The 288,358-nt window shown below is 42.4% G+C and overlaps 10 protein-coding genes and 2 non-coding genes across 14 annotated transcripts; 6 read left to right on the forward strand and 6 right to left on the reverse strand.

The window, feature by feature from the left end:
• Positions 1-6,364: 6,364 nt before the first annotated feature.
• pnp5a (purine nucleoside phosphorylase 5a) lies at positions 6,365-9,666 on the forward strand. The gene is made up of 6 exons (XM_085349490.1): positions 6,365-6,580; positions 7,046-7,215; positions 7,315-7,418; positions 7,514-7,689; positions 7,783-7,973; positions 8,867-9,666. Exons 1-6 carry the CDS (start codon positions 6,558-6,560, stop codon positions 9,088-9,090), a joined length of 888 nt encoding a protein of 295 aa, XP_085205616.1. The 5' UTR covers positions 6,365-6,557; the 3' UTR covers positions 9,091-9,666.
• Positions 9,667-9,702: 36 nt separating this feature from the next.
• Positions 9,703-41,469, reverse strand: capn1 (calpain 1). The gene is made up of 22 exons (XM_085349491.1): positions 41,335-41,469; positions 36,795-37,523; positions 32,018-32,087; positions 30,604-30,722; positions 21,825-21,958; positions 20,384-20,552; positions 19,030-19,113; positions 18,357-18,442; positions 18,122-18,196; positions 17,209-17,369; positions 16,521-16,681; positions 16,423-16,434; positions 15,999-16,210; positions 13,394-13,433; positions 13,228-13,293; positions 13,073-13,130; positions 12,903-12,967; positions 12,725-12,793; positions 12,533-12,611; positions 12,250-12,366; positions 12,006-12,064; positions 9,703-11,839 (listed from the first exon to the last, which is right to left on the reverse strand). Exons 2-22 carry the CDS (start codon positions 37,050-37,052, stop codon positions 11,813-11,815), a joined length of 2,121 nt encoding a protein of 706 aa, XP_085205617.1. The 5' UTR covers positions 37,053-37,523; positions 41,335-41,469; the 3' UTR covers positions 9,703-11,812.
• Positions 41,470-42,907: 1,438 nt separating this feature from the next.
• sf3b2 (splicing factor 3b, subunit 2) lies at positions 42,908-53,440 on the forward strand. Its single transcript, XM_085350743.1, has 22 exons — positions 42,908-43,048; positions 43,494-43,540; positions 43,768-43,815; positions 44,688-44,915; positions 46,458-46,508; positions 46,905-46,989; positions 47,124-47,203; positions 47,526-47,634; positions 47,846-47,937; positions 48,173-48,385; positions 48,473-48,595; positions 48,690-48,770; positions 48,868-49,095; positions 49,181-49,330; positions 49,446-49,535; positions 50,170-50,277; positions 50,373-50,480; positions 50,748-50,890; positions 51,529-51,630; positions 52,298-52,397; positions 52,507-52,698; positions 53,081-53,440. Exons 1-22 carry the CDS (start codon positions 42,919-42,921, stop codon positions 53,150-53,152), a joined length of 2,580 nt encoding a protein of 859 aa, XP_085206869.1. The 5' UTR covers positions 42,908-42,918; the 3' UTR covers positions 53,153-53,440.
• A 4,726-nt stretch (positions 53,441-58,166) lies between these two features.
• Positions 58,167-125,523, forward strand: pacs1b (phosphofurin acidic cluster sorting protein 1b). 2 transcript variants are annotated; one of them, XM_085350745.1, is made up of 24 exons: positions 58,167-58,665; positions 98,822-98,909; positions 100,046-100,135; positions 101,968-102,093; positions 108,515-108,659; positions 108,773-108,864; positions 110,437-110,514; positions 113,727-113,786; positions 117,588-117,748; positions 118,259-118,352; positions 119,556-119,639; positions 119,870-119,991; positions 120,470-120,605; positions 120,925-121,029; positions 121,151-121,257; positions 122,465-122,619; positions 122,863-122,973; positions 123,061-123,163; positions 123,250-123,292; positions 123,382-123,424; positions 123,506-123,647; positions 124,393-124,631; positions 125,099-125,218; positions 125,303-125,523. In XM_085350745.1, the coding sequence occupies exons 1-24, from the start codon at positions 58,514-58,516 to the stop codon at positions 125,419-125,421; spliced, it is 2,715 nt and encodes a 904-aa protein (XP_085206871.1). In that variant the 5' UTR covers positions 58,167-58,513; the 3' UTR covers positions 125,422-125,523. The 2 variants fall into 2 exon arrangements, with proteins under 2 accessions (XP_085206871.1, XP_085206870.1); XM_085350744.1 differs by having other exon boundaries at positions 122,863-123,163.
• A 5,719-nt stretch (positions 125,524-131,242) lies between these two features.
• klc2 (kinesin light chain 2) lies at positions 131,243-140,651 on the forward strand. Its single transcript, XM_085350746.1, has 14 exons — positions 131,243-131,291; positions 133,682-133,927; positions 134,379-134,706; positions 135,826-136,042; positions 136,148-136,337; positions 136,495-136,668; positions 137,226-137,325; positions 138,140-138,189; positions 138,333-138,400; positions 138,901-139,009; positions 139,287-139,436; positions 139,624-139,748; positions 140,365-140,422; positions 140,568-140,651. Exons 2-14 carry the CDS (start codon positions 133,700-133,702, stop codon positions 140,649-140,651), a joined length of 1,881 nt encoding a protein of 626 aa, XP_085206872.1. The 5' UTR covers positions 131,243-131,291; positions 133,682-133,699.
• Positions 140,652-144,423: 3,772 nt separating this feature from the next.
• On the forward strand, positions 144,424-156,886 carry prkd4 (protein kinase D4). Of its 2 annotated transcripts, XM_085349493.1 has the most exons (18): positions 144,424-144,579; positions 147,869-148,007; positions 148,611-148,742; positions 148,842-148,996; positions 149,167-149,362; positions 151,668-151,751; positions 152,270-152,423; positions 152,695-152,818; positions 152,944-153,021; positions 153,407-153,617; positions 153,730-153,755; positions 153,834-153,906; positions 154,181-154,287; positions 155,386-155,547; positions 155,695-155,793; positions 155,867-156,134; positions 156,465-156,550; positions 156,722-156,886. In XM_085349493.1, the coding sequence occupies exons 1-18, from the start codon at positions 144,424-144,426 to the stop codon at positions 156,884-156,886; spliced, it is 2,415 nt and encodes an 804-aa protein (XP_085205619.1). The 2 variants fall into 2 exon arrangements, with proteins under 2 accessions (XP_085205619.1, XP_085205618.1); XM_085349492.1 differs by having other exon boundaries at positions 153,730-153,906.
• A 134-nt stretch (positions 156,887-157,020) lies between these two features.
• actn3b (actinin alpha 3b) lies at positions 157,021-194,990 on the reverse strand. Its single transcript, XM_085349495.1, has 21 exons — positions 194,592-194,990; positions 174,226-174,340; positions 172,901-173,020; positions 172,716-172,802; positions 170,720-170,807; positions 170,429-170,507; positions 169,911-169,992; positions 168,886-168,971; positions 168,574-168,666; positions 167,895-168,125; positions 167,028-167,175; positions 166,021-166,171; positions 164,815-164,923; positions 163,649-163,789; positions 163,145-163,327; positions 161,207-161,341; positions 160,861-161,040; positions 160,602-160,748; positions 160,318-160,383; positions 160,034-160,192; positions 157,021-158,491 (listed from the first exon to the last, which is right to left on the reverse strand). Exons 1-21 carry the CDS (start codon positions 194,724-194,726, stop codon positions 158,333-158,335), a joined length of 2,694 nt encoding a protein of 897 aa, XP_085205621.1. The 5' UTR covers positions 194,727-194,990; the 3' UTR covers positions 157,021-158,332.
• Positions 194,991-200,476: 5,486 nt separating this feature from the next.
• rbm14b (RNA binding motif protein 14b) lies at positions 200,477-208,805 on the reverse strand. The gene is made up of 5 exons (XM_085350747.1): positions 208,742-208,805; positions 206,086-206,196; positions 204,282-204,634; positions 202,984-204,031; positions 200,477-202,805 (listed from the first exon to the last, which is right to left on the reverse strand). Exons 3-5 carry the CDS (start codon positions 204,628-204,630, stop codon positions 202,475-202,477), a joined length of 1,728 nt encoding a protein of 575 aa, XP_085206873.1. The 5' UTR covers positions 204,631-204,634; positions 206,086-206,196; positions 208,742-208,805; the 3' UTR covers positions 200,477-202,474.
• A 758-nt stretch (positions 208,806-209,563) lies between these two features.
• ccs (copper chaperone for superoxide dismutase) lies at positions 209,564-218,863 on the reverse strand. Its single transcript, XM_085350748.1, has 8 exons — positions 218,735-218,863; positions 218,473-218,545; positions 216,271-216,408; positions 215,329-215,503; positions 214,041-214,101; positions 213,598-213,675; positions 213,418-213,521; positions 209,564-210,845 (listed from the first exon to the last, which is right to left on the reverse strand). The coding sequence occupies exons 1-8, from the start codon at positions 218,861-218,863 to the stop codon at positions 210,686-210,688; spliced, it is 918 nt and encodes a 305-aa protein (XP_085206874.1). The 3' UTR covers positions 209,564-210,685.
• Positions 218,864-219,553: 690 nt separating this feature from the next.
• Positions 219,554-219,627, reverse strand: trnan-guu (transfer RNA asparagine (anticodon GUU)). Its single transcript has one exon. It is a non-coding gene; the product is annotated as a tRNA-Asn (tRNA).
• A 361-nt stretch (positions 219,628-219,988) lies between these two features.
• Positions 219,989-220,062, reverse strand: trnan-guu (transfer RNA asparagine (anticodon GUU)). Its single transcript has one exon. It is a non-coding gene; the product is annotated as a tRNA-Asn (tRNA).
• A 52,662-nt stretch (positions 220,063-272,724) lies between these two features.
• gal3st3 (galactose-3-O-sulfotransferase 3) lies at positions 272,725-276,261 on the forward strand. The gene is made up of 2 exons (XM_085350749.1): positions 272,725-272,807; positions 274,941-276,261. The coding sequence occupies exons 1-2, from the start codon at positions 272,725-272,727 to the stop codon at positions 276,259-276,261; spliced, it is 1,404 nt and encodes a 467-aa protein (XP_085206875.1).
• Positions 276,262-288,358: the final 12,097 nt, after the last annotated feature.

The raw sequence follows: 288,358 nt of genomic DNA on the forward strand, positions 1-288,358 counted from the left end.
TTTCCTTACCTGGATGATGCATCAAGACAAGCTCAGGTTTTCATTTAGCAGTGATGTGTGAAGAGAAAGGCCCAGGCTTCGGTTAATGACAAATCAGTTTGCATTAAAAACAAAAAGCACTTCAAGTTCATTTCAGGACACATCTTCCTTTTCTTTAACAGCTCCAACATCATTGTGAAGTTTGCGGACGACACTACAGTGGTGGGTCTTATCACCAACGGTGATGAGACGGCTTACAGGGAGGAGGTCAGCGCCCTGACCCACTGGTGTCAAGACAACCATCTCACCCTCAACGTCGCAAAGACAAAGGAGTTGATAGTGGACTTCCGGAGGTGCAGAGAAGTACACACCCCCATCACCATCAACGGCGCTGCTGTGGAGAGAGTGAGCAGCTTCCGGTTCCTTGGCGTACACCTGGCTGAGGATCTTACGTGGTCAGTACACACAAACAAAACAGTGAAGAAGGCCCAGCAGCGCCTCTTCTTTCTCAGGAGACTGAAAAGATTCGGCATGAGCCCCCGCATCCTCAGGACCTTCTATCACTGTGCCATTGAGAGCATCCTCACTGGATGCATCACCACCTGGTATGGCAACAGCACCGCCTACAACTGCAAAGCTCTCCAGCGAGTAGTGCGGTGCTCTGAACGGATAATTGGAGGTGAGCTTCCCTCCCTCCAAGACATCTACAGGAAGCGGTGCCTGAGGAAAGCGGGGAGGATCATCAAGGACTCCAGTCACCCCAGCCATAAACTGTTCAGACTGCTTCCATCAGGAAGGAGGTTCTGCAGCATCCGGTCCCGTACCAGCAGACTGAGAGACAGCTTCTTCCACCAGGCCATCAGACTGCTGAACACTTCATAGACACCTCAGCTTCACTACTGGAACTTTAACATTATGCACTCCACACTGTATATAAATGCCACTTGTTTTGCACATATTCAACTCTGTATATTTTATATATTTTATTATTATTATTATTATTATTATTTTATTTTATTTTTTTACTATTTAATTTGTAAAAATGTGTATACACACACACACACACACACACACACACACACGTAGGAAAATATTTAGTATACACATCCAGAAATGCATACACTATTATATATTGTACATATATTTATTAGTTTCAGGTTGGCCATTCTTGTATTTTGCTCGTTTGTGTTGTTGTGTTTGCACATCTCTGTTGCTTGTGGGGCTCGCACACAAGAATTTCACTCGCATGTGCTGTGCCAGTGTGCCTGCACATGTGATGTGACAATAAAAAGTGATTTGATTTGATTTGATTTGATTTTAAAGTGGCACTAAAAATCTTTCCACCCCCACGACAACAATGCAAACATCTTGCAGAGTTTGGACGAGCATGATTAGAACTACTTCTATAAGAAGATATAACTCAGTGCATTTTCCTTTAGGCTTTCTTCTGAAGCTGCATTTGTTTACAGAAAACCTTTCATTTAAATAACATACAGTTTCCTATAGGACCTTTACCGAGTGAGAAATTTCAGCTTGTGCTAGCTCTGGCAGCCTTGCTAATATCATCACACAAGAAAAACATGCAGAATCACTGTGACATTGTTTCCCTGCTGGGTGCCTCACTAATGCCTATTCAGCAAAACTGCACGGTACAAAAACTGCCATAAAAACAAAAAGGCTGACTGTCAAGTTGTACTGACCTCTCTGTACCCTTAGATGCATGTTGTCAGGCTCCTTTAAACCACAGAAATCATTTTTAGGTTTAAATAAGTGACACAACTGGATGACTGGCTTTCTGAAATAAATCGATGGCTGTTTATTCAGGCATGGATGCCATTTGTCAGAATGCAGACTGGCAACAGTGTTGCAACCAATCAGACATGAGTTACATAATATGAGGTGACCAGAGGCTGAACATTTTCTCCACACGAGAACTGAGTCTTTGGATCAAGAAGGAGATGTAGGCCCAGATGTTTTTCTTTCCAGATGTTTTGCTGACCACATTAAAATGGTACGCATGTGAGATTTTGCCGCAGATAGATTTTGCCATATCTTGCAATCTTATAATTTCAGGGCCATAAATCCAAAAACGAATCACTTCTGTGAGTGGCCAAGCTCCACTGATTTCTTTTTTAGTAGCCCTGCTAGCAAACAACAAACATGCAAACTAAACCAGTCACTTAATATCTTTGACAAAAAAAACTAAACCAGTGGGTCGTGTCATTTAAATAAAATCCACCAAATCTCAAAAATATCACTTCCTCTAATTTCCAGTATAAAAAACTGAGATAAATCATGAACTTTGTAGTTATTTATTTTCACAGCCTATAGGAAGGAGGATTTTTTAGTTACTGGGCTAAATCAAACTTCATCAGCTCATTCAATTCAATTCAATTTATATATATAGCACCAAATCACAACAGCAGTCACCTCAAGGTGTTTTATATTGTACAGTAGATTGTACAATAATAGATACAGAAAAAAAACCAACAATCGTATGACCCCCCCATGAGCAAGCACTTTGGCGACAGTGGGAAGGAAAAACTTGCTTTTAACAGGAAGAAACCTCCAGCAGAACCAGGGTCAGGGAGGGGCGGGGCCATCTGCTGCACTTGGCACTTGATCTGCTCATCATGATGTCAAGTGTGAGTAGTATGTTTATTGTTTAGCACATTGTATATTTTCCTATCCTCTGGATCTAACCTAAACCTAAACCTTAAAATAAACTTTAATTTCTATGTCACAATTTTTCTAAAGGTGTAGACCAAGTGCAGGACGAAAAAGACATAGGTGATCCCTCTGAACAATTTTTAAACATTTAGTTGGGTGAGGAGAAAATGGGTAAAAAGTTACTGTGGGCCTTTGTGAGGAAATGAAATGGCCCCAGCTCACTGGCTAATCCAAAGGTGTGTTAGCTCTAACTGAGGGGAGGGGCACAGAGGTCAACAGGTCAACAACTACCATGTGTTATCAAGCAAAGTCAAAAACTGATATGCAGAAGCCAGAACCCAAACAGAGAGGTAACTGACCTGGAAACAAACTGTAACACACACGGAGAATTAGACTAACAAGTCTTTCAAGTCAATTCAAGGTCCTACCTATGTTTTGGCTGCTGTAGACTTTGATAAGCATGTGGGGGTTTTGGCCTCTTTGCTTATCTATTAAATCAATGGATAACTTACGTAATGATTACAGACTTTCTCTATCCATTTGATTCAACTTTCCAATTCAGGGTCATAGGTGGCAGCCTATCACAGCTCCCATACAGCAAGAGGCCAGGTACACTCTGGACAGGGTTAACACATAGAGGCAGATGACTGTTTATTCAGAAACCACGCAGAGAGCATGCAAACTCCACACAGAAAGGCCATGGCCAGATGATGTATTCAAACCCAGGACCTCCCACAGTCCAGAGACATGCATTAGGCTAACTGGTGTTTCTAAACTGGTTGTGGGTGTGAATATAAGCATGGGTCCCCATCTGTCTCACTGTGTTGGCCCTGTTAGGCTCCAGTCCAGTCATAGTTTGAACTGGATAAGTGGGGGGAAATTGATAGATGAATTATCTAAATTCACCTCATTAGTGCAGCACTGACACAAATCCTTCATGGACATCCATCTCTCCTCTCCCTTCAGTTATGCATTAGAGATACCTTAGCATTGGACTCTAGGTTTTGTGAAGATATTTCAACTCCCATCCAAGAGGCTTCTTCAGTCCTAAAACTAAATGGTGGAGAGTGTCAGGAATTTAAACCCAGAGGGAGTTATCCCTGAAGAGGATTGTTGACCCACTATTGATCATGTGCCTCATCACATGGGCCAAGGTGTGAAAAAGGTGTGGGTCATTACCATCAGAGGTTTTGAGTGAAACCGCTGTTTTGCTTCACCTAGTTGGGTGATCTATTGAGGTGACCTAACAAAAGGTGTGAGTGGGGATTGAGGCGTCTGAGAAAGGATCTCAATACTGCATCATAGGTGGCTGACAATTGGTGTCATAGACCACCCTCTTTGTTCGAAGACAGTCGTTCACAGCAGACATAGACGGCCTCTTTTAAGAAACTTGAATAAGCCCAGCCTTACTCTTTTTTGCAAGAAGCTAAAAACAATCGACAACAAGTGAACAGGCCTGATCTTCCAATCACTGGTGAAGTTGTGAAAGTTGTGAAAGTAGCTCCAGCCTTTTCATTTGTGGTTCCAACTTTTGCCCTGGGTATTTATAATCATTGTTGTCCTGCCTAAAACATCAAGCTTGGCACTAGCACCAGTGCTACATCAGTGAAAAACTGACACATCTTCTTTCATGACTCGCTCATTAATTTCTAAAAAGATCTCGAAACTAGTCAGATTTACTCTAAAAGAAGCTTAAATAATAATAATAATGATAATATTGATGATAACTAGAAATGGACTGGTTGTTACGTATCATCCTTCTACTCAGTCAAACCCTCAAAGCACTTTCAACTGCAAGTTTCATATCTCCAATCACACACACTGGAACAACAAGTGCTAATATTCACACACACACGGATTATGCCCAAGGATACATTAGCAAGAAGTCTGGAGGGGTCAGGAATCAGTCCACCGGTCTTCCGATTGGTAGAGGACCCGCTCTACCACCTGAGCCAAAGCCTCCCATACAATTTTAAATAAATTAACCAGATTTAGTTGTTATGTGCTTAAAAATGCTGTGTGAATGTTAAAGTAAGTAATAAATACTAAGTTGACTGGTCATGCTGGTTAATGAGTTCTCCTACTCATTAACATTATAGTTCAATGGAGTTCAACTTTACATACTTTAACTTATAAATAGAATTACTTTTCAGCTTTCACCACCATGACATTGGTTATCTCCTTTTACAACATAATCACATCTGTATCGCCCCAGTTTGGAAACAAATCTATTGACCTGTTTTGACCGTGGTTTACTGTGTTGATCCACATCGATTACTGGACATTCAGTCCAAGTGACATGCTTTTAATAACTTTTCTTATTTACAATACAGGCACACTCTAAACAGGATGTGTTGTCTACTTGTACGTGTGCCAAAACATTTTAGTGATAAATGCATAATGATAAATGGTGATGCAATCCATTTTTAAGCAATGCACAGTTAGAGAGAACGCTGAACTGAAACTAGTTGTTTTTTGTTTCCAAACTTATTTATTAAACAAGGCTGTAGAGTTATTTGGTAGTTTCTGATACTCAGAGCAAACACAGGTCACATGATTTTTCATCAAAGCAAATAAATTATAATATAATAGAATTTATTATAAAATAAAAGACTCAACTTGAAGTAAAGTAATATTAGTGTAATACATTTACAAAAAAATCAGACAAAAAAATTGTCTCTATCTAAACATTCAGCATATCTGCTGCTGAACCAAAGTGTGCTTTTTATACTGTTTTGTTGTAAATATGTCTGCATACCATTGTACATACTTGTGCTGTATATACTATATATAATGTTGAGCCCTCATTCTGGATATATAGCAACAAGTTATCCATTTCTTATTTATTCCAACATCTATGCACCGCTGCACACATAAATATACTGTACATGTTGTCTGTTTGTCTCTGTTGGTAGATTGTGAGGAAAAAATTGAGTTAGACAATAAAACTGATGTTAGTCAGATTATCATGTTCACATCATCTGAATGTTGGATATAATCTAACTAAATGTCTTTATACATACATCTGTGACCATAACTGTACCACATTTTAAAATTGCCGATGGTGTGAAATCACTATGCAACATAACTAAAGTAGCTACTGTCATTGTCTGTAAAGAAGTAAAAGTTTACATTTTCCTTCTAAAGAGGAGAAAATGTATATTATAAGCCCAACATTATAGAAACAAATGACTACATACTGCACATACTGCAGTTGACAGTAGGATGTATTGGTTGAAAACTTGCGTCACACAATAACACACAGTACTCGCAGACTGATGACGAGAACAAGTGGACCACAAACACGTGATGTTCAAAAACACGCTGTGTGTCCGAAACCACAACATCTTTTGTTTTTAATCGGTGAGAGTAACAAAGACACAGATCGATAAAGACTGAATGGATACTTTAACTTATAAATAGAATTACTTGGATCAGTGGATCTCGAAACATCATAGATTGTTTATGTGAACATAACATGAAAAGTTATGAGTGGGCTGGAGTGGGAAATGTCGTGAAAACTCTTATATCCAGCTCCACCTGTAGTACAGGATGTTCCGTGGGTGTGTATTTCTCTGTGGCATACCGGTCTGAAGGTGTGTCCGCTCAGCCAATGAAACTGCAGCAGGTACATGCGTCAGCAGAGGAGGGGGCGGGAGGGGGGAGTCACCGGTCCTATGATAAAGTCTGCAGCTGCCCCTCTTTCCACAGAAGTGAGAGAGAGGAGCTGAATACTTCACGGGACTCTAAAAGAGAAGAAGAACTCAACAGAAGACTTCTTCCACCTTCTCTTTGATATTTTTATACGCCTTAAAAACTTTTTTTATTTTCAGACTTAAAACTTTAAGTCTGTATTTACACCTACATTTTTTTTCTTACATTCTCAGACGCTTCATTTATCTTCCGAAATGTTTCCAGAGGAAAACAGCTGGTGAGTAGATTTCTAATATTTTAATTACTTTTTCTCGTTCAGTGTTGCTCAGCACGTGGCTCTTTCACGGCCGGCTTTGGATAGCGTGAAAAAATAGACTGGACTGAGGGGATGCAAAAAATAATATGCGCATGCGCTCTTGTTCGCGGTGGAGTGTCGAGAAATGATTCATTCCAAGAGGAGTGACGCGTCTAATTACATAATGAAGCGCGTTTCACAATTGAGTGGAAGTAAAGAGTTTGAAATGTTCTAATGTTGTAAAAATCAGTCAATAAAATTGATATTGGACTTGTGAAGTGAAGGTCACATTTTTGGTCACCATGGTTACTTTCGATCTTCCTGTGTGAACCAAATTCATAAAAATGTGCTTCTGCATCATATCAAGCCATAAAATTAGCGTGTTCATGTGTGCTGGACTGTCACGGTGATCTGCCTGACCTCTGCCCTTTTGTTAATGTCATCCAGCTACAGCTACGAGGAATGCAAGGCCACTGCTGATTGGCTGCTCGCCCAGACAGACACCCGACCCACTGTGGGCATTGTGTGCGGCTCAGGGCTCGGAGGGCTCGCTGACCTGTTAAAGGACCAGGTGGCCTTCAACTACAAAGACATCCCCAACTTTCCGCAGAGCACAGGTGAGCTACACCTACTACACCGACACTTTACCATGGTGACTCCACATCAGCTGAGCAGCTCCTGCTGATGTTCACTGTTATATTTTTGAATTCCCACAGTGCACGGACATGCCGGGAAGCTGGTGTTTGGACACTTAAAAGGAAGGCCGTGCGTTTGCATGCAGGGACGTTTCCACCTGTATGAGGGCTACTCAATACAGAAGGTATGTGTGTGTTTGCAAAAAAAATATCCCGTAATTTTCAGCAAGATCCCCCCAAAATATTATTCATTTATATTCTGTGATGTTCTTTTTTCCAGATTACATTGCCTATGCGCATCTTCAAGATGCTCGGTGTTGAGACGGTGATGCTGACCAATGCAGCTGGAGGCCTCAACCATGACTTTAAAATGGGAGACATCATGATCATCAAAGACCACCTCAACCTGCCCGGCTTTGCTGGCATCAATCCTCTGAATGGACCCAACGATGAGCGGTGAGACGTGTTCTCGTACAGCCATAAAAAGCAGACATTTAAACCTCCTATAAGCTTAACCTAATCTTCTTCCTGTCTTCCTTCGTCTGTCAGGTTTGGCGTACGTTTCCAATGCATGTCCGATGCATACGACAGAGAGCTGCAGCAGCTGGCCATGGACGTGGGACAGGATCTGGGCTATGGAGATTTCCTAAAGGAGGGAGTGTACTGTGTGCTGGGCGGGCCAACATTTGAGACAATCGCAGAGGGTCGCATGCTGCATAGACTTGGCGCTGATGCTGTCGGTGAGCTGATTGTTTTGTTGATCTGAGTAAATGTAACGAATGAATGTAAAGTCCCAAAACTTTAATCAGATCAGAATCTACACATCTGGATTTTTAAGACGTGTCAATCAGAATCAGAATACTTTATTGATCCCTAGGGGAAATTATTTTTCGTTACAGTGCTCCATTATAAACAAACATTAACAGAGACAGACAATACACTAACTAAGAATAGCACAATAACAAGGACTATCAATTAGATTTATCAGCTGATGGCGATAACAGGACTTGATCAATTCAAACCACGTGGTACCACAAAAACCAGCCACAGCGTCCTGTCTGATATTAACCTAATCATCAAGTTGATGCCCACAAAGCACGTGGAGTTTATCAAAAGAGCACTGTATCAAATGCCATCATGCTGTTTTTAATTTTATTCCAAGAAATGACAGTTCAGTAGAAATGCTTGAAGTCCTTTTGCTGCAGTGACTTTGAAAACGTGTGATTTGCCCCGGGCTGCCCAAACCTCAACTTGAAGCTTTACCTTTGAGGAGCAAAAACACGTGAAAAACATAAATTTAAGTTTCCTAAAGTGAGTCTTCTTTGTATGCATGCATACTGAGACTTCTCATGAAATTAAAGCAGTAAAACTTATTAGAAGCCTCTAAATTAGCTTAAGCGAAGTTGGTTTCAGCAGTATTAGATCTGCAGTTCTTCTTCTTTTGATAACACTATAAATCCCAGGCTTCTCAACATTACAGGACATAGTTCCCAAGCCAATTAGAAACAAGGAAAACATCTCTTTTGTGTTATTTGCATTTTTACATCCTTTCTTGTGTGTACTGGCTGGTTTATGGCTACTCTATTCTTTCTATTAGAGTTGTTTATATTTGTCTCGATCTTTTCCTCTCCAGGCATGAGCACAGCCCATGAGGTGATCGTCGCTCGGCACTGTGGCATGCGTGTCTTCGCCCTCTCCCTGATCACCAACCAGGTTGTGATGAACTACGACAGCGAAGAGAGGGCCAATCACGAGGAGGTCCTCCAGGTGGGCAGGCAGCGGGCGGCGCAGCTGGAGAGGCTCGTTTCCACCATGGTGACCAAAATTGTGCACAACAACGACGGCCTAAGAGACTAACAGCCGTGTTTAGGCCTCTGGGATATTTTATGTGGTCATGTTCTACATTGAAGAAAATCCCACTCAGTTGAGCTGATTTTAGCCTGAGGTCAAATGGTGAAAGCATTATAGTTACCTGAAGAATCTCACTTGGACACACAGACACAGAATCTTTGAAAACGTACTCAACTGTTCTCGTATTTCATGTCACTGCGCACAAAAGGTTACACATTCCCCTGCTGAGCAGCTCCAGAAGAAAGTTGTTCAGTTCTTTTTATATAATTTTAAACAAAGTGTTATTTTTTTCCCTTATCTTACAATATAGAATCCCCTTTGTAAATGTCTGCAATTTAACTTAAAAAGAGCCAAAATCTGCTGTAAAAGTCTTAATTTTATAAGGTTGTAAAGATGTGTACATTAACCGAACTTATATTGTATGTAATGTATTTGAGTGTACCTGTTTTTGTGGGATGTTATTGTTAAATGTACTATTTATTACTATATCAAGTTTGTGTATTTCCCCCCTATCATGATCACACCCATTTCCACAGTTTTATTTGCAGCCTTTTTTTTTTTCTGTGGACTGTGCAAGACCAATAAAACTTAGACATTAACTCAAAACCTCTCCATGTTTATTTCCCAAGTTTATATAGAAGAAGTGATATAGAGAAAGCTACACAGTAAACCAGCGCATTGCATAATGAAGGGTTTGGTTCACAAAGGGACCCAAAAAAAGTTATTACTGTAAACATTACACAGTTTTACACAAACATCACTTAACATTAAAGAAGACAAGAATGTCAGAGTATCTTAAAAACGTGAGGGTTTGGCAGTACTTCTCAAAGAAAAGTGCTTAAAAATAAAAAAAGGCAAAAATTTGTAAGTTTTTGGCAGAACAAAAGAAACTGTCATTTAAAAACTGTGGCACATTACATGTAGATGCTCCAGACAGCATCGTGTAACTCTGAAATACCTCGGATAAAACTCTTGCTTTCCTGACGGGACAGAAATGAGACAGTCATACAATATATCACATTTCACACAGCATGCATACAAACATATCCACCCATCCCTGTTTACCCTTACCCGAAACTTTGACATATTGCTCCCTTCAAAAGGGAAGACTCAAACAGCGTTGACACATCCCTTTTTATTACCACTTTAAAGTCCAGTTTATTTCATACTTTATAAAACAAAAACAGAGCCATGCATAAAGATAAGCTTGTATATATTAGAAGAAAATATTCACAATGATCCAGCACCTCACCATTGTCTCTGCAAAATCTGAACGGGCCCTTTATGCTGAGGTGAAAGCAAAGTTTGGCACAGGATGTAAGAGGCCAGCAGTGATGCTACAGTACAAACTACTAATAGATTTATAATGCACAGTCATCTATGCCAGCCAGCACACTAAGCAACTCTCCACTTCGACTGCATCCAGCACTGGGTTTTCTAAAGATTGTCTTCAAATGTAAGCAGCTGATTTAAGCAGTCGCCATTTGAATTTGGCCACAGAGGTATTTATGGATGCTACCGAAACCCCAACATGCAACAAAGCTCAAACACAAATGGAGTCAAACCTCTCTCACGTCAAAGGGGCGGAAAAACCCCTGAAGATTAGGTGGTAAATATTTAATTATAACGTTATTAAGTTAGAGTGAAGTGATTAGAAAATAACAAACAAGCTATACTAAAGATGGAAGTCTGGCTAATGTATTAATAACCACATTCATACTATATCAGAATTATTAAAAACCCAACCAATTTATCTGTGGGCCAATATTATCGACTGATAACAACTACTTGCCAGTCTATCGTTATCAGCATTTATAAAGACAGACAATGAAAATTTTTAAAAGCACCCTTCAACCATCTTATGACTGTGATGTTGCGTAAGTTTGTCCAGTGAAGGGCATCCTGAAATTTCCCTGTTGGCAACACGTGATTGAAACCCCAAAAACACAACAGCTAGCTGATTGTGAGATTACATTCTTCTTCAATGTAATTGAGCAAATAAATAACTTCACATAATTTATTTTAATTTTTAAAGTTGATGGCAAGAAACCCTACAAACAAAATCTGGTCGGGGTAACGCTGTATCAGCCTTATGTCTGCTTAATGTTTCAAATTGTGTAATGCTAGCAAAACAACGTAGGCCTGGACCATGTCACATTTAAGACATTACACTTGGTAATGTAACATATAAACACTACTTTGGCTTTGGTATCATGTCATAGTTACCTTAGTAAAATACACTGTAAAGTTTCTGTGGGCTTTGAGTGACATACAATTTTGGCACTTCATCATGTGTTTAGTAACTTTCTATAAAGCTAGCTTTAGCATGTAGCCTACACAGTTAACTTTACGAAAAGGTAAAGCTAGCTTGTAAACTAAATTTTGTACGTTAACAAGTTCTGGTCCAGTTAAAAAAAGAAAAGAAAAATACAAGTATGTCTCCACACCCTCAGATTTAATCAGGTGTTTTCTTTCAGACCCCAGAGTAGCCAGTTTTATCACAGAGTTGACCGAAGTGGAGAAGCGGGCGTCTTTCAGTTGGCGAGACAGGCGACACATTTTCAGTACAGGCACTGTAATCAAGATTTTACAGGTTTTTAAGCATCAGAGGACCTCAGCAATGCGCAGCATAGAGGGTGAGGAAGAACTGAAGGGAAAAAGGCACTTCTGAAACCACATAACAGACCAAGAGCTGCAGTGCAAAATTTACAGAGGAGTCCACTCATCTTTAGGCAAACATGGTCAGGGTGATCCACTGCAGAACAAAGAGAGTGTTGGGATTAATGAATGAAAACTCTTAATAAATCACAGAGAGTGAATGGAGAAAAACAAGCTGTTTCAGCACAGATGTGGATGAATCCTTATTAAAAAAAAGCTCAAGCTTTTGTTTATACAACAGCATTTGTGATGGGAATTTATACCTGGACGAAGTTTAGAGATATTTGACCGTCTCCATCAGTGTCCAGGTTCTTAAAGGTTTCTGCAGTAAGAGAAACAAAAAAGATCATTTGACTCAGAACAGAAGTATTTTAGCTTCTGTTAAGCTTTGCAGCCATTCACTGTATGTTTGGGGTTTTTTTTTTTTACAGCAAAGCAGGATCAAGTTGCACAAGCAGTTAGACTGTCCCTTGTGAACCAGTGAAAAACTGCAATAGTGTCACTCACTGAACATTGTCTCCAGTCTGACCAAACAGGTGACAAAGTTGTCAAAGTCGACAGCCATGTCTGCCTCTGTGTATCGCAGGATGATCAGCTGGAACAGGTGGTTAGTCAACTTGAAACCTGAAGGAAGCAAAAGCAAGAAAACTCATACAACAATGTGAAAAAATGTCAGCGAAGGTGCTCCACCTACAACTCAGAAAAAATGCTTTCTGCATATACTGCTGGGACTTAAAAGTGCTTTTGTGATTTTTTTTTTTTTTGCACTTTAATATTAAAAAAATAATACCTGCAGATTCAAGAGCCATTCTCATCTCGTAGGAGCTCATGGTGCCCGATTTGTCCACGTCAAACTGCCTGAATACAGTCTAGATACGGGAAGGGGGGGACAAGAGACCACCAGTTTGAATCAAATAACAAAATGGAAACACCAGTGCACCAGCTATTCACTGTTAACTCAGTCATGCAATTTAACTCTCACCAGGTATCGTTTAATCTTTTCCCAGAGTACGTGAAACTCTGTCAGGCCCAACTTCCCAGTGCCATCAGTCTGAGTGAAGACGCTAAGGAACATTTCGTGGTCAGAGAGACATTAACATGACGAGATCCAGAAACAAAAGAAACAGGAAGCACATATTTCAACTTCACATCAAGGATACATCCATGAGGTTAATCATGCTGCGACAAGCTTCTTGTGAGAAGCCATCTGTCTTCAGGTCTTTATCTGTGGACGGCAGGAAGTGAAGTGAAAAGAGGGAAGAATACACGTCTGTTTTAAATATTGAAGTCTAAACTATGTTAGAAACATTTCATAATGGCAGTGCTTTACGTTTGCTGATGATCCTGTTTAATATGGTTTGCAGCTCTGTGACACTGATCTCCATGTCCTGTGGGCACAAACAGATGTGCGTTATATTAAATGTGACTGCGCAGGTGCCTTGGACTACTATTGCTATCTCCTACAAGTTTTGAGAGCGTGCTTACTGCTCCTGCCAGCTGCCTGAAGAGATTCTTGAAGCTTGGGTCAATCTGACTCTCATGTAGCTGAACCTGAAACACAAAAAACAGATGTGTTCACTACACGCTTTTTTCCCCACCTCCTTTCGCACAATATGGCCAGATGTGGTCACATGGGGTCACTTCTTCTCACCTCTGCTGGAATATCTGCTTTAACTTCATCATCGAGCTCCCTGATGGAGAAACAAGACAACAGCTGAAGTCAGATTTAGACTTCAGTTTCAGTTTTGTTTATATAGTTCCCAATCACAACAACAATTTCATCAAGATGCTCCTTATTGTAAGGTAGACACTACACTAATACGTACAGAGAAAAACACAATTATCATGTGAACTCCCTTTTGACAGGATGTTAGCACATGTATGTTTAGCTTTTGAGTACCTATACACTAGCATTGTCTAAGGAGCTTGGAAAGAAAAGCGTCTGGACTTGTTTAAGTTGCATGAAGACGTTTCACCTCTCATCCGAGAAGCTTCTTCAGTTCTAAGGTCAAATGGTGGAGAGTCCCAGATTTAAACCCCGTGGGAGTTTCCCCCCACAGAGGGACAAAAGGACCCCTGATGATCCTCTACCTAATCACATCATTCACCCTTACCTGAATATTGTATATTGTATATTGCATAGCTTTCTTGTTAAATTGTATTGTATTTATTTAAATTTTTACTTTTTAATTTATTTTATTTGCATTTTTTAATCACTCTCTTATATTTAAATGTTCATTTGCTATTTCATCTAGGGTTTGAGAGTAACAAAATTTCTATTCTCTGTATGTCCTGTACATGTGGCAGAATTGACAAATAAAGTTGACTTTGACATGAGCCGAGGTGTGAAAATGGGTGTGGGTCACAATCAGCCAGGGTTTCGGTGAGCTCATTGTGAAACCTGGCCCCACCCTGTCATGTGATTTCCTGAGGTCAGATGGCCCAGGATGTGAGTGGGCGTTAAGGCGTCTGGGAAGGGATCTCAAAACTGGATTATAGATGGCGGAGAGTTGGTGTCGTAAACCCCCGCCTCTGTTCAAAGATGGTCGCTCACAGTGGACATAGATGGCTTCTTTCACTCCTCTTTCAAACCATCTGTCCTCTCTGTCCAAAATGTGAACATTGGCATCCTCGAAAGAGTGTCCTTTATCCTTAAGATGCAGATGGACTGCTGAGTCTTGTCCTGTGGAGGTGGCTCTTCTGTGTTGTGCCATGCGCTTGTGAAGTGGCTGTTTGGTCTCTCCAATGTGTAGAGGTCTGGGCATTCCTCGCTGCACTGTACAGCATACACCACATTGTTAAGTTTGTGTTTTGGAGTTTTGTCTTTGGGATGAACCAGTTTCTGTCAGAGTGTGTTGCTGGGTCTGAAATGCACTGGAGTGAAGTGGAATCCTTCACTGCGCACATTAACGCTGTGGATAAAAACATCAAGTTCACTAGGGAAGACACAAAGGATAACTGTTTGCCTTTCCTGGACTGCGCTGTGCACATTGAAGAGAAGGGCAACCTCAACATCGAAGCTTACCGGAAGCCCACACACACGGACCAGTACTTCCTCTTTGACTCCCATCACCTTCTGGAACACAAACTTAGAGTAATCAGGACCCTACACCACCGGGCAGAACATGTTCCCTCTAAGCCTGAAGGGAAAAAGAAGGAACACCCACATCTAAAGGAAGCACTCAAAACGTGCGGCTATCCTAAATGGGCGTTCTTAAAGTCAGCAAAGAGGCACAGAAAAGAAGACCAGACACCAGCGAGGGAGGACAGACGCAACAACATCGTCATCCCCTATGTAGCCGGTGTATCAGAAAAACTCAGGAGGGTTTTCTCCAAGCATGACATCCCGGTGCATTTCAGACCCAGCAACACGCTCAGACAAAAACTGGTTCACCCGAAAGACAAAACTCCAAAACACAAACTTAACAATGTGGTGTATGCTGTACAGTGCAGCGAGGAATGCCCAGACCTCTACATCTACAAACTGGATTATAGATGGCAGACAGTTGGTGTTGTAAACCACCGCCTCTGTTCAAAGATGGTCGCCCACAGTGGACGTAAACCCAAGCTGATTGTGACCCATACCCATTTTCACACCTCGGCTCATGTGATTAGGTAGAGGATCATCAGGGGTCCTTTGTCCCTCTGTGGGGGGAAACTCCCACTTTGTTTAAATCTGGGACTCTCCACCATTTGACCTTAGAACTGAAGAAGCTTCTCGGATGAGAGGTGAAACGTCTTCAAGCAACTTAAAGAAGTCCAGACGCTTTTCTTTCCAAGCTCCTTAGACTACGATGACCTGGATGACTGAGAACCTTCACAGACATACACTAGCATTATATTTATATAAACAAAAATTGGATGCAATAATTTTAGCCTGTACATATACCGAAAGTATATGTACATATACCGAAAGTATATGTACAGCCTGTAATAGTCACACATACATCACCAATAATTTCCCTTAGCAAGCTTGACCTTAACCAAGCTTCTGGCATAATCCTGGCTGGATATTAGGCAACTCCTCTTGGCGGAGTTTCTTTAAACTGAGAGTTTTGAATAAGGTCGAGGTTGGGGCTTTGGGAAGGCAATTCCAGATGCGTCATCACTAATGAAGTTAATAGGCCTGTCTTGTGAACTTATAAGGCGTTGTGAAACCTTTTTTGTATATAATGCTGTATATACAGTCTAAATCCCAACATGACTGTCACAGCAAACATGTCTTCTACACTTCCTGCAAGCCGGTGGCTACTTACTCAGAGCCTGCAGGCTTCTCAGAGAACACCCTGAGGACGAAGTCGCCGTCTTTGTTTGGCTCAAAGGTGGAGGGGACGATTATGTACTCCCCTTTCGGCAGCTTCAAACGTGAGCTAACCTCCCTCAAGTTGATGAAGGTTTCTGATCGAGCGCTGGAGGCATGAGAGAGGAAAAAGTCCCGCTTCAGGTGGACCCCTGAACTCCCCTTGAACTGAGAGGGCCATTAACAGAGGTAGCATTATGTTTTTATTCTATTCTCTGTTTTTTTTTTTTTTTTATTTATATATATATATATATATATATATATATATATATATATATATATATATATATATATATATATATATATATATATATATATATATATATATATATACACATACACGTATATGTGTATATGTGGAAAGTAGAAAAACCTCATACCTCATCTGGAACCTGCAAAGATAGCAGAGATGGAACATGATTATAATCAGTGTTGTAAAAAAGAAAGAAAGAAAGAAATCTACTTTTTTTTTGCTAACCTCGTACAGAGCAAAACCGATGGTCTCCATGTCTTGGCCCTCTTGCCGTTTCTTCCTGCGGTCCTTTTGCATGAGGGCAACCACAAAGCTGCAGTCTGGATTGCCCTGCATGTCTGGGTTCTGCAGCATGATCTTGAACTGAGGATTCAGCCAAAAACTTGCTGGAGACAAAAGATGAAAAAGTTAAAGTGTTTCCTTTTCAGGCTATAAACTGATGTTGAGTAACAAGGAACAAAGTGAGCTAATGTACAGCCTGCTCTGTCTTATTAAACACTGAATGACATTTCTGTGAAAGATAATCACAATTAAAAACAAATTAACAAGATACATCACATGTGAAGAGACAATAACCACATAACCCTTAACACCTATTTATACTGCAGTAAATCCTGAAAACAGTCCCATTTTCTGCATGTCCTGGTAGAGAATCTCCAAAACCTTTTAAAAGACAATACATTGTTTCATTGCTTAAATAGAAGTCACTGGTTCACATTCCTTCAGGAAGTTAACCCAATCCCTTCCTCACTCAATCTTCCAACTTGCCTTTTTTGATTACAAAAATTCCTGAAGTAAAAATTGTATTAAGCAGAATTAAAACACCACGAGACACGAGTCTGGTGAGATGCAACAACTGTCCATGTCCTACCCTGCGATTTCCCCTTCTTCTCACTTGCACCACTAATCTTACCTGGGTAGTTCCTGCAGCCTCCGGCTGTGCTGCCTCTCCTCCACTCCCCCTGAAAAAGTGAGGAGCTCCATTTCTTCATCTGGCTGTTCTGCAGGGCGTCCGCCGTCAGGTTGCAGATCTCCAGACGAGAGAACTCACGCAGAAAATCAGTATATGACATCCTGGAAGATTCGATTTTATCGTTAGTTTTCAATCATTAAGTCCAAAGATGGAACCTCGTTTCAGTGCTGAAGAAAAACAGACAATTCAAACAACTTCAGTACTGTGCAAAAGTCTTGAGTCACCCCTCATTTCTTTATAGTTTGCTTCCAAAGAGGAAGACTTTGTCATCATTAAAGTGAGCATTAGCTCTCCTGGCTCTCTGCAGGTGTTTCAATGGGCTTCTTCATTCTCAGTTCAGCCCTTGTACTGGATTATTTTTCAGAGGAATATTAAGACACTTAACACTGACCTCGAAATCATTTAAGCATTAAAAAGGCGTGTAAGGGATGACTCAGTGTTATGTCTAGACATAAGAGACTGTCACAAAAAAACCCAAATTGTTCCCATTTCTTTAATGAATCTATAAAACATCTCAAGTACATCACTGTCTGACAGCACAAAATTATATTTTTGCACCTTATGAGCTGAAGACTTGCCATGTTTTAGCTGCGCAGTATATCCTGAAGGATTTGGGGGAAAATTTGAGATGTTTTTTTCCCCCATTGTAAGTATTTCCAAGCATGTTAGCACATATTTCAATAAATCAGTCAACCCATTTCCCATTTTCCTGGCAAAATTTGAAGACATGAGGACTGGTTTGAGACTTTTGCCCAGCACTTTACTTCTGGATGGACAGACAATCCACATTAGACCCGCCACTCCAGTGACAAGTCTCAAATGTTTCACGCGCAAAACACTCGCGTACACTCACCAGAATTCACCATCCTCGCTGCGGTTTTGGAGACGACTTCTGGCAGACGGATCAATAGAGTCCCACTCTCTGGCGCTGAAAGTTTAAAATAAATAAATAAATAAATAAATAAAAAATGATTAAACTGAAGTCCTGGACCCAGTAAAACAGCTGGAAAATTCCTTTCAGTGCCATCCAGGCTCAAAGGAAAACTTGGTGATTCTTAATTGCATAGAACAAAATAAAGAAATCATACTCATCACTCCAGGCTCCGGTCCATTCCACTTCTCCCCAGGGGTTCCTGATGCGAACCAGCTTTGTCATGTTTCCTCTGTACGACACCTACATGCAAAGAAACACACACACACACATTCATGTTTTCCATCTGCTTCACTTGTTCTTCTTTTTAGTATCCTGCGCACATTTGTGTGACTTGGGTAACATGACAGAAGTCAAGTGCAATGTCTGATTTTGTATTAACGGTGTAACTCCAATGTTTTTCCGTACTGCAAAGGACGCTTGTGCTGTGCCCAAAACAAAAGCCAAAGAGAACAAATTCAACACAATTTCATTTACATTTCTTTATAATATGCTGTACGTATGGGTGAAGGGTAAAGGGAAAGCAAACATGAGGAATCTGTTTTGCCCGTGCAAAATAAATGCGCTGCCTCTCGTTGGTTAAACAAATGTCAAACAGATGCATTAAATACAGAAAATAAACACACACTGCCTAAGCCTGCTTTCTTTAGTTATAGTTGTTTGTGTGATGTGCATAGATGTATATACGTCTCTACGATGCAGTAAACAGCAGAGCTGAGCAGTCTGAATATCACTAGTATCGATACCAAACCTGATCAAGACCCAGTTTCAAAATACTGAAAATCTGAAAGGAGTTTTATGTTGTGTTAAATAATTTTTGTAGACCTCACCTCTTCCACACCAGTCAGGGAGTAGGCATGTCCCTTCACCAGCTTTTTGAAGGTGACGGCCTCCATATCATTTGCACTGGTGATCTGAGAATGAGGCAACACAACAAAAAGAGTTAAACAGAGTTAACCAGGGGTTTGTGACGTCTATAATTCACACAAGTGAAAGTTGACTCTGCTCATCTGGACGTGGCGTTTTCACTCATCCGTGTGGCTTCTTTAGTTTCAGCTGACTGCAGGTTTCCCCGACCTTAAACGGTACATTTGCATAATGACCCAAACTGGCACCACTGACTAACAACTGTGGGGCTGCGAGGTCAGTTTCATGATCGTTCATATGAGGAATGGCTGCAATCACAGCTTTGTAAAAAGGTGACTCTTTACCATGGATGAAGACAATCAGAATGACGGTAACAAAGACAGGAGATGTACGCGCGTACTTTTGCAGGTCGGTGAAATCAAACGATATAATTAGCAGTCACTCTCACAGCATGGCACATTCATTAAAAGCAAAAATCTCAAAGAATAAATCTACAGGGTAAATATAGAAGATTTTTCCTGTGTCATTTAAACCTAAGCACAGAAGCACAAACAGACTCTGTTTATTCGTTCCTGTTCGTGTCAATCATTTACAATTTCATCATCTCTGGAAGAGAAAACGCATTTCCTTTTTAATTTTGCTCTTTGGACCCAAGTGAAACAGGGAGGCCTAAACAGGGAGGCCTGAACTGATTACAGAAGTTCAGTCCTCCCTGTCTGCAAACACAAGCTTTGCTAAAGTGTCCTTGACAGTTGCACTGACTTCCTGCCAGCTCCAGACCTTTCCCTGTCCTCACTGCGCCCTCCTGGTTTTCCATACACGGGCTTTGTTTACAGGACCCTCCTGAGCCCCAGTGGTGATACTGAGGAGAAGACTTTTCTGACTTTTAGCTGCTGGTCTCTGAACTGTAAGAGATATAGCAAAATCTCTCATATTATAAAATGAATTGTACACTGGAGGAAACTGGAATGTGTGACAGTAAATTTATGTAAGGATTGTTGTTAAAGTAAAAAAAAAAAAAAAAAAAAGCATTTTCTTACTATGAACCTTGGACTTGGAATAATTTACATGAATATAATATAAAAACATGCCTTCATCTACCAGTGAATTTAAAAGGATACTAAGGAACGCAGTGAAGGAGACTTGTGGATGTTTCTTTTCATAAGCAACTTTATGTTTTATTGTTTAGCGTCATCATTTATACTTTGTATTATGTTGTGCATTTTGTATTTGGTGTTGAAAAGAGTAAAAGAGTTTGATCCCAGTGGGAGTTCCTGGTAAAATAAAAGTAACAATAATGAATGTTGCAGTACTGACGTCAATCGAGCAGCCGAGAAGTGATCCTCTTTCAACAGCTCTGCGGATGATGCTGAAGAGGTCCGAGGGGGCTTTGTTCAGATCATACATCTCCGTCACACCTCCAGTAAAGTCTACAAAACCCTCACATGTGCTGCCGCCTGACAGAGCCTCATAACAGCCATTCAACCTGCGTCACAGAGAAATAGAAATTAAATGGAGTCCCGCTACAAAATAAATAAATATACTGCATAGTTTAATATTAGAGTTGAGGATTAAACCCTAATATATGCAGAAACTTATTTCTATATTTTAAAGTGTCACTGCTTAACAATGTGCTAAAATACCATATATGGCTGCACAGGAACATGTGTAATCTTACTTTTACGTCACACTCATCCAGGAAGCTCTCTTAACTCGGAAGCCGTAAACTTATAGGAACAATGATGAGTTTCTCCTACACAGCCAGCCAAAATTTACAACCGGGGCCACAGCTGTCCACTCAAGCAGCTGTGTTTCTTCAGGCCCTCTTTAAGAGCTTCAAGTATTTCTCAATCATGCCGGCCACAAGTTTTTTGGCACCAGAAACACTCATTTCTGAAGTGCCGGGGACAATTAATGAAAACTGACCTCAATTGTGATCAGATTTTGTTTTGAACTAAAACCTGAGCAGACACAACTTCATGTCATGTGTGCATCACTGTAAGGTTAGCATAAACAAACAAACTAAAGGAAATACGAGGGAACATTTGTTCTTTCGAGAATGCATCAGAATTGACTGAGTGTAAACGCAGGCTGCAAACAGCAGAAAGGCTCAATGACAGTGTAAGAAAAATAGATAAAAGTGAAACCATAACATGTCCAAGTGCAGACAACATAGGTTAACACACAGAATTTGGATCAATCCATAATTTACAGGTGATTACAACTTATCATTCAGCTACTTGTAACACATTTTACAATCTTTTTGCATCTTTCTTACATGCTCACGCTGCAGTATTGTTAGGTCTGTGTTTTTAGACTGTTGTTAGGTGGTTGCTATGCAACATCATGACATCCTAACCATTTTTTGTGAATATAAATGACATGGTATTGTCATAAAATTTGTAAGATACAACGCTTGCTGCATCATAAGGGCCTCTTGGTAGGTGGTTGCTAGGTAACATGATGACGTAACAATATTTGACATGCTAAAGACACTTCAGGGCCATAAGTTGCACCTTTATGCCAAGTTTGGTGTCTTAACTCATGACTGAGTAGAATCAAGTCAGACAGAGATCTGACGCATTCAATAAAACATATCTAATCATTGGATGCACAGATTCTCTTATTTATTTGAAGCATAAGAAGAATATGAAAGAGGCTGCTTTCCCTACAGGGACAAAATAATACATATTAAAGATCGGCGTTTGCTAAAGTTAAAGTTTTTTTCCTCAGGTGCCGTCCCCTGTACCACTCTTACTTGGCGTAGGCCTTTTCCATCAGAGCGCTCCAAAACTCAGTTCTATCTTTTGAGTGGACAAACAGAAGCTTCCCATCTCTCGCCGGCAGCCGATCGTCAATCACGACGTCCACCCACTCGCCAAACTGCCAGAACTGTGGAGAACAGAGCAGAGAACAGCGATACAGAGATGGTTTAACGTTCTGCTGAAGTTCTGGAGAACCTGGGCCCATTTTAAAACATTCAAGACCATAATTTCAAACTCTTTATCACCTTTATACGTGCATTTTTAATATGCTTGTATGAGAATTGGTTAGAGACATAAATTAGCATTGGTGTACTACTTGTTGGCCTCTGAATCCCAATGGCTCTCTCAAATCCCAGATCGCGCTATTATAATCTCCTTTGTGAAGTCTAACTAATACTAATTAATCTCTAATTACTCAGTTTCACTGAAATAGGATTTAGGATAGGATTACCAAAAAAGACAAACCTGACCAATCAGATGTGTCTTTCCAATTTATCACTACCAACACAGGAAGAAAATTGTCTCCAGCTATCTGGGTGATACGACAGCCTTCTTTGGTAACTCAACTGGATCATTTTAATCCTTCATTCATTTCTTTTACACTGAACAGCATCACCAGGAGTATTCACTTGTTCACATGCATATGAACTCTAGTTACATCCCATTTGTAACCCACAGGGTTTGATGTCGGCCCGCCGTTTACGGCTATAACAGCTTTGATTCTTTTAGGAAGGCTTTCCCCGAGCTTAAGTTTATGGGAGTTTTCATTCTTACAGAAGTGCATTGGTGAAGTCAGACACTGATGTTGGATGAGAAAGCCTGGCTCACAGTCTCTGTTCTAATTTATGCCAGAGGTGCTCTGTCGGGTTTGTCATTTGTCATTCTGTCATCCGTGTCTTCGTGGACATTGGTTTGTGCACTGGTGCTCAGTCATGCTGGAAAAAGAAGGGCTCAGCTCCAAACTGTTCACTCAAAGTTTTGGGTCATGAAATATCTCGAAACGTCTTGTTATGCTGAAGCACTGAGAGTACAACGCAGAGTATTCCATTCACTGGAACTAAAGGGCTGAGCCCTCTTGCAAAACAACCCCACACCATAATCCCCGCTACAACAAACTTTCTACAAAGCAGTCAGACAAGCTGTTCTCCCAGACTCATCCATCAGATTGCCACTCTCTTCTTTCTTTCATTCTCCACAGAGAACACGTGTCCACTGCTCTACAGTCCACTGGTGGCGTGCTTTACACCACTGCATCCGAAGCGTTGCATTGTTCTCTGTGATGTAAGGCTTTGACGCAGCTGCTCAGCCATGTAAACCTACTCTATGAAGCTCTCTGTGCTCTCGTCTCAAGCTAATTTAAAGGCCACATGAAGTTTGGAGATCTGTAGCGACTGATCTGAAGAAAGTTGGTGACGTCTGCACACTTTGTGCCTCAGCACCCGCTGACCCCACTCTGATTTTACACAGTCAACCACTCCCAGTCTCCCAGTCGCTTACACTTTGTTATAATCCTACTAACATTTCACTGTGGGATATTTAGTAGTGTCATGTCTGGACTTGTTGCACAGGTGGCATCCTGTCACGGTACCACTCTGGAATCCACTGAGCTCCTGAGAGCGAGTCATTCCTGTGCCAATGTTTGTAGAAGCAGTCTGCATGCTGAGGTGCTTGACTTTATACACCTGTGACCATTGAAGTGAGTTACGAGTGAGCGAATACTTTTGACAATGTAGTGTAGTTCCAGCACAAAGCATGAAACTCTTGAACTGCACAGATTTTACAGTTATTTCTAATTTCCAACCGTTCCCCTGTTTAATATCTTTGTAATACTAAGATTATAAAAGGCAACATTAACTGCAAGTCACACCACCACCCTAAATGTTCAGATGCTTTCCTAAACCAGTCCTGCAATCAGTTATTCACATTCACATGTTCTCTAACCAAATCAGGCAGCCTGACACAAATGAGGGCTGGGTGAATTTCTGTGAAATGCTTTTGGATCAGATTCAAAAAACGATTTCCCTGAATTGTTGTTCTGCTTTTCACACATAAGATGTGACTGTGTTGTCCAGCAGGGGGCAGAAGAGACCAAGACAAAACAATGAAAAGTTGTACAAAAAGAGTTGAGGGTAAAAATGATCTGGAGCAGGGATTCATCTAAGAAAGATTTTTAAAAAAGAGTGGATCAGTTATTTAATTTTAGTTATTTTATGTAATTTTGCTTTCAGTCATTTTCTTCAACTTATTCATGTCAGGGTTGGAGGGGCGGCTGGACCAGGGTACACTCTGTACAGGGCTAACACAGAGACAGACAGGTACTCACACTCTAACTCAGACCTGATATAATTATCAAATAACTTAACCCCACTAACTGCATGTCTTTGCATGCTTTCCATGTGTCTGTGTGGGCTCTTTCCAGGTGCTCCGGCTTCCTCCCACGGGCCAAACTCCACACTGAAAGACACTGGCTAAATGATCCGATTCAAACCCAGGACCTTCTTGCTGTGAGGCAACAGTGCTAACCGCATTTTATTTAATAGGGACAACTTAGTTCAGGAAAAAATAGGAACATTTTGTTATGGGTACTTTTTCCTAAACCAGTCCTGTAATTGTCTGTTTGCATGACAAATTAGCTGCGAGTCGGGATCTCTAACCAAAGCAGGCGGTCTGATGCAAATCAGGGCAGGGCAAATTTCTCTGAAATGTTTTTTTTACAGAAGATTTTAAAAAGTCACACTGGATTGTTGTTGTGTTTTCCAGGAACAGGATGGAAAAGCTGCACAAAAAGAGAGTGGAGGACAAAAATGATGTGGCGCAGGGGCCGAGTTATAAGCCAGACAGGTTTAAGAAGGGTAAAAACAAGGCAGAATTTCTGCTGTTGAGTCTGTTGTTCCATAGAAACATAACCAAAATACATGAAACCCTGGAGTCATTCACATTAGTTTCCAGCAGAGAGAGCTGAGAGCACTCAGAGCAAATTCAACACAGCTGATGGGAATAAACCAAAACGCCTCAGCATGTGACTTACTGTAAGTCCACCTGGACACAATTCATGTCTTGTGATGCAACAATAAAATCTGTTCGCATGAAAGAGCGATCAGATAAGACATACATAAAGGTCATCCATCTACTTGAGCGTGTAAAAACTGGGTGAAAACTTTTTTTGTGTTTGAAATTCTGAAAGCCACACCCATCTGTAACATCCACTCCTTTGACTGTGCTCAACGTTCTGCCATCAAGGGGTAACTTACATCCAGGAAGTGTAACTACATAGTTATTAACTGAGCCACAAACATTTTCTCAGCTTTGGGCTCCTACACACATTACGCTGCTAACTTTGACACTTTGGCTTTGGGGAAGAGATACCAGACACAAAAAATCCAGACTGAAAGAGCTTCTTCCTCAAGGGACTGATTAAGTACATTGGCAAATTCACAATATTGCGATATCTGCACTCGTGAATAACCAAAACAAGCCACTGATGTCTGCACGCTACTTGCTGCCATAACAAGACAATGTTAGTGTATATATAGTGTTTTGGTGTGTATTTAACAGGAATGGATGGATTCACAACACGGTCGGCTGAAGTCGACACAAAGCATACACACACACCAACCAACCACACATATACAGGAAATACAGGGCTGCCTCTGGTAAACGTACAGGCCTGCACACATTTCTTCATTCTGCTTATTAAACCTGACATTGTTGAGGCTTTTTCTCACAGCTCTGTGGGAGAAACACCTCGTCTAACCGGGGGAAGCTAACCATTCCCACATCTGTGTCATGACTTGCAGCGACTCTGCCTTCACATTTGAGAAGCGCTTAACAAACTGTCAAAAGGTCCATGTGTAAAAAGCGAGCTATAAAAAGAGTATCATAAAGGATTCTGCCCTGCTTTCCTTTGTGGATGCCGACTTGTTTATAATTCATTCCCCCTCTCCTTTTGTCTCCCTGACTTTCTTCTTCATGCAGACTCCTTGTTCTCTCCACTTCTTAAACCAGTTAGGATTCCCACAACCAGCACACACATGATATCTTCTTTTTTTTTCCCCCAGTGACTCACTCAGATCTGGATAAATTGTCCTGAGGCTTAAAGTCACACACAAAGAAAAGAAATCCTACAAAGACTCAGCAGCACACAAAAGCAAAGAAGCAGTAGGAACATGCTTATATGCTAGCGGCAACGCAAACACAATCAAAAGAGGCTCATAGTAAAAAAATAACACAAGAGGCAAAAAACAATAGTGAAGCCGTGTGTATTTAACAAGCTGTTTAGCCATAATTCACTCACTCATACAACACATTCATTCATTTATGTTCCCTCAGAGCAGACGGAAGCATTAGCTCCTCTCACTGTAGCAGAGAGCAGCATCTATACATGAAATTTACTGCACACTGCAGTCAACAAAACACAAACGAACACAGAGTCTCTGGAAGTAATCAGCTAAACGATTCTTCATTCTATTCTTGGCTGACCTCACTGTAACTGAATCAGCAAACCCAAAAAAATCCAGTGTAAATTAGCTTAGCTCTGTGTGTGCCTGTGCGACTGCATTTATTGATCCTTTGATATGAAATGAGTCAGAGGAGCAGCCGGGAGATGTCATCCTTTTTGCCAATGGCATTTCAGAGCAGTGGGCCTTTACTCACACAGTGATAAAATCCTGAGAGTCGATTGATAAAAGTTCTGCTATTTGTGCGCGCAAACACGGTGCTGCATCTTTAATGACTGAGCTGTCCAGCTGACAGGGATCCAGGATGGATACTTTCACTGCGAGTGTATTTGTTGTACTTCACAACTCCAAGCATGTAATATGTGACTCTGTCGTGTGAGAGTGTGTCCGCTCTGCTCTCTGTCACACTTCCTCATTCCCTCCCCTTTCACTCTCTGCCTCTTTACCCTTCACTTGGCAGGCTCACAGTCTAGTTGGCAACGAGATCGTTGCCTGACAGAGCGCCCGCCAACACTAAAGTATATTAAGCACTTTATATCGCTAACTGAGCCAACTGCCAGAAACTTCAGGGTACAGTCATACTTAGCTATTGGGTTGTGTGTGAAGGTTAGTGCTAACTTTCACCTTTATAACAACTACAAAAATTGGTGAATTACTTTGGACCTCAACCCTTTAAAATAACTCTTAAAAGTTTTCATTAAATGTGCGGCAGGTTTGACTGTTGATGCTGACACAGCAGGCTCCGATCTGCACATTGCTCGAGAGTTATATTGGCCATATTGGATGGGACGTAAACAGCAGGCACAAGGATAAACTAATAATTTCCCCTAGTTTTCCACAATGGGTTGGTTAATTTCAAGAAGTTGCACATTGTTTTCAGGTGAAATTAGTTTCAAAGAAGGAGCTACAACAAAACCTTGTGATTGATTTGGTCACTGGCAGATTTCCATGGTTGCTTGTAGTTTGCATGGAGGACGCCAACATGTCAGCACTCACTCGCAAACTACTGGCTAAGTGGTAGTAAAACTTGAAAAAGTGTTACCTTAACAGGCAATAGCTAATGTTCACCTTCAAAATAAAAGTTTCGCCTGCCTCAGCAATCCAACCAACACATTTCAAAAGGCTCAACTTTTAAATTGAAGGCAAAAAGGACACGCTCCTAAAACCAAGGGGTTTTTGTCCTGTTTGTATTCAAATTCAGAGTTTCCAGAGCTCTGAGAACAGTTGACAAGTGCCTGCCGACAAGGGAATGTCGTCTATCCAAACTATGAGCACCCACAGCAATCTGCTAGCAACCAAATCAAGGGCGCTTTTGCCAAATGCTCTGGGAATACACGATTTTACCTACAAATCAGTTGCTGACTCAGGCCTTATTGCCTGGACCCTACAGAGCCATACATCCAAAATGACAAACAAGTCAACATCACATCGTTAGCAGCCGTATAACTGCAAAACCTCAACACATTTATTTCACATTTAGAGCAGGACACACTGTAGAGTTTTTCATTCTGCTTTGTCAGAACAACCAAACATCAGCTTGACAGGCTTCAATAGCACTGCTATACTTAATGAAATGCTAATACATGCCACTGAAGTGGGCTATATTAGCATTAAATCAAAGTGCAGTTGGGGCAAAACATTACAAATGAATTGATGTGATGACGAACTGCTGTCACTGGAGACTGCTTTATTATTGAAAACCATGCAGATAATAACACCATAATAACTAGCAGCATCTCTGTAAGTGCCAGTAAGCAAAAAAAAGAGGTGAAAAATCCACTCTAAAAGAATAAAGCGTGGATTTGCACACTCTAATCACATCTTCCCTCACTTCGGCTGTAAACGTACCACATTCAAATTGAAAGTGCAAAAATCATAAACCACTGCTTTAATACGACTCCCTATCTAGCGTTGGGCTGCATGTGCGTGTTGCTCACCTGCTCACTGGCCGCAACATAAAAGGTAGCATTGTCAGGCCAACACCTGTGTCCCCGCCACAGCGCGCGCAGCAGCTACGTTGCTTGTGAGTGTTTGTTGTGTGCAAAGTTCAGCTGATAAGCCCCAGTCGGCTGCAAGAGGCTCACACCAAAGAAAACATTTGTATTTATGTTGCAAAGCAGAACTTGTTACACTGAGCTACGATGTGCACTCAACACATTTGACGGGGGATTGTCAACTTTACTTTTGTCTTGAAAGATTAGATTGTGCTTAAACTTGCAGTTTCTGATAAGCTGGCTTTTTGCCAGTTTGGAGAGCACGCTCAGATCTCCACTGGCAGGGTGAGGGGGTGTGAGGTCAGTTACCTTGGGCGACTCAAGTGTGGACTGACAAACAAAAAGACAGGCTTATAGCAGCAACGCCGCCTTTTAACCTTCTATCTCTTCTCAGAAAATTAAGCTTTTGGATACTGTTGAAAGAAGAAGAACCTGAACGTCGGGCCTACAGCTGAATAGTCGTTAGGCATTTTTCAGAGAATCTTGTGCTGCTCAAGTTTTCTTGGCAAATACTGTGAAACTGACAACGCCCTGATACTCTTCCTACTGCGACTCCATTTCAAAACCAGAACACACCTTATGGCTGTAAGCAAGCTGCAGGTAATATCCCTGTCTGTCAGACGCAGACAAAGAATTAAATACAAGGAAACAGTAAGCCATATGACGTTAAAAAACAAGGACTGGGTTTACAGCGGACTTCCTCTAATCCACGTAAAGGCTCATATAGATACATATACTCACTTAACCTTCTAAGACCTGGCGTCCACATATGTGCACAACACATTTTAGGTTGTCTAGACCAAAACACAAAATTTTGCTCTACAAGGGCCTGAAATCCACTTACGATGTTATACTGCCCCTGTTCTATTGAAATATAAAGCGAATGTCGTCATATGTGGATCTCATTTTTCTCAGAAGCAAAACTCAGGTTAAAAAAATCCCCCCCCCCCAAAAAAAAAAAAAAAAAAAAAAAAAAAAAATTCAGGTAATTCTTGTTTTTTCCATTCACTGGGTCCCAATCATCCCACATAGCAAGGAGAAATTAAAAATGTATGACATGAAAGAGTTCGGGTCTTAGGATGTTAAATATTTTAATAAACTGGATTTAGGTTCTATAATGTCTCAACTTGACAAGGCCGAGGGCTTTAACTTCTCATTAGTGATCATGATTGAGTACAACTGGTAGTTGTAGGACTGGTTTGACAGCAGTCATTGGATTAACCGATACTCAGAACAACAAACAAGTGGACACAGGTAAAAATTATCCTGTCTGCAAGAGAACCCAAAGTATCATCCAAGTGATCGGTTAACCATAAGCAGTTCCCCACATGGACAAGCCAAATGCCTCCTGGTGAAAAGTTTTATGGTAAGACAAAACAAACATTCAACTATTTGGCCACAATGACGAGATGCGTTTGGACGAGTAAAGGTGAGGCTTTCACACCTAAGAACTCTGCACCGACTGGCAAGCACGGTGGCGGTAACATCATGTTCTGGGGCCGTTATGCTGCCAGCGGTACTGGTACATTTCACATGGGTGGAATAATAAATTCTTTAACTTAACCTCAAAGCAACTACTAAATGGTTGAAACTTGGACTCAGCTGGGTATTCCAACAGGACAATGATCCCAAACACACATCATAACTGGTTTTGGAATGGACAGAGCAGACTAACATTAAGCTTTTTTTTAATGTCCTTCCTAAAGCTCTGATCTCAAGCTCTGAATCGATCTGCTATGGGGCTTTTAACCGAATATTAGTGAGGGTCTACAATGTATATATACTTGCCAGATCTTGTGTGGATTAGATTCTAACATGTGCACCAGCTCGTGCCCAGAAATGCCCACAAAAATCGTAAAAAAAAAAAAAAAAAGTTGCACAGCAAGAAGTGTTGCATTATGTCCTGTTTCTACAACAAAATAACACAACAGGAAGCAGTGAGATGCAGCGAATTCAAAAGTCCAATCTCTGGTGTTTCACAGCTTCCCCATATCTTCAGATAAATATCAGTTTTCCACCTCAGTTTGAAAGTCGTCATTGAGGAATTGAGGGGGGGAAAAAAACAGCATTGCTCAGCAGCTCATCTGTGTTATATAAGCAGCCGACATCACAACCTGCGTATAAATTGTCATGTTCGGAATCACTTGCACTTAGTTTGAGAGCCCATACCCATATTCAGGCCTCAGTAACCTGCTTTTGGCCTGATAACCGCTTGCAGCTGGTCACGTGTAACAGCTGTCTGCAGTGTTTTTCAGGCACTATCCTTTGATATGTTTGGAAAAAACAAAAGGAAAGGATATGAAGCTGTCAGTAGTCATTACCTGGAAGTGAAAGATGCCAGCATATCCCTGCTGGAAACCCTGTCCGTGAGGAACCACTCTGTGGAGGAGATGGTCATTTAGGGTCAGCGATGCGATGGCTGCCAGCAACCAGCAGTTCCCTGAAGAAACGCAAAGACAGTTTTACTACCATTATAAATCAACTGAGAGCTGTCATGATAAGCACGAGTCTGTGTTTACATTAGCAAATAATTTCAACTTTTAGCCACACACAAAACTGGAATTCACCCACAAAGAGTAAAGGTTTGCACAGGCTTTGCATTCTGGGAAATGGGAGAGGCGAGCACAGAATCTCAGACTCGCCATGACTCACTCATGTTGTTAGTAGGACTTCCATAGTGGGTTCAAGCCACAGTTGCCACTTCCATTATTATACTGTGTTGCCAAAGAGCATTGGCTAGAAGATCGGAAGCCAATGACTGGCATAGTTCATTTAGCAGTTTGACTGTCATCATATTCTCTGTTACAAGACCTACAATTATCCTTTCACCGTCAAAACCGTGTTGCGTTCGGTGTTGTGTTATCTTGTCTTTTATGGGAGGAGTTGTGACTGACATGTTATTGAAACTTTAGGTTTTATTTTGGCTGTGTTACTGACACACAACAGTGCTACACTTCTCTGCTGAAAGTTATACTCAAGATAAAAATAAAGTCATTGAGTTTTATATTTTCATACAAGTAACACGCAGGAGTTCCTAAACTTTTTTGTGTCCATAGACAGTAGGAAATATAGATGTAGGTGGAGCCTCCATTCTACATGGTTTTTGCATGCAGCTGCAAAAAGACCTCTATGGGGGGGAAAAAGGTTTTCTGATTTGAAGTCTGTAAAGCCTTTAAAAAGTGATTTCTTAGTCTTGTTTACACGAACACTGATCCTTTTCCACAGAGTAATGTATTATGTTTTCTGGTTCAGGATTTTGGAGGTTTTTGCGATACTTTTGGCAGTGCCTAAGATATCTACTGAAAGAAATGGAAGATGCCTTTGCTTACAGATATGACAAGGCATAAATTATAAATGTTATATAAAATAAAAAATATATATTTTTTAAAAACTAAAACTTTTCTTTTCCCCGAAAGAACTACCACAAGACCATATCTGGATTATCCCGCTCTCTATATCAGATTTTTGCTGTGAAAGGTTCTGTGTCTCGCTGAAGTTCATGCTGTATGCGGAGTAGAGGGAAGCTTCACTTATTCATGACTTGCATCCAGCATCTCCCTAGATTTAGCACAGCAACTAACATCTATGCACTCAGTTACCTGTTTGTTTGTTCTTTTGGCAGTGTTCTCTTTTGCTTTCTGCCAGATTAAATCTCAGTTCTACCCCTCGGGTCTAATAGATGAATCATGCAGTAGTAACACTGAAACAGTTGGGAACACTCCCAATGGGACTTACCCAAAGCACCCTGACAGATGTCAGTGCGAGTAGCTCCATCTACGATGAACTCGGGCCGTTTGCAGAGCTCCTGTCGGTGCACACACACACACACACACACACACATAAACACACAAATTAGCACTTCTTTGCCTTCAGACATACATTTTGCAAACATGTCGTCTTCCTCCCTTTCTTTTCTCATTTTCATCTCATTGAACCTGCTCTGGAAACCCAAACAATGATAGCAAGAATACCAATGGTACCCATTCCCTGATAGAAGAAACATTAAAAATTAATCATTAGAGATTTATGCAAGTAATCTGTCATTTAACACTGCATCTTTATCAGTCTTATCTCCAACTGATGATTAGTGTCAGACATGAACTGAAGCAACAATAACAGAGCTAATGAAGCAAGTCTACAAAGCTGCCCACTTTGATTCTATAATCTAAAGTTAAGTGTCTTTTTCAAGCTCCGTGGCTACCAGGAGCTTGAAACCCCTGACAGGAGTGCTTAAAGTCAGGAGTTAAAGTGGGATTTGGCAGCTGCAGGAAACCTAAACTCATGTGTAGCAGGGCAGCAATTCAGAATTGAGTGCTATGTCTCTGCGTATAATGTCTCTTGTGCAACCCACATCCTGCTCTGCAACAGTCCAACATAGTCAACGAACACAGCAAACTTCCCAGTTTATTTATGTACTTACTGTCTGTTACAAACTTTACTACACAGCAGATACATGCATTTATTTCTTCCCTGGGAAACACAGTCATTGTACTCTTAGCTGGCAGACAATCCAATGCCGCTCTCTCGTATCCGTCATGTGCGAATCGAGCTGGGCAATTGTCTGGTCTATCTTGTCAGATTGCTACTTTTAAACTGAAGCTTGGGACAATTAACCAGATCTTGCACGCACAAAACAAAACTTCTACTTTTCAACACGTGGGCTCCAAATAGTTTTTAAAACATGTAGTCTTTCAGTCAAGGTTTAGAAACAACTCTGGATTAGTGCAGGAGGAACACGCAACATTTCTGTCTGTGTGCTTGTTTCTTTGTCTGCCAACTCTTCAAACACTATCAGGAATTGAGCAACCAAACCTGGCACACGGGTACAGCTCAGGCTCCTGAAGATTCTTATCTCTATCACATATTATGAAATTATCACATAGCCTGGAAACCACTTAGCACAGGGCTGAATGAAGCGCCTTGAGGCAACTTTTGTTGTGATTCAATAAAATTGAATTTAATTGAATTAAAAATGACCTGTTTGTTTTTTTTAAATGCATCTACAACACAAGCAGCATTTCATTTAAATTTAGGGTTAACATCATAAACAGGCCAGACAATACTGTAGCACAGACATCTGCTAGTATAATAAATACAAAATGCTCTATTCTACAGATGATCTGCTTGTTTATACCTTATTAAAATTCATGTATTCTTAGATCGACAGATGGAGTGAACTGTTTTAAGTTGCTTCCTGGGAGCAGCGGGTATCAAGGTGGCAGTTCATACACACAAAAGCTATTTTAGCTAATTATAGCTAGTAGACACAGTTAAAACAGCTTCTAATAAAGTAACTGATCAAGTAGAGTCTTTTTTTATTAGTTTAATACCAAATAATAAATTGAGTAAGAAGTTGTAAGAAGGTAGTTTTCTTTGGGATTAATGGAGCTAGCTTCAAGCACAATACTCTTAGTCATTGTAGCGAGCTAGGCAAGCAAATCCTAAAGTTGTCAAAGCTCTTTTCTGAAAAATCTCCCAGTCTAGTGTTTTTTGTTCACATTTGATTTGCACAACTTCCTGCTTCCTAAACCTTTTTGTACTCAGTGTGGTGAGCGTGAGAAACCCCATGAAGCTATAAAAACAAATATTTTGTGTCATGCTAAGCAAACATGCCAACTATTCAACACATGGCCTAACTCACTGAGGCATCCTGGGCATTTTTAAACACTCACACAAAGCCTTTTTTTTTTTTGGCGGGGGGGGGGGCATCATGACCCTCTTAGTGTAAATATTACAGATCCTGTGGTGCAGGTGATGCATGCATTATGAAGTGCTATTTCTGGAAGGCTGAGACCTCAGAAAAGCATTAGATGCAACAAAGAAACAAAAAACATACACTCATGATAACGTGACGATCTGCATACTCAAAAGAAAGCCGAAATTATCACAAGGCAAAGCTTTTAAGACCACAGCTCGCTCTGTTACTGCAGAACTGACAACAGCAACTTGCCACAGTGTCTGCAAATAGAATAAAAAAGGAGAGCACACCGTGTTCAAGGCATGCTCACAAATACAATTCCACTTTCTTCTCTGGTGCTGCTTCTAGCTGCACAGACCACACTGGTGTATTTATAACAGAGTAAAAGGTGATGAGAGAAGAAAAGACGTGACATGGTAGACGATGTGATATAAGAGGCCCCTCATAAGACCTCAAGTCTGTGAGGAAAGCTTGCTTAAGTGTACCAGGTAATAAAAGACCTTAGAGGTGAGCTGTTATAGGTGGTGGTTGGAACTTCAGGGTTTGAGATGACCATATCTGGAATATGCCCTCTCTTTGACATCATGCAGAGTCCAGAGAAAATAATAATAATAACGAAATGTCTGAAACAAATCATTTACAGCAGTCTGAAGTCTGAGCTTTTGGCTCATATTCTGATATACAATGACTTTATTATTTTAAACTTTGCCCATAATAAACAGTCTTATCCGCCTATAACCCAGCAACTATATGACAGAAAGTAAATAAAATAAATAAGGTCCTTCTCTGCCCTGTTGGACGTGACCCACCACGTCCAGCAGGGCAGAGGAGGATTTGGACTTGAAGCAGTAACACCTCGGTGGCAACAGGCATCTGTAACCGAACATCGGAAAATGGTAGTGGAGGAGGTGCGTCGACAGGAGGAAACAGTAAGACATGCTAGAGCGGTAGCGCTGACCAAGCAGGATCGCTGGATGAACTGGGAGAGGAAACGCACATGGAGTGAAATCTGGGGAATGGAGTCTAATAGACTAAGTTTCATCATCTGAGCGACATACGATGTGCTACCTTCCCCAATAAATCTGGAGCTGTGGTTTGGAAAGGACCCATCTTGCCCCCTGTGTACAGTCCCAGCCACACTCAAGCACATCTTGGTTGGTTGTAGGACTAGCCTTACTCAGGGCAGATACACATGGAGACACAACCAGGTCCTCGGGTGTCTAGCCGAGAAAGTTGAGTGCAAAAGAAAATCCATCAACGCTCAACCTTTCACGAACCAAGAGGAGCGTCAGTTTTCATAAGCATTTGTCCGGGAGGGAGACAAGCCGAGGACGAGCCCCCCAACCCCGGACCTGGGACCGCTGGAGGTTGCCAGGGATTGGCAGATGCACATGGACTTGGATCAGAGGCTAATTTTTCCCGCAGAGATCATAACAACTACTCTGCGACCAGACCTCGTCCTTTGGTCTAACTCTCCAAAACGTGCTTACATCATTGAGCCGACGGTACCATGGGAGGACGCAATTGAGGAAGGATTCGAGCGTAAGAAGCTGCGGTGTGCCAACTTGGCAGCTGAGGCAGAGGACAGAGGCTGGAAGATCAAGGTGCGCCCGGTGGAAGTGGGGTGCAGAGGCTTTGTTGCCAGAACAACAGCGAATTGCTTAGATTGGGACTGCTGTCAAATGTTAGTGCTTGCCAGCTCTGCTTAAACACACCCACTGCAGGTGGTCATGGGACATGGTTTTTTTAGGCACTGGTGCACTAAATGTGTGCACAGTAACACGAGTTTTAGACTACAGGGCATGCAACAGCAGATAGCTCTTGTCAGATGGGTGCACATATTTAAAATACTATGGCTCAGGCTATGGTGCTGCAGTCATGTGCAGGACATCAAGATGTCCACTTGCTTGCTGTGAATTCTCCAGACAATTACCTACTCTACTGTTAGTGGCTCGTTCAGACATTACACATTGTTTACAAAGGAGCTGCTACTTTAAAAACCACCAAATATCTGAGTGAGGCATTTGTAGGCATGAGTCAGACATTTGCATTGTGATGCAGTGCAGCCAGATAAGACCTAATACAATTCAGGGGTGTGGTCTGCTACACTGTAGAAAAACAGCGCCACTAGGTTGCCAAAAGCATTAATTCGTCTGTCTTCACACCTATATGAATTCAAGTGACATCTTATTCTTAATACATATGGTTTAATATGTTGATGGTCCACTTTTTGCAGGTATAACATCTTCAGATCTTCCTAAAGGTGTTTTTTTTTTCAGGTTGAGGTGCAGGCCAGTCTAGTTCTTCCACACCACACTCACTCATCCATGTCTTTATGGACATTGCTTTGTGCACTGGTGTGCAGTGATGTTGGAACAGGAAGTGGCCATCACCAACACTTCTTGCTATGTTAAAGCATTAAGCACACTGGCAGAGTTACTGTCATTCCCAAACGCTTGCTCTTTGTTATGATACCACGAACAATTGACTGTGGAATATTTAGTAGTGAGGAAATTTCATGTCTGGACTTGTTGCACAGGTGGAATCCTATCACAGTTCCTATGTCCAAGGAAGTGATTGGAAAACCTCCATTTAATTATTTAATGGGGTAGTGAATACTTTTAGCAACACAGTGTATTATAACTGTCTGACATTAAAATGATATTAACCTTCTAAAAAACACAGTAAATAAATCTGGAAACACCGTCTATAACTTTAAACATCTACAATAAATGATGTGAAAGGCTTCTATATTCCCCTTACCCACGCTTGGGCAAAAGACACAAAAACACGGCCACCGCCGCAATTTCTCACCGTGGGCCTCATCCAGCGCATGCCGCTGGTCTTTGCCGATCTGGGGCCGAGTTCGTTGAATCCCAAAGATGACGCTACAGCAGGAAACAGGCTGTCCTCAAACAATCTCCCACTTTGAAGGCACTGGGCTTTCAGAGAATCATAGTCCTGACCCAAGAACTTCACCGCATTGTGGTTCTGCCCCAGGCCCTCATCACGATCCCACTGGCTCCTCAGTTTGCAGGCTATGCCTGTGGCATAAATGGGCTGCTCTGCCATCTTGAGCTTGTGGAGTTAACGGAGAACAGTAGGACTGACAGCTGCTATCAATTTGATTCTCTTTGGAACCACAATAAGAAGTAAAGATGTGTCAATTATTAAAGACGCAACAGCAGCCTATTGAGCTTTTATAATCTAAAGCACTGTGCTGATGTAAACCTGATACACAGTGGTAATGGCTTCAAGGCTCAATCTTCAGTTAGAATAAAACATCAGTAGCTATGAAGATGCTATTAAACACTGATGAGGCTAGTCTGCTGCTTGGCTGTGGTGTATGTGGTTGCACTCTAGCTGGATGCTTTGATTGCAGTCACAAACGGAGAAGCTCAAAAATCCAAAGCTTGTCACAGTAGAGACGTCTTCCTCATTACAAAAGATCCCGATAACACCAGTCCCCGTCTGTTGTTCTTTTTTTGCCACGTTCACGCAGTGCAGGATCACACCCTGTCCTTATCACGGCAGCGGACAACCCTGCACAAAAACAAAGAAAGTGAGAAATTGAGCACAAAAGTGAAAAGGTTATCCAGTGAGATCCAAGATACAAGTTTGTACATACCAATACTATCTACGCGTACATCACAGAACAAAAGCTGAGGCTGTGCACACCCTCCATGTGCACAGACACTAAGAGTTTAAAAGACAAACGAGGCGTCCTTGTTTCTTTGCAGTCATCCATATATGTGCATTCTTAGAAAAGCCCGGCAAAGTTGGCACATCTGTGATACTTTTACTGTGGTGCACTGAATGTGTGCACAGTGTAAGTGAGAACTAAATTTAAAGTCAATGTTTAATCAGAAAAGCACATTAATAACAAAGCAGGGGTGTGTGTATTTTGATGCACAATAAAGGTTGCATGAGGCAAAGAACAAGCACAAGCTCTCTGTGAGACGCTTTAATTAAGCAGAGGCTGAGATGAAGAAGCATTTCTATCATTAGTGCCGGCGCAGACAGAACTGGAGCTTTGGACAGAGTTAGTCTCACTTTGTTGCTTTGAGTCTGCGTCTTTTCCAATAAACACAGAGTGGAAGGCGTTTATTTTTATCTTCTTTCAACTCTCTCAGCCTTTTTTTTTTTCACTCCCTCACCTCAGATATGCACATAAAGATACGCACTTCCTGTTTTCAGTCCACAGGTGTCCGTCACAGCAGAAACAGAAAAGAGAGTGGCTTTCACTGGCTTGTGTAGCAGTGGAGCCATGTAAGAGTTTCCTCCTCCTGCTAACAGAGAACCACACCCACAAAGATGGCCCATTTGACTGAGTGAAGAATGCTGCTGCTAAGAGAGCCAAAAACTGAGCATGCAGCTGTGACAGCAGGTTTCCCAGCTTGTTCAATTACACAACACTAAGACTTGTGTTTGCACATGTGCCTCTATTGCTGCTAGCATGATGAAACTACATTAGGGTCATTTGCATGAGTACTACACATTATTTCTGCTAATAGATCCCTAAAGCTACAGCTAGCAAAGCTGAAAGTGCTGCATAATGGCTGCCTGCACCACAACTATTATATTTCTTACCACGAGCATTACTACTCACACTAACAAAGGCACTTTTGCCACCACTGTAACAACTACTTCTGCTTCTTCCTGCATTCTTTATAAAGTTATTTAGCATCTGTACCACATATCAGTGTTAGCATCACTACAGTGTTTTTCTTTTTTACATAAAGGTATGTACTATTTAAATGTGGACACGAAAATATCTTCAGTGAAAAGGCTTCTAGAGTTACACTTGTTAAACTGCTTGTTAATGCATATATCTAATTAGCCAATCACATGTATTCAGGTATTTAAACATGGTCAACACGACCTGCTGAAGATCAAACTGAGCATCAAAATGAGGAAGAAATGTGATTTAAGTGACCTTGAATGTGGCACAGTTGTTGTCAAACAGGCTGGTCTAAGTATTTCAGAAACTGCTAATCTGCTGTGGGGAAATCCCAGCAATCTCTACAGTTTACAGAGCATGAGCCAAAACGGAGTAAATTTTGGCGCGGGGCAGTTCTCTGGTGAAAGTCTTCTTGATGTCAGAAGTCAAAATGGAAATGTCAGACTGCTTTGAGGTGATGGGAAGCAAACAGTAACTCAAATAACAGCTTTTTAGAACCAAAGTAAACAGAAGAGTGTCTCTAAACACACAACACACACACAACAAGCAGATGGGCTACGTCAGTGGGACACTCCCGTGAGCTAAGTAGAAGAAATTGAGGCTACAGTTCACACATGTTCTGCAGAATTGAACAATATAAATTTTTTTGGTCTAATGAGACTCAATTTTAGCAAAAACATTAGGATGGTGCGGTCAGCATACGGCATAAATACGAATACATGGATCCATCCTGCTGACCACTTCCATCCCTTTATGACATTAATAAAAATGTGCTTCACTGTTCTTCCCCTCACTGCAAAGTCCATCATGAAATCCTAACAAATGTCTGGTTAAAAATGCAGGTTTTCAGATTTATGTCAGGCCCATGTGTTTGTTTCTTACCTCTCCTCCAAACTGCACCTTCTAGTTTGATCCCAAGAACTGCCAAACCAGTCCAGACAGACTCTTCTGTACTACTTTTATAGTCAACCTCCAGCGAGGGATGTGCCAAATGTGGCAGGAAGGAGGAGTTACGCCTGATTTCAACATCTTTATTTTCCAACTGTTAACGTATGCCCATTGTCACTTGAATGACATGTTTGAGCACTCCTATAAATTCACTTAATACCTAATTAACTTTTCCTAGAACGGGAGGAGCTACTGGCTATAGGCAGAAGTGTGTCAGGTGACAACTCTGTGAGGAAAAACGCCACTGCCCCTCACAAAACACACCCACTACCATGAAATGCTTGCAGACCACAAACAATTACTCATATGCTTTCAATATGCATGTCACTCTAAGTTGGTTCCATGACAAAACACCCATGACCCCATTACTTAAACCAACAACAAAGGATCATAACGTGTTCTGTTAAAACTTTAGTCGTGTGGTTTTTACCTCTGCTGGCTGCCATCGGGGCACATTTTACCCAACAACAGTTCAGTCGGACTCTAATGAATATTTTACTTCTCCTCACATGAGAAATACATGCAGCCTACATACCCTCACTCCATATCCCAACACAAATGCTTAGCCTTCCCCCCAGTCCGGGTGGCAGCACACAAGAATGCGCATGCATGTGTGCACTGTACTGTATCATCTAGCAATGCAACACTTAGTATAATGACAAGAAAACTGAGAATGTGCACTTTTATCCAACCCATAACCCGGCTCTTTTACTTATTTGTTTTGGCACATCAGCAGGATGTTTCCTTTAACATAGGGGTCGTGCAGCCATGGGTAGAAACACACACGACTGAAGCAGCAGGCATGCAAAGGCCGTGAAAACACTGCAATCATCAGCAATGTATGACTAATGCTTTTCTGCTGATGGTTGTCTGAGTCCAGTTTCCTCCTCACAACTCGAGCTGATTAAATGCATGCTGATGGTAAGTAAGTGTTGCCTTTGGGAGGGTGGAGTCAAGAGTTTGTGGCATGAGTAAGCCTTCTGACCGCCTGTGGTGTATTTCTGCATGCAGGGGTTCATGTTGCAACACAGTTTACTGTGAGAAAAAATATCCAAAGTGTTTGGAGAAAATAGACCAACAGAGAGATCACACACACGCACGCACGCACTGTGACCGCTGCAGGGAACATGGTGACTACTGTGTTTTTTTCTCATCAGAGTCTGCAGAAGAACACAGCTTTTAGAAACACTGCGCTACATTTGGAGAATGCTCGTTGGAGCATGCGCCTCAGCTCACGCAGATTTAGCTCTTTATAAAACTTTAACTTGGACGCATGGCTCACACAGATAAGTAAGTCGCTTTTGTGATAGATAGGTGTGGTCCCTGGGAAAACATTGAAATTAAAGAACGAAACACAACCAGCAAAGCGAACAGCGGTTTGACGAGTTTCCTTTGGCTTCACTTCCATCAGACACAGTTAAAACCAATAATAATAATAATAATAATAATAAAGCGTAAGACAGCAAAAGCAAATGTTGCGGAATCAGCACATTAATGATTAATGATTGATGGTTATTATTCTCGTGAAATCTGGGACAGACTGCTGTTTCACTGTGGTTTGTTCCGGCATCACAAACTAACCTAAAAAAATAACTCACAAACTTCCAGTTCTGCTCTTAAAAAAGAAGAAGTTCATGCCAGGAGGACAAACGCGATTGGCAAAGTGCAGCCCGACACTAAACTGCTGATGCAAAGTGATGTTGAAGGATGAAAACTCATATTTACCTTCAAATGCGTTTCCTCTGAAAAAAAAAATAGCTACACGGAAATTCAACATGCTCTGCATTCCATGTTTAGTATGTACCCTTCTTGTACCCTCCCCTCTTTTCTATACAGAAGAAACGCCCTGCTGCCGCTGTGTACCCTTGTTTCAATGCGACTGCGCAGTGCCCACAGGTCATAAAACTACACTGAAAGGGAGGGATTCGTGCACTGTTCTGTCGTGTTGTGCTCTTTGTTTGCAGCAGATTTTACTTGATACTGTAGTTCATTATGGTACTGTGTGTTCACATGCAATAAGCTGCCCTTTAAAAGACAAAAATCCCTTTATATCGCTCTGTAAATACTTATCCTAACTAAAAAAAACCCCGCCACATTTACCAAGTGTTAGACTCTTTTTGAAGTTTAGTTACGTACAGTATTTCTATTTTATAACTATTTTTAAATTTCAGTAGACTTGTATGTTATGAATGTAAAAATAGAGAAGTTTTTTAATCTTCTAACGGCATCATTTACAGGATTTCAAGTCTAAGCAGCCAACAATGACATCTAGTGACTTCGGGTAGCAGCGCATCTAGAATAGAATCGGATAGAATAGCTTTTTTATTGTTACTGTTACAAGAACAATGAAAGGCAGTTTGGCATCTCTCCATGTGTGTGAAGTACACAATAGCCAAAGTATTTACACAACAAATTTACATTTACACAAGAAAGATATGTACAAGTTATACATACACCAGCAACACACACACACATACATACATATATGAATATATGAATATATACATATATGCATTCGTACGTACATACACACACATATTTCCACATACACGCTTACATCTATATCCATACACATACATGCCATCCAACTAGCAGGTGCATTGAGAGGTGCAGTGTGGTCAGTGATATTGCACGTTGAGTGTGTGTGTGTGGGGGGGGGGGGGGGGGGGGGGGGGGGTGCTGTTGGAACTATGCTAAATAAGGTTTTAATAAACAGAAATACGATTTATAAATAAGGTGTAATGTCCATGAGCGTTATTTCTATGAAATAGACAGAAAGAACAAATAGTAAAAAAAATTTAAAAAAAAAACAATTCAATTAATAATAATAATAATAATAATAATAATAATAATAATAACATGTAGATAATAAACAGAATTTAGGGTGTAATGATCGCACAGAAATGTGTAAATGATCACAGTCTATGGGGGGGGGGGGGGGATTGGGGCCACAGATTAGCGTCTGTTTGTGTGGGATTGTATTAGTCTGTATCTTTTTACCTGATGGCTAAAGTTCAAGCTGAGGGTGACTAGGCTGTGTGTGCATTGTCTGAAATGATGACGGATTATGAGATCACACAAATGTATTGACTACAGTTGAAGAATATGATTTTTGCCCCTCTTTATGTTTTCTCTTATTAGGAATTTATATTTTGAAAGCACGTGTTCTGACTGATTATTGGGGTAAGTGTGCATTGAATTAAAAGAAAAAATCTCTCTTCATACTTCACGTCCCGTGGTGCATTGCGTCTTTCCCAAGCTCTCGCGTGTGCTTCGCTGCCGCCGTTGTTCCATTGAGCTAACCTCAACATGGCATCCGACGGACCGCCGGGCACTGACTCTCTCCCGTCCGATTTGGGGAGTGCTATTGCAGCTCTGAATACATGGAGCATCCCGGATCTTCAGGGCAAGCTGGCAGAGCTGGGAGTACCCAACATGGGTAAGAAGAACACCCGCGTAGAGCACTAACATAGACAGTATTTGGCTATCGGCAGCTAGCCAGTTGCTAACTTTAGCTAGTAGCGTTAAAACGCAATGCTTCCGTTGCAACGAGTTTAAGCTAGGCCTGCGTTATGTTTACACTCTGTTGAGTTCATTTCACGCACTAATTAATCGAGTACGTGACATTTTAATCCCTGTGATGCAAGTTGGATAAAGTTATGACCATTTGGTTAGCTATTTTCCTTAATATGAGTTCTGTAACTAGTGCAGCGGTTTAGCTGCTTTGCTAACTTTAATACGAAGCGGTCAGCGTTAGCTAGTTTTGCACAACTTTAAAATGCGCTCAGAGTTGTTCTGGTACATTTTTGGTGTACATATTACAAGCCTAGATTCATATCTACCTTGTTTAACAGCTGTTTCCGATTCATTCTTTCTCTCTTTAGGTCCCAGAGAGGAGTTGATTGACAGACTGAAGGGCTACATGATGCAGGTAAATGCGTTTAAATTCAGTTTTATCCGGTCATCGCTCAGCTGTTTGGTATGGTGATGAAGCTTTTTCTAACTGTTGATGACCTTTCAGGCTACGCTAGACTAGTCTTGAATAAAGTCTGAGGAAAAGTTATTAGTAAATCCTAGCTATCCTAGCTCTGTTTCTCTGACCTCCCCGCCTTTTCTTTAAAATTAAAGAAACTGTGTCTTGTACGTGTCCCTCCACAGACTGGGATTCTCCTCAGCAAACCTGATGATAAACAAATGGGCTCCCAGGTAATTTGGAGGGAAACGCTGATATCTGTTTAATACTGCAGTATACAATGGTGAACCACATGTCAGTGTAGTGTTTTTTCTATATTTTGATTTACATGTTTAACGGTTGCCATTTTTGAACACTGGACCAGCTTTTTATCCTCTCAAGGATATTTGAGGTGTGTGTGAGTTTGCCCATCCAGTCTACCGCTATTTGTTTTGCGGACTTTGAGAAGGCATTTACCCTGGTCCTTCGCAGTGTCCTATGGGGCTGCTTCATTAAAATGGGTGTTTGGCCCATTTTTACAAGCCATTTGGTTCCTCTACAAGTGTCACAAGAGCTTAGTCCACAACAATTAGTCTGATGCGTTTCCAGTCGGTGCTGGACTCAGGCAGCACTGCCCTGTGTCACCAATCCTGTTCAGTTTTTAAGATCAGAATCGTTGGCATAGCCAGGAGGCAGAAGGCTTCCACCTTAGTGGCCTCAGGATTTAGTCTGTGAATAACTAAAGCAAGTTCATAGACAAGGTATGCAAAATTTACAGTGTTACACATTTACTTAACAAGGAAAAGATCCCGTTCTAGGAGGACATGCTTCTCGTTCTGTCAGGGCGGGCTTCTACTAAATCAAATATAATAGAGCTATCTGCTGTTTTAACTCAACGGAGCAGACGAAAGTACCTTTATTTAAGTTTTCACTCTTGCAAATGTGTTACAGTTGAGTATGTTTTGTCTGTTTGTAGACCTCTGCTAAATGGTGCTAAGAAGCAATTTACCGAAACAGAAATTCACTGAACACCTTAATATCTCACTCAGATGGTCACACAAACAAGTTCACTTCAGTCTTTCGCGCTTCACATTTACATCGGTCTCCTGTATTTCCTCCTCTCTAGATGCCAGGTATCCCTGCCATGCCCCCAATGCCTATGCCCCCCATGCCTCCTGGTATGGGTATGATCCCAGCTATGAGCATGATTCCTAGCGGGCCCCCTCCACCCGGTATACACATGGGCATGGACCACTCTGGTTTGCCACCACCTGGCCTCACACAGGATGATCAGCTGAAGATGGCTCAGCATAGAGCAGCCATGATGTTACAGCAAGAGGAGAGAGCCAAGCAGGTGAGGATAGCTGGACCTAAAGTTTAATGTTTCACTCATTTTTGCCATTTTTCTTTGCATTCAAAGCGTAGAGTTCAGGGCTCTAGACTAACTTTTTGCCAAGGTTTGCACTGGTGTGCCTAACTCTTTATTTGGAGCACAGTTCTACAAGAAAAATACTTTACTGAAAAAGTGCTTGTGCTTAAAGTGCTTTGGCACTCTTTGGCAATATTGTAGACAATGTTAAACTTAATCATCATCTCGGCCTCTGAGAGAGAGGGGGGGGGACACTTGGGCCGTGCATTTATCGCTGCATAAAATGTGTTTTCTGGATACACTGTGCTTTTTCAGCGTTCAGAGATTGATGGCTCTGTGTCAGAGCACTGGCTATCAATTTCAGACGGATCAGGCCTTAACTTAGAGAAAAAATAATCAATAGTTCTTTTCATCTTTTGTCATTACCCAAAGCTACATCCACTTCTGTCGGCCTAGGCTACTCACTAGGGCTGGGTATCATCACTTTTTTCTACAATCCATTCGATTGTGATTCACAAGGTGCTGATTCGATTCGATTCAATTTTGCCTCAGACAGTCAGAAATATTATAATTCTGATCATTTATCAGTACTGACACTTGTGAGACTTCATCAGAGGAGTAAGCATCACAGCAGATGCCTTTGTGTCAAAGTAACTGAGAATAAAACTCAGAAAAACATGAAGGAGATTTTCCTGGCCTGGCTTTTTATAGCAGATAACCTTAAAAATATTCTGTAATTTTGCATAGTTTTAAAAAGTTTAAACGTCTTCAGTATTGAACAGCAGAAATCAGGCTTTCTTGTCCGAGGTCATTTAAGTTAAAAAAGAAAGAAAAGGCAGCGTCCGACAGCGCTGTAAACAACAGTGAGTTTATCGTGGTGGAAACAAAACGGCAAACGTGAGAGAAGATTACTGATGATTTATCAAATGTGAAGTGTAGTTTGGATCTTCTTTTGCTGCTGGTTCAGTGAATTTGGGTTTGAGAAAGACAAAATCTGCAGCTCAGAATCGAACGCAAAAAAGACGTAAACACAAAGTGGCAAATCGCAGACGCATCAGAATCAGTGAGCTGTCTGCTTTCAGCCCCGACGGCGTGTACGTGTCGCCGAGTGAGAAAGCCGAAAAAGAGAAAGCTGATTCTGATGCGTCGGGTCCGCTCGGTGTTTACGCCTTTGTGTGGAATCCGTTTACCTGCTCTCATTTGCTGATTGGAGGTTGTTGAAATAGTTTTGTGAGCTTTAACCTGAGCTCCTGGCGTTTCTGGCAAAACACATATTCAAAAGTCGAGTCAGGATTTAATGAATCAATATCGCTTTTTTTTATTTTATTTATTTATTTATTTATTTTAGTCACACCATTGAAAAATGTGGTCGCACTCTAGAGCCCTGGAGTAAATTCTGAGATGTGATCATAACTTAAAGCACAATTTTAAAAAAGACCTGAAGACTTTAATGTAATGTCATGTGTAAATCAGAATAACACACTATTGTGTTCACTGACTGGCTGTTATTGTTTGTGGCTCTCTCAGGGCGATTCCCATGTCATGGATGAACACGATCTTTTGGAGCAACAGAAAAGGGTAAGAGGGTGAAAAACTCTCAGTTGAAATATTTTCTTGAGGAGCTGCGTGGTGGAAAAGGGTGAAAAAACCCACTTTGGTGTGGGAACAAGTTGCTGCCCCAAGTGGAGAATTTTAAAGTATCTCGTTCACAAATGAGGGAGAGTGGAGTGGGAGTGACAGATGAATCAGCATAGTGGGTCCTGTATGGTGTGCTGTGAGAATCTGAATATGAAAGCAAGGCCATGACTTTTATTAGTGTGCTGGCACCCTCACTTGGGGTTAAATGTTGTGGAAGAATGACACCACAGACATTTTTTTTGTTTTTGTTTGGTTGTGTGCAAAATTTCTCTTTTGTGCTACTGCAAATTATAAACATATTCATTTCTGTCCCCCTCGTACGTCCTCGTACGTCAGGCTGCAGTGCTGCTGGAACAGGAGCGTCAGCACGAGATGGCCAAGATGCAGCCCAGGTCCATGCCCACTGTCACTCCAATCAGAGGTGAGTTTAAGCGAGTTTTAAATAACACGAAATGTTATATAATGAATTTGAAATACATTTTTTAATTTCTTTTTTTCTTCTGAAACGGCACATTTTAGGAGTTTTTTGTTTGATAATAATTCTGTGTGTTTTAGGGCCTCTGCCTCCAGGTGTCAGCATGTTACCAGTTCAGAAACACAGAGTGCCGCCTCCTCCTGGAGAGGACAACAGAGAGGTAAACCACCACTCCTTCCCGTATGTAGCGTTACTTCGTCTTCTCAGAAAACTGTTCCGAAGTTTCTTTTAAAGATATTGAAAATCTCTGCTGACCTGTTGATCAATTATACATGACCAGATGAGATTCTTTGACCCCTTTTCCACCATTGTTTGTATTATGTGTCCAGACATGCATGCATTAGTCAAAATTGTGGTCTAATACAAACATTCTAGTACCAAGTTTTGCTGAAACACAGTGGTGTTTTTGTTGTTGTTATTTTCAGACACACCGGTGCACGTAAAATTTCCCTAATCCCACATTTTTCTGGTGTAAATTTCAGAGCTGGCAGAGCGAGGAGATGAGCGTCACTGGGCCCAAGATCCCTCAGGCTCTGGAGAAGATCCTCCAGCTGAAGGAGATCAGGCAGGAGCAACTCACTGATCCCATAGGTCGGTCATCTGGTTAGACTGCTGCTAAACCAAAAACCTTTGTATTTTTATTCAGTTTTGTCCTGTAGTGACGGACTGGGAAGACCAGCTATAATTGTCTGAAGTTGTCCAATTCAAAAAAAATATTTTTGTTTGATTGGAAAATGAAGTTTTACAGTATGATCTCCACGTTTTTTTTTATATACATATATATGTGTATATCTTTCAAAAGAGGATGAAGACGAAGATGAGGGAGGAGATATGGATTCATCTGCATTGCCCATGTCTGAGACAGATGACGACAGCCAGATGTCTAAAAAAGATGTAAGCCTCTTTTAAGCATCTAAGATGAGCACCTTTAAGAGTCATAGCATTGTGAGTCCATGCTTGATGAATTGACTTTGATATTTGTCGCTCGCGACTTAAAATTGTCAACCCAGCAAACAAAACTGTAAAAACAGGATTTGTAGGTCCCGGCATGAATGACTCCACTATGAGGCAGTTTTTGTTTAATTTTGTTTGTCCCGTCTCTGAATTTGTCAACCAAACTTTTCCTCAGAAAAACCGCAAACGCAGGAACCGCAAAAAGAAGAGCAAGAAGAAGCGAGCGCAGGAGAAGAAGGAGCAAGCGGAGCAGCAGCAGAAGGAGAGCAGCGACAAGGAGAAGGACAAAGAGAAGGAGCAAGAGGTGGAGATTGAGTACGTCACAGAGGAGCCAGAGATTTACGACCCCAACTACATCTTCTTCAAGCGAATTTTTGAGGCGTTTAAGGTGACTACAGCAGACATAGTTGAATATAAGCGCATCCACTTTGATCCCCACCTCTAATGCAGTCTGTCTGTCCTTGTCTTCTTCTAGCTGACTGATGATGTGAAGAAAGAGAAGGAGAAGGAGCCCGATAAGTCGGAGAAGAACGAGACGGCTGTGCTGCGGAAAAAAGGATTTGAGGAGGAGAAGAAAGACAGTGACGACAGTGATGATGTTTGAACACCTCCATTTTTTACGAGAGCGGAGCAAAAAGTACGAGTAGTTGTCTGCTCATGTGCTGAACATCTGAAATGTTTCTCATGTGCAGGAAATCAGGCCGGATGTCCCAAAACTATCCAAGAAGAAGCTGAGGAGGATGAACCGGCTGACAGTGGCTGAACTCAAACAGGTAAAAAATATATGGTTTGTGTTTTCAGTCTAAAAGTCCGTGCCTGATTCTGAATAGATGATAACTTTTTATTTCTCCTGCTGCCACTTCGCTTCAGTTGGTGGTTCGTCCAGATGTGGTGGAAATGCACGATGTGACAGCTCAGGAGCCCAAGCTGCTCGTGCACTTAAAAGCCACCAGGAACACGGTGCCGGTGCCCAGACACTGGTGCTTCAAACGAAAGTATCTGCAGGGAAAGAGAGGTATCGAGAAGCCGCCGTTCGAGCTGCCCGAGTTCATCAGGAGGACGGGAATCCAGGAGATGAGGGAGGCTCTGCAGGAGAAGGTGGGTGTTCTTCTGATGGTCTGAGTCAACATTAGCAGAAATAATACTGCATGATTAGTAATTCTGTTTTTCTGTCCACTCGCAGGAGGATGCCAAAACTATGAAAACCAAAATGAGAGAGAAGGTTCGTCCCAAGATGGGAAAGATCGACATCGACTACCAGAAACTCCACGATGCTTTCTTCAAATGGCAAATCAAGCCCAAGCTCACCATCCACGGAGACCTTTACTATGAGGTACAAGAATTCTCGCTTTTCTCACATGTATTCAGAACCACGTAGGTACATTTATCAAAGGGACGTTATGAGCGCTAACGCTCCATGACCTACTTTGTGTTTTGTGGCTCCACAGGGTAAAGAGTTTGAAACTCGTCTGAAAGAGAAGAAACCCGGAGATCTGTCCGATGAGCTGCGTATCGCTCTGGGCATGCCAGTTGGACCTGTGAGTTTCACTGTTGTTCAAACGTTGTGCAAATTTAATGAACTAAATCACAAAAAAACAGCCAATGTGTTTTAAATTGACTGCAGTTTCTCTTAAACACACAAATCTGAGCGCATATAAACAGAAACTGAGCCTTGGTGATCTTAGAGCTTCATACTGTCTTTGTTTATCGTGTTCTTGGGCTCATCTTGATCTCAGTGATGAGACTCTGTAATTATATAAGAGTGTGATATAAAGCTACTGTATGAAGCTCCAGTTGCGACAGAAATAAATCAGCCGCTCTTGTTTTGCTGTTACTGTCCTGCTCTGTAGTATCACTCTCCCTGCTATCTCATTATGTCACTCTCTCTGTTACTGCTGTTAAGTGGTTGAATGTACAAGCTGTGAGAATAAATGTGTCAGATAAGACGTGACAGGACTTGTTTACACCGACACAGTAACGAGGACAATGCTGCTGTAACGACAATTATATAAATATATCCAGGCGGTGTTTTTGTCGCAGGCAACACCAACAGGCACGCAAATGAATGCTGAGCATATTTTAAGCTTGGAAAATGCGATCAGTACAGGGGGAGCGAATTGAGGAAGCAGAGCGAGCATTTCACTTGGATTTTTGCTTTGTCTTCATCGTCAGAACGCCCACAAGGTGCCGCCTCCCTGGTTGATAGCCATGCAGAGGTACGGACCTCCTCCCTCCTATCCCAACCTGAAGATCCCTGGACTGAACTCTCCCATCCCGGAGGTAACAAAATATCCAAAAAGCAGTTTAACAAATATGTCAGTGAATCAGTTATTGCTCATTTTTCCTGATGTTGTTTATCTGCATCCCTTCATCAGAACTGTACTTTTGGTTATCACGCCGGAGGCTGGGGGAAGCCCCCGGTAGACGAGATGGGCAAACCCCTTTACGGCGACGTGTTCGGGACCAATTCTGCAGACTTCCAGGTCAGGAGTGCACAATATACCCTCAGAAAAATAATTCTAATCATCATAATAACTTCTTAACAATGTAAAAGTGTAAATACTGTTACTTTAAGTCCTACACCAACAGTAACTCTTGTGTATGATTGTTTGTTGGTGCATTTCTTGGTATGAATTTCATCCAAATTGAAGTCTTTTGTCTTCACCGTTTAGGTTTTTGTTTTCGATTGCTACACATATTATGGCCGTCTCTTAACGATGACTAATACACTAACATGTTTCTGCATTTAGGCTAAGGCGGAGGAAGAAGAGGTGGACCACACAACGTGGGGCGAGCTAGAACCCTCGGATGAGGAATCATCAGAGGAGGAGGAGGAGGAGGAGAGCGACGAGGAGAAGCCAGATGAAACCGGATTCTTCACACCAGCAGACAGGTGCTTAATGTGCACAGTGCAGTCAGTGATTTAATCAAGAAGCTGATAATGATTAATAGATGAGTCTTAAATCGTATTTAGAGTTTTCTTACCCTGAAGTGTAAAGCAAATCAAAAAGGTAGCACCTCACAAACATGGCTGCCCACAAACATCTCAGTCAGCAGTTGCTCACATTTATTTATTGGCTCAAAGTGGGTTCATGTGTTTTCAGCTCAGAGCGTGTGAGGCTCAGCGCTTCGGGCTAAAGCTGTTTTTAATGTTGGGGATATGTCAAAAATAAAAATGAACCTTGCAGCTAAAGACTTCGAAGGATCCATTTTATAGATGTGTCAGGTGTAAGCTTAAGTATCAGACAGACATCAGTGCTGAGATCGACATTAACTTTAAAACTATTTCTTTCATTTAGCGTGTGACTGTAAATGACCTGAGAACAGGGCCGGGAAGTGTCCAGTCACATTAGTGTTTAACTGGGTTATTTGGTCCGTATCTCATGTCCTCGCTTTTTGCTAACAGAAGGGTGCGTGCGTGCGTGCCCACAGCTTTTAGACCTTTCTCAAGGCTTGACGGTATGGCGTTTTCTGAAGTTTGTGCTCACCAATAAACTCACCGTGTGCTGTGTGTCGCTTTGTGTGTTTCAGTGGGTTGATCACCCCGGGAGGCTTCTCATCAGTACCAGCCGGCATGGAGACCCCGGAGCTGATCGAGCTGAGGAAGAAGAAGATCGAGGAGGCAATGGATGGGTGAGTGTCGCTCCACTCAGTGCCTCTTTATTAACCATTGGATCATACGGTTTATCTTTAAAAAAAAAAAAAAAGAAAAAAATTAACAAAAAAACTAAAAGTGAAAAATGCACTTCTTAATAGAAATTGTGCATTTTGGCTCCAAGTATTTCAAGGGTGAGTACTGGGGTGTTTTTAGATGTTTTCCCAGCATCCAGTTTTGAGAGTATTGGAGTTAGATCCTTGAAATCTTCCGGTACTACAGTTCTGTAAAGCTAACAAAGAATGATGGATGATCGAGGTCTGTAAAATATTTGGACGTTTAAATATCCTTTAAAACAGTCCAAATAAGGTTTCACAGATATTAAAGCTTAAATATAAGGAAAAAAGAGACGATTTCATCCAGAGACAAACTGTCCTGGTATTTGATGGCATTTGAGGAGCTGACATGGAATGACCCATTCATATTTATTTATATGAATGATACTGTCTAAAAAAAAAAAAGAGTCACTTTTGCTGTAAACAGCAGGGAGAAAATGTCATCACACCCACTCCGATTTTTCTAAGTGATATAAAGTCTAATGCCACACTTTAATAGAAATAGCATTCATTTAGAAAAAGCTAGAACTATTCTGTGTTTCTAAAGCACCGTGCGCTTTTCTTAGTTTGACACGTTCTTGTTTTGCAGCAATGAGACGCCACAGCTGTTCACTGTTCTCCCTGAAAGACGAACGGGCCCAGTAGGAGCAGCTATGATGGCCTCGACGCACATTTACGAAATGTCAGCGGTAAGGAGAAGTGTGTCCAAATGAAATGACATTACAGCCATTTTTCTTTTCGTTCCCGTTCTCCTCTGCCACTCTAGCTGAATCTTAAATACCTCTCTGCTTTCCTCAGGCCATGGCCAGTCGTAAGGCTGGCGGAGGGCAGGAGTCGCAGGGCGTGGAGGTAGCCCTGGCCCCGGAGGAGTTGGAGCTGGACCCGATGGCCATGACGCAGAAGTACGAGGAGCACGTGAGAGAGCAGCAGGCTCAGGTGGAGAAGGAGGACTTCAGCGACATGGTGGCTGAGCACGCAGCCAAACAGAAGGTACTAAGACACACAATTAGTGGCTTTTTAAAAACATTTTTCCTTCACACAAATGTTTTTGTGTAGCTGATTTCTGCCCCAATTACACGCTCAGCTCCTGGAAACTTTAAAGAAATGTTGCAGGCAGATAGCAGAGGAGTTCAAAGCAAAAAAAATCAATTGTGTTTGTTTAAGAGGTCAAAAATTACTAGTTCCCACGTCATTGATCTCATGACCAACACACCTGATGTGTCGATTACCAACGTGTTACTGTAAATGAGTTCTGTTTATAACCTAAAGGAAAGTGGAAGTCAATAGTCACTTAGGTTTTCCCTTGGGGTGACATTTGAATATTAATAGTTTCCCCCTCCTCCTGCGTTTTTTCTTCCTTGTCGCCAAACAGCAAAAAAAGAGGAAGGCCCAGCCGCAGGACACACGAGGCGGCGCCAAGAAATACAAAGAGTTCAAGTTCTAGAGGAGATGAACCAAAACGAAGCTCAGCGAGAGAGTCGTCCACCGCAGGAAATGAAAGAGGAAGAGGCAGATTTGAATTTCAGAGGATGCACACTGCAGCACCGATCATCTGTTAGCGCTTTAACAGTAAACCGTAAATCAACAGCGTGGGCGTGTCTCATGTAGTCAGTGTCACATGACTGTGGCAAGGTGCATTTTTCTGTGTTGAACTTTTTAAGGTCTTGGTTATGTTTTTGTTTTGTTTTTGTCATGGTAACCATGTTTTTTTCTGTTTTTTGTAAATAAATGACGTGACAACACGAGTTCACAATCTTACTGCCTCCAGGTTTCTGTTTCATTTCATTGCACTCTTTGGGGAGGTGTGATTACACGCTGGTGGTAAAATGCAAGACATTTTCCCCATCTGCGTCAGCTGAAGTATCGGGACTTTAGACTTTGAACCTTAATGGACCTGTACTGTCTCTGTGAGGCCTTTGCTTCCACTGAAGCTGCAAAATTCCTGCCTCTGAGTTTTAAGGCTGCTTCTGATCACTTCTGTTTACCTGGCCAGAATATCCATATCCAAACAAGCTCAGACCTAAGATAAAAGAGCCCGATATGTTTATATATTCTCCACTTTGGCTATTAAACACAAGTGGCCCAGAAAGAAGGCTTAAAAAAATGACTTTTAGAGCAAGAAATCTTTACTTAATCTCACCAACTTATTCCTCTAACATATTCCTATTAGAAGTTCGATGCAATTGTATTTGGTTGGTGCTTCACAGTCAGGTAAAGTGCAAATCTAAAGGTCCATCGAGCAGCACCTCGAGGTGTTTCTATTGCTAATTTATTTTTAGCATTAACAGACTATTGGCTGTTCTACATGGCTGTCTTGGCCGGCAGCCCAGGAACCTTTCAGAAGTACTCCAGGAACTAATGTGGGCTTCCAAAGCCATCACCCTGGATGGACCCGAGTCAAAAGAGCTTTCCATCGACAGTGAATGGAATAAGAGTACAAAGCTGTTTGCCTCAGATCTTCAGCAGATATGTCACATAAAATCAGCTTGGACCAAGGTGGTCAGGGAAGCACACATCAGCAGGGGCCAGCTCAGACTTTAAATGAGGTCTGAATCTCAGAGAGTAGGATGTAGTTCAGGTTTCTGCAGCTAGGAGGCAAACGAGTACTGAACATGACGGTCAGCTGACCGTCTGAGAAGCACAGTGACCTAAATAACTGCAGCAGCTTCATGCTGACTCAGTCACTGGTACACAGCTTCTCACATGGAGCAACAGCCTGTTCACATCAGATCCTTTAACCATCCTGAGAAAGGCAGCAAAGCACCAGCATTCCCACTACGGCAGAGGTGTGAGGACAAAGGACCACAGCTTTCTTAATAGGCTGCTATTACTGAAGAGCAGCTTAGAGGGTCAGTTCTGTAAATGTGTTGAATCTGACATTTGAGGATGTCTCCTTCACCGATGTGACTGAAACGTTACTCTCAGTGGGCCATTTAGAGGAAATAAGACTTTGATACTGCTGACAGAGCCATCCATCCAGGCACGGCGTCTGCAGTCGCTGTACTCGGCCTCACTTACTAGGAACTTTGCAAATGCACACAGACTTCTTTCAGCACTTCCCTGTAACACATGGGGGAAATATGCAAGGTGTGGCTGTTTATTTGCAATCTTCCTGTGTATTCTAAAAATAGACAAATCAATAATCACTGGTGCTGCTTATGTAATGTGAATGTTTTATATGTGTTATATAAACTTACTATTTTAAGGGGATTTTTTGTTATGTTTTTTTTTGCCAAAAGAAACAATATAAGCACTTTTTAACTACTTTTATCATTTTAGATCTCTAGCAATAATCCAATCAGCCTGATATAATAGCATGCACTGGTGTGGTTACTAAATCTGTCACAAACACAGACGAGTGTAACGCCTCTCCACCGCATGCACACACCGCACAGCTACATGGCTGCTGAACAGTAAAATGGGAGCTGGAGTTGAAGTTGCATAAGAAACGGTGTCGACTTAATTGACTGTGACACTGGACTTTGGAGCCTTTACAGTGTCACTTGATGACTTTGCAGATTTAGGCCGCTGTGTAAAAAGTAACCTGGGATTATCCCGTGACCATGTTTTAATCTGCTCCATTCTAATCTCTTTATCAATGGCAGGAGGTGCTGGTGGTGACAGAAGCTTGTTAAAAAGAGCAGAGGGGAGGAGGGGAGGGTGCTCTGTGTTTACGCAAATCAGCTGATTATCCCAAAAACCAGTGAGAACTAATGACAAGTCCAAACTCTTTAACATGCACTCCCTGCTTAATATTGGCTAAAAAAGAAACACTGAAAAGTACGATATAAGAACAGATATGTGTTTTAATCATTAAATCTTAATGTGAGAAAAATAATATCTGTGTGCTTTAGAGCCTTTTAAATATTTACAAAGAGTTTTGAGATGTCCCACATCCTCTGAATGCAGCATAATCTAGGAATAGAAAAAAAAAAAGGGCCAAAACATGGCTCTATAAATTTTTCATTAAAGTGCAGTTATGTGCGTATCCTCGGGCTGTCGTGAACATTTCGAGCGCGTAATGTTTTTGTAAGCTCCGATCACAGCTGGGATAATCTGCCTGTTGAGAGACGTCAAGCTGATGGCAGCCGGCCCCGGCTGTGACGCTGCCATTAGGTCACCTTCTGATTCATATTCAGATGCAGAGATTGTAATCAGAGCAGTGCCTTTGTCACCTGAAGGTTCACGCTCAGTGCTTCACGCTGCACTGACAGGCAGCCAAACCTGGAGGAGGCTCAGCATGGTGGCTTTTGTGTCAGAGGGTGGATGGCTCGCACAGCAGTGCAGTGGGGTGTAGGGAAAAGGCCTGTTTGTGTGTGTGTGTTTCTGTTTTCTTTGTGAGTTTAAAGCCACATGCAAACAAAACTGTTTTGCCACTATATGAAAATGAGCCAGCTCTTTGCTGAATATTAACTCTGATGTCTTATCTGGCAGATCTTGGAAACTGTGAAGAGAATGAGAGGAAAGCAATCTCAATTCACACACTCTAACCGGTTTTGCATATTTCTCATAACAGCTGACAGAGCATAGGTGTGTGTGTGTGTGTGTGTGTGTGTGTGTGTGTGTGTGTGTGTGAAATAATCTACACGTGTGTATGACTAATGGGAATCATTACAGGAGCGCCTGAGACTCCAGACGGTGTGCAATATGGGTCAAAAACAGAGCAATTTGCAAAAGGATCCTCAGTAAAACACCTGAGTGGGGCCTTTGTAGTACAGGAAGCTTTACAGTAAGAGGTGTAAGAAAAAAACAAAACAAAACATTGAATCATGGGTAAATATTACCTCTGGACCTTCTTTAGGATTTGAATTAATGCATATGTAAACAGGAAGAGGTGTTGCTTCAGTGTGTGTTATTTGTATAATGATGATCTTTGCCAAAAAAGAATGTTTTCAGTTTTAGATCTGAAACGTTGGACAAACACACAAACAAACATCATCCCACTGACCTAAAAGATGTTTCGTTTTAGCTGTTCATGTCCTGAACTGATCCTTTTAGTTACACGCTGTTGCTGTGGGTAATTAAAGGCATTTCTCCAGGAGCATGTGCCACCGTTGAACACACACAGTAGGTTATAAGCTAAATTCCTGTAATGACATTCTCTAAGTCAGAAGGACACTCTTGCTCCCTCTTTCTTCATCAATTCATATTTTAAGTTTCTTTTTCAGGCTGACCTCATACATTATTCCTGAGAATATACATCGGTATGCAAATCCTGTAAGCACAGATATAATCAGACGTACTTGTTGTTCCTGTAGTTTAGCTGTAGTTCCTGCAGTAGCTTTCAGGCCCCTCTTCTGTGGAACCAGCTCCCAGTTTGGATTCAGAAGGTGGGCACCTTCTTCACTTTTAAGATTAGGCTTAAAACTTTCCTTTTTGATAAAACATATAGTTGTGTCTTGATCAGGTGACAATGAATTCTCCCTTGGTCATGTTGCAATAGGTTCAGACTGCCAGGGGATTCCCATGATGGGCTTTTTCTATTAACCATGTGTCTATACACAACTCTGCATTAAATTATTAGCAATTATTTAGTGTTTCATTTTGTCCTGTTTCCTTTCCTGGTCCTGGTTCTGCAAAATGTTTCTTCCTGTTGAAAGGGAGTTCTTTCTTTCCACTGACACCAAAGGCAGAAAACTCCATCTGATTGTTGGGGTTTTCTCTTTAGTATTGTTGGATCTTTACCTTATAATATAAAGCACCCGGAGGCTACTCTTGTTGTGAGTTGGTGCTTTGCAAATAAAATTGAACTGAACAATAAAAAAAAACTAAGGCTATAATCCTTAATGTAAAAGAGGGACAACCAAAGTGTATTTAAAAATATTACACTGGACTATAGTCCAGTTTACATGCATACATACTATCATACACTATTACCACAGAATAAATTATAATTAAAAGATTAAAATAAAGTAAGTACATTTGTAAAACTTGCTAACATTATTACTACCACTTCTAATAATCACATTCCAATCCTCATAAAGAACCAAATAAAACAAGTGGAAAATGTAAAATATATTTTAAAATAATAATAAATAATAAATACATGTATAATAAAATGAATGTTATATTATTATTAATATTATGATTTAATTAATTTCTCCATTGGTGGAGTTGCATGCCTTCATCTAAACAATAAACTAAAATAAATAGTAAGCTAGCAAATTTAAATGTATTAAAATATATAATGAATATAAAAATGTAAACAAAACATATTTAAAATAGAAGAAAATAAAAAATGGAAGAGGTGACAAGACAAATAAAAATACGATATACTGAATAAGTTTAAAACTAAGGAATTGAGTCTGCAGTGGTGAACAAAGTGCGTGCGGCGTTCAAACGCAGTAACAGCAGCAGCTGTGATTGGCCGGTTCCTGTCTGTGAGTCTCGCGCTCAGGAGTCGCTCTACGTCCTCAGTAGAGGCGTTGCTCTCGCTGCTCTCTGCTCATTGTGCGACTTTGGCGAGAGAAATTTCCGCTTCCTGCACCGATAAACACCAGCAGCGAACACACACCGAGCCGACACCAACTTAAGCAGAGGGAGAGACGGAGAGAGCCGCGGGGATTTGCCGCCTGCCGTCCGGTAGAAACCCCGGAGACTGCGATGTTTTCACTCTCAGGCGGAGATTAGCACTTTCCTGTTAGCGCTTCGCTCGCCTGCACCATCCGGAGCCTGAAAAAACAGGCAAAGCGAAGCGAGGAGACGGAGCTACAGCACCAGAGGAAGGACGACACACAGAGAAGGCAGACTACTACGGGTATTCTCCCCATTAGCTCCTTGTGAAAGCCCGTTTTCAGCCTCCAGGATGTCGGAGCGAGGAGGGCTCCCGCGGACTGGGGGCGTCCCTTCGCCGCACATGCAGCCCTCCAAGCCGGTCAGCATCTCCAACCGGCCGGTCCATATGAACCTGTACGCTACCTGGGAGGTGGACCGCTCCTCGCCCAGCTGTGTGCCGAGGTATGTGCAGGGGAGATGGTCGGGCTTAGCGTTACTTATCGCTTTTTGGTGGGGTGGGCTGGTTGTTGTGAATGGGAAGTGACCCAGTCAGTGTGTTTACACTGGGGGATTGCAAACACATAGACACCCACGGGTGCCTATTTAGGAAGACTCATTGCACTGATGGCTGTTGTGGTGTTAACAAACTGGTAGATCCCTTTAAACCCATTAATTAAGAGGCTGCCTCCAATAGCACTGGTGTTACCCTGTGACTGGACCTCTTGTTCGCACTTTTGTGGTCCCCAGCCCTCAGCTCGATCACTGTACGACCCTGCTCTTAAAGATGAAAGCAGGCTCCCTCGTTATTTCTGATCCCTACAGCAGGTGCTGCCCAAACAGCCTTAGTTGTTGCCCAGCTGATCAGCGCAGACAGACAAAAGATTGATGAAGCAAGCTGACCGTCGCTGCAACTGTAGAGAGCCACTTTGCATCCATTTATTATACAGCTGTAACAGTAGCTGGTGTGATGTGTGAGTCTGAGGGAGAAGACAAAGCCAGGGATCATCTTTGAGGTGCACCCACAACCCGAAACGTCTTGTTTAGTGTCATATGCCTGCTCAGACTTTCACTGCTTCTCATCATGTGATTGGTGTGTGTGTGTGTGTGTGTTCATAAGGGCAATGCAGCAAGGTCATGTTAGGAGAGACACCTCATCCACCTCTAAGCTCTGCCTCAGACAAAGACACTGAAGCGTTTCACAGCCACTCTACAAGGGGTGGGCTCACAGAGGCAGATGCACGTGGTCATGTGTCCTGTGATAATCAGGTGTAACCTAAATGAACAAGCTCCAGCTGCAGCTTGTCTCATTGTTCTTTTTATGGCGCTTAAGTGATAATCCTGGTCATAACAAGTTCGATTCAGGGTCAAAGGTTAACTGCTACTGCTGAAGTAGCGCTTGTGTTTTCCAATGTCAGCTAAGCAAACAGTTGGGGAGCTGCTGCAGCATAAAAACGTGCAGGGACTTTCTGTGAAATCACGTCAAACGCAGTGCTTTTCTCCATAAGCCTGAGTCGCATCCTCATCCAGATGAGCGCAGATGTTTAGGTGACTAAAAGCAATTAGTGGGGAATAAAGGCTCCATGGTCATCATCACACAAAGCCCACATGCTGACACCCTAATGCTGCTTTCTGAAATGCTCTGGGGCTTTACTGGTTTTAGAAGCAAAGCCTCAAAAGTACGCTTGGCTTCTTAGCGGTCTGCAAGTGTGTGTGTGTGTGTGTGTGCACCTCAATGACACAGCTGTAAATCTATGTCTTGGAATTGGCTCTCTTAACTATAACACCCAGTGTTTTCCTGCACATTAAATGTATTTCCCCCCTTTAGTTTGAGATGATTTTTACCAGTGTCTTCAGCTGATTTTTTGAGTAGTTTGGCATCGTGCTGCAAAATGCAATTGTGGACTTTTTCTATTTTTTTTTTTTTTATTCCACCCTGCAGCCGTCACGGCCCGTCAAATATCTTCGATTTCACTGCAGTTTCAGCAACATTGAGGCAGGCAAGGAGGGGGAAAAAAAGGAGGGTGGCAGAGAAACGGAGGATGACACTGGGAGATGGGGAGTAGCAGCACTGACTCTGTCATCTACATTTAAATGGGATTTTTCACAGACACAAGAAACAGGGAAGTCTAATCTGGAGCCAGAAGAACCTGCACACCATGTACTGTGAATCAGTCGCGGGGATGTCTTGCAGAGTCTTGACTGTGGTGTGTTTGCTTCTTGTTCACTGCCTTGTTGCCTAATCTTTGTCTCTGCAGTAAGGACTAAGAACTTCCCCTCTCCAGCCGAGGTGGTGTTGCTCTAACCTCTTCCTGTCTACCCAGAATGCCTCCTTGTGTGTTGTTTACACTGAGCTGTGGGTTGCATTTGCCCTGGCAGGAGCACACATCCTGCTTATCCTGATATGTTAAAAGAAATCTGGACCTGCTCTGTATTTATAGGTGTTTACATACCCACCCAGACTTACTGGCCATGTAGCTAATTTTTTTTGTTGTTTTTATTTTTTGCTCATATTCAGAGGGGAGTTGACAGGAAATACTTGTGACTGATATCAGAATGAGAGATGATATCAGTTGTTTGAGCAGCCAGGAGTCAAACGTTCATTTTCTGCAGCCAAAGCAACGAGTACAGCAGCTGCTCCGGCAGGCCTGACACTTCACTCCATGAACGCAGAGGCAGGGGTAGCGAATAGAGATCAGCAGCTCTCAGGTGCGCTCGTTGTCAGGTGGAATGTCGGATCATGCCCACTCATGTTGCACGCTGAACATGGTTTGGATTCCAGCGCTCAACAGGAGTGTAGTCAGAGGCTCTTTGTGTAGCTGCTCTACGACAGGTATTCCAGGAATTGGTTAGAGCACCGACATGATCACCTCGCATCGTTAAAGAAGCTGAGGTGGAAAGTCCCATGACTCGGGTCGCTGGGTGGATCGTGGGGATTTTTGCTCAGTGTTTCACTTTGGCTTCTAAGGAGAAAGCCTTCACGAGTACCGTGCCCCACTGACCCCACTGACCCCTCAACACCAGGCTTTGTCCATTTGCAGGCTGCTGCCAAGGGATTGGTCGGACTTTCCACTGTGGCCGCTCAAACAATAACTCAGACCGAGTTCACCTTAACAAAGAAAAAAATTAATCATGTTGTGAAACCTACTTAATGGGGCATTAGACAAGAGTTGGCTGATTATGAGATTAATAGAGTCTAATACAGGCTGTTATTGTCCTATTAGAAATGAAGAGCTTTTGCTATATAGGGCTGCCTGTTGTTGAATACGAAAAGACAATGCAGAAGAAGTTTGCCCAGAACAGCAGCTCCATTCCTTATTATTAAAAATGTGTTTGGTACTACAGCAGAGCAGATGGTGGTCATTTGTGAAACATATTGCTGGAAAGTTGGGGGTACGGTATAATCAATCCCACTGAGACAAGTTGTTTTAGAACAGAGGTGTCAAACATGTGGCCCAGACAGTGCAAAACGTGGAAAATGCAATGAGTAAGTGTGAACTTTTAACTGTGTTTTATTCCTACGAATGGATCAGATCCAAACTGAGGATCCAGAGGTTTGAATCACTGTCATATTTACAACCTTCTGACAAAGACACCACCCTCATCTGTCATACTACGCCTGAACAGGTAATAGAAACACCTTCAAAAAATACAAAACGAGGTGGCTTTTTACGATGAATGAATCGATAGACAAGTTCCTGTTTTATTCTCTTATTATTGTGACTCTACAGCAAAAAAAGGACATCTTTGAATAAACAGTACATTTTCTGTATGTATTTGTTAACCTATAACCCCCTCAGCTGAGGTGTGTAATGGATTTAGTCTGGCCAACTCTCAAACTGGTCGGGATTAGTTTTAGGAATCTAGTTCATGAAATGCAAAGGTTTTCAGAAGGTTATTAGTCTTCTGGCTCACCTTAGTTCAGATTTAACTGTATGTGGCTCCTGTAATAAATGGGCTTGACACCTCTGTTTTACAGCCTACGTTTTTTTAGGATGTCCCCTCTTTAAGCCGGCTTTTTTCTGATTTGCTGCCCCTCGAGTTCTAATCATCAGTAAGGTCTTCCCTGTTCACAGCCAAAACTGTGAACCCGAGATGACATTGGGGAAATTTCCAGTCGCTGACATCACACAGAGCCAAGAGTAGGCAAAAACGTTTTTTTACCCTTGGAACCTGAATATATGCTGCTGTTATTCCTGGGTATCTTTTTCTTTTTAAACCATCAGAGAGAGAAAAAACAAAAATTATTTATTGATTAACTACACGTCGCGTCTCGAGCATTCATTGTATCCACTTTAAGTTGGCTAAGAGCTTCATAATCCAGCTATTTAAGTCAGCTTCTTAGAAGAGAATCAGCCTGACGCCCAAACGTTGGGAGCTAAACACACAATAAACAGTATAAATAAGTGAAAGCAGCGAGGTCAGTGCATTGAAAATAAATCTGCTGCTCTGGTAATGAATACTGTTGGCGTGAGGAAGTGCGCTGCAGAAATGCAGGATGTTCTGAATTATACATTGTGTGTTTGTTCGACTCGTTCGCTGTAATTGCCCCGCGATACAATAGTGGACGTCACGTTTCTCGAGTGTCAGCGTTACATTATCCTCCCCCCCCCCGAACCCTTGCACGCACACCCCTCCCTCCTCTAAACACCGGCTGTTGATCGCGCACACACAACTGGAAAGAAATGGAAAGAGCGCCGACAGGCTATCACATACGAGCATGCTCACAGGCAGGGTGACAGGGCGCTTCATTAAGGAGCTTTGGCTTTGCCGCTCCCTTAGACACTTCTTTTTTTTTTTTCTTTAAAAGCTGAGTGGCCGAAAAGGTCTGAAGTTTCCTCCGCGGCTCGGCTCGCCTGTTGGAGATGAAGGGAGACGGAGCGTAAAGTATAAACCTCTTCACCCAACTTGCCACCATTATTTACTATTTCCGCCCGTAGCCTTCCAAGCACAACTCCTCAGGGAAAGCTGGAACACGATGGCATGCAGTGCATGACCATTATTGACTGTAATGATGTTTATCCAGTGGTTTTCCAAAATACACTGGAATGTGTTTTTCCCAGTGGTATTGGGAAGAAAAATGTGGCAGTTTGGAAAAAGATTTGCTGGTTAAATGTCTTTCTCAGCTGCTTGAAGGCTGACAGGCAGAGAAACCTTTAACCCTGCTTTAAAAAGCTGCTAACCCACTCAAAATTTCACCGTTACGCCTTTTTTCTGCTGTAATTCTGCACAGTGAGACGAATCCTCTTTTGCAGACCTTGCTTAGATTGAAATTTGCTGGGTAACAGTGTCAGCGGAGAGGCCTGATAACGACTCGGAGGAGAAATCTCAGTATTGTTGGTTTAAAATGGAGCACTGTAACAAAAAATAATTTCCCCCAGGGATCAATAAAGTATTCTGATTCTGATTCTGATCACACCAAGGAACCTGCTTCTGATTTGGCACTTTCGTGCGACGTACAACTTTGTCTAACAGTGTTGTTTTTATTATTATTCCTTTTCCATTTTTTGGTTAAAAAGACTCCTCGAGTATATAAAGAAACTTTCAGAGCCTTGTTGGGGAACGTTTCCCCGCAGTGCTGTTCCCAGGAGAAAATAATCTCCAGCCTTGACGCGTCTTCTCATAAAACTGAAGCATGAAATATGCTAATTCAAATCCCTCATTTGAATGATTTGTCTCCGGCTGCTATTTTGTATATTTCCGCTCCTCGTCGTGACGATTTTTTTCTCTTCCTTCTCGGATGCCTGACGTATGATTTGGTCCCGAATTCCCGGTCGAGATGCTTTTTGACGTCCATCGTGGATTATTTCTTCTCTCTGTGGCAGCAAAAGCCTTGACGTGTGTCCTCAAAAGCTGCATCGTGCTGCAATCATCTAAACACTGTCAGTGCTGACTCGCGTAGACAAAGATTGTTGATGGCCTAGAAACATTAAGACCTGTGCACCCTGCTTTTTCATATCTAAATCTCAGTAATAGATGTTGCTACACTGGCTCACCTTGACAGCCTCACTCTGTATTTTTAGCAGCCAGTGTGGGTTATGAAGCTATTTAAGTATTTCTTGTAGCTGAATGCGTTTGTATTAATGACGGCATGGAAAAACATCATGAATTTTTTGAAAACGCAATAATCATCCGTCTATTTTCTTCTGCGTATCCAATTCAAAGTCATGGGAGGGGCTGGGGCGTGTCCTGGCTGTCATGAGGTGAGAGGTGGGGTACATCCTGTTGTGGCGCCTTGATTAGACTGGGCGCAACCAGCTCATGAGCAGACGGTGTGGGTCTGTGCAGATATCACTCTTTCTCTTTTTCTTTGTTTTGCTTGACCACACAGTTTCGTCCATGGAGAATTTACATTACGGTGCACCAACTACACGTGCGCCCCAGGGAGCAGACTTCAGAGAGGTGTATGAATGACTCCTCAGCTGTAAAATCAAGGCTTAACACAGAGAGACTGACAATAATATTATCTCACATCCATGTTTTGGGTGGGAGCATGCAAACTCCACACTTCCTGGACTGTGGAGATTCTGCTAATCACCGCAGTGCTGCGGTTTAAAGAAAACTTTATCTCAGCAGCTCAGCTTGTACTTTGCAGTGAGCACTGGATGGATGGATGATGGATTTTTTTCCCCCTTTCTCCCACTTCAGAAAAGAAATCGTTCTCTCCGAGCCTGTTACTGCCAGTGCACTCGCACATAAAGCGATGCCCTGCTCATCGAGTTGTGGGAACTAAATGTTCGCAACCTGCAGTTTCACAACCACTGTTGAGGCTAACAATGCTGTCTGTGAAACAAGCCCTTCGCACATGTGGTGAGAATTGCACGGCTGCTGGGGCGTCCTTTGTGCAACTTGTCTAGGGTACGTCTCGGGGTACGAAGCAAAGGGTAGTAAGGAAACATGAATGTGACCTGTGTCAGAGAGAGCGATAAAAGCTGGTTATGTTGCAAACGTTGTGCAAAAGCAGGCAAGCAGAAATCATTTGGGTGTCAGTGGGTGTTTGTTTCTCACGCAGGGTCTGGTAGCAAAAGCGAGAAGTGTGAAGCTGAGGTGTTTGGCTGCTGCTGCTGCTGCTGTATTGTAGAGGTTGTTGTCGGTCGGTCTCTAAAGCTGCTGTGGTCTGAGGAGGCCTTTGTTGCGGTATCGTAATGTTCTTGTGTGTGTTTTTGTTGTTTAAAATTTATACTTTTGGTTGCTGCACTGTTTGACTTCTGGTCATGATCTCCCTACTGTGGGGACATCTGACACACACACACACACACACACACACACACACACACACACACACACACACACACACACACACGGACAGATTTCCATTTCCAAGGTGCAGTGACAGCTGATTCGCAGGCAGTGTCACTGACATATGCTTTGCTTTCATCCACCGTGTTATGACCAAGGACACCTCGGTATAAAATTACAGAGAAGGACGTGCAGTGTGGAGAAACACAAATCATGCTGACAACAGGTACATAATCACACACACACTCTTGAACTAGATCATCGCATGACGGCAAGTTTTCTCCGCAGCTCCATTTTTGGCCTGTTGAAACCTGAACGCTGCACTTTGATGGAAAAATGAAATTCCAGTCGCTTGCTGCATACCTCTGTTTGTTTATAGTTTTCCTTGAGAGGAAACTTTTTGGCACTTCTGCCTCACTGTTAAGATTTGGACTTTGTAGTAGGTAAATTGTGGGTGCAGAAAAAGTTAACAGCAGATAATTTGCACCAGGACATAAAAACAACAGTTGTTCTTTGTGCGTCTGTGCTGCCACTTTATATCTGTGGTCATGCAAATAACGCTTGCTCACGTCTGTAATCCTCTCCGGCTCAGGTTACACGCCGTTTCCCCTGGGTGATAACACAAGCTCGTAATGCACTTAACACAGATTGACCTTGACACAGCGCCAGTGTTTTAGTACCTCTGTCTATAATTTATTGGCATTTTTTCCAATTCTGTTTTTTCAGGGCTGTGGTTTTGTGGTTGCACAGCTTTGTGTTTCTAGCTGCTTCAGTTTTACATAGTTTACATAGTTTGAGTTTTCTATGCTGATGATGTTCTAGTGCTCTCTTTGAGTAAGAGCAGGCTGGATCGTCCTTATCGTATATTTGAACTGTGTGTGAACGAAATTGAAGGTTTCAAGTATTTTTTTTTTCCAGTGGACGCTGGCAATGTGAAGTAAGCATATAAGCCCAAGTGTTATACACTTAAGCAACCATTCACTGGCAATTTGTTGATGCTGCATTTGAGTTTCTCTTCTGAAAAACTCACTGATGCTGCCAATTAACTTAATTAGCTGCAAAATGTTCGTCCAGCTGTTTGTTTTTCAGCCTTTTGTTGCCCTGTCCCAACTTTGCTGAGACCTGTTGTCATCAAAATGATACATTTTCTCAGTTCAAGCATTCAGTATGGTGTCTTGTGTTCCAATTTGAATAAAATATGGGCTTGTGAGATTTGCAAATCATTGCTCTCTGTTTTTGTTTACAGTTTATACAGTGTGTCAATTAGGGTTGTACGTTGGTGGCCATGGGTTTGCCAGAAACCGAGCCGAGGAAAGCCCCTGTGTGGGGAAACGGTGACGTAGCTACGTTAGCTGCATGCTAGGATAAGCCAGTTCACTTCTTTCTGAAGTTTCATAGATAAGAAGCACAACTCCCTTTCTATATAAAGGAAAGCTAATATGAATAGGGTTATAGATTTAAGTAAAGTAAAAGTAAAAAGACACAAAACTAAACTGGCAAAATGTTAGCAAACATGCTAATGTTTTATACTAGTGGCTTTTAATAAAACATGAAAAAAGCCGAGGTGAAGCTGTTTACATACAGAGCAGTTTGTGGAGGGATGGGCTGAAAGAGTCACAGTATTTTACTGTAGTCCAGTAAATGTCATTTATAGAATATCAGAAATGTCAATGAAACAGTAGAATTAATGTAGCTGGAGTAAAAACTGAAACTGAAAATGTGCAGCTTTCTCTTAAAGCTTTGTATTTTTCCTTTTTTCCCCTCTTATGTTCAGTGTTAGAGCTGTGTCACTTTGGTCTCGCACCGCAGATTCAAATAAAAGGATCTAACCTGTAATACCGTTACACTTGTTGGACTGGCTGCTTCTCAGCTTGACTCATGCTGTGACACTGTGATATTCTCAGTTCTTTATGACGGCTGTACTGTGGCAGGAATGGCTGGGATTGGTCGATAACCAGGGGCATAATGTGATCACCCAGTACCCACCCAGCAACGTGCAGTTGTGCAGGGACGGGGGTGGGGGTGGTGGATATGGCGCTTGGATAGCATCGCCTCCATGTCTCAAGCTAAACTGGATTAGGCGGGTACTCTGCTCATTAATCCGTAATCGCTTTAACGAAGGGTCAATTGTGTGTGTGTGTGTGTGTGTGTGTGTGTGTGTGTGTGTGTGTGTGTACGTGTATGTGTGGAGAGAGAGACAACAAAGATTGTTGTATGAAATTATTCATAGAATAAAAATAAAAATAACAAATTATTCTGTATGCTCCTGTAGTGTGAACCTGTCACTTTCAGGCACACCCATAGTCAGTGAAATGCAGAAATGCACAACAGGCCTGTGAGCAAGATGCTTTTCCCACTGGCAACACATATGTTATCTTGTGTAACGCACGCAAGCATGCACACACACACACATGCTGCACATGCTGCACATCACGTATCTTGCAAGACTAGATTTGAAAGTCGCCAGACAACAGGCCTGCACTCTGGATAAGGAGGTGCAAACTAGCCAAAACATGATGAACAGACTTGCCACCAAAGATAACTCGTGCTCGGGTTTATTTTTTTTCTCCCTTTTTTTTTTTTTTTTACACTGCAACAGTGTCCGAACCTCAATTCGTCAGACATATTTTCTTTGCTATAAACACACTTGATCACCTTTGACAGATTTGAATGTGCTATCTGTGTGTGAGACTTCAAATGTGTCCATGTTTAAAGGTTGTCCTGCTTAGGAAGTAACCGGCCGCGGTGCGTCCTTGCCTGCGGCTGTGGGAAGTAGAGCAAGACGGAAGGAAATGGGCAGAGAGAGAGAGAGGGAGAGGCACTGAATGAAGGCGAGAGAGTGAGGGGACAGCCGCCATACAAAACTGAGCAAAAGAGCAAAACGTCACTTCTTAATAAATATCTAGGACACCTTACTTTGCGTGTGTAGGTATGTACTCGTATTCCCTGCATTGTGGGAGCCAAACTGTGTGTGCAGTCACATTCTGGAGACCCAGTTCCCTTTATGGGGACGTGAATTTGGTCTTGAGCATTCAAAATATTTAGGGTTACTAGGGCTGTTCGATATAACGATATATATCGGATGACGATATAAAAACGTCTATCGTTTCATTTTACATTATCGTTTGTTTCGTGGTGTCGCAAAATAAACTGTTTACGGCAATATTTTTTCACCGTTTTGATGGTCACTGCAGTGGCTATATTCATTTCTTAAAGTTCTCTCTTTCTCTTATATTTAATATAACCACACTACGGATGGATAAGAGCCTGTTTTTACGCGTTGTTGTTAGCAACAACGATGGTAAAACCATCGTGTGTCCGCTTGTTTATTTTCCACATAAACCTTTCAGAATAAAGCTCAAGATCCTGTTGAGACTTTTCAAAATAAACTGAATCACGTGAAAGAGCAGATTATTTACGGATGAGAAGCAAAAAAGAGCCGTCGGGTGCTAAAAAATAAACCTTAGACTCAAACGTTAGAACAGGCTTTCCCCCGCAGCACGCCGTGTAATAAATACTCACAAAGAAAACGGCGGCTTTAACAACTTACGTCTAAAAGTTTCATGCATCAGTTAAAACATTCGACTCCAGGTACATGACGCGGAGCTGGAAACACTTCGCGCAAGTCGAGCTGCCCGAGATTCACAGAATTTACAGAAAATATTAAATTTTTGTGATTTATATCGTTATCGGACGATAGATGTCTTATGAGAGTTGGGTCATATCGCACAGCCCTGGTTACAACTTGAGTTGCGGTCGGCTTGCAGTTGGAATAAGCTAATGTACCTGTCGGACATGGACGTGGTTTTGGAAGTCATTTTCGCCATGCATCCTCTCACAGGAAGCGTAGGGGAAAGAAAAAGACAGGATGTTTTCAAAGCCCTGCGAGATGAAAACTCAGCCCCATGACAGATGTGGTTGGGTCCAGTGTTTAATTAGGCCAGCATTTGCTGACTTAATTCGATGTCATCTATCAGCGTACGGCATTTAATTGTCATGTATTTTGTTTGGTGTATGACTGTAATAAAAACGCTGAGATTTATTGCTCATAGCGGCCTTCCCGAGTTGTGTTTCATCTTTTCACAGTAGCTGTACACATCCCCATTAAAGCAGCCCCTCACCTGATAAATATCAGGGCTCGGGATTTAAGAGATGTCTTCTTAAGTGACCGAAAAACGAGGTGGGCTTGTTTGCACAGCTGCAATAAGATTTCCTCTTGGCACGTAGCGTTTCTGTGGCAGGCAGAGCAGTGTGTACATCTAAAAACAACAATAACAAGAGAGGGAAACATGAGGTTGTGAGTGTGTTTATAGGAATAATTTCCATTCCACTACATTTCTATATCCATTATATACCCAGGCACCAGCTCTGAAGCCAAAGAGCTCTATTCTTTGCTCATATTGCAGGTTGGGGCCAAGAGGGGATTTTTTTTTCTTCTTTTTTCAACCACTTTTCGATGCTCACAGTGTTGAGTTGAATTCATAAGCGCTATTTGAGTCACCTCAACTCATCCTATACCAACCAGCCTCCCTGTAATAACCACCTGCCTGATATTGCCTGAGTCCTCTGGGGGTGGATCCCTCGTGAATGCCAGGACCTAAGCTCTCCGAGCGCATGACTGAATTGTAATGAGAGTTTAGTCGCTTCACCTGTGTGTTGCTGGGCGGTGTAGGTTTTCCATGCACTGCTGGTGTTCTGTGTGTGTGAGATGTTGTTTATGCTCTCACTGCAGCACTCGAAGCAGCTCCTTCTTCACCTCACACCTGCATATCTTTACTTTTTTTTCCAGTGCAGCTCGTTCTTGCCTCACCTTGCTTCTGCAGTAAATGCTATGAGTGTGTGTTTGCTGACACTGTTCTCTCACTGATTGCTGCACTTAAGTATCGTCTTCTCTGGATGTTGTTTTTTCTTAGCTGTGCTTCAATCAGCCTGCCTCACCTGCACATTACTTTGAAGTCCAAATAGCGATCGAGTGGATGTGTGTGCCTTGTGCTGCGTTTTCACGGCAAAGGTCGGCTTCAGCCGTGTCATTATTTTTGGCATCGGCGTCCTGACTGACCTTGCTGTTAAATGGGGCTTCTGTGTGTTTTTTAGCGCGTTCTCCTTGATTTTTTGCGCCTTGGCATATCACTTTATGCTTCACAGAGTGTAAATCGTCGCGCGGCTTAAATCAAGTAACGCTTTGCTGTGTGTACGTGCGTGTGTATGTGTCCTAGCAGGGTATTCTTGCTTTAGGCTAAGTGTCAGCTCATGTCAGGAGGGTGACTTGCTTTTTGCAGAAGCGCAGCAAAGAAAGGCTAGAGAGGGAAGGGAAAGGGGGGTCGGGCGGCTTCAGCAGCAGAAGAAGACAAGCCAACATCTTACTCTGGAGCTTGTCTTAGAGCGTTGAAACCTTTTAGCACCTTGTAGCATTCACTTTGTTTGCACAGGTAAAGCTGTAGCTCCTGTGAATATGCAAAACAGAACAGTTATAAGCTCCAAACTCCTGGACTGCAGCCGCTGACAACAATCCCTGTCAACAAGTGAGGTCAGAGCCTGCACCTCCACATTTAGCAGGTCCTGAATAGGAGAGCCTGACTGATATGATAACATTATGGTGATTTTAAAAATCTTTAAGTCTGACGTGATCTTTTCCTGACCAATAATTGTGTCGTTTTTTTGTAAACTCAAAGAAAGTGAACAGTTGAAAGTGAAAACCTTCAGGCGAAAGACGTGTTAGATGAGACATCTGGGCTGCTGATCAAGATTTGGGTGTATTTGCCTCCCAGTGCTGACTTTGAGTCATTTTAACTGTAGTTCTGGTTATTCTGACCTGGGTCACATGAAAAATGACTCTAACAGCTATTAATGATTGAAAAAGCAGCAGTTACATTTTGTGGACCGATCAAAGAGCTGAACTGTTTGGGCTCTAGTTCTTTATGGCACCTCTAAGGTTAGCTGTTATAAACTCTGGAACATCCAAGTATGGCAGTCAGTGATCTGTTAGTAGCACATCAAAGCTGATTTTTGCCCTGAATAATGAAGCAGCGGCAAAATGGCCATTCAGCCTGAATGTCGGGTTAGGGAGAGAGCAGAGAGAGTCTGCGAGTGTCGTGCACGGATCATAAACCAGGACAGATGGAGGGTGACGAGCAGAAATTGATGAGAATGACAGGAGGAGTGCCCCGTTGCGAGGAGTCAAGGGGGAAGAAGCGTGAAGCCGCAGGTGAAGATGAGAGCAGGAAAAAGAAGGATTAGACTGTGAAGGAGAAAAAATGAGCTCGAGTGGATGAAGGTGAGACACAAAGGAAAAAAGAGGAGGAGGTGTGGAGGTGGAAATAGAGTGGGAGGGTGGTGGGCTGGCTTTATCAGAATGGAAGAACATCAAAGCCGGGTGAATGGGTGAATGGGAAAGGAGCAGCTGGGGCAAAAGGAGGAGATACGGCAAAGAGACGTGAGCTGATTGAGGTATTAGATCCTCCACATGGCTCCCCCTTTTTCCTCCTCTCACTTTATTTTCCTCTCTTTTTTTATCTAATCTTTTCTCTCCCTCCTGTTTCCTCATCATCAGTCTTTGCTTTATCCTTCTCCCACCACAGGCACATTCCTCACTATTAAAGCTAGTCGGTATCTAAATCTCAGCTCTTCTGTCGGAGGCATCATCCTAGTCTTGTCTATAACTCATCCAGCTTTCTTCTTTGTCCTCTTGGGGCCACCGTTGCAGCTCTGCCCCACAGTCACAGCTTCCTTTCCCCAACACCTGTGATGGCCACAGAGTACATTTTCACCTCTGCCGCTGTTGTTTCTGGAGCAGTCAACACTCACGGTGCCATTATTGATCTCTGGCACCTGCTGTCATAGATTTAGCACAGACATCACTGCCGTGAGGCCTGCCGTGTCACGCGGCTGCTGTTTTTTAAGCTTTTGTAAATGAATACACATGCCCTGGGCCACTTTTTTAAACAGTGTCAGTCTGCTCTGTCAGGTAGAGATGGGGGAATAAAAAAAAAAAAGGCACAAAGCTCACAAGTGTCTCGGCCGTTTGGTTTTTGTCACTCGTCAGTGCCACCAATGAAATTCTAGGAATGCCTTAAAGTACAACTTGTACTAATATGGCTCTCACGAGGAGTAATTTAACTAGTTTACATGCACACATGTAGGAGTTGTTGCAAAGCAAACCATTCACAGTACGTAGGCTGTTGGTGTGGTGCCCTCCAACACTTGTAGCGGCGGTTTTTCCGAAAGCTCGCCTTGCACTAGCGGCACTAAAGAAAATGGGCTGAAGTGCCTCTTGTTTACAATTAGAACAAAGATGTCGACACAAATGCAGTTTTTCTCCGCTGAAAACACGTAAACTAACCTTGATTTTAGAGGTTTTTTTGTTGAATGTTCACATTTAATAGCCTGAATAGGCATTCAGTCGGCACAGACTTGAAGGAGAAGGTTTAAATCAAACGATCGGCGTGTTTTCAGCTTCGGTTCTCAGCTCAGTTTTGCATGTTATCAACTCAGGGTCAGACCAAGGTCTATTGATGATATGGCAGTGCTTCTATATTGTGTATCTGCAGAATGTGTAACGTACGTTGTAAACAACAGCCTCTGAGACCTCAGATTAATCAGTCAGATCAATCCAATCCAATTTACAGCTAGTTAAATGTAGAAACATGTGGTAAATACTAAAACTAAGCCTTTTCTTTCTGGATTAACGTTCATATTTTCCAGGGAATTTCTGAATATAAAAAAAATCTCAGTAATTCACTTCACTGCTAAATGTGTGAATGGGTTTTTCCTGCACAACAGTAGAACAACTAGGCGAGTAATTTCTATTTCCCAAAAGCACCTGAAATTTTCATAGTGGTTATGAGTTTTTAAAGTGGAAAGTACTGATCATTTTGTTTGTGTTTTATTGGTGAAGAGTAATAATGAGTGCTGTTTGGAAGTTCCTGCTTTAGTGAGGTTTGCCCTTTCACTTCAACGTCTTTTGTAACTGCTGATAAAGAGGACAAAGACATTACACATGAATGCTTTTTTTCCCCCGAGGTTCATTAAGGACGCAATTTAGGCTCACAGTTGACGCAAAGACCCTCTAAAAACAAGAACTGAAACTTACCAAGACCCTGAATGGGGAGAGAGCCGCAGCTTTAATTTCAGTGGTCACTGGGACGTGTATAAAACCACCATCTGTGGGTGTTGAAATTCTAGTACATGTTTGAAGTCGACGTCAATACCCTGGAAAATACTCGATTCCCTTTTTCATTTCAGAACAATACAAACACCACCATTAATCCAGTCAGCCAGGTTACTATAGTAACGCTTATCATGAGATTTATGGTAACTTGTTTTAATACTTCACTGTTCTTGAAAAGGGAGCTTTACCTTTGGAAATTCCTCAGTGTTGATCAGTGTCGTCTGTTCAGCTGCTAGTGAGGGGAGGGGCTGTGTGTCATGCGGAGGAGGTGAAGACGACTGTAAAGAAGTGTGTGACTGTGGCACTTTGAATGTCATAGTGATATATATATATATTTATATATATTTATACTTTTGCTTTATTTGTTTAATTTGACAACCTGCTACGTCTGTGTCTGAAGTACAACGTCTTGTAGGGGTGAGTCTCGAGTGTGTGCATTGAACATTGTGCAAATGCTAAGCTAATTCTGGTTATGGTTACAATAAGCTTAGCCCCCCCCAAATAAATATACCTGCCAATACAGTAGGGCTGCTCAATTAATCGAATTTTAATCACGATTACGATCTGGGCTTTCAACGATCATTAAAAATGACTGAGCCGATTATTAGCCCCTCCCTAATTTATCCGCGACACCTTAAAGGCCGGTCCGTGAAAATATTGTCGGGCATAAACCGGTCCGTGGCGCAAAAAAGGTTGGAGACCGCTGATTAAGAGGACCCGAGGGAAGCTCGGAAAGCTAAGCAGAAGTTATTTGGAGAGTGACTGCCGTTGGTTGAAAAGAGAGTTTTAAAAAAAAAAACTTCAGTGGTGTTGCACACTATTTTATATTATTTTTTTAAAGTCATTGTTAACCCTTTAAAGCCGGTCAGAGCAGCACGCTCCGTTTTGCGTAACTATTGTTAAATCCCTGTAGAACCTGAACCGTGTAAGCTAGCGCAATAATTTGTTTTGCATATGAAACCGGAGGAGTTGTACTTACATCTGATGCCATCAGCTTGTCCTTGGTCACGGTTTCGTTCCACATATAGCTTTGCAAAAACTGCATAGAAAGCGCTTGCAGGAACAAAAACATAATATTCCAGAAACACGCTTTGCCGTTCCTATCAGCTGTTCGTAACACTTCCCACAGTGAAATGATGCACATGCTGTTTTCTTTGCAAATTTGCATCATAGGACTGTTTTTTGTTTTTCCTGCAGTATATAAAAATTGCTGTATCTCCAAAATAAAACTATGAAGACACTCAAAATAAATTTCCTGTGGTGGGAAACTATTTTTTGCAACTTTATTGTATTTAAAGTTTTGAGGGATAAACCTCTTAAATTTCTCCAAGTAGAAATATATGTAAACAAAACAAAAGCGATTTTCAATTTTTTTTGTAGTTTATTGCACTTTTTTGCAATTTATGTAATTACTATGGACTTAATGCATACATATTATTAAAATATGGGCTATAACAGTTGTATTGATGTATAGCAACTTGAAATGCTCCCACAAATGGCACTACAGCATGTAAAAAAAAAAAAAAAAAAAAAAGCTCTGGTGGACTTGGTTCTATAGTAGGTCTTAAAGGGTTAAATAAATATCGTCAAATAATCGTGATCTCAATTTCAGTGAAAATAATCGTGATTATCATTTTTGCCATAATCGAGCAGCCCTACAATACAGATATATTTTTGGGTACATAGTTTAACTTGTTGTGAACTTCATCTGTGCCCTTGCGTCAGTCTCTTGTTGGCTGTGCCGTGGCTCTCTCTTTGGAAAATTTACATTTTCAGTAATGATCGTTGTTGGATTTATGTGGCCTTGTTTTTTTTGTTTTGTTTTTATGAACACACATGCACACACACACGAATCCCACAACACCTCTTGAAGGCGCCATAAGTTTTGTGTCGTCATTGTTTGTAGCGTTCTGCCGGTTTCACTAGCTGCTATTTGTCACCATTGCTGAGAAAACCCCTCATACATTTCCACAAGCCATGTGTTTAAAAAGTCACAAAACGTGTTGTAACTGTACTGTTGTTGATGATGATGATGAAGACTTTTTTGTTGTTGTTGGTTTTTAAGCAGGAGTGATTGGCTGTGTGTTTTGTTGCTTGTTTTTTTATGAGTGTGTTTTGGTTCAGTCCAGATGCAGAGCATTATGTTAGTGTGCAGATGGCAACGCTGGACCCCGGGACATACACATGCTCATGTTTATTCAGCTCTATGAGTGACCTGCTCTTTTCCTTACCTCCTCACAACACAGCACCGTAACCATAATCCGTGACAACACGTTCACCTTCACTTTCTCCCACGGGTTCGCCTGCTCTACTTCTTTCCTTTTTTTTTTTTTTAAATCTGCATTTTGTTTCAACTTGATCACCCAAAATTATTCTGCTTTGAGGAAGTTTCATTCTCTTCCATCAACTTCTCTGAACACTGGTGGCCTAACCAAACCTTTTTGGTGATTGTTGTTGTTTGCCCCCACCTGGGCTGCCAACACTCTTCACAGTGAACTCCTTCCAAAACGAGGCAGCAGCCACCCACGTTTGGAATATGCGTACTAGATGGCCTAGTATAAAACATCAAAAACGAAAGGTCTGCCCACCTACATGCAGTCACACACTCAAATAACTCCCCTGCTGTGGGTAAAAACACACACTCTAGAGCCATGACGGAATTTTGATGAGCACTCTGGCCCCCACACACACACACACACACACACACTGTATATATACATTTTACTGTTGAGGAGGAATAATTTGTATTCTGCTTTCAGAATAAATATGAGTCAGAGCAACAGAAAACTCACCGAGGGGCACACATAGTTGCTCATGCATGTAATGCATACAGTATTACCCATGCGGTGTGCACACACACACACGCGCACACACATCATAACCGTGTTATGTACTACCTGTAACCTACTTATGCCAGTGCGCACTCACCCACTCTATTTCTCTGCTTCTCCCACACAGTCAGACTGACACATACATTTACCACATGCATGCACACACACACACGTGCTGCAAGACTAATGTGCTTACTCATCAATGCAAGCGCACATGCATGCGTAGGAGATCAGGGCACCGTAAGTAGACACAGGCAGGTTTGAGAGGAGAGCAGGAGAGGGTGTGTGCGTGCGGGAGATAACCAGCATGTAGAGCTGCTTAGAGGGTGGAGATAGCTGATTGTCAGAGGCTCACAAAGCACATCAGAAAAGATTTCTTTTCTTCCACTTGTTGAATTGAAACGTGTGCAGATGGCGATTTTTCCATCTGATGTCGCACTTTGAGATTACTGTAATGGGTATGATGCTGGTGTAGGCATAGCAGTCTCCATCAGAGTCATCTCCTGAGTTGAAGCATATGGATACTGTTGCATCAAAGTGTGGTGTATGCTTGGGGCGAGGAAAAACAATCACTGATGCTCTACAGGGTGGAGCAGGGCGTTGGAGCTGCCGCCTCAGAGCAGGAGGGCTTCTGTTTGAACTCTGCTAGCTGGTTGGGGGTCTTCCTGTGTGGAGTTAGCATGTTCTCCGTGTCCTCCACAGTCCAAAGACATGCATGTTTGATTAACTATTGAAGTATGTATAGTTACAAAAGACGTTGAAGTGAAAGGGCAAGTATAGGACCAATTCTGTTTACATTATACATGCTTCCCTTAGGCAGCATCATTAGAAGACATAGCATACATTTTCACTGCTATGCAGATGACACCCAGCTCTATCTGTCCATGAAGCCAGATAACACACACCAATTAGTTAAACTGCAGGAATGTCTTAAAGACATAAAGACCTGGATGGCCGCTAACTTTCTGCTTCTTAATTCAGATCAAACTGAGGTTATTGTACTCGGCCCTGAAAAGCCTAGAAATATGGTATCTAACCAGATTCTTACTCTGGATGGCATTACCTTGGCCTCCAGTAACGCTGTGAGGAACCTTGGAGTCATTTTTGACCAGGACATGTCCTTCAATGCACATATTAAACAAATATGTAAGACTGCGTTCTTCCATTTGCGCAACATCTCTAAAATTAGAAATATCCTGTCTCAGAGTGACACTGAAAAACTAGTTCATGCATTTATTACTTCCAGGCTGGACTACTGTAATTCATTATTATCAGGATGTCCAAAAAACTCACTGAAAAGCCTTCAGCTAATCCAAAATGCTGCAGCAAGAGTGCTGACAGGGACTAGAAAGAGAGAGCATATTTCTCCTGTTTTGGCTTCCCTTCATTGGCTTCCTGTTAAATCCAGAATTGAATTCAAAATCCTGCTCCTCACATACAAGGTCTTGAATAATCAGGCCCCATCTTATCTCAATGACCTTGTAGTACCATATCACCCTATTAGAGCACTTCGCTCTCGCTCTGCAGGCCTACTTGTTGTTCCTAGAGTATTTAAAAGTAGAATGGGAGGGAGAGCCTTCAGTTTTCAGGCCCCTCTTCTGTGGAACCAGCTTCCAGTTTGGATTCGGGAGACAGACACTATCTCTACTTTTAAGATTAGGCTTAAAACTTTCCTTTTTGCTAAAGCATATAGTTAGGGCTGGACCAGGTGACCCTGAATCCTCCCTTAGTTATGCTGCAATAGACATAGGCTGCCGGGGGATTCCCATGATGCATTGAGTTTTTCCTTTCCAGTCACCTTTCTCACTCACTATGTATTAACAGACCTCTCTGCATTGAATCATATCTGTTATTAACCTCTGTCTCTCTTCCACAGCATGTCTTTTATCCTGTCTTCCTTCTCTCACCCCAACCGGTCGCAGCAGATGGCCCCGCCCCTCCCTGAGCCTGGTTCTGCCGGAGGTTTCTTCCTGTTAAAAGGGAGTTTTTCCTTCCCACTGTCGCCAAAGTGCTTGCTCATAGGGGGTCATATGATTGTTGGGTTTTTCTCTGTATCTATGAAGCGCCTTGAGGCGACTTATGTTGTGATTTGGCGCTATATAAATAAAATTGAATTGAATTGAATTGAATTGAATTATGTCTGTGAACATTAAGGGTTGTCTGTCTCTCAGTGTTAGCCTTGCATTGGACTGATGAGCTGTCTGGAGTGTGTCCTCCATCTTGCCCAGAGACAGCTGGGATGGGCTTCTGAGTGGCTGGAGTGGTGGGGCTTAATAGGCTGTTAAGAAAATGGATGGAATGTGTTGCATCACTTCCACTTGCAGCACAGTTATTGATAATAGTTACATAATTACATAGTTATTGATGGTGGAGCAAGGTGAGCAAGCATAGGCTCACATGGGAGGACACAGTAGATCATACTGATGTGCGCAGATATCACAGTGAGGTCAATAAACACACTATTCTTCTGTTTTATCCTACCTTTTTAAGACCGTTGCTTTTGTCACACGTTGACTTGTAGGTTATGGTCATGACTGGTATTCAGCGTCGCAGAGCCACTGTACTGTTTAATTAAATGCCAAGTATGGTTATAGTGCCACACATGAGTTACTGTGAATCCCACCAGGAGCACTGAAACGTTTTGAGGCCAAGATGGAAAACTTGCCAAGGGAATGTGTTATAATCCAAACATGAGTTTAACAAGTGCTTAATGGTTATTTTACGCTCGTCACAGACGTCATTGCATCAGATGCATTTGAGCTGATGTCACAATCACTTAAGAAGTTCTATTGGCACAAAGCGTGGGACTAATGGGGACAGTATACTAAACATTTTATTTTATAGCTAATTATTTTGGGGGTTTGTCTAAACAGTGTTCTCCTTCTGCAGCGATTGCTGTTATAGAAGCAGATTTTAATGCCAGTATTTAAACATCAGCAGTTTTTCCTGACATTTTTTACGGGTCGTTATTTATTAACTCTGCCCGACTGTTCTCAGATCAGCTTGTTGTTGTGTGTCTATTGTAAGAGGCAAGTTGGATTTTGCCCATTGGTGGACAAGCTTTGCAACATGAACAGTAATATTGTGGTTGAAGGGTGCTTCTCTCATCTCTTTACTTTCATTTTCATTCATTGGCCATCTTAAATGCTGATGAATGTGCAGATAGATGATAATATTGGGATGCTGATAAATCGGTTCTAAAAAGTGACGGTAAAACTTTAAACAGGATTCCCCTAATGTGATGGCTGTGAATGCTACAGTGTTGACTTTTTCTGTAAACACTTTACTGAAGAGCTTTTGGTGGTTTGGGCAAAACTTTAAGTATATTTTGCAAATTCTGGTCGTTTTAAGTGTCTTGACAGGAGATTTCTGGAGGATGTGCTCACTGGCCTGTGAGTGTGCGGTTTCACGCTCAGATCTGCTCTTTGCTCATTTTCATCTTGGTATTTGAGTCCCATTAAGGGGCTGATTACTGGTAAATAACAAGTTAGCCAATAAAGCCTTTTCATTACTTTACGCAAAGTAAGCCTTCATCAGTTCTCCCCTGATCAACAAGCTGTGTAATGGATACTCTGTTACTAAATGACCCCAAACCAAGTTTTACATTCATGCACATTTACTGTTAGCCATGATGTACAACACAGCATCCTTGCAACTGCAGCTACATCTTATTAATAGCTTCTCCTAGCATAGATGGAGGATGTGATTTGTCGTTCTTGTTAATTAAGGCGGTGAGATAAGCGTTTTACGTCACTGTGCTCGGGTATTACACTGCTCAAGCTTTTGTTGTCATCTTGTGGTAATGATCTATTTCCTCTTGTGAAGAACTTTGAGCTCAGTAATTGGGGCAACAGTGGTGTGCAACAACAACAAACAAAAAGAAAAAACCAGAGCGTAACCACCGCAGACACAGCGGACGTGCAGATGCATGATGTGATGTGCTTGTTAGACCACTAAACCATGAGGACGCCCCAGTTATTCTGCTGCTGCTGCTGTAAACAGCACAGAGGTCCCACTGCCCAGGACATTCATCCTGTTAATTAATGAGGGTATTTGGCACAATCAATTTAGCTTTGTAGCTCATAAACCAAAAGACCGTCAGCACAGCAACCAGGCAAGAATCGAAACCAAAATAGACACGACCGAGAGAGCCAGGACGTGTGGAGTGTGGGCCGGACTGGAACGTGACCAAACGACTGAAAATCCGATGTTGGTATCAACTGTGGAGGGGAAAAACAAACCCATTAAAAACAAGAGGAGAGGAAGGAGGAGCTGCGTGATGGGATGGAAGGAAACAGAGGCGCTATCTGATGAGACAGATGGAGAGGATGGAGAATCGCCGATTGCCAGAGGAGAAATGGAAAAAGCCTCGGATGGAGAGTGGGAAGTGGGCAGGAGATGAGAGGCAGAAGGAGAGAGAGAGTCCTGCTTTTTGTTGGCGAACAGTGTTGGACAGCTTGAAGGAGATAAGAGAAAAGAGGGGGAAATGAGGAGTATGCAGAGGAATGCACGCTTGCAGGAGGTCCTAATGCATTACGCCAGTGTGACTGTGACCCAGCTGTAAAGAGCCTGCCATCCTTTGATGGAAGGGACACACCTTCAGAATGGATTGATTAGGTTTACACTGAAACCCACCTAAACACTCAATTTAAGGCAATTATTGATAGAAGCAGTTTCTGCCTGTTTCTCTCATGCAAACTCATGCATGCACACACATGGAAAAGGGAAATGCCACAGAGGAGGAACAGATTGACGGCTTCATTTTGCATCTAATATTCCTGAACAGAATATTCAGGTTTTTAAAAAAGGAGGGAAAAAAGTCTCTTTAATCGCCAAGCTGATCCTCAGTAGGTGCTCTGCACTCGCGCGTCTCACAGCACATTTAATTATAGCCCCTTACTTAAAAAGCACTTCTCCCAGATTGTCGCAAAAGCTCCTGAAACTAAAACAACAAAAGCAGACGAGCTGATGAAAAGTAGCTTAGTATTACTGTTTTTATTTATTGAAAACAGTAATACTTGTGTGCCAAGGTGAGGTTCGGCTCTATTAATGTTGAACCTTTTTTGGTAATTTATAAAGCTTTTATAGCGCGTTGAGAGTCGCTGTTAAATGAAAGCTATGGACGGAACGTATTTATTTTCAGCGGGATGTTATTTCTGTGACTTCTTCTCTTTGTTTTTGCCATGTTGCTCACTCTCATTCCTCCATCAGCCCTTTGCAAGACAAAACACACTCTGAATTTAAGTGTTCACAGGGGAACGAATGAGCCACAGACTGAAGTTGGAATTCAAGAACTATTTAAAGCTATTGCGTTATTTTTTTTCGTCTTATTTTTCTATAAAATTGTCTACATATGTATAGTCCGGCTGCTTTCTTATTCACAAAAGGTTGACACAAAGGGTTGTGGGAGCTCCACGTGTTTGAAAACATTTTTATTACTCTGGATGCCCTTCCCGGTGCAATCCCAAAGGGACTTATGTCTACTTCTGGGATTGAACCTGGAAGATTAGGCGACTGTACTTTAGAGCCCTCTGCATGTCCGTGTCAACTACATTAAAACAAGCCATCTGATTTCCATCGTCTGGTCATTGATGGCTTTTCTTTGCATATAGAGCAGATTTGCATATAGAGCAGGGGGATGGGATCTGTGTCAAAGCCAGGTGTGAACTTGGCCTAGATATTACAAATCTAACCTAATGAGTTCAGTAGCCCTCAAAGGTGTGATGCATCAGTGGGCTGGTTCAGAAGAAGTATAGGCCACATTAACGCCTGTGACTTTAACACTTGACCCTGATTAAAGACACTTGGTCCTTCTAAAATGCCAGATGTGTTAGCGGGACATGGAGGACTGCATTTTTCTGCTTTCCTCTTTTGATTGGCTCATTTTTGTTGGATGTTTAAGCCTGATCACAATAAGAAGTTTTAATAGAGATGTCAAGAATCTGCTTCAAGGTCAAACTATTTTGTGTGATTGATGTCCTACATACATTACTGCTAACATAAAATCTGATTTCATTTGGAGATTAAAGATTTTGTAGACATTAAATATATCCATGTTTGAATGTGATCTGTTGACTCACTGATGGGCAGTGATGTCAGAGGTTGAACAGTCAGAGGGATGGGGGAACTGTTGGAAATCAAGACGATGATTATCTTGTTTTTAATGCTTTAAGTCAGTATTATGATAAGACCTATGAGAGCGCGCGCCTGTGTGTTCAGTTTGGGCCATGCAGCCTGTATTCTGCAGGGAGGATGTTAACAGGCGCCTAACCTTTGACCTGTCTGTTGTTGTGTCTTGATGCATGCTTAATAATCCAGGAAAGGAAATCCCAAAAAGCTGATTCAGTTCATCTGAACATGCAGCGTTTTCACATGAACTGAATCTGTTATTGGTGGGAAACCACCAGATGTTAGGACAACAGAAAAGCTCACCGACCTCTAATCTAGTGCCATCTTCATTCGATCAATACGCACTGTATTCAAAGCACTGAATTAGTGCCACGCTCTCCTGCTGCTCATTTCCTTAAAAAATATAAAACATTTTCCCTTCTCTCTCTATTTTTTTCTGTCTTCCTTCCTCATTTTCTACGTGCTAAATAGTAAAGCATTCATGCATATTGATCAGCTGGACCATAATTAGCCTCCTCTGTGTGCATGTTTGCTTGCCTCCCTGGCTGTAATGAGCAGGCAGTGCTATCAGTTTGTAATGTGTGTCAGCGGGATTGGACGCCGTTTGGACAAACACTGATAAGATTTGAATCGGGACAGCTCCGACTGCGACTGACTACAGATGATATGCCAGCAGGCTGCTGCTGCTGTTTGTATGTTGACTCAGAGCACATCATCCAGACGTTTCCCTTGGCTGAAACTGTTGCTACTGCGTGAGGCTGAATCAGACTGTAGGTCTAGCAGGAAATGCAGATCTTAGAAATGTCTACATTTAGTTATAAGTGCTTCCCTGGTCGGTAGAGCCAGTTTAGAGCTGTACAAATTTGGTTTGTGGTGTATAATAAATACCGAACCCAAATGTCACATTTTTAGTTGCCGTATCTCTAAATGACTCACGAGAATAGAAACGAGTGCAGCTTTGATTCTTTTGACAACCAAGTTGTTCATCAGATGAAACCACGACATGTCCAGCTCCGTGAGTCAGACGATGTCAAATGTGCTTCCTCCCACTTGCAGCCGATATTACATTTTCTGAATATAGCTTTTTATTTTTGTTGAAATGTCAAGCGTTCAGCCTCTGTGGAAATCATAAAAAAAGTTTGATCTTAATAAAGATCAAACCACCTACTTAGAAAAATTCAATGAAGGTCTTCAACAGAACCTTTAAATGCTGGAGCTAAAGAAGCTGTTTTTAACCTTAAACTAATTAATAATGCATAATGAGTCAGCTGCTGAGAACTGGTCTCGGGAACATCTGATGACATTGTGTACTGCTGGTAACGATGATGACTCTGGCAGATTTAAGCTTCATGACATGGTGTTGTGTCAGAAAATGGGTACACTGGTTGTAATGGAATAGAAATGTTCAGCAGCAATACTCAGGCCGGCTGTGGGTTTTAGTTGGTGCTCTGTTGGCACTAAGAGTGCCAAAGTGTGCCCTTACATCATTACGCAACCAGCATCAGGCTAAAGTGGTAGGAAGAATCTATGCTTTAAGGTGCAACCTGTGGTGCATTCAGAGATGCTCTTCTGCATTCCTCGGTTATAACAAGTGGTTATTTGCGTTACCGTTGCTTTCTTATCAGCAAAGCAGTCTGCCAACTCCCTGCTGACCTCTTACATCAATTTTTAACCCAGAGAGCTGCTGCTCACTGGATAGTTTCTATTTTTCACTTTAAAAAAATTACATAAATCACATATCTTCCTTATTCTGATGCTCAATTTGAACTTCAGCAGGTCGTCTTCATCATGTCTACATGTCTAAATGCACTGAGTTTGTGCTCTTAGATGTGTTAGCGATAGGGCTGCCACAAACGATTATTTTGATAGTCGACTAGTCAGATCATCATCCATTGTACGTAAAACGTACAGCTTATTGCACCAGCAGCATCTTCTCTTATATAACTATCATTAGCTTACAGCTTTAAGTGTTTAAGGTATGTGATAACTAAAAATAAAGACAAGCTGATAGTTTATTAAATTTTAATGAAATTTGCAGTTTGTTTCGGTGAAATTTAATAAACTCAGCCGTCTGCTCCTTGCTACCTAAAATATAACAGGACACCGGAGTATATTCTTGACCATCTCACACTTCTGATAATCAGCTGTCTGCTTGATGTTTATTCAGCTGTGTAAAAACTATAACTTTAATCTCAGCCAAACCGATTTACTCAGGAACAAATAAAATACTGAAAAAAGCCAAACAATAACATTTTTAAGTTGTCTAAGTGACTTATATATCATGTTTAACCTGAGTAGCGAAAGACGGCGGTGGGTTTGAAAATGATTGGTCAGGAGTCCGGTGTTCTCACGGCTCTAGTGAGCCTTGCCCCTGGCTAGCTATCGAGCTAGTGGGTAACAGACGTCTCCGAAAATGTCGGAGCGCTTTTGAAAGTATGCGGTGTCTTGATAAACTGAGCAGATGTTTGAGGTTTACACAGCTACATTCTCGCCTGAAAATATGTTAAACGTTTATTTTGTGACCCAGAAAGAATAATAAGAGTATTATTAAAACTACGTAAGTAGCTGCCGCCATTGTTGGAACCTGAGCTGGGCTGCGCTATGAATTCTGGACACAGCTTCTTCTTCTTCTTCTTCGAGGTTTAACGGCAGCTGGCATCCTTCTTCATGCAGTGCTGCCATCTTCTGTTTCAGTCCTCTTAAATCCTACTACTTATTCCTGCGTCTTTTGGGATCTTACAAAGCTTCAAACGGCGCGTCGACTATTAAATTTGTCGTCGACGATTTCGATAGTCGACTAATCGTGGCAGCCCTAGTTAGTGAGCCATGAGAGTGCAGTTACAGAGGGTTTAAAGGATTTCTGTAGTCTGTTTCTTCTGGCTGCAAGACAGTTTTCTCCCAGGTGATTAAGAAAATGTCCTAAAAAATGAGTTGATCTTTGTAAAAAACAAAACAAAAAAAACCAAACAAACCCCAAAACACTGACTCTCCTGTGCACATTAAAAAAATCAAATGTATTCATTCTCTAACAAAGTACATTGTGCAAAAACATGTTTCCTTCCTGCTTATTGCTGCTGTATTGTTTGTTTATTGTAATGTTACTTGAGCACTGGTCTGCTGCACCACTGTGGGCGAGGATGGAGGAAGCTTCAGCCTCAGTGGAGTCTGACTGCTGCTGTGACCAGAATGCTAATCATCTGTGCAGGCTAAGGGCGGTATAGGCTATAAACACACACACACACACACACACACACACACACACACACACACACACACACACATGCACACACACCTGCACAAACTCACTGCTCTGTCTGTTGGTTTGGGTCCAGCCCATCTCCACCTTAAAGCAATCATCTCTCCTAATTGAGTGACGTCTTGGACACCCAACGTCATGCTTCACCCCTTCCCCGCTTTTCCCCGAAAGGCCCGCCTTCTCCAGCTGCTAATTGGCTGTCACAGACCTGTCAGAGGGTCACGGATAAGAAGTAGAGCAGGATGCAGAGCTTTATGACTCACTCTGCAGGCTGGTTGATCTGAGTGATGGTTTCATAGGAAAGAACTGTCTGTATGTTAGCATGATCCCTTTTGTTTTATAACCAAATATTTCTGTTATACTTGAGTAAATTCAACTGAAACATTAGAAGAGTAGATGGTATTTGTTGTCGGGGTTAATGATATTAGTCGGTCATGTTCGTGCATTATATCAGGCTGGTTTCCACAGATGACTCCAATGGTGTAGCCTAAATTAACTGTGCTTTAAGGGTGTGTTTGCAGAGGTTCCACCTCTGTAGGTCTTTTTGATGTGTTTTGATACATGTGTTTATTTAATTTCACTGTATTTTATTTTCACTGTATACAGTTTTATTGTCCGCAGTGCGAACGAGTAGCTACTTTTGGTAGCGGTGTGGACGCGTCTTTCTTATGTTACCTTATTTTTCTACCAGTTCTTCTACTCTAATTTAGTTGTACCTGCCTTTTTAAGGCTTGTTTGATTTAAAAGGCCTGGATTTTAATTGTATTCAGTATTTTTTTTTAAGTATTAAAAACTAACAAATGGGTAATAGATGCTAATATTAGCATAAGTTTTCTAGTAACGTTTTTTTTTTGGTTATTTCTAAAGCCAAATAATATCTTTGATTGCCTTAGACTGCAGTTTTGTTATTGCTACTGCTAGGGTTATTGCTATTGCTAGGGTATCAGTATTGTTAATGAACATTTTTAAAAATATCTAAAAACTTTATGAAACAAGCGCTGCTTAAGCTAGCTAGCACTATCGACAACCGTGCTATAAAAGAAATGCTAATTCAGTCCTTTTATAAAGTCTTTCAGTAATCATTTACATTAGCTGGTATTTTCAGACATAACATTTTATAAATTAAGTATTTTGAGAGTACATTAAACAAAACTTGGCTATTTTTAAACTGTTTTCTTTTCCTAGCATATTTTACCTCAACACAGTAAATAACTGCACTGAGTATCTTTGACCACAGCCAAGATGAAATTGAGTAAAAATCCTCATTTCAACCTGCATCTAGTAATGATTTAATGATTGTAGACTTTAACTATTCTGAGGTGTGTGATGTGTGGAAAAAGTGAACCACCAAAATAAATGAGGGTATAATAGGACGCTCTTGTGGCATAAATAGGGTGCAGACTTGTGGACCAACACTTTCTGACTCAGACTTTCTGCAGCGTTTCCAAGTAGAATAATTTCCGGCTAATGAAGGTTACCTTGCATTGTTATTTTTGATGAGTCACACACCCCACACACACATGCACGAGCAAATACAAAGTATTGACTGAGCGGCGCTTGATTCCTCCAATCTATCCGTCTATTTATATTTCCAGACTAAAGCTCCCCGCTGTGCCGACACACTCTTCCTTTTGTCGTAATAGCACACGGTGTGAGTTTGAGACCTGTTTTTCAGACGAATTATGCTGTTTTCATCTTAATATAAAAGCAAAGAGAAAAAAAATTGATTCGCTCTTCAGAGCTGTTGACATCTTTACAGGCTGCATCCACTCAGCCAAGCGCTATTTTAAGACTGCTGTTAGTGAAAAACCAAATGCTTGTTATTTCTGCTGCCTGTAGAGTCCACGCAGTGAAATATGTTCTCTCTCTTTCCATTCATTCTCTATCTTCTGTCTCTTTTTGTTTACATTCTGTTCTGCGTCTGCGTATGTGTGCTCTGGATTTCATGCACAAGTTATTTTTAATGTCTTTTGTTCCTCTGTGCGTATATGTAGGACGTGTGTGCGTGTTTCTTTAGTGTATGAGAGTTGGCGATTATTGAAGACCTTGAGATCAAAACATACCCTTGTGAGGTTTTACAACACCTCCCACATTCACATGCTCAAAAACACACAGAAACACTTTCAAAGTCACATAGGCAGGAGGCAAAGATCAAAGTCCATTTTTTTTCTGGCCTTTACCTTTGGATAACTGGTTTTGTTTTTTCCCTCCTCTATCTCCAGGGCCTTTTTTCTTTCTTTCTGTTTTTTTTAAGTGTGTGTTTGTCCACAAATCCATGTCCATAAATCAGCCAGCAGCAAAGTGGTGAAGAGGTGAAGGCTGATATGAAAGCAGAAGCCAGAGACATTTTTTTTTTTAAATTGACTGGTTTATTTTTCCCAGTAAAGGCTACTTTTAACTACATCTCCCAGCACCTTTTCGCAAGACTCACATCAGGGCACTCAATGTTTAAGAAGTCTGAATTTTGACTCTTCAAAATTGTGAAATATCAGAGCTGTATCTGATTTTTAGGACCACATGAAAGTGCGCTGCTTCGGAATTAAAAAGAACACGGGCGATTTCATTTGTGCTGCTCGCGCTTTGATGGAAAATCAGATCTGAGCGACAAAAAAGATCAAGCTGAATGTGAAATCGGGTGTTTAACACAAAGCCGCTCTGATGAAATACTCTCATGTGATTGAGCTCTTAGCTATGCCCATAACATGTGTCATCAACTTCTCTTTCTGGTTTTGTGCCAGTAGTTGGTTTCTGTGGGTTTTTAAAGTGCTTTAAGCAGCTTTTGTGAACGATATGTTCTTTTTTTTTCTTTGTCTTTTTTTGAGGAAATGCCATGTTTTGGTGGTAATGTGAATGGCAGTTATTAGGAAAGGTGCGTTCAGGTGTTCCTGGGAGGTGGTGGGAAATTCAGAGTAACCACAGAAATGGGCGTGGCCCGCTGTAGCATCAGGCTGTTCTGTTTTTGTGCTTCCTTCTATGACATAACATATAATACACAGCCGTCAGAGTTCATAAATCACAGTCAGGTGACTGAGTGTTTTACACATATATATTAGTTTACTATGCTTCTTTAACCATCACTTTAATGATTTTATATGTAATTTTGCATACCATATAATGCTGCAGTGCTGCCAGGCATCACATGCCTAGATTTCTATTCATAGTCTTGATTTTGTTCATTACTTTTCACAAGATGCATCAGCTTGTTGCATTGTTTATGTATATCTATCTATTACTCTATAGTAACAGAGTAATAATATTAATCTTGTTTTATTAGCTCATCCAGCCAAAGGGCTGGTGAGCTGCTGCCAAGGTGAGGCGTCTGTCATCTATCCAAAAGATCCAGAGGAGCTACCACTGGATAATGAGTTTATATAATGACCAGTGATAGCACAGGTCATCTTTACACAGTAAGTCATTCTTGTACTACACAGGAAAACCTCAAGGATAGTTTCTTTTTTTTTATTGACGAGGATTTTTGTGCTTAAACTCAGTTTTCAATCTCGAGTTTTCGATTAATCATCCCCAAATCCTCCTGATTGTGATGAAATCTCTGCTCTTAGAGATGATAGAAATATTCATCTGATCAATACACATCTCACTCTGTGTGTGTGTGTCTGTGTGTGTGTGTGTGTGTGTGTGCGTGTGTGTGTTGCACTGTGTTGAAAATGGGCATTTTGCCCTGCTGTGCGTCAAGGACAGACTAATCCATGTAACAGAATGATAATAAAGAAGAAGGGCACGACTCTTAGTCTCCCCCCCCCCCCCCCCCCCCCCAAACAGATCAGGCCCTGCCATCGATCACCATTACTGAGAGGTGGAGGCAACGCCACGTTACTTAAGAAAGTAGATTGGGCGTAGCAGTGAAAAGAGTGGAGTTGAGTTACAGTTATGCGAGCAAGGGAGAAGGAGAGCAGCTGTCCTTAAGTAGGAAGCAGGAGGAGGTGAGCTGTAGGAAGGGAGGAAGGATGAAGACCATTAAAGAATAGAAAATTAGCAGGAGAAGTCACATGGTCACACGGAAGGGAAGGGTTTAAAATAAAATGCTCGATGTGAAGGTCGGTGCAAGGGCGGCTCTTTTCTTTCTGCCGTGTGTACTTAGCATGTTATTTTCCTTGCGTGACACGGCAAGGTCACACCGCTCATGACTGACTGTCGTCAAGGAAACCATAGGTACCTTCCTCCTTAAAGAAGCAGACCTTTTATACCCACGCACGTTTAGACGCTCGCAGCCTCATGTGCCGAAGCCACATCCTGACATTAGTGAAATCCTCATTTGTGTGTATTGCTTTCATTTGTTGATAATGTTTTATTTCCCTTCAAGTTTATTTAATGTTGTCAGAATCACTTGCGGAAGTCTCAGTTAATTGGTGTAATTAAATCTGGATGATGAGAAAAGCAGAACGTGGTTTGGTGTTTCACTTTTTAATGACCGACCCACTCCTGGGGCGCCGCTTTGTTATAGAGGATAAAGTAATCTGGGACCGAAATGATGAGTCAGTTCCAGAAAATAATCTCATCGATAATTTGAGTCATTCTTCAAGCTGACATGTGTGGAAAGACAAACTCGAGAGTCTTTTTTTTGTAATATCGTAAATAGTTCCATAACACTGAGACGAGATGAGCCTCCAGCCATCCTTCCCAAGGAAAAATGATGCCTCTGAATGAGAGCACTAGGAAAGATAAAGTCTGTAAACCATGAATGTCACAATTAGGGTTGCCAAAAAAAATTTATACTCGGAGATACTAATCGATACTGGAAAAACCATTACTATCGGATCAGGTACTCGCTTGCAACAGTATCGATTGGAAGAGTGCCGTTTTTGCCTCCTCCAGCTGAGACACAACTTCACAGCCTCACTCACTAGCAGCTGAAAGAGCTGACGCTCACAACACTGAACAACACCGTATGACGGTCACTAAAGCTCCTGTTTCAACAACATTGACATGTTAAAGAATAATATGTAATAATATATAATTGTGGGATATGTGCCTATTGACTAAAGGCAATGGTGCTGTTGCATTATTTGATTTAATGTTATAAAAATGAATGTTATAAGCATGCATGTTATAAGCATGCATGTTATAAGCATGCATGTTATAACCAGGATGAAACCTCAGTTAACAAAAACAACCAAAAACCAAAAACCTAAAACCTATCAGATAACTGCAGGAGTTGGTAATATTCATCCCATGGGGGCCCTGCATATCAACAACGCCTCATGGAAATCATTTGTTTTGGATTAAACTGCCTTCCACAGTGCTACCCATGTCGATAGTGTTACTGAAAATGCCAAACATTTGCTGGTAAAAGCTTCATTAGTCAGAGTACTTCTTTTATTATTATGGGTTTTTTTTCCCATTTTGATTATAATAACTTATTTTTTCACATGAAAAGGTGCTTTGTTTTGTTCTTTTCTAGTGCTGTTTGAAGTGTGAAGATATCCCCTTGGACTGAGTAGTAATGAGTGTAATTTTTTTTGTAATTATGCAGACGTGGAAGATTATTTAGCTAATTGGAAAATAGCTCATAACTGGCACATTAATCAGTTAAATGAGGCCTAAAATGACTTGAGGTAAGGCTTTTTTCTTTCTTTCCTGGCCTAGCTTGCTTTTCGTTTTTCAAGTTTGATACTTTGTTTTGTGTGTGCGTCTGATAGACATGCTGTCTGTTTCTACAGAGACTGACCTTTACAGAATATCAGAGGTCAGTCTTCCCACAGACATTATCGAGCCGTTCTCTGCCTCCGTCAGAGCCCTCGTTTCATCCGCCCATGCCTTTTTCCCTAAACAAATGAACAAATATCTGCGACTGTGGGGAAAACACGAGGTGTTTTCAGTCAAAGGGGCATTAAACATTAATTTAGCTGCAGTGAGTCAGATGTGGAGGTCTTCTTCAGTTTGTCCCGTAGAACCAGAAAGAGTTTCTGTGATAAACCGATGCACTCACCTCATCGGTGAGGACATGCAAAACATAACGCGGGTTCACAACACAAAATAGCAGAAACACCCAAAGAAAAGTTTCTGGAGAGAACTGATAAACTAAAGATGCATCAGATCAGGTTTTCTTTTTTCAGGTTATCACATATTTCTATTGAAAAAAAAAATTGAAAAAAATAACAGTCTGTATGATATTCACAACTTTCCCTGGAAATTAGTTAATTATGCAGCAGCTCAATTAAGAGCCTGCATGCTCGCTTATTGTTTTTCCTGCAGATTTCAACCACACCATGCGGATCAGCAGTTTTCAGAAAGCCGTAAATGTTCAAGCTGAAATTTGCATCACAGCCGAGGAAGCTTTAGCTGCTGTGGAGACTGTTTTGATACGCTTGAAGGCAAAGAAGTGAAGCTTTTTACACCCAAATGAAGTCACCCAGTACATTTTGCCTACTTAATTTCATTTACAGAATGTGAAAATGTGTGAAACTCCCTCCCCTCCAAACAAAAGTATAAATATTCACTCAATTTTGGAGCTAGCATCAAATCACCATTCATGGAACTGCAGGTTTTATTGCCACTGACCTTTTTTAGATGAAGGAAAAACTAACTTTGAACAGGACAAAGTTGCACATCCTGAACATACAGCCGGCTGGTCTGTGTGGAGTTCCTTGGGTTTCCTCTGGGTACTCCATCAATGTCAGCTTAGCTGATGTGAGTGCACTGGGGGAATCCCCCTCACAAAAACTGATGTTTGAATATATGTATGTGAAATTAAACACTGTGCTTTGAGCACTCCTGCTTTAAAAACACATAGTTCTGTAACCCATAGGTTTGTAACGGGACTTGGGTGCCTGGCTTGCTTTTTGTTGCCATCTTTTCTGCTGTTTTAAGGCTGAAAAAATGTTGCTGATAACAAGAAAAGTCAAGTCAAAATGTAATCCTGTGCACGCCCACCCTCCTTTTCTTTAGAACCACTTGTGTTAGAGAAGTGAAACTCGTGCGTTACAGGAAAAATGTGTTGGCACATGTTTTACAAGCAAAGTTGGAGGTTTTCCTGATAGATTTGTTTTTTTGGAGCTGGCAGCAATTGAAGGAAGTGCAGCTTGAGGCACTTCCACATCAGGTTTTACATTTGCAGGGCTGAGGCTTGTTCGATGGTGCTGTTGAAGCCAGCAGACAAATTTGTACACGTTTGTGTGTCTGTGTTGCTTTTTTTTTTTTTTTTTTAAATATTGATTATTATGCAATATGATGGATATTATAAGGTTAAAGTGGCTCCTTTTGATCTTGCATTCTTGAGTTAATGCATTGTTTTATTAAACTGATAAGAGGCTGTGTTGGCTTCAAGATGTAGAGGGAGCAGAAGTGGCATTACTTGACCCCTACTTGTACTTTACTGTTAGGACTCACACAGGTGGGGCGGGAAGCACTGGATGACACAATCAGGAAGTTTAGACAAACCACAGAGACACTTTTCACAAATTACTACACAGTTGGCGTGGCGACGGTCACGCCCAGTCAGAGCTCCATGGAGCTTCTCTATTTCCAGCTGTTTAAGGCTTAGATTGACATACAGGATTTTTGTTATTGTCAACAAAAACCACAAAACTCACCGAATTGGTCCTAAACACGTGTGTGTGTGTGTGTGTGTGTGTGTGTGTGTGTGTGTGTATATACACTGCTGTGAATTCACGTTTGAACAGTTGATCCAACATCATCAAAACTTAAAGCAGATGCATTTTCTTCTGCTTCCACAACAACAGTATGTCAGAGGCGACGTTTCTCCTCAGCTCATTCCAAAAGTCTGGAAACCAAATATCATACCAAATATGTGTAGTGCTGTAAAAAGGTATTTACACCCTTCTGGCTTTCTTATTTTCAGATAATCAAAAACATTTTAATATTGGACATAAACAGCGTGAGTAAAGACAAAATGCAGTTTTTGTACTGCTGAAGTTCAGCTTACCAAAAATGTGTTTAATCGCAGTTTAAATTTATATAAAAGAAGAAGAAGGGGACAAATACTTTTCACAGCAGAGTAACAATCAGTTTGGAGCAAAGAGATTTACATCTTTGTGGAAAGAAATCACAATCCTGGCGTAGTTCGACTCTCTAAGAGACAAATTCGTTTCTTGTCTTTTCCATTATGCATCTCAGCCCATAATTCTATCCCAGCTGTTAAGCAACAGAAGCAGGTTTGTAATTATTTGGGGATGAAAGATGAAGCCGTGCTCCCTTTTTCGGGTGTGTGAGTGTAGACGCCGCTCTCTCCGTTTCCATCACATGCTGATTTATTTTTCTTTCAGTCATGCTCTGCTCGAGTCTGTTCCTTTGTTCGGGTTGATGATAACGGGCAGTGACTTTTAAAGTGTAGTGACAAGCTGTCGAGGAGCCAGGGCAGGAGTGAGAGGTGAACCACAGAGGAAGTGCTGGTGGCGGGCGGACTGTTTTGACCTTTACCATGTGATTCCCCTCGCCGACTATGGTTACTGGTCCGATCACCGTGGCAGTGAAGGCTGGTGCAGCATTTTCTTTAATCCTGTAGGGGATTTACAGTAGTTAAACAACAGCATAAATAACAGTGGAAAAGAATAAAACTTGGTGTCTACGCGATGCTTTAATGGAAAACTCGTGTTTCAGACTGTGCAGAAATCCCAGCGCTCCTCGCATCCATTTACAGAGCAACAAGTAAAGTAGTAAGTTCCTCTCGAGGGAAATCTGAATTCTTGAAGCTGTTATATAACACAAGCAATAAAGCACTGAACTAGTTTTTGTGGTGAACCAATTACTGCAGTAAATTAAAAGTTACTGTATGGATTCTTAACATTTCTGTAGCCTTGACTCTGGTGTCGTAGATGATTTACAGGCTGCTCTGCTTTTAGTTAGATGGAAATATAAGAGGGAAAATGTAGAAAATAGCAGTTAGCAAAGCTATTTCTTATATATTACCATGCCAAGTAGATATATGCTAATGCTAATTATTTATGTGAAGCTGTGCAGGTTAATGGTAAATGGAATAGTTCTTATATAGAGCTTTTCTACTCTGAGCACTCAGACTGCTTTTGTACAACTTGCCTCATTCACCCATTCATACAAGCACTTTTTTCCATGCTTTTCCAATGTAGGCGCTTTCTGTCTATCATTTAAACCCTGATCGATGCATCAGAGAGCAACTTGGTGTTAGCATCTTGCCCAAGGATATTTGGCATGCAGGACTGAAGCAGGCGCTTTGACTGCAGCGTGTTTGCTATCTGTCTGCATTCATAAATTAGATGGGTATTCTTTGTAAACCTTTACCATTCTGTCCTGGGAGTGACAGAGAGGGTCTGGGATTGTTTGGAGACCAGTTGTTTCCCACTATGTGACCAATGCAGTCGCTTTGGTATCGATTGTGATCGCCCAGCTAAACCTCTGGCTAACCAGTTGGTTGCCACAACATCTACTGCAGAGATGGTGATGTATTAGTTGCTAGCCGATTGCAGACTTGTTTGCAAACAACTCACCAACTACTCTTGGAGAAACTTAGCGTGTTGCAAACCGCAAACAGAAAATGTTTGCGTTGAAAGTAAAAGTCGTGCCTTACCGCTCAAATTGAACGGTTGTCCGTTTCCTGTTTGCGTTGCACTTTTTCTGATTTAATTGCCATTTGGCAGGTGTTTGCAGACAAATTGGTGTCATCCTTCAAAAGTTGTCACCTGCTAGCAAACAAAGCAGTTGCAAAGAGGTTGCCGCTATCACCATATCCTTCTCTGTGACCAGATTTCACCCATTAAGTTCCAGCAGCTTGCAGCCGGTTGGTTAATACACCTTTTTCCCTAGCAACCGGTCTCTACACCATGTGACTGAGACCTTTGATGACCAGATTATTTTACTTTCACCCAGGCAAAATTCTTCTAAATGTCAACATTTGGCATTTAATATTTAAAACCAAACTATGGAGAGGGTGAGATGGAGGCAGATGATCTGCGGGGGTGACCCATCAAAGGGAGCAACGGAAGAAGAAGATTTGAAACCAAACTCTGGGGCTTTTTGGAAAATAAGCGATAAAATAATTGTGAGAAAGTCATACTGGAGCAGTTCTAAGTGTTGGGTGGTTGCTTGTAGTAACCTTTTAACAGTTTTTTCTTTCTGATTTGTGTGTTTGCAGTTTGTTTTTCTCTCTGTGTATATCTGTGCGTCTCCCTCATCCACTTTCTACCCACACCTCCCTTCGCCCCAGGTGCTTCAGCCCCATCTCCGATCGACCACTGGCACCCGGCCTCTTCTGCTCCCTCTCCACCTCGATTCATTCCACTCAGATCCAGCAGGTGTAAGCAGAAGTCTTAGCTGGCCTTTTCTATCGGAGATAAAAATTGATAGTTTTTTTATTCATAGCTTTAGCCTCTCCTGGCTGCTTTGATCGTGAAACTAGAAAACCTCTGCGTTCAGAAAAGGCTCTCTGTGTTTGTCGCTGACTTTCTTTCTTTCTTTTTCCAGCGGTTGCATCAGCAGTCGGGGGCCACTTGTCAATTTCGGTGGTTGGGTAGGGAGCACTTAAAGAAAGATGAAAGGCGAGTAAGTGGGGTGGATTTAGGAGAAGGCCCAGGTGAGACGAGAGAGAGCTGAGGGAGAAATGCGGAGCAATTTTCCTGTCCTCGCCCTCCGCCTTTTTAGTGTGACATCAAAAGAGGCTCTTGTCTATGTTTTGGGTAACAGCGCGGCTCTTTAGATGTGACCTCTGTCCTCTCTGGGCGATTGATCGGTGCAGGGTGTGGCGAATATTTACATAACTGACCGTTTAAACTATCTTGCTCTCCATCCGCTGCTTTTAAATATCGCCCTAGAAAAGAAAAGATGTTTTGTTTTTCCATTTGCGATGTCAGACAGTTCATCTCTCGGCGCACATTTTGCCAGCCTCTGTCATCCCCACTCCTCTGTTCTCTCTGGTGATGTCTCCCTCAATTTTCATGCCTCAGCCTCGCTTCCTTTCTCCTCTCCCTTTTGTGCCTGCCTGCTTTTTGTTTCCTCCTCCTCCTCTGTATTCACGGCTGTTTCCACATCTCTGTTTGTTATTTGTCATTTGCGTCTTTTCCTCTTCCTCCCTCTTGTCTGTTGTTGTCCTGTCTTTTCCTGTATATAATTTATTGGCACAATGCATTTGTGTCTTTTTCTCTTTGTGTGTCCTTTGCTTTTGTTTTTTGTTTGGTTTTTAGCTTCCATGTTTCTTCTTGATTTCCTCCAGGTTGCTCTGTCAGGTTTATTCTAGCGGTTTACTTTCTGTCCCTTAAGCCCTGGAGATGAATTATTGAACAGACTGACCCCCGGGTGCTATTGGGGAGGTGTGTGTGTGTGTGTATTTGTACTTGTTTAGACGTCTTTGTGGGGACCAAAAAAACCCCCAAAATGTGTTTTTTTTGGTCAGGGTTAAAGTTAGGTTATGGTTGGGTTTAGGCTACGCGTTAAGGGTTAAGCATACATTTTTGATGGTTAGGGTAAGCGGCTAGGAATAGCATTATGTCAATTAGATGTCCTCACTAAGATATCAAAACGAGAATGTGTGTGTGTGTGTCTTTTCAGTGATTCGGTTTCAGGTCTTTAAATGCTCCTGGTCTTGTATGTCCCTTTGTGTTTTTGAACACTGGCATTTTGAGTATTTCTTCTAAGTGTCAGGAAACCTGAGGCCAATCTCTCGTTTCTTAGCTGTTTTTTTTTTTCAGATGGAAGACATCCGGCAGGATTTTTGTTTTTTGTCGTTGTTTATGTGTGCTGACGTAAGTGTTGGTGTCATTTGAATGGGACATTTTTAACTTTGACAAAAATAGCAATCCATTTTCATCGTGGGCTGGAGTATTTTGTTTTTTAACAGCCTGCCAACAGATAAAGCAGAACTGCGCTCAACGCCTCTTCTAAAGTCCTGTTTTATTTTTGCTGTGTTTGATGGCCCTGATGAGAGGGACAGGGTGAACGGAGAGGAGACAGGAAGTGACAAATTACCACAAGCTGGCTTTTAGGCCATAATACAGACATGTATGTGGTCCACAACAAAGTGTGACTGATGCTGGATTTTGGCTGTCAGTGCTCAAACCTCCTCTGTATATATCAGCTGATACTGTTTCTCTAGTGAATATACACAGTTGACTCCCAGCTGCATGTGCTGCAGACAGTGTTGTGCATACGCCTCGACAAACTGTGCAATGACATCATTTTTAAGCAGATATGCGTGAATAATAATAATCGTGTGTTATAGCTCACTTACAGCCAACTTCAGTTTCATACTTGTTTGATTTAATAGACTGTATATAAAAGATGGTCAGAACCACAACAAAATTAAGGATGCTGCATTCTTATTGGCTAGCAGCTTTCGATAAATGGGTCATTAGCCAGAAAGAGTGCCCCCTTTTATAATCGTATCTGAGTCTAACAGGGACAATGGTTTACTGTAAAGCTCTATACAGACTATTACATTTATCTGGATTGGCTAGAATATCAACCCTGATTAAAGATACCTGGTGTTAGCTAGCTCTCAGTTCAAAGTGGCTAACACTCAGTGACTTTGTCAGGTCAAATATTTCTTCTTTTCTGTCCATAAGAGAACTTTAATAAGAGTACTTTGGTGTAATTCTAATATTTTCCCCTAATCATCGCTTCAAGCTTGTAACTTATTGTGCAGAGGAAGTTGATTTGTTTGTGCTGCAGACAAATTGCCTCAGTTTTTTGTTTTGCAAATTTTTTTTGCTCATTTCCTTTTATTTTTTAACTCTTTGCTCTATATTAAGCTTTTTGGGGTGAATTGAAGTTTAAATGTTCCTAGGCTGAAATAATCTCATCGACAGTAAACGCGGACAGATAAGTAGCTGGCAAAAATATCTTCACGTGCAAATGTGAGCACTGAGGCGTTCAGTTAAAGTTTTTCCAGACAGCTTCTGAACACTCCCGATCCCAGAGACTCAGTTCGCAGCACAAGCAAAGTGATCAACAGGTCATCAGACATCCATCAGTTCCCTGCACAGCTCAGGGCGCAGCAGTGCGAGGGCGCTGGATATCGAATCTAATTTTAGTGTCGTTGTGTGTGGTTTCCTGCAGGCTTTTCAATCTGACCCTGAAGAAGCTGATCATGCTGAAGGAGCTGGATAAGGACCTCACCTCAGTCGTCATCGCGGTCAAACTGCAGGTACGAGACGTCTCCAGAAGCACGAGGTGAAACGCACCTGCTGTACACGGAGGCTGGAGTTTTATGGAGGCATTATTTTAGAAATGCATCAAAAGAAAAAGTTTCTGCAAACAGAATAAAACAACTTTAAAGATTACACATACAGATCCCTGTGAACAGTCTATGAGCGATAACTGAGTAATAACCAAAACAGAATTAGATGATGGGCACTAAAATCATACCTCGAAGCTCAGTTCCAGGAAACAAAATCAATTTTTTTAAAGTCTGACTGAACTTTCCTAGAAATGAAATCCTCCCCAAGGTTACATCCTGTTATGTCAAAGTCTGCTTGAGTTGAACATTTATCTTTATCTTTAATCATTAAATGACATTATAGGATTCAAAGATTTCCACTTTCAACTATGCTTAACGAGCAGACGATGAAAAACGAACCAACTCCCCACCTGGGGAAAAACCCGAAAGACTCAGCCTTTGTTGCCCCGTTTGGCTTTTCTGTAAAGCCGTTTATTGTTTTGCTGAGTCGGTTTCATTGGACGCAGACACGCTTCCTCCTCGTTGTTTTGCAGCCAAGCTGCTTTCTGAAATGCCTCATTAGCCGGGTGCTTTTCTCTTAGAACTGGCAGAAGGAGCAGCGCTGCCAAATCCCACTTTTTCTGACCATTGGAGAGCTTTTTGGCAGCGCAGGCGGCCAAGTTAGTTAAAGTTAGCACAGAATACTTCAAAAATACTGCATTTTGTCACATTTTGTTGTCATTTCTCTCTCTAATGCCAGGGCTCCACTCCAAACTTCTACTCGCTGGCTCGTTTTCAGTCTTGATTGCTATCGTCTTGTTTTCTAAGTAAACCATTAAATTCTCTGCTGCTCTCTCACATAAGGCTCTTTAAGCTGGTTTAATTCTTTTTCCATGCGGCTGCCGCTCGCTCAGTCTTCCAGCCCTGCTTTCTCCTATCAGGCATTTCTCCTTACTCACCACCTCCTCCGGCTGTGCATGGCTGATGATAATGATGAGTCTGTTGTTTTGAGTCTGCTGGGGTTAGCTAGGGCACGCTAATAGAAATCTTTCTCTTTTTTTCTTGCTTGCTTTCTTTACTTTCACCGTTTCTTCTGTAGTCATCAGTCTGTGTCTCGTCTTCAGGGCTCCAAGCGGATCCTGCGCTCCAATGAGATCTTGCTGTCCTCAGCAGGACTGACGGAGACCGATCTGCAGCTCACCTTCTCCCTCCAGGTACGAACAAAGGTTCAGCGAGATCAGGGACCCATCAATCACAGCCAAACAATAACTTTCTGGTTTTACAGAAAACATAGAAACAACAATAACACAAAAAATTGAATCTCTAGCTTCAGAAATGCAAAAGTCTTGAGCCAACCGTCATTTTTTTATATTTTACCGAGGAGCCTTCTTGTAATTTTTTCATAGTGGTTTGGATCAAATGTTCCCCAGGCCGTCTGAAGGTCTCTGTGTTTGTTTGACAATGGCTGATTTTCATTTTCACTCCAGCCTTTGTACCCGATCCTTTTCACAGCAATATTTATTTGGCGCCGAAATCAAGAGATGAACCAGTGTTGTGTCTACATGTGACAGACAACTTAGCAAATAACCAATTTTAAGTTCTCTAAGTGAAAATCAGTGGTAACAGGTCTGATAGAGTCATTAATCCAAAATTCATATTTTAAATTTTGTGTCCAGAAAAGGTCAGAACTCATAACAGTGAGTGTCTGCAGCCATCTGTAAAACATGGTGGAAGCTCCGTCATGGTTTGGGCTGCATTTCAGACAGTGATGTTGCGGGTCTTGTCAAAATTGGGGAATTATGAACGCAGAAATGTACAGTCATGTTTTGATCTGCCATGCAATACCATCTGTACAGTGTCTGAGTGAAATTGGCTTCAGTTTTCAGTGTAGCAATAATTCACGAAGCACTGCCAGTACAGTGAAAGCACACCTGGATAGAAAAACACACAATGAAGCACTATCAGTCATGGATTGGGCTCCCCAGAGCAGTGTGGGATCATCTTGACAGAGAACAGAACAAAAGGCAGAAACATCCAAAGAAGCTTTGAATGTCCTTCAATAAACCTGGAGAACTATTCCTGAAGTCTACTTAAAGAAATGGGAAGAAAGCTTCCTCAGAGAGTTCAGGCTGTGATGAAGAGTAAAGGTGGTCGTACCAAATATTGACTTTCAAGCTCATCAGAATTGTGCAAACTCAGTTTTTGCCTTATATACTCCATTATGTATGTTTTTACACGCCTCAGTAAACTGTTGCACCTATTTCCAATTTTATTAGCAAAACATAAAGAAATGTGGAGTGGCTTAAGACTTTTGCACAGTACTGTATCTTTACAAACCTGGAAAACTTTGGCGTTGCTAGATGAGGGAAGATCAGGGAAGCGGATCCTTTAGCTCTGACGCGTTTGCACCTGTGATATTAAAACAGTTTGGGATAGTTTGGAAAAGTCTACACAAAGCTGCAGAAGTGTCGCCTGCAACTCTCCATACAGCAACAATACGGAGTGCATTAAGGCAGAGCGTGGTTAATGTAGTTCCCAGCGAGGTTTTCTTGTGCTCTAAATCATGCTTTCCGATTTCCATGACTCTAAAACGCTGCTAAAAGGTCAGGGAGTTTCTCTCTCTGGAGCTTGCCGAGTGCACCGAGCCAGGCATTATACATTATACATTAAACTTCCTACAGCAGCAGCGCTGCGGAGAGGAAGCTTATTAAAATCGAGCCACCGGAGTCGTTTCACGGCTTTAAACATTGTTACAGGAGCGAGTTTGGTTCCATTTATAGTGCAGCTGCTGAGATCGTTAATGATGGGTTATGTCATAGTTGGGCTCAGACTAAGTAGTTTGACACCTGGGGATGCTGAGCGAGGTCAGTGTGTGTGAGGGGACTTATACAAGAAGCCGTTTGGATCAGTCTAATTATCAAGTCCTGAGAAATAAACATTATTTATTGAAACATCTGAATTCATTCAGGAAATAAGTGTTGTGTTGTGTTGTGTTGTGTTGTGTGTGTGTGTGTGTGTGTGTGTGTGTGTGTGTTTCTACCTGCAGTATCCACATTTCTTAAAGAGAGATGCCAACAAGCTTCAGATCATGCTGCAGAGGCGCAAGCGATACAAGAACAGGACCATCCTGGGCTACAAGACCCTGGCTTTGGGTCTAATCAACATGGCCGAGGTAACGTAAACCTGCAGAGGTGATTTATTCTGTTTTTCTTAACCTTTAAATCTGATCACTTTCCTCTTCAGCTTCTTCCTCCTTGATTATTCCTGACGTTTCCTCAAATGCCTTAAATGTGCTGCATTTATTGCATGTAGAATAAACCTGTGAAAATGGGACATTTGAGCTACATTCAATACGTCTCCCGTTGGCCTTTTTTTAATCTTTCTAAATGTGTTTTTCTAAATTAGGTTTAGCTTCTTTGAATAGCAATGTGCATTTATTTAAACCCATAAATAAACCCTCAGCGTTTCTTTACTGGAAGCAGTGCTGCAGCTTTTTGTTGAAACATTTATAGATGATTCATCGGCGAGTGATGGAAAATAATGTTTAGCTCGAAGCTCTTATAGGAGACATCTGTGCCAGCTGACCTTGTTCGCGGCACTTTTGCACAGTTGTAGTGCTCTCCAAACAAAAAGACTGTGACGAGTCAAAACTAGAGCGAACAATTTCTGGAGAAAAGGCAGCAGGATCGTTTCTATTGTCAGAGTTTGACTGCTACTAGCTGCTAGCAAACAATTGGAGGTAAATAAGAGGACAAAGGGAGCTGAATGGAGACAGATAATTTAAGATGTGGAAGGAGGGAGAGTCTTAATGATTGTTCGGACGTTTGTGTGAGAGAGAAAGAGGCAGAGAAAAGCAGCGTTTGTGTTGTGTTTTTGTCCACAAAAGCTCTATTTTAGGCAGAGTGTTATGATTACAGGAGAGCGAGAAAATGTATCTTAAGTATCCAACACGTAGGGAAGGGGGCAATTAAATCAACCAATCAGTGATCATTTGAAATCACTTCTTACCAGCTTCCAAACATGTCGGTTAAACATCCATACATCTGTTTTCTTCCATTTATCTAATTCAGGGATGTACCACCATACTACCGCTGCCAAAGGGTAAGAGGCGGGGTACAACCTGGGCAGGTCGCCAGTCTGTCGCAGACCATTCACACTTACATTCACACCTACAGGCAATTTAGAGTCACCAATTAAGCTAACCCCACTAACGGTGCTAACCACTGCACCACCGTGCTGCCACATATCGTGATATCATTAAATTCTATCATTCTTGATTTATGGCCAAATTTCCAATTGTCTTTAAGTCCAGCTGAAAAACAGACGAAATCCTCTGACAGTGTTCAAGATTGAGCTCGTTCCCAAAAATGTAGAAAATTCAAAGTGAAACGCCGACTGTGAGACGGTCGCGCGTCCTCTCAGCAGCAGTTACATTTCTCTGCGGTCTTCAAAGAGGTGAAGCGCAGAGTTGCGACTTTGCAGAATCTCGTGTTTGTGTCAGCATTGCAGGGAAATGAGTATCAGGCAGGTGAGCGATTGCACTTTGCTTTAACAGACGTGTGGCTATAGTATTATTATTTATTCTTACATTTCCAGCACTGGGCGCCTCTGAGGCAGCAGATGGAGGTTAAGCTGCATGTTTGAGGGTGCGTCAGCTGCGAGCTGTTGAGTCAGTGGAGTCTCATCCTTTGCAGCCAGACAAAAGTCCCAGCTGATCTGAGCTGTTGAGTCAGTGGAGTCTCATCCTTTGCAGCCAGACAAAAGTCCCAGCTGATCTGAGCTGTTGACCCAACAAGCCACCGGTCACGGTCTCATCTCTCTAAACATGCAGCTTCTGCCCTCTGCTTAAATCCGATCTTCATTTCTCAGCCGGTCTTCGCAGAACGTTTTCTAAAGCTAATATCCAGCACGATAATCCGCGATGCTCCTCTCTTGTGGCAGCTCCCTTCATACACATCATTCCTCTCCTCCTTTGTCATTCAGGAAATTTTCATTCACAGCGGCGGCTCGCAAAACGTATTTATTGCCAACCTTCATTTAACCTTCACGTAAACTCAATTCGCCGAGTGGGCTTTCAAATCAGACGCTGGATTTTGATCTCTGGCCCGGCGTCCTCTTCTCGGCCGACATAAATGTCGCCATAAATCAAACGTACAATTAAATTTCAGCCTCTTCTGCCAAAAGCTCCTCACATTCCCTGCTTCCTCCGATATGAAACTGCTTTAAAAGGCTGGTGATTTATGCCGTCTGTACTTGTGTGCGCACGTGTGGACGGTCTTTGTCCTTTAGGAACGCCTGTTAGCTTTCACCAGCTGTGTGTGTGTGTAAGTCAGGATTATTAAATGTGTAAAACACCTTCAACTCTCTGGCTTCACATAAAATGTTTTATGGAGAGAAAAGAACATAAATCCACAGTCACTCAACAAACGGGTCTGATCTCATGTTTACAGGAGTGTCTTTGTAGATGGAACTGAACCAAATACGGTAGAGTGAGCTGTTATAATACATCCAACCCTAAGTCAGACTTCCAGTCCTGATTAAACTATGTTTTTGGTGCCTGCTGGCTGTCCATGGCCGTCCCTGCATATATAATAAAGTCACATTTTATTCCAGAGCCAGTCTCAACAGACAATTTGTCTGTTGAGTGCTTTATAAAGGGCAGAGGCCATAAATTCAGACTCGTACGTACGGCAGGTTCAAACTCATTCCCTCTGAGCCACAGCAGAAGTTACTCTGCTGCCATATTCTGCCTAAAGCTCTGTGTGTGTGTCAGGAAAATAATACGCTACAGGGGACACACGTGGGCTTTCAGAGTCACAGAGAAATGTCATGTTTATGGCACTGTGCTGCCTTAATATGACAGGTAGTTTCCACTGACCCTGCAAGCAGCAGGAGGAGAATGAACTGCTGAACCTGTTCATGATTTCAGAAACATTTTGCTTCTGAATCTGAAATCTTACAAATTCAGTTTTATTTATACGTTACATTGTAAGGCTATAACAATACAGAGAAACCCCAACAATCAGATGAGCCCCTATGAGCGAGCACTTTGATGACAGTGGGAAGGAAGAACTCCCTTTTGACAGGAAGAAACTTCCAGAACCAGGTTCAAGAAGCCGTGACTGGTTGGGAAGCAAATGAAGGGTAACTCAGAAGAAGTTCAGGACGGCGCAAAAGTCTTGAGCCACTCCCCATTTCTTTATATTTTGCTTCTGAATAGCCTTTCATGTGGTACGGAGCAAAAGTTCTCCAGGATTTCTGAAGGTCTTTAAAAGCTTTTGTTTGGCTGCTTTTTCCACATATTTTCAGTCCAGTCTCTCTGGACTAACCAGTGTTGTGTTTACACAGTACAGATAACAATTGTATCTTTAGGCGCTTTGTTACTATCAGCATGTTGCAAGAACACATCATTTGTTTCCTTTTCTTTAGATAAATCGTCGAAAAATACCAAGGATATCACAGTTTAACTGCTACAAAGTAGTATTTTTGTACCCACAAGGTACGGTGAGAGTCGAGGACCAGGTTAACGGGTTAGTCGATTTCTGAGTGGAGTGATGGACTCACTGCAGTCGTAGTTATGCGCTACGTCTCGTTTGAGCGGGCTCTGAACCTTTAATTCCTCGAGTGTTACTAAACATTGTTCAACAGTGGCTGCGTGTTTTTGCATATTTAGAATTCTTCATTTGTTTTCATTTTGCTTTTATTTTGAAGTTTTCTTCACACTTCAGTTTCCTTTCATTTAGTTGCCATAGTAGATTTGTAGATTTGCGCAACTCTTTTATTTTGACTGTTAGTGCTGAAAATGTCTAATTTCAGTTACGTTTTTTTGTTTTTAACTATTCTATACACTCATGGTGTCTCAACACATGTGCAGCAAAGCCCCCCGATGCCTCGTGGGATGGCAAATTTAATCCATAGAAAAAATGCACAAAGTTCATTTTGCAGAGATTTTCAGAAGCTGCCATGTATTTCGGAGACTGAGTATAGCTATCTTTAACCGTCACACTGCACAGTATGTGTTCACTGCAATCAGTGCTTTGTTTGAATAAATGAACACAAGCTCAGCAGCTGCCTTCAGTTATGGGCCATAATAAAATACTTACATAAGTTACGTCTAAGTGAAAGTGTGTCGACAAAGTTACTGTTGAGAGCAAGTGTGACACGGCCATGAATGTTATACAGAGGCAGAGTAGGCAGTGTGATGTGAAGCACTGTTCTGCAGCTTTGAGTTTTCTATTGAAGTCGTAGCAAGCTTAGTTGGTAAAGAGCGCCAATACGCTGTGTTATATGTTTACATTACAGAGAAGGATGGCCGCTAATTAGTGCACAATAACAGACTAATGAGACACTCACAGAAACACAGCACAGACCTCTCTGACAAGCTCTTATTGTCTCGGACCACACAGGAAGCTGTTTTATTTGTCTGCATACAAAATGCTACAAGAGCCACCAACACCACAGATACCTTGAAGTCGAGATTAGCAACTCAAAGCGGCCGAGGTGAAGTTAGCAGTCAGCCTGCGCTCCTCTCACCTGTCAATCAAGCAGCCGTGATCCTGAGCCCTAATAAAAGCTTAAGCTGGTGAGGTGGTTAAAGATCGATGGCTGCACAGGAGCAGGTTAGCAGTAGACCACCCACACATTTTAGGGTTTTTTTTTTTTGGTGTCAAGCTGCTTTTTTAATGTTTTGAAGTTGGACTTTTCTTTGGGGACTGAAACTACGTCCACTCTGGAAGTGATTCACAGCCATCAGAGACGATAGAAAGTGAAGCAACTATGTTCAAAAATGTGGTAAAAATATGGGCAAACTAGCAACTAGTGGGCAGGACTCAAGATAAACTTTCTCAACTTCAAGGCGAACGATCAAAGCGACTAATAATGAGAGTAACGAATGGCTTTGATTTACCTGGTAGTAAACACTTTAGAGGCAATTGGTGTGAAAGGCTTCCAGTCTGAATCTAAAAGTGAAGCTGATTCACACACAGCTCAAAACTCATTCATTCAGAGAGCTGTTAGCTTGTGATTTACTGTTAAATCCTGCACAGTAGGAATCGACTCCTTATTACCTTTGTTACAAACTATCTCCAGACTATTTGGACATCTACCAAAATCTGTTCGTACATGAACGATGCTCACAGGGGGTTTATTGTGTGATTTGTGATTTTTTTTATTTGTACGAGACTTTAAAGCTTTAAATTACTGTTAATTTTTTTTTTCTTTTTTGTAGAGCGTGCAAACCACACAGGCTCACTTTGAGTTGGAGGTTTTATGTGATGTCATTGGTGGAGGGAGGTTATTCAAAGATCTAGCGGTGTAAAATTACTGGTTGTCACTTTTTAAGCACCATGAAATCCTCCATAAAATGCACAATTTTGTAAGAAGTGGAAGTGTGAGAGCGAGATGACATAACAATTCCTTTAAAATCATCTTGTCATTTATTGCCCGTGTGCTTTCACGATACTGAGAAATAAAACATTGGTTTCATTACTTTTTCTTAATTTAATCAATATCTATAAATGTTTCTGACTTTTAGGCTTTGAAGATATATTAAAATCATGTTAAAGTCATCATTACTGCTATTTAATTTTTTACTACCTGAAGAAAATAAAGCATCATGAGCTCAGGTGGCATTTAACTACTTTAATTTTTAAAACTGCGTAAAGATTCAGAAGATGCGCCTGCACTGAATCCTTGTGTGGGTTTTACTGTCTTCATGAGGGGAAAAGCAGTCGAATTACGTCTGTGTTCCTCTCAGACACGCATGTTCATCTTCATGCTGTTTGATAGATTTGCATAATTGTCTTTCTTTGAGAAAATGGTTAAAATTAGCAGCTGCAGGAAGCTTCGGGAGCCTATCGGCAGCATGTGCGCCAGTGTAGGTGAATGGATGCACGGCAACAACGTCTCTCTCCTTGAATGTTTGGCTAAGGCTGGCTCCATAATAAGCTGCTCAGACTTCATTAAATGTGCGAGTGTGACCAGATTCCTGAGAGAGGCTGGGTGTCACTCGGTTAGACGCACAAACACACACAGCAGACGTGGCGCTGCTCTTTGCTGCAGCCGCACAGAGAATTGATTGCCTCTGCCTCGCCTGTGCGTGCTTTCTCTGTCGGCGTCTGGTTTTGTTCATTTTCCTCAGCCTTGTTTTGTCTCCCGGTTTCTTTATTGTTCTCTCCATCTGCAGAGCTTTCATGCCAGTCTCTATTGCTTCACTGCTGTTTCCCCTCCTCGTCTAATGCTGTTTAAATGATGTATAGTCCAGTGTATCCCTACTTTGTCTGTACAGGAAGACCAAGAATGGAAATAAGTAGATTTTATCCTCAATAATTCAGTTAAAAAGATTATCTGACTTCTTTGTTTTTTCAGTCTCCTTCTTTCTGTTTGCATGCTGCTATTTGAATATTCAGACGCTCATTTGGGAAGAGTTTCTTTTAAAGAGAACGTCGAGATTCTATTCAAATCTCATACAGGCTAGCACACACTAAGTTGTGGATACTTGTGGATAAAAACGTAGCTAGAATGTGGATACATTTACATTTAATCCAGCTGACTCTGATCTCGTTTAAACGCTGCTGCTTTTTTCCTTCCTCAAGGTGATGCAGCACCCCAGCGAGGGTGCCCAGATCCTGGGGCTGCACAGCCAGGTGAAGGATGCCTCAGTGCCCGTGGCTGAGATCAGAGTCTACTCCCTGTCGAGTCAGCCCATCGATCACGAGGGACCTAAAGCAAAGATGTCTGGTGCGCACATCATCTCACCGAATCTATCTTTCTCTCTAATAGTCTGTGTCTGCCCTCCTCCTGTCAGTTTGCTCCCATTCCTCAGTGGCGTCTCTTTTTCTGCGTCTCCCTAGATCGTTCTCCAGACATCGACAACTACTCTGAAGAAGAGGAGGAGAGCTACTCGTCAGAGCAGGAAGGCAGCGATGACCCCATTCACGGGCAGGTGTGTTGAGATGAGGACAACAATCACTTCATGGTTAATCTTGCAGTCACTCTGCTTGCTTTGGAAAGCATTTAATGCCATCACATTTGAGCTAATATGGTTTCTACACTTTTCAACACGAGCTTGTTGCTGTTGTTTTAATTAAATATTAATGCCCCACCTCCATTTTCAAGTTGTTTTACATCATGGAAGCGGCTGCTGAAAGTATGTGAGCAGCACAGATCATAAATAATTTATATTTACAGCTTTACAAAGAATGAAAACATCTAAAAATCAAAAACCCAGCTCTCACATTTGAACCAATACCATAATTCCCACTGATTTCCACGTCTACAAATAAATATTTTTGTATAAGCAGACACAGGAACGACAGAAAAAGCGAGTTGTCCAGATTTGGTCGAACCGACGGGGTTATTGGGTTTTCTCCAGGAGCATCAGTTCACAGTGACACTGGTGTGATGATCAGCGGAGCACTGGTGCTTTCTTTATTATGTTACCTTCTTTCTGAGATTACGAGAGAGAAGACGGTGGGTCTCAGTGGGACGTAAGGGGAATTGGCGCCCATCGGTGCGAGAGATTGAAAGGAGCAAAAAGACAGCATGGAGAGATAAGAAGAGAGCAATGAGGCTTTTGGGGGCCAGATTGAAAAGGCAGAAGGGAGAGACGGAGGGAATCCGAGCGCCAAGAGGGAGGATAAACGGAGCGCAGGGCGTTACGGTAGAGAGGTGAAGAATTAACTTCAATACTGAAGCAGGAATCGGGTCAGAGCTGGGGTTCAGTTTCTTGTTTTCATGGTTTTTGTGTGTTTTGATGATAATATAACCAAGGGCAAGTTAAGCTGAGTTTTGAGGGACATTTCAACACTGCTAAATGAGAGACAGATGGGGGGGATAAACACAAGCTGTTGTTTTAATTGATTTTAATTGAACGTCAGGGTCGGCCAAGTTAGCCACATCTATTCTGCTCTACTTGTCACCTGGCAACACGGCGAGCCAGTGTTGCCAGATTTCCAGATTTGCGCACTGACTTTGGTTAGTGCATTAATGACATTAAAGGATTGTGATATTATATCATGAAAAATTCTCCTGAAGAAACTACATTTCAGATAAATACTGACCATGCATGAATATAGCGCCCGATTATCTGTATTGGCTAATGTCAGCCTTGTTTACTGATATCAGTCTATTGAAAAATAAGAATACATTTAGTGACCTACTGATTAAGCTATTAGAGCTGCACCTAAGGTTTAAGTCACAGTATTAGTAATTACAGAAACCTAAAAACTGATTTCTTTGTTTCGCTGGCACAAAAGGAGGAACGACAACCAAAAAACACAAAATAAAGAGAAATAGTGGTTTTTGGCTTCATGTTGGCAGCCAGCAGCTGAATGAAAAAACAATGTATCCATGTTACCAGGAGCAACAGTGTAACCACGCAGACAAATTGTGTCGCTAAGACTCATTAGTTTTTTTTCTTATAGCTGGAGTTGGCGACCTTGAACTAACCTTTAAAACACCACTTGCTCTCCTCGTTTTCCTCTCATTCGTGTTTCTCTCACTTTTTCCTTCTCAGTATCTGTTTGATGAAGACGAGGAGGTGAGGAAGAAGAAGCCGAGGCGTAAGCTGCCTTCCAACGCTGGTATCACCAGGGTAAGGAGAAGAAAAGCCCCCTCCCTGATCTCCCCCTTCATCCTCCCTCTCTTTTATACTCGTTTTTCTGCCTACCTGCTTGTTTTGTGCGTGAAGCACTTTTGCAGCAAACCCGCTTCGTGCGACGGCCGTTTCAGATAAATTTGATTTGACTGGACTCAACAACCCTCCCTCCTCCTGCGCAGCCTCTCGCCTCACCCCATTCAACCTCTCCTCCTTATCTGCTCGCCCCAACCTCCCCTCCCGCTCCTGTCTCTCTCTCTCGGCCTGGCTCGCTCCCGTGTTGGTTTATCTGCAAATCCATTTTCTGCCGCTCATTCACTCTACGTGTAATCAGGCCGATTTTAACCTGAGGCTGCACGGACACACACGCGCACACATAAACTGTACATAAAGGCTCAGCAGGAGGCACAGATTACAACACAATTTAAATTTTTTTAAATCACCCTGGAAAAAATGAAGGTAGAGCTGCAGCTTAGCAGAAGAAAGGCAGCATTTGGTATGTGCGTGCTTGTGTTTGTCTAAGGAGGCTGTTATTGCGGCACCTTTGTAGATTCTATAGAACACACACACACGTGCGCGCACACATGCACACACTAACCACCTGCACTGCTACACACACATTAAATATGTACTCGCTCTTAAAAGCCCCTACAGCAGACCCTGCACCCTGTGCGTCCCCAGGAGGTCCGACATGAAGCCGACCCTCTCCACTGCGTAGCAGCAAATTGCGACAAATCCTCCAAAACACTCTCACTCTCCACAGCCACTCAGACACCCACTTGTTTTGCAGATGAAAGCTTTGCTTTGTACTTTTTTTTCCTTCATTTTTTACATCCAAACTGAGTTTTTCATCCTTTCTTTTTTTGTTTTGTTTCTGGGTTGTTGTTTTTTTTAAAACCCAAAACGACGCTGAGAATTTTATTTTAACGTTTGGCCTGAAGTAGATTTACACACATGCGAAGATTGTTGGGTTTCCACTAATTTTAAAAAAGAAAAACATGCCGTGTCCCAAAGATGGCTTCAGGTAGAATAATCTTCATATTTAAACAGTGAACTGCAGTGTTTGCAAGGACAGTTGTGTGTTTATGAGTCGGCTGTATTTGCTGCTTGACTTTGTGCGTTTAAATTAATGTCACAGAATAAGAGGATGATGCCAAGCGTTTGAAACTATGCCTTTTGTTCATTATCTGTATTTTTCATGTCCAATCAGGACATCGAAGTCATGAGTTATAAAACACAGCGGACAATAATAGAGGTCCTGCCTTTGTAAACTCAGTTGGGAAATAATCACATTGACTAATATAAATTTCGATCACTATCATAGGATCAAAGAAAATTTTTTGGAAAGTACATTTAGTAAATTGCTTTCTAGATTAAATATTCATGCAGAATAATCTGTTTTTGACTGATCCAGGTAATTACATACCCGAAAAATCATAGTGTTTATTAGATTTATGCAGAATTATGTAAGAATCCAGTAAAGCCACAAATCACTGATGCACATTAACAAATAGATGAACACAGAGATACCGAAAGGACAAACGTTAGTCACAGGGAGCTGCAGCTACGCCTCTGTTGGCATCCACCTGTCTGACAAACAGCTAAGACTTGTTGCTGCTTAATATTTCAGTGGGTGAGTCATACAACTGTGAACATCGATGTTAGGGGGAAAAAATGTGCTGCTGAAATCAAAACAGGTTTTGGACTGGGCTGTAAGCACGTTCTGCAGTGATGTTGATCATTTGGATATGAAAGTCTGTGTGCTTTGCTTCTAGAAGCATCCTCGAGTGGTGATTGGAGGAACTGCAGAAGCTGCTATGGTGGTTGCTGCTCGCTACCTTATAAACTACCTCTATTACTGCTACAGTGTGCTACTATTACAGCTTAGAGGTGAATGGGCAGTTTGTAGGGCCACACAGTGAATGTTGTTAGTGACATTTGGCAAAATAACTGACAGCTAACAGGTGGGTGGGTACGTCCAGAGTTAAGGGGTATTCACACAGTGACTGGCGGCACCATGGCAACCAGTCCCCATAGAAATCCATGACTTCAAATAACCATGGGGGAAATGATCGCCGACAATACATAGTGGGCGGGTCTTGAGTTTAACTTTTCTGACGGTTGAAGTGAGCAATTAAAGTGACTACCAATGAGAACGCAGGATACCATTGATTGACATGTGACAGTAAATACATTCGAGCACTGGTGTCAAACCTCCCGCATGGCCATTCATACTAGACCATGTGATTTATTCCTTCTTTGTTTCTGATTTTTGTTTAGCTGAACCTTTTGTATACTCTTATACATTTATGTCTGAAATGAATGTGTTATTTGTGAATACATTGTATTTAGTTGCTTTAGCTTTACTGCAACATTGAAAAAAAAACCCTATTCTAAACATATTGCAGTTATTTTGTGTCAACAGAGCAAGTGCAACAATGTCACCAGCTGCTTGGAGCTTACTACATTATCATTTAAAGCAACGGTGGCATTATGTGATGTGTTTGTAGAGTATGAGCCAGAGGCTAATACAAGAGACCAGGTGGCTCAATAAATTATAACATTTCTCTGCAACTGCTGCGTGTGCAAATTAGTTAGTAAGCATATCAACTCACCTATGAGGCCGTCAAATGGTTATTACAGGTTATAAAAAGTGTAGTGTTTTAGAAATAGTCTTGGATTTAGTTTTTGAGGTAAAAATAACTTGTGCATTTGAAGATCCGCTTCCTTTTTGCAGGATAATCTCGTCTGGCTCACAAATGTCACGCACGCAAAAATGTAATTGAATTTTGAACTGCCGAGTCGGACAGATGTCGCACGTTTCAAGAAAAACTCCAGACTCGCGTTCAGTAAATGTTACGTCTTCCTTTTTCAGATCACTTTTTGAATAAGATAATCAGTCCTTTGCGATTATTCAGGAAACGCATCTCGTGTTGGGAAGCGTCGACTTGGATAACCTCGGTAACGGGCCCGCTCTCACATATTCCAGTGTAATAACACGAGGCACATTTTTCCTTTGCAGAAGTGATGCTGCATCCATTAACTGCTGCTGTTTTGACTCATCAGGCGTGAAAAGTGCGTGGAGATTGCCTCCTGTCGGTTTTCCCTAGGCTGTCGTGTTCTCCCCCCACACACACGCACACACACTGATATGAACATCTATCTCCGAGTTTCACGTTGTGCCTTTTTTTCCATTTTCTCTCTCACAGCAACCCAACATCAAACAGAAGTTTGTCGCTTTGCTGAAAAGGTTTAAAGTCACAGATGAGGTGGGTGCTCATTTCTCCGTTGTTTTTCTCTCTTCTATTCCCCTCCCCTCTCCGTGGCTCTTCTTCCTTCCTGATCACTTATATCACACGTCCACACTTCGGCTTTATGTGCGAGGTTCAGAGTGTGCGTTTGCCAGGTTGTTGGGAGTCGACGTGTATTTCAGTTGAGCTTTGAAGACACACGGAGATGTGTGGGAGAGATGTGGCAGAACAACTGAGATTCAGCTGGCAGCTCACAATGACATTGTAATTTAAAATAGAACAAAGATGTTTGTGTGTGTGTGTTTGTGTGCTTCTGTCAAGCAAAATATGTGTGTGCTGTCTCAAAGTGGGTGCGTGTGTGTTACAATCTATTAAAATTTCATTACCTTCCCTTTGTGTCTTTACAAATCGAATTTTGTTCGTCTGTGCTTGCATCCTGTGCTTGCTTGTGTCGCTTTTCAAAATTGCAAATTGGAATATTGCTATTTTATTTGTATAAGCGTGTACGACATATTGATTTTGTTTGATTTCATACAGTTGGATTGTTTGTGTAGTTTTGTGTCTGCACACCACCACAGAGGAGTTTCAGATTTGGTATTAACGTGCAGATTTTCAGCTTTAAGTCGAGGTTTTTTTTTTAATTAATTGGATAACTCGCTGCACAGCAGCCAGATGATGCCCATCCATTCATTATTCAATGACAAATTAAGAGGATAAAAGATCTGGAGTTAATTAAACTTGTATTTGGTAGCTTTTCACTGGGATTTTAAATATGAGGCCCAAGAGATGTCGGTGCAAGTGAAGTATGCCGTCATTAAGCCTGCAAATCTCGGGAAACCTGTCACAGAAAGAGCAAAAACTTCAGTAGCGAAAAGAATCTACAGTCTGGTGCATTGTTAGAAAGAATGGATGCACTCAGCAGCTCAGCTACACTAAAAAGCCTAAAAGAGCACAGAAGACGGCCAAAGTGCACGAAAACCATCAGCGGTTTCACTTAAGTCACATCAGACTTGGACTGAAAACATGTATAAGAGCACGCACAGTTCTGGAGAGTTTTTTGTGGACGGATCAAACTAAGATGAAAAAGTAGCAGAATGATGGGAAGAGAAGCATAGTGGCAGCAGTGTTAGGGCGAGGGCATGTATGGCTGCCAGTGGAACTGGGTCAGTAGTGTTTGTTAATGATGTGACTGCAGATGCAAGCAGCAGGATGAACTGTGAAGTGCACAGGGCTGTACTTTCTGCTCAGATTCAGTCATATGCTGCAGAACTGGTCACACAGTGCTTCATAGTGCAAATAATGACCCAAAGCAAACTGCAAAAGCAACTCAAGAGATTCTTAAAGCAAATAAATGTGATTTTCTTCAAGTCAGTCACCTAAGCTCAACTCAGCCGAGCAGATTTTTGGCTACTGAAGGCAGAGACCCACAAAAAAGCAGCGGCTGCATTAAAGGTCTAACAAAGCATCCCAAGTGAGGAAACGGCATTTTCTGACGTCCATAAGCTCTACACTTCAGCCTTCTAGACTTGTGTTCGGTTAATTTGGAGCATCTGAAAACAGGAGACTGGTTATAAAAATGTCTGTAATTCCTGAACATTGAATGCAACACTTTCTTTAATTAAAGCTGTTTTAAGATCTGCTGTAATGGTGTGCAGAGGCAAAGCCTGAACATGTGACTTCTTTTATTTTAATTACTCAGATCACTGTTATTGTAAAATGTTCCATGTGTATTGCTGTGACCAGTGTTGCAGAGAATCTACTTCTGCTTTATTCATGTGATTACAAACATTGCTGATCCTAGCAAAACTCTTTCTGCTACTTTTTAAGTACCACGAAGGCGGTTTGATATTTGTTGTTTATGTCTGTTTGTGTACAGATTTTGTCACTGGGAAAACATCACAAGACAGAGTTATAAAATTTTTAGGTGTTTAGTTGAGATTGAAACAAAAGTGGAGTTCAGAGGTGGGTCTTGTTCAGTCTGTGTGATCTAATCTGACGAGGGCCTCTGGTCAAATCTGACCTGATTATTTAATGATGGTTTGGTAGAAGTGACGCTCCATGTACTGCAAACTGGTTATGGAAGCTGAGGATTGGATTGCCCTCCACACTGATCACCGCTCAATCCAATAAGCAGCAAACCCCTGTAGCCAATGTAGCCTTTTCAGGTCAAGGCCCCGTGGGCTAAAGGAGTCAGTTTAGGTGGTCCTGATTAGGATACTTCCTGGACGTCACCTAAAAGAGGTGTTTCAACCATGTCCTACCGAGAGAAGGCTGCCAGGAGACTAGCTGGAGAGATTATACCTCTGGGCTCTCTTGAGAAACACTCAGTCCCCCACCGCCCCAGAGTCCCTGTGACCCAAACTCGGATAAGGAGCAGAGGATAGTTGGATTCTTATAGATTCAGCCATAAGTTTAATTATTAACTATCTGGAAACTCATCGCTGCAATAGAAACCCAATTTTACCCCAGCTTATCCTTGTTGAACAACAAACTAGATGATTTTTACAATAAAATCACATCTGACTCGATAGTAAAGAATTCTCAGACCAAGGCCGTCTCACGGTTATTCCTCTGATGCACCATCAGTCCACGTGTACTAAAGGCAGTAAGACTTTGACCTTATTTGACCAACTGCCTAATAACTAAATCAATCCCCTCGACAAACAATAACACTACAAAGGGCCTGACACCTCACCTGTCATTTGATGCATAAAAAGACCATAAACTTGTTGAAAAGCGTCACCATAGCAGCAGCGGGGACAGCTTCACATCATGCACTAAACACACTTTCCGTGAGAATGCACATCAATCTGAAACACTCAGGACCTCCTGCAGGTTAAAACACAATGTATTTCAACAAATATTACAAAAGTGCAGCTTGTGATTGAACTGATGGATCAGTAGTGCTTTACACAAATTCCCAGTACCAGCGACTGAAATGATATTGTTTACAGCGCTGGTGTTTTTCCTTAAGGAAATATCCTGCCGTCCAAGTCTGCTTTCATTGAGATGCCAGCCACGCGTGTGCCTATGACACAATCACAATGAAAAGTCTGTCCACAGACATATAAACACCCGTCGGAGTACTTTGAGGTGGTTGCTTCTAATGAATGCGTCTCCACCTTGTTTTTCCCCCTCAGTGATCTCACACACATGCACGCACACACACAGGCGGATAGTGTTACATTATGAAAGCAGAACCAGCTATGCTATCACATCAGATAACAATACAAATGATTATCCATTGTGTGTGGTTTACTGGCTGGCTCCTGAGTGCGCTTTAAATCGTAAAGACGTGACGTCTCTGTTCCCACGCTGAATGAACATTTTTGGAGTGGAGTGCTGGTCCAAACACAAACTCGTGTTATTTCTGTTTATCCCTGCTTGTATTGCTTATGATTACATGCATGAATACTTACCCTTTAAGTCCAAATCACTGCTATAACTGGGCTCCCTGTTTAGGAGTTAGGCTGAGCTGCCTGACTCGCTCTGATGTTAGCCAGGTCACTGTGACATGTAAGCATCTCGCTTCTTTCACTTTTGATATTCAGCTTCTGTGAAATTGCGGGCTTGCAAAGCCCCGTGGTGTCAACAGAGAAACAGGCAGTGATCCGTGTCTGGTTTCACAGCTGGTATCAACATGTCTGTCCCCTGTACGCACAGAGATTAGTGCTCATTTAAAGGAAGGGAGGCTGCCGTCGATGTGCTTTTTGTGTGAAGAGAAGTGACAGATTCAGGTGATAAACAGAAACTCTAGGTGTCAAAGCTGCACAGCGACCGTGTGTGTTGGTCACCCGCTCCTCCGTGCGTCTCTCCCAGGTTGGTTTTGGCCTGGAGCACGTGTCCAGGGAGCAGATCCAGGAGGTGGAGGAGGACCTGGACGAGCTGTACGACAGCCTGGAGATGTACAACCCGAGCGACAGCGGGCCGGAGCTGGACGAGACCGACAGCATCCTGAGCACGCCCAAACCTAAGCTGAGGTACGAGCACTGGCACAGACGCGACATTAATATTCATCCCCACACTCCCGCTTCACCCGCACAGACACTGACGAGCACACAGAGAGGACTTTCATTAACAATTCAGAGCCCCCTCTGTTGGGCGAAGCTGCTCATTACAGCCACAGATTAAAAGCTTGGCATGAGCCAAAACTGGGTCAGTTTTAACTTTGATCAGAACTTTTGAATAATAATTATTTTGCTCAAAAATTCTTCTTTGCATACTTAAACGACACAGAATCGCTGCCCAGTCTGAGTCATTATTTTCAATAACATCAGAAAGCCTCAGAGTGACCCAGAACCCAGAAGTCTTACCGCTGTTACTTGACTTTCTTCTGTTCTGCTCTTTCTTTCTGTCTATCATTAAAAAATAAATGTGTGTTATGTAAGTATCTGAATAAAAAGTTAACGTGTGTGTGTGTGTGTGTGTGTGTGTGTGTGTGTGTGTGTGTGTGTGTGTGTGTGTGTGTGTGTGTGTGTTTGCTTGCTCAGGCCGTTCTTTGAGGGAATGTCTCAGTCGAGCTCTCAGACGGAGATCGGCAGCCTGAACAGCAAAGGCAGTTTGGGCAGAGACACGTTCAGCCCGGTGAGTAACTCACTGAAACGCCTCACCTGTTAGAGCGCAGTGAACTCTTCACGAAGGATATCTGACTTTACAACCGGAACGCTTTCAAACCTGTGTCCAAATGCAGCGCTCGCCTCGTTGGTGTAAAGTGAGACCTGTGTCCGTCTCAGCAAAAACTCAAGAGTATTTGTATTTTCTCTACATTGACGTTACCTTGTGGGGAAAAAAACTTGATACACAATTTAATTTAGTAGTGTTGGATATACGGTACTGTGCACAAGTCTTGAGCCATCCCTTTGTAGGCTCTACTACTATTGTTACAACTAAAACACGTATTTTGCTGAAAACTTGGCATATCTCAGCACGCTGTGCAGTCTGTCCTTAAATATGCTTCATTCATATTTCAATAAATTGCTGCACATTCCTCATTTTATTAGCCAAACATAAAGAACGTAGGGTTGGCTCAAGATTTCTTGTGAATACTATAACTTCTTCTATTTCTTGGGCCCTTAAGAAGTCATAGTAAAAGTACACGAGAAGCTGAGCGATACGGCATTAACCTAAGATTGCAAAGTGCTTCTAGTGGCAGGATAGCAAAACAATAAAGCTGTAGTAAAACAGTGTGACTAAGTAGCACATAGTACCATAAAGTACGTGAAGAATGCAGCATGAAATGAAGCAAGTAGCATGAAAAACAGCATGCGACTCTGCATTGATGTGCTAAATATCCAGAATCTAAAGCCGGTGACAGTCAGCACGGCGGGGAACGCAGTGGAAATGTGAAATTTGAAAAATGTTTCACGCTAGCATTTCCTTAATGGAGCAGAAATTCAATAAGTCTTTGACGGTGACCATCTGCTGAATAAAAAGTGTTTAGTCTCTCAGTTTGAATGGATGGCACTGGATGTGCTTCAGGCAGCTCCAGTTCCTCCCTTCATAATGAAATAAGCTTTTAGGTTCTGACTGCTGTTGGGACACTTTCTCAAATATGTGTTTGGAAGATGAAGGAGCTGCTTTCACTTCAGTAAGTAGGTCCTATCTAATTATTTGTGTAGAATGCTTCGTCTGGCCTAAAACGGCAGACGAAAACCAACATCTTCTGGGCGTAACTGCTGTTGAGTTTTCTCCCTGAAGCCGAGAGCCGAGAGCTCTGCTCCTTCTTGTTTACCAAATCTCGAGGCTCATTAAGCCCGTAGACTGACTGCCTCTCCCTTCTGTTCCCAGCAGGGGGAGCAGCCTCTTCTGGAGAAGATGAAACCTTCCCGAAGCCGCAACCTGGATGAGATCCCGTCTGAGACCGACACGCTGGTACGACTTTCCTCGTGTGTTTTTAAATGAGTGTCAGTGTGTCAAAGAGGGAGAGTTAATGTTGTGCTGGGATCTTTGTCGGTATCACTCTGAGGCGGATTCGCCGCCATCTGTGCTGCAAGCGAGACAGATTGAGAGAGCAGAAGAAACACAAAAAAGTGGGTGCCAGTATCTCCTTTCTTTGACACTGACAGCCTGTCTGTGGACTGTGTGTGTCTGTTTGTGTGTAGGAGCTAACAGACCAGGAGCTGTTCGCTGAAGTCGGCCCGTGCATCATGGTGTCCGTGGCAGAAAAACCCCGTACACCCATTAAGAGCAGCAAAGGTGAAGCACAGCCGATGGCATCGCCGAGGTAAGTCACCCAAGGCTTAGTCCCAGATACATTTGTTTAGCTGTTTTAATCTGTGCGTTGGCCTCTTTACTAATCAGCTCAGTTTTAGCTTGAGTAATGACCCCTGCCATCTTGTTTTTTAGAGCCAGAATAAATATATGTTTGGACAGAAAGGTGAAAGGTTAAGTGATCAGCAGAGTTAGTGCCAGATTGGATCCCCCAAGTCTGCCAGGAGGGCATTTAGTTTACAAAAAATGTAATGTACGCTAAAGACAATCCTATATCATTATAACTGTACACTGGATCTGCTACAAATTCAGGCATTAACCCCTTCTTTTAATGAACATGCTTACAAACCCTGTGGTTGGTAAATTCTGAGGGCAACTCAGGATCTCTAAGTAAAGCTTATAAAATGAAAGGAAAAATGAGGCCTCAGAGGCGACTATGCTGAAAAATCCTGAACTTCTTATTTCTTGAGTTTGACTTTTTTCCCCACCAGGTTGGATGGAGGCCATACACCAAGGCAGAAGCGCATTAGCACTCCGATGAAGGAGAGACAGCTGTCCAAACCTCTTAGTGAGCGGACCAACAGCTCCGACTCTGAGAGGTCCCCGGAGCTGGGACACAGCACGCCGGTACGACACTGAACGGTTATAAAATCTCATTTCGCTTTAGCTCTTTCCAGGATTTCAGCATCATCGTTTCAACCATGTATACAAAAATAAACCTGCGTATTGTGGTTGTTTCCCACAGAGGAATTAACAAAAAAATCTTCCTTTGTTCTCCGTCTGCTTATGACCCACGCGTTTTTAAAAAAAATAAAACACCAGAATTCTGATAATGTACGACCGGCCTGGAGCTCAGAAATGAATTATGTATGTGGTGATGAGTCATCTGAAGAGCAAATGTGTCGCTGTGGGGAGATTTATGTACTCTGTGTGTGTGTGTGTGTAGGTTCTGAGGAAAGCAGTGTACGATCAGCTTAACCAGATTTTGTTGTCGGACTCGGCGCTCCCAGAGAGCCTCATTTTGGTCAACAGCACAGACTGGCAGGGGCAGGTAAGGCCTGCAGCTTTCCGTAATAACTTTGGGTGGATTTGGTTCGTTCTTTTTCTTTTTTATTCCTATTTCTTTCCTTTTTTTTTTTTTGACTGCACATCTCCTCTTTCATGTATTGCAGTATGTTGCAGAGCAGCTCCAGGTACAGAGACACCCGGTGGTCTGCACGTGCTCAGCAGCTGAAATACAGGCGGTGCTGTCTGCCGTGCTCACTCGCATCCAGAAGTTGTGAGTTTTTCTGATCGAATCACACACACACACACACACACACACACACACACACACACACACACACACACACAGAGCGAGCTAGACTCATTGGTGTGCAGAGTGACTCATCTGTTTAGTCTTTCTTCTTGCTCTGAGCCTTATTTTTCTGACTTCTGTTCTTCCTTTGACCCTTATATATTTTGCTCCTTCTGTTCTCCTCCTCCTTTTTTTGCCCCTGTGACTCACTTTGCTTTATAAAAGCAACAAAAACTTTATGTCTCCCATATCTGCATCCATCACGTCGGCTTGTCCCTCTGCTTATCACTCTCTCCCACACATGTGGGAATTCTTCTGGTTTGTGTTTGCACTGTTGGCATGAAATTTGCCTGAGCATAAAGGAAATGTCATCAGAGCAATAGTTAGAAATATAAAATGATTATTTTGCCTTAAATAATGTGAGTTAGATTGTAGTCTGGGAATAAAAGGGGCTTCATGTTTCTTTTTCTAATGCAGGAGCTGGGACTGAAGTCAAACCCATTACAGTACAGCCACAATAACAGGTTTTATTTAGCTTGCTAGCCATCAGTAACAGTACCTGGAGTGCAACGCAGTGCCTGTATTTCTGCTGTTAAAAACACCTCTGCAGCACATTCATGGATAGAGCCTGGTCAGTGATTATTTAGCAAGTCATGAATACACATCAGTAATAGTACAGTACAGTACTTAGTGCAGTTTACGCTCTGAGCTGCCATCTTGGATTGTGAAGTTGGAGTTAGATTGGCTTCTCCAGCTTTCCGAGTGGGATAGTGTATCTTGAGAGGGTGTTCTGGCTGAAAATTAGTAGGAACTCTGGATTTCTGACTTCAAATGGAATTCAGTATAAAAAATGAAGGGCAATCCACACAGGAAACGTCCTTAAAACTAGAGCTTTCATACACCTGTGTGTACTATGTCCTTTAAAAACGCCCACAGTCTGGGTTCCTGAGCACTGAATGAATTCTCACTAGTTTGATGTGCTTCATCTCAGATGTGCACCAAGGCACATCTGTACATCTGTAGGACACACTGTAATAAGAAATCTATTTTTTTAGGATATTTTCCAATAGCGATTAGGTTGTGTTTCTTAAAACAGGAATGTTCTTAGTATGTTTTGAGACAATGATCAAACTTTTTGTTTCTTGAGTAATGAGTATTTCTCTCTCTCTCTCTTTCTTTTTCCCTGTAGCTGCAACTGTAACTCGTCCATGCCCAGACCAGTGAAGGTGGTGGCGGTGGGCAGCCAGAGCTACCTGGGAGCCATCCTGCAGTTCTTCGTCACCCAGCTCGCCAACAAGACATCTGACTGGCTGAACCACATGCGCTTCCTGGTGGTGCCGCTGGGTGAGAGAGCCTGCTTTTGTCTCCTCCTGCAGAGTCAGACCGCAGCGAAGTTTTACTGCTTTGCAGGAAGTGATGTCTGGTGCACACAGTCACTTGTCTGCATGCTAATTGGACTTTGGGAAATGCTGTAACTTGTTAGTATGTCTTGCTTGTTGGCACATTGGTAGGAGGAACAGGCAGTCGTGTTAGCTCATTAAACTCCTCGATCCTTCCTCCTTCCCGCTCTTTCATTATGTTCATCAGGCTCTCATCCTGTGGCTAAACACCTCGGAGCCCTCGACAATCGCTACAGCTCCTCCTTTCTGGACGGGGCGTGGAGAGACATGTTCAGTCGCTCAGAGCCGCCGCAGACAGGTACCACACGTGCCGTCTCCCCTCAGGACGTACTTCAGCGTTTCGCACGTTTATTCACTTCTCCAATTGTTTTATTTTCTCCTGCAGATCAGTTGGATGTGGCAGGAAGAATTTCCCAATACATCAGCGGAGCTACAGTAACACACCAGCTGCCCATCGCCGAGGCCATGCTAACCTGCAAGCACAGAACGTGAGTACAGATGTCAGCAAACACGCGCCAGATCTTTGATCTTTTAGGTCTTCTTTAACAAACACCGCTCACTGTCCTTTTCCCAGGCGAGATGAAGACTCCTACCAGAAGTTCATTCCTTTTATTGGGGTGAGAATTCTACTCTTGAGTGGGAACTTTTTACCTTTGCTGCTGCTCATCTTCAGGATCTTTGGCTGACATCCCTTCTTGTTTTCCAGGTGGTGAAGGTTGGTCTGATCGAGTCTGGTCAGTCTCCAACAGGTGAGTGTTTGGAAAACGTCAAAAGATGTTAAAAAAGAATTCGATTTAGGGTTTCACGTTATTTCCATTTGGGTTATGAAGGAGATGCAGAGGAGGGTGTAGCAGTGAGCCTCGCTGTCCCCTCCACGTCACCACCCTCCCACGGCTCTCCCACCGGGATGATCAAAGAGACAGCCACGCCTCCCTCCTCTCCCTCCATGGGGAGCGTGCTCACAGTTCAAGGGTAAGAGTTCTCTAACATTCATATTTCTTTACAGGATCTTGTAATTATACTGATGTGCTTTAAATCAAGTCCTCAGATGTAGATATTTAAAGAACCGTTTATTTTATTCAGGTTGATTTTCTGCATTTGTGTATGTTTTTCTGTTGATGTCTCAGCTGTCAGCACGCATGTTGATGATGCTGTCAGTACTGAGCTGTGGCAGAGGGATAAATGCCTTTTAATCAGCCGTCTGCTTGTTCTTTAAGCAAACAGGCAGCGAGTTGTTCGTGTTTCTCTGAGATCCTCTTCCCAATCGAGGCTCTCTTTGATGCTTCAGCCACTGAATCAGATGTTTTTTTTGCTGCAGTGCCTCTCTGCAGAGATCACTGATCTGATCTTTTACATTTCGTCCTCTGCAGAAATTTTTTGGGGAGTGTGTTGAACATGATGAATGAAATTCAGCTCTCAGATTCAAGTCGGTCTGCTCGTGAAGCTGTTAAATTATCTTACAAATGTGTTTGTGATGTAAAGAAAGTTAGATGTATGTATGTCTCATAATTGGACCAGAGCAGAACCCCTCACTGCATCTGTGTATTCTGCTGAAACTAAAAACTACAAATAATGTCAGATAAATATGTTAATAATTAAGTTCTTCACAAGTTTGATATGAGAGACCAGAGAATAATAGGAAAGTTCAGTTACGATGCTTTATAGTTGTCACGAAGGGCCTGAGGAAGTCGCTCATGCACGCGCTGTCTGTCCACAGGAGCCCCAGCATGTCCCACGGCGTGGACGCCATCGGCCTGCAGGTGGATTACTGGCTGGCCTCTCTGGCAGAGAAGCGGCGGGAGGGAGAGCGACGCGACACGGGCTGCAAGAACACGCTGAAGAGCGCCTTCCGCTCGCTGCAGGTCAGCAGGCTACCAGGCGGGGGCAGCAGCGATCCACAGGCCCAGGTCAGCACCATGGCCATGACTGTGGTCACCAAGGAGAAGAACAAAAAAGGTGAGGCGTTGCAAATCTGATGCTTTAAATCATTTTTATGATTATGGCTTCACTTGAAACTAAAATTTGTAATATTAATAACGATTGATTAATTTCACTGATTTCTTTCTTACAATGATCCCTGTATTGCATTCAGCACAGACTGAGGCCATATTACATTGTTATCACTAAATAAGTGTTTTTGACTTGCAGGCTTGTTGCAGTTAGCCAGGTTCCCTGCAGACAGGCCCTAAAATAGTTACTGCAAAGCCCTTTGGACAAGTCTTTAAAAGGAATCCCTCAGATCCATGTTCAGAGCGCATACTCTGAGAAGCAGGGTATATATATGTGTCCTCTGTAGTGGGATACTAGAGATTTAAATGCAATTGAAGTAAGCCAGTCTAAATCTAGACTCACACACTGCCACCAAGTCGCCGTCTCCCTCCATCACACAGCACTTTGACTCTGGTGTTTGTTCCTCCCTTCAGTTCCTACCATCTTCTTGGGGAAGAAGCCCAAAGAGAAGGACGTAGACTCCAAGAGCCAGGTCATCGAAGGCATCAGTCGACTCATCTGCTCGGCCAAGCAGCAGCAGACCATCCTGAAAGGTGAGCTGGATGATCGCGAGCAGCTTTGTTTCTTTCCTGCTCACATTGTAGCTTATCCTCACCGTCGTTTCCATCTCCCACCAGTGTCCATAGACGGCGTCGAGTGGAACGACGTCAAGTTCTTCCAGCTGGCCGCCCAGTGGCCCACTCACGTCAAATACCTACCTGTCGGACTTTTCGGCTACAGCAAGCCTCCCTCGTAGGGCCGAGCGCCTCGACTCCTCTAACCGGACCTGACCTTTCGACTGCCCTCCACACAAACCCCACCTCTCAGCCGCCCGCAGAGCTGAGGGAGGACATAAAGCAGCTGGACTTTCTCCTTTTCCTTAATCTCATTTTGGCTTCAGTTGTCTTATTTGTCTTTAGGGAGAGGAGGGAGGGCAGCGCTGGGGTGCAGTGCTGTTACTAGTCACTTTATTATTGCCCCCTTTCTGTGTGTGTTGGTGTGCTCCGTGAGTATGCATGCACACGTGAATGTACAGTATGTGTGTGTGTGGGTGTGTGTGTGTGTGTTTACAAGGGGACTACAGCACAAGATTATTAGCTAACTGCCTTTTATGTTTCCGTTCTATGGAATGCAGCAGCATGCAACCACTCACCGGTTTCAAAGACTGCCCCCGCCCCCCTCAGAAGACCCCCGATCCTCACGTGCATGCTCTAAACTAACAGATACACCAACCATGTGCCGCAAACAAACTCCAAACTAGTGCAACAGCGCCTCAGCGTGTGCACAAGTCACTAAGAACGTGCAGCCAAATAACAAAGCTGGCGTTTAATGGATTCCCCCCCCCCCCCCCCCCTCACCCTATGTTAGCAGAAAAAAAAATGCCCTTCAACAAATCCTGTTGGTTTATTTTTTAATTTCAAGGGCTTCCATACTATATCTATATATATATTTCCTCTGTAGGTGATTTGGATGTCTAATGGCAAATATTTCCTCTTAAAAAAAACAAAAAAAAGAGAAAAAAAACAACAACCTGTAAATGTCAAGTGTCCTTTAAAAAAAAAGTGCAGTAGTGAGAAATGTCCAACCCTTCCCTGCAAAGCTGTGTCGTGATGCATAGTGTTTGTTACTGTGAAGAGATCCAAGACATCAGGGCAGGGGCTACCGTAGTGTGCATTTTCTTTCATCTTTATTTGCTATGCACTTACCGTACGATTACACGTGGACCGTTTTGGGTGTTTAAAAAAATAACAATAAAGGTTTAACTCTCGTTAACAGCAGAAATAAATACATATGCAACAGAAAGCAGCAAAATGCATGTTTAAACCATCCGAAACTCTTACAGCACTTAACGGGAAAAGCTGTTGTTTTTTCTTTCAGTGTTCGTGCTGTAAAAATGGGAGTTAGTTACTTGCAGTGAAGCACAACGTTGTGGCCGATGTCTCTCCCCCCCCCCACCTGGAAAAAAAAAAACCTGTCTTCATTTTATTGGCTAGACTGGCAGCTTTGTTTTCAGTGGGAACAGCAGACCTGGTGGAAACTCTCACAGAGCGTGCTCGTTGTCTTTCGGCTCCTTACTGACCTTTTTTCGTTGTTGTTTGTTTTTGCCTCTCCACTACACGCTTTCTCTAGGATGTCATGAGGTGATTAGTGAGTGTACAGTAACTGGTAACAAGTGTGTGTTTGTGTGTGTGTGGTGTGAAATACATGTAATGTGATCAGAAACTTTAAAAAAAAAAATCACTTGAGAGGAGGAATTGTTTTTTTACCATGTGACAGAGGGCATGCAGCTGGTGTGTAAGTGTGCGTGTGTGTTGATGTCAGTGACTATTCGATTAGAGCTGCAAAAGCTGCAGTGGTCATCTTGTTCACTTTGTAGACTGGCACAAGGCGAATACAGTTTGTTTTTCTTGATTAAACAGTAAAAATTGGACAAGCTTGAAGGTTAACTGAACTTTTAATGACAGAGGGAACCATTGGAGCTAAAATCTAAGAATGTTTGTGGATTTATAAGTTGTTTTTAATGATTCTGCCTTGTGTCACCTACATCGTAACACTCTCCAGTGAAGTATTACTAATACAGCTTTTTTAAAATAGTGTTAATGCCAATTTCTTGGTTTAAATGACTTTTTTTTTGGTTTGTTTGAAAGTCAATGTCAAAGTGTTTTTTTTTGTTTCTTTTTCTCCTGTGTCGGCGTTTAAAGTGTTACAGTTGTGATGTCGGCGGCACATGTCCATCTCTGTTTTTCCTCTCCTGTTACACAACGCTTCGCTAACGAGTGGTCACCGCCGAGCAAACACTCAGCTAGCTGCGGATTGATTTTTTTCTTTTCTTTTTTCTTTTTTTTTTAGGGATTTCAAAAAAATTTGAATGTATTGAATTCAGTTTACGTGTGAACGACTGATTAGTTTTGTTAAGACAGTAGAGATCACAGACTTTTAGAAATTAGGCTCCTCTTTTTCCTCGTGATGACAACCACTGAAGGCCCTTACAGACAGAGAGCTGCCTTACATACAATATGTCGGGTTTTAGGGTTCCTGGATGATGGACTGTGGTTTGACGTAGAGGTTGCTCGATCCAAACTAAAAACAGGAGGTTTCATTCCACTACTAATTCCTTTAAAAGATACTGGCTTAAGCGTAAAATGCTGCATTTGCTGAAACAAATCAAAGACCTTTGCTAAGAAAATAGAACAAACTTTTAGTACTACTTTATTGCAATGATGCGTCAAATAAGAGTTGGTGGAGACCAAAACTGAGCTAAAAGCATATTCTGTTGTGTCCCCCCCCTTTAGAAACTAAAACAGTTCCCACTCCACATTTTAACTCCTTCCAGTAAAGTCAGCCAGAGTTGAGTTTCTGCATCGTTAGGTCAGCAAAATAAGAACTGTGAAAATAATGATTAAAATACTAGATGCACTATATGGACAAAAGACCTGAGTCAGCTACATGTTACACATGGAAACGCATGCTGTGAAGCTCCCGGCGCACAGTTTTTGTGCTGATGTTAATGTCTATGCCATATCCCTCATCGCTCGGTGACCCCACTCTGTAACTTTATGTGGTCGGGAACTTCGTGGATAAGTTGCCATGGTTACTCCTGTTTAGTAATAGTACTTACAGCTGACAGTGGGATATTAAAGAGGGAAATACTTCAATGGTGGCACCCTGTTACAGCACCTCACTCAAATTCAGTGAGCTCTTTGCCCATTCTTTCACAGATGTTGTAAAGGCAGACTGTCTGGCTAGATGAATGATTTTTGTGGCAACGGGTCTGAAAACAGTTGAATTCAAACATTAGGAGGTGTGTCTCAATACTTTTGTCCATATAATGTATATTAGGACTCAGTCAATGAGGCAGTGGTTCTTTTCCCCACTACATGGCAACCTCAAAACTATTTGCTAAATGTATGAACTCGTAGTGTTGAAATAGTAGGTTTTTCTAACTTTAGTATGGAAGTGTGGTACGGCATTTTTAAATTTGCGAAATTTGTACAATATTTGGAACGAAACCTTCAACTTTTTAACGTAAATTGTAGCTGGGCTCGAGTATCTGCTGTTGGAAGAGACCTCTAATTGAGTCAAAATGCTCTTTGCCTTGTAGTATTGTTAGCCAAATTATTGCAATGATGCGATTTCCTGAAATTAAGCGTAGTCTTTTCATGCCTCTTCAACTTGTGCGCTCAGAGGGAGATCACTGAAACTGAGCATTAGAGGTATTAAAAATCACTGCCAGAAACTAAAATGTGAAGAAATTGTGAGAATATCCAGAGATATGTGAGTTTTTGGTGGATGCTGATAGCCTGAAAACACCCTACATTAACAACAAAGTGATCCTTGTTTTGAAGTTATTGCATTGTCAACACAGTCTCATTCCTTATCACCTAACAAAAACTGATTTCACCCCATTTACATGTTCTGCCGTCTCTCTGAACAAGCTGGTTGTTCTGTGTAAGTCCTGAAATTCTTGCTGTGTATTTTTTTTTTTTTTTTTAATACCTGTACCTCTGTACCTGTGTCAATGTGTTTGTGACGATGGTTCTTCTGTCCTTGACTAGTCGTGGTTAGAGATTAGGAGCTGTTCGGTCCATCAGTAATCTGTCAGTGGTCAGCAGTGTCTTTCTCTCTCTGCCATCCTTCTGGTGATGAGTCTTCTTCTTCACCAAGCCTCCACAAGCTCACCTTTCTGAGAGCATGCCGTTACCCCCTCACACGTTTTAATTTAATTTAATTTTGCCACCTGTCTTCATGAAAATGTGAGTTACCTGTGAAAGCAGTAGATTTCTACCCGACCGAGGTTCTGCTCAGAACAGAGCGCCCTGAGCTTGTGGACTTGTGAAGAGTATTTTGCACATGCCATCATTTCTTCAGCAGCAGTCTTCAGCTTTTTTGCCTTTTGCCTATAACAATACTATAAGAAACAATGATGCTTGTACATATCAGAATAGTACTTGTTATATTGTATTCTTTATTTTTTTGCTTTTGTTTTTTTTAATTTGACATGTTTTGTAGTACCGCTTTTTTCATGATTACGTTTGTCAATCAAACAGATGTGGGATGAGAAGTGGAAGTGTTTCATTGTTTCATTGTTTTTTTTAAATAAAGATATTCTTGATTTGTAGCCCTGTCTCCTCTTACTGGACTACAGATGTGTGCTTGTACTACAGCTCCATACAGCTTATTTCTGAAGTGGAACAAACTGATGCAGACACTGTAGGCTGTCTGGGTAAATATCACTTAATATGTGCTGCTCAGTGACGTAAAATTGCAGAAATAATGGGAACTTTACTAATTATAGTCTTTGTTGGAGAGTAAAATCAGATTTCTGATGAATACATAAAGTGTAAAAAGTATAAATTAAGCTTAGCACATGATACTTATGAAACAAGGCAGCGGGTCCTGTGGATGGAGGATGCTGGTGACATCATCGGACAAAGAGCTTTAGCAAACCAAGAGAATTATATCCAAACTTCTGTTTTGTAAATAGTCTACGAGTTTTAAAAATTCATTATTCATATCAAGTGTTTGTATTGTTGTTGCTTTTATTTTTTTAAAACAATCTTTTATCGTAACTAATCATCTATATAAAGATGTCGCCGAGTGAACGTTTTACAATAAATAATAATAATAAACTTTATAAAGCACACTTAAAAACCAAGGGTATGTCAAGGTGCTTAACATGTAAGATAGAGAATAGGAGCAATTACGTTTTCCTATTTTACCTTAATGTTACTAAACAATACCATGCAAATAGCATAATAATTTACACCATGTCAATTTAGGTTATTATATTAAATAGAGTCTTGAGGGAAACTGAAAAATTCAGACGCTCGGATGTTGCGAGAGCGACAACTCGACTATACGCATGCGCAAGATGTATTCCCCGCCTTGACTGAAAAATGTCGAACGTGAATCATCTTAGTGCTTTTTCAATCTTTGGTTGGGGTCTCTGGGAACTCAGCCATTTCGTTTTCTCTGTCAAATTTTGAAGCACATCCACAAAATAATCAGTTTTATGCCGAATAAAGGTTCAGTCGTTTATTCTGTGAACACCGAGGTTAAAGTTAAAAACACAGCTAAATATTAGCTGTGTCCACCCCGTCATCTACTGTCAAGTGACAGCTGGGTAAGTTAAAGTGAAGAAAAACGTAAACAGCAGCTAGCCAAGGTGGCTTTTAGCTCAGTTAAACTTGTTGCCGTAATCGCATTAAAGTAAACTCAGTAGCGTGCGCGAGCTATTTCGGTTTATCTACAAATAACTGCAGGCGTGTTAATTCAACAAAGCAGGTGTGCTAGCGGCAGCTCTCGTCACCCAGCAGTCTTCAAAGTAAAGCTAATTTTAATTTAATGGCTGCTTTGTGAAGTGAATTTTAGAAAAACAAGCGGACCGTGTTTTCGTGTATTAGTACAAGTTGCTCAGCGTTGAGAGAGCACTCTCCGTTTCGTCCTTGGATGCCGTTATCTTCCCATTGCCACTTGTCTAACTGTAAATGGAGTTTTATTTTGAAAAACCGGCACCGGACGCTTGTTCGTTTTGGTAAACTTGACGCGGGTCTGTCCGGAGCATCACAACATTGTGCTGCCGCTTTGTTCGAGGCTCTGTAATTGCTGCGTTTATCTTCGATGAAGGTAAAACTGAGGATAAATAATAATAATACTTGCACTACGGTGCACTTAAACGGTCAGAATAGATTGTAGTTTATGTTGCATGAGGGCAGTTTGTCGGTATATTTGTAGCAGTGGGACGGCCAGGTCGATAAATCTGTCGCTAGAAATGAAGCATCGCTCTTTACGTGGTGTTTGTTGCGGGATTATGTGTGCATATTGTAAATAATGCAGCCCTGCGTGTGCTGATGATGATAATGATATAATAATGATACGCATCTCTGTGTTGTGTAACACCTTGGAGGATCGGGCCTGCACTGTTTACAAACAGGCTGCATGTCGGGACCAGACACATCAACACGTTTTCAGCGATGGACAGGCATTTATTTGGCCTTATGTTCATCGTCTGTTGTAGCTTTATGCTTTTTGAGCAGTGCTCTCTGCTGTCGGTCACCTTCACTGATCTGCCGACTTCCTCCCCGGCATTAGGCCTCGGCCATCCACCGGCTCCTGCCTTTATTCATGGCTCTGAAGGGTTTAATTCAAACGTGAGGGGTGTGCGATCGCGATCATTTCCTGCTGCCGCTCGTTTGTCCGCCCGCACAGTTAGCTCTGTTCTTCTGCATTTGTGAAGCGGTGGACTTGAAAGGAAGCGTGAATATTGGTGCATTGCAGTCAAGTGTATGAGGCAAGATGGGAGGGGGTGGGAGAGGAGGATGGGTGAGAGAGGAAGGGAGGGAGCAGGAGAGAACAGGTGCGCCTCCTCCATCAAAGCTGGGAGAGAGAGAAAGTCACGATGTTGCACATTTGGCTCCTCTGACGACCTCTTTCTCCTCCTGCTGCGGCTGCAACCCTTTCACTTACATCTGGTCAATATGGAGACAGTGCGCATGCTCAAGGCGGAAAGTCGCCGTTTACTGTGCCAGAAGTGGCCCACGGTTTGGATATTGGACTTTGTAAATGTTATCTAAATATTAATACGCAGCATGAATGTTTCTCTTTTCCTGGCTGGAAGGATTCACAGTGCACACGTGTATCTGCCAGGCTCATCATGGACATGACTAATCATGACTAATGATTTAAAGACCATATAGCACTACATTTACTGTGAGTACTCCCAGAAGATCAGGAAGTCAATTTAAAGATCTGCCTTTAGGTTGTGAGAGATCAGTTAAAGTTGTAAATGTATGATTGAGAATTACAGGAAAGAAGTTTGATATTCTGAGATTTAAAAAAAAAAAGGTAAAAATACATAAATGTATTAGGAAAAAACATAAAAATTACTGTAAAAATACACTTTTCTAAAGGTTAGAGCTGTGAATATGTGAAGAAAAAGAAAAGATGGATGTTCTAAGAGTAAATTGGTTAGTTTATTATCTGGCATACATACAAAGAAAAAATATGCTCCAATGTTTTTTTTGTATTAAAGATGTAAATTTATGAAGGGCAGAAAAATTCCAACTTAAATAACAGAATTTTTCTGAGGTTAAAGTAGCAAAGTTACACTAAAAAGTAATCTTTTTTTTAGAGATAAAGATGTAATTGGAGAAGGAAACTCAAGTTTAAAGTCTAATATTCTCTGAGGCTATAATTTGATCTATTTGCTGGCTTTTTAAGAGTCTTTTACTTATTTGTATACAATGTATGAATCCAATTTCTAACCTACGACTGCTCAGTTATGCTGCTACAGATGTTGGGACATTTGTCTTAGTTTAAAATAACATTTCATCCAGATGTCCGTCTGGCTCTAAATCCGACGCCGCTGTGATAATCGTTGCCCCGCCCTCACAAGGTTAGCTTTGTTCACTGATCACTTCTCCTGTTAATTGGATTTGCTGGTCTGTGTTTGTTTCAGGCTAAATTTACTTTAATTATCCGTCCAGTATACAATCTCACAGACAACCTTTCTCTTTCTGTCTGATGTCGGGAAGCTTTTATACAGCGTGCCTTCTGTTCATAACAAGACACGCTTGTGCTGCGTGGTTTTTGTTTTTCATCCATCTCTTTTAACTCCATCATTTACAGGATGATGCCAAACAGGAAATGAATCTCAGGAACAGTCCCTTCATTCGCGTTGTCAGTGTTTCTCATTTTGTTCTCCTCATTACTTTTGTTTGCGCCACATCATGTCCTTAAGTGTTTCCGGTGTGGTATTTCTCATTCATGAGCAGGTGGATAGAGGAACTGTCGGCAGCGCTGGGTTTGAGTCATAATATTACTCCACTATTTGTCTCATCTTTTGTGTCATTATGTCCTCACGCCGCAAATTAATCATCGCTCGTTTCTGTTTCTTTGCCACCTTCTGTGGCAGGATGTGGTTACACTGAACACCTAATGTTTTGAGGGTTTCAAGCAGGGCAGAATGTGAATCAGAAATGTAAGTAAATGTAGGTTTTGCTTCCCTTTTCTCACAGTGTGTGTGAAACCTGGCAATGTCCACCATGGTGTATCCACGTGAAGAAGCCCTGGAGCGACTGAGCCAGGATGAGATCGTCCTTAACACTAAGACCGTCATGCAGGGTCTGGAGACGCTACGTGGCGAGCACGCCCAGCTCCTAAACTCTCTGCTGGACTGCACCCAGCCACCTGTTGCACAAGAGAAGTCGGGGCTGCTGCGCAAGAGTCTGGAAGCCATTGAGCTGGGTCTGGGAGAGGCACAGGTGAGAGACAGACACTTAGGTTTTTGACGTTTACACTGAATTGTACACTGAAGTTCACACTCTATTGTGAACCTAATACAATAGGATGCTTTTATAAGGGTTTTTTTTTTTTTTACAAAGGCAATAAACAGGACATCTTGGATCGTCACTAGGCGGCCTGATGGCTTTGTGATATATCATGCATGAAAGAAGCTTTGTTGATATAAATGAAGTCTTTTGAAACAAAAATTATACGATCCTTATAAGGTGTGATTGGTGCATACATGCTGAATGCAGGTCGTTCTAACCTGTTGCTAGGCAGCATCTTAATATGTGATATAGATAAGAACCTCCTAATGTGTATCTGTGGACCAAGGTGTTTGTTCACCTCTTGATCATGTGGCAGAGTTGGTGCACAAAGAAACAAAGAAACAGATATTTTTGTGATTTTTACAATTTCCTTTTACACCAGGTGATCATCGCCCTGTCCAGCCACCTGAGCGCCGTGGAGTCGGAGAAGCAGAAGCTGCGCGCTCAGGTGCGCCGCCTCTGCCAGGAGAACCAGTGGCTGCGGGACGAGTTGGCTGGAACGCAGCACAAGCTGCAGCGCAGCGAGCAGAGCGTCGCCCAGCTGGAGGAGGAGAAGAAGCACCTGGAGTTCATGAACCAGATCAAGAAGTTCGACGACGACGTGTCGCCCTCCGAGGAGAAGAACCAGAGCTCGGGCGGCAGCACAGGCGGAGACGCTTCAAAGGATAACCTGGATGACTTATTCCCTAATGATGATGACCAGGGACCAGGTATGACATCAGCAGAGAGGCCTTAATGGGATGACTCATTTTAAGATGAGTACATTGGGATTTTACTGATGAATTTGTGCTCAAGCCAGTCAAAGCCTCACATAAAGCTGAAATCTGTCATTTAATACAAGAATGATTCTGAGAGGCGCACATGTTATGTAGGGATTGTTTGTTTTTGGCTCCCATGTGACCAAGACAGTTTGAATGAATTATGATATAACGATTTGATGAGGTTAATCACAGTACAGGCTGTCCACGGCCCAGTTTAGCAGAGAGAGTGCCAAATGTGGTACACCACAGGAAGAGATAACCGGTAGCTCACTGGGTGTTCAGTCACTGTGCAGCGTTCACCTATGCACATGTAATGATGACCGACCACAAGCCGCCTTGTCTGATCTACTCATGCTGCAGCTACTTCAAGGAAACATCTGGCATGCATACACATGTGAGTTAAGAGTGGGCAGACATTTTACTTTAGTTTTACAGTTTTTAATCATTGCTTTATTTTTTATCTTAATAATATAGCACCTGTAGCCCTGAAGTCTGAACTGCAAGTCATTTAAATAGTTCAAATCTTGTGCTATAGGTTTTTTTTTTAGCAGCTCTTCAACACAGCACATACAAAGATAAATCAGTTGTGTCAGTGTATGCAGCGTCTTTAGCTTTCCTGCAAATTAACCACACGCTACGTGCTGAACCTTCATTCGCTCTTACAGTGAAATATACATTCAGCCATAGTCTGAATGGCTAGTTAGCGTTCAGCAGCAGCAAGAGCATAACAAGCAGGAGAGAGGGTAGAGAGTACGACACATAGCTTTTAAAAGGCTTTATCTACTTTTTGGAGAACATGACTATCATCAAATTATATAAAGGAAAAGAAAATCTTGTTACAGAAGCTTCCTCCATTTCCTGCTGGAGTGCTGATCACTACAGCAGATCTGACTTCATGTTTTTTATCCACCATATGTTCTGCTTGGATCTGACAGTAACTTAGTTACTATTTTTGAAAACTGATGGAGTACTGAACAAATAATTCATCTGAGAACTTCATGTAACGCTTTAAAAACTTCTAGTAGGTAGTTTTGGTTATTCTCGACCATGCTGTGCTTCGTGTCACAGCCCAGCCCAGTGGAGAGGTGGCAGCCCAGCAGGGAGGCTACGAGATCCCGGCGCGCCTCAGGACGCTGCACAACCTGGTGATCCAGTACGCCTCTCAGGGGAGGTACGAGGTGGCTGTGCCGCTGTGCAAGCAAGCCCTGGAGGACCTGGAGAAGACATCTGGGCATGACCATCCAGACGTCGCCACTATGCTCAACATCCTGGCTCTGGTGTACAGGTGGGGGCTTGAGAGTGTGGACGCTTTTCATAAACTATTCATTGTTGTAAAATAAAGCCTCTGAACACAGCGCCATGGGTCTGTGCTTTGTGTTTTGTGCTCCAGGGACCAGAACAAATACAAAGAAGCCGCTCATCTTCTGAATGACGCTTTAGCCATCAGGGAGAAGACACTGGGGAAGGACCACCCAGCTGTGGCTGCAACCCTCAACAATCTCGCTGTATTATATGGCAAGAGGGGCAAATACAAGGAGGCTGAGCCTCTCTGCAAGAGAGCACTGGAGATCAGAGAGAAGGTACAATTGCAGTTTTGTTCATATTTGTGTTTTAGCAACTGAATCACCTTTTGATATAAAGGGTACATAAGCAGACAAGTTACCCAGACAGTCTCCATGTGGTCACGTGATTGTAGTTTGTTTTGCAAATGTGTGGTTGTCTCACTGTTGTAACCAGGTGCTGGGGAAGTACCATCCAGACGTGGCTAAGCAGCTGAACAACCTGGCCCTACTGTGTCAGAACCAGGGCAAGTACGACGAGGTGGAGTACTACTACGGACGAGCCCTGGAGATCTACGAATCCAAGCTCGGAGCTGATGACCCCAATGTGGCCAAAACCAAAAATAACCTGGTGGGAACTTAATTTGCACTACAGACTGTAAAGATAGATGTAGCGTCAGGGTGTAAAATGGCCAGCAGGGGGCGACTCCTCTGGTTGTAAAAATGTGTCTGGTTCTGTAAAGGTCTTTGGGAAAACTCCCCTGCTGTTCATGTGATTTAAGACGGTAGTAAACGCTGCCCTGATGAGCTTCTGGTCTCAGTCACGGGATTAAAGTCTGAACATCGTGTCGCATTCAGTAATTTTTTTATATTTTCCCTTCAGAGCCAAAAAGGAGGATAAAGAAAATATTGATTTATGTTTGATTGACAAGCTGCTGTCTTATGAGCGTCCTGTGTCAGTCAAAAGGACAACAGCTAAGTGTTCACCTTGGGGCTTCTCACTGGGACCAGTTAAAATCTAATGTTGGCTATGCCCATCTTTTATATACAGTCTATCATTTGAACACCCTTCTGCCTCTTCACTGTTTCACTACCTTTATAGTTTTTTTCCCCTATGACTATTTCACCTATTTCTAAGATATTTTATTGATCTGATCAGGATTGTCGGTGCTTCCTGTTTCTCTTTAGGCCACATGCTACCTGAAGCAGGGGAAATTTGCAGACGCTGAAGCTCTGTACAAAGAGATTTTGACCAGGGCGCACGAGAAGGAGTTTGGCTCTGTCAACAGTAAGTAGAGCCAACAGGCAAACAGCTGAGTCACACTGAAGTGACTGTATCAGATCCTGCTGGTCACAGAGTTACTCAAATTGCCAGGACTGGGCAGAGAGGAGCAGGCTGTGAGTCAGGCTCAATTTACATCAGAAGTCTTCCTGTTAGCCTTGTTTTTTTAGATTCAGGCTGTGGTTTGGTCACACCCTGACGGCCGCATCGCTCTGAGTTCTCAGCAAGTCAGAGGATTACACTGAAGCTCGCAAAGCAGCTTAATGCTGATGGTTTCCTCCCGCCTATCCAGCTAAGTCTATCAAACCCTTATGTGCTCACATGCTCAGCACGAGAGCGGGCTTTAGCTGGGTTTGGTGAGTGACAGCTGCTTGTTTACATGAAATCAAATGTGTTTACATAGACAGAGAGGCATTACCTCAAACTAAAAATGGGTAATTTCAGGATTTTGGTCATTTTTCAGGACAATTAAAATACTTTTTAAACTCAAATCCAACTCCATGCTGTATTTCAGGACTCTAGACAGTTCCTCCTTAATCATAACTATTATTTCCCTTTTAACCCAACGTTTTTTTATTTGACTGCAACTGCTTTTGAAGGGCAGCCATGGAAAATGTGCCTGAAATGACCAAATTACAGACCATATTAGAGGATATCCAGCAGACTGAAGTGTCATTCATAGTTATTGGGTTATTTTTATGATTTTAACAGTGCAGAACAATAAAAAGCATCTTAAGTCCTCTTCAGTGTGGGTTTGGTGGCCCACACATGATGTTCTTGTATAAAAAAAGTAATTATGTGATATTTCTGCCTGTTGCAGATGATAATAAACCAATCTGGATGCACGCTGAGGAAAGAGAAGAGAGCAAGGTAGGCAGGCAACACATACAGTGGGTATAAGGACAAGGTTTTTTTGTTGTTTTAACTTGCTGCCTATCGGACCAGCATTTTGTACTTGTCTCCTCCTGCTTTCTGACTCGTTTAATATTAATCTGTGTCACTCTTTCTTTCAGGGCAAACGCAAGGACTCAGGCCCATATGTAGAGTATGGGAGCTGGTACAAGGCCTGCAAGGTGGACAGGTAAATCAGACATTTAGATCCACTGGAAACAGGTCAAAGTCTAAACTGTCTGATCATGTATGTGACCTAACTGTGAATGTCTACCAAGGGAGGCTGCTCTGATCTGATGGCCTTTTTGTCTTTTTAAAAAGATGAAAAATGGTAACACAGAGGAACAGAACAGGGAAACTATCATCACCAAAAAGGAAGGGAAACAAAGCTCATTACAAATCTATGTTTGCCTCAAAAGACTAGAAGTTAAACCACTGACTTTATCAGTCTGTGGTTCGTCATTCTTCTAGTTTTATAGTAGAAACGGCACATTTCCATCCCTTTTGTTTGAGGAGCAGATACTTTGCAGACTGTGTAACAGTAAACTTCTCAAAGCAGCAGAGAGTGTTTGCTTTGTGGTTCAGTTTGGGAAAGGTCTAACGCTTGATTGTTTAACCCTGATTGATGGATTAGGTTACTTTTAAAAGATCTAAAGAAAAAAAAAGCTGGATTTCTTTCTTTCTCAACAGCCCAACAGTGAACACAACCCTCAAAAGCTTGGGAGCTTTGTACCGTCGCCAGGGCAAACTGGAGGCCGCAGAAACACTGGAGGAGTGCGCCAGCAAGTCACGCAAACAGGTGCAACAGGAACCCTCTCGACGACGGCCGTTTGAATTACCGCCTTTAGATTAGTCATCTGGGCTCTTTTCAGGGATTTTTCAGTTAAGCGAGCGGATTTGTTCAACAGGCATTCCAGCTACGATTTATTGGCTCATAAACTGTGTGCCAAAGTGATTTAAAGATCAGTCGTACTAATGTTTGCACATAGTAAAGAACACATGCTGCGTCTGCTGTTGTATAAAAGGGTTTTTTTTCAGGCCCTTGCATCACCCTTGTCTTTATTTTCCTCTCTCAGGGTATTGATGCCATTAACCAGAGTAAGGTGGTGGAGCTGCTGAAGGACGGAGGCTCTGGGAGCGACAGACGACACAGCAGGGAGGGAACGAACGGACCTGGTGGACAGAGAGGGGAGAACGAGGGCGACGACTCGGCTGAGTGGAACGGGGTAACATAAGTTTGGAAGCTAATAAAGTAGCAGTATGTGTTCACATTGACTGGATGTGACTACAGCGTAAACCACAGTGTGAATAATTTCATAAAGTACTGTGGAAATCCTTGTCTGTGAGTCTGTTCTAGCGTGCCTTAAAGGAGGTGTTTTTCTAAAGTTTTACTGTTGCACATCTCGCCCTCAGGATGGTAACGGGTCTCTGCGCCGCAGCGGCTCCTTCGGTAAGATTCGTGATGCTCTGAGAAGGAGCAGCGAAATGCTGGTGAAGAAGCTGCAGGGCAGCGGTCCTCAAGAACCCCGCAACCCAGGGTAAGACTACTGCAGCTGTGCAGTCAGGTTATAGTTATGGTTACTTCAGTTTTTCTTCTCGCCAGTCCAAATTACATTCGCACTTCAGTTCCCAAAGCTAAAAGTACATCTTCAAAAAATTCAGACCAATTATAACACTGTTCAAAACTGAAACATACGAAACTGAAACAAAGATGAACATCGTTGAACACACAGGACGTTGAAGCACAAGGATGATTCTCATAATGAATGTGCAAGCAGGAAATCTGCATCAACTGTGTGATGCTGTTGTGTCAACATGAAGAAGTAATGAGTCATGTTTCCAGCACGTTGTTGAATTGAGGCAGCTCTGAAAGAGAAACGGGGTCCAACCTGGTACTATAAAGGCGTACCTAATAAAGGGTCCAGTGGGTATATAGTTGAGTATAACATTTACAATTGAGCATGAAGGTTGCGTGACCTTGTAAATAAGATCCACGATGAAGCCTTAATTGCTCGGGAACCATGATGGGTGGTCTGCCTTGTCCATTCCTAAATATTACTCAAATCACTCAGTTTTGTAAAAACACTTTCTGTCTTTAACTCATTACTGAAGTTTGTGGTTTGAGTTCACTGGTAATCGTGTGTTTCTGTACAGAATGAAGAGAGCCAGCTCCCTTAACTTCCTCAATAAGAGCACCGAGGAAACCACACAGGTACTTTATTCCTCACAGCTGCAATTTCACTCAGGAAATTCTATCTTTCGAATTAAATATCGAGTCCAGGTGATTGTCTGTTACCTGACAGAATATGCACAGCGTTTCCTAACCCAAATACTAACACGACCTGATCTGCCTGCAGGATGTCAACTCTGGACTCTCAGACAGCAGGGGGCTAAGCGCCAGCAACGTAGACCTATCCAGACGCAGCTCCCTGCTCGGCTAGACCGGAGACGGGAGGCAGAAGCGGCCCGAGGAGGAGAGGCTGTTTGCAGCTCGGTTTGGTCCAACTACACACTTAAAGCTCAACGCCAGATCAAACACTTTGCGCCTGCAGCATATTTTTTTAAAGAACACTGGGGAGGAGGGAAAGCATTAGCTCCACACTCGAGGTCGTCCTCTGAGACGCCGCTGCTTCGCTGTATAAAACGCTGCCATCGATCAGAAAAGAGAATATTTAGATACACATTTACGAGCATGCTGCTTACTAGTTCGTGGAACGTCTGCACCTGAACGCCTCGTGTTTTTTCTGGGGGGTTTTTGGGGTTTTTTCCACTCACAGCACCGTAGCAGAGCATCGTGCGTTATGACAGGTCGGTTCCTTCAGTCCAGATCTCTTATGTGCAGAAACTCAACCTTAGGTGGGCTAATTATAATCCAGGTCCAGTCCAGTTTCACCAGTAGCATGAAGTAGACACAGACACTAACCATCCACCTGAAGCATATTGCAGATGGTAAAAACGGTACTACCTGAAAGATAGAGCAGAGGTGTAACAAGAGGATACAAGCATCATTAGCACTAACCATTTCAACCTCACTTTATGCCTTTTTTATGTAAATACAGATTTAAATTATTTGGTATTTGATTCTGTGTGTATAGTGCACTGATTTATTTCTTTGTTTGTTTGTTTACACTTTATTTCTGGTAAAGAGGGTCTCATTTAGAAGTAAAACACTACCTGTATGAAGGGCGGAGACTGGAGATGAAGGAAAAGAATGGAGTGATGTGAAGGTGAAAGGTTAATGGGCATTGGTTGATTGTATCCGTGACACTAAATGTTGATAAATGTATTACCTCAACTGTTCATGTCCGATACCAAGTCGTCAAAGTTTCACTATAATCGTGTGCTTTAAATGTGACAGTACTGTATTTCTAGCAACAATCTTGCGATCTACTGAGCATACTTTGATGGGAAAGGTTATTCATTTCCACTGGATTGGGTTGTGACAGCGTTTGGGGGCAGAAACTGCAGTTTTTCATGAGTCAAAAGACAGAAAACGGGACAGAAAATTCATTTGAGGAAAGATTTTTTTTTATTTTTTTTTTAAATTTTTGGGGGTTCACATCCTCTAAAATGATGCCGTTGCGTTCCTAGTGACTTAATTTAAAGTCACGTTAAAAGAGCTTTTAGGGGTCGTGCGTAATCCAGGACATACTGTTTCATGTCCCATGTCCTATTTTGCACTGCAGGTTTAGGAAAAGATCATGTTTTATGTTAAAATTCTGCCTTTCATAGCATTTCTGTTGGGAAAAAAAGTCCTTTACAGGAGTCCATGTGCGATGAGTTGACTCTAAAACGGCAGTATTTGACTCCTCGGTGTCCCTGAAGCCTCAACAGGGAGTTTAATCAAAGTTTGTTTTGGTACCTTTTACCTGAGCTTCATGCGACTAAATAATAAAGAAAATTTGATGTTTAAAAATAATGTGTTTACAATCATTACAGCAGGATATTGAAGTGAAAGTGTCTTTTAAAGCTGTGGGTAACCCTCTTAATTATTTGATCAGAGCTGATGCAGCCCATCAGCTGATGTGTTTACTGTCATTCCTCTTGTGAGTTTGTTGTAGTTTTTTCTGTATTTACTGTTGTTGAATGTGCATCATTTTGTGCAAATCAGTCCTTATTGTTACATTTCTTTATTTCTTTTTTTTTTCTCCTGGGTGGATCAGTCATCAGTCGTAATCAAACCCTCGCAGGGAGCTGGCTGATGGTGGTCCGTCCTCGCTGACTTTTTTTGTTGTTCTGAAGCGATTTTTTTGTTTTGGCTCTGAGCTTTTATGTCGACGGTACAAACAGCTGGTTATTTGAATGTTGATTTTTAATGTTGATTGTGCGGGGTCTGGTGGATTGTTGTTGTTTGCAAGCCAGGACGCTACTATCAGGAGAACTATCCGCCGAATGTACTTCTTATCATGTTAAAGCAAAATTAGGGTCAGCAAGTGATGTTACACCCTCAAGTTTTTCCTTGACTTGACTTCATGACGAGAAAGTAAACGAAAAGGTGAATGTGAGTTCTAAAAAGGTGAAGGCAGGTTCGTGTGAGGCTGTTTTGCCATCGCCACGCAGCTACGGAAACCGAAGGCACGCTTTTTTTCTTTTTAATTTTTAATTAGCCTTCGATCTCTGAGTGGCGCTAAGTTTATCCTGTCTGCTTCAGAACGTGCGTGATGGTGCAGGTTTAATGAACGGAGGAAAGGAGGAGTACCGAAAGTGCAGGACGGAGTTAAAAAGAAGTGAGTGGAAGAGCTTTGGAAAGACGCTGGAAAAACATAAAGTGCTTTAAGTGTTGTTCACAGCGAATAATGTACAGAGTTATACATGTATGACCTTTATATACGCGTTTACTGTTTGTCACTTATTCACTCATAAGAATGATGGAAGATTCCTATAACCATACACACAATCTCAACACTGTCTAACTGTATGTGTGTGTTTATGTGTATATACATATATATTTAAAAATCAAATGGTGAAACACTAGTTTGTAGCTGAAGATCCAGTAAAGATCAGTGCTTCTTTCCAGTACACACCATCATATCAATACTTACCAGTACTGTAAGGTATTAATCATTCACTTCTACACCCTGGGTCGGTGCAGTGTAATAACTGGGATTTCAGGAGATGCAGACTCCTTAAACATGTCACCGCTAATGCACTATTTTCTCATGTGGGAGAACAAAACTGCTACGGCTGTAAATATTAATTTGTGATCAATGCAGCAGCAACAATTTGATCCAAAGCTTAAAAGAGAAGTCTTGATTTCTGTGTGCTGTCTGTCCAAATGTGTATGGAGATCAGTGCATGTACTCAGAGCCACTGATGGTGATGTACGTACGCAGGCCTTCTCTCTTTTTTTTTTGTTATTTTTCTTTGTTTTTATTTTGTTGCTGATGATTTCATGCATCTTATTATGACGGGGCCAACCTAATGTGTATTTTAATCAAAGGTTCAATAAATGCAAATTCCACTTTTCAAACCAAATCCGCCTCCTGTGTGTTTTCCAAACGTCTACAAAGGCGAACGTGCGCGCTGAATTGTTTTAACCATTTCAAAGTACGTGTGTGTTTAAGTTTTGACAGCCAGGGTGTGGGGTGTTAACCGTACGCTGTGCTTTTTGCAGCCTTCACAGAGGTGAGTGCTTCTCTTGTTACTTCCTGTTTCTCAGACAGCCGAGCCCCACAAAAAGGAAACCAGACCAACCAGCAGCTCATGATGAGCCTCGGCAGCACCATGATAGATTGATCAGCTGTTGTGCTGTTGAGACGCAGTCCTTCGATCGTCGAAGACAAAGACCAGACCAAGATTAGACCGTAAGGTTGGTGCTTTTTAGTTTGTTCTTGATCTGATTTAAAAATAACTCTTTGTTTATCCTGATCAAAGTATTGTGTAGTAAGTTATGTCCTATTATATCAAAGCTTTTACAACAGAAGTCTTTTTAGTCGAAGAGAGCATTCGCTGCTTGAAATATCCTTCTATTTCGGGCGATGGTGAGATAAAGATCTCTTATTGAGAAATTGGGGTGTTCAGTTTTAGACACCTGAACATTAAACAGGAACTATTTCAAACAAGAGCTATAAGGTTAAGATGGAGTAGATTTCCAGGGGCCTGCGTAGTGCTTTGTTTTGGAGTTTCACGTTGAACCTCTTCAGCTTTCTCTCAGGTCACACCTTCAACCCCACATTAACTTGATCCACTTTTCCTCCTGCAGGCTCTCTCTCCATGTCTACACTGACTCCCTCGAGTCCCAGTAGTCTCACAGCACCGGTTCTGGTCCAGTTCCAGCTGGGTCTGTTCAGGGAGGTGGTTCGAGTCCCTGCGGGCAACCTGAGCTACCGTCATGCCCGGAGGTTGGCTGCTGAGGTCATAGAGCGCAAGGTAACCGCACGGGGTGGCGTTGTTTCCCGGCTCGAAAGCACTAAGACACAAGGAGGTGGGGCGGTATTATACATCTGATCGTCTGTGAAGGTTCTCAGTCATCCAGGTCATCGTAGCCAATCAGCCAGAGTTTCGGATGAAACTCTGGCTGATTGGGACCCACACCCAGTTTCACACCTTGGCTCAGGCGATTAGAGGATCATCAGGGGGTCCTTTTGTCCCTCTGTGGGGGGAAACTCCCACTAGGTTTATATCTGGGACTCTCCACCATTTGACCTTAGAACTGAAGAAGCTTCTCGGATGAGAGGTGAAACGTCTTCAAGCAACTTAAAGAAGTCCAGACGCTTTTCTTTGCAAGCTCCTTTGACTATACATCTGATCATGAAGAGTTCATCATCAGTCACGAGCGTTAAAGAGGCCATGCACCAGTTTTAAAATGGATGTTTATCTATGTTTTATTCTTACAGACACACACACACACACTCACAGTAGTGTGTTGTCAGATGAGCCGATATCAAAGAGAGGGGTCTTCTCAACCACACAACTGTAACAGCGAGCAAACATGTGCCACCTCCCAGAAATTCAAATGTGTTTATGAGGGGCAGCCAATGAGAAGACAGTTTGCTTAAACAGAAAGTCGGGAGAGGTGCTAAGGATGAAGTGAGGGCCATTATATGCAAAGCTACTGTAACACAGAGTCCAACAATATTAAATATATGGAGCTGGACAATAATAACTTCATAGAGTTGTACAAAAACAAAAAGCGAAAGTGCATAACAACCTGCAGATGTGCGAATCTGAAAGCCGTCACTATTTAGGAGGCACGAGAGATACTCATGAAAGAGCCTTTTGAAATGCATTGTGGGTATTCTGTTGCGGCATTTTTTGGTAGTTGGACCAATTCTAGAGAAGTGTTATCGTCTTCAGCTGCAGTTGGGGTTTAAAGCACTTTAAAGAGAGCAGCTTTTTCTGAGTCGACCTCATTTTTAGCTGGTAGCCGTGCAGATTACGTCTAGCTTTGTTCTGTTTCCTTTTTTTCTTTTGTTTTGGAGTTTTTGTTTTTTTTAACTGCCATTCGATACTGGTCAAAACTGACTGACATGTGGTTTGCTCAGATGCCACAGCTGTAGGAACAAACTGCGTGCAAAGAGTCAGAAGCGAGAAGGTGATGAAAAAAGATATTAATTAGAATGAAGTGCTGAGCTGTCACAACGCGCCCTGACCCATAACACAGTCCCACTTGGAAAATATTGTGATGATGTTTCAAATCTCTCAGGCCTCTCAGAACTGTCAGGAAGTGGACTATGAAAGGTCAACTTATTTATGAAGGAAGGTAATGTAGGTTTGTGCATGGAGTGTGGTTTTTGTCTGCAGAGTTTGGTGGTTTTGTGCTGTTGTGTATGCAGCACTCTGTATGGTGGTGTAATTTCACCAACATTTAGTATTGTGAAGTGGGTGTCACCCAACCACCTTCAGATTTTTGAGGGTGTTTGTGAATACAATTTGTTCCGGAAAACTAAATGACAAGTTTTAAAAAATAGAAGATATAAACTCGCCATTTAACAGATTTTCTCCACCCACCAGAGATGTATTTAGAATTAACGGGTACTCTATACTTGTTTATACAGTAAAATCTATACCCAAGTGCCAGCGCACAGACGGTGGAGTAAAACTGTAGTTGAGGTTAAATAAAGAAAGTTGTGAATTGCAGGTGTTGCAGGGGCTTCATCTCACTGTCACTGGGCTGGTCTTTGCACTTCCTCGGTTACAGGGACTGTGGTCGACACGAGCACACAAAACTTTCCAACCACAGCTTCTCCCCTCTGACTGAGACGCGTCTTGAGTTTCCAGGCAGTAGGTCAGCTCATCGTGTGTGTGTGTGTGTCACTTGTGCACGTTTTACATTCATTATAGTCACTGTGTCAATGATGGGTGAACACCCGCATCTCCAACACTGAAACCTAGCAGGTATTTGCTTTACCTTTAGGGTCACATAAAGCACAATTCCACTTATGCACTTTGAGGCAGGGGGGAAGTAATGGACACATTAGGTTTGTTCTATTGGTGTAAATGTTCGCCTTAATAACGCAATGCTTTGCATCACCTGAATGAGTACTGCTGTTAGGAATGGACATGGTCGGCACCAACGCTCAAGCAGGCTGTGGAGTTTGATGCTCAGCTGTTCTATCCCCAACACCATCACGCCACCTTCAGCAGCTAGAGCCATCGATGAATTCAGACCCTACCATCAAAATGTTCCAATCGAGACTCGTCAGACCAGACAACATTTTTCTGATCTTCTGTTGTCCAGTTTTAGTGAGGCCTGTGCGAACTGTCACGTCGGTTTCCTGTTCTTAGCTAGGAGTGGCTTCCTGTGCGGTGTTCTTCTGCTGTAGCCCATCTGATTCAAGGTTTGATGTGTACGCTCTTCTGCATACGTTGGTTGTAACGAGTGTTTATTTGCCTTCTTGTCAATATGAAACAGTTCGGCCCAGAGAACTGGCTAGACATGGTTGTGTGGAAAAATCCCAGCTGATCAGCAGTTTCTGAAATACTCAGACTAACCTGTCTGAAACCAACAGCCATGCCACGTTAAAGTTACTTAAATCACGTTTTTTCCTCATTTGTGGCTCAATTTTAACTTCACCCGGTCGTCTTGACCGCCACGTGCTGAAATTCACTGAGCTGCAGTATGATTGGCTGATTAGATAGAGCAGTTGAACATGTTTAAATAATGAATTGACCTGCAGTGTCACATCTTTGAATCTGCTGTTCTTATCATCCCTAAATGATGATTCAGATAGAAAAGCAAAGCTTGAGCTACTTCGCAGCCTTCCTATCTCTCTTCCTCAGTCGTACTTTGGCGACAGATGCACACAGATTATTTATTTCTATAACGCTGAACGTGGTGGAGTCACTCTCTACCTGTGGTGCATCACTCAGGTTTCCCTTCAGAGCTGTCTTCAGTCTGCATGCTCATCTTAATGTGGTTTTGTTCTTTACCGCCGTGCAGACGTGAAAATGGAAAATCACGACTGACAGGCTGCAGGTGGCTTTCTTTGCTGTGTCCAGTTTCCCAAACCACACTTGTTCTGATTTCAAATATTTAAATTACTCCATTTGTGGAAAAACTTACTCTTTTTTCCCCCATATTGCTTAATAACTTGTTTCATTTACTCAGAAAGCAAATCGTCACATTACCGGAGCCCTTCTGGGGGTTTAAATTGATCTTGTTGCTTCAATAGTGACTCAACCTGAGACTGCGGTTTTTGTTCCTTCGCGTGTTTAGGCTCCAGACTGCAGTGTGGTGGGTGTCGGGGAGAAGATTCTGCTGTTCAGACATCAAGCCGCCTCCGAGCAGTTGCTGCAGCGGCTGACCGACTCCGACGAGCTGCAGGATGGCGACCTCATTGAGGTCATCGTTTCAGGTTAGTGTTTGAGGTTTACAGAGGCAGGTGGACACTTGGTGAGATTTGGTGGTACTACGTGTACCTCATTTGTTTGGGTGACATATAGTTTATTCATGCATGTAAAATGCTGTTTCTGTCCAGGGGTTTGGAGAGAAGCTCTTGAATGGTAAATGGCCTGTATTTGTATAGCGCTTTACTAGTCCCTAAGGACCCCAAAGCGCTTTACACTACATTCAGTCATCCACCCATTCACACACTGGTGATGGCAAGCTACATTGTAGCCACAGCCACTCTGCGGTGCACTGACAGAGGCGAGGCTGCCGAACACTGGCGCCACCGGGCCCTCTGACCACCACCAGTAGGTGGTTTTAAATGGTCAGTTTTAAATGAGTCCAACTCTCCTACTGTTCCAAACCTATTTTCACGGGGGGCAGTGGGCGGGCGGACGAAGTTAAAACTGCTTGTTTCAGACGAGTCGAGCGCCTGCACCAAGGACCAGTATAAGACAAATGAGGATTATTTTGAGCTGTGAATCATGCAAAGCTACTATAGCGGAGTCTTAGCAGTAAATGCATGGAGTGTGGATGTCTGTTGGTGTAACGAGTCCTCTCTGTGATTCAGGATCAGCCTCCGTGACACAGGTGACGATGCGTCCACACTCCTTGGCGGTGCAGTCGTACCGGACCCCCACTTTCTGTCACCACTGTGGAGAGATGCTGTGGGGCCTCGTTCGGCAGGGTTTAAAATGTGACGGTAAAGGCGCTTTCACACTTCATCATGTGGTGGTATCGTCTCTTCACTGATACTTGAGTGTTGTTAAAGGTTTTTGTTTTTACTTTTATCTCTTTACAGGTTGTGGATTAGACTTTCATAAACGCTGTGCTTTGCAGTTGCCCAGTAACTGTAGCCGAGCACGGCGTCAGGTTAGCACCAGCTTTTCCCTGTTTCCACCCCGGCGACCTCGCACACACTCGCTGTCCAATCAGGCAGGCGGGAGTCTAGAAGAGGTGAGGAACTGCTGTGATTGTAAAGCAGATAAGTGTTTTTGCAACCCTGGATTTGTTTGTTTCTCCAACACACCTGTAACCTTTACTGGTATAATCGAATCACATATTCACACAATAGATTTCTTTCAGTTATTCTAAGTTGATATCTTTCACTTTGCATCTTTCTCCAGATCAGCAAGTCCAAGCCCGCGTCCAGGCCTCCATCCTGGGCCGAGGCTCCGGTGTGGCTGGGAGTCGGGTACAGCGACTGGAGCAGGGCTCAGGTCCCTCACACCTTCCACATCCACAGCTACACCAAACCCACCGTCTGCCAGTACTGCCACCGGCTGCTCAAAGGCCTCTTCAGGCAGGGGCTGCAGTGCTCAGGTGAGAAGGAAGAGAAAAACTAAGCACATCCCATGTTTCAGTAACTTGTTCAACCTCCTTTAGCAGCAATAACTTGTATTATTCATGTCCTGTGTGACTTTATCAGTTTCTCACATTTTTATGGGAGAAATTGCGTCTGACTTTTTTTTGCAGCGTTGTTTCAGTTCACTGAGGTTTGCAGCGATTCGTTTATGCATAGATCTGTAGATTTGCTGCTGTGCTTGTGATCATTGTCCTGTTACATGATTCAACTTTGTCTAAGCTTTATCTGTCAGACAGACGGCATCATATATGCCTCTAGAATACTTCGGTATACTCTGGCGTTAATGGTCGACTCAGTGACTGCGACGTGTTTGGTTTCCTCTGAATGTGGTTTTGTGCATCTCGTCAGTGCAAAGGACGTTGTTCCAGAGGTCTGGTGGTTTGTTCAGATGGAACTTTCCAAACATCATCTGTGCTCCAATGTTCTAATTAAGGAGAAGAGGCTTTGTCTCCAAACAAGCCATACTCCTTCAGTCTTTTTCTAATTGTACTGTCACCGGCCAGCTGTATCAGAAAGTAGATGGCATGCATCTACTGCAGTGAGACTCTCTTGCTGTGACGCCATGACAGGATGTAAATATTAATGGTTTACACCTCAGCTGAGCTCTTATTTTAGCCAGCTGCACATTTCGTTTGGTAGAAGGAAATTAGCACAAGACAGCACAAGTGGTAAGAAAGGGTTGACGTCGCTGAAAAAACCCATAGCAAACCCAATCTACGTCAGGGTTGGTGAACTTAGTCCATTTAGTCAATGGGAAATGAGAATCACATCAGATTTCCTGTAAAATGTATTTCCCTCACAATTTGGCTCACAGGAAATTCTCTACAAGTGCACAGAAAGTTTATTAGTCTCTACAAAGTTTAGTCCTGCATAATTTACACTTGTACAAGTGAGCTGCCACACAGCCGTCTCACCACAACCTGTTTAACAGCACGAGGCGTTTAACAAAAGCAAAACTCACTCTTGTATTTAAATGTAATACCTGTTTCTATTATTATAGCTGTTTGACAGGTCTGAAAAACAGGTTTGTGTAATATCGCTTAAATTAGAAACATCCTGTCTCAGAGTGAGGCTGAAAAACTAGTTCATACATTTATTACTTCCAGGCTTAAAACTTTTTGATAAAGCATATAGTTAGAGCTGGATCACGTGACCCTGAATCTTCCCTTAGTTATGCTGCAGTAGGTGTTAGCTGCTGGGGGAGTCCCATAATGCACTTCACTCACTGTGTGTTTACACACCTCTCTGCATTTAATCATAAGTTATTATTAATCTCTGGCTCTCTTCCTCAGCGTCTTTGTCTGTCTTCCTTCCCTCACGCCCAGTTAGTTGCGGCACATGGCCGCCCCTCGCCGAGCCTGGTTCTGCTGGAGGTTTCTTCCTGTTAAACGGGAGTTTTTCCTTCCCACTGTCACCAAGTACTTACCTTGAGGAGGTTGTCTGATCGTTGGGGCTTTCTGTCTGTTATTGTGGGTCTTTACCTTACAATACAGAGCATCTTGAGTTGTTGTGATTTGGTGCTTATAAATAAAACTGAACTGAACGTGGCAACTCTGTAGTTTTGTAGGATACTTAATTTAAGAGGAGAAAATCTTTGATCTTGCAGTTTGCCTGTACCCTCCTACCAGGCTTCTGCTGTCAAACTGGCTGCACATGAGTGCAAAACTTTACGGCTGCGTCACCTCGAAGTCTGGCTCAAAGGAACATCCTGTGCCATGGGTTATTTGTTCTTTTGTTAATTTTCAGTTTGCCTCTGCATCTCAGCAGAGGTCCCAATGTGGCCCGCTGGCCTGGATCTCGACACATGTGGTCTAAAGGTATAGATAGCACAACAGGTCACCTTTGAATCTTATTGTCACCCACTCCTGTGAAAGAGTGGGTGACAGGCCTCCTTCTTTACAAACCTGATAATGTTATGCGTTCAGATCTTGTGGCCATTTTTGGTGCTCTGTTCCTGCAAAGCTTTGACTTTGATTAGTAATGCTTGACTTGGAGGCTCACGAGCACACAGCAAACACTTGTTTTGTCAAGGAGCTTGTGTATCCCACGTACTTACGTAAGCAGATTGGGTTGAATCTAATTTTACCTAAATGCCTGGATGTGTCGCAGATGTCTCGAATCTCAGACGACATTCATTTTCATCACGAAAAAAACTGACCGCAATATTCTGACTCATGAGTTTGTATCTTTCCAGACTCCAGCACTCTTCCTTTTTCTGTCAGCCTTTTTAAACCTCCCACGTCTCCTCCATGGTTTTTCCAGACTGCAGGTTTAACTGCCATCGGCGCTGTGAGCCTTTAGTCCCCAGAGACTGTCCCGGAGAGAGGAACGGCATGAACGGGGAAGGTGAGTGACGGTCCCTGGAGGTCTGAGGTCTGGTTTTCATTTCATATTCTGGGCTTGTGGCTGTGTTAGACCATGGCTCTTTGAAAAGGGGCCTGACTCTGATGCTGTCAGCATGAGTCGAAGCTGATTCACCCTGTTTCCCAGGAACATTTGATAGATTCAGGCCTCACTCTAAATTAGCATCTCAGAAACGTCACATTCCTCCGAGTAGCGGTGATGATTAGCTGCATGATGAGTCAGGTAAACTGAGCCCGATGAGAAATGAGATGAAATGATTTCACCAGAGAATATGTAAAAAAGAGAAAACAAAGACAGGTAACTGATCAGCAGTATTTCAGATGCATTTTAAGTCATTTATTGAGAAAAATCAGACATTTTCTTTTGTTCGGTTCATCTTGAACTTATTTGTTTGCTATTTTTACCTCATTATTTGTTGGTATTTTATGGCCCTAATCGTGTAAATAATATAAATAGAATTAAATGTAGCTGTTCATTAGTTGCTGATGTCACATTTCCAGAGAGCCCAGCAGCTGATAACAGCTGCCAACCAGACTTGGAGGACAATGAGTCAGTGATCACCAGCACCACAGAGATCTGCGACGATGACATGTTCACCGATGATGACTCACAGGCAGAGACCGGGGAAGTCGAGCAGCTGCGAGAGCCGATGAGGTCAGAGGGGCACTAAGTTTTTCTGATGATCTAATCCCAGCTAAAAGCTGTCTGCTGGTGCAGACAGCGTCCGAACGATGTCAGGCGTCTGAATCACACGTCGCCCAAATTCCCGTATTATAAAACAGACGTTTATCGTCCCTGTCGTTTATATCTGGGTTTTCTCGGCTTTGTTTGTGGCGCACGCTGCCACCTAGAGGCGACTTCTGTTTAATTCACCATCTCCAAACGGACCTTTATTTTGTCCTCCCTCTCTTTTTCCGCCCGCCAGTCCTTGTTTCAGCAGCAACATCCCCCTGATGAGGCTCGTCCAGTCGGTGCATCACACTAAGAGGAGAGGCGGAGGAGTCCTGAGAGAGGGGTGGCTGGTCCACCACACCAACACAGACACATTGGTGAGGAACACACTCTTTCAGATCTGGAAACGTTCAAAAAAGCAAAATGTTTTGCTCAGGTTATGATATTTGTAAAGCAGAATCACATTTTCATCGGCTTTTAACTCGGTCGTGTCTTTACTCAGAGGAAACGCCATTACTGGATCTTGGACTGGAAGAGCATGACTCTGTACCAGAATGAAAACACCACGAAGTTCTACAAGGTATGATAGTTGCATGATATAAGACGGAAACAGACAAAGCAGCATCCTGTGTGCTGCACGCTCACTCCCACTCGTATCAAAGGCCTCTGTCATTAACATGTATGCAGAAATGTTCCTGCAGTGTGCCAGTGTTGTTCCTCCCACTGTGTCACTGTGTAAACAGTGCAAACATCCACCGAGGCAGCTCGCGCTCTGAGCAGTGTTTACTTTAAAGAGAACAGTATTGTATTTTGTGTATGTTCATTTCTCCTTCGTTTTAAACGTACTTTAAGAAGTTTGTAGTGCAGTGAAAATCAGACAATGATAGCCTGACAGATGTTACTTTGATTATAGAAACATTATGTAGGAGCAGGCCATGGATAATAGCTTTAAACCTCCTCTGCAGGAGATCTCTCTGTCCGAGGTGCTCGGGGTCCGAGGCCCCACCCAGCTCTCCGTGCCACCATCAGACGGCAGCACTCACTCGTTCGAGCTGGTGACTGTGTCGCTGGTGTACTGCGTGATAGCCGGCGAGGAGGGGGCAGCCTGGGAGAGCGCCATCCGGCAGGCTATGATGCCGGTGGAGAGCAGCAGAGGACACAAAGATGAGATCCAGGGTGAGTCAGAAAACATCAGATATTAATATCAGATCTTACTCTGAATATGGTAACAGTGATGGATATGGACCCGCAACATTCAGTTAACAAGACTTCCTGTCTCTGATTACAGATCAATACCGATACAGACGCAGTGCGGTAAGATTTGAGCGAGTTTATCGTGCACACGTTAGAGGAGTGTTACAGAGTGTCGAAGTGTGTTTGTGTGTGTTTCAGGACATCAGCTCGGTGTATCAGATCTGTACAGACGAGGTGCTGGGGTCGGGACAGTTTGGCGTGGTGTACGGAGGTCAGCTGATTCTCATTATGTTGTTATGTCCAGAGAACTGAACACGTGGAGTACAAGAAAATCCTGTTTTCTATGACTGTGACTGTCTTTATGCAGTGATCTGAAAATACACAGTACAGAAGAAACAGTTTCAAAAGACACCAAAGAAATCAGAGACTTCAGAGGCTGAAATGTTGCTCAAAACAAACTTTTTCATCAAATGTCTTTCTGTTATTGCTAAGCTACAAATGCTCCTTTGCTTCATTATCACGTCTCTTTTCTTTTTCTTCTTCAGGAACTCACAGGAAGTCGGGTCGAACAGTTGCCATCAAGGTCATCGACAAGACGCGTTTCCCCACCAAACAGGAGACGCAGCTGAGAAACGAAGTGGCCATCTTACAGGTTTTAATGCGGTTTTTATACACTTTACAAGAAATGACACAAAAAATGTAACAAGTTACTGAAAACACGTGAGGAACAAACCAGGAACAACCTGATGGTTAACCTTTAAAACGATGATCTGTGACATAATTGTCAGAAAATTCACATTTTTTTCAAAGTTTTTGCCAATTTATTTAGAATGAATTAAATATTAATTTGCATATATGAGTTTTAATTGGTATCATATTGGCCACATTTGGCATTTTAGTTTATTTTTTCAAAATGTATTGCTTAAAAATGTGTTGTGCTCTTTATTTTGGTTTTTGAGGGAAAAATAAAATCACACTGATGATGTAAATGCCTCAAAACCTCATGCATCAAAAACGATATATTAGGCATTAAGGGGTTAAAGAGCCATTCATCATTGCTTTAATAACTCCTGATCCATTACATCACTGTAGAAGAACTAGCTTGGATATATTAGTGACAGTTACTTAATCTGGTTTAAATCCTGATGGATTAACTACGGAAGAGGATTAGGGCCACTGGAAAAAAAATCTGAGATTAAACTCAGAATTCTGACTTTTTCATCAAAATTCAGAATTCTGACTTTAATCTCAGATTTTTTGATCTGCTGGGATTTTCCCACACAACCATCACTAGTTTACAGGGAATGGCCTGAAAATGAGACAAATATCCAGAGTCTTCTGGTAAAAACAGGCTCCTGATGTCAGAGGAGAGTGGGCCGACTGCTTTGAGCTGAAAGGAAAGCAACAGTAACTCAAAGAGCCACTCGCCAGGTGCACTCCTGTCAGCTAAGAACAGGCCTGAGGCTAGACCAAAATCTTGCTGTGGAGGAAAAAGGAGGTCCAACCTGCCTAATAAAGTGTCTGGTGAATGTTTATTGATGAACAGATGGTTGTGGACATGATTAGTAAATAATCATCAGTTATTAGTGAGTTATTAGCACAAGTACAAATAACTGTCACATTGTTCCCGATTCCTTCCTCACTGCTTCCTCATTAACTCAACACATTTGATTGAAGTGTTGCAGATTTTCGGTTGATTTTTAGTGTTATAGTCACGATCAGGTGATTTACTGACGTGCGTGTTTTCCAGAATCTGTCGCACCCCGGCGTGGTTCTGTTGGAGGGCATGTTCGAAACTGTCGAGCACGTGTTTGTTGTAATGGAGAAGCTGCACGGAGACATGCTGGAGATGATTCTGTCCAGCGAGAAAGGTCGACTCCCTGAACGCATCACTCGCTTCCTCGTCATGCAGGTACGAGATCCCGATCTGAGAAACGCTCCAGGGGTGTCTAGAGGATGTCCTTGTTTTTTTTCTTCTTGTTTTAACAAAGATGCAGGGACCTTTAATGTTTCTGTTTATCCCAAAATTAAATGTGAAATTCTCAAACGTGTGCTTCAGATTCTGGAGGCTCTGCGGTACCTGCACTTGAAGCACATCGCTCACTGTGACCTGAAACCTGAGAACGTACTGCTGGCCACTTCAGACCCCTTACCTCTGGTGGGATTTTGCACTTTAGTTCCCGATACAGCACACGGCATCTTATTTAATCAGCTCTGCCTCTGTGCCGCAGGTGAAGCTGTGCGACTTCGGCTTCGCCCGGATCATAGGGGAGAAGTCTTTCCGGCGCTCCGTCGTGGGGACTCCGGCCTACCTGGCACCCGAGGTGATCAGCAGCAATGGCTACAACCGCTCTCTGGACATGTGGTCTGTCGGCGTCATCATGTACGTCAGCCTGAGCGGCACGTTTCCCTTTAATGAAGATGAGGACATCCGGCAGCAGATCACCAACGCCACCTTCATGTACCCGCGCCAAACCTGGGCCCCCATCTCACTGGAGGGTATGAACGGTGTTTTTCTTTAGTTTTAAAACTTCTTTGTGAGCTGGGTTTACAGTTTCTCAACATAGTGATGATGAGAGTTTATTATGCTTTCCCTGTTAAAGGTTTCACACACTACAAACTCCACGTCGGAAAGTTGCCATGTCAGCCCACAGTTTTGCGTCGTTTTAAACATTTAAATATATTTTCTTTAGTTTGATCCATGTCTGCCCACACATACAGTTTATAGTGTCATGCTTGAGTCCTGTTATTCTCCTGGTTCTCCACTGGGTGGCTCCAGTGAGCAAATCCTCTTTTTGAAAATCCTTCTCCGTCTCATTTCCTCCCCAGCTGTGAGCCTCATCAATAACCTGCTGCAGGTGTCGGTGAGACGGCGGTTCACCGTGGGCAAAGCGCTGGGACACAGCTGGCTGCAGGTCGGACACTTTACAAACGCTATCATTGAGAATCGTTTAATTTTGTAGTGTGAAACAACAGAATTAACTCGATCTAGTGTTACTGCGTTCATAGGTGTTGACCAGGATGCTCAGATGCTCCTGATGTATAGATGTGTATGAGTCATGCACGCTCTCCTCTCGCTACTGCAGAACTTCCAGCTGTGGTGCGACCTCCGGGAGTTCGAGCTCAGGATGGGCTGCAGGTACCTGACGCATCGAGGCGACGAGGACCGATGGCGCTTCTACGCTGCAGAGATGGGGCTGGACTTCCCCTCCCGCCTCTGCTGTGACCCCAACAAAGAATTGGACATGTGACCTCGAGCACAGAGGTTAAGGGTCGGACACTTTATCAGACTGTGCAGCTACATTTAAAAAAAACAAAAAAAACATTCAGCAGTGAGGCCGCGGATCAAACGGGAGAAAAGTAATAAAGACACAAACACGTGTGGTTTTAATAATATAATTTTCCTTTTTTATTTTCAAGTTGAGGTTTTTAACATATGACTGAAAGAGTGGCATCAGTGATGAGACAGCATGAGTTAGGGATGAGGGGGAGGAGGAGGAAAATGGAGCACAGATGAGTTAAGATATCGAGATCATGCACAGGGAGGAGCCTAACACAGCGATCGTCGTGGCTGACCTCTTCTCTTCAAATGCTACCCTAAACCCTGTGTTGTGAGTACGCCTGCTATGGTTCCACGTACAGTTTTGATTCTTCCCGTTTCATCCACAACTTTCCTGATGCCCTGTCTGACACCTCTCTCTGTCTTTGTCCCCCTTCTCCTCGTAATTTTACAATTAGCCCAAAAAAAGGCTAAAAAAAGGAGTTTAATAAGAGAGGCGTGTGGGAGAGGTCGCTCTCTCTGGCCATAACAGCTCATCTTTCTGTATCCGTTCCCGAGTCACCGCCCAGCCACGGCGCTCTCCTCCCGTTCCCCCCACCTGTGTCTTTTAATACTCGGCGCTCCCATTCGTCCTCCGTGTGTTCCTGAGTTTCTTAAGGCTTTAAGATCTCCAGGTTAAATCGCATCTTTGCTAACATTCAGGTTTCACAGTGCTGTGGTGAGAGTTTTCAGTAGCACCCGACAGGCCTCGCTCCTCTGCTGACTGCACTCGTGAACGGGCTCCTGCGGGGGTTCGTGTGAGGGCGAGTCGGTGACTCAAAAGGCCGTTTTTTTTTCTAAACTTCAACATAGCATGCATCTGCACAAATACACAACCAACCAAGCCAACTGACCAATCACGTTTTCTTCTTTGATCACCCTTCTACAAAAAAAAAAAAAAAAAAAAAAAAAAGGAGGAGAGGGGAAGAGCACACGGCTTTGCTCAAAAATAATCTAACTTTCGTTCTCTCTCGTTGCCTCCTTCTCTTTAAAGCCTTGTGAAGGCAGGTATGTCATTATGTATGCTGCTTACATAAGTTCAGTGCAATAACTGGTACACCTGTTTTTTCTTCTTCTTTTCTTTTAAACGAGAGAGGAGCTGAGCAGCCTGAACAGAGTTTGTGAGGTCTGAGCAAAGTCTTCTGCTCTTCCCCTCTGAGCAGTGTTCCTGTGTTTTAAAAAGAGGGATGGGCGGAGTTAGGAAGAGGGGAATAAAGTTAAGATTTGAGAAGGTGGTGGGGGAAAAAAAAAAAAGAATAACGTGTTTTAAAGGGACAGTGGAAGGGTTTAAAATCGCTCTCTCCAGACAGGAGAAATAAGAGAAGCTGGGAAGAAGGGGTGAGGAGGAGGAGGAGGACGTGAAGAGAAGCAGCTGCGCTTATAAGTCGCTCTCTCCGTAGAGGGCACTGGAGAAGGAGATGTAGTCCAGGGCGCCGGAGGGACAGTCCGGTCCGACGTACCTGGTCATGCGGGTGATGCAGTACTCCGCCTGCTCGGGAGGCAGCTCCCTGCGCAGCTCCTCCACCGTGATGTAATTCTGCGGGAGAGAGAGAGGGGGCGAGGTGTGATTCACGAGGAGCTATTGTCTCCTGTTACAAATGTACTGGTGCATCTGTGAGGATCGGAGAACGATGACTCAAGGTTCAGGCAAACAGTCCTGCAGTTCGAATTTGGAAAGATGAAAACCTGAATTTAAATTACGGACTTGCTGTTGAAATAAAGCTGTACAAGATAAATCGCGATGTTTCTCCCAGATTTAAGGGGAAATTTTGCTCTTTGTTTCGATCGGGACACTCAGAGAATCCAGGTTGCGTATGTAATCAAAGAAAAAGCTTGGAGTGAGATAAAGAGTGCTTCTGTATAATTTCTTCCTTGCATACCTGAGTGAGTTGCCTCAGTTTGGATTGAGTTGTTTTGGGATATAAGCATTTAGGTGCCACAGCATCACCTCCCCTTGCCAGAGGTGTTTTCTATGAACGTGAACATTTCAAAAAGTCTCATAAACCTACATACAAAGTATCAACACATCAGTGCCGATACAATCATACCAATGACCAAAAACCTGATTTGTCAGATTTGTTTTTGTTTAATTTATTGAACTTGTTATAATTAAGCCAAATTATACTATTTATATAGCCTGTTGGGTTAGAAACCATATTCATTAATAAGAAATATGCTGTCTCATAGTTTTTCTTTCAGCTTTCGAAAGCTGGTTTCTTGTTTATTGCTTAAATTTTCACTTCACAAAGCCGACTCCAGCCTGGGTCACTTACAGCCTATCCAGCAACTTGACTTTCTTATAACAAAACCACAGCGCTCCTGGATCACAGCTAATACGTTACTCTCACTGTAAATAGATACTGTATCAGTGGTGACAAGGTGTTTGATACCAGAGCCTTTATGTTATCCGTTTGTGGTCTGAGTTCCCCAAACTCAGTGATTTCTAAAGTGTGGGCTACGAATGAAAGTATGTACAGTTACATATTTATATGAATGTATTTATTTATATAAAAGGTGAATGCAAACTGGTAACAGGAGGAGTTGACTGTGATGTTACTCATTACTCTGAGTGTCCCAGTGGTAGGTGGGTCATACTTAGGATTTAACTCAGCATATGACTGTGTAGCATTAGAGATTTATAGCCAACAGTCTGTGTTTTTATGTTGTTTTTTTAAATAAAAATTTCAAGGATAAACGTCACTGTCTCTTGTGTTGATTTCAGATCCATTGAATTTTTTTGTTTTTTGAAGGAGTGCAGTAGCACTCTTGACTTTGGCAATGGCTGCCCTAACCGGTCACGTTTGGATGCAGGCTAACCATCGGAATTTGAAAGGAAATTATGCATTTCTGAAATGCAATAAACTGTAAATCTGTAAAAGTTTTATTAACATCAGCACTAAAAATGTGTGCCGGGAGCTTCGCTACATGAGTTTCCCTGTCTGTGTCGCTCTTTTTATGTGCCCCAGTACTTTTGTCCATATCAATGTGTCCTCTGGCTGCACTGGAAGCTCTGTACAGGCTAAATAAGAAGACCAGTTAGATGATATAAGGTAAGAAGATGCTGTATCCATCTGCTCACCTTGTCTGAAGCCAGGATCTTGAAGGAGGCCATGACTTGTTCTGCAGTGTCGGTCTCGGCGGTCTCACGGGTCATGAAGTCGATGAAGGCCTGGAAGGTCACAACGCCCGTGTTGTTGGGGTCCACCAGGGTCATGATACGTGCAAACTCCACCTCACCCTGTCAGCAAAAGCAACAATCAGCAATCGTTACTGCGCAAACGAATCAGTAAATTCTTATAGTTTACATTTGAACTACGCTCAAGTTGTTGTACAAGTCAAGCCTATGAGCGCCTGACCACTGACCAGATCGTAACCCATGGAGATGAGACAGGCACGGAAGTCGTCTGGGTCCATCATGCCGTTTCTCTTCTGCAAAGGAACAGCACAAAGTATCGCTTTCATTACTGTGCCAAAGAGTCGTAGTAATTAATGAATTCACTCATTAGTGATGCTAAAACATCAATGAGCATGAACTTAAGCGACGTATCGAAACTTTTTCAGCCTCTTAAATAGGAAATGCCAAAGGAAAAGTTTGAAAACTATACGAAGCACCGCTCTCTTCTCCTCGACCTACGGTGTCGCCTCACCCTGTCGAAGTGGTTGAAGGAGGCCCTGAACTCGTTGAGCTGCTCCTGGCTGATGCCCTTGGCGTCGCGGGTCAGGATCTGGTTCTCCACCTCGTTGATGGTTCTGGCGATAGTGGTGAGCAGCTGCTCCCAGCCCACACGGATGTGCTGCAGTGGAGAGGGAATGGGAGGAAATTAAAACAGAGGTAGCGTACACTTTGAGTAGAGAGGAGTGAGAGCTAAGCCCATCTGCAGATCGCGCTGCGGTCTGCATGCACACCTCCATGGTGTAGTTGGTGTGCTTGTTGTCGAAGATGAGGGACTCCTGGATGAGCTGGTGGTCTCCCTCCAGTTTGTCGATGTTGGATTTGTAGTTGATGATGTTCTGCTCGTACTGCTTCAGGCTGTTCATCTGTTCCTCCAGGGAGCCGGCGATGTCCACAGACACGTGGCTGATCTCCTGCAGACAGGAATCAATGAGGAAATGCGGCACTCACCATACTTTCACATATTTTACTGCATTATTTTGTAGCAACAGCTGAGCGTTACTGTTCCCACAGATCACGTTGATCCGACCGTGCAGATTTACACACAGCACTGGTTACCCAAGCACCCCCATCTCGTACCTCCATCTTGGTTTGAATCCAGGGTCCGATGATGTTGGCCTGAGCGGCGAACTGGCGCCTCAGTCTCTCATTGGCCTGCTGCCTGGCCACCTCCTCCTGGAGCATTTGGTCTCTGAGGGGCACGAGGTGCTTCACCTGCACACACAGTTTATATCTGGTGACTGTGTGTAACTTACATTATTACAGTTTACTTAAACATGTTGTCACCTCTTCCATTTCTACGCTTGCATCACTGCATCTTTAAATTAACTGAATGTTGCTGTCACTTTTTCCAAGTCTGTATACATAGTTTTTCACTCCAGATTGTAACTTCATGATTGCCCAGATAGAAAGAAAAAAAAATTTGTTTCTTGAGCACAGATGGTGTGATGTGTGTCGCACTACGGCTGCACCGACAGGCTGTCCTGTGGAGTTATTTTGATTTCCCCTGAGAGCCTCTATTAGATTATTCTGTTATTATATGTTACCTTATATATGTAATCAGAGTAGTTGAATTAGGAACACCAGACCAACGAGGTTCAAGAGGCTCTTGGCAAAAAGGGGGACACGCCGGTGAACCCAAAACACACAGATCCTTGTTTGAAATCGGGGCAGAATAATCCCCAGAACTGTGCAATGACTAAAGGGTGGTCTAACCCCGGAGGTCGAAGAAAGAAGCTGAGAATCACCCAACTGGAAGACACTGGTAGCTGCAGCAATAAAAATAAAGGTTAAAAGCTCCTTAGACAGAGGTTCTAGTCTAAGAACATTTGAAAGGTATAAGGTGGCATTAAAATGGGAGTGGAAAACTGGAGCACCAAAATAAAGCTGTGGGAGAATTGGGGAGTGATGGGAGAGTCATCTGTAACTGCTGTTATGGTTGTAAATCTAACTTTGCTTGCATCTGAACTGCGTGAACACAGAGGTCATCCCACATATGGTCCACCCGTTAAAGGGGGACAGAGGGCCTCAGGACCAAGAAGAACTGGACCTTGCGACCCTGGAGTGCATGTTGTAAGTGATCTCTTTCAGAGATCAAAAGGGGGAATTATTAGATTATTCTGTTATTATATGTTACCTTATATATGTAATCAGAGTAGTTGAATTAGAATACTGCTGTAGATCACATTATACCCTTTAATATAGAGTGTGTGAGCTGTATGTAGTTTAGTTCTCATTATACTTTTGAGTTAACAGAACATATTCACATATTAGTTCATTAGATAAATGTGCATCACTCTGTATCCTTGATCTGCTGGGAATGTGTTACACTGTTTTCTTGACATGCTTAATTGTTGAATCATGAAGAGAAGGTTGTAAGCAGGAGACTCTGTGTCTAAAGACAGGGGAGATAGATAGACCACATTCCACACCCCCACCTTACAGAAAGCAGAGAAACAACTGCCGAGGTCATAACTTAGGCGCTGTAACAGAGAAAAAATGTGATGTTTTGGCTTTTACGACTAGCTGGGGGCCACTAGAGACTATAAAAAGCTGAGCAACCCGTCACCATTTTGAGACATGTGCCTGACCCTCTGGTAGCATCTCTCCCGTCCGGACGTTGTAATGCTCTTATTGTTGAATTGTATGGAAATAAATGATTTGTTGATTGAGCATTTATACACCGAGTATTGTCCTTCCTTCAGCCCAAAGATTCAAAGAATTGGGAAAATTCAACACCTCACAGCCAGCAGTGCTGAGTGTCACTCTAACCCACATGTACTGTACTATTCCTGACCTGTCGCTATGTTTGCACTGTGCTAATATTAGCTGGATGACCAAATGGAGTGTACACAGAGAGAGAGAGAGAGAGCCAGGTTGACATTTGCTGCTACATAATGCTAACTTGCTGAAAGCAGATTAAAGAGCAGCCACGCTCCTCATTGTGTCTGCGATATAATAATTAATTTGCTCCTTCTACAAACGCTGTGTTTGTGGGGTCCGTTTGACTTGACTCACAGTGTCCCACTTAGTGCTCATGTCCTGGGAGGAGAGGTTGGTGTACGGGTTGATCCCGGACAGCTTGATGCCGTAGGTCTGGGCGATCTTCAGGATCTCGTTGTGGATGCCCAGAGTGGCCATGCGCTCCTTGTCGGCCTCGGGCAGAGTAGCCTTGAACTGGTCGTGAGCTGTGATCAGACTCTGTGCGGGAGGAAAACAAATATAAGGTGGTGTATTAGAAAAAAGAAAGACAGAGTGTATGTTTTTTTGTACAACTTCTTCCTTTGGTACAGATTTAAATGTCTGAGAAAAAGAAAAGAGCCTGGTTCTGCTGGAGGTTTCTTCCTGCTAAAAGGGAGTTTTTCATTCCCACTGTTGCCAAGTGCTTGCTCACAGGGAGTCGTCTAATTGTTGGGCTTTCTCTGTATTATTCTAGGGTTTCTATCTTACAATATAAAACAGTGTGAGGGGACTGTTGTTGTGATTTGGTGCTATATAAATAAAACTGAATCAGATGGTTACCTGGATCTCTTCAATGCTGTGGACAATGAACATGTCCTGCAGGTCCTCCATGGCTCCGTCCATCCAGTTGTTGAAGGGTGCCGCACGCTTGGCGAACTCCAGGTACAGCTGGTCAATGGTCTCCCACAGCTTCTCCACACGCTGCCGTCACAGACAGAAACACACTCGTGATGCTGAAGCAGACGTGTGCATACAAACACGGAGGGAATCTGCCATTTGCACTCTTCGTGTTGTTTTTGTCACTCCTCGCTGAGCATCGTGAAAACATTAAGCCGAATTTGCTGATAAAAATCAAGACGCCCTGAATCACATTAGCTGTATTTGTCTGGTGTCCTGTGCTTATAAAACCTCACAACTTCACAATTTCCAGATCTTTCTGCCTACTTCCTGTAACTCTGTCACTTCCTGTAATCACTGGTATTCTGCTTTTCAGTCTGTTCACATGGAAACGCTCCTTTGTCCTCTTTCCCACCATGTTTCCGCTGCTTTCTGATCTCAGAGAGCTGCCCACGGTTTACCTGCTGCTTCTCAACTCTCTCCTTTTTGTCCCTACACTCTCCTCCTGACCCCCTGCTCTCTCTGAGGCAGACGGCCACCCCAGAAACTCGTTCAGCTGGAGGTGTTTTCTTGCTTGCTCGCAGCGTATTGTTGAGTTTCTATTTATAATATTCGAACCATATAAAAGTGTACTCAGATCTCTGGACCTGTGCACTACAACTGAAGCTGAAATGACTTTCCTCCACTGCCGCCTGCTCCGAGTGTTGGCCTCTAATCACCAAAACTCAGATTCATATTACACTAATCAAAATTTTATCTCTGTGTAAAACATGTTATTTTATTTTTAGTTTCCCACACTCTCAAAATCATTTATGTAATTTTTTTTAGTGTCACTCTTATTATCCAATCGTCTAAGCCTGACCACACCCTCCCAGCCAATCAGCTGCTAGCCCCTGCTGTGTACAATAACTGCAATCAGCAGTTTTGCACCACCTGTTGTGCATCCCGCATCCTCCCCATCGCCTCCCTCATCATTCATGCACTCATTTCCACTCATCCAGCTCAGTCTCAGGAAGGCTGGAGACGATCCCAGCTGTCTTTCCAGACAAAAAACTGTAACGTGTTCAGTGAGTTGTTTACATAAGCAGCTGATTGCTGTTTAGTTTTACCTCCAGTGAATCCCTCCTCTTCTGGGTGAGAGTGCCCAGATTGTCCCACTGGTCACAGATACCCTGGCAGCGGGTGTTGACTGTAGCAGCATCGTGGTAGTCCAGCTCACTGGAGAGAGAGACAAACAACAAAACAGACGAGTACATAGACCATTATCACACAAATATTTACAAAATGGTAATAATATTAGCTGAAACTCAGCTAAACCCGCTAATAAATCATCATTACGAATAATCACGTTTGTCAGATGAGTGAAACTCTCCTTTCAGTCAGTGTAAAGAAATTTAGCTGCACGTTTAACCAATGAGATTTCTTAATATAAGAAAAACAAGCTGAATATAAACAGTGAGTCTCAGTTGTTCTACGTGATAAAGTTTAAGCTCTCTGGAGTTAAATATTAAAAAATGAAGTGTAAAATTAGAGAAATCTATAATTAAATTACTTTGGTGTGGTATGAATAGCCAACAGTTCAAAGTCTAAAATGTTTGTCCTCTTTCACATTTTCCAAAGCCGTCCAGTGGGTCGGATCAGGGTCTTCACTGGGCCGATTCTGGCCCCCCGGGCCTTATGTTTGACACCCCTGATCTAAAGTAAGGTAAAGTTGAGGAAACTCTTCTGTGAAGTGATCTCATTTCTCCAAATAACCCGAATATTTGATGCCCTTTTATTAAATGCATTGATATTTCGCCCTCCTTTGAGTTGAGGGGCATCTAAGAACTTTTCTTTCTTGATACCGAGGTCATGATTTGTGCTTTTGAAGTCCTCGCTGATAAATTATACTGTACATTTTTTCAGCTTTACAGTGCCGATCTGCTCATATACTGTAACATCAAAGAAATCATCTCAAGGCTATCTCGGAGAAAAAAAAAGCCCTGAGGAGCTGCGGAGGATAAGTAAATGGCGAGATCAGAGGTTTCCGCTCTCTCGTGAAGCACCCTTTCATCTTTCTTATCTCTCATTAATATTTTCCACTCATCTGTTGCATCTTTTGTTCCTGGCTGCGTTCGTGTTCTCGTCTGCTCTCGACATCCCTGCCGTCACTTCAGCTACTCGCTTTCTTCCCCTGCTCTTCTTCCCATTATGCAGAATAATTGGGATAATGATTTCTCCACCCCCGCCCCCACCCATCATGATTTTCAACATCTCTCTTCCTCCCCGTGACCTTAACGTCCGGCATTAGGACACATCTCGTCACACGCTCTCACTTCAGCTCCTGAGCGATGGCGGCGATCTGCTCCACCCTGTCCTGGTGAGCGGCGAGGTCGCTCTCGAAGGCCTCGTGCTTCCTCATCAGGGCTCTGATCTCCATCAGAGAGGCCGACTCGTAGTCCTTCTGGGACAGAAGATCCTCCTTACCTGAAACACACACACACACACACACAGTTACTTTAAAGACGGTAACAAGTAAAAGTCGGGCCCACAAGCTTTTAAAGTTTTACAGCTCTCGCTCAGATTTTTATATCTCCCACTCGCTGTATCGTTTCAGTGTCCCCATGAATCATTAGATCCTTTTTAATTGCTCTGTATAATCTTACTGGGCCATTTATGGTGCTTTGATGTGGTTTTGAGGGTTATCTTTTGCTGCTTTGCCTTATTACACAGTAAAGTGTGAAGACTCGCGATTAATGGAGGTAAAAAAAAGCTACAAAACAAGAATAGTTTGATACGTCAAATATAAAAACAACGAGGAGAGGACAAGAGCATGTTTAATATTCGATAAATGTTTCTTTACACAAAAAGGCGACCTTTCAATCGTCGAGTCACTGTGTAAATGACTACGCTAAGAAGGATCCGCATTTGTCACTCTTTAAGGAAGCAAACAGTAAGTAACATTTTTTATAAAGAGCTTCTCGCAGATAAATCACAAAGTGCTTTACAGCAAAGAAAATGAAAAGAATGGAAATGCAACAAATAACAATGTAAAACAGTAAAATACAACAAATTAATTAAAAGCTTGCCTATATAAAAATGTCTTCAGCTGCTTTTTAAACGAATCAATGGCGTCTGCACAGCGTAAAACCAGCGGGAGAGAATTTCACAACCTCGGTGCCGCTGCCCGAAAGGCCCGATCACCAAAAACTGGAGTGATATGAGATCTTTGCTTGGTGCGAAGATCTCTCTTTAATTCAGTTTATTTATATAGTGGCAGCACTCGCTTTAAAGTGCATTATATTGTGAGCTAAATAAAATACAAAATCTATCCACCACCTACCTGTAGTCCAGGCCTCGTGCATGGCGCACTTCTGCTTGAACTTCTCGGCCAGGTGGTCGAGTCTCTCCAGGCGGCGGATCTCTGTCAGCAGCCACTCCTCGTAACCCTTCTCCACCTGCTCCAGACCTTTCCAGGCATTTGCGATGTCCTGAAGGAGAGGGAGCGCTTTCATTATTACCCTGTGCTGAGGAGGAGGAGTGTTAGGCGTATTATCGACACGTTCGAGGGGAATTAAGAGCTCGTGACGGCCCGCCGTACTCTGACTCTGAATTGATTTGAGATTGTAGACCTCGAGAGGTTTTTAATATCTGTAAATTTCTCAGAAAGCAGTAGCTGAAAAGAGAGTCTCTTTGAAGTTTTGCTTTATACAAAGAAGATGATGAAGAAACAATTTTTTTCTTTTTATCCTTTTATCCTTCTTCTTGACTAATTTGAGCTGAATCTGGGTGAATGTTTGGGCTGGATCGTACTCCACTCACCCTTAGGTGGAAGCTTGCCTGCTGGTGGGACACTATATGTGGAAGTCCCTGTTGGTGACAAACTACTAGAAAAGATTCAGTGTGCTCATTATCTCTGTTTTATTCCCCGATGATGTGTTGGAGTCATTACATAACCTTGCCATGAAAATAAAGGAATTTTGATTTTATTTTGAAAGGGGAGTGCTTTGGCGTTTTCAAAGAGCACCTCGAACAGAAGTGCCCGTGTCTAACCACCAACTGAAGTGTGACTTTGTTGTTTTGGTCTCTTTTTTCAAACTCTACGTCTCATAAAATCCTTTCCAAAGTAACACACAAAGAATTTAATCTTTCAACTGATGTGTGAGCTTGAAAATCCTGAGTGATGCATTAAGTCGTCCTCCTTGCTCACCGACACCATCTTGCCCTCAGAGGGCATGAAGGCGGGCCTGTTGCTGAGCCTCAGCTTGGTCTGCAGGGTGTTGAAGTTGATCTCCAGCTGGCATTTCTCCTGCACGCGGGGCGGCTTGTGGACGCGACGGTAGTCACGGAAATCCTCCAGCTTCTGCTGCATGGCGCGCATGGTCTGCTCCGCCACGCGGTTCTCCAGCCAGGGGATGGTGCGACGGATCCACTCGAGAAGCTGCAGAAGAGAAACGCAAAGGTTACTCAGAGTACTCTGATTACTTCAGTCTGCAGTTTACATGCACACCCACACACATCATATGACCTTTATGACCTATATTCTGTATGTCTTTAGTGAAAGAAAGTCTTTATTTAGGGTCATGTTTGTGCATCAGTTCTAGCTGCTTTGTATATCAGCTACTCGCATGTTTCTGATTATTTAAAGATATAATGCTGTGCAAAAGTCTTGAGCCACCCTTCATTTCTGTACATAGGAAAAAGTTGCTCATATTCCACCGCACTTTCTGCATAAATGCGCTTAGTTGTCAACTTTCCCTTTTATGCTTCTATAACTGAGAAAAAAAAATCGATTTTCATAAAACGACTTCAGTGAAGGAGCAGAAAGAGTGAGGAGAAGTGTGGGACAGACTGAGAGTGGGAGTTGTGCGGTCGCAGCGGTTTCTCACCTCGCTGGCCAGCTTCTCGTACTCCTCCATCAGTTTCTCGTTCTCCTGGTTGACGGCCAGCACCTTGCAGATACGGTTGGCAGCTGTCTCGGCCTGAGAGGGAGAGTAGCAACAGCTGATTTACCCAGATTCACGCAGCTCGCACGTTTACTCAGCGCTGACGTTACGTCACGATGACCGCGTTTCACGTGTGTCATCTGATTTATTCAATTACAAAGGGAACACTTGCTCATTCGGTTTGTGCTCCGAGCTCGTCGATCCACAGAAAAATAACGACATGAAACGTGGAGAAGTGAGGCGACACCAGCTCACCTGTTCTGCGCCGGCGAAGGCGTGGTAGAAGCAGGACACGTAGGTCATGATGGCCTTCTCGTCAGGTTTGGGTGTGTTCACGATATCTGAAGGTGCAAAAACAATGTTGAGCTTTATTATTATATTATTTTAAAATAGTCTTGGCAAAGGTTTGAAAGAATGATCCACAGGGCAGGAAAGCAGAGCAGACGTTTGATTCGTTTTTACTGCATTTTATTCTGAAAAGCCACTTTGTCAGGTTTAAAAAGCATTTTTTAAATAACATTTTTATTAAATATTTAAAAATCTGATACAGCTTAGTGTGGCAATATTGTATCGATGCAGGGACACTAAATATTTCACTAAAGAACCAGAACTCATCTCACCTGGTAGGAAGCAGCCACAGTCTGACCTGGACTGACTGCAGTCACTCTCAGAGAGACTGATCAAGGTTTGCAAATAACTTAGAAATGCAGACAGATTACCAACATGCTGCCATCAGTCTGAACGGATCTTTGATCCTAACTGGCTGCCAGCTGTTTGTGTCCTCATTATATTTCTGTAGACCAGGAGGTTTACTGAGTGCAACTGTCACAGTTAAATGTGAATTACTGACGTAAACAGCAACAGACGTGAGTTTTGAGTTTTTATTGCAGTTAATTGTCAGAAACAGAGTGTGTGTAACTGCAAACTTGGTGACTGGTGACTCCCACCTCAGTTAAATATGCTGAATTAAAATGTGACCGTGAAGCGTAAAGAGCATTATGATTTATTCTTGCATTAATCACTCGTTTTAGGACATCTGCCTACAAAGCAGTGATATTTCCAAGGTCAGAGCCGCTGGTTCCTGAGTAGATGCATTTAAAGTGATTTAAAATGCATTCGTTTTTTCAATGAAGATGATTGAATTTTCCGAGCAAGCCGGAGCCACCGTGTCTGCCATCATGCATCTCGCTGCAGCTGAGCTCATCACCGTGTGTGTCAGCATAACAAGACAGAACCCGCTTCCTGCACTGCTCCGTCACGTTGACGTCTCGTGGCCTCACCTTCAGCGTCGAGCATCTTCGGGATGTCCAGGTACTTCTCAGCCACCTCGAAGGCGGTGTTCAGGTTACCGATGGGGTCGTCCTGAAGAAACACACAATCAGTGTCACACACAAAAGACTACACGGGGAAGCACGCCAGCCACGACAGTTCTGATGAGTGTTTTGAAGGCGAGAAATAAACCCCATTAAGAAATGTTTCAGTTTCAGAGTTTTGGCAGGATTTTGGCGAGCAAACAGCAGCGCAGTTTCCAATTCTGTCGCATCACATCCAACTTTAAGGGATGCAATTTTGGCAAATATTCTTATTAACACTCTTAATCAAGCTTGTGATCTACAAGTGCAGTATTGTGATGGGTTGTCTTTTTGGGTTCTTTTTAATGAGCTGAAATCAGTTCACAGGAAAAAATATTTCTAACAGAGCTTCAATGATGAAAGTGAAAAGACATAAAAAGACTGCATTAATCAAGGTTCAGTATAAAGGTTGAAAATAGAGGGGAAAGTAGAGAAGGATGGGCCACCTTTCTCAGTTTGGAGTAGTCAATGAGGTCGGGTCTGTGTCTGTGGATGAGGGCACACAGGGCCAGGCCATCCTTCCAACTGAGAAGAAGAAGAAGAGGAAGGAGGGAGGCATGAGTGAGGAAACAGCGGCAGGCAAAGAGGCGTGAGGAGAAAAGAAGGAGAGTAGATGATCAGTGGGTGACATGGAGCGAGGAAAACATAAAGAGGAAAAGAAATCAGCATCAGACAGAAGTATAAGCTGAATGATTGCAGTTCCCTGCTGATGCCACAGGTCGGCATCGCTCACCCACCTAATGTGGAAGTTCTGTACATTGACGTTCCTGTAGGGGGCAGTCTTCCTCTGGCACCACAGCAGCAGACCCTCCTTAGCAGAGGTCTCTGAAAAAGTTGAGAAGAGGAGATGATTTTAGATGAGGGTTTGTGTTATTTTGAACATTAAGAGAAGAAGAATAACAGTCAGGAAGAGGATGACAGAGAGTGATTGGGGCTGTCAAAAGTTTAAATACTGCACAAAGATGTTTAGGATCAAGATCTGGCATTAAAAAAAGCTGTATGATGTTAGCAGCAGTCAATATATTTCTCAAGCTCGTCTGACGGGTGGCTTAAAGATAATTTCCTGCACTAGTGGAGGGAAGAGGAGTTATGAGAGGTTAGAGCGAGGTCGATGGCGAAGAAAGTCAAGCTGTATGACAGCAGAAGAAGAGTGAAGAGCGGAAGCAATAAAAGCTAAGCTAAAGGAGATGACTTGAAGGTAAGTGGGGGCGTGGGGGTGTGGGGGGTGTGGGGGCGGAGTGTGGAAGGACAGAGTGAACAAGGTCGGAGTCTTTGTAAACAAGAATTTATTGTGGGTTGACCTGCTGACAGCATTAAGGTTAAAATAAAATGGCATGAGGTGCAAATGCAGCCCAGGGGTGGGATTACCAAACAAGGAAGCAACAAATCACCCCACACCCACACACACGCACGCACACACACGCACGCACGCACAGAGTTAAAGGCATTAAATCTACTACACTCATTTCCAGCTTCATCGTTTTATTCTACAACTGCATCCACACTGGAAGCGCTTCACTCTCTGTGCATCGCTTTGAAGCCCGCGGCTGGTTGCTTAGGATATTCCAGGCTGCCGTTGCCTAGGTGACCCTCTAATATATTTACTACCAGGTCATGTGCCAATCATCGCGGTTCTTAACTTTCATGGGTAGTCGTTTCAGTTGCTTGGCTAAAGTTTACTTCTGATCGTGCCCACTTCCTGTCCACAGTGGTACCTGTAGCTCTGCTGCATGTCATTCACTTTCTGTGGTCATTGGTTGCTATGGTGCTGCAAATCATTTCTAGTGTGCACGCAATTTAAGATATTATTACATTACTTAAGATAGCTTTGCATGACCATACAGTTTGAAATAAGCTTTATTTAGCTAAAACTGGGCCTTGGTTCATTCTCTGTCAGAAACTAGACATTTTATTTCCTCTTCCTCTTTGATTGGCTTTCCTTTGCAAACAGAAGATGACCATATTAGGATATCTGCTCTTAGTGACATCATACAGAGCTGAGAGTAGAATGGTCTGAAACTGAGTGCTGAGAAGTCTCAAGGAGATGTTGAATATGAGCATCTACAGTTTTAACAGTATATATACACTTGTGTGTGTGTGTGTGTGTGTGGTTTATCTCATTTCCTAAGAAGAGGACTCAGAATGCCCTTCACAGATTTGACTGACTAGACATATCCAAGCTGCAGTGCTCGTGCTGTTGGTTTGCTTTCATAAAGTGCATAAAGGCAAAAACACAGGTCATTTTAGCTCATTGCTAGGTGGTTGCCAGGCAACATTTTGGCATCATAAAACATTATGCACAAATTAAGAGTTGCGGATATAAGCTAAATGTTATTATTGTGAAATAAAAATGATATGGTGCTTTTATAAAGTGTTGTAAAGCTGAAAACGGTGCTTCAGGGGCCTGAGATGCACCTGTGTGCCAAGTTTGGTTGTTCAGCTCCTGATTGTGTGGGAGGAGTTGGCAGCCAAAGAAACAAATAAACACACAGAGATTTTGTGTATTCTAGCAAGATGTGTTTAACTTTGCGTTCACGTGACTGTATTTGAGACACAGACAACTGTCTCTGTCTGTTGTGCTCAGGCATGGTGACTGCTCCAGCAGTTTGGCCAAACTCTTGCAAAGACTAATTGCAAACTCATAACTCGTGCATTATCTCACTATTTAAGTGACAACCACTAAAAAAGTTAATTTAAGCTTAAAAAATTCAGTGTTGCTTTATGGAAACACACCTTCCACAGAGATGTCCTGGATGGCAAAACGCAGGATGATGGTCCAGATCATACCAAGAGTCATCTTCACGTTACCGTCGACGATTTCTACAAAACCAAACACACGGACGCGTGTTACTCGTCTTAGCAGATCCTGATGAATTAATCAGATAAAACTCAGACTCATTTTAAAGGTCTTGTCGCACCCTCAGCACCAATAGACACCAGCTTGACCCCCTTGCTGCAGATGAAGTCCAAAGCTTTGTTAACGTTGGCGATCTTGTGGAAACGCATCTTGCCTTTGTCGGGTTTGGGCAGCCTCTCACCTGAGAAAGACGAGGAACAGATTTATTAGCTCGTCCATCAAGCTGCTCAGTAGTTATTTTTTAAGCTAAGTGTCAAGGAAAAATACACCATCTCCAAGAACATGTGATCTCAATTTTACTTGTTTGTGTTAGTTTATTTACCAAAGAACACAGTTATGAATTATAAGAGTAATTCCATTCATGAAACCTGCAGAGATGTAGCCAATGTGACACCACCTGTTACTATGTAGTCTACAGTTTTCAATATTCTAGCTCAGGATTTTGATCATCACCATCTCAGTTTTTTTGGGTTTCTCGTTTTTAAACCAGACATCACAAAAGACAAGTAGACCTGCCAGGGAAATGCTGCGAACTAGTCAATCACAAGGTAGAACCGCCTACTTTATCCTATACAGAGTTTATTAAAAAGAATGATCCGACTCCAAAAAGCTGTAATCCTGCAGCGTTCACTGGTAACATTTGACACACGTACTGTTAGAAAGCGCGGATTCATGAGTTTCACGTGGTTGCTGGCAGGTAGCGACGGAAGTATTCAGCCATACATTTTAAAATTTACCACAAGTTTCTATGTTCGTTAGATGATTCTTTCTGATACAACAGTCAGAAATTAAAAAAATATGACTTAAAACTTGAAATAGAAACTAACACTGAAAGTTTTCATTGATGTCATAAAATCACGTGAGTGATAGTTTAATGTTCCTCTTAGATTTCCTTTACAGTCAGACTTTGTTCAGTCTCCCCCTGGTGGCCACAAGAAAGAATGCAAGTACTTTATTTGTTTTTTTTAAACGTCTCCATCTTTGAGATACAGTCTTCTTATTTTCAACTAACTGTTTTAAAACAGATTTTTTTGCTGTTCTCCATCATTATGCAAATGAGTAAATCATTACTATAGTCTGACAGGAATTATAGAAAATTATATATAAAGTGATGATGACTGCTAGATTTTATAGATGGAAGAAGGTACAGAGTGGGAGTGAAACCAACAATGTTTAGGAGTTTGAGTAATCAACATCAGTCTCATTCTACAAAGAAAATGACAAAAAAAAAAAAAAGAAAAAAAAAAAAAAGAAGTGTCACCAAAATAGCAAAAGATCTGCTCTTTTCTTACCACAAGGATGTGCCAAATCCAAGTATGTGATCCGGTATCATTCAGTTTTTAAATGTGTATACATGCATGGGTGTGTGCTCTCAATGACATCCACCTGATATGACCTCCAGCAGCAGCATGAGTTTGAGGCCATTTCTGAAATCCTCTTCAATGTTCTCAATCTGTGTCCCGGCCTTCCTCAAGTGGGAGTTACACCAAGCTGTGAAGGTCTAAAGGAGAGAAGAGACGGAGGCTCACAGGTCACATGTACCACATATTACACATTTGCATTCACAGACTTGACCTGCCGTGCACACCACATACATCACACAGAGAGCCAGAAACACACGGTTTTACAAACTTTACACACACAATTTGATGCTTCCCCTTTGAAACCGGGGTCACAAAATGCTTAGCGAGGCCCGAGCTGTCCTCTTTAATCTGTGACCTTTCTGCGACTGCGGCTGCTGAGGGAGAGCGGGCGCAGTCACACTCTGACACTTGTGTCAGTTTGACGGCCGCTTGATCTTAGTTCAATCTGACTTTGGGCTCAGATCATTCTGACGTGTGCTTTTTGAAGCTGTGGAACTTCCCAGATGAATTCATAAGAGGATGAACGACGCTCACTGTAATAAACAGGTGTAATCTGCAGAACTAACATGTGATAATTACCAAGAGGTGTTTGAGTCATTTGTATGCTTGGTTTAACTAATAATGGATGCATATCTGGACACGTTTGCATTTTAATTAGGACTCTGCACTTTAGGAAACATGTGCACACCAAGAAACATACTTTCACATGAGAACTCTTAAATATTTAATGATTATTTATTGAACATTTTAATGATTCTATTTTCCAGACACATGATGTAGGATAAAGAGATAATACTAGCCACTAATTCTGCTGATTAGCATGTGTCCCAGGGGGTCTGAAGACTATTTAAAGATTCTGGGAGAGACCAAGGTGGAAAGGGTGGGGGGAGTTGCTGGGGTTGCCAGTGGGCTGCCAGTTGGCAGTTAGAAGGTATACGTTTGCTGCTGGTAGAGGCTGCCACGTTAAGCTGGTGAACTGAAGCCTCGATAAATAAATAAAACAAACTTGTGCTGCTCAATGGTCATTTGTTACACATGCAAAAGACTCCTCAGCATCAGCGCCATCCATTTCAACAGCTGGACATTCAAGTGCAGTAAAGTGAAGTCTGCAAGTGTTCAGGAAGGTACCTGTTATTAAAATAAATAAATAAATTAAAAAAAAAAAATCACACATTTTACTCGGGCGATACGTCTTTCAGTAGCTACAAATCACCCGTTTTGGAAACCAAGCTGCTCACTGAGTGATGGTGGCGTGTGTAATAGACAGAAATGGCTCTTAAGCGCTGAGTGCTTGCCTTCGGTCTGTCTGGAAAACTGCCTAATGGCGTCAGGCGTACGTGCAGGGGACAATTCAGTGCGCCATTCAATCAATCAATCAGCTGCTGAAAGGTATTTCTGAGAGGCTTTCCTTGCTGTTTAGCTTTAATCTGAAAAAAACAAAACAAAAACGTGTGTGTGCGCTTGTGTTCAAACTCAGGGGTGTGAGTGTGCGTTAGGGCTTCTGCTGTAGAGCCAAAACTTTGCCAGGGTTTGGAGGATGCGGGGGTGTCGAAGCAGAATAAGTACATGAGCTGAATAACTAACTACAGATGATTGTGTGGGTGGAGTGAGGAGAGACACAGAGAGAGAGGGAGATGTATAAAGTAGCAATGAAACAGGGTTTGTGCTCAGTAGGTAAAAACAAATTTCCCAACACAGCAAAGCACATTAAATAGCCCAGGAATCAAAATGCATGTGCCCTTTAAAGTAAGTGGGTGTGTGTTTATGCCTATATGAGCTTCCAGGCCTCGCGTCTGCATCTGCCTGCGCGGACAGAAAAGCAAAGACGCAAAGTACCAGAGACACAGATAAGACAGAGATGTCTGAGTGGAAGAGGAGAAAAAGTCGCAAATTAGAGTGAAGGGAAAGTACAGCATGTGGGGGAGAGTAGACACTGCTCATCTCTGCATGTGCTCTAGAGCTGAAATGATTATCTAATTAGTTGATGGAGTGAAAAATGAATTAACCTGATGACTAATTGAAGCAATTTTTCAAGCAAAACATGCTTCAAATTTCCTTGTTCCTGTTTCACAGCTCTAATGATTTTCTGCCCCCTGTTATGTAAATGCAAACTGAACATATTCATCATTTTTTGACATTTTATAGATAAACCGTTACATAAAGAGTTTTCAGGGCTGGCTCTGCTTCACTCACACTGATTTTCTCTCCTTCCTGGAGGAGACTGGTGATGGGCTGAAAGTTTCTTATAATTAAACGGATGCAATGTAAGCATGTGATGATTTATAATATACTTTATACAGAGTTGCTTAGAAGCCAATATTCAGTTTGACCGCCTTTATTCTTCAACACAGTCTGAACTCTCTTAGTCAGTCTTTCCATTTCTTTAAGCAGGAATAGCTCTCCAGGCTTCTTGAAGGACATTCAAAGCTCTTCCTTGGATGTTTCTGCCTTTTGTTCTGTTCTCTGTCGAAATGATCCCACACTGCTACAGTGTTGAAGTCAGGGCTCTAAGGAGGCCAATCCACAACAGCTTTTATTGCAATGGCAGTCTGTTTGCTGAAAAATGAAGCCGTTTCCAGATGATATTACATGGTGCTCAAAATCTGGTGGTACTTTCTGTGCTCATAATTCTTCAATTTTGGCAAAATCTTCAACACCACTGGCTGCAATACAGCCCAAACCATGACAGAGGGTCCACTGCGTTTTACGGGTGACTGCAGACTCACAGTTGTACCTCTCTCCTGACCTGTGCACATACCGATGATGTAAAATCTGGATTCGTGACTTCATCACACCTGTTGCTATCGATTTTCAGTCCAGTTCTTGTGCAATTTGGGATACCTCAATCATCATGTTTCTTAAGAATGGCTTCTTCACAGCCACCCTTCCACTGAGACACTAAATGGAGTACCTGAAGAGCTGAATGGAGGTCCTGTATCAGATCTTTGCTAGGTTTTTTCCCCCCTATTTCTTAAGAATATGACTTTCAAATACTGTCCATCTGCTGCAGAGAGCATCTTAGGCCTGAGAGGCCTTCTTATGTCCTCCACTAGTCCAGTTTCCTATTTTTTTTAAAGGAGAGACTGCACACCATGCCAAGGTTTCTGCTTACAGCCCTTTGGGAATCTTTGGTATTTTGCTTAAATTCAGCTAAATAAATGGGAACAAGTTGTGTGTTTTTACGAGAAGCTGCTAATAACAAATTTCCTAAAGATACAAATTAAAATCGGTTCTTTGCTAAGTTGTCTGTTATGTGTATTCACAACACTTGATCACCACTAGAAGCCTTTTTTAGGCTCAGGCGATTCATGGGTCATGTATACATTAAAAAAAGGCCAAAAATGATTACCTAAACATTATGAGTTCGAATGCATGTTTTTGACTTTAAAAAAAAAAAACTTTTTTGAAGACTATAAAAAAGAACTTTTGATGTGATCTTAGGACCAACGGTCATCAGTGGAAGTACCTTATTTAAATGCAAATTAGAGACTTGGTTTCTTTGCATAATATTTCCATCTTAAGCTACTTTAAATGTTTCCCATTACAGTGTTTTGGGTTTTATTGACCAGCTGTTTGGATTTAGTTAAATATTCTGTGAGATTTAGTGTTTTGTGCGATCTGGGCTAATTTGTAATCGCACAGAAGAAAACTTTTACTTTTGACCAAGTATTTTTATACTCCAGTACAAGTAGTTTTACTATTAGAATCACTGTCTTTTGCCAGATTTGGACATTTGGAAACTAAATTTGTCACACCTGGAAATCAAAAATGGATTCAATCTGAATTTGAGATTGAAGGTCAAAGAAAAGGAGACTCGTAGACAAAGAAGCAGCAAAGCGGAGGAGCGGAGAGGAGAGGAGTGACAGGAATGCCCAAGCCCTGCTGTAATTTGATGTAAGGGTCTGGAGGGGAGAAGAGACCGCCTGTCCAACCAGCAGGTGCTCATCTCCTTTGCCATGCATGACCAAATTTAGACAGACTCCTAATCCAGCACGCACAGACCACCCGGCCAAACTGGAGAGGGGACAAGGAGGTGTGTGACGGAGAACGGAGGAGGTGGAGACAGGGAGGTGGGCGGTAGGTGTGGAGGCTAAAATAGGTGGAAAAGGAGGAGAAAGAGCTGCGAAGGGGAGGGGAGGGGCAAGGAGTGAGGGGAGGTGGTGGAGGCTAAATCGGATTGCCATGGGACACCAGTGGACAGCTGAGAAGGCAGGATTCCTGAGGTGAACTGTAAGAGTCCAAGACAGGAGGAGGAGGAGGAGGAAGGAATGGATTTAAGAATATGATGAGATATAAAATAATAACTTGAGAAAGTGTGGGAAAGATGAGAGGGGTGATGCCGCGTCTACATCAAAGGGAAAGCTGTTAGAAGCTGACGTGGCGCTAAGTGAAATTAAGGATTCACTTAACCTGGAGACACAAACACAATCACAGATTCATTAAATCCAAAACGCTGCATGAGCCTCAGATAAAAAAACAATTAACTGTGACACATGTGAAACTACAGCTGATACTTTTCTCCGTCTGTGCTGTACCGCTTCATTATCTCCCCCCACCCGCCAGCCGGCCCCTCCTCGGTCTGCTGTAACGCCTGTGGTGGTCGTCAAAGTCCGCCGGGATGAAGTCACCCTCCATCCCAGCATCCTCCCCCCTCCCCTCTTCTTTCTTCTGTCTGTCTGCACCTGTTGGTCCGTCCTGGCTCAGCTCAGCTGGGACCTTTTTACTTGTAAAATGAGGTCACAGTGTAGCCCAGCTGAATGCCCGTCATGACTACGTCCCCCCAGGAGACCCAGGGCTGCAGACCCCCCACCCTCCAAATACATCTGACACACACACACACATTCCCACACATTCTTCCTCCCATCTCAACGGGCTATGAGCTCCTGATAATGTCAGCTACCCAGGCTGTTCATCACAGAGCTGACGCAACCGCAAGCTCTTTACGGCTCCTGAAAAGAACGCACATGCTAGCAGAAGATGCAGATTAATTACTTTGTTGGAGGGAAAAGCACGACTAATGTCGACTAGATGATTAAAGGCTGGTGCCCTCATCAGGAAGCGGCAGAACAACCTCTGGTTAGAGTTAATATTCATACTTTCTGACTACACAATGCCCGTTAGCTGCTAAGATGTTAGGAGCTAGCTGCCACTAGCTGGAGCTCTAGCTCCAGTAGATGACAGCACGACCGCTAACCAGAGATGCTCAGACCGCCTGCTCCATAGACACCTTCTTGAAGATGTACTCTCTCCAGAGTGTCCTGGTCTCCTTCCAGTAGGTAGAACACCTCACTTTGGAACAAGCATCATCATTATCAGACGCACGAACCACCTCAGCCAGCTCCTTTAAAGGTAGAGGAGTAGCAGCTCCCCTCTGAGCCCTGCCTGCTGCTCTTTATATGAAGCACATTACTGTATCATTCTTTCACATATTAACCCTCGTGAGCTCGGCCATAGGTGGGGGTAGGAACACAGACTGACGATTCTCACGTTTCATTAAAAAAGACATGAATGTAAAAATGATATCAAGACGACTGATTGATTATAATTTGAAGAATCAGTGCCAAAGCTCAAAAACATCCTCTTTTCCCCGACACCTTAAACATCATCTTCCAGCTGTGAACCCTTTTTGCTATTATGAAAAATGTCGGCTAATGATTATAAAACTATATTTAAAATGAAGGATTATTAGAATGTCGATATGTCAAACGTTAGGAGATGCTTTTAGTAATGCTTCTTTTAATGAGGTTACATTTAAGAAAAGCCTTCCATCATAAAGTGAGTGCCGCATGACACGGCGGCCGTAAAGTGGGATTATATTGAGTTTACCTCCCGCATAAATCTCAGCGCCCTGCGTGCACAAAATAGCCTTCCACAGCTGACCATCACACACACAGACACACACACACAGTCAGCTGTAGTTGACTTGATGATTAGTCCAGACTGAGTGCTGCTCCACATATATCAACCCTGTCTTTGCACTTTCATAGCTCCATTTCTCTGCCTCAGCCTCTCCTAAGGAAATCTAAATAAATAAGAAAATAATACATAGATAAATAAATATAAATCACTTCTAATAAGATGCATAATTACATAAACCTTCAGGACAAGCTCAGCTTACACCTCACCTCTTTGCACTACTGCGTCGCTGGCTGCAGGCCTTTTTTTTTCCCCCAAAAGAGTGTTTAGATTTAATTACAAAAGTCTACAGTAGCTGATTTCACTAATTAGTGCCTTCGATCACACGAGGCTGATCCAATTACAGAAATATGTTTGTCTGGAATAAAAATGTGCACAGCGATGTGGCTTACAGGGAACACTGCCAGCGCAGATCATCTCTGCATTTCTTTGTGTGCCAGTCTTAAGATTTGGTGCGTTTTAATCTGCTGATTGTGGAGGGAAATTATAAGGTCTGTGATGTGGAGCAGAATTAAAAACAACAAGCAGAGCGTTAGAAAAACAAATTGGCAGCACTTGGTGGTAGAAAAGCAGTTAAATCGATTGTAAACCATTTTCGGAAGTCTCTGTTATTGTCAGTAAGTGCTGCGTTTTAGAGCATCACTTAGCGAGGCCATGATGGAGGAAGACAGGACGCTTTCACTGCTGCGCTCAACTCTAAGCCCCTAACCTCATTCTTTCAACTTTCGTTAGTTTAAATAAAGAATAATGGTGAGGGTGCACAGAAAAGTATTCTTTTTCATTCTCTAGCATTTGTCCTGTGGTTTGTAACTAAAGTGTTTTGAGCCCAGCTCTATAAAGTCTGAGTTCTCCATAGTACAGAAAGCAAAGGGTTTGTTGAAAATCTATAACCTGTCAGCATGTTGTGACTGAAGTGGAGTCTCTGCGCTGGATGTTTAGGATTTGAGCTTATGAGTGGAGCCAATCACAGGTCTTTCCCAACCAGATCAGGTGAATAGTCCAGAGTAAAACATGAGAAAAGTCATGGGACGTAAAGAGACTGAGTGGCTGCCTTCTTTAGATGGGCCTAGCCCAGCGTAGCTCCTGTGGCATCACTCATAGTTTCTGAGCATTTCTGCTTGCACCCCCCCACCCCAATGTGACGACAAGGGGCAGGTATGACTGTGAAACCCCATGCTTATTGGCTAATACTTGTGGTTGTTTATTATCCAATGAGAGTGCAGTTTCATACTGCAGCTAATCATTCATTTTGATGATAGTTTGACCAGCGTTTACAAATCAGACTTTATTAAATCATCCAAAATGAGTCAAACATATGAGGAAAGTGTTCACATGATGTTGTGTCAGTATGTTTTATATAAAAATCTGTTCGTGTGGTTTGAAAGGAAAGAGCCAGTCTTCCCACAGTACACCTGCATGTGCCCAGCCTTAATTTAGCCCAGGTATTTATGTCTGTGCCACTTTAAAAATAGCCTGCCTGCAGGGCTGACATTTGGGACCCCATTCACACCTGTCCACTACAGCTACCTTTGGTCACACTGTTCAGCACCCATGTACAAACCGGTGACAGCTCACTCACATGCATGAAAACACTGCGCTCTTTTATTTACGAGGTATTTATGCTTGTGATTCAGGGCTAAGATTAAATCCAGAGGAAGATTAAATTCAGAGGAAGACAATAAAAATAATGTATATACTGCTGTGAGCACTGAAGATGCAATTATTGCTCTGAAAACTACCAAAAGCCATAAATCTATTTATAGCCGTGTCGATTTTGAACCGCGAGCACGTCAGTCCACCTGTCGGGCAGCAATGACTGTTTGCACAGAGAGCAGCAGATGCACCCTTTCCCCCTCTGCAATCAAAAGCTGCAGCTTCCAGAGTCAACAGACCACAGGTCAGTACTTATTAAAAACACACACAGACACAACCCCTGAACTGCTCCTGCTCATTTCATTCGCTGCGTTTTTAAGCTACAATAATCCGTCTCGTCATCAGTTTTTGGTTTAATTTACATATAATGCATAAATAACTCAGTAAAATATTCTGTGAGGTTTGCTTGCACCACACAAGCTGCTGTGATTTAACTACACTGACAGAGAGAGCAGGAAATGTCACAGGCTGTGTTTCTGTGTCACTGTATGGCCAAAGTGCACAGCCTGCTCTCTGTGAGCACTGCCGAGCTCTCCTCTTGATCACACTCAAAAACCAAAAAATTTAAAACCCAAATAAATAAGCCTCTTGCATCGACGCCGCTGTTCACATTTGTAAAATACTTTGGAGAGCTGCTGACATGATGACATTTCCAGGATTTGCACATGAAAACACTGACGGCGCTTATGTAAGTCCTCAATCACGACACTTCTGACAGACTGGAACAGCCGCGGTTGAGCCATATGAGCTCTGAGTGGACAAACAACACTCCCATCAAGGCTCGTCATCTCAAACAAGTGTCAGTAAAGAAGAAAATCACAGCACTTCTGAAACTACGACTGTTGGTGTGTGTGTGAGAGAGGCAAACTCAAATCCACACTAATAAAAAGGTGTTCAGCTGTCAGCTACACCTAATGGAGAGAATTAGAAACATCATCTTTTCCTTTCAGCCTCTTAATGGCAAAACTAGAGCTTTACAATGAGGAACTATATTTTCAGCTATGTGTGTCTGACATCACTTTCCTCACATCAGAGCTCTCTAGTAAACAACGACTGCACCAAGTTCCTCCACCGAGGTTTTAAGAGTTGATAAAGTGACAGGACTGAAGTGGAGGAGGCTAACGGTTACAACACACAACAGGTGTCACCAATATTTAGGAACCACCAGCACTTCACCCCACCCGCCCCCCTTATAGTCTTTAAATACACCCCACCCCTCAAAAAGAGATCCGGAGCCCTGAACTTCGATGCCACGGGGATGATTTGGGAAAATGACGTAATGTATCCTAAACACACCTCTAACAGGCCAGCTGACCACTGCTGTGACACATGCTTAGATTGGATTTCAAATAAAATCAAACCACACAAAATTCAATTCATATCTGTTAAGAAAAAGGAAAATAACGAGCTAATCAAAGTAAATAATCAGTGGACGAACAAAGCTGGATGAAACGGTTAACTGGCACCAGCTGAATTTGAAAGAAAGAACTGCATAAAGCAACAGACTCAGCCAACAGTGACTCATATTTGGGGAAAAAGCAAATGAAGATTCACATTTTTCCAGCTTGAACTGGTTAAGCAGTTACTGGATGGATGGATATCAGCCAGTGTCAGGTAAAAGTACTGCACGAGCAGTTCTAAGTTGCATTTTCGGTCTGAACCTGTACCCGGCATGAATTTATCAGCCTTCCTTTCTGCTGCTTCTCTGTGAAGGATTAACAGCCTTATACCCAAAGATCCTGCTGACAACAAGGCCAGCGCTGGCCGCCAATGCAACACCGGTGCGTCCCAACCTGTGGATTTATGCCTGCGTTTAGAGGATAAAAGGGACTAGGACACCTCGTCCAGTCAGTGTGTGTGACAGTGTGTGCAAGGTGCCAGATGCCAGTGAGATATGCTGGGTGCACGTGGGACTTTAACAGGTGGGGAAAGACAACAGCACTCCACCCATTATGGTAACGTTTAAAGATTTAAGGATGAGTTTTGTATGGACATATTGGATAAGCGGCATCATGTGCTGCATTTTGATCGGATTCAGAGCACTCAAGTTTGCCACCTTAGAGATTGGCAGTCGCTTCCAGATCAGGTATTCCATTTATTGTGTGTCCATGTCTGAACACCACCCAAGGGACAGGATGGCTAACCTGGTTTAGTCAATCACTCGCTCTGACACAACCATCTGTCTGAGTTGTCATATTAATTGCTTCGACTCCGTGAGGAGGAGGGGAAACATCGTGTCCCTCCCGGCTCCATTATGCTGCCTCACATTGTGTTCCACTGCTGCGTGGCTCCAGGTTGCTGCACTACCAGAATGATGATGCGAGCCACAAATGCCAGCCAGAATTTAACAGCATACCCTTACAAGCACAATCTATGCACGAGTGTACGATGTGAACTGGAAATGCTGGCAGCAGCACAGATGCACGTTTTTCAAAATGTTGGTTTTATGTAAAAAAGACAAAAGAAGAGAAAGGACAGAAAAGTGAACGCAATTATTTAGAGGACAGATTCTTGGCATTTCCCTCAGTTGCACGTCATCTCAGTTCACTTTGCAGCGTCTTCGGGGACAAATGATTTAAAGTTGTCTGGTAGCTTTTTGTGATTCATGCTTTTATATAAGCTTCTCTGTCTGCCACGAAGTAACTCAGCCACAACAATGCAATACAGTTATCAACAGGCCGATGTCAGCTATCATCATTATCAACAGTTTGTCCTGAGAGGTCGAATAACCAAATCAAATGATCCAGGGTAAAGTTAACTAATTTGCAGTGCAGAAGAAGAAACTTGCAGAGAGCAGGGGAAATCCAATCAGAGGTAATAAAATCAGCAGACAATAATGCTGCCCACACAGATGGAACTACAGTGAAGTAAACATATAGAATCCATAATTGCCTCTTTGGGACTTTTAAGGGACATTTTCTCCTCAGTGACAGAGATATCACGTATATTGTACATCATATGATTGTCTTGCAGTGTTGTGGGAACATAATCATTAGAGACAGATGCATGAAAGATGGATGGAGAACTTCTGGTCTGAAATATGAAAATTTAAAGTATCTTCAAAACCCACCTAAACGCCAGCAGGTGGCAGGTTGTCTGGTTGTAAATGTAAATCTATGAGAAAATTACATTTACACATCAAATTAATTAATTAAGTAAAATTTATAGACCTCAGAATGTGAGTCATGTGACCTCTAACATGATTTATATTGGCTAGTTGGGATTTCACGATAAGAGACATTTAGCAGTCAGTGCCAAATGCCATGTTTCTCACAAAATGGTTGCTAATTAGCAAGATATATAAAATATATACAAAGTAGGAATGTCACCAGAACCGATACTTACGGTACTTGTTTTTCTTTGGTAACGTAGCCGTTGGCAGGGTATGTACCGAAGTGGTCTTCCAGACCTGAAGGGGGCAGTATAAAGCTACATGTGTCCTAGTCTACCCTTACATGCTGAACGGACGCCCACATCATCGGATAATAACTGATTTCCAAATTGCAATATGCAAACTTTTTGGTTTTTCAGACCAAGGAAGGAAATCCTTCCAATTTAGCAAAGCAGCTAAAAGGCCAACATTCAGATCTGTTTAAATAATAGTAAGTTTAACTTCATATTTAGAAAGGTACAAAGTGTCATCCTTCTCATTTTATCCTGAAATACACTATAATGTTTAGTTTGAGACAGCTGCATTACTGATGTGAAGTCAGCTTTGATCCATATTGTAAAATGTTTACAATAAAAGCTAATGCTAACATTAGCAGGCTACTCGGCAAAGATTCTAACGTTTTATTGTTTATTGTCAATAAAATATAATGTTGATAAGGAATATTTTTTGTCTAAATACACATTTTGTTTCATCTTTCTTTAATTTCATCTTGAATTAGGAACAAGCTAACTCTACTCATATTAGCACCAAATACTAAATCTTTGGGATTCATTACATCCCCAACACAACATTAGCCACTACAAACGGTTTAGCATGTGGCGCGCTGGTTGATTTCTAAACGGCAAAGTTCTCTCAAACAAAAAAGTAACGTGTGTTTCAGCATAACACAACGTACTTCCATATCCAGCTATCGATAATTTGGGGCAAAGCTATCTCAGCGGCTTTGCTAGTCGCCGTCTTCCACATGTAGTTTTTCCTTGTGCTTGTGGGTGCCCTTCATCATGTAAGGACGCACAAGAATACTTGTAGTGGCGTGTTGTCTCCACAGTACCACCGTGTTTTCAGGATTTTGGCATCAAAAAGTATAAGTATTGGCTCTGGTGACATCCCTAGTGGCTACATCCATCTTCTACATACAGTCTGTGGTATTTGGCTCTAAACTGACTGTGGCAGGAGTCAGAGATTACAAAAAGCAATTAAATGACAACCATCCAATATTTGTTGAGTAATTTCACCCAAAACTACAAACTCACAGTGCAAACAAAAGGACTTGATTAATCCTGTGGCTGATATGAATTTCAGTGTGAACTTTCATGCCAGATAACACAAAAGCCAGCCAGCAGTCTTGTAAAGCTCTCTTTATATTGCCAGCTATGTGGAAGCAATGTCTGATGTACTACTTTAATTACTTGAAAAACTACCAATCAAAGTGAAACTGCAACACACACACACACACACACACACACACACACACACACACACACACACACACACACACACACACACACACACACACACACACACACACGCACACGCCATCCTTATCTTGCATTGTTCACTCTATTACAGCTTTCAGCCTCTTTCTTGTTACATGAGTGAGCAGGTGAATTGACTGTGTGATTGATGGTGGAGAATAAAGGTGAGTGTACAGGTTCACGGTGGCTGCATGTCGACTCTTTTGTCGTTTAATGAGCTCTGGACTTGAAGACTGACGGTGGGGGAGATAAATTGGTGTAAGTGGTTGCGGAGGATTTATGACAGTGCGCCTGCGACTGAGGATGGGGGTGGCGGGGGGTTGTTTCTAATTTCAGTAGGCAAGTTCTTTCTCTGTAATAAGAGGCAAAACTCTCCAGGCAGATCTGGGGTCAGCTAATTCCATCTCGACAGAAACCTCGACCGTGAAAAAAAAAAAACGGTGTGTGAAACTGATCCGAGGCTGCCTCTAGTAGATGCGCCCCAGCTACAATTCTCAGCATTCATTTAGCCAAAAGAGCAAGTCACAGATGACCTTGTGATTTTGACTTCGGCCTCCATTAGAGAACCACAAAAAGGCTATTGAATCCTCGGGTCAGGCGATCCCACAACTCTGGTTTCATTTTGTTATTTGCGGGTTGTGAAGCTAAAGCCAGAATGAGCACACATGACGGCTGCTTCGTCATTCCTCAGTTTGCATCCATGTGGTGAGCTCAGACATAAGCAATCATTGGAGCAGGCCGATGATAAAAAGCCCACATCTGTTTCGGAAGGACACACGAGGGTAAAATTAGTCAAATAAAAATTACGTTTTCTTGCCATTTAATTTTCTTTTCGGTATTTCTTTTAAATATGACCTGCTAGAACTCTTCTCGACATTAACCATTAATAAAGACAAAGGAGCTTGCAAAGAAAAGCGTCTGGACTTCTTTAAGTTGCTTGAAGACGTTTCACCTCTCATCCGAGAAGCTTCTTCAGTTCTAAGGTCAAATGATGGAGAGTCCGTTTTGAGATCCCTTCCCAGACGCCTTAACGCCCACTCACATCCTGGGCCATCTGACCTCAGGAATTCGCATGATAAGGTGGGGCCAGGTTTCACAATGAACACACCCGAAACTCTGGCTGATTGGGACGCCCAGTTTCCCACCTTGTCTCAGGTGATTAGAGGATCATCAGGGGGTCCTTTTGTCCCTCTGTGGGGGGAAACTCCCACTAGGTTTATATCTGGGACTCTCCACCATTTGACCTTAGAACTGAAGAAGCTTCTCGGATGAGAGGTGAAACGTCTTCAAGCAACTTAAAGAAGTCCAGACGCTTTTCTTTGCAAGCTCCTTTGACTACGATGACCTGGATGACTGAGAACCTTCACAGACATTAATAAAGACGCCGTTTTAATAGGAACATCTGTAAGTCATTTTGCATGAATATAGAACCTGGAGGCTGCTGCTGTGCAACACTCGACCCATAAGCTCGTCTTAAAACCTTTAATAAAGTAAAATATATACATTTACAGCTGACTGTCAGTTAAGTAAATAACTCTGTTATTTTGCTTTGGTTTTTGGTATTTGAAACTGGAGCTGCCTCCACAGAATAGCATACAGCTTTTAAAGCCATTATAAAGCTCATAATGATATCCCTGTGACCTCAGTCCTATCATGAGGCACAGACTCACCATCTCATCCTCTGCGGCCTATAAATATCCAGTGCATGCAGCAAGCACTCAGCCCTAACATTATGAGCTTAGCTCACTTTTTATAAAGACAGGTTCAGGTGTCTCATTCGTCTCATTACTACATGAAAACTCAATAGCATACACACTGCCTGGACCTGAGGTGACATTTTGCAGGTGTTTGGCCATCTGTCCTCTAGGTGTGTTTAGTTACCGAGGGGCACGGCGCTTGGCGGGCTTCTGTTGTCTTCTCTCATGCAGCATTTTCTCCGTTTTCAACACCAGGAATGAGCCTGAGGAGTACGAACAGCTGAAACTGGGAGGTGTGAAACTCAAACATACCTGCGTGCTGCTTTAGCTCAGTTTGATGCACAGAACTGCAAGGCAGCACCGCCGTGGTCACTCCGGCAGTTTTCATCTACCACTTTAAACCCTTTTATTCCATACAGGCTGTGATTAGATCAAGATGGCGGCTCTCACAGCTCATCAATCACCGTTTCTTCTTTTGACTCCGACGCTGCACCATGCTCGTATCATGTATCTGCTTTTACCGTTACAAGACTCTGCAACAACTTTCTGCCGTCAGACTGTTTCATTCCTTACAAGAACTCACAAATCATGCAGTGCATACAGTGTAACACCATGAAGAAGTAGCCCTCCACACACACACGCACACACACACATAAGAGATACAGTCCTCAGCCATTCCCACTGCCTCCTCGGGCTCCTGCGCCTGCACTAAAGCAGTTTATAGAAGCCTCCCTACATGGACACAACTTCTGGAATAGCAACTGCTATTTGATCTGACTGCGGGCTCTCTCACCTCTCCGCTTACGTTGAGCTCTCATACAGATGCACAAAAACAGATACGGTATACATGGACACAATTTAAGAGTAAAACTGAAAAAGTTCTGCAAAGTTTGCAGGGCAATTCTCTTGTTTTAAGAAATGTCTTATTTAGTGATCAATACAGATACGACAAAGGGCTTTATTGTGATAAAGTGTTGTAGAAGCAGCAACTATGTTTCAGATGGCATCCCTGTCAATTTTTCTTTGGCTGCGAGCACCAAAACGTCTCCTCTGAGCTCCTAAATAAGTGCAAGCTCCACAGGTCTGGGAAATTAAAACACACTGCGATCACATTAGCGGTGTTACTGTTCCTTCACATGTCACATGACTGAGTGAATTATGGGAGGGGAACGTAAGATGCCTCTTCTCTCAGATGCATCTTGGGATTAGGTAGAGAAGCACAGGCGGTGAGCAGGGATGAGTAAAGGGGGCCTGATGAGCCAAATTACAAATCAGATCTGCAATAAAGATGCAAATTATTATAAAGTGGAGCAGATGAAGTCTCTAGAAAGACTCTCTGCTCCATTCTGTTACCTTTTTTCATCAACTCACTTGATGATATATGATGCAAATGCTTCGATGATGCTGTGATTGTTGAGTTTAACGATGAGCATCGAGGTAGCAGACAGCAGCCAGGCTGCTGAAGCATTGAAAAGTTGATAAGTAGCTTTTATGTGGAGCCGTGCTGCAGCATTGCTGACATTTAAGGCATAATTAATGTCGCTAATCTTTGGAGATTCATTTTTTAACATAAAATGTCCGCATGATGCTTTTTCAAATCGTCGTCTCTGAGGAGGTCCACTGCTTTAGCGCCGTCTCCGAGCATCAAGTATGAGATATCAACGACCCGGTCTGCCTGCCACGCTGGTGATCCCTCGTTGAAATGTAATAAAATGAGATTAGACAAGAATAGACTGGATTATTCAGCCTGTTAAGATCTCTCCTGGCCCACACAGAAGGACTTTACATTAGGCTGAGTGGGTAAATATCACATTACTCAATCTAACGTCATAACAGTTGGCTCTGATGGTGGACGCTGTTTGGACCACTTCATTTTGCACCGTGTGAAAGAAAATGTAACGCAACAGGAAAGCAGAGAGAAAACAAATGTTTCACTGCAAATCTTAGAAGCAGAGTTCATAATTATGATGTTGCACCATATTGTAAGTCTGTGTGAGAGTGTATATTTTTATATTGTTATTAATATATAGTTTAGATCTGTGCTGCTAAACAATTTCTCATTGATTCTGCAACAATGACAACAAAGATGTTAAATAAAGATCTGATCTTAGAATTAGGTTGAAGATCACTTAATGTGAGATGACTGGACAAACTCAGTGCTGCTGTAGAAAATGAAAATAAACAAACACTATGATATGATAGACTATGAGAGGCTTCCACTTAATAATAGAATTCTACTTTAAAACATGTCTAGAGGCTGTTGTTGCGTTTTTACAAAGGCCTCGATGTGCACGGGGGAACTGATTAAATTTAGCCCAAATTTTTTGCAGATTTCTCTTTTTCTAACATGTTGAGAGATTTAGTGTGTTTTCCAACAGGATTTGTGAAAAAGGTTTTTCTATATGATTGTTTCCCCTTTTCTAATTATGCTTCTGTTTGCAGAACAAGAACATGATGTGTTGTGTTGGAGTGGAGATGACACAGATACCTGCATTTTACTCCTGATTGGGCCTCATCACGCAGAACTTGTCCTCCCCCGATACTTCGTCGAACACCCATTCATTAGATCTCGATTAAAATAGTGTGTTAGTGTAATTCAATTCAATTGTATTACTGTAGCACTTGATCACAGCAGTTCCCTCAAGGGGCTTGATACTCTAAGGTAAAGACTCTACAATAATAGAGAAAACCCAACAATCAGAAGATGAGTGAGCACTTTGGCAACAGTGGGAAGGAAAAACTCCCTTTTAACAGGAAGAAACCTCCAGCAGAGCCAGGCTCAGGGAGGGGCGGGGCCATCTGCTGAGACTGGTTAGGGGTTGAGGGAAAATACTGAAAAGGGGAGAAAAAAAAAATCACGGAGTCTTACCAGCTACTGATCGTAAAAAAATAGCAACTTAACTAGAAGACACAGCTCGACTTGGCACCACTCTTATCTGTGATTGGTTAATACTGAATGTTATAGTCGCCTAAGATATCGATCCGTCTTTAGTACGGCTGCACAGACAGTTCTGTGTGGGCACATGGAAGCTAGGCTAAAACTAGGTATCAGTTTAAGCCACCTCTCCTATATTACCAACAGTGTGTCAGTGCGGGGAAAAATAAATGATTATTATTCTTTTTAAATACTTTTCAACTTGCCCAGTCTAATTTCTTCTGTGTGTACGTATACTGAGCTTTTATTGCTAACAGGTCAGCTAAGCACACGGCTGCTGATAACCTCATGTAATGGATATTTTTAGATTACTGCTAACATGAGCGTCATCAGGCAGCTTTACTTAGTGAATTAGCAGCTGAACTCTTTAACAATGTGAAACAGAAGATGACTTAAGTCATAGCACTGAATCTTTATTCATTTATTTATGTGCGTGCCAACAGAGGGATCTACTGCACAGGAGGACGAAAGCATCGCCTTTTCAAATAAAAAGCCATTCCATGTGTTCTTGTGAGCGCAGTCTTCTGCAGCCCTCTGCAGTGAGAGTAAATCTTTAAACAGATATTGATTGCGCCTACAGCAATCACTTCTTTTTGCAGATGCGGTGGAGCTGGACCTGTCAGCCTGTCATCTGTTTGAGGCAGACATCAATAAAGCTCCGAAAGCCCACGAAAAGAACTTCTGGCTCTAACCGGACCGGTTTCCTCCATCCACTTGGATCAGCCCTCCTTATTTCCAGGATTATAGTTGCTTTGAGGAGAGAAGCTCGCCAAGATAAGATGCAGCCAGATCTCATCACTCCGGCCTTTCATATCTCATATTTCCTTCCGACAGCTTTCCCCTAGATGCAATATCTAACACAATTTTTGCCAGCTCCTCTTAAATCAAATGCCTCGTCCAAATCAAGTCATGAATCACTTAGTTAGCAAAGAAGGAGCCATGCTCTATGATAAATATAAACCAGTGTCAGCATGTACAATTCAGACACACACCATTTCTAATGTGTGGTATCAGATTCGGCATCACTGTGTGTTGACAAACATTTTACTACTGCAGCAAGTGGTGAGCGGCTTTTTCCACTGAAATTTCAGGGACAGAGGAGACAACAGGTGCTTCGAGGCTTCCCTTTCATATTCTCGGCACTGCAGAATGAAGCGCCGGCTATATTTATGGGCTGATATCAGCCAAGGAGGGCAGTGGAGTACCATGACCGGCTCCCCGGGGAGGATGAGGGGTGAAGACTAAAGACTCGCTGGGCTGTAGAGGTTTATTCAAGGCCTGTTTTATGACCCCGAGCGTAAAAGGCTGGTGGTCCGCATGAGACAAAGTAAGAAAGGCAACATTTTTAATCAGTTTAAAAAAGGCACAATCACAAGAGATGTGCAAATATTCCAAAAATGGTGGCGAAGGAAGTTTTCAAAGAAAAGACACAGCGATAAAGAGAAAGTAAGCGGGGGAGGGGGGCAAGTTGGAGCCAAGCAAGTTAAGAAGTATTTTTAGGAAGACGTTTATTTGTGGGTCTGTGAAACCAACCCGGGGTGTATACTTAACAGCCTTGCCATCCATCTCTCTCTCTCCTCTCTGCTACCATCTGTTGAGGTCTCTCAGCCTGTCACTGCACTTCAGCTCTGGGAGACATTTTTCATTGACGGAAGAATTCTGCAGATTCACTGCAGCTGATGCCGTAAAATGTGCCCGTTTCACTGATCTATACCCAGATTAGGTGCTGGTTACAGGTTAGATTAGGTTATGTCTTTGAGTACAGCAGGATATGGAAGCAAGCACGGTCCCTACACTTCAATAACTGTCAGAGATGGGAATAGAAGCATGCGATTCCTGAAATACTCAAAAAGAATATTAGACATATTTCACAAAGGTGATTTTTCTTTTTGCTCTCTTCAGCTCAGCTGAACACAAACAGCAGCTGGAAGTTATGTTGAACTTTTTGAAGGTTCTATTGCTGATTTAAACCTCATTTGTCCAAATGTGTCATCTTTAGAGTAAAGTCATGTGCCGTCTCTGCATTAGCTGAAGCCAAAGTCTCAGCTTTTACTTTTCTTGAGCCAAACTGTACAGCAACACAAGAAAACCTTTAAAAAAAAGTGAAACCTTATAACATTAACTGTATCACATTTTATGAGTTTCTTTTGACTATATTAAAACATGTCTTTGTTTAACAGGCTGTGAGCAATAAATTATACAAAAAAGCCAAATGTAGCTAAAAATGATACAACTTAACTCTCATATATGCACATTTATTTTTACTCTCTTTTTTCCAGATTCAATAAAAAAAAAAAATCGAGCTTAAAATTTGCTGGTAATTATTTCTGGTTTTACAGGATTAACATCTCTATGAAATCATGTTAACTGAATGTATCCTTGCTCCCTTTGCATTTCTGACATGCCAGCTAGGAAGAGAAGGCTAATGACTTTGAGTCAGGTGCGGCAAACAGCTGAAACTTCCTGTTTAATTTGAATATGTTTTAGTAGCTCTCTTTCATTATATGAAACAGAAATCTTCCTGATGGCTATTTCCAGCCCGGGCTTCCTGGTAGGTGAAGGCTGTGGTCATCCAACATGGCGACCAATTACAAACCCTTAGGATCAAAAATACCAAACATGAAAATCAGTTCAGTCTGTTCACTGAACTGAAACATCGCAGTGGGTCATTTGTGTGCAAGGTGAACACCTCAAAGACAAAAGTGTAGCTCATTAACCTTTGCCAGTGTTGTTTTTGTCCCAGTGTGCCGTGCCAGACATCACCTGTGTCACTTGACTTTTGCTCCAGCAGCTCATTAAACACACCTGTCATGCTCTTTCTCCATGCGACCTTAAAGGTTGGCCTAACCCCACCCCGCCCCAACTCTCGTTCAGTATGGGTTTCAAAATAAGATTAAAGACATACTTTAAGAGTTGTTGCTTTACTTTTTAAGTCATAAAATGTAATATTCCTCAGTAACATAACAGGCTGTTTTAACAGGAAGTTGTGGTATAGATAATTAAAAAAGGCATACTTATATTGGTCTAATGTAACTTAACAAATGGTATAATTATTGTGAGTATTTCCCCTCTGCTTTTACGCCATCCTTTGCATCCTTATCTCCAGGTTGGCTTAATGTCCTTATATCCCTATAAACTCGCATGTACTTTAAAAGTTAAGTAAAAAACGCAGGCAAAGTAAGAAAACAAAAACCTCCGGGAGGTGGTAATATATTTAGACAGTCTGCAAGGCAATCAGGGGTAACTGAAAGACAACACTGAGAAAGTTCCACAGCCTAAAATATCTGCCCACACAGCTTCAAGCAGGACTGAAGTGCCAGGTGTGAGGCCAGCGAAGGCGCAGTTTCATATTAGACTTCACACAATTAGACCAACACCACTGACTCCCAAATTAAATTCAGTCTGCCTTGTTAACGTGTTAAAAGCATTTTTTTTAAAAAGCGCCGCTCACTGACTTGAATGCGAGCGAAGAGGTTCGATCTGTGCGTAATTACGCACGTCGGTACAAGCGCTACTCGAAACCGCTTTATCCAAACCTACCTTCCGCTGCTGCTTCTCCCAGGCGGGGTCCAGCAGCAGATCCCTGTCCCAGTCCTCCTCCTGGGTCATGTACGCGTCTTCATGTTGGATCGTGTAGGAGTTGGTGTATGTTATTTGGGTTTCGACAGCTGTCATGGTTCCGCCTCAGTCAGGACTTTACGCGTCCCCCTCAGCTTATTGGTAATAAAAAAAATAATCAGCAATAGAAACGACGAAGATGACGCCGTGAGGCCAAACAACCTCCTTGAGACTTAGAGGTCTCGCTTTCGCGGGGGGAGAGAGAGAGTTAGGGGCTGCAGAGACCAGACTCCACTGGTGCGAGGTGCCTGTGCGGAGGTGGTGCTCCCACTACCAGAAGACCCTGCTGGCCGGTGCTCCTTTCCTGGTCAAAAGTGGCACACGTGACCGCACCCCAATAAGTATGGGAACCGACAGCGTGGGTATCAGGTTCTGGGCCTAAAAAGGTGTGAAAGGCGGGGTGGTCTCCCGCGGGTAGGGATGAGGGGGCTCGTGAGTGGTGTGGAAGTATGTCAATAACGCCTCCTTTCAGCAGAGAGGTTTTTATGGCCTGTGCAATGCACCTGTTGCTGTTAATGATCCTCAATGGCAAAGCCAGGCCTCTGTGCTTTCAGCCTACCTACAAATTCAAACAACTGAGTCATGTATTCTTTAAAAAACAAAAAACAAACCCCACGAGTCAATAAAATTAAGACACCCATTTCTGAGATTTTGACAACTTCTCCCCTCTGGCTCCAGCTCAATCTAACCCCAGGCAAAGCAGCTCCTCCCTGCACTGCTCTCACTGGCAGCAGCTCACGCCATCTTATTCCTCACTCTAAAATTAGGCTGCAGGTAAAATGCATAGTTCCTGCTGTCCTAAACTACACAGCAAAGGATCAAGCACCAAATAACAACAAACTCAGGCAAATTATATGAGAAACAAAAAGATTTATTCATGATTTTTGTTCATGCAGACTGAAAAAAAATACCTCAACATCTTAAGAAATACAGACCAAAAGGCATAAATATATGCACACACAACCATACAGTATAATTGTCTTCATATCAGGATTTGTCATTCACAGTAAACATGTTGACGCAAATGTTTGATCCGACATTCACGGTGTGAAAATCCCCTTCAGCGTTGTGCTGGATTCGATTTCTTTGAAAGAGGAGCAGATCCCGATTGCTCTCCTCTTGAGATGACACACTATTCTGTCACCCCTGACGTCTTTGGAAACTAGAACGATTAATATTGTAATTAACTGAGGCGTTTCGTTTAACTACACTAAGCTTGGTCCATTAACCTACTTGAAGAAGCTTAGCTACTGCGCGACTATTTGTGGTTACAATTAGGTTTGTGACTGAGCAGCCGCTGAGACGAGGGAACTGAAATGGCTAAACATAATGCCACCGTGGGACTGCTGACAATGACAATGGTCCGTGGAGAGGGAGAAAAAAAAAGATGGGCTTGGCCTCAGGTGGCCTGTAATCATATAAGGGCAGAAGGGTGGACAAAATAACATGAACGCCTTTCACTCTAATGCCAGCCAACACACTATTACTGCAGTTATGAGGGGAAAAAAACCTTATAAATGATCAATAAATGCAGTGATTTTTGTATTGAGCTGCACTGCATCCTGCTGGCATTCACATGCTGTCTGCCCCCCTCTATACGAGGTAACGTGTGAGATAAGACACTCCTGACGCTTTTATCTGAAGAGAGGATAAGCATCATTAGAAGTGTGATTCTGTGATTCACATCTGTGCTAGATGACCTAGAAAAGTCTCGTTAATGAAACCTGCTTCAACTAAAAAAGGCATCACGGTCTACAGTGTGACGGCTGGGCTCAAACCTAAGCCGGAGTGGGTTCTGTTCCCGATGTACATCTCTGCCGGTGTCTGCTGTACCCTGTGGGATCCCATCAAAAAAACAACACAATACACAAATATATATCTATATAAATGTGTGTGTGTGTGTGTGTGTGTGCAGAGTATCTCAGTTCTTCAGCTGTCCAAACCACAGAAGGCAGGGGGAGTTTGGGTGAGGAAGTGGAAGTAGAGAGGAGGCTGCAGCTCTGTCTGTGAATTCAGAGCAAGAGGGTGCGCGGGGGGGTCGGGGTGTTTAAGAGATGCGTGGCTGCATTCACCCAAGCACGGGAAGCCTAGACTCACAAGCACCAGAAGAAGCCTTTTTAGTGAGGAGCCGGCAGAGTTGGAGGGGAGGGGTGAGGTGGCTGGAGGGGGAAAAAAAACTGGAGCACGGTGTGCCCTGATCATGGAGGCTGAGGAGGGGTTTCATCAGCTGCACTGCTTAAAGGACCAGTGTGTAGGATTTACTCGTGGAAACAGAATACAGTACTCAGTTCAATTTTATCGATATAGCGCCAAATCACAACAGCAGTCGCCTCAAGGTGCTTTAGATTGGAAGGTAACACCCTACATTAACAGAGAGGACCCCAACGATCAGACGACCCTCTTTGAGCAAGCACTTTGGCGACAGTGGGAAGGAAAAACTCCCTTTTAACAGGAAGAAACCTCCAGACGGACCATGCTCAGGGAGGGGGCAATCGCCTGTGACTATATTACATACAGTATTACATGCAGTACTCATAGTTGTGTTTGTTTTCACTAGTGTAAAGAGCCCTTCACGTTTTCTCTAATCTGTGCTACGCTGAGGTCTGCAGACTCACAACTTCACGCTGTGGTTGCGTGCTGTTGCCATGGCAGCCTGGTTGTAAATGTGTGCAGCATTTAGTGACACAGGCTACCCTCGTTTTTGTGCTTTCGTTGGTCCTTTGTAGTAAAGTGAAACCGAGTGACTGAAAGCAATGAAAATGGACACAGTTGTTCCTCTTTGTGGTGAACTGCACTATTGCTCCCTTTCCTGTTCGAGCCAGCTTTTCGGCCAATCAGCATTCAGGATATCAGGATATGTGCTTTTTGGTCTTTCACCACATCTACACATGGCCTCTGCATCTGTCAAATACCCACAATCCTTCCTTCTAGGCAAATGTGCACTAATGTAGGACTATGGATCCTGCACTACACGTCCAGTCCTCGAACGCCACTAAGTCCTACACAGCGGTCCTTTGGAGAGAAATAAAACTGGCCTCTATGTGCCTCTAAATGCATCCACACATGATGAACTCATCATTTGTGTTTTTTAAAAAAACTTAATGTGTCTGTGAATGCAAAAAAAAAAATCAGTTTTTTTTGCACTTTGTATCCAAGCAACAGAGACATCAGATTCTAGGGCTCGTTATTATTAGCACAGACACTGTGTGCGACAACGTTCTCTTTTGATAAGGTTCTGGCCAGTGACTCTATTATGGGATGCTCCAAGATCAGAAAGGTGAGGTTAGAAAGTAGCTTTGGGCCAAAGGATCCTTCCACTACCAACTCACCTTATCAGTAAGTCATCTACTCAATCCTCCCCACCTCCTTTTAGTTTGTTAGGCGGACAGAAAGGCAGCGCCACGCTTGTCTCGACTCCGTCTCGCAGCGGTCGGAGCAAATGTGAGACAAACTCATCTGACATACAGCGAGTGTGTGCGGGACTGTGTGTGTGCATCAATAGTCTTAACAGGTAAGAATGTAGACGAGGCGTGGCTGTTAAACAACAAAACAGAGCTTCTGTGAGTCAAACCGGTGTGACGTCTCATTATTTAATAGCCACACCTCATACAAGTCACTCATAGCACATATCCAGCCGGTCCAGCTGACACTAGGATTAGAGAAACAGAGCTGCCGTACCAGAAAAGTCCTACAGGAGTCCCGAGATTGGTGAGAATCTACAGGTCAGACTGGCCTCATTAGCCGATCTTATAGGACGTTTCTGATTGGCACACAGGCTGTGAGGGACCCAAGGCAAACCCCCTGTTGGTTTATCTCGTTTTGTCATGGTGCTAAGGTCTTATGGGAGTTACGATTCCTTCCACAGCTGTGTGGCGCAAACCCATCATTCAACAGTTTCAGCAAAGCGGCTCGTCCAACACTGAAGTCTCTCTGTGTCGTGTTACTGAGTCCGGCGGCGGGCCACCACACATACACTGTCCGTTGGCACGCCCAGGCCACTACAGTAACAAAAGGAGGGTGGGTGGGTAGTTTGGGTTTAGGTGGGTGGTTCTGGGAAGTCTGAGTCCGAGCCAGAGCCACAAACCCAGATCCAAGGTGGTGGTGGTGGCGACGGCGGTGGCGGCGGGAGTAGGGGGGGAAGAAAAAAAAAAAAGCGCTGTGTATTTGTGTGTGAACGGCGGAAAGGAGAGGCGCACAGGAGGGCGGGGTTAAGGAGGAGGAGGTATGAGAGAGGGAAGGGGGAAGAAGGAGGGAACCGGGGCGGGCAGGGAAGGGGCAAGGGCGGCGAATACGGCGGTGGCGAGGGCAGGGGGGAGGGTGTGTGGGGTGGGGGTGTCAAGCCTCACCAATCAATGAAATACCGCCCACAGAAAAATAGACAAACAAAAAAAGAAGCTGTTTTCTCTTTAACACACACACACACAGACACACACCAGCAGGACAGAGAGGGCGCGCCAGTCGCCTCCTAAAGCTGATTGCAAGACTTGACTGAGACCTGTGCAGGGGTCCTAACCCCACCCAAACCCTGCCCACCAAACCCACAGAGGAGAAGCCCAAGGCTGTAGCCGCGGCACCGCCACTGCAGCAGAGGAGGAGTTACGGACTGGGGGAGGTGGGGGAGGAAGGTGGCGATGGCAGTGTGGAGAGGAGGGAGGTGGGGAAGGAGTGTTTGTTCAAGGCACAGTCAAAGGAGGGGGCGGCAGGTTGGGAGAGGGGAAGTCAGTGCTCTTTAGGATTTCTTTCCTGCTGTTGTTGCGTTTTGTTTTTTTGTAAACTTTTTTTATTTACCTTGGTGGTGAAGAGAGAGAGAGAACGAGTTCCCGCTGCGTTGGCGTCGCGCTAAAAGTCGTCCCCATGGCTCACGCCGCCACGCTCACGCACGGCTGCACCCCGGCCGTTCCAGGCGGCACGGTGACCTATTTCAGTTGAGATAGTTAGTCAAGAGCTGGACTGACGTGGGGCTTGTTTGTTTGTTTGTTTGTGCGGCAGAGTTACAGATTATCACACATGCAGGTCTGAGAGCAGAGAGGACACAGAGACACACGGAGAGGGAGAATTTGGTACAGCAGGGGAGATACCAGACCAGACCAGACACACACCCATCAAACCCCCCCGCCCAAGGAAACAGGACTGCTCCACAGATCAAAATGCACCCAGGCCATTCTATCTGTGTGCCTCTCCCCAGCTCTCACTGTGCCAAAACATCATTTCTACAAGAAAAATCCTTTTTTTAACTTTTAATGTTACAGAGCCAGAACGAATCGCTGAAATGCATGTTCTCAAATGCAAATGAACCCCAAAACCCTTTGGTTGAGTTGGTTTGCACTGAGTTTGAGAGGCTGGAGAGAGGAAAGGAGCACCAACCTGCACTTACCCCGACCAAAGAGAGCAAAGCTGGGCCAGCATCTACACCTGTCTCCCCCTTGGGTCCCCAGTCAAATGGGTCTGGTGGTCATTTTACACAAGAGAAACAGATAGTGGGAGAAGAACAACATAAACAAGAAGAAGAAGAAGAAGGGGAAATGTCCAAACCCTTTGCTTTCTTTTACCACATTAGTGTCAGCCAAAACATTCTTTATTATAATAAGGTTTATAGTAATACATATTCTCAATAAAAAGCATGCTGATTTTTTTTTTGAATGATTTTTTTTTTTAAACTTTTGACTTTTTATATTTTTCTTAAAAAGAAGGCAAAAAAAAAAAATGAAAATACTTCTCTAAAAAATACGATCTCAAACATGGCAAACAAGACATTTCGCAAACCACATAGTTCTACAAAGGATGCAACTGGTATGTGTTCTGTATATACGACACAGAGAGAGATTACACCGTGAGATGCAAAGAAGTCGCTCAACCGCTAAAAAACAAAAAGAAAGAAAGAAAGAAAAAAAAACACAGGGGGAGAGAGAGGAGGGGAGGAGGAGGGGGGAACGGGAGGGCAGTAAAGGGGCGTGTGCAGCAGACCGCCGTCACATAGCAGTTGCAAAATACTTTGAAAGTGGCTGTTTTAATGAAACGCAGAGCTACGCGGGTGGGATTTGCCACTCGTCAAAGTCCAGTTCTACAAGCTCTAACAGATATATTAAAACAGACACTTTCGCTCTTTTCCCTTTTTTGCAATCGCAATCTAAAGCTGGTCTGGTATTCGGAGGGTCAAAGAAGCACGTGGACGACGCTGCCCCACCTCTCACTTCATTGGTGCTATCACTGTCGTTTCTGCTTTAACCAGCAGTTAGTAAAGTAACGAACCCGTGAAGGCTCGGTTTGTGGCTTTTTCTTTTAAGAGCTGTGAAACAAATCCCAGAGAAAGCTTCGCTCGCTCTCCAAGCCTTCTGGATACTAAAGCTCTGGAGGTCGGGCTCCCCCCGCCCTCCTTGAAATGATTAAAAAATAATGTCAAAAGCACTTAAAAATGGGAGGTCCCTCCACTTAATGCACTTCACTCGAGGCTTTATAGGCACATGATTGAGCTTGTCACATACCATCGTGGTTTCCAACAGGATGCGATTAAAAGATCCTTTTGTAAACTGCTCCCTCAGTAGTAACACATTGATTTTTTTCTCCCTCCTTTCACCACCGTTTACAGTTCATCACATCCCAGGCTGACTTACGTCACAGGTAAACAACAAAAAACACATTTACACTATTTTTAAAAAAGGCCTCTGAAAATGATGGACTCCATACGGAACATCTACAAAAAAAAGTCACTGTCGGTAATATCTGGCTCCTCCCCCTCTAAACTGCTGACCCTGTCCCTTTACAAGGAGCGGGAACTGCCGACAATATAAGAGAACACAATAGAAAAGAATAGACATTGAAATTTGCTGTAAGAGGTAGGCAGCTGTAATTACAAAGAGCGAGAGAGGGAGAGGTGAAGCAGTGTCTTTCATTGCTGCAGTTAGAGTAAGGGTGGAGCGGGAGGGGAGGAGGGGGGGTTCAGAAAAAAAAAAAGGGAGTCAAAGGGGAGATCCAAACATACATTACAGTACGTTTATGTGTGCTTTACTCTTTTTTTTCTCTCCTTTCCTTTTCGGCAAAGTTTTATTTTCTTTTTTTGCTGCTGCGTTTGTGCGCTGCAAGGTCAGCAAGCCCTCACCTCTCACTCGCTCACACGCGTCACAGCCCACGTCACATTCAAGACAAAACGTCCCTCGAAAAAAAACCCCAAACAAACCAAAAAACAAAGAAGACTCAACCTTGGTTCGGCCGGACGCGACGCAGCGCAGCCGTCACGCGCGAGAGCGTCGCCCTGACTTTCCATCTGGTTACGTTGCAAATTGAAACTCTTCAACATAAGGCAAAAAAGGTTTCAAATTAGCTGCCCTAACTGATCATCTAGGCCTAAGGAGGATGGCTGATGTCGTCAATCGAAGGTCTCGGCCTTAGAAAATCATAACTGGGTTTGCGGAAATAAAGGCATATATGAAACGGCCGAGCGGGTCGGCCTAATACTGGCACACGTGTGAGACTGGCACGATAAAAAAGTAAAACTGAGAAGCACAAAGAATGCCCGCGCGACAGATGAAAGCCTCCCTTTCGGTGGCTGCACTGTGTGTGCGTGCAAACTGAACCAAGGCTGGCGTATCAAGTTTCTCCTAAAGCAGGTTAATAAACCAAGGAGTCCCCAGTTTAATACCACACACTTAGAGCCCCCAGACACACACACACCCACACACACGTACATACAGCTGCTGTAAGGTGGTCAAGTTTGGGGTTGGAAGAGGAGATTGGGGCGGGTGAGGGAGGGTGAAGGGTGGGAGGGGTTCAGGGCAAAGAGGGAGGGGCGGGCAGAGAGTTGTGTGCGACTATCGGAAGGGGGGCTCAGGCGTGTGAAGGGAGAGTTCGGGGCGGCGGAGGATGGCCTCCTTGCGCGTGGGCGGCGGCAACGGCGGCTCATACACCCTGGGCGCAGCCATGGCGGCTGCCACTGCCGCAGCGGCGGGGACCACTGGCCTGAGTGCGTCCAGCGTGGTGACGGGCTGGGCTTGCATCGCGGGGACAGCCTGAACTGCTTGGACCGCTTGCATGGCCTGCATTCCCGGCATGCCAGGGATGGCGGTCACTGCGCTCGGTGATGCGTAGGCATACTGGAACTGTGGGTACTGCTGGAGCTGCTGGTAGTACTCCGCGTAGTACCTAAGACGGGGGAGGACAGAGATGGTTAGGTTAAGGACAAATTTAGTTGAAGAGAAAATAGTTTGCAGTGAACAGTGAACCACGAGCTAAAACCAAAAAAAACATGAAAGTTAACGATCTCTGTCATTATTTCACATCTGCTGCTTAGCAGGAAACAGAATCAAAGATTATATCCTACCTGGCCATGGGGTCTTCTGCGGCTTCCACTGCCTCTTCAGCTGCTCGACCAGCTGGCGTGGGGAGCAGGGGTCGGCGTGGCTTGGCCCTCTGGTACATAAATGGCTTCATCACAGGGTCCGGAAGCAGAGGTGCCGACCTTCGCAGTGGACTGCGATCCCTCTCTCCGGACTTTGCCACAGCTGCTGCTGTGGCGGCAGCTGCCGTCTGCTGCTCAGCCACAACCTGCTGGCCCTGGGCGAAGTAATGCGCCTGCCTGGCAGCCTCAAAGATAGCCGTAGTCGGGTCCGCTGCTCCCATGGCGCTTAACTGAGCGTAGGCTGGTGCGGCGGCGCTGTAAATCGCAGGCGCTACAGAGTAGGCAGGATTAATGGCGGCTGCCGCTGTTGGCATTTCTATCCCAGGAGCCGCGGCCAGATAGACGGGGTGGTTGGCCATTGTCGGGGTGTAAACCGGAGTTGTGTAGGCAGCGGCAGCGGCGGCAGCAGCAGCGGCGGCTGCTGGGGACGCAGCCACCTGACCGTAAATATTAGGTGTCATGGAGCTGTATACCTGCGTGGCCCCTGACGTGAGAGCGGCCTGATTGGCCACCGTTCCGTAAAGCTGATTGGCAACGTTGGCACCGTACACCTGGCTGGCAAGGGCACCATAAACAGCTGGATTTACCGGGTTCCCATCTGTGCGTGTCCCGGTGGTAATCCCTGTGAGAGCAGCATAAGTGGGATCAAAGGTGGAGGTGTTGTAGACTGAATTGTGCACGCTTTGCTGGACCTGCAGCGGTAGGCCGGCGGCGGCAGCGGCGGCAGCAGCCAAGACCGCTGCCTGACTCTGGTACTGCTCCAGAGAAGGTTTCCCCACAGGGCATTCTCCAGCATAGTGGCCCTGCTTCCCACAGTTCACACACGGGATCTTCCCCGTCGGCGCCTGCTTGCTGGGCTGGACCTTGGAGAGCTCTACGGACAGGGGCCGGCCCTTGAAGGAGGTGCCGTGCAGGGCTTCGATGGCCTGTAGCGCATCTTCCTTGTTTTCCATGTGAACAAAAGCATAGCCTGTGGAAAAGCAATGGCTGGATGTGATTCAGTGCACTGATAATAATAAGGATCACATTTGCTTACTAGGAAAATGAACTGTGCCAAAGGAAAGTGCACAACTTTACAATCGGGGCATTAGCTTTAACTTTGAACTCTGCACTCTGCAGTCTTTTTCAGGCGCTCCCAGCAATTCAGCAGCTGTAATTAAACCATAAAACAGAATCTAAACTTTAACTTCACTTCAACTGTGAGTAGAGACCTGGCTTACCTTTGACTTTGTCACATTCGAGGACTTTCCCGAACGTCTGGAACAGCTGCTGGAGGTCTTCTGTGGTGCACATGCCGCTCAGATTACCCACAAACACCTTGGTGGAGTGCAGCGGCCTCCCCCTCGATTCCTCCACCACCAAATTCCGACCACGAAACTCCCGTCCATTGAGCTCCCGGATGGCCCGCTCCGCAGCACCCTCCCCCTGCAGATGCACAAAGGCGAACTGCCGCAGCACGCTGCAGCTGACCACCTGACCGTAGGGTTCGAAGATGGCCGACAGCTCTTCCTGCGTGGTGTCCAATGCCAGGTTACCCACGAAGAGCTTCACTGTGTGGCTCTTGTCCATGGCGCTGTGGAGAAACAGAGGGAGCATCGCTTTGACTGTTTGTTTAGAGATAAGTGAAAGGATTAGCAACACGGTATGACTATCAGCTGCCCCAGACGTGACAGTTACTGAGTGAGCATGAAGACACACCTTTGGCTCAGCGTTAGTCTGACAAGGAGAAGACTACAGGGGTGAAAAGCAGACACAGTGTATGAGCATCAAAAGCTTGGAAATGTCATTATCTCAAGCCTAAAGCTTTTATTTATTTTTAGACGACTAAAAAAAAAAATCACAGATGAAAGAAGCGATCAATTTTTAGCTTAAAGAGTAAAAGAGAAAAACCCAGAAACTTGCTATTTGGAGAAAACGTTAAACGCACCCATATATACACACACTCTTGATAAAGAACCTTTATGCATGAATGAGGAGGCAGATTAACATTCAAATTCCTCAAATTGAATACCACACTGACCACAGATTTGCCTCAGAGTTGCCCGCTGAGGTCAGATAAAGTCATATTATGTAAAAACAGAGCAGTGGAGATCGTGCTAGCGAATAACCGCTAAACATTTACAATAAATGCCACAGAGATCACAGAGTTCGCTTAAGGAGACGTCGCTCTCACTCGCGAGAAGCAGGCTGTGACTACCCATGCAGCTATGAGTCACCCTCATACAGAGGAGACACAGGCGAAAGGAGCATTTTGCACCAACAACTTCAAGGAGCAGTGCTGCTCCTAAACTCACGACGCATTTATAGTGACTTTCATGAATCCGGGTGCTTTAAAGAGAACCTATCACAGTTTTCCTCATTTTTCTGTCACACATACACCGTTATAACACCGAATGTTCATATTAATTGTGGTGAAAGTTTCTTGTAATGAGGTCCACATATGTAGAAATAATCCCTGTGAGATAAATCAGGCTTAAAAGCTCAGTTTGATACAGTGTTGTCGATTCCTGGTTCTGTGTGATCTCACTAGAGGAAATATGCCTAATATGGTCATCTCAGGCACAAATATGGATGTAGCGTTCAACTTTCTGATAAGTAGCTAAGTCAAAGTGCCTCAAACATGCATTCATATTAATAGCCAGCAGGGGGCGACGTCTGTGGTTTCTGGTTGCGTAGGCCTCTATTGGAAAATGGTCTTCTGCTTCCTCGCTTTGTGACCTCGGTAAACACCCTGCTGATGACTAAGACCTCGACTATACTCCACTGTGGACTCGCTCACCATTTGATGATGACGTTTATGTGGAGCGGACCTGAATGGACCCTAGCGGACTGACGGGGAAAGCATAATCCCGGCCCTAAGATGCATCCACACCAGAAGCAATGTGGTGATCATGGAGCACATAAAGTGAAAGAGGACAGCTGGTGACTTCAGCATCTTTTCTCAACTTCCAGGCGACTGTCAGTGTGAGCACAGGATAGTGTTGATTACCATATGACCTGTCAGTATGCATATTAGTGGGTTACCTAGGCAACCGGATCCTGGAACGTTTGCAAGTGATGAGCCGTCAGTTTGTAAGTGACACGAGAGGAACAAATCGCTTCCAGTGGACCCAGCGTCTCTTGTTTTAGGTCATGCTGCAAAGAAAATAAGTGAATTTTGTAAGATGACTAGATAGATGGATATTTTACTTAATGATTAATTATCTGAGTAAATAAACCTTTGATTTTGGCTACATTTAAGATGTATTTTACCCATATTAATGCTTCGTGTTTTCGGCAGCATTAAGAATAATAATAAAAGTAGTATAATCTACAATAAACAGGACAGGGGCTCATATTGAATATTTACAAAGTTTTATATGGAATATGATAAAATAATACAAAATTATGTTAAAGAAAAATGAGACTGACACAGTGAAAAACAGATCTTTAGCAAACAGTAATGCAAAATTTGGTGATTCTGAGAGTCAGAAAGGAGGATTACCCCGCGTACGCTCTTTGGATAATGACTTCTCAATCATTAGACATCAGACAGCGAGATTGTGTCCACAGTTTCAGAGTCAGTTTAAAGACACAATTACTGAACGGGGTGGAAAAAGCATGTTAGCGCAATCCCCAAATAGTACTTGTAAGTGTGGTAAGTTTTGCGTGTGGTTTACAAAAGTTGTTCCGTTTTCCAAGCACAAGCGCAATCAGTTCATTTCAATGTTAAACACAAAAAATAGGGCAAGCTTTGTCCTCCGTTAAATCTTAAATTAGCAGTAAACTGTGTGTCACAAACAGTAAACCAGTTTGCACACTTGATTTATATATTTTCCTCCCTATATTTTGCACCTTCAGAAAGGAACTCCGAGCATACATATCCAACATGGTCAGTCTGAGAAGTCTCAGAGTTCCTCCACCTCGTCCTCCATGTCCACTTACACACAATCTTGTCACTGGGCTCTTTTCTAAATACACACAGTACTTCCTTCTATGCCAGAAACCACTTTGTGCTGTAACACATTACTAAATCTGACCCGAAGATGACACACCTCTGTATATGAGCACAGAAGCTCCGCTCATCTTTGGTTTAAATTTAGTTTTGTTTATATAGCGACAAATCACTGCAGCAGCCGCCTCAAGGTGCTTTGTATTGTAATTTTAAGACCCCATAACTATCCAGAGAAAAGCTTAACAATCATTTTGAGCAAGCACTTGGCGACAGTGGGAAGGAAAAACTCCCTTTTAACAGGAAGAAACCTCCAGCAGAACCAGGCTCGGGGAGGGGCAGCCATCTGTGACAAAGACATGCTGTGGAAGAGAGCTTGACATCGTTCCAGTGAGGTGTATAAACACACAGTGATTCAAAAAGGTGACTGAAGAAGAACAACTCAGTGCATCATGGGAGTCCCCCAACAGCCTACACCTATTGCAGCATAAATAAGGGAGGTGTCAGGGTCACCTGGTCCAGCCCTAACTATATGCTTTATCAAAAAGGAAAGTTTTAAGCCTAATCTGAAAAGTAGAGATAGTGTCTGTCTCCTGAATCCAAACTGGAAGCTGGTTCCACAGAAGAGGGGCCTGAAAACTGAAGGCTCTGCCTCCCATTCTACTTTTAAATACTCTAGGAACAACAAGTAGGCCTGCAGAGCGAGAGCGAATTGCCCTAATAAGGTTATATGGTACTACAAGGTTATTAAGATAAGATGGGGACTGAATATCCAAAATATCCAAGACCTTGTATGTGAGGAGCAGGATTTTGAATTGTTTCTGCATTTAACAGGAAGCTTCTGTTTGCGAGGGGCAGCCAATCAGAAGACAGTTTGGCTGCACCAGGAATTTCTTCAGTTGTAAATAACGTGAACAGGGCCCAAGAATAAAAATATGGAGCAAGAAGCGAGCATAGTAGGGATCTCCTTCACTTCAGCCTGTACATGTTTTACAGGACAACCCACCTCCCCACCCCAACACCACACAACTGGGTTTCTAGTTTTTTTGGTTTGAGTTTACCGAATACACCATCAGCACCACCACCAGCACCACCACAGATACCCGCTCTCCATACTGGGTGAACCCCGCTCACATACAGTATGGCTGCTGCACTAACACTGGGTTCAAGTGAAGCATAAACCAGAGGTGGTGGTGGGGGAAAGCTGCTTTGTGATGACGCAGCACGGCGCTGAGTCGACATATTTCCCACAGCTCGCTTTATTTACCAGCTCACAAATACCCAAAAGACACGAGACGAGTTGGTCGGACAGGCTGTCAGTGTTTTTGTGAATGGAGACACGAGAGAGAGAGGGAGAGAGAGCGAGATGCTTGTTTGGTTCCGCTCGGCGATTCAAAGCAAAGCCAAACAAAGTCCCGACAGCCAAACAGCCACGGACACGCATTAAACACACTTACTTTCACTTCCTATTGCGAGGCGTCGATGATCAATACTAATACCTGATACAACGGTATGACTCTCGGTGGCAGATCGATACAATGTAACAACACATTTTTTCTCCCTCCCCTTCTTCCTCCCGCACAGGAATGAACACAGTGAAACGGCGAGGCGATCTAAAGCTCTCCGTCCCTACAACAGCGCCGAAACCAGCAGCCCCCTCACAGCTTTTAGACGGCGGGCTTTAACGAGCTCCCACATGAGAATAAGGGTGCAGAAAAGGCGATTAAATAAAAGGATCTACCATCTTACCTAAGCGGTGCTGTGTTTCAAAATGGTAGCGCCTGCTTCCGTTTGAACGTCGGGCATACTGCTGGAGAGGCTGCAGAGGGGGAGGGCTGCTGCTGCTGCTGCTGCTGCACCGGGAGGATGCTGAATCCTCACAAAAGAAGAGCCACCAAAATGACTCAAGCACACACAGAGACTCGCATGAGCCTTTGTGTTTTACAGATGAACAAAGCCCCCAAACAACAAGCGAGGGGGGCTCAATTAATGATGGCACGTTTACATCCAAGTGCAGGATTATTGTTTATGTGCGATCCTAATATCGATAGTATCGATATCAACGCCGGTATTGGTAATGGATCGATATTGGCACGATGAGATCGATATTTTTACGTATTATTTGTTGAGTATGTAGCCCACAGAATTGTGTTATGTATTTATTTATTTATTATTAGATAGGTGGTGGTGTGTGTTAGAGGAAAGTGTCCAAAACCCTATTTTATTATTTTATTTATAGCCCATAGCAAATTTAAACAAGACAAGTTGCTTCAGAAACATCTATGTTTCAGGTCGCCAAAACCCACATTCGAAGCGTGTGGTAATAGACTATTGTGTATTGTGAAAATCTATGTTTTTAGGTCACTGACGTGTGCAGATTTTGCAGACTGATGATGATTCATCTCATAAAGCATGACACACTGCTCTCTAATACATAAGCAGCCTTTATAGGTTAAAAGTATCGGTATCAGTAATCCTGGCCCTGTATTTACAGTATCACACAGCACTAGTGGTCCCAATTAAAAAGACACACTTATTAACTGATCCGTAGTTGTGTTGATTTATTTAGCTGTAAATCAAACATTTGGATTTGTGATTCCTGCTTTGATATTAGATTAAAAAAATACAGCTGTTTTTGGGTGTCCAGCTATAACAATGAGTCTTCATTCAAAGCCCAGCCACTTCAAACAGAAAGGGACAATGACAGAACATTTACTGGGAAATTCGATAAACTTATTCGAGCATCAGCAGAACAAGACAGATGCTCGATTTGGAGGAAAAAAAAAATCAATCCAAAATGTGCCACAGACACAGACAGCGCACCAACATGTGGCTGAGGTATATGCAGGGGCAGCAGTTTGGACAACTTCATGATTCACCCGTCCGACTTTCCTAAAAGATAACAGAGAGGGGGTGTCTGAGATTGTCAGCTGCCCTCTCTGTGTGGCTCAAACGCCCTCTGCAGCAGTGATAAAGGAACACTAACCTCACTCTCCATGTTGGAAAGAAAAACAGCTGAGCACACAATCCTTCAAGGACTCCCTCTGTCACTTTTTAACCCCCCCCCCCTCGCCCCCTTTCACTCTGGAAGGAATTTCACTCTCCCTCCTGGGCTCGTTTTAAACTCTCCTGCAGAGTTGATCACAGAGAGAGGGACGGTCTCCCCCTTCATCACAGATTTTTTCTAAATATTTTTAAAATCAAACACACACATCTCAGCGATCCTGGAATTTCAGGATTTGATTTGGTTTTCCAACAACTTTTTGTATATTCTACTTAAAACAAATATCATTACTCGTGACCCACCTATGAGCAATCATAATAATCTTCCGCATCACATCCTCTTTAATTTTTCTACTTAATAAAACTCAAATATGTGGAGATAACAAGTGCTTTAGAGAGGCTTATATAATTACTCACATGTTCCTGCAAGTGGACGGCAACACAGAGAAATTAAATCTGTAGCTGAGAAAACATTTACAGACATCCTGCTGATGAGTTGACATGTTTAAAATGCTCAGAAAAACATTAAACAGCAACTGCAGAGAGCGTTTGATTTGATCACAAAGAGCATTTTCACGAAATTAAGTCCATTCATTGCTGTTTGGTCATCAGTGCAGTAATCTTCAGGACTCTGTCTTCCTCGCGTCCCCCTTGTTCAAACTCTCATCAGTGTCCAGAGGTTTGAGAGGTTCACAGGTGTGCCGCCGGTGTCTCCAGGTTGTTCTTGCTCCGACCTTTCCCAGCTATTGGCCGGTCCCTCTCCTCCCACAGCGTGACGCCGTCGCAGGCACAAATCTGTTTGGGATTTTGGAAAAGTCCCGCCGATCGGGCGATGATCCCACAGGCCAGCCTGCACAGGGGAAAAAAAACAACAAAACAAAAAAGAACAAAGAAATTTAAAATACCTAAAATACCTACAGTTGACCAATTTAAAGTGCCTGAAATAATAATTTTGATACCAGCGTTACGTCACATTGCATTTTTCATTACTTAAGTTTTGAGATTTTAGTTAATTAATCACAAAAACACTGAGTGCTGTGGTCATGACTGATATCCAGGTGAAAGGATTACTGGCACAGAACTGGGCAATGCCAGCAATCAAACACTAGTCAGTCAGTGAAAACAAACATTTCCTGGTCTTGAACAAAGGTGCAGATGACCTCTGTAACACTGGCAGTCTACAGGAGTTACAGAGGAGTTACCCAGCTATTAAGAGTAGTTCAGAAGCTACAGCAGCCATCGACTAATTAGAAGGCAGGTGATTTGAGCCCAGGCTGCTCCTCTTTACATGCCAAAGTATCCTTGGGCAAAATACTGAAGATACTGACCCCCTAAGTTGCTCTCCGATGCATTCACTGAAGTGTGAATGTTAGATAGAAAGCACTCAGGCGAAAAAAAAGTGCTTGTATGGGTGTGAATGAGCGATGGGGGCACGTTGTATAAAGCTTCGAGTGCTGCAGCAGAGTAGAGCGTTTAACATTAGAGGGCTTTAATAAAACTAGCAGATAGTCTACAGGTGGCCAGGAAATTTACAGCAGTCTGACAAATCTGTTTCTCCTCCTCTCGTTACTAATAACAGAAATAACAGCTCTTATATACACACGTCATTTGGATATGCAAATATTATTTTAGGCACATTGTACGACTCAAAAACTCTATGACCAATGCAGGAGGGACAGGAACCATGTTTGTTGCCTGCCTCGGGTCCTGGAGGCATGCAGGGTCTTGCAGAGAAGGCTGTTTGCAGCGAATCGCCCTCTTGGTGGAACAGATGCCACGCTGCCGTCAGACTCTGTCCTTGAGCACCAGATGGTAATCATGGAGGTGAGGATGGATTCAGCACAGCAGTAATGGTCGGGGCTTTGAAGCAGGCTGGCTCATGACGCGTCTCCACTGAGGTGCTGAAGGTGACTCTGGAGACAGGAGGATGTGGTGCTTCGGCGTGGATGGAGACAGGTGGTGTAGTCCAGCTGCTTTGTGGGGTTTCTCTCTCTCTCTCTCACAGGTATGTAGAGAGGTGTTGCAGTCATAGAGGAGTGGTTTGTGGGGGTGGGTGGAGTCTGAATGTTGATTTGTTGACAAGTGGGCCTGAACAGGGAATGAGGTGACAGTGGAGCTCACCAGGAGTGGGACAAGTGTGGAAAAACCCATCAAAGATACAAAAGTACAGCTTGAGCAGCACAGGGAGTGGCTGTAGTGAACGCTTTTCATTGTTCAGATGAAACAGCAACAGACTGGCTGCACCACATATTTTTGATACTGCACCCATCTGACAACAGACGCTCTCTGGAGGTAGACGGATAGCCTGGAGCTCTCCACGGACTACCAACGTACTCCTGCTTTGAACCAACACTTCCTCATTAGCTTAGCTTTGATCCAGAGCTTGTCAAAAATCTGTTTTTGTTAGAACGAATATTTGCTAAAAAAAAAAAAGATTTGTATCATGACTTCATTCGCTAATTTGTGTTTCAGCTCTGGCAGGCAGAGGATGGAAAACTATGTGAAGATGCTGGGATGAAAACGCGCAGCTCCCAGTCTGAGGCTGTGGTTCTCAGCCAGTGGAGTTAGGAGGGCCCGCTCTGAGTTGGGATGAGTTACTGTCAGCAGCGGAGAAGTTCCAAGTCACATCTGTAGGAACATGGATGCTCTACTGGTCTGCTGTGAGGAAGAGGGAGCCAAGCGTGAAAGCGAAGCTACTTTATTTACTTATCGCCGGATCTACATTCCTACCCTCACCTGAGGCTATGAGTTGTGATTAATCAACGGATATGAGATTCTTCCAAAGGATGTCAAGGATCTCCTTTAGAGACGGGTAGAGAGGCTGCGAGCCCACATTGAAAGGAGACAGCTGAGGTGGTTTGGTTTGACTAGGATGCCTCCTGGATGCTTCCTAGGTGAGGAGTTTTAGGCAATGTGGGAGAAAGCCCAGATCAAACTGAGAGATTATATCTCTCATTTGGCTTGGCGATGCCTCAGGGTCCTCCTAGTAGAGCTGGAGGGAGTTGCTGGGGAGATGGAGGTCTCGGAGCCATCTCTGCTTAGATAGTTTCCCCGTGACCAGAACACATAGGTGGTGGAAACAGGTTGGATGGATGATTCTGGAGATTTTTTGGTCAAACTGTCGTAAAATGTGAGCAAAGTTAGCACAAATCTTTTTAATGCTAACTGGTTACTTTGTTTTTCAGCAATAATGCTAATGTATTGCTGATGTTCCAACAGTATAGTGAGCACGAAATATTTATTTTCTTCACATTTTACAAAGTAAATAATTTACTTGTTGTCGAAGACAATTGGCTTCAATGGTGGGTGATGAAAACGGCCGATAACTGCTGTTTTGTGATGTAAAGCAAAGTGAATCCATGAATGAACTGGAAACCAGCCTGAAGCTACGCATGTTTAACACAAACCACCTTCACACCCACCTTTCTCCAGAGTTCCCAGTCTGTTTGGAGAGAGGGTGACCTCCTCGACCCAGGTCGTCCTCACCTTCGTCCACAACCAGTGATCGACCAATCACATCCCACACCTGGAGGCAAACAGACCAAGGCACGCTGTTCAGCTCCTGTGGCTAAGTACGAGTGCCAAATATAACTCTGTGTTACCTTAAGCTGACCGTCCTCCAGTCTAAATGAGGCTCTCCCGTCTGGTCCAGCGATGACATTTCCCAGATCGCCGACATGCTGTGTACAAAACAGTACCTGTGAAAACTTAACTGTACGTCAAGTGGTTCAGTGAAGTATAAAACTATTAAAAAATAAGGAGTTAACAGCAAGGCAGAGTTACAACTCTTTCACACACTTCATTTAAAATTTAGCACCTGGAGCAGAAGAGCCCAAAACGGCTCCTCTGGGACGTGTTTGGCAATCTGAGCGGGTTATCGCATCTCGCATTTGGCCTCCGCTGACATTTTAATACAAGCCAGAAGGAGGTACAGTCTGAATTTATGACACAAGGATCCTAGCACTGCTGATCGCTCTACTTATAAAAATGAATGACTTTATGGAGAGGTTATTTTAGAGCGAGCTAAAGAAGTAATTTATCGTACCCTGTCGGAGTCCTCTGGACCGCCGTGTTGTCTCCCAAAGGGGTTATAGTGCTCTCCACAACTGCAGAAAAAGGAGAGCTGTTGATTTCAGAGGTCAGACTGGTTCAAGTTGATAAGACGGCAACAGTTACTAAAATAGTAAAAGTAACAAAGAACGGGGGCCGAGGAGGAAAACAATGGCAACATTTTATTTGTTTCCATCGTTTAGCTTTACATTACACGAACACATGGCAATTAACATGTAACACACCAGCACAAGCATAAATGCCAGCATGTCCGCCACTTGTAACGCAGGTTACATCGTGGGCTCCATAAAGATCCTCTACAGAAGCCTAAATCAGGCCTGAGTCACTATAACTGGACGAGAGAAGATCAGAAGAACGTCGCCTGGTCTGATCGGCTCTGAAGGAAAAAGGGAGTCTAGGTGTACCTAATGAAATGTCTGGTGAGTGTATAAGGCAGAAAGTAATGAAAACAGGTAGAGGTGTGAGGGACTTGATGATGGATGGATCTGTCCCTCAGTTTTCTCATTTGTGAGTTTGATGACAAAGACTTCACACGAGCGTATTTTACTCCCCCTGATGTCCGATACGTTTTACATCTCTGCAGGACGGCGTCAACAAAGAATAAAAATGCTAAAGCTACACGCCTGTGAGCAACAGTTAACGCCGCCCGTCAATATGCGCTCGGTTAATTGAATTACTGAGCCTAAACTGACAAGTGGAAGCTTAAAATGACACACTGTCCCATTAACACGCTAAATCAGCGGGATTTCAGATGAACTCCGCTAAAGCCCTGTTTTTAATTAAAACCATAATTACATTACACAATAATTTCATCTCTCGCTGCCGTCTTCTCCGAGGCAATAAGAGCTGAGGCTCATGGGTACAACAGTATACAATGTCTCTCAGAGACACAGATGAGATAATTAAAACTGACAGCTGTAACATAAGCCCGTACGTATGCGTGGGAGTTTTGAAGGTCATCGCTTGCCTCGGTACCACAAACCCCGTTTTTTGTTCTTTCACATCACAGGTCAGACCACACAGATTTTTCTTTGCGGGAAAAGAAACCAAACCGCAGAGAAAAGCTAAAAGTTTACAAACTCGTCAACCGATTCGGACCAGAGTAAACGAACTATGGGTGTGAAAAGGCCTGAGACTCATAACCATGACTCTTTCCAGGTTTGAGCTTAGGAAAAGTGTAAATCACCGATGATTCCCCATCTCCTTCACACTCTACACGATGCTGATGAGCTGATAAAACTGGTATGAAACACTGGTCTAACCTGAGGCAGTCCAGTGTGAGGTCTCCCAGCGTGTGAACGTGGAGACCGTGGGGTCCGGGCTCCAACCCGTCAATGGTCCCGTCAATCAGGCAGCGTTCCTCGGACTGCTGCAGGAAACGCACCACCCCCTGAATCGATCCGGCACCGGCTAACATGGCCACCGCTGCACCCAGATCTGCCACGGAAAAACAGAGAGGGTGAAGCACTTACTTGTGTTGGGGTAGGGCTGTGATCAGACTGCTTCACATTAGATTTCATCTGTAGGGAGCTGTGAGCTCAACATAAAATGAACCAGTTTAAAGCTACAGGGAGAGGCAGACTGTGGTAGGCTGTGGGGCTGAGTGCCTATCTTATAGTGCTGTGCTTCACAGATTAAGTAAGGATGGAAGACAAGGCTCGGAGGTCTCCGGTGTAGTCAGGATGATCTTTGTGTTCACACTTTAAAGCAGATCAGCTGATATTTAGTCCATGTTTAAATCATAAACTGCCCTCAGTGCATGCAATCACACGGTTACTGACCTGTGATTGGATCAGCAGACTGTATCTGACTGAGACTTGCTACCACAAACAGAGGTTCAACTAATGAAACTCCATTTTGGCTGTTTTATGAGGCATCTTTGTTTAGCAGGAAGTCCGATAAATCAACTCAAAGTTACCACACTGTACCGCGCTGAATATCTGCAAGGAATGGCCCAAATACCTGGCTAAATATTATCTGCATTCACTCGGTTTTTAATTCATCAAAATAAGTGGGAACTACAATTTTCAAATATTACATTTAATCAGCTGTATTTTGCCTGCACGGTCTACAGTTTGGTACATGGACTCTTGCACTCTTCCCAAGATTAAACAGGACTATAAATCCGACTCAGCTGTGGTACTGGAAAGCTTCTGATACCTCCAGCGCAGGCACGTGCAGCTCCTGCTGCCGTTCCTCCTCACCTTGCTCTGATCCGCCGATGCCCTTCAGCACGGCCCTCCGTCCGGTGCTCTCTATCAGGGCCTGCACTTCTGCACTGGTCAGAGCAGATTCCACCAGCACCTGCTCCTGACCGACATCAATACTGACCGAGTTCACGCCTGCAAACATACCAAAACCATCATCAGACAGACAGACGGAGAATAACACGAATGCAGACAGCTGAGGAGAACGTTCAGCGATGCGAATAATCTAAAAACAGAAACAGTTTGCCTAGGATTTATCTGATTTTCATTTTCTTAGATTTACTGCTTTACACTGATCTATATCAATGAAAATCTACCCTCATTAGGTACACTTATTCAACGACCTCCACAGTCACCAGCTCTCTGTCTAATCGAGCACCTTTGTGATGTGGTGGAGGAGGAGATTCAAATCGTGGATGTGTGATGCTGTCATGTGGACCAAAATCTCTGAGGAATGTTTCTAGTACCTTGTTGTGTCACAAAGAATTAAAGCAGTTCTGGAAATAAATTGGTCCAACCTGGTACTAGCAAGGTTTTATTTTTTTATTGGGTTGTGTCTACATTTTCTTGTTTATATCTGTATAATATGTAGTCTATAGCTGGTTTGTTATTGTGAAAATGTTAAAGCTTTATTGTTTTCTAATAACATCCAACACTTGCTGGAGACAGAACCATGAATGTTATTTCCTGATAAGAGTTTTATTAGTTGTGGTGAGATTAGTGGCTGTTGTTTTTCTCTCTTCAAAGTTATGTTGTTGTTTCAGCGGCTCCCTTAAGGAGTCGCCACAGCAGACCATCTGCTTCCATCGCACCCAGCATTAACATCCACCTCTATCACACCAACACCTGCGTGTATCTTCACTGCATCCATGATCACCTCTGTGATCTTCCTCTTTTCCTTCAACATCCTTTGTCCATTATATCCACTATCCCTCCTCTGCACATAGGGCTGTTCGATATAACGATATATATCGGATGATGATATAAAACGTCTATGTTTCATTTTACGCTATCGTTTGTTTCGTGGTGTCGCAAAATAAACTGTTTACAACAATATTTTTTCATTGTTTTGATGGACACTGTAGTGGCTATATTAATTTCTTAAAGTTCCCTCTTTCTCTTATATTTAATATAACCACACTACAGACGGACAAGCACCTGGTTTTATGCATTGTGTTTAGGAAAAACAAGGTAACAGCATCGCGTGTCCGCTTGTTTATGTTCCACATAAACCTTTCACAATAAAGCTCAAGACCCTGTTGAGACTTTTCAAAATAAACTGAATCACGTGAAAGAGCAGATTATTTACGGATGAGAAGTAAAAAAGAGCCGCCAGGTGCTAAAAAAATAAACCTTAGACTCAAACATTAGAACAGGCTTTCCCCCGCAGCACGCTGAGTAATGAATGCTCACAAAGAAAACTGCGGCATTTACAACTTATGTCTAAAAATGTAGAGTTTCATGCATCGGTTAGAACACTCGACTCCAGCTACATGACGCGGAGCTGGAAACACTTCCCGCAAGTCGAGCTGCCCAGATTCACAGAATTTACAGAAAATGTTACATTTTTGTGATTTATATCGTTATCGGCCGATAGAATTCTTATATCGGGATATGAGAGTTTGGTCATATCGCACAGCCCTATCTGCACATGTCCAAACCATCTCAGCCTCGTCTTCCAGCCTTTGTCACCAAACTGCCAAACCTTCAGCTTTCCCTCTGATGGACTCATTACTAATTCTGTCCATTCTGGTCACTCAGTATGAAATACCATCATCTCCAAATTACAAATGAAATAATTTTTTCTTATAAGGTTGTGGATTGCCAGGTGCTCAATATGGTTTGACTCACTTAACAGGAAACAGGATGCTTCATATGTGTTGCATTATACACTTGCCTGCACTGATGGAAGTGCCTAAGCATTCAGTTAAGATGAAGCAGCTGAAATGACACCGTCTCTACTATATGCTCCCTTAGAGTTCAGTGGGCGCTGCAGAAAAATGCAGGATCTTTCTGGAAACATCACTTGTTGCTTAGTGTAATGAGTTTACTTTAATATTGAAATGCAAAATCATGCTAACCAGCGTCTGTACTGCACTTTTAAGTGCGTAGGATGCAGAAAACTTCAGCAGTCCCTGTTTGTAGGAAAGTAAACAATGCAGCGGGGGTCAGCAGCTCTTTCTATATGTGCTTGCTCACCTGGTTTGCCCTCCAGAGCTGCTCTGACTTTCTCCCCGCAGCTTTCACACGTCATCTGCACCGCAAACTCCAGCTGTGGAGGACAGAGCGGACATTAAAACAGCTGGAGCCACCTGACAAGTGCACAGCAAACTGCGTAGGACGGCGACGCCGCGGTAAAGCGGCTTCAGCTCGCAAACTCATGTTTAACGCAAAAACGTAAAATAACGTCACCACACAACAAAAAAAACGTGTTTACAGAGGGTAAAATGTGCTGACAAACCTTTGTGGGCCTCTGACAGTCCATGTTGTTAGAGCAGTGCGCCGCCTGGGCAATAAACGCTGAATTAAACAGAAAACTTCCCACTTTTCGAGAAACGGAAATACAATGTTTGCTAATGGGCGCCGCCATGTTTGTGAGGTCAGAGTGACGTTCCGCCCGTTGCCGCCGTCAAGTGTCCACGAGCTGGTACTGCAGCCTCCTGTTTTATACGAAGAACACTTCACAGGAGAAGTGTTTGGCTTTATTAAGAGAGCGCTAAGTGATGTTATTCTTTAATTAAATCCTCGGAAAATAAAATAAATATTTAGCGTAACAAAAAATGTTTTACTCAAATCTAGTTAAAGTACGCTGCTTAAATATAAACAGTAAAAGCTACTTTTCAGAGTCTTACCCAAATTATATACATAGACATATTTTAATGTTGTAGTATATTAATGTAGAGCACATAATCAATCTAATCAAATCTATGTACACTGATCACATGCACATAATCCAATTATTATCAATTAATTATCTGAAACTATTTAAAAACTGTACTTGTAATTATATCATTATATAACCACTTACTTTACACCAGTTAATTGGTATAATAATGTAATAATAAAACCAGCATCGGAATCTGAAACTTCTTAAAAGATTATATACAGGAAATGTCGGTTATCAAAACCGATTTATTTAGATTTTATAAGAGATGAAGCAATGATGTGACTGCACGTAATACACAACTTAGCAAAAATATATATCTTTATATTCTATTTTAGCTTTAGACACTGTGTTTTTCACAAAACTTATTATTTGCTCCTAAACACAAAAATTGCTCGTCCCTGGGTGGGCTCGAACCACCAACCTTTCGGTTAACAGCCGAACGCGCTAACCGATTGCGCCACAGAGACTGCTGCAGCCAAAAAGAAGGGGGAAACCACATTTCTCGTCTTCTCATGGTTTCGATTATGTCACTGGTGTGTAGGGCTGGGTATCGTCGCTTATCAGCTGCTGGATGGTTGCTGAAATAGTTTTGTGAGCTGTAACCTGGGATTCTGGCGTTTTTGGCTAAATACATTTATATTGATACATTTATAAATGTATTTTTAAATTTATATATTTAATGAAACGATATCGCTAAGTCTAGCAAAAAAAAAGAAGCTTGTTGTTACTTTTAAGTAAGCAATGATGTCAAGGTTACCGCTGAGTATAAAGCAAAATTGACATTAGGCGTGTGTTCTGTGCTTTATGCTCAAAAGTACAAAAAGCGGCCGTCCCTGGGTGGGCTCGAACCACCAACCTTTCGGTTAACAGCCGAACGCGCTAACCGATTGCGCCACAGAGACTGACGGTGCACGGCAGCCGGGGGTTTCTCCACCAGTGTTCTCGCGCTACGTTGCCGGTCAGTGTGCATTTGCAGACAAACGAACACCATGTTCAGGCCTCCAGAACAAAAGGCGGAAGCATATGAAGAAGAGCTTTGAATGTCCTTCAAGAAGCTTGGAGAACTATTCCCAAAGGCTACTTACAGAAATGACTACAAAGCTGCCTAAGAGAGTTCAGACTGAGTTGGAAAATACATGTGGACTTTCAAGGTTGTTAGAAGCTTGGTAAATAAACTGTCAATCAATGGACCTATGGCCAATTTCCCTATTAAAACATAAGGAAATGATGGGCGAACAGTACTGTATGCAAATGCTGTACTGTGCACCCCTGTTTATAGTGTGTTACACTGAAATGTTTACTAATTGTTAATATCAATAGACAGAATGGTGACATAAAAATGTTGAATGCTTGAAATTGATTTGAGCTACAATTACAGTTTAAATAACTACACAGGATTAACAAAGTCAAGATATCCTGTGGTGTTTATGCAAAAATTCAATACTGGCTTAAACTGCCGGCTCTCTGGATTGATCTGGCAGAACAACGGCAAAACGATTTTTAAAGGATGGCTTCTCCTGTGGGATTTGTCACATTTAAACCATTACATCCATCAAATTCATTTAAGCTGATTTTCATTCCTTACTGAACTAATAAAAAAAATCCTATAGCCACAGTGAGTCTGAATTATCAGACAATGTATTAATGTGGTAATGAGAGGAGAGCACACTGAAACAGTCAAGGAACATCATGAAGATATTCAGACTGTGGAAGGACAGGAACAGCTGGCAGCAGAAGCTATACGATTAGAGTTACCCTCTGCTTACTGGTCCTCCAGTTCAGTTTTACAGGCTGTATCGATTATTGCGGATTAACCCTTTAAAGCCCGAACCATTAAATAGTTGAGAGTTTATTTAACCTTCTGACAATGAAAATCTATATTCTTTGTATCATATTTGCTCCTTTTTTGGAGCAAATATGTTTAAAATGTACTGTGCAATTTATTTTGGTTTTTAGTGGGGAAATAAAACCCACACGGATGATGTGTTCTCAAAAACTCACAGAAACTGTCAAATACGATACACTATGCATTAAAGCACTACATACGGCACAGGAGAGATCACCTCGAAACTATATGCCCTGTTCCCAGATTTTTGGAGGTTCATGAGGTGGCCATCGCCTGCTGGTGTTTCTGCTGTTTCAACCACTTCAGTGGTCACAGGTGTATAAAACCAAACACCGAGGCATGCAGACAAACATTAGAGAAAGAACAGCACGCTCAGGAGCTCAGTGTACTCCGTGAAATTTCCTTACTACTAAATATTCCACAGTCAGCTGTTTTGTGGTATATAACAAAGTGAAACTGGTGTAGAGCAGCGGAGACGACCAATCACGTTTCTACATCTGGTGATGTGATTGACGAGTCTGACAGTTGCCGGGGGAACAGTCCTTGTCTGACTGCATTGTGCCAAGTGTAATGTTTGGTGAATGGGTAATCGTCTTGCAGGGTTGATCAAAACTGGTCAAAAGTCCCCATAAACACCCCTAAACCTTGTAGAAAGACTTCCCAGAAGAGCTGAAGCTGTTATACCTGCAAACAGTGGGCTGACATTATATTAAACCCTACGGATTAAGAATGACAGGTCACTTTAATTGATATATGTGCGAATGCAGACGAGTGAATACTTTTGGCAATATAGTGCATGGCTCTCTGTAATACTTTTGATAGCATAGGCGAGCCATGGGGACATGGGATGATGTCAGAAAATCTGGGTCACAAGTCTAAAATAAAAGCTATGAAAATGAAACCTTCTCCAACTAAATTTGTGCGTGTAAGTATAGAGAGTGACACACATTCGCCACTGCGGACGTAGGCTCGTGCGCGCGGTGTGTCGATCCCAAAACAGGACGATCATTGTGTCAAAACAACACAGAGAGGCCGATGTCTTACACAGAAGAAAGCCGAGCGGCAGCTCAGCGAGAACACAGCGTCTTCTGTATCGGGTGCCTCGCTGGCTTTGACCTTTGACCCCGTGCCGAGTAATATGACCATATCCTTTAAGAGGGCCGAGCCAGTGTGCGCCAGGCAGAAAACACAACCGCAGCCATTTATGTGTGTGCCGAGCAGCCTTTTTTCTCACACACACACACTGCCCACACAGCTAATTTATTCAGTAAATGGGAAACTGGTTACAACCTTTGCCCTCATGTTGAGCCGCAGCACTGAGCTCGCCGGTCAAAGGAGTGCCACCTGAGCCCAGGGGAGTGGGTGGTGGTGGTGGTGGGGATTTCATTAACACACACATACAGAAACAGGCACAAGACAGCGAGGAAGCGGCAGGAAACCTAATAACTACTCGAACATCGTCCAGAGCAGATTTAGCGAGAGAGAACAAAGGAGCGAGGTAAGAGGACAGGAGATGGTGAAATTAGTTGGAGGAAAAAAATGTGTCTGCTGGAAGGAGCAAATGAGAAAAAGAAGAGAGAGGAGAGAAGGCAAAGCAAATGTGAGAAGGCAGCAGTGGGAAAAATAAGAAAGATGACAAAGAGGAGTGTGGGAATGTGTGTGTGAGTGTGTTTGGACGGCAGTGCGAAGCAGTGCTGACAGGATGTGTTGACAGGCCCGTTTGGAACAGTAGAGGTTTTATCTGTGCTAATAAATGAGGCCCTATATCCCATCCTACACGGGCCTATTAAAAACTGACCTGGAGTCTGTTGTACTTTCTTATTAAATATTTCAAGTGGGTGAAGCAGCTCCCGTTTCATTGATTACCGCAAAGCAAGCAAATCTTTATTTTTAGAGCCAGGGAGAAACGGAGAGGTAGAGAGGACTCGCACACAGCAACCAACTCATGCGTTTAAATCTAACAATGAGTACAAAGACAGAGGTAATCAAAGGCTGGGGAGAAAAGAAATGCTTCGGCCTCCGTGGCGAGCGGCACAGTTTTTACAGCTCACACCATTCGTCATAATAGGGCGTATTAAGGCACTCACAAGGATGTCGTTATTATGTTTTTTTAAGTACACAAATAAAATTAATGTGTAACGAATTCAGTTTGGTTTATTATAGTTTATATATAACTAATTGAGAACAAGCGTCATTGCAAAGTAATTTACCGACAAAGAACCCACTTTATTAAAGAGCTAGTTCCAATACTCTGGTTAATTATTATCCAGTAGGGAGGTAGGAACAACTCCTGAAACCTCCAGCAGGAGCAGAAGCAGGGAGGTGCAGCTATCTGCTGGAACTGGATATTCTCATGTAACTCTCAGCTGGTTAAAGCCCATAGCATAGTTGCTCCACAGTGTGGTGGGTTACCCCACACAAGCAAAAATCCCTGCCTCGACTTTTCCCAGGAGGAGACACACGAGCGTGAACGTGCATCCAATTCTAAAAGTGTGCACGAGACACTAAGAGGCTTCACCATCAGTTTTGCTGGTTGGACAGACTTTAGTTCATTGCCACCAGGGCGGCGGGGTCCAGCTGTCACAGAGTGACAACACATACCCTGGACAGGTTGCCAGTTCACCACGGGGTGAGAAGAACTGGCAACGCATACGACATGCTTCCACAAGAGCTTCTTTCCAACAAAAGTCAGACTGTTGGTGAAAAAACCCCTAAAATACAGACAAAATCTACTTCATCCAGGAGTGCAATGCATATCTTTTCATACTTGTCCTTTAAGTGCAGTATGGGAATTAATGTTTCATAATTGAAATTACTTGAAATTGTGTCCCCTTACTTTACCTCACTGTGCACTTTGGTTTGTATTTGTATATAAATATAAATTTATTTGGCTTTGACTCTAAGCTCTGCGCATCAGATTTGCTTTGTATGCAGACCCAGTGCATGTGAACAAATGGCAGATAAGAGGCGTTATCACTATCTTATTTTTATCTTTTGAAACCACCAAAGAAAATCTACACTGCATAACATTTTGACAAGAACATGTCTCCTCAGTGCAGAAAGAATCCTCCAGGAAGCTCAGATATAATAGAATTGTTTATTATCTTAATACAAATAAGAACCAGGGGCTACATGTCTTTGCAGGTTTAGTTTAGACTGTGTACAGCAGGTGAACAGTATGTGAAAGTTACATCCTTAAGAAATAGGAGGAGAAAAAAAAATAGTCCAGCCAATCCATCGACTGTTCACTGAAGCCTCATCAGACATGGTCTCAGTGGAAGGGTGGCTGTCAAGAAGGCGTTCTTAAGGAAGGGAAACAGCGAGAACAGGCTGAGGTGTGCCAAATTACACAAGAACTGGATTGAAAATCAATGTCAATAGTCTGGAGAACTATTCCTGAAGAGCACTTAGAGAAAAAGAGCTCACACTGCATTAAAGAATAAAGGTTTGCATTTCAAATATTGACTTTTAAGCTCACCAGAGTTGTACATTCTCCGTTTTCACCTACATATTTCCTGTATGTTTGCTCATGTTTTGCTTTAATAAACCACTTCACGAATTTCTTGGTGAAATATAAAGAAATGAGGGCTTGATACTTTTGCACAGTACTTTAAATATTCAGTTTATTCTTCCAGAGATAAGGTGCTTTCTAATCTTCCGCCAGCAGCTGAGCTTTCTGACCCTCCTGTGGCTGCAGACACAAGTAAACTTAATATATATATACAGATGCCGCAGAAACACTTGAAGGCCACCAACAGAATCCATTCATCATATTGCACAGTCGAACAGGCTCGACCCACTGGGACTCCTTTAAAAAAGTTCTTTTTTAAACATCCTTATTGGTGTACAGTGAGATTTTAGATGTTTTGCCTAAAACGGCAGCTTCTGCCAAGGGAAAGAAAGCCGTTACAGTCAGCAACAAGCTGCAAGAGGAAAGCCAGTGAGAGGTCCAGGCCTTCTTTATTGCAGTCAAATAAATAGGATTCATTACCGTGTTGAAAACGATGCTAGGATACTGCCCGACATGCTTCAGTGTGCATGTTTACATTTAATTTGTCAACCCTGGCTTCCTGTGTGCATGACATATCTTTAATGGCACAGAGAGCTGGGTTCACAGACACCGATTTCCAGAAGTGTCTGTGAGGCCATGCAGTGATTTGCATGAAAGAATCACGCCTGCTTTTAATATAGTGTGTCCTATGGGCATGAAGGTCACAGACATATTAAACATGTTACTGGAACATATAGCAGCCTCACTGACTGCTTTATGTTTTTACAAGAGTAAAAGAGTTCTTATGGAATAGGGGTTGTATTTGCATACTGGTCAATGTAATCAGTGTAGTAATAACAACAGATCTCACATTTCCAGTTCAGGTGGACTGGAAATTACATACTCATCGCTGTTTCATTTTCACTTAGTGTTGTTTACCAGGTGATATCTGTTTTGAGTGCTATCCAACACCCATATAGTTTTATGTCAGCTGCTTCAGAGCAATCATCTCAAGACTTGTGTTGAACCGCTGTAGGTGTACACTGCAAAAACTCAAACTCTTTACCAAGTATATTTGTCTTATTTCTAGTCAAAACATCTCATTACACTTAAAATAAGACAAAAGCAGCTACAAAGCAACATTTCAAGACAGTGAATCTTGAAACTACAGACAAACTAGATAATTTTCACTTGTTTCATTGGCAGATTTTTTTCACTTAATATTTTGACTTGAAATTAGACAAATACACTTGGTAAGATTTTGAGTTTTTGCAGTGTAGTTTTTATTCTTCTGAATCTAACCAAATCGTTTATTGCTGTAACCTGTCAAAAAGCTGAAATCATGGCTGGTAAGCACACCACAAACACATATTATATACCAGCAACATTGTCCACAACATCACAACCTTGACTTATTTAGCCCGACAGCAGGAGCGTGGTGGGTCTTGTTAGTAGCGTGAGGGACCCTGAACAGGTCAAAGTAACGTCACGCACCATCCAGAGCGCCCTCCATGTCTGCTGATTGCACCCTGACAGCTCGAATGGAAGATGAAGTGAGGCGTGTCCGGGGATCTCTGCAAGCGGGCAGAGATTGTAAATAATTTAAAAATAAAGTACATGGTGCATGACTCTGTCCTGCCTCAGTTCTTTTCAATCTTTTGTGCCATTCATGGTGTGGAACACGATGGACATTTGCTTTGGTTCTGAAGTACTAAATATTGATAAAGTCAGGTTTTTTTTTAAGTTTTGTCAGTCCAGGCTGAGCTGATTCTTGTCTACACAAATCAATAAAAGTAATTATACGAACAGATAAAATGTTGAATAATACTTTGCTGGTATCTCATTCTTAAGAAGCCTCTTTTGAAGCCTTTTGAATGTAAAAAGTCATTTAACCATTGCAAGTCTTTAATATTTTTAATGCTCAAAAACAACCAGTTGTATCAAAGAAGAAAAAGTCTGTAAAGTTTTAGAAACATCTGTCCCTGCTTCTGAAATCACATCAAGCACAAACCATAAAAAGCTGCAGAGGAACCACAAGAAAGCGTCCAATCAATCAGAAAGCAGCCCATTAAACAATATCCATTCAGCACAGCGGTGTCATGCATTACTGCCGGTCCACAAACAAGCTAAAAACAATGAATTTATAATGCCAGCGGGGTGTTTAACAAGCTTCGGCCAATCTCTGCAGCTCATCACAAACAGGATCAATAGGAAGAAGCGACAGCGTTCCCTAATCAAAGTCTGCACTGTTCCTCACAAGAATAATAACCCGTATGGAGGAGGCAATACGCTGCAAACACAATAACTCATTAATTTATTACACACCCGAGTCCAGATCGTTACTCAGTCTGTCCGTCAGGATTCAGGAAGCATCCTTAACCTCGCCCCAAAAAATAGGAACGTAATACTAATAAAATCAAAGAGCGGTGGGATTTATTAGGAGGTAAAAGCCAGAAAGAGCCCAACTGTCCTTTAAATACACTACAGGTGACTCATTAGTGCACAGGAACACTGTAAGAACAGGATGGAAAATATGACGACTACTAAGTCTGAGACGTGTTTTTGAGTAACGGAGATAAAAAACAAACGTGACTACAAAAGAAGGGAGTGGAAATAAGTTGCAATACACAGTACAGGCAAAATAAATACAAACGAGAATAATAACTCATAAAGAGCCAGTTTAAGGAGACGGTAATGAGCGTGAGAAAAGAGGATCTATGTTTCTTAGTAAAGAGCGTTTAAAAGTTGACTTCAAATGGCAGGGGAGAGAGAGGCAGGGCGATAAAACTCGACGTGGGTCAGATTGTGAGGGTGTTGTAAACCTCCAGGGCCAACCAGGAAAGAGACGATTAACGGGACTCTGGAGCCAATTAGCACTGCAAGACTCACACGCGACACCATTAAAAAATAAATAAATAAAAGATCTGCTATAAGTACGATGACAATTTTATACCCAATGATTGTATTGGTTTTTTTTAAGAGAAGAGAGAAACAGCACCTCTAACAACAGTGATCCTTGATGCAGCATTAAAGCTTGTTTGGAACAGCACGGCCTGTTTTGTTTTCAAAAATGCTCGTACAGGATTCCAGGATGTCTCAGATTTATTGAGTCTGTTATCGCTCAGACTCTCCAAATGCGATGTATTCATCATTTCTCCCATCCAAAGCTCAAATGTTGGTGCTGAGCCTTTTTATTTCCACTGCTGTAGGATTAACTTTTTAGCAATTACCATTCCAAGCAGGAACGCAATCTGTTCGCGGTTCCTCGCAGACGCCAAAGAGCTAGTCTTTCCGAGTAACAATGAAAACCTACTACGGCAGTTTCTACTATGTCATTTCGAGGTGGAATTAATGGTTCTTTATCTGTTTCTGCAGGTTTTTAGCCACGCACTGTAAAAGATTTTCGATTTGCGTCCAGTTCTCCAAAGCAACGTCTGCGCATAACCCAATCTCAATAAGTATGTAGAATAGAGTAGAATAGTAAAGGGAACCACAGTAGAGTTCACCACAAACAGGAAAAAACATGAAAGAAAACACCTAAGAGACAAGCACAGAGAATGGACTCCTAGCTGAGAGCTGTCATTGTTTCTAACACAACAAAGACGTTCTCTGTGTTACTTCTATGTTCCTGAAAGCAGAGGCTAAGCTGGAGGGCCGACAGCTCCATCCACATACTTTGACACTTCCTCCTGGATCACGGCACGCAGCTCTGTGCCGCTGCCTGTGTGACTGTGTTTTTCTCCCTCCCTGCCTAATGGTCGTGCTGTTAACAGTCTTCTAGCACTGCTTTATCTCAGTACGCTGACTTTCGGATTAGACAAGAACATCACATATTTTTCAAATCGCTCCCTGTTGTACCAAGATTTCTTATTTCATATTTTGGTCTGTTCATTTTATTTCTCTCTTAGGGGTGTGTATTTTTTTTTTGTCCTAGAACAGAAGCAGCATGTATGTTAGACAACCCTGATGAGGATGATTGGAAGAGAACGATTGGATAGATCAAGTTATTCACCCAGCATGGTCACAGAATACAATCAGAACAACGTGTGAAAGTGATAACTCGAGTTTATGTTGCAACTGAGTCATTCTGTAAAAGGACTAGATGTTATTTATTTTATTATTATTTTTTTTTATTAACCTTTATTTAACCAGGAAGATCCCATTGAGGTTAAAAACCTCTTTTTCAAGGGAGACCTGGCCAAGATAGGCAGCAGCAGATGTCTCACAGTTACAGAAATTACTCAAACACAGGCAGCAACAACACACATGCAACAATAAGTGAAAGAATACAAATAAAATAAAAATAAAATTCAATAAAATTCAAATAAAATAAAAAGTCAGTTAAAATGACAATCAATCTAATTGAAACAGTTGCATGTTATGGACTTGGCCTCAAGGATTCGTAGTTTAGATTTAAAATCACTTAATGAAATGAATTCAGTCATTTTCCATTCCTTCTGCAGTTTGTTCCCTGATAATGCGCCTGATAAGATCAAGACAAAAACATGATACCATAGAGCACTCCATCCAGACATAGAAACAAAATAGCAAGAAATGTTTAATGTCAAGGGCCTCTTGGATCAGAAATGTTGGAGGACACTTAAACGTGACAGTGGTCCCACTGCAGCAAAGATTAGTGATTTCCATGACAACTTGATTATCAAGGCTGAGATGATTGGCTTGTTACTCATGATACCAGCAGAAAGTTGAGTCATGTAAACCTGTAAAAACACAAACAAACTTGTGCCCATACCCATATTTATGGTGTTTTGGAATGTCTCCATTAGACATGCTAAAACAAAATATATGACTCAGCTCATTTTGAGAGGGTTGGATGGGAACTGTAATTCACCGAGGGGTGTGTGTGTGCGCGCGTGTGTGTGTGTGTGTGTGTGTGTGTGGGGGGGGGGGGGGGGGGGGGGGGGGGGGGTATAAGTGTTGAAATAATGAAAAATAAATCTACTAAATGCTTGCATTCATTGCAATTAGTAACCTCAGTCATACTAAACACCCCTTTGTTATGAAAATGCTGTGAATAATAGATGAGGGAGGCCCCGTTCCTGGGGTTGCCTAAGGCCCGTGAATCACTAAATGCACCCCTGTTGACTGTAGATTTACATACGAGCTCTCTGTGAAGCCCCACTTCAAATTTAAATCAGCCTGCGTGGCATCACAAAAGCTTTTCACAGTGAACGGCAAGAAGCAACTTTACAACAGAGAGCGCGGGGTTAACGGAGCGCCCGGAGCTGGAGATACAATATTCGGGGAAACGTTACATAAGTATTACAATAATTTTCTCGTCACGGTCGAACGACTTTCCGTTAGGATTGTCCATGCGCGTTAATGTGCTCGTGGCGTGTGTGAAGACCATATGTGCTTGCTGTGAGCGCGCGAGCCGCCGCACAGCGTTCTCCGCGCGTCACGAACACACGCGCAGAGAGAGAGAGAGAGAGGGGAGAGAGAGAGAGGCAAACGCCTCTCGTTATGTAGCACGAGGAGTCGCTCGCGAGGACCATCCTCTTGACAGACAGCAGATCTGCAGCCTCACTGACTGCTTCACCTGAACAAGCCCCAAACAGTGCCGAAGAGAGCCAAGAGTGAAGGCGAGCAGGAGGAGCGGGAGGTCCTCCAATAAACCGAACAAATAAATTTAAAATAAAATAACGGAAAAAGAAGAAAGAAGGAGGAGAGGGGACAGGAGGCAGCCGGCTGGCCGGGACACGCAGTCCGCCTGAGGGGAGAAATCACCGCTACCACCGTCACATCACATCACAGCTCCGGAGATAACAAAGGTCGGTAACGGTGTAATAGCAGCATCCCTATCCTTACATGGCGGCGTTAATCCCCGTAGTAGCGCAGCAGTGGACGTGTCTGATGTGCTGTTTAAAAGGGAAAAAGGGGGGTCGATGTGTCACAAGCGGACATTTGTAGACGATCATGTTTGTTTCTATTGTGCTAATGTTCCGTTTTTCTCTCTCTGTGATCCTCACCGCTCCTCTGTGGGGACAATTACGCACCGATAGCTGCGCCAAAAGCGGATTTATGGCCACCCCCCCGCGCTGACACGTTTTCCTCAAAAAAAAAAAAAAAAAAAAAAAAAAAAAAAAAAAAAGGTGTTCAGAGCCAACATGTGTATCATTTGGAAATGAGCCGCGGAGTGATTTCACTCCGGCACGACCCCTCAAAGCTATCCAGGCGTGCTGGTGCTGTTGTCGATCCAGCGGCGGAGAAGAACGAAGTTCTCACATACTGAAGTGAAGTGAAGCTGAGTGTTAAAAGCAATGAAGAGTGGACACGGTAACCACCGTCCGTGCTTTTCATGCCGTTTTTAACCTTTTGAAGTTTTCTTTTCTTTTTTCCCTCCCGGTTATCGCGTTCCCGCTAAACTCAGTCGCTGCTCTAACCCGTTTTTCCAGGTTAACAGATTTTTTTTTTTCAACTGGTTAGATTTGCTTACATTTTACGCTCTCCAGATGTTGCAGATTTGTCCATTTTTTGAATAGATTAGATCACAGACCTGGCGGAAAAAAGGAATTAACATCGTCTTAAGTGTATACATGTGCATATAGGTGCTGATAGTATCTTCAAATAGCAACGCGAACTATGTTGATGACAAATATTTTCACATTCAGCTTTTTGTTCGAGCAAATTAATGTGCCAGTTAAGCGGGAAGCTGTGTTAAACTGTGTAATAAACTGGTGACAGGTAGCAGGTGTTGATGTTTCCTGCTCATCTCGAGTCTGATGAGTTTCTTTGTGGTTTTAGGAGGAAAATATCAGCTTGTGATTTCATGTCAGTGGACACACAGGTGCCAGTATTTTGCATCGTCATATGAAGATAACTACAACATGTATTTGCATGAACTGGACATGGAAACCTTCTTTTTCCACAGAGGTCTTTATTTTAGTCAAATCATATGGAATACTTGCAAAAAGGCAAAAACCAAAGCTGTAAATGATTTGTATATATATTTGTATATATATATTTGTATAATACCCCTTTTCTCCTCGGCCGGCTGACAGACCAGGAAAAGCACAAGCACAGTAAAACAGACCTGTTGTACTGCATACTTTGTGCATTGCCTCCATCTGGCAACAGAGCTCACTGCACTCAGCGGTGCGAACAGCGCTAGCTGCGCTGGACCATAAACCCAGCTTTAACCTGGAAAACCGGTCTGCTTGTTGACTGGTCGACATTGGGCAGATGCTTTCGTCATCCGCTGCCAGCGACGTGCAGTCAGGATTTTGGAGAACTGCACGATAGCGCGTCCTGTCCGAGCTCAGACACTGTCGGACACATTAGCCTAAAACCAGCTATACACCGAGATGGAATCGGTGTATTTATCGCGATCTTCTCTGCCAGCGCCTCAAAGCTTGTCGGGATGATTGATTTCTCCTGTTCAGTCAGATTAAGAGAGTGTCAACACCTGTGCCGGGAAATTAATTAAACTTCACGCGGAGATTAACCGCGCGGGATTATCAGTGTGAACTCCTTCGTACACCCGGAGGAGAGGAGGGCAACTGTTAATGACAGACTATTTATACCTTTATTGAATCTAGCATGATGGCAGAATGATTCCAGCTGTTGCTGGAGCCTGTTCAATATTTTCCGTAACACAGATTTGCTTCTGTTCCATTAGTTGATTAGTTTGTTGTTGGCTGAAAAAACTTCACACACACACACACACACACACACACACACACACACACACACACACACACACACACACACACACACACAAAATGTACTTTGGTTACATGTTAATGGGGTACTTCATTAATCTGACAGAAAATTATGGGCCACACTCAAAGCAAGTCAGTCCCTGCAGAAATCATTTACTTGGGTGTGGGAATAGAATAAAAAAGATTTAAAATAAACATGAAGAGTATCAGAGGAGGTGTCCCTATTTCAGCTCAGTCACTCAGTGAAATAGCTGTCACATCTAATGAATAATTCAAGTCATTTAGTAAGCTTAAAATGGGAAAAAAAAAACATTTGCAGGCTCCAGCTTGTCAAAATAAGAATTTGCCCCCACACCATTTTTTTTATTTGGTGCTTGTTTTTGACTTTTGGTCAGACAAAACAAGACATTTTAAAGCCATCAAATACTCCAGGAAGCTAGAATGGTGTTTCCCCCCTTTTCCCCATCAAGTAAAGCAAATAACCGTGGGACTCCTTTGTAAATGTCTCACAAAACAGAAATAATTCCCACATTTTCTGGGGTTTTGTGTCTTTTTAAGCGGCTTTGACAGCAGGTGGATGGACGGCCCACGTAAAATACTGAGAAATCTCATCAATCCTCATGCCGGTCCACTGCTGCTCCTTTTTGATCCGTGCGTCTACCTGCCTCCCCTCTGTCCGTCTGTCTCTCGCCTCCTCGTCTGTCTTCGGGAAGTAGGTTAGTGAGAAAGGAGGCGAGGTGACTTAATAAACCCCATCTCGCGGCAGGTCATTTACAAGCACGGACCTAAAAAGGTTCCTGACTTTCTTTCTTTCTTTTTTCTTCTCTCTGGTGTGCCCACAAGAAAGGCACAAGACCGAGTGATGAATGTGCACTCTGTTGGGAGAACAGCGATGCAGGGAATAACAATGGAGGTGAGGCGAGGTGGTGTTGATGGAGGGGGCAGGGAGGGATAGAACAGCGACACACTTATGAATAAACGCTCACACACTAACGCGCGGGCCACACCGGCCCTCTACAAAAAAACGCGAAGATAAAGTGCGCTGACTAAGATTCACTGCACGGCTGTGTTAAAGCTCATCACAAAAGTCTTTTTAGATGGAGGGTGCCCTTTAAAGGCTCTGAGAAAGGAGTTTATTTATACTGTAGCAGACTATGATATACTGCTCTGTGTCTGGCTGCTGCACAGTGTCCCTGAAAATGGTCGTTCTTAGGCCCCGAGCCAGAAAAGGAGAAGTCTTTGTTTACTGGTTCCCGGGAGGCGGAAAGAGTCAGACATGCTGGTATGTAGCATAAATTCCTCCATTTGTGTGAGATAGGAATTTCTAAAAGAAAGGGAGGAAAATAACCTGGAGAAGTAGGACGTGGAGTGTCTGCATACAGTATAATGCAGTTATTTTTTATTCAAATTTAACTCTGAGTGACAGAAATGCCTGCATGTACCCCGTCAAGCCAACAAAGATGACATTCTGGTGATGGGGAGAGGTGAAAAGGAGCCAGATGGTGATTTTAGGGTGAGTGGGGTTTTCAGAAAATGCAACAGTATCAGCAAAGCTTTGAAGGAAGGGGACAGTTAAGCATCGCAGAGCTCACACACTTGCACACACAGAGAAAAAAAAGGGGCAGAGAAAATCATACAGGAGGACAGATGGTGAGCGTTGTCTTTTTTTTCTTCTCTGTGCAGTTGGTATTGACAGGGAAGGGCTTTACGGGCACGCAGGTTTCAGGGGTGCAGGAGGATGCGGTGCTCACTCAGGTCTTCTTAATGTGCGTAAGCGGAGGTCATGACTGTGGTTTAAGACCGACTGTGAGCCTGAGTGATTAGAGCGCATGTGATTAAAAATTTACTTGTGGGCATCTCGGCTCACCGCGGAGAACTGAGGGAGTGTGTGTGCTTGCGCTGATTTAGCGATGTGTGGATGTTGGCCTGAGCGAGATTAATGCTCCATGTTAACAAACCTCTTGGTTTGACCCTGGCCAGCTGACACACACACACACACACACACACACACACACACACACACACACACACACACACACACACACACACACACACACACACAGACATGTATTCTCTCACGCAGACAGCATCCACTTGATCCCCTGTTAGGTTGATGCTGGCCTTGAGCAACCCTCCTTGCGCACACAGACACGCACAAACAAACATTGAAAACTGGCCAACTTTCAGCCACTTTGATGCATTAGTGCAAAGGTACATTTTCTCCTCATTGTGGCTCAGGAGCAAATAGATTTTGATGTGCAGGCATGCACCTTATTTCAGATTAGAGGCTTTACTGGATACAAAAATGGAGGGTGTAGAGTTGAAAATGCCCTCTTGTCACCCCCCCGTGGTGCCGCATATCATTGATATCCCTGGTTGTGATTGATTCCTTGGGGGAGCCTGCTAGATGAAGAAGAAGAGACATCAGTAATTTGTTGTATAATTGTTAGAGAGCAAAGACTTCACAATGAAAAATGAATGCTAGAGCGCTCTTTATTGCTTGTCACAAAACGAGACAGGCTTTTATCCCGGTTCCCTGTCATGTGTGGTTCTGGCTGCTGATGCCAGATGAAGACAGATGGGCGAGGGTTTTTGTCGGGGTTTGGGCCCGGCTCCAGGGAGCTGCCCTTGGTACGAACGCTTTCATCTACTTGTAGATGTCCGATAGCCAGATACCAGCAGACCCTGGATTAAAACGGTCTGGGCAGAAAGATTATGGGAGCAAAGTCCTGTATCTCGATGGCCCTGCTGTTCCGCACAACACGGAAATAAGATAAGATAACTCTTTATTGTCATTGCACAGTCATACATAGTACAGTAGTACAATGAAATTGGAAAAACTGTCCTACGTCGGCACTACATATAACACAACACGACACGATATGACACATCACAACGCAACAAACAACACAACACAGTATATTAACTTAGTATAAAAAAGAAGAATAAGTGTATGTGTATTGCACACTGTTATTATTGCACATTAATTATTATTGCACCTTGTTATAAATATAAATATTATTGTTATCGTTTTAAACATTGTTACCTCCCCCTAAAAAGTCCAGGGAGGTATCCAGTCAGGTCAGCTATTTACATTGATCAGGGCTATTGCCCTGTTGTAAAAGCTGTCCTTGAGTCTATTTGTTCGGGACCTCAGCAGCCTGAACCTCCTGCCAGACGGCAGCAGCTTAAACACCCGGTGTCCTGGGTGTGTGCAGTCCCGTAGGATGCTGCGTGCCCTCTTGAGACAGCGAGTGCTGTACAGGTCCTTCAGGGAGGGAAGAGGATGTCCAATGATTTTTTGGGCCATGTTGATGACCCTCTGGAGTGCCTTTCTGTGTGCTGTGGTGCAGCTTATTGCATTATTGCATTATTCATTATTAATACAGAGAGCATCTTGGTCTGGGTGCTGTTGTTATTGTCGGGCAAACTTCTACGTAGCAGAGTCCTCCCTTTTCCAAAGTCCTGACCTTGAATTTTTTTTCCATTCAGACACTCTCTGCTCTTTAGACTTTTGGAAAGTGTTTGAGTGAACCAGAGCCTGAGGTTGTTTTTTTCTCAGTACTATGAATAGCACCATGACTAATCTGACTGGGGTAATAACAACATTTAAGCTTTCTTTATTGCGCTATTCAGTCAGAGCGTATACGGTGCAGGGGACACCATGAGGTTAACTTAGAAATATGCAGATTTTCATCAATTTACCCAAATAACACAAATATTTTAAATTTCAAAATACAGTGATGATCAGGCTTTCTTTCTGATCAAAGAGCCCTGTCCTATAGTTTGACTGATATCTAATTGTGTTTATTACAGTTATCATTACAATGATTCTGTGTGAGAATATAAATGAAATCAATGTTATTATAATGACAACCATCCTCGAGTAGGAATAATTTGGGGTGGTTTCCAGTTTAACTACCCTGAGAGGCACAAACCCCTCATCTAGCAGCTGCTGATGCTCTCTCAGCTAATTGCAGTGATCACATGGTGCAACACCAATCAGCCACAACATTAAAACTTCTAATGTTGCATAGCGCTGTGTAGGTCTCCCTCATGCTACTGTAATCTCTGACTTGTCAGTGTGTTCAGTTCCTTTGGTGTCTGTTTTATTATTGTAATGAATAGTGACTGATGGTAATTGAGAGCTATCTGTTGTACGTGTTATTATCTGATAAGATTGATGAGTGCACAATGAAGCAAGAATCAAGGGTTTGTGAGGTAATCTGAGTTTAAAGTTTGTCGGCGTCATGAAGGTGGCTCTCATTTTATTTGGCTAACATCACCATGGTAACTTGTACTGAAAACATAACCTGGTCGGGAGGTTATGTGTCTTGCTGCAAGACCCAATTTGAGTGAAGTTTAGCTGTAGGACAGATTCTCTAGAGCAGTGGTCTCCAACCTTTTTTGCGCCACGGACCGGTTTATGCCCGACAATTTTCTCGGACCGGCCTTTAAGGTGTCACAGATAAATACAACAAAATAAAACTAGTACCGGTACCGAAATAAAGAAGATTTATTCATAACACACGTGAAAAGACCCAGGAAAACCGAGTTAACGATAAAAACGATAACAAAATAACGCTGAAAACCGATAAAAACCCTGAAAACCATACATTTCACACCTGAGCCTCAACTCTCGCGGCCCGGTACCAAACGACTCACGGACCGGTACCGGACCTCGGGGACCGCTGCTCTAGAATACTTTGGTATAGAGAGGAGTTCATGGTTCACTCAATGACTGCCGAAATCATCACCCCTCCACCACCGCACTGATAGTTGTTATGAGGTTTTTGTGCTGATATGCTGTGTTTGGTTTTCTCCAAATGTGGTGCAGTGCATCATGGTCCGACATCTCCACTTTGCGCCCTTGTCCAAAGGACATTGTTCCAGAGTTTTTCTGGTTTTGTTCAAATGCAACTTTGCAAACCTAATCTGAGCTGCTGTGATTTTCTTTGAGAGAAGAGGCTTTCTCCTGCAGTTCTTCCAAACAGCTGAGCCCTGTAGAGTTTGACATGCAGCTCTTGGGCTTTTAGCAGTTTCTTTGAGCATTGCACGAATCTGACCTCGGGGTCAATTTGCTGGGTCGTCCACTCTTGCGAAAAGTCTCCATATCAGCAATCTTTCCAAGAGTGGACTTCTTGCTTTTATAGAGGTGCTCACACTTATTGATGATCAGTCAATCAAGTGCATTTGATTCACAGCACATGGCTTCTACTTACCCTCTTTATTTCTATAGAAGCAGGGCAGCAAAGAGTCCTGAGAAAACGTCCTTTTTCACATCACTGTATTCATGGCTCTCATTCAACATTCATGCCACGTGATCGCAAAGGGCAGAAGCACAACTGTGGATTATGCAGTTATAAGTTCATCCTTAATCTTGGAAACACCATTGCACCTTTAGTAACTCTTCTTGACCTTTCATTTTTTACATTGCATAACCTTAATTAGCAACAAACAAACATGGATGTAACATCTGCTCAGTAAAAATGGATGTTTTAGCATACTTTCCAAAAATAAAGTGAGGTGCTCAGGTGATTGAAAAGCAAACGACGAGCTACTAAATAGTATATTTTTTCCCAACAAACCAACACCAAACATAGCTGTAACTGGTTGAATCTACCAGGTTATGATGAAACTTCTAATTCTAATCAAGATGATCAGATTAGAGGTTTTGCCATAATCAGATTATTTCTGCCAGTGGGATGAATGTGAGCTGCTGGCACAAACTCATAACAGGCTTTACCTTTATTTTGTTTTGAAATTGATTTCTGTGGAACTTCAGCCCACCTGAAGTGAAACAAGGTGGGTTTGGGTACTCTGGCCCTTGATGGCAATTCTGATTGAAAAAGCTGGGCGGTGTACTTACATCCTGTCGTTGCCCTCCAAATAGCTCGGTTCCCATGACCTTGGATGAAACGGGAAGCTTAAAGTGCCCATAAAGCCACATAAAACAGAGCATAAGAACAATGATAATGGCCGGTGAGAGCACACTGTGGTGGCTATTAACTCCGGCAGGCCATTCGATATGTTATCTATAGAATCACTGGCTCGACTTCAGCCAGAAAACAGATACTCGAAACTGAATATCGCTTTTCCACACTAGCGAAGAGCTTCATCACAGAGAACTCCCGATGCCACGAACTAAAGAAGTATCGCAGCGTGTGTTGAGGGACTTACAATATATTTCACTTTGGCTCAGTTTGAAAAAAAAAAAGAGAGCTTCTTTTCAATAGACTGGATCCTATTACCTCTTATTCATTAGGCTACAAGGAGCAAGATGAGGCACACGGATCAATAGAGGACACCTCCGAGGGCCGAGCAGTGCTGACAAACACACGGCTATTTATTGCTGAACACTGTAATAGTTTGATGATGATAATCCATTTTCAGCTGATGTCAGTGCAAACAATTATTTTTTTCAGCGGATTTATTTCTCACTGTGTTGTGCTGTTTATTTTACCCGAGGAAACTATTTTATTGTGCAGCTTGAATTATTGAAATTCGAATATTTGTTTAAATTTCTCGTTCTTTTTGATTAAGAACCACAGGGAGAATAAAGACAGTTTTTTTCTGTTTTCTTTAGACTATTCTCGTCTTATTTTTACCACCTGCCTTGCACCTCTTTCATCCTGAAACAATATGTTTGGTCTAATAAAGAGGAGGAACTTAATGAGTGTGCTGAGCTGCCCAGGCAGGCAAGTAAAAGCCTCCGTGAAGTGCTAACGATGTTTCTTCCGGAGGCTGCCGGTGTCAGGTTAGAGGCGGGCTCTTACACACTTTGACTCCTTTTACCTGTGTGTTTGGGTTTTTAATCATGAGGTCTGCTTACCTGTGTGTGTGCATGTGCCTTATTTATTCCCCCTTGGGGATTCTGGTGTGGACCCTTAATTAATCCGTTTTCTGGCCGGAGGGCCTCTGTTATAATAATAATAATAATAATAATAATAATAATAATAATAATAATGGATACTTTATTGATCCCCATGGGGAAATTACTTGTTTTTCTCTGCATTTGACCCATTCACTCAGTGAAGCAGTGGGCAGCCCACTAAGCAGGCGCCCGGGGAGCAGTGTGTAGGGACGGTACCTTGCTCAGGGGTACCTCAGGGTAGCCGTTAAGTGGATTCGAACCATTATTAGGCTTTTACAGAGAAGCTGGCTGAGTCCTAACAGCACGATCTCCGAGAGCACAACACTCACACAGCTGTGCTTCCAGCAATGTGAGGACAGTTCACATAATGAAATGTTTTCCATAACTTCTAACAAATACCCTTAAAGAGTGATAAATCAGTTCAAGTTTAAACAAAGTGGATTAGCAGCAAAGCGTCAGCTGCCCATCCTTTCATATGATCAGCTTGCATATGTAACATAACTTATGCTTAAACCTATGGCTGTAAAAATGTATATGGATGGACCTGCGGGCTGTCTTTCAACCTGGTGCCACCACCTTAGGTTATCACTCAACATAACATTTTGAAATCGCTGACTTTCAAGTTAGTTCATAATTAGAGATGGCACGATACCACTTTTTTTATGTCCGATACCGATATCATAAATTTGGATATCGGCCGATACCGATATGAATCCGATATAGTGTGTTTTTTAATTAAAACTGTTTTTTTAATATCTTGCTGCATTTTGTATAAGTTCAAATTCAAGTTTAAAAAAACAAACAAACACTAAAGCTATTCTGTTATACCTGTATGCAAAAATATACTGCACCCAAAATATTTCATAGTTCAGCAATACTGATCAATCTAATGAACTTAAACCTGCTCCATCCTTCTTATTCTGGTATTTTAAAGAGTAAGCAACCTAATTAATAGGGCTGCAAGCTCCCAGCCAAAAAAAAAAAAAAAATAGGGAACCATCAGCCACCAGCACAGATGGTACCTTCACAAAGGAAAAAGTACTATAGCTTACTAGGGTATATTAGACTTAACAGTTACTATATACAGTAATGGACTTCTATACTTTTTACATCAGATTAAAATTTGGGTGTAAGATTCAGATAATTATTTATTAAAAGCTAGACCTTTTAAATGAGAATAAGAAAGAAAAGTATGTCTTTGTGCCCTCTTTCCCTGTTCATGCCCTATCGGCCCCCCTGGCTAAACTTTGCTAGATCCGCCCCTGCACAGTTACCAGCGTCAGCTACGCAGAAAATGATCCTGGTGTAGAAAGTAATATTAAATAAATTCTAACAACAGCTTATCAAGCTTAAACGTGCACTGAAAAAAAGGCCATGTTGGATTTACTTGATTCAATAGTGGACATTGGTTGCACACAAATGTTTTGCTTTGGCAGAAACTTAAACAACTGAGTTAAATCAACACAACTTTTTCATATTCAGTAAACCTGTGCATTTTGTGTTCATAAAACGCGATTGAAACATGTTCAGATGAAGTAAATTGAGCTCTTGGAATATTTTAATCCTTCACAATTTTGTCATTTTATTTCAACACTATTCAATAACTTTTACCCCAGTACTACTTGGTCACTTAAATACTACATGCTGTCTTCATATTACATAATGTTCAACAAAGTCTAGATCCTGGTTACCATAAAAATTCAATGGGTCTTCAACAACTACCATCCTTCTATCTTTATCCTGGTTGCAGGAGGGCTGGGAAATAACCCTGAAGTGATAGGTTACAAGGCAGGGTACACCCTGGATAGCTGACCAGTCTATCACATAGAAACAAACAACCATTTACACTCACAGGTAATTTAGAATCACCAGTTAACCCTAACTCTAATAACTGCATGACTTTAAACCAGAATACCCAGAGAGAAACCTGCAAACTAGCCAGAATGTGGATTTGAACACAGGACCTTCTTACTGTGAAGCAACAGCACTAACCACCATGCCAACAGTCTAGGAAATGTGATTTCCTGTATTTGATGCAGAATTGTTTTGTTTTTGTAATAATACACAATAAATAGCAGCATGCACGTGGTGTGTGTGTGCGTGTAGTTGTCTGCCTCTTATAACTCCAGTGATTTTCCTGCAGTTTGAAATCTTGTGCGATCTTGTGAATTTCATGAGTTCAGCAACTAACCACTCTTACTAGATTGTATCAGGTCGTCTCAATAAGAACAAATTAAGTTGTTGAATTCTTCATGATTTAATTAAGTTCATAGAAACATGAAATTATTGTGTTCAAATTACAAGTTAGACTTTTTTAATGTAACAACCACTCAATTTACTTTTTTTGGTATACTAAAAAAAGTAGAGGTGGCTGCTCGACTTGACTGAGATGGATGCCTTCCTGAAACCACGATCTAAAGAGCGCGAGTCTGAAACCCGTGCAGTGTCGCGGGATTTAACATTGATATAATATTGACTTACTTCACTTGAACATGATATGAACAATTTAATCTAGCCTCTCTGCATATCATGTAGTTTCTACACTATGTAGTTACACTTAACTTTAAAGCATGAGGCAATTGTGTTAAATACACGCAAGATGCTTACGTAAATCCAAGAGCTGGCCAATCCCTTTTTTTCAGTGTGCTGCTGTTGTTCAGCTGCTGGTTTTCTCTTTCTGGCGCGAAGTGGGCCAAAAACAAACAAGAGAGACAGACTCGCGACAGAAAAGCCGATCAGCTGATCATTGATCAGTTTCATGATTGAAGTAGCAGCAGGAGAGGGAGAGAGAGAGAAGAGGCAGTCGCTCCATATATCGGTTGTTAAGCTTAACACGGGAATGCTTTACAAACATTCAGAGATGTACTTACACACCTGCTTTACTTCTCTGGGATAACTTTGTCGGAGATGAAATGACAGTTTGGTAGTGAGGCCACAAATGCTGAACCAGACAGCAGGTCTCACACGCCACAGCCGCTCTATCACGTGATGCATACTGCTCCGACGCGCTAGGGTTATGAGCCGAGTTACGCCATGTCGCAAGTTTTGTGAGGTGCTGTCGTGATATTTAATGGATCGGATTACATTTTTTATTTCTCTCCGATATCCGATCCAGTAATTTAGATCAGTATCTATGAGGCGCCTTGAGGCGACTTTTATTGTGATTTGGCGCTATATAAATAAAATTGAATTGAATTGAGTATCGGACCGATACTTAATATCGGATCGGTCCATCTCTATTCATAATACCATATTTCAGTTAGCCCGATGACTGTTTACATGCTGAGTGATTTTTTTGATGACAGACTGCATATGTTGTGTTACTGGATCTCATCTTACCCAGTTTGTATAATAAGGAATTAACAAACAAAAATCACACTTGATGTTTGTCTTCTTTGACTTCTAAAACTCAACCTTTCCTCAAAAGTTAAGCTTTAGTCCTGCTTCAACTCTTTCCCCCATAAAGATAAGAAGATAAGAAGATCTGGCGACCTTTACACCTCAGTATATATCAATAATAGACGTCTAACTATTCGATCCGATCACCAACAGAAAAGTTTATTCATTTTTTCCGAGGGTAGCTGCTCAGGCTCTCTAACTTCTGTGGCACACCTGCTCATTTTATTTTGCAAGCAGGTTTCAATATGACCAAAGACAGCCTGAGTGTTTGCAGGCTGTCAGTCTGGGGCCACCCCCTACACCTGTGTTCTCACAAACAGTTCAAGTTAGAAAAACGAAAACTTTCCTTTAAGCGTCGCCATCAGCTGCACACCCCATATTTTACCACCTTGCCCCACTGAAAATATCAGCACTACATTACTGTGACACTATGTGATACACATACACTCAAAAAAATGAAACGTTGGCTTTAATTAAAATTATTTTGTCAACAGGTTCCATGAAATTGCATTATGTTAGTTTAAAGCAAAAATCTTTAGTTCATCTAATTAAAAAAAAACTACTTAAGATTAACAAGACATATTTAAGACTAACTAAATCAAGTTATGTTGTATGAACATAGATTATATATTTACAGGTTAGATAGTTTAGATTAGTTACTTCAACACATTTCTTATTTGTGGCAGTAAAATGTTAAATTTAAGTTAGATTAATTCAAATATTATATTTTCAGCCACCTTGTGCTTTACTAATTAGTTTTACATAAATCTATTTTGTCAACAGGTTTCACACAAATGAATTAAGTACATCCAACTTATTTTTTAAAATTTCTTTTATTGCCAACACATTCAGTGAGCATTTGTGTAAACCCAGTCCAAAATAAAACACAACAGCTCATTAGGGTTAGTAATTAACAGTATGTAGACAGATGCAACATCAAGACTTTAAATTAAATGTCTGTATCTGCCAGAAATAGAAGAAAAAACAAACAAACATTGAAGACCACATAACACATTGATAAGATGACACTTGAGTTATGCACATGTGATGCTAGTAAGGTCTGTGGAGTGTTTTTTCTTTTAGTGTCTAAAATGGATAGCAAAGTTGCTATTTGCAATGATTGCTTAGGGTCAGTCCAGTAACACAACGCCAATGAAGTGCTTTCCTTTAACAATGCAAAGTGAAGTGTCCACCTCAACAGCCACAATTTTAAAAAAAAATTAATGTAATAATAATAATAATAATAATAATAATAATAATAAATAGTCCACTGATATTAGCAATCAAAGAAATTATATCACTATCCCAAATAAAACTTTAATAAAACATGCCAACATTATGGTCTAACAATAAAACAGCTTGTCAGCGTTCAGTTTTTTTGCAACAGCACAGCAGTAACCATGCACACAATGTAACACAAACTGAATATGAACATATTTCCACCTCATAACAATATGCCTTGAACGCTAATATACACACCACCCTTCAACATTTCTGGTGCAGTATCATCTCTCAATTAAATCTTTTAAATCTCAATACTTTTGATTGTCTCTTACTGACCCCCCACAAGAGTAAAATCTCTCAAATTGTAGTAGTTTACAAACTTTTCAAAATGTTCTAAATTTCTCTTAAATGTAATTTTCCCTTTATCTGTCATTTACAAATTACCATTTTATTCCCATTCAGCCTCCGAAAAACTTCTGTCCATCTGACAGAACATTCATCATCCAAATTAAGGGTTGGCTTATTCATTCAGTTTATTCTTGAGCAACTGTACCTTGGTCAAGAGTATGCTGACGTACAGATGAAGGAAGAGCTTCTGAAGTACTTCAAAGAAAGCTTTCAGTCTCGAGGTTAACTGAGATTCAGTGCATATATCCCACCCATTAAGAGTGCACATGCAGAGGCCAGGTCTTCCAGGTCATGCAGGACACATGGTAGATGGTTATACCCACATCGGCTGGAGGAGTGCTGGAATCAGCTCTTTCGATGGTAAAGATAGCATGGGTAATTTGTTCCAGCTCCCTCTGAACAGCTGTAGCTTAGACACAAAAACATAGAAAAATGGCGTCCAGTTTTTAAAAAAAAAAGAAAAAAAAAAGGGCCAAAGCTACCCTTTAATGAAGTAAACACAATATTAGGAACATGCACCCCAGTGCGCCACTATTTTAGACTACAGATTCAACAATAAATATACATAGTTTGGGTATACAAGAAGATTCCCCAAAACATTTAAACAGGTTCCATGCAAATTACAACAACAACAACATTAGAACATGCAACAACATTAGTTATTCAAAATTTGGTTTAATACAAATAAAAAACTAAACTAAAATTACCAACCAATTATTCTTTGAAGAGGATGCTTGGGTCTTCATTCAGGTAAAAAGGTAGTGCCCTGAGGACACACTCCCTCCCCTTTTCAATAGTTTCCTTCTGTAGAGAGTGGCAGGGATACAGGAAGAGAAAAGAGAAGTACTTTAGGATGACACAAACTCACATTATACGCAAAATGAATGACATATCCACTGCACAGATAGTAAGCATGGCACAGGAAGACTGTAAATAGAGGTGTGAAAGCAGTAAAATGGATATGCACACATGCATGCCTGCGAACACAAACTGTGCGCCTATAAGTAAAACAATGTGTGTTTGAACAGTTACACCTTACTGAGCTATCAGTTTGTATTTGTTTATAGTTATTTCTATAGATTAAAACAAAAACACTTGTCACCAAGTGTTTTTGTTTTAATCTATTAATGTCTACATACATACATAACAGGTCTCATATAGTTAAAAAAGAAGTTGACCAGCTGCAGGCTCAGCAGCACTTTCAGATAAGAAGAATATGAAAAATTGTTTGGTTCTTAAGGTTGACTGATCTTAATACCTTTAACCAGCTGGTTTGCCAACATCCAACTTTATTTTTCATTATTTTTTTATCCTTCTGTAAATATTGAAGAGTTATCATGTCACTGCATTATGATTAGATTTGAATATATATATTTTTTAAATTCAGATGAATCACAAAAACAGCTGTTTTTTTTTTTACAGATGTGTGCTCCTCACAGCGCAGCCACTACAAACGGGATTTATAGAATATGATTCTGGACATAGAACATAAAGCATTTAAAATGAGCTCAGTCTTTAACATTTGCAGCAGTAAAATTAATCGAGAAAGCATTTTTCTGCAGAATAATAATTTTTACTTTGGTTATTTTATGAACACAATTTTTCAGAAATCCAGTTTTATGTGTACTGAGGTGGGTTTATTGTTTAGTTTCATAAAGGAACAGTTTGAAAAATCCACCACTAATAATAATAACTAGTTTTTGTTAATATAGTTTTTAATTGACTAAAGAAGTAATACCATCTTATTATTCTTCAGCAGGAAGGAGTGCAGACATGCAGCACAAATAGTGTGTTTTATTGTGATTTTGTTTGGTGTATGTGTGTTTTGGGGGCAGTCATGCAATTCGATTAGGAGCATGGTATCAGATACCTGAACCGTTCATATGATCGAGCTTGCAAATACAGCTTAACTTATTTGAAAGCAAACATTAAAAAAATAAATGTATAGGACAGCCTGAGGGTTTACAGGCTGTCAGTCTGGGGCCACCCCTACACCTGTGCTACAGGTTCTCACAAACAGTTCAAGTTAGTTTCAGTCTGCCTGACAAGTTGCTTCGTTTATGCCCTGAGGCTCACGAGACTGCTTTTGTCATGTGAATGGATCTCGTGTGACACAATCTTTATAATAAGGTATAGAAAAACGAAAACCTTCCTTTAAGCAGCTGCACACATGTTTTACCACCTTGCCCCACTGAAAATGTCAGCACCACATTACTGTGACACTTCGTGTTCGTCTTCTCTGACTTCTGAAACTCAAACTCCAGTCAAAAGTCAGACTTTTGTCCTCAGCTTCTGAAAATATCCTCTGCAAGAGCACAGACACACAAATACAGGAAGACTGTAAATACAGGTGTGTAAGCAAAATGGATATGCACACATGCACAAACTGTGCACAGCTAATAACCTCAAAAACGAATGCAAACACACTTTGTCAGCAGCTTTCAGTGGAACGTTTTCTGTCCCTGGTCTGTACAAAAATATTAAAGTAAAAAAACCCAATATGTCATTCTAACAATAACACCTGTGTTACAGTAAAACAGTATCTTATCTGAGCAGTGAGCCCTTTTGCTTCATTTCTGTTCAAGTTTCATGTCTTTTTTGTGTATTTCCTGGTTTATGTGCTTGATCAGATCATTACTTCAGTTTTAAGGTTGAAACCTTTTGGAAGTAAACCTATGGTGGTTAGAGCTGCAGTGTATTTTTAGTTTCCTGTGTTTCAGTTTCGACTGCTTCCCTCGCGTTCCCTTGTATCTTGTCAGCGTTTGTCTCGTTAGGCGTGTTAGGCTCGATGTCATGCTATTTTGGCCACTTCCCTTGGACAAAGACACTTGGAAAAAGTCTCTGTTTGGGATCCCTGTGCTTCTGTTTAAGAGTTTGGATTTTGCCCCCTGTGTTTATGGACTTATTCACTCAACCTAATTCATTTTCCAGTTACTGGTTTGTCTGTGAGTCCTGGGTCCATTTTTTTTCATGACACTTGCTTCATGACAGTTATTGCTGTTAGCTTCCTTATGGCTAAGACCAGAGTCATTACTCAGTTGCTGCTGGTAACACTAGTGACGTTCATTTACAGTTCTTTTACATAAAAACTGAATATTTTACGCAAATCCTCACGTGCATCATTATAAATGGCAGGTACATTTACATTGAGTGCCATATATGTCCCCTGATGGTTCATTGAGTCGCTGGTGTTACCATGTGTTTGTTTTTTTGTTACATCAAATAAAGTGTGTCATTCGATAGTTATTTTACATACATTCAATTTTGTTACACCTAAAGGTGAAGGATTACATCGCTAAACTTCTTTCAATTTTCTTCGAATATTTTCATTGTTAGAGCAAATAAATGGTTGTGGAAATTCAATAAAATATAATATCAGTATTTCTGTAGAATGACTCAACACCCTGCTTTTCTTTTACTTGTCCTGTAACACACATCAGTTCAGCCACCTGACTGCCGCAGAGTCGGGGTGTTTGGTTGAGATGCTCGAGCGATGTGTGAAATCTGATTACGGTCTTACACAGCTTCTCTCAGCGGCGGGAGGGCGATCTCTGTTACTGCCGCCTCGCCTGTCCCGTCTGGCCTCCCTCCTCCTGATATTCCTCTTCCTCTCTGTGGGACTCTGTCTGCATCACTACTCTGTATAATGGCAGTGTCTGGCCCAGCGGTTAGAGCCTCACATGTTTTTTTTTTCTTGCAAGAGCTGATGCAATCTGTTCAGGTGCTGTAGAAATAAAACTTCAAAGAAAAAGGTGAAAGTTTTTTTATGTTCGTGTGGATATTGTTTTTTCACTGGAGCAACAATTTGAAGGAAAAGAATCTAATTCAGGTGTCAGTACCTCAAATATTACAGGGGTCTTTTGAGGCTAATACTTATGCACTGATGCTACGCAGTGGCACAGGGAGGACAGAAAGTACACAACAACGAGGACATACATTTTGGTTTTAAATATGAAAGAAGCATATTTTAAGAATTGTCACTTGTGTTTGATGCGCTTTGATCTTATTTGGCAGTTTTAGCAAATTTTGGAAAAAAGCTATGCTAGCTAATTATGGCTTCGATCATAGCAACCGTTTGGCAACCACCGACTGATTGTAAGTGCTTGCTGGAGGTTTGTTGGAAAAATTGGTGTGGCTTTGGTCCAAACAGATGCAAAGCCTTGGTCACCTGAAGCTTATGTGAAAGACGCCAACTTGTCTGCAGAGAAGAGATAATGCAAGTTAGACCCCTTGAATTAAAGCTGAAAGTCCGCTCTTTAATCACATATTGATTGCTTGATTTAAAACCCACTGTGGTGGTGTACAAACAAAATTACAGAATACATTATTGCCCAAATACCAATAACACCAAGTCCAAATCCTACGACACGGCTCGCCTTATCAAGGTGGAATCACACAGAGCTTGTCCTCAATTTTTAAAGTTGCAATCCTACCAATTCTTGTAAACGCTGTCTCCCAGTGCAAATTTGTGACGATTCACATTTGCGTTTGAATTTTGGCCGTAACTGTGCTCCCCTGAAACTTAAATTTGCATTTGGTGTGAACAGACCATTGCAGCTACTGTACATGTGAGCTACTTCAACAGGAAAGGAAAACCCAAAGCACAACCCTGAGAATAATGGAACAGGAAAGTACTGACATTTTTTATGTAATCATTCATGACCTGAACAGCATGAGTTTATTAGGCCCTGACTGTACTGCTATTGTTTCCCTCTTCCTTCGTTTCGCTGAAAGTGGGAAGACAGACCAAGCGTTCATCTCACGAGAAAGCTCCTCTGCTTTCCCGTGAAACTGGGAGGACAAAGTCAAACCACAAGGACTTTGTTCGACTCGTACTTTTATCCTCCTCCATCAGCCCTGCAACTTGCCTTTGTCTTTTCAATGACTTTGTGTTTGCATATTTTCTCTCCGCTCAACACTTTTTCTCCATTTGGATCTCATCTGTGTGATCATCTGCGTGCTGAATATCTCGGCTTTTTCTCCTGTTTTGTTTCTGCCATCGTTGCCTTTATGTTCGCCTGTGGCGATGCACTAATAAAAAGACTCACCTCGGCACGGTATGACAAAGGACACTTGCATTTCTATATCAGTATTAGCTAAGAAGCCTGGGTCAGTTGTTCTTCCCCCTCTGTTCAAAAAAAATAAGAAGGGTTTTTTTTTTTTATTATGTTGCCTCGCTTGTTTCCCCCCCTCTACGGTACATTCTTGCTTCTCTCCACACCAAAGTTTTGCCGCAGGCGGCGTGCCATCTGCTTTTGACATTTTCAGAATAAGGAAAGCTTGTGGGAACAGCCTGTTTATTGTTCCATTGTGGTTAATTATTCAAACAGCAGCTCTCGGTTCAGAGCGGCCGGTTATCTGCAGGCACTGCCCCGTGCGAAGCTGGACTGACACTCTGTGCAGAATTCAAAATTTGGAATTCATCATTCCGATGCTGCTTTACTCCAGTCTGGAGGTGACAGTTGGAGCTGAGAGTAGAATAAGACTCCCTATTGTTGGTCTGGCAATTAGTCAGAAGTGCAGAAATAAGAGTGTAAATGACAACAATAGGTCATCAGTCAAAATCACAGCAGAGCACCTCCGTGGCACGCTGCCCATTATGGGCACATGTTATGATCCAGCAGCAAGTGATCTGAAATGAGTTATTGCACTTTTTGCAATTTTTCACATCAAAGTTTGTTTGTTTATCATTGTCGGGCAGGGTTTGCTTCATATGCAAAAACTGTGATGTGAAAGTCTTACGAGGCTCCAGAAGGAACTATTAAATTGGGTGGGTTAATTTGTATAACCAAATGCAGGACGCAGGGCACAGGAATGAAACATTAATGACTTTTTTAATGGCGATAACTTATAAACTACAAAGTCGAGCGATAAACAGAGGGAAAAATCAACGAATACAAAAACTTCAGCACAAGGAATCCAGCGTAAGAAAAAACAAAGAGTACTAATATAGGGTATACTCCTCTATGAGGACACCATGCAGATTACAACATAAAGGAAGACGGAGACAATATATATGTGACCTATAAGGGTGAGAGTTAACAGGTGGGGAGTTAACACAGCTAAAGACAATAAAAAGAAGTCTGCAAAAGTTAAAATTCAATTTAAGAAGATAAAGGAGCTTATACAAAGCATCAGAAGAATATTAAAGAATTTTAAAAAACAATACTTAACAAAGACAAATGCTACATTTCAAAGGATATAATAGTAAATCATATTTTAATGTAAATCTATCCATCGATCCATTTTCTTCATTTCTGTTTCTGGTTGAGGGGTTGGGTTGGTGGAGCCTATCCCAGCTGTCATAGGGCAAGAGGCAATGCACAGGATGTCTCAGTGCTAACCACAGAGCTCCTTTGACACAGAGTGACACACAACCATTCGCACTCACATTCACACCCATGAGCATTTTAGATTCCCCTGTTAGTCGAACCATACTAGGCGCATGTACTTGGACTGCTGGAGTAAGCTGGAGTTTCTGTAGAGGACCCACGCAGATCAAATGTAAGTAATTTCTCAAAACCAAAAAAGGATTAGATTTCCAGAACGTAAAAATCCTGGGTCTGAGAACACTCAGTTTGAAAGTAAGCAGGTGAAGTGGTTTACCTGTGTAACCTGCTCCTTATCTCTGCTTCAGGGTAGTGGCTCCAAGCAGAAGTAGCTTGTATCACACAGACAGGGCGGTGTTGAGTTAACTTGTGTGTCAGGCAGATGTCAGACTTCGACGACAGAATGTGTGGTATAAAAATTTTTCTGCTCTGCTAATTTTGATCCTTTACGATAATGTTGAATGTGAACCACCTTTAGTCATTTGGAAAAAAGGAATTAAATATATTTATACTTTCCTAAGCAATATGATGCCTCATAGAGTTGGAAGAACTCCATAGAAGACTTTCTATCCTGTTTACATCTATCCTGTTTACATCTATCCTGTCAGTGCGCCCCAGGGTGGCTGAGGCTACAATGTAGCTCGCCATCACCAGTGTGTGAATGTGTGTGTGAATGGGTGGATGACTGCATGTGTAAAGCGCTTTGGGGTCCTTAGGGACTAGTAAACCACTATACAAATAAAGGCCATTTACCATTTAGACCTCTATTACATTATTATGCACACATCAGTTATCTCTACTGTACTCCTAGTTTGAATCAAGTTTCTAAAAATGTGTTAAATATAAAATGTGACTCAATGTATTTTCATCAGTAAAACATCAGTAAAGTGTAAATAAAAACAGAATGCACTGATGTGCAAATCTCACAGCAGAACACAGAAAACACGTCAAATGTTTGAACTTAGACATTTTTCCATTTCACACAAAATATGAGCTGATTTCTGACGGCAGCAACAGGTCAAGAAAGTTCAAAGAAACTTAAACAGCTGGAGGAACGTTTTGCAACTAATCAGCAACAGTTCAGTAACATGACTTCCTTTTTAAGACGCTCTGTTCATACTCTCTTTTTTTGCAATTTGCACCCCCCCCCCCCCACCCCCCCCCCCCCCCCCCCCCCCCACACACACACACACACACAAAAAGAAGAAAAACGAGCAAACAAAAAAAACGCTATCTACAGATTGTGGAACAATTTGAAATCACTGTCTGCAGGTTAAAGCTCTATCATGTAGAGAGACGTCATACGGGCAGACGATCCAGAGACACTTGTGTCTTTTCTGAGCAAAAAATCCTTTAAAATGTATGGAAACAAAGTGCAAAACTGCTCAGTGGTCAGACCAATCAAAATTTTAAATGCGTTTGGGAAAAAATGGATTCAGTGTCATCCAGACTCTTTTTTACAAAAAGAGGAGGGGGATGCTACGCAGTGGTAAATGTGTTGCTGCCATCACATTCAAAATTAGCTAAAGGTTTTCCTTAGGTGGTGCGTTTTCTCAGTTTATTGTGTTTCATATGTTCGGTGGTGAACAAAAGAGATTTGCAAATCATTGTTTTCTGTTTTTTTAATTTACACTTTTACACAGCGTCCAAACTATTATAGAAAATGGGTTGTAAACGACTGTGTAGCACATGCAATGAAGCATTATAATTCCAGTGCTGATGGCAGTTTTTTTCTTTAAGTACTTTTTTTTAAAAACAGAGCTGTCTGTACTAGACTCATTGTTAGCTTCGTAACCATAGTAATCATTATATTTGCTACAGTTACTGTGATGATTTGACATTTAGTCCAGATCTGTCAGGATACCTGCTGCCTCTCATTCTAGCATGCATGTCAAAAAATGTGCATTAGGCGGGGTTTCGCATAAGTGCCAGATTACATATGAGCCACAGATGTAGTTTTTACCACTTTTATATGAAAAATAACATGTTGTTGAATGTCTCTCATTCTGTCTTTGCCTTGGATTAACCTTCCTCATCAGTCCTTGGTGATGAGCTTCTGTTTGCCAGGTTTTATCAGAACTGGACATCCTTTCTGTCCGTTCCTCTCACTAATTATTCCACAAGTAATCCCGCAACACTGACGGTAATATCATGGTTTATTTGCTTTTTAATTTCTCAATTATCACCGCAGACACAACCAAAATTAACCAGAGACCTCTTTTCTATCAGTATGATAAACTGTGCGAGCCGCCTTCTTCACAAATAATCAACAAGCTAGACACCCAATTAAGGCCGTTTGACCTGGTTATAATTGGGTATGAATAAGGATGGCGCCTTCTCCGACGTCTTTTAATTGCATGCAGGGATTTTCACTACAATAACAACGTAATGTAGATCTAGTATGCATTGATCTTTCCTTTTGCTGCTTGAATGTTGGATTATTGGCTCATTAGCCTGTGTTATGCAGGGGTGAGGGTTCAGCTTATGGGGTAATGGTATCCAATTACAAGACCGGAGCTGGTCTGTGTAATGTTGCTCTTGTTTTTAATCGTTCTGCTGTGCAGTTAGTACAGTTTTGTAGACAAAGCACCTCAACAAACAGTGAGCTCATTATTTGATCAGCGCTACTTAAACTTTTTTTTTTTTTTTCTGATTTTATTTTCTTACAAGAGAAAGATATGCGAGGTCTGACACAAGTAACCTAAACACTGGATTTATTTAAAAGTATGAAACTGAAGCTCAGCTGTTTTTTTGTGATTACATGTGAAAACAATGTCGCTCACAACTCATAAAGATGTTAATCTACAGAGAAGTAACATCAGTGGCTGATCGTCAGTCATATAGATGTGGGAGGTGTTACACACAGTTTGTGTTGCTACGCTTTAAACAGGAAACATCAAAACTTTTTTTGTTTCATCAGCAGTGTGTTTACAGAGAGATCATTTTCCTTGAAGTAAACAAGAAAAAAAATTAAATTAAAAGACGTTCAACTTCATGGCGTGCACATACGTGAAGAGACCACTGTGAACACCACACTGTGAGTTTCAGTCATTGCCGGTAAGCTCTCTCTGCTTCACATGAACACGTGACACCAGGAAAACCACAGTGGTGCTGGCCAAAGAGACACTGCAGCAGCTACACAGTTTCAGGTTCTTAATAAAGACCCCCCTCATGACAATATTAGTCCATCTTATTTCTGATTATAGTACAAAAATTGTAAAACGTCTTAAAACTATGTTTATTGTATTGATATATACATACGGTTTAGCAAAAGCCTTCTCATACAGAATCATAAAGAGTAACTTTCTATACACGTATAATAATGTATGTGGCTTTCTGTTGGGTGTCGATATTTGAGTTTCTCTCCAGGTCTGTTTCACTGATTTCCTTCCTTGTATTTATTTTGTTCCGTTCTTCTGTTTCCACAACTTTTTCTGAGTTTTTCTGAGTTTTTGGCTTCTTGTTTTATTTTGGTAATTACCTTTCCTTGTGCATTTCCTGTCATTTAACTTCCTATCTTTGTCTTTACACTTATTTACATTTTTCTGTAGTTGTGTAACCACAGTTATGGTGGCAAGTTTCCACACATTAGTCAAGTAACAACATAAACTAATGTCAGACTGAATCAAATATAGGGGGGAAATTTACTGAAAGGCTTCTGGAAACTTTTAAGGTGGATTGCTCTGTTTCATGAACTGCCATTATGTCAAACAAACAGCTTAATGACAGATTTTGTTGCAATCATTGCATTAGCTGTGATCGCTTCTGGGCTTTTTTTTTTTTATCACACTCAGACAGGCTCTTTCTTTGAGTGCTTATGTTTTACCACAAAGCTGACACTAAAGTAGAAAATTGTCCAAAGGCAGCAATTCTTATCTATGGGTTGTGATACAAGCGCTACTTAAACTTTTAAAATCTGGCACTGTGGGTTACATGCTTGCAATTTTTCACTGACCGCATGAAGTATTGGGTGGGACGTGCTAAATACATGTACAATTCCCCAAACCAACAGATCTGCTAAGTTACCAGCAGCACGCTTAATGATAATAATGATTGATGGCATTATAGCTCGCCTAATTGCATTGCTGCTTATTTTATAAACTATATAGGGGAGACCGGGGATAGTTGTAACGTGGGTCAGTTGTAACACTTCCAATTTCTCCAATCAGGGCTAAGTTTCAAATGATGTGACTCATCCTGTGCATGCCCAATTCAGTTCTGCTATCACATGTGAAAAATCAGCACATTTTGTCAAACACAGACAATTTAACATGAAAAAAAGTAATTTGTATGGCAAAAAGTAAGTTTTTCTACTTTATTTCAATTTGTGATAGCATTATCTGCTTTGCAGTTAAACTCATCAAACTTAAATTATGTTATTTGTATGTCTATGGGGATATATTCTGTGTAGGTCTTTAGTGCTAATGTTTTAGCCGTTGGCTGTAATGTTAGCTAGTTCATGGCTATAGGAGTCTGGGTTAGTTGTAACAATAATACAGATGTTACAACTTACCGCACTATTACTTTAACTTATATTAAACAAGTTGGGGCAACGACATCAGCAGAGAGAGGTTCACTGGTCGCATTTGTATATGCGGTTAATGCCATTGGCAACACAATTCCTCCACTGTTTGTGTTCCCACACATACATTATGCAGACCACTGTGTCAGAGATGGACCAGTAGGAAGTACTGGTAGTGGAAATAAATCAGGATGGGTGCAAGAAACAGATTTCCTCATCTTTCTGAAGCACTCTGCAAACCACACCAAGGTAAGCCATGAAAAAAAGTAATGGAATTGCGATGCTGGTGAACAACTACATTTTTTCAGCTTCATTGTTATGTTCAAAATTGGTGCAAGAGTTGTAGGTTATAATGCCCACTGAGCCAATGAGGCCAAACTCAAGGAAGACCAACCAAAATTAATGAAATATTCAGTTGCAGAAAATTCCATAATTTGTCTTTTTTGAGGGGTTGAAATATGTTCAAAAGCTAGATTTCTGCATTCTGTCACACACACACATAACTACATAAATGGATGTAAGTGAATTCATGTGTTGAATAAACAAAGATTACATGTTAATATTTTGTTAGTACCCTTATTTCATTGTGTTACATTTCACCCCAGGATATGTTACAACTAACCCAGACTATGGGGTTAATTGTAACATTTCACTCTTTGTGTTTGAGGCCATACCATGCAATGGGTAATTGTGCTGCAGAGAAAATATCTGCACTATTTAATAGCAGAGACATGTAAATACTTTGCATTACATTTTGAATCCACTACCTTAAAAGAGCTCCAATTTACAGACAGAAATGTCAAAAATGTTACAACTATCCCCGGTCTCCCCTACTTTGTCAGGAATAGTCACTCATTAACTCAGCAGTAGAAAAAAAGTGCTCCTGTATGATGAGATTTCAGACTGTGAAGACTGAAAATAGTCTCGCAAACTTACTGACATTCATTCATTTGTGGACATGAGGGCAGCAAAAAGTCTGATTCAGCTGGGAGCCAGTGCCAATAACAATTTTTTTTTCTTGTTTGCTGCAACTTTTTAGGGTTTCTTCATTATGAAAACAACAAGTACATATTTCAGGCGTTTTCACTGCATCTTGAAGCTGGATTCAGTCAGAGCTAACTGATGTAAATAAACATTGTCAACTTCTAACTCTACATGATTTCTTATATCTAGGTACGCAGTTAATGTATGTCTGGGTCAAAAGAGGCATTTAAAAAAAAAGACCATGTTGATGATACAGTATCTCACCACGATTGCTTATAAAATCATTAATTTGACCTTTGCCTTGAGACAAATTTGACTTAAGACCAAGTAGGTGATCGAGGTTTGATTAAAGATTAACCAATACTGTAAGATAAGCAGTGATTTTTAGTGGTATAAACGTGATAAGATAATAACGTGGAAAACTGATTATAAATCTTGTAAAGAAATTAAAATCCATACAAACTTAGTGAATGACTGAAAGTCATCTAAACACCTGCATAAAGTTTCACGAATGTCCGGCAGTTAAGATTCTCCTTGCATGGCTAAAAAGCACTCTTTCTACTTTGATGTAGAAATGGTGAAAACACTCTTTTTTCTGTAAAAGAAAATCCATTTCATGCGAAAGTACCTTTGAGTCACCTAACAAACAACAGAGAAGACCGGGCCTTGGGCGGGAATGAACAATAAAGACATTTCTACTGATTTTAGCAGCCCTCCTCACTACAGTCTGCTTCCTACTGAAAAATAAAAAAGCAATTTGGAGCACGAGAGCTCAAAAGGTTGCTGTTTTTTTTTGTCTGGGTGAGCAAAAAGTGTTTGCGTACATGCCTGCAGTTCACTCTGATGGGGCGTGATGCATTTTTGTGTGTGTGTGTGTCAGGGGAAAACACTCAAAGTATCGCTCCCTCGTCTTTCTGCATTCATATTCTGCTCAAGGAATTCAATGCGCCTTTTTCAACTCAGCTGTTCATTTACATAAGACACAGCCTTCTACTTTGCCAAATTAATTTGATGTTCTGAGGCGAAAGCCAGAAAGCATCTTCACAGGATGAGGCCGCAGCTTCCTGTTGGCTAGGCTGGCCCTACCTGAGGAGTTCACGTGTGCTTTGCTAGCGCACGTTGTTTTGCTGCTGCTACAAAACTGCAGTTGTTGGATTTACATAAAGCCCTCTGTGCCGCTGCTCTGTGCTTAAGCCCGGCACCAATTACTAGTGAGGGAGCAGAGTGATCCAGCAGGTTTGTTTGGACATGAGCCCTATTTTATATTCTTGGTTTACTGGATGACAGCGTGCCGCTTTGTTTCCGTTTCTCCACTTGGCAAAGATGAAAGAGAAAGCCCCACTTCATCAGTGTGACAAACAAGTAAGATTTGTGAATCTAAAACACACCAGTTTCTCTCATAATTACGATATATTTCCAGCAGAAAAACCTTTACCAGATCCCTCAAACTGAAGAGCTTTGACGGTGCCAGCACCAGAGCGGAAAACCAAAAGCGCTGCCTGCACGCTGCAATTAAGTTGAGACGCTGTCACAATAGGAGACAGAAGGAACATTAAAGACTCCTCTGCGCCGCAGAGGAATATGTACACACTTGTTCAAAAAGCTCGTCGGCTTTTATCAGTGAGTTGCAAATGCTCCTGAAGTGGACAGACAGATGGGGTGGCCTTTAGGTAATTAGTAAAAAGGCCAGCATGTGGATCAAATCCAGAGCCGCATAGACAGCAGCGGGCAATCAGTCTGTCGGTGACACAGAACAATTACAGAGGGAGTGTCAAGTCCTGTTAAGATGCTAACATGAACAGCATAACTGATGCTTGACTTCTTCACATACCTGGCCTATTTGCCAACAAGGAATTCGATAAGGAGAGACCATTAGAAGGAACTGAACATAATTTATTGATATACAGAATTCTATTATGCTATTAGACTCTGATGGCTCATCACTGGGATTTCACCAGCAGAATGAAAATTCCAGCAGTGATAGGAATTACGGCAAAACTTCCCGGAGTCTAGATGCAGGTGGTGAAGATAAGATGCAGGGTTGGATGAAGTGACTTGGTTCGGGTGGAGATGGGGTGGAAGTGGGTTGCATGAAGGAGTTTGCAATGGACAGTGACAGCTAGAGCAGGGCGATATGACCAAAAATATTTATCACGATATATAATTTGTGATAACGATATAACTGACGATATAATTGACACTAGACAAAATACTTTACAACTCCACAACTTTATTAGTGCACAAAAACCCCATCAATGTATTTTCACTTAAACAAGCAGCTGTTTTTTATGTGCATTAAAGCTACATAAAAACGCAGCAGTGCGAATTCCTTGCTGACAGCTTAACCAAAGGCATTTCCAGTGGAAATTGGCCGACATGTCCTCAGCATAACCATGTATAATATCCACAAAACTTAAAAAGAGGTTATACACACACAATATGGTATATTATTAGTGACAGCAGAGCGGAGTGATTTAAAGTACGCAGAGTGACTTTGCTGAAGGGAACATTGTGTTGCTGATGTTCTGTTTCTCTCGTGTTCGTTCCCTGGATTTGGCTTAAGGCTTTTGTTAGCAACAAATGATCTAAAAGGCTTTTCATCGATAAGCACACAAGTACAAGGCCCGATGTTGATTCTACCCGCTCATTTGGTCTCAGGCCTCTTTCATTTTCTCCTGACATGTTCTCTGGTTGTCTTTTATCAAATCTCATCTCTCTCCCTTGCTGCCTCTGTTCTGCCTCTCCTCCCCATTTTCACCCCACATCCCCTCTCTCCCTCACTAACCCCATATCCCCCCCTCGCTCCCTGTTTTCCCCTTTTTTCCCTGCTGCTCTCTCATCACTCTCTCTGGGGGGTCATTTGGGGTAAGATAAAGCCTGAATGTGTGGGTCCACGGGGAGTCTACCCTGCAGACAAGTAATGATCCGCACACGCTCTTAGGCGCAGTCATGCACAAGCACTCACACACAGACGGGCAGGCACAAACACAGCTGCGTGCTCTCACACCCACCCAAACACACACACACGTATTAACATACATGTTAAAGTATAGACATCCACTCTGTTTCCAGCCATCTCTAGCAGTTCCAGAAACAGGGTGGGGCGCGTGGCGATAAAGCACTGTAGGGATACGGGGAAGAGATAAAGGGTTGGGAGATGGAGAGATGGGGAGAGGAAAAGCCCAGAGGAGAGGTGGAGGAGGAGGCGTGGGTCAGTGAGGTGCAGTGGAGATTAAAGTAATGAGAATGGGAGGGAAGAGACTGTGGGGAGAGAGCGATGAGAGAAATAGTCTTTGCACGGGCGCAGGCAGAAGCTGTGATCCTCTTCGGGTCGTCGTCCACACCCCCACCCCCAACACACCCCAACAAAATAAGAAGTGTTTGATTCAGCGCCGTGTTTATTGACTGCTCGCGCTGAGCCCCGCCCTCCAAGCAGGCTTAATACAGCTTATCTCGTAAATAACAACAAATCTGACCTTTTTACCAGAATTCATATCAGGCGGCAGCTACTGTGAACTTTTCCATCAATGGAGGCAAAGCTTGCAAAAGCACATGACGTGAGTCTACTGGTTTGACTGGTTCACCTCTGCAGTGATGAATCAAAACACACTAATGTATGATATTGGTCAAAAGACAAAGGACTAAAAAGTAGTAAGACCTGAAGACATGGAGAGTTGCCCGGAGGCTTGATTTTTGCATCTTTTTTAATTTCCTCTAATTTCCCTCTAATTTGACTATTAATCTGCAGCATGCATGTTAAAATATGCATGGAAATGCACGTACTTTAAAGACCAGAGCAGGTTTGGAAGGCTCACCATGATGTGTGTTGTTTTTGCAGTGATGACAGTGATGTGGATCCACTGTAAAAATCTGAACCTTTCCCTTCATTTAATGATTGATTTATTACTTATTTATACTGGCACAGTGTGAATGCCCATGGAAGTGGTCGTTATTAGTAAGAAAAGCTGTAAAACTTGTGAAAATGCAGTTAAAAGTCCAAAATTTTAGCCCTCCTTTACATTTCCCACAGACGTCCTGTGGGCCAGATTGGAGTCTTTGCTTGGCCGATTCTGGCCCCCAGGCCTTATGTTTGACAGCCATGCCTTAAACCCATCTGCGTAACACAAAGCAAAACAGCATCCTCTGAGGACGTGCACACATTCTGATATAAATTATAATGGAGCAGCTGTGACTGAGGAGGTGTGGGGGGTTCATCCCTGTGGCAAGACACTGAACCCAGGTACAATCAGTGTTTGTGTAAAGAAGTGTAATGAATACTTGACAGTGTGATTATTATACTTTTGTATTTTCTAATTGTTTTTATTTCCTTTGAACGTTTTCTCTTTTCTGTTTCAGTTTGTTTCCAGAGTGGATTTTCTTGTTTCAGCTGAGTTTTTATTGTTTGAAAATGGTCAGTTCTGCCTTGGTTTTATCCGCTTCATTGTTAGTTTTAGTCTTTTTAATTATTACTGTGTGCAGGGAATGTGTCAGATGCTTTTTTAGAATAATTAGAGCAGTGATTACGATAAAAACAGCTCTTTGAAAGCAGTTGACTGACTCATAGTGTATCATGGTATTGTAGATGTCCACAGTCTCAGTAAACATGTCTTTGAATGCCTCATCAGGCAAGTTGTAATAAAACTAAAGAAACGAACAGATTATAAAGCTAAGGATATTTCCCTACATTTTTATTCCTCAGCTGTAAAAGGCTAATGAGATATTGTCGTCACCCTGCTGGGCGTGTGGGCGGAGTGCGAATGCAGTAACTCCCGAACAAGGTGACGTAGGTTTTTAAAATTCATACCATACCAAAGAAATGAGCTTTTTCCATGGCCCTACACAGATAGATGATAGATCGATGTCAGTGCTGGTAAGACAGAAATTTAAAAAGTTGCAGGAAAATGGCGTAATCGACACAAGTGTGAATGCACTGTGAGGTGAAATTTACAGAAATGATGAAACTATTACACGCATATATCTCATTTATTTTTCATTTCTACAAGAGAAAAAATAACTATAAATGACTGAGCTCAAGACTCACACTCCCGTCACTGGTTGTACACCAATAGATCAAAAAGGCACCTTTATCTTGCTGCTGCTGGAGTGCATGACTTCCCAATATTGCCTTAAAGCAGCCGTCTAGCCTAAGTATGAAATGGGTTTAAAAATATCTCTGCTCTTGGAGGATCTTTACTTCACTCAGAGGCATTAAGTGAAAGGGTGGAGCAGCGGAGACGCGGGCGAGGAGGTACATCTGTAGAAAATAACTTCCAAGCGTCATATCCCAGATTGATTTTTTAGAGGATTCCAGAGATAAGGGATCAGACATTAGAAAACAGCCTTCCTGGAAAATGAGTGATTTCTTAGACTGTCCCGAAGCCCCCTGAGGATTTCTCAGAACTTGATTAATACAGTAGCTCCGAATGGCACGCTTAAACAACTTTAAACAACAGTCTTAGCATTTAGCTGCCTTGCTCTCGAGTAAATCCCTTCAGTCGCGAACAAAATAAAGTCTTTGCCCTTAAGCAGCTACAGATATTAAGACACATGCCGGCATCAGGATGCAGCTGTTACCAGCACATCTTCGACTCCACCGCCGCTCGTCCAGCTATTGATTCTCTCTTTTCCAACAAGGGCATCCCACGACGTCTCACAATTTGCAAAGTCAAACCTAAGTAACTGCACCTTGTAAACAAAAACAATAATCAGATGAGATATTTATTGATCCCTGCAGGGCAGAAAAATGCTGGACTGTGTTGGGAGGTCAGATCGAAGGGCTGGGTGCCCTCGACCTGGAAAGGATCCAGTATCCAGATTTTACAGCTCGATTGCCCCCGCAGGAAGTTTAAGACATACTCTGTTGGTATGCAGTCATGTGTATATTACAGAGGTTCTGATTGAAAAGCATGTTTTTCTAGGCTGTGCAATTAATCTAATTTGATATTAAGCCCTGATCTCAGCCTTTCTATGTGGAGTTTGAATGTTTTCCCTCAAACTCGCGCATAGATTAATTCGACTCAAGCCCGGATGACAAAAAGAGAGCCGCTGGTCCACAGCTGCCTGAGAGTTTTGTTTCTTTTTTTTGCTTTTCTCCATTCGTTACCCACAAATCAGGTGGAAGTGGGTGGGCAAAAACACCACCCTGCTCTGAGCTTAAGTCCGAACCAGACAAATCTCTGTCTTCTCCCACTAACTCCACCTCATTTTTCTTTTATTTATTCCCTGTTTAAGTTCAATAAATGTGTGATGTGATGATTTTCTTGACCTTCGTGAGCACACACTGTGATAAAAGTTCCCAGACTGCCTTACTGTCCCAGAGCGTTATTCAGCAGCTGGGACTTTATCACTTTATTTTAATAAAGTGCCCCTTTCACCCGGGCTTGCCGTTATGGCCACTGCAGCTCTCGTTACTAATGTGAATGAAGCTTGAGGAACACGTGGATCTTGCACCAGCATCACTGGCTTGCTTGCACCTCAGAATTTGCAAACGTAACCTCAGGTCTGCTCATGTATTTACAGTGTCATATGGGAAACTGGTGCTTTGCACTTGGTTTCCCAATGCCAACGTCATTGCCTGGTGGCTGGGGTCAGAGCAGCTGTGCATGCGGTGTGTGTTTCAGAAAGAACTGGGATGGCATGTTGATACATGACATACGCACAGACCACTTCTTTATGGGGCCGTTAAATTCCCACAAAAAGCAGCGTCACACCCGCCGGTGCAAGCTGTGCTTTGTTGTCCTTTGTTATGGTATGCTTTAGATCAAACTGATCATCAAAGTGAGGAAGAAAGGTGATATATTGCATGTATACGTGGCGTGTTGACGTGAGTGTTTCAAAACCTGCTGGTATTTTTCCACACAGTCATCTCTATAGTGCACAGTGAATGGTATGAAAAGGAGAAAAAAATGCCTTGTTAATGTCAGAGGTCAGAGGGGAATGCTCAGATTGCTTTGAGCTAAGGCTGCAGCTGTCTCAAACCAGTCTCTTCATGTCACCGCGTATTTTACTAGGTAAAATCTGTGTGTGTCTGCATGTTCACGCTGAGGAAGGTATTTTTGAAACATTCAAAGGTTCTCATAGCAACCTTCGAGCTGAGATGTGGCCTTCGATTTGTTTTCTACAGCAAGAGAAGTTGCTTCAAAGGTCCTGATTGTGTTGATGTTAATACAGTAATTAATCTTAATAGTTATTCAATGTTTACTTTAATAACCCCAGGTCAGTGGCAGAGTCACAGTTTTATGGTCCTGTAAAAAAGTGTATTTATTTTTTTTTAAATTTTAATACCATTTAATTAACATAATATTTATTTATACTGATCTAAATGTGCAAAAATAAAGCCTTGAAGTAAACACGGCCCAGCACACCCCATGCCCCCCTTTATACTCACCCCTGCTTGCTGCAGGTATTGCTGCCATATAAAGTGGGACGGCTGCCGTCAGGATTTTAACATTGTAATAAACGAAGTTAGCAGTTCATATTTTGTTTGAACTGCAGCAGATTTTCTCTGTGTGAAACAGACGGTGGTGGATGGAGCAGCTACAGAGCCGGCTGTATCTCAGTAACGGCTTTAATGGTGATCAATGTAAGAAGCGCTGCTGGTTTGGACGTTTTCTTTCGCTCCACCTGAGCTCCGTGTCTCGGTAACAGCTCTGCCTCTCCTACTGCAGGTCTACTTTTAGTCACAAATGTGGGTGAAATGCACGTGTTTGCACTGTGACACCTGAGTGCTACAAAGTTACGGATTAAACAAAGCAAAGAAGAGAAAACATTTCATGTTCAAGATCATTTGAGTTAACAGATCAGAATAAATATCGAACAGAACTTGTTCGATATTTAGAAGAGCATCTCTGAACAACAGCCACAGACGACCACATTAGATATGAGCTTTCCAGCTGGTATGTCTTTTACTGCCAGTGTCATTAGTTCAGAAGCTCAGAGACTCACAGATTATACACAGGGACACGTTACAAATGTTTAAAAAGATGAGGCTTTCTAGAAAAAAAATTAAAATCCTGCAATTTCTTTGCTTCCACTTTTGACTTCTTCCCCGCCCGTACCAGCACTGATGTGGAGGTTTGTCTGAGTATTGATGGATCTGTGGCCACATGACTGGCTGTGGGTGTGTGTTTGACTCATGTTAGATTCAAAGGAAATATAGTGTGTAGCATCTCATCTTATGCTGTTGACGGACTGAAAGGGTGCCTATGGACGTCTCTCCGTGTCGTTGCGTACTTTACTAGTTACGCCTGTCCAACTGCTTTTTGGTGCGAATATCCAAACTGTCAATCTCATGACAGAAAGTCATTGTATGTAAGAACAGAAATATGTCCTAAATTATACTCCAACGTCCAACCTGAGCATATGAATGAGGAAGAACTGTATGTGAACGTGTCATGGTTGTTGTCACACAGGCTGTCTGTTTCACAACCTGCTGATCTGCTGGGATTTTTCTACACAACCATCTCTACAGTTTACAGGGAATGATGTGAAAAAGGGAAAAAATCCAGTGAGTTTTCCCCGCATTTATAAAATAGAGAAATACTTTTATCTGATGAGCAAAAACAAAAACCCCAAAAACCCATAGAAGTGTAAAAACACAGTTTTTCCAAAGTAAAATACTCATTAGTTTCCATTTGAGAAAGTGCAATAGTTTTGATAGTTTAGTGACAGTAAACCCTGTCATAGTTTTTACCTGCCTTATTGAAATCACGTTCAAAGAGTGAAAACTTGAATAAATAATCACAAGTACAGTAATGTCAGATTAAATAAGGTATGCATACAATCTAAACTAAACCTGGGCTAAAATAAAATAGCCTTTACTCTGTCTTCTGCATTTCTGTGTCTTCATGTTTAGGCTAGTTAATGATTAGGTCCAGTTGTGAGCCTTTAAATGCTGTGATAGCTGCACTGAAGAAAATCAAGCATTTCAGTGAACCTCAGTTTCAGACAGACTGTGTATATAATAAGGGAGCTTTCTACCAACATATTAAGCTGGTGTTGGTGTAATGGTGTATATTTGTCTTTGCATATTTTGGATCTCTTATTAAAGATATTCTTATTCAAGAAATCAAGCTGGTTTCTTGAACATAACATGACGAGTTCACTGTCCTCAGATGGCCTCCACAGTCACCAGATCACCAATCAATATGGACCAAAATTGTTTCCAGGACCTTGTTGAAGGTGAGACAATAAATTAAAGCAGCTTTGAAGGAAGAAGCTCGTCCAACCCAGTACGAGCAAAGTGTACCTAATGAAGTCCTGGTGACTGGTTAAGACTGTGTTACACTGTCCTGTCTGACAACAATTATGCCAGGTTGAACTCTGGCATGTTACCTTTAATGTGTTTGTGTACTTACATGTAATGGCTTTCTTTAATGAGATAGACTGTTTGGAGTTAATCGATCAGCAGGAAGCCACAGGCAAACACAGTGTGATAAAAATACAAGAAATACATGCGGTGGAGTCAAAGTCTGGAATGATGCATGTGACTTTTATTTCTTTGAAGCATTAAAGAGCATCTAAGTGTTGTAAAAGTCCCTTTATGGTCAGAGATCATAATGTGGCATCAGTATAGATGACACGATTATAGAGTGGAGCAGCTGCTGTTGCCCTGCAGCGAGGAAACTACTTATACACGCTCATTAGGTAGAAGTCAGCTTTGCATTTGTGTGTGTGGCAAAGGTCTGCAGTGAACAGCTGTTCAAATGCGCGTGTTAGTTTGATAGTTTTTTCCTCTGCTTCTGTATCAAGCAGTGGCTGTTGAGTGTTACTGTGTGCGTTAGGTTCTCTCTCTCACCGCATGTATTATGTGTCTTCTAATCGTAATTCTCTTGTGTCGCTGCTGGATTTCTGCAGAGCCGGGCTACTCCAACGCTCACCCCTGGTTTGCACAGAGCCAAAGGAAATATAACTTTTTAAGAGTGTTTCGCTTTTTTTTTTCACTGATTCATGAAGTATTGACATTTTGGAGATATTGTGTTTTCACATAACAGCAGCGGAGATGTAAAAAGAAGACCTCTGGGAGAACAGAGGTACACTCTCCGAAAGATAGTAGAGACTGGAGGACAGAATTTGAAAAACCTGCTGGGAAAATTTAAAAGAGATGCTGTTTTCTGACTTTTCTCCATCTCAGATTAAATTGTGTTTGCAAACTGTCGCAGCCGGAAAGAAAAACATATCCAGTGCCGGTTAGCCTGGTTTGGGTTGGCATCACTTTGAACATGGAAGTATTTCGTTGCTAGCTTTGTGTTAGCATGCTCGTTTGCTCGGAAAGTGGTGCCGTTGTGTTTGCAGCGGGAGGTAGTTGTTTCTGGCACTTTGCATATTTACACATGCTATTTCATCCTTTCTGCAGCACACACTGAGGTGAGGTAGTTGACGCAACATGTATTACGCTACAGTCATAAAAGCGGAAACAGTTTAGGGGGTAAAAGGCCACTAATCCACTGTACTCCGACTTTTTAGTTACCTCTGCCTGTCTGAGGGTCAAGCTTAGAGCAGACAACAAAAGCAGTAATGCAGAAACGTAGCATAGATTCACAATAAAATGAGTACTGCACTGATGGCACAAAGTTTGGGAGCAGATAAATTAAAAAAGACACGAATAAGCACAGTTGTCGCCTCATCGCTTGCTGGATGATTTAAAACTATTGTTATTAGAGCTTCATTACAAACTAATATGTGTATGTATTTAACAGGCCAAATGTGAGAACCCTACTACATCTAATGTTTTAGTAAAGAGGGATCGAGAACAAAGCGTTATTGTGATTTACAAGCACGTTACATAAACTGTGTCTGCAGAGAAATATGAGTCTCTAACAAATATGTGCTTTTTACAAAGACAAAAGCACTCTATTGTAGGTATGTGAGGTGTGGTGATATGTTTCAGTAAAATTCCACCTTAGCGTCATCCTCAACACACACATGCACACATGCATGCAGCGGCTTTCTTTGACTTTTAAATGAACAGTCAAACAGAATCCAGCCATGTGTATCACAGATATGATCCATGTGTCTGTGGTAGATGCATTTACTGAGAACAAGTGTTATCAGTTCATCAGTAGCTAAGTTAGTTTCAGCTTTTTTTTTTTGGACTAAATTAAATTAGAGATACCAGAATGAAACTTAAAAACACTGAACAACAAAGGACATGAGGTTTTAGGAACGAGCAAAGCCGCCAAGTCCGGGGTAATGAGCAACAAGCTGATGCCTTCATTTTATTCACAAAACAAGCCGTACTACTACCACTGACAGGATTGGGTGTCCTCTCACTCGCTGCTTTTGTATCTGCAGCGATCGTTAGAGAAACCTAATCAGACATTTTTAATTAAAGAGGCCAGAGTGTTTGTGCCGAAGGAGGATAAAGAGGAGGAAGATGATTACGAGGTGAAGGGAGGAGGGGGTGGCAGCGGCTGAGGGTGGATGAGGGGGAGGAGGTCGAGTCTGCCTGCTGAAAGCCACTTAAATCCCTTTCTTATTAACTCACTGTGACACATGATCTTCCTCCATCCCCCCCCCACACACACACACACACACACACACACACACACACGCATCTACACTCACAGGGCTATAAACCTGCTCTTCTTACTTCTTACTGCTTCCTTGTGTCTTATCACGGCCTTGCATCAGCTTTGGCCTTGATGTCATTGCTCACCGAACCACGATGGATCGGTCTGTGTTTACGTGCTTCGTTCAAAACAGGTATTACGCTGACATTTTCTTATGCAAATGAGATCTACCCTTTAGGTGAAGAACCCGTGGTAACTAAATGTAATTAATCAGCCTGGAAAAGGTAACATTTCTTAGGATGGTGATGAAAAGTCTGTCTCGCTCTGCTTCATGCAGATGTAGCTGTTGTTGTTAGACTGCATGAAATGGAGCCATATAAACCATCCAGAAATCAAACCATGGAATAATCATGCTGCATTTTCTTTACGTTGGATTAGCTCAGTAGCAGCAGTAGCAACCAAAGGCATGTAGAGGCACTGTCCCAATCCATCAACTGAATCTTTATCTTTTACACCTATTACACTGAAGTGCAGACATGTCTACACACTGCGGTTCCTAGCATGGGAAAGAGTGAGCTGATTGGCTGCTCACCATGTTGTGCATTCAAAGATGCTCTTCTGCATACATGGTTGTAACTCTGTCGCCTTTCTATCAGCTTCAAGCAGCCATTCTCCCATGAAGGTACCCGTTAAAACCACGGTATGTTGAGGCCTGATGGACGTGGGTTTACAGCAGCAAGTTCTGAGTACCTGTCTACATGTTTATACATAAATGCATTGGTTTTTACTATGTATCTGGCTGATTATATATTTGTATTAAAGAGAAGTTGAACAGATGTACCTAATGAAGTGAGTTGAAGCAGCTTTTGCCGTGCTTAAAATTCCCATTGAAGCCATATTTAAACATTTACCCTCGTTCCCACTTTAGCTTTTTTAACAGACATCACTCGGGTTCATCTGCAAATGCTGAATGCAGCCATTTTTATTCTCTGTTTCAGTAGCAATGCAGTTCATGGAGTCCCACAGCTTTTCCACTCATACTGGAAAACCTCATTAAAAACAAAAAGACTGTGTTTTTTGTGCATTCACCCCAACTCTAATATTTGTGTGCCTGAACACAGGTTTAGGAGCTTCTTTGTTTGTTGAGAAAAATGCAAAGGGATCTGAGAAATCAGTTGCTAAAGTGAAACATTTTCCACAGAGGCATGTGTCATCTTCTGTGGGTCCAAGAGTGAGTGACAGTTAGTCCCAAAGTACCGAAGGAAAACATGAGTATCTCCATCCACAGAGACTGTGTTTTATTTATTAAAGAGAAGAAAAGAACCCACTTCCACACTAAGTGCGATGAGTAGTTTTCAGACAGTCTGTGCTCAGGTGAAGTCTTGACAGTTCTTCTTTCCAGTGGAGCAGAGAACAACTTTTGCTGTAAATCAAAGAACACATAGCTGGGGAATGATAAGCGCTGCACAGAGAAACCACTTGTGGATCTAAGAAATTCATTCATTGTTCTCATACCTCTTGGATAACGTGCTATCACCTTCGGATTTTACACTGCAGCATCTAGGCACATTAAAGTGCTTAGAACCCATTCTAATAAACACGGGGAACCTCGGGATGATGATGATTGGTCGAATAGATTCTTTCCACTAGAAAATTAAGATGTCAGCATCATTTGTTGATGAGGTCTGATTAAAACGGAGAAATAGACTGAAAGCAAAGTCTTTATTGAATTCAAATCCAGTGGAGGAAACGAAATATCGACCGATGAAAGGAAGACTTTTGCTCACATTTGAACTCAACTAGCATAAGCTTGACCATGGAGAAACATTTTTGGGTTAAACCCTGGTTTTCATCATGAAATCTGCAACACTTAACAAACACACAGGTAAATGATGCTCAGATGATACTAAATGTGGAAGGAAAGCATCCCACACACCACCACCACTAACCTAAATCTTTGATTCAAAGCAGGATGAATCCATGGTCTCCTATTATTTACATCAAATTCTTAGCATCTGATTGTTGCAGCAGAAATTGAGACTCATCATTTTCTTATATTGTCCAATTCTGGTGAGTGTGGGCAAACTGAAGCCTCCATTTCCTGTTCCTAGCTGAGAGGAGTTGCCCCGGGCCAGTCTTATCTGCACGCCTTTGTTTTAACAAGTGGTTATTAGCATTACTGCGGGATTCATATCAGCGCAAAGCCGTCTTTCTCTGATGTCTAACATCAACGGGACACCCAGAGAGAACCGCCGTGTGATTGGCTGATTAGATATTTGCATTAACAAGCAGTTTACAGTTTATATTAACTAATTACCCTTTTAAACGATGTAAAATAACTGTATTGTTTGATTCTACTTACCAAGTTTTGATATCTGTGGATCTGGAAGTTTACCGTCTTAATGTCACGTTGCTGAGACGGAGTCTACCGTGTACAGAAAGTCTGTAATAATATTGTTTCGTCATATGAACCTATCAGCACTGTAAATATGGAAGTGTAGCGAGTGAGTCTCTCTGCTTTTGCACCACAGAGTCTTTGTAGCAAATGTGATACAAATTAATATGTAATTTCTTTATTTCAGTGAACACTGGCAACTACTTCATGGTTAAGACTTTAAATGGTTAATATCTTTGCTAAGAAAAAAAGAGGCAAAAAAGCAGATTAATTGATTCAAATATAAAGATAAACATTAGCAGCATGCCTTGTGCAGCTCTGTGGACTATTCTTTGAACCAAACTGGCAGCTCTGCCACATAAGAAATGCAGGAGATGGGACTGAAATTTGGGGTTATGAATGAGCAATTCAGTACAAAAACATAAATGAATAAGAATAGATCTAGTTGTGGTCAGATGGTTGTGTCATCAGGAGAGCAGAGGGCACAAATCAACAAATCAAACTGTGCGTCTGCACAATCTGTGTCAATTAGTGTGAGAGCACGGCTGCCTGTTTGGTATCAGAGCAGGCTTACGGCTTTGTGCATTTGTGTGCCCACACACGTGTGTTTACGCACATTCCTGCAGCCAACAGCTGTTCAAGGCTTTTAAAGCTGGGAGGAAAAAAACAACAGGAGTGAATGTCGGTATACACTCGGCTCATTCTCTCTTAATCTTCTACAAATCAACATGAGGCCAGCTGTTACTTCTTCACTGAAAGCTTAATTACTTATTGGGTACATTTGGAGATTTGACTTTGGATTCGTGACTTACTGTTCTCCAACAATTGTGCTTCCTCTGCACAAAGATCCCCCCCAAATCTTGTTTTTATTCATGAGCTGTGGGTTTTGAACAAAAGCCTGACTCTGTGCTCTATAGCTGTGTTTTTTTTCTTGTCTTTTTCCTGAAATGCGTTATTTGACAGCTTTATTGAGTATGTGCTTGCTTCTGAATTTAAAACGTGAGTTCTTGTTTAGTGAAAAAAAAGCTTTTTTAGGGGGCAGTACATTTTATTGAGATAATCTTGAACTGATCTATTTAAAAAAAGACATTAAGCCACCATTTAAATCAAATAAAACAATGTTTGTCGAAATGTATTGATTATTTCACTCCTGCATACAACATCTGCATCTGTACAGCAAACGATTAACGATCATGTTTGTTTGAGTGGGTGGCAGCAGCTCTGCCACGGTCAGTAGTTTCCCCCACTGGGACCACGGGTGCTTCAAACTGATGCACTTGTGCTCCTTCACAAACGGCATATGCAGCGTAAAATCCAGCTGCTGGGAGTAACGCGAGCTCGCGTCTCCTCTGCTGGCATCCATGCAGATCGTAACATCACAGTGTAATCAAGGAGAGAGACGTCAGCTATTGTTATGCAAGTGAGACGCTGTCGAGAGAGGCTTGGACCTCCTCCCGGGTTCCACTGCCCGTCGTAGCTTTTCAGCAGCACGGGTCGAGTGTCACGAGGAGTTTCTGCTATCCGGTTGTTCAGTGATGACGCGACGAATCCTACTTCCGGGTCTAAAGTAGTCTGCGTTTAATATGGCTTTTGTGTTGTTAACATGTTTAATGTTATGTATTTTCTTCTATTTGATCTCAAAAAGCTCCTAAAACAGTCAGTGATCACTGTTGACCTCCCTCGGCTTTTATTACCACTAATCATTTATTTAAGCTCAGTTTTTAAAACCTTAGGATGTAACTACAGCCCAGCCCATGCAGCAGTATATGAATGACTAACCTCGTATTGTGGATGGATTATCTCAGTTGTTCTCCTGGCTGAAGTTTGGTCCTTTTACAGCATCCTGCCATGCGATTACATTTGTTTCTGACCACCGAGAACACTCACGTTAACTTTTATCGAGTGGAAAAAAAAGTTAGCTTGTTTATATTATGCTAACATAGCTGTGTCGCTAGCGGTCACGTAGCACATCATTATATACCAGCTAGCCCAACTTCAGTAACCCTACAAACGTCACTGCTGTTTAGTTTTCTGTCTTCATTTATGCTGGAAGTGATAACAGAGCTGTACGTTTGAATTTGTTTCCAAAACCCCGCAGTCAGGACATGCTATATTGTATTTAGATAGAAGCTAGCGAGCTAACTCCCTGCTAACTTCTAACTCCGTTAAATGTCATAAATTCCGTTTTCATGGATGCCTGGATGTTAAACTCAATTGTTACACCTGGTAGAGCAGAACGCTGATCATTTTATTAAAGATGAAAGACTTTAGACAGTTTTTCAACTCTCAGTAATGCCATAGTGATCGTTTGATATATGGACCCGCAGCGGAGTTTAGACCCAGACACTGCTAGTGACGTCAGACTGAACAACCGGATAGAGCGATCTCAGCGTGATGTGCTGCTTTTGTTTTTTTGCTTTCCACACGTGCGTATGTCATTTCTAACAAGACCTAATGTACGAGGCCATTTGCCCAGGGTGTCAGTAAATGTGACTGTTACAGCTGTGGAAGGTAATGAAGGTATCGTTCACTGTGTTATTAGTGAGTGACAAAAGCCAAGACGCATCCCCCTCTCCTGCTAATGGATCCCAGCAGTTATTGAATAAATCATCCTGCGTCGTGTCCGTCTCTTGCTCTTATTCGCTTTCTCGATTCCCTTTCCTTTCTCTCCTTTCGCTTTTCATTACTGCTTCCTTTCATCATTTCAGTCTCTTAACCTTCTCTTCTTTTCTTGTCCCCCAAATTCGCGTTGCCCATTTTCTCCGTCGCTCTCCCTCGAACCTGATGCTCATATTTGCTTTCTCCTTACACCTCCATCTGCTCTCGTTCCCGCCACCCTCCTGCTCTCTGTTTTTGCTTAAGTTCTCACTCGCCGTCTCTTTTTCCCTCTGCTTCCCACAGATGTGGAAGAAGAAGATATTCCTGGTCATCATTGCCATCAGTACCATCAGTCTTCTGCTGCACCATGGGGGTCACTTGACCTGGTGAGTGACCCACGATATGAAAACACATTAAATATCCGTTATTCTTCTATAAATCCATATGGTCCTTGTTACAGTGAAAAATCCTGACAGTCGTTGTGCCACACTTTTGCCTCATAGGCAAATTAATAGAGAGGGGCTTATTATTAAAGTCAAGCATAGAAACCTTGAGCGCCTAAGCACCGCCATGCTGGTCGAGGGACCAATTATAACAGTAGAGTGCTGTAGACTTTTGACAGCCCAGCATTTTGCTCTCTTCAACTTCCTATTCTCAACGTCTTTATCGTCTCACTTCACTGAACGCTCTTGTTTCCACATCCCACCTCTTATCATTGACTCTGCAGTGAGCACTGCATTCTTTATGTTACTTTATTCAGTGATATGTACCAAACACCTCAGATTTTAGGAGAATTTAGAACTGGTATCCTGCAGTGCTTACAGCAAATGCATTAACTGCACATGTCAGCTGTTTTCCACCACATCCCAGAAGTTGAAGTGCATAATTTCAACTTTAATTTAGTGGGTTGAACAATTGCATAAAAATGTGAGGATCTAAAGCATTTCTTTTAACATAATCTCTTCATATCAGTGGGTCAAAAGTAATTGGACAAATTAAATAACTGAAAATAAGATGTTCATTTCTAATACCTGGTTGAAAACCCTTTGATGGCAAGGACAGTCTGAAGGTTTGAACTCATGGACATCACCAGGTTTCCTCCTTTTTAATGCTTTAATCCTTTTTAATGCCCGGCCTTTACTGCAGAGCAGTCTTTCAGTTGCTGTTTGCTTGTGGACCCTTCTGACCGAAGTTTAGTCTTCAACAGTGAAATGCATGCTCAGCTGGGTTAAGATCAGGTAACTGACTTGGCCATTCAAGACTATTCCACTTCATCCACATCATCAATAAATACTAGTGCCTAGTGCCACTGGCCCAAGCCAGCATACTCCCTCTGCCATGTTTTGCAGATGATGTGCTATGCTTTGGATCATGAGCCGTTCCACGCCTTCTCCATACTTTTTTCTTGGCATCATTCTGATAGATGTTGATCTTGGTTTCATCTGTCCAAAGAATATTTTTGTGCTGGCTTTCTTAGATATTTTTTTAAGCAAAGTCCAATCTAGCCTTTCTATTCTTGGGGCTTATGAGTGACTTGCACCTTGCATTGCAGTCTTTCACGCAGTGTTGTTCACTTGGTTGGCTGTTGTGAAGCTGTTTCTCTTCACCATGCAAATGATTCTACGATCATCCACCAAAGCTGTCTTCATGGACGTCCAGGTCTTTTTGCATCGCTGAGTTCACCAGTGCTTTCTTTCTTTCTTTCTTTCTTTCTTTGGATGGACCAAACTGTAGACTTTGCCACTCCTAATATCGTAGCACTTCTTCGGAAAGGCTTTTTTCTGCTTTAACAGTTTAAGGATAGCTTGTTTCACCTGCATGGAGAGCTCCTTTGACTGCATGTTGTCTGTTCACAGCAAAATCTTCCAAATGCAAGAACCGCACCTTAAATAAAGTCCAGGTCTTTTATCTGCTAAAATTGATTATGACATAACAAAGGAACTGCCCACAGCTACTGATGAAACAGCCTTTGAGTTAATTGTCCAATTATTTTTGGTCCCTTTAAAAAGAGTTTGACCGCAAAAAAAAAACTAAACTTGTGTCCTTGTCCAAATATATATGGACCTAACTGTATGTATATAGTATGAACGTCTTCATTAAAAAATGATAAACATTTGCCACCAAGATCTTTTGATAAAGTTCATGAATAATTCTGCCAATAAAAACTTAATGTACATGACACTTTGAAAAGTAATAATTCGTACTATCATCTGTGTGTTCCCTGAATGTCAGTCCACTATACAATAAAAACAGACACACTGTATATTATATCATATATTGCATTTCTGGCCTCCTCTCCTCTCGCGGCTATATCTTTCTACCTTTCCCTTCAGTCCCATTTATGGTTACTATTTTTGCCTTCCCGTTGTGTTGCTTCTGTTCTGTACAACACATTAGTTTCTTCCATTATCTGTGTGCAGCTTTGTCTCTAATGTCACCATTTTATCCAGAACAGCTGCTCTTTGTGCTGTTTAAGCTAATGCAGCTTTAAGTAAACTGTTGTTGTTTTTTGCCACCAGGACCATGGATGCCTTCCACCTCGGTTGTCCAGCCCTGCACTCTCACCCTTACTCCGGCCTGAAGCCTAAGCACAGTAACGTGGTTTTCCTGAAAACCCACAAAACAGCCAGCAGCACCATGCAGAATCTGCTCTTCCGCTTTGCAGAGCGCAACAACCTGACGGTGGCGTTACCCATACAGGCCTGCGGTCACCAGTTCTGCTACCCGCGATCCTTCACAACTCACTCTGTGCATCAGCACACGCTACCGCCAAACATCGTCACCAACCACATGCGCTTCAATAAGGCTGAGCTGAAACGACTGATGCCAAATGATACGATATACGTCACGATCCTGAGAGAGCCTGGCTCCATGTTTGAGTCCTTGTTCAGTTACTATAACCAGTACTGTCAGAGTTTCAAGAGGGTCCCTAATGGTTCACTGGAAGCTTTCTTAGATGAACCCTGGCGCTACTACAAACCAGAGGAGAACTACTCCATATATGCACGTAACACCTTGACCTACGACTTGGGCGGAGACAAAGATCGCCCAGCGAAAGATGTCTCTTATGCAAAAGCTTTTGTAGCACAGGTGGAGCGAGTGTTCTCGCTGGTGATGATCTCTGAGTACTTTGATGAATCTCTGGTTCTACTTCGACACCTCCTTTCCTGGGATCTGGATGACATTTTGTATGTTAAGCTCAACATGCGGACGCCAAGTTCCAAGCAGGGCCTGACTGATGATCTTCGCAAAAAGATCCGTGCCTGGAATTCCTTAGATGCCCAGCTCTATGATCACTTTAACGCCTCACTGTGGCGTCAAATCTCTGCTGTGGGTCCAGCCTGTGTGGCGAGGGAGGTGCGCCTCCTTCGTGAGGCCCAGGAGAAGCTGATGAAAAGGTGTTTCGGTGAAGGCATGCCGCTTGTTCGTTCAGCTGCTGAAATCAAAAACAAGGAGCTCCGCCCCTGGCAGCCTAGCGGCAAAGTTGACATAGTCGGTTATGACCTCCCTGTAAATATTACCCAAAGCTTCTCGAGCCAGGACCAGGAGCTCTGCCTGAGGCTCATCATGCCGGAAGTCCAGTACACAAAGATGCTCCTACGTTCCCAGTTACTGCGGTACCGTCTGACCTCTCAGGCTCGGCCTCAGCAGCAGTCACACTCCTTCCAGCAGCCTGTACGCACAACCCTGCTTAGACATCCAGCCCACCGCAGCCAGCCACCAGTGCCTGCTGCTGCAACCCCTGCCTCAGGAACTGGAATCAACTCAAAGACTGCTGCAGGAACTCGAGGTCGGACAAATAAGCAAGGGACAAAACCCTCACAAACTCAGTCCTCATAGACTGGAAAACTCCTCATAGACTTGAAAATTATCCGAGTGCCCAACAAACTGCATTGTTTAACTCATCGTGACCCATGAGACTACGATTGTTGGCTGGTCTGGGGTTTTTGGGGGAATAAGGCTATCCTTGAGAAATGTCTGGGTTTATCTTGAATTAGAGTATCCCCTCTTCCTTCTATGTGTGTTTGGTTTGACATGAAAATAAATTAGGAAAAAGGGGATTGGACATACTTGGACTTGAATTTTAATCTTTCTCCTTTCCGATCCATCAGACCTTATCAGGGTGGGAAGGCACAAAAGCTGGAGGAACACTGGGAGGGAAGTTTAACCCAGCTGTACGCCTCTGCAGCCCTGACTGCAGTGGATATGAGAGGGTTTCGGATGAAAGTGGTTCTTTGAAGGAAATCTGTTTCATGCGACTGGGAGTCAATAGAGAAGTGGCGATATCGGGTCTATTGTGCAGCACAGAGTGTGCTTTGTGTGTATCACACTGGGATAGTATCATGTTACTTGTGTTTGTTCTCCGTTTCTCAAGCTCTCATTCGCTCTCTCTCTTTCCTAACATATGCCACTTAAAGTCCTTGAGGAGACATAATGACATAAAGGGATCGGCTGTCAGGCCTCCGAAGAGCCTCCTAAGAGGCCAGACAGACACTGAGATCAACTCACAACCATTAACGTGACAGCACAAAACAACTCTTCCTTCTTTGGCCTTTTTTTTCTTACTGACTCTAGAGTTGAAATCAGTGAAGGGACGGGGGGATAAAAAGGCCAGTGAGATGGAGACCTTATCCTGAGGGTAAGCCTAAAAACTGCTGGATACTCAATTTGGCCATACAAGTCCCACAGAGACTGAGCACATGTATGAAGCCTGTGTCTCGTCAGCTTTTTGACCTCCCTTTCTTCCTTCTAAGGTCCTTCTCTGCCTTCACCACCCTGTCAATACTGCTGTTGCCCTCTGGGCAGGCTCTCCATCCACCAAGAAGCACTAACATCTTTTTTTCTCCAACCCCTGGTACTTCATCGAACAGCCAGACAAGATCACACCTCACCTTGTGGAGACTCTGTTAAGGTGATGCTTCTGGATGTGGGGATTTACTGTACAGCTTGGGCGTTATTGCAATAAGATCTCCAGGCCCTTCGCCCTGAATATGAAAGGCATGGATTTAATAACCTACCAGCAACCCTGTGCCGCATATACAATAATTAAACACACTGGCACAAATAAAAACATCAAACTCCTTGATGGGACAAAGACTTGAAGCCTGTGGATCGTGGCGCTTGAATATTTAATCATCTCCTCTCACAGGCCGCCTATGGCCCGGGTTCTAGGGTTACACGGCTGTACGTTGTCATTAAGGACATGTTCAACCAGGTGAAAGCTGCTCAATCCGAACCCTGAAGCACAGAAAGACAAAGGGAGAGCGTTAATGCACGATCCTTAAAGCTTCTTAAGGCAGCTGGGCCGACTGGGGTCTTAAAGAGTCTTCATTTATCTCGGCTGTGATCCATTTTTAATGCTTTCTGCTCATATTTAATGTGTCATTTATGTTCTTTTATTACTCTGGTGATCAGTAGGGTGCTGCTGAGGAAGTGAAGGAACAATATAGTTGTGTGAGAGTATGTGTTTGAGCCAAGAAATGTCTCCCGGCTCATGTCGGGGGTTTTTTTGGGTTTTTTTTTTCTTTGGCCTGCAAGATTTATTAAACTATGTATTATTTATGATCGGGACTTAAAGAGCCCCATTACTGTATTTTAACTGGTATTTTTCATGAATCACTGGATGAAAACTGCTTTTCCATCGATTTGGTGGTTCGTGGTGTGCACGGCTTACCACTTCAGGCAGCAGAGATGGAACAAGGCATGTGGAAACGGTTTAAAATATTAATTCTGTACATGTTATACATAATGCAAAACTACAACAAACTGCACATCGAACCTACTTTAGTGGCTTCAGAATTAATCTCCCATTCAGCAGAGCTAAGTACTTAACCACACTACGTGTTTGTGGTTTGAGTGTGTCAAACCACAGGTAACAATAATAATAAAATAGACACACACAGCTGCTGCTCAGAAATAAAAAGCAATGAAGCCATCAGGCAACAGACGCGAGGAGAGGATGCACGGTTCTATGAAGTAGCTGTGAGAATCTGAATGTGTGCAATGCATGATAGTTTTTATTTATTAGACATGTGAAATGTCTTCAGATATGTGTAAAAACCTTTTCAGGTTACATGCACTGTAAAACATGGGCAAACATGAAGAAGGCTGTGGTTTTGTATTTTCTTGCTCCCATGAAAAGACCAAAACCAGCAATATGTAAATTGGTCTGCCAACTTCCTGCTGTGAAAGCACACCACAACTCCCTAAAGAAGGCTCAGTACTGAGCAAAAGTCTAGAGTCACCCTTTATTTCTTTATATGTTGTTAGAAAAATGGGAAATAGGTACGACGATTTATTGAAACATATGTATACAAACATGGTAATGCAGCGCGTACAATTGTAATGAGCTTGAAAGTCGGCGTTGGTAGGACCACCTTTATTCTTCAGCACAGTCTGAACTCTCTTAGGCAGCTTTCTTGTTATTGTTTTAAGTAGTCTTCAGGAATAGTTTTCCAGGCTTCTTGGAGGACATTCAAAACATTCGCTGCTGTAATGCAGCTCCCAACCATGAAAGAGCCTTCACTGTGTTTTACAGACACCAGAACTGCTGCCACTGATTTTCAGTCTTGTGTAGTTTGGCACACCTCAACCATCTTTCCACTGAGACCATTTCTGATGAAGCTTCAGTGAACATCAGATGCATGAGCTGAAGGTCCAGATCCATCTCTCAGGTCCTGTGTCAGGTCTTTGCTGGATTCTTTCCTGTTTCTTAAGGACATGATCTTCAGATACTGTTAATCTGTTGTAGATAGCTGTTTTTGGCCTGACACGCCTTTGGTTCTCAATTTGTTCAGACACAATCCATTAAAACTGACCAGCTACAAGCACAGGACTGAAAAGCAGCAATTGTCCAAAGAAAAGCTTTGAAAGAACCTCAGAAAGCCTGGAGAACCATTGCTCTTGTATCATTTTAAAGCTATAGGAAGGAAAAGAGATGTGGATTGGCTCCAAACATTTGCACAGTACTGTACAGTAGTACAGTTTGACTCAGTGAGTGTGTTTCAGATATTTTTGGACAACAAAGGCACTGGAGACATCAAACTTGATTGATTATATGTCGTAAGAGCGATGTGTTGTTGGCTTTTTCAGTAACATACGGAGTATCAGCAGCCTTATCCTTTACCAAAGCATGGCTTCTCAAAATCTTTGGGTCCGGGGACTCCTTACAGAGGAGAATATTTTCCAAACATCCACCTCCAATCCTAACACCGGGTTAGCTAATTTGGATTAAGCATTAGATGAAAAGCTGACTGACTCACGCATGTGTTCACTAACTCAATAGTTGGCTAATAAATCCAGCTTTGCATTAGCAAGACCACTTTGACTCTTGGAGTTTCTACTGGTCCAAAATAAAGGACAATATATAGCTAATAGCATAAATTTATCTACTTAGCAATTCCTTACTTGCTAAGATGTTATTACTCCGGACCTCTGAGACGTCCTCAGATCCCACTCTGAGATCCACGGCTGTAAAGGAGCTGGCAGCTGATGCTGACTTTCATCATTTTCCCCCAAACAAACAAAAACCATGACCATAAAAAATTAAACGCGGGCATCTGCAAACGCTCTTCTTCAGATTTCTATATCTGACTGTGATTCAGATGAAGAACGTGTTTCCTGTCGACCGTTCATTTGAGAGCCTGCTCCGAGTGGCTGTAAGCGCTCTTTTGATTGTACAAGACGTTTGCTCGGCTGTTCTGCTTCGTGTCAGAGTGTTTCACTAATAGTCCTGCTGTCATGTCTAAAGTGTCGGCTATTCTTTCTTGGGTTATGCCAGAGGGGATGTGAAAATGGTACGCTAAAAAACGAAACAAAAAAAACCTCATCATCTCCACATTAGCTGGCCCCTCTTTTCTTGTGAGGGAGAAAAGTGAAGCTGCTTTAAAAAAAAACAAAAAAACTTGAACATGAAAGCCTTGTGGGATCAGAGCAATTTTTTTGTGTGTAACTGCTGAGCTTTTATGTGTCACAGGGAAGTAAACATGAACTGCATTGTTGCCCACTGTCCTCTTTGATGTGCACATTATGTTTTGGGAGGGGGTTATCTGTGAACTGAGAAGAATGAGCAAGTTTTGGTTTTTTTTTGTAATTCTGTGAATATTTGGAAAATGTTGGGTGGGTGATACAGCTCAGAAGACAATCAGAGCTAGGGGCCCCAAAGCTTTGTAATGATGGTTGATGAGCAGGATGAATAAAGTTTGAATGATTTCAATTCACCTGCGAGTGAGTGTCTTTTGACTCTGCCGCTTTTTCGGTGAGATTTATTCAGATATGCGGACACTTGAATTATTCTGGATATCACAGCAACACACACACACACTCTTCATCAGCGGTGAAACAACACACGGTGACAGTCGCTCAATTAAGATTCAGATACTAAACGGTTTCTTTTTCCCTGAAGACTGAAACCAGACTTTTCAGGCTGCAATCAGTCTTTGGAAATTACCTCCATTTAGCACGCCCGCCTAAATGAATGAACAAATTGCTTCTCAGAAGGACAAAAACAAAATGCAGAGCGGCGTGTGTTTGATATGACTGCGATTGAAGCAATCACCATGCTGTGTCCCACTCCGCCGGCCTGTCATTATGGCCTGCTGTTGCCATGGCTTTGGCTGCTAAGAGGTGGCCCTCCGGAGTCTCGTCGCTTCTCTCGTTTTTTTCTCTAACACGGCGGCAGCCCTTCTGTTTGTTTCTCTATCATAACCTGCCATAACCTGGCCTCCAACCATGCGCATAATTACAGTAATTATGCTAACTGTAATAATAATAACATAGAATGAAATGACCACAGGAGAAATATATTTCCTTCACCACTCCATCTACTTTTTTCTAAAGCAAACTTATTGTCAGAGGATGTGCAGCGAGGGCCTATAACAGCTGTAAACAGCTGTTTAACAAATGCTCCGCTCTCTTTATGTGTCAGATGTATTTATGCCTGAGCAGCTGGGGTCTCTGATGCGTGAAATTCACTTCAGCTTATATAAATGACTCTATTAATTGAGAATGTACCCTAATGTATTTGGCGGATTGTTTCATTACCTCTGCCAAGGAGGTCGTGTTTTTGGTAGCGTGTCAGCCTGTAAACATGGTAGCTCGAAACGTTTTGAAGTAATTCTGATAAAACTTTGTAGGGGTGTAGACTCGGGTCAGGTTAGTCATCCATTAAAATGTCAACTTAATGATTTATTGATTGAAAATTACAAAAATCCTTATAATTAAGAAATTATATTTCTTAAATGTGTAAGTGTATTGTCAACATTTAGAAAGGACTTGTAAAATACTCAATTCAATTCAGTTTTATTTATACAGAACACAACAACAGTCGCCCCAAGATGCTTTATATTTTAAGGTAGACCCTACAATAATACATACAGAGAAAAATCCAACAATTATATGACCCCCTATGAACAAGCACTTTGGCGACAGTGGGAAGGAAAAAGTCCTTTTTAACAGGAAAAAACCTCCAGCACAACCAGGTTCGGTGAGGACTAGCCATCTGTTGGGTGTGTGAGTACAGTATACAGGACAAAGACACACTGTGGAAGAGAACCAGAGATGAATAATGATTAAATGCAGGCAAGTGTATAAACAGAGTGATACTGTACTATGAGGTCTTTAAGATAAGATGGGCTATGATTCAGGAGCTTGTATGTGAGGAGCAGGATTTTAAATTCAATTCTGGATTTAACAGGGAGCCACCCCCCCTCCCCCAATTCCTTTGTCTAACAAATTATGGACCAGTGTCCATAGTGTCAGGCATTTTAAATTTGGGTGGCACAAGATACCTGCTCAGAGCCACAGGAGAATGTGACAGCAGTGCACGACATAAATGGACTAGAGTGGGGGCACAATCAAATGCACCTGCCTGTAATTAGCCCAGCCTTAGTACAGCCACTGCCTTCACAGCATATGTGAAATGCACCTGCACCTGCACCTGCACACACACACACACACTTTCAAATCAGTGCCAACTGCTCACTGCAAATGTGGAGGTGAATTAGTGTGCCGAATAATAGAAGCCCACCAAATTACACCCCCACCGATTACTGCTTAAGGCTATGAATGTCAATTCAGGAAACTGACAAAGACTCAGCCTTTGCTCTCTTCTACATTATGAAAGATCAGCCTCACAGAGTGACTGGCAGGATTTTTGTTTCACATTTTCTCAATAGTAATGAATAAACCCGTGTTAGTGCACCTTCATATCATACATTATGTAAAGGAAATGCTTGTATAGACAGGATTGTCAACATGTCAGTGTGCGTGTTGACCTCAATGAGATCAGTGAGTTACCACAGAGGTACTAAGTTACTACACAAATTAAGACAATTCAATAAAGTTAAACACCAAACAACACAAATAAGGTTTATATTTACAAGTCTATTCAAGTCTATTCAAGCTATATAGGTATATAGCTGTATTATTAATTAACCAGCTATGTTGGTATTGTCATGGAGACCAGCAATGTATCTTCCAACTACTAGCTTAAAGTTACTGCTAGCTGACCACTGTGTAGCCAAGATGGTAACTACTGGAGGTTAAGAGTAAACCGACCCACACTGGGCTTTTCAACCAACATCCGCATGTCCTTCATCGTGCGCTTGATGTCATTACTTGTCAGCTTGAATGCACCCATATACTCAACACTGTATGGATGAAAGCCCAGAGCATATGACCGGTTCAAAGGCTGGAACATCGAGTAGTTACCCCATTAACCAAGAAAGGATTAACAAGATTTATTAAACCCAACAATAAACCAGATATATTGTATCCAGATACACAAATTGCTTTCATCTGGAATTAAGCAGCTGAATACCAAAAGAAGCAGTCTGCATGCCTAGGTGTTTAATTCTGTCCACCTGAGACCATGGACGCGATCTGAACACCTGAATTCAGTGATTTGGATGGGTGAGTGAATAATGGTGTGTGTAATATATGTGTGTAAGTCTATATCGGTGGTGTGAAACAGTGCGTGGATGGGTAGTCAAGTTTATGGTGTGTGCAAATAAAAACAACCAAATGTGGTGCCAAGGCATGGCTGTCACAGGAGGAAAGTAGGACAGCAGTAGGGCTCCAATCATGGAAGGCAGGATTTAAATAGTCCTGCTGAACACTGGCCAAGATTTCTGCCTTTCCTGCAATCTCCACATGGAAAACTCCTGCAACTCAACACACAGAGCACTACTCAAGAAACCTTAGGGCCATAACATGTAGCAGGACTAATAAGATGTGCACCGTAAACTAATTAAACCATGCTAAGCACAGCTACAAAATATGAGTTAACACACCTGTATACATGTATGCAATATGCATGTAAAACAGCCTACTCTGTTCTTCAACATGACAAATACGAGATGGATACATAGAGAGAACGACATTTGAAATGCCTACAGAGTGTTACATTCATTAATAATTGACCAGAGCTGTACTGTGGGGTGGATGGTTGATGTGTCTGTCCATCCTGCTCTATATGAACGCGAGCAAAGAGCCAGCGTACACCCTTGATGCATCTACAAACAGTAAATAGGAGTGTCAGAGAGAGTAATAGAGCGGGAGATAAAAAGTGCCGTCATTAGAGCGACCAGGCTTCATATACTCACAAGATCACATTTAACCCCACAGTAACAAATACAGCTGTGTGCTGTGCATCATGCACTCAAGCCCATTAAATGTTGTTGTTAATGTCTAAATGGGCTTTTACAAGTGCACACAAGAGCCTATCAAACACACACACACAAAAAAAAAACAATTTCCCTCGTGACACAAAACCAAAATTAGACCTCAAACGCCAGCAGAGCAACAAACATGAAGACAAACTGAGGAAAATTCAAGCATTGAATTCAAATCCACCAGCTGGATTTCCTTGATGGGACGAACACGTATTTATGAGCTGCGCACATGCTGTTCAGTGGAGCAGTTTATGGAATTATTCATCTGAAAGTGCACAAGTGGAATTCTGGGTAAATTGCAGGCACTGAATTGTCATAGCTTAGCTCAAGTGCTTTGCCTTGATTGCCCTGTGATTGGGTCTAAAATGTCAGGCACCTAATCATCATCAAGTTTGAAGTGCATTTTCAGCTCTCAAGTATTGCAACTGTGTAACTCAAGTCGTATCCAAAGAGCAAAGCAAGAGAGGAACAAACTCTGGTAGTAGCCACAGGGTGGATGTAGTCATTGTATGAAAAAGTAAAAGCTTTGAAAGAAACAGAATTAAAATGTTTACGATACAAATGCTCGTTGACGCGTTGCGTCATAAGAAGGCTTCGCCTGGCTGTGTTTCCATCTTTATGTCTGCTGCTTATCGGTGGTAAGTATATCAAGAAGGAGAGCGGTGGAGTGGAGAATTCAGCTTCACTCACAGCAACTAGATTTACAAAGGATTTTACACTCTGAGGACTGTGTTTACATTGGCAGCGGAGCCTCAATCAGAGAGCCAGGAGACTAGATTTCGACTTGCTGAGATTGTCTCTCAAGACGTGTGATAAACATCAACAAAGCAGAACTGCAAACTTTAAAACTGGACTTGATACAAATTCAAAAGTCAAAAATTAAACATGAAAACAACTCCTCCTGGACTTGAGGCAAATTAACAGCATTGTAAACTGATTCTGAAACGCTGATCGGGACTGGGGACACGACTTGAATCTACAAAAACAACTTTTCTCAAAGGATTAGAGGGTCATATCTAGAGTCCCACATAAACATATACAAATTTATGTGAATATGGTTCAATAAGCTACTGAATCATGGGTAGTACTTATACTTTCTGCACAGAATCCTGAGTACTTTGTACATGTTCAAAACTCAAGAGGTTGTCAAGAAATGTTGAACTGGAACCCGAGAATGTAGTTTCATAGTCCCCAGTAACTTCAGTGTTTTAAAGGTGGTGTTAAACTGTTCTGTAGCATTGTGTTTAAATGTAACAGGGCAGCAGAGGTAACTGTCAGGTTTACAGGGAGTGCAGAATTATTAGGCAAGTTGTATTTTTGAGGAATAATTTTATTATTGAACAACAACCATGTTCTCAATGAACCCAAAAAACTCATTAATATCAAAGCTGAATGTTTGTGGAAGTAGTCTTTAGTTTGTTTTTAGTTTTAGCTATTTTAGGGGGATATCTGTGTGTGCAGGTGACTATTACTGTGCATAATTATTAGGCAACTTAACAAAAAACAAATATATACCCATTTCAATTATTTATTTTTACCAGTGAAACCAATATAACATCTCCACATTCACAAATATACATTTCTGACATTCAAAAACAAAACAAAAACAAATCAGCGACCAATATAGCCACCTTTCTTTGCAAGGACACTCAAAAGCCTGCCATCCATGGATTCTGTCAGTGTTTTGATCTGTTCACCATCAACATTGCGTGCAGCAGCAACCACAGCCTCCCAGACACTGTTCAGAGAGGTGTACTGTTTTCCCTCCTTGTAAATCTCACATTTGATGATGGACCACAGGTTCTCAATGGGGTTCAGATCAGGTGAACAAGGTGGCCATGTCATTAGTTTTTCTTCTTTTATACCCTTTCTTGCCAGCCACGCTGTGGAGTACTTGGACGCGTGTGATGGAGCATTGTCCTGCATGAAAATCATGTTTTTCTTGAAGGATGCAGACTTCTTCCTGTACCACTGCTTGAAGAAGGTGTCTTCCAGAAACTGGCAGTAGGACTGGGAGTTGAGCTTGACTCCATCCTCAACCCGAAAAGGCCCCACAAGCTCATCTTTGATGATACCAGCCCAAACCAGTACTCCACCTCCACCTTGCTGGCGTCTGAGTCGGACTGGAGCTCTCTGCCCTTTACCAATCCAGCCACGGGCCCATCCATCTGGCCCATCAAGACTCACTCTCATTTCATCAGTCCATAAAACCTTAGAAAAACCAGTCTTGAGATATTTCTTGGCCCAGTCTTGACGTTTCAGCTTGTGTGTCTTGTTCAGTGGTGGTCGTCTTTCAGCCTTTCTTACCTTGGCCATGTCTCTGAGTATTGCACACCTTGTGCTTTTGGGCACTCCAGTGATGTTGCAGCTCTGAAATATGGCCAAACTGGTGGCAAGTGGCATCTTGGCAGCTGCACGCTTGACTTTTCTCAGTTCATGGGCAGTTATTTTGCGCCTTGGTTTTTCCACACGCTTCTTGCGACCCTGTTGACTATTTTGAATGAAACGCTTGATTGTTCGATGATCACGCTTCAGAAGCTTTGCAATTTTGAGACTGCTGCATCCCTCTGCAAGATATCTCACTATTTTTGACTTTTCTGAGCCTGTCAAGTCCTTCTTTTGACCCATTTTGCCAAAGGAAAGGACGTTGCCTAATAATTATGCACACCTGATATAGGGTGTTGATGTCACACCCCTTCTCATTACAGAGATGCACATCACCTAATATGCTTAATTGGTAGTAGGCTTTCGAGCCTATACAGCTTGGAGTAAGACAACATGCATGAAGAGGATGATGTGGACAAAATACTCATTTGCCTAATAATTCTGCACTCCCTGTAAAATAGAGCCTTATAAACATCATGCAGAGCTGCTCTGCTACGTTTGCTGAGGACAGCCATGCCAAAGACCAGCAATGATGATTCATTCTTTTGTCATCAGCACCGTCATACTGTAAACAATTTCACCAAGCTTAAGCACAGATAAAACTGTATATTATGTGATGATCTTATGACTAGCAAAGGCAAAACTCAAAATTTTATCTTCATTAATTTGAGCCTCCACCCCTGTGACAGTATGAGAGAAAAATAGGTGCTATAATTTTGCTATTCTGTGATTTTAAAGGCGTCTTTTCATAATCACACTGCTTTTCTTGAAGTCTGAATTTCTGCCCCAGTTGTCAGCCCCTCCTATTAGCACTGCCTTAACATTTCGGCTTTGCATCACTCCAGCTCACCAAGGCTGCGAAGGCGGCAGATGTTGCGGGCTAAATGTAGTCCGGCTTTGTGAGTCACAGGGAGCAAAGAGGCACCGCAGCAGAGAGGTTTCTATGTATTTTTGCCTTTTGTGAGTCAGAGCGTGCTGGAACAATGCGGGAGTGCAGGAGGCTGGCTGGGTGGGCTGTTAGAGCAGCTTATCCCTGATAATGTGAGCTCATCCCTGCTCTGAATAAGCGCTCTTCTGGGCTCAGAGGTACCACTGACATCAAATCTACCATTTGTTCTCGCTTTTACTCTCTCCTCTGCAGAGGAAGAATTTATAGTTGAACATGTGTTTCTCTCAGGCTGATATTATGTAACTGAGCAAGTTAACGCTCACCTGATGAAGCCAACAAAATGGGATTTTTCAGAGTTTTGAAACTGTAGACGGTAAGAGGAAGAGCACTGAGGCCTCAGTTGGCGTTCAGCAGTGTTGGGTGTAACATGTTACACCTAACATTACATGCAATGCCATCTTTCCACAACACTAAATGTCAGACTCTTAAAAGGAGCAAGATCTGTGCTGCCATGCAACCTTCTTACAGTCGAGGAAAAAGAGAGCCACACAATTTATACCCATAAAATGACATCTGTCACGCAAATCTGGGCCAAAACATTGGATCAGTTTCCCCTACTGGAAAATTTAGTATTCATCCTCTATGATAATAGTTTCACCAGCACACCCTCATTTTCCTCTCCCTCTGTCTGGATGGTCTGCGGTGTTTCACAGAGACGGCGAGTTTGGACAGGAGGTGGACAGATGATAGGCAGAAGGGATGCAGAGACAAGAGGCTCGGGGATCAGAGGAAAGCCTGACTCTCCATGCAGCGGACTGTTGTCGGCTCTCATCACCCGCAGCAGATGGCCGGAGCTGTGATCAAGACTTTTGCCAGAGGCACAGACGGACAGACAAGCAGCTCTTGTTATTTTTTGCTGTTGTTTATGTTCGCATGAGCCAGGATGGGCAGTGGGTCGTGTTTTCTGTGACTTAATTCCTCCCCATTCCTC

Source organism: Diplotaxodon limnothrissa, linkage group LG3, assembly GCF_057381915.1.
Source record: "Diplotaxodon limnothrissa isolate DT_005_m linkage group LG3, D_limnothrissa_male_GT1.1, whole genome shotgun sequence".
Taxonomy (NCBI): Eukaryota; Metazoa; Chordata; class Actinopteri; order Cichliformes; family Cichlidae; genus Diplotaxodon; species Diplotaxodon limnothrissa.

What these genes read in the sequence shown, in the direction of transcription:
- ccs (XM_085350748.1), bottom strand. Translation starts at nt 218,863, where the DNA reads ATGGCGGCGCCCATTAGCAAACATTGTATTTCCGTTTCTCGAAAAGTG. An exon ending in CTCACACTGGACTGCCTCAG is followed by an intron (nt 214,102 to 215,328) that starts GTTAGACCAGTG and finishes CTTTTTCTGCAG; the next exon opens with TTGTGGAGAGCACTATAACC. An exon ending in ACTGGGAACTCTGGAGAAAG is followed by an intron (nt 210,846 to 213,417) that starts GTGGGTGTGAAG and finishes TCCCCTGTGCAG; the next exon opens with GCTGGCCTGTGGGATCATCG.
- klc2 (XM_085350746.1), top strand. Translation starts at nt 133,700, where the DNA reads ATGTCCACCATGGTGTATCCACGTGAAGAAGCCCTGGAGCGACTGAGC. An exon ending in ATCCTGGCTCTGGTGTACAG is followed by an intron (nt 136,043 to 136,147) that starts GTGGGGGCTTGA and finishes TTTGTGCTCCAG; the next exon opens with GGACCAGAACAAATACAAAG. An exon ending in ACTCGGCTGAGTGGAACGGG is followed by an intron (nt 139,437 to 139,623) that starts GTAACATAAGTT and finishes TCTCGCCCTCAG; the next exon opens with GATGGTAACGGGTCTCTGCG.
- pacs1b (XM_085350744.1), top strand. Translation starts at nt 58,514, where the DNA reads ATGTCGGAGCGAGGAGGGCTCCCGCGGACTGGGGGCGTCCCTTCGCCG. An exon ending in CTAACCTGCAAGCACAGAAC is followed by an intron (nt 123,164 to 123,249) that starts GTGAGTACAGAT and finishes TCCTTTTCCCAG; the next exon opens with GCGAGATGAAGACTCCTACC. An exon ending in AGCGTGCTCACAGTTCAAGG is followed by an intron (nt 123,648 to 124,392) that starts GTAAGAGTTCTC and finishes GTCTGTCCACAG; the next exon opens with GAGCCCCAGCATGTCCCACG.
- sf3b2 (XM_085350743.1), top strand. Translation starts at nt 42,919, where the DNA reads ATGGCATCCGACGGACCGCCGGGCACTGACTCTCTCCCGTCCGATTTG. An exon ending in ATAAACAAATGGGCTCCCAG is followed by an intron (nt 43,816 to 44,687) that starts GTAATTTGGAGG and finishes CCTCCTCTCTAG; the next exon opens with ATGCCAGGTATCCCTGCCAT. An exon ending in ACGGAGACCTTTACTATGAG is followed by an intron (nt 49,331 to 49,445) that starts GTACAAGAATTC and finishes GTGGCTCCACAG; the next exon opens with GGTAAAGAGTTTGAAACTCG.
- actn3b (XM_085349495.1), bottom strand. Translation starts at nt 194,726, where the DNA reads ATGACAGCTGTCGAAACCCAAATAACATACACCAACTCCTACACGATC. An exon ending in AGAGGAGGGATTCACTGGAG is followed by an intron (nt 163,790 to 164,814) that starts GTAAAACTAAAC and finishes CTGTGACGGCAG; the next exon opens with CGTGTGGAGAAGCTGTGGGA. An exon ending in TGAGCACTAAGTGGGACACT is followed by an intron (nt 161,342 to 163,144) that starts GTGAGTCAAGTC and finishes CTGTGTGTGCAG; the next exon opens with GTGAAGCACCTCGTGCCCCT.
- capn1 (XM_085349491.1), bottom strand. Translation starts at nt 37,052, where the DNA reads ATGGCAGAGCAGCCCATTTATGCCACAGGCATAGCCTGCAAACTGAGG. An exon ending in TTCTCGGCTGCTCGATTGAC is followed by an intron (nt 19,114 to 20,383) that starts GTCAGTACTGCA and finishes CCTCATTCTCAG; the next exon opens with ATCACCAGTGCAAATGATAT. An exon ending in CAGACTGGAGACAATGTTCA is followed by an intron (nt 12,065 to 12,249) that starts GTGAGTGACACT and finishes CTCTTACTGCAG; the next exon opens with AAACCTTTAAGAACCTGGAC.
- gal3st3 (XM_085350749.1), top strand. Translation starts at nt 272,725, where the DNA reads ATGTGGAAGAAGAAGATATTCCTGGTCATCATTGCCATCAGTACCATC. An exon ending in CATGGGGGTCACTTGACCTG is followed by an intron (nt 272,808 to 274,940) that starts GTGAGTGACCCA and finishes TTTTGCCACCAG; the next exon opens with GACCATGGATGCCTTCCACC.
- prkd4 (XM_085349492.1), top strand. Translation starts at nt 144,424, where the DNA reads ATGTCTACACTGACTCCCTCGAGTCCCAGTAGTCTCACAGCACCGGTT. An exon ending in CAGCTGCGAGAGCCGATGAG is followed by an intron (nt 152,424 to 152,694) that starts GTCAGAGGGGCA and finishes TCCGCCCGCCAG; the next exon opens with TCCTTGTTTCAGCAGCAACA. An exon ending in ACACAAAGATGAGATCCAGG is followed by an intron (nt 153,618 to 153,729) that starts GTGAGTCAGAAA and finishes CTCTGATTACAG; the next exon opens with ATCAATACCGATACAGACGC.
- rbm14b (XM_085350747.1), bottom strand. Translation starts at nt 204,630, where the DNA reads ATGGACAAGAGCCACACAGTGAAGCTCTTCGTGGGTAACCTGGCATTG. An exon ending in CGAATGTGACAAAGTCAAAG is followed by an intron (nt 204,032 to 204,281) that starts GTAAGCCAGGTC and finishes GCTTTTCCACAG; the next exon opens with GCTATGCTTTTGTTCACATG. An exon ending in GCAGAAGACCCCATGGCCAG is followed by an intron (nt 202,806 to 202,983) that starts GTAGGATATAAT and finishes CCCCCGTCTTAG; the next exon opens with GTACTACGCGGAGTACTACC.
- pnp5a (XM_085349490.1), top strand. Translation starts at nt 6,558, where the DNA reads ATGTTTCCAGAGGAAAACAGCTG. An exon ending in AGGGCTACTCAATACAGAAG is followed by an intron (nt 7,419 to 7,513) that starts GTATGTGTGTGT and finishes TCTTTTTTCCAG; the next exon opens with ATTACATTGCCTATGCGCAT. An exon ending in ACTTGGCGCTGATGCTGTCG is followed by an intron (nt 7,974 to 8,866) that starts GTGAGCTGATTG and finishes TTTCCTCTCCAG; the next exon opens with GCATGAGCACAGCCCATGAG.